The sequence below is a fragment of the Glandiceps talaboti genome, chromosome 14, assembly GCF_964340395.1.
Source record: "Glandiceps talaboti chromosome 14, keGlaTala1.1, whole genome shotgun sequence".
In the NCBI taxonomy this organism is placed as follows: Eukaryota; Metazoa; Hemichordata; class Enteropneusta; family Spengelidae; genus Glandiceps; species Glandiceps talaboti.
The window spans coordinates 14,743,796-15,031,295 of NC_135562.1; the positions used below are offsets into that span (position 1 = coordinate 14,743,796).

At 37.2% G+C, this 287,500-nt stretch overlaps 10 protein-coding genes, 1 long non-coding RNA gene and 2 pseudogenes across 12 annotated transcripts in view; 4 read left to right on the forward strand and 9 right to left on the reverse strand.

Annotated features, from left to right (window-relative positions):
- Window positions 1-11,421, reverse strand: part of LOC144445300 (uncharacterized) — a 12,846-nt gene extending 1,425 nt beyond the window's left edge. The window contains exons 1-3 of the mRNA XM_078134842.1: window positions 11,358-11,421; window positions 2,800-3,660; window positions 1-2,469 (exon numbers count right to left, since the gene is read on the reverse strand). The exon at window positions 1-2,469 is cut by the window's left edge and continues 1,425 nt beyond it. Of these exons, the coding sequence (XP_077990968.1) occupies window positions 1-2,469; window positions 2,800-3,660; window positions 11,358-11,421 (3,394 nt within the window). The remainder of the gene's footprint in view (window positions 2,470-2,799; window positions 3,661-11,357) is intronic.
- Window positions 11,422-19,191: 7,770 nt separating this feature from the next.
- LOC144445301 (uncharacterized) lies at window positions 19,192-30,086 on the reverse strand. Its single transcript, XM_078134843.1, has 3 exons — window positions 30,072-30,086; window positions 29,308-29,434; window positions 19,192-22,064 (listed from the first exon to the last, which is right to left on the reverse strand). Exons 1-3 carry the CDS (start codon window positions 30,084-30,086, stop codon window positions 19,192-19,194), a joined length of 3,015 nt encoding a protein of 1,004 aa, XP_077990969.1.
- A 4,278-nt stretch (window positions 30,087-34,364) lies between these two features.
- On the reverse strand, window positions 34,365-42,489 carry LOC144445303 (uncharacterized). The gene is made up of 3 exons (XM_078134844.1): window positions 42,426-42,489; window positions 34,757-37,927; window positions 34,365-34,681 (listed from the first exon to the last, which is right to left on the reverse strand). Exons 1-3 carry the CDS (start codon window positions 42,487-42,489, stop codon window positions 34,365-34,367), a joined length of 3,552 nt encoding a protein of 1,183 aa, XP_077990970.1.
- Window positions 42,490-66,863: 24,374 nt separating this feature from the next.
- On the forward strand, window positions 66,864-81,337 carry LOC144445663 (transmembrane 9 superfamily member 2-like). The gene is made up of 17 exons (XM_078135294.1): window positions 66,864-66,932; window positions 68,660-68,727; window positions 70,566-70,659; window positions 71,619-71,734; window positions 72,134-72,260; window positions 72,736-72,887; window positions 73,333-73,459; window positions 74,227-74,306; window positions 74,605-74,683; window positions 74,913-75,045; window positions 75,994-76,116; window positions 76,488-76,705; window positions 77,348-77,505; window positions 77,908-78,019; window positions 78,383-78,554; window positions 79,610-79,741; window positions 80,401-81,337. The coding sequence occupies exons 1-17, from the start codon at window positions 66,870-66,872 to the stop codon at window positions 80,478-80,480; spliced, it is 2,034 nt and encodes a 677-aa protein (XP_077991420.1). The 5' UTR covers window positions 66,864-66,869; the 3' UTR covers window positions 80,481-81,337.
- Window positions 81,338-85,428: 4,091 nt separating this feature from the next.
- On the reverse strand, window positions 85,429-93,100 carry LOC144445910 (ATP synthase subunit C lysine N-methyltransferase-like). Its single transcript, XM_078135552.1, has 3 exons — window positions 92,775-93,100; window positions 86,939-87,127; window positions 85,429-85,983 (listed from the first exon to the last, which is right to left on the reverse strand). Exons 1-3 carry the CDS (start codon window positions 93,048-93,050, stop codon window positions 85,762-85,764), a joined length of 687 nt encoding a protein of 228 aa, XP_077991678.1. The 5' UTR covers window positions 93,051-93,100; the 3' UTR covers window positions 85,429-85,761.
- Window positions 93,101-125,180: 32,080 nt separating this feature from the next.
- On the forward strand, window positions 125,181-166,682 carry LOC144445304 (uncharacterized; annotated as a pseudogene).
- Window positions 161,510-165,166, forward strand: LOC144445933 (uncharacterized). The gene is made up of 3 exons (XR_013481932.1): window positions 161,510-161,569; window positions 163,137-163,326; window positions 165,095-165,166. It is a non-coding gene; the product is annotated as an uncharacterized LOC144445933 (long non-coding RNA).
- Window positions 166,683-166,717: 35 nt separating the features above from the next.
- On the reverse strand, window positions 166,718-171,439 carry LOC144445305 (uncharacterized). The gene is made up of 2 exons (XM_078134845.1): window positions 171,430-171,439; window positions 166,718-167,409 (listed from the first exon to the last, which is right to left on the reverse strand). Exons 1-2 carry the CDS (start codon window positions 171,437-171,439, stop codon window positions 166,718-166,720), a joined length of 702 nt encoding a protein of 233 aa, XP_077990971.1.
- Window positions 171,440-173,677: 2,238 nt separating this feature from the next.
- Window positions 173,678-193,140, reverse strand: LOC144445306 (uncharacterized). Its single transcript, XM_078134847.1, has 19 exons — window positions 192,990-193,140; window positions 190,290-190,477; window positions 188,628-188,753; window positions 188,132-188,197; window positions 187,416-187,446; window positions 186,509-186,719; window positions 185,492-185,595; window positions 184,279-184,449; window positions 183,154-183,294; window positions 182,202-182,702; window positions 181,587-181,739; window positions 180,014-180,174; window positions 179,522-179,626; window positions 177,912-178,140; window positions 177,103-177,326; window positions 176,377-176,593; window positions 175,152-175,234; window positions 174,191-174,293; window positions 173,678-173,799 (listed from the first exon to the last, which is right to left on the reverse strand). The coding sequence occupies exons 1-19, from the start codon at window positions 193,138-193,140 to the stop codon at window positions 173,678-173,680; spliced, it is 3,087 nt and encodes a 1,028-aa protein (XP_077990973.1).
- Window positions 193,141-194,569: 1,429 nt separating this feature from the next.
- On the reverse strand, window positions 194,570-222,449 carry LOC144445542 (inositol monophosphatase 3-like). 2 transcript variants are annotated; one of them, XM_078135139.1, is made up of 6 exons: window positions 222,363-222,449; window positions 210,126-210,404; window positions 205,607-205,775; window positions 200,551-200,646; window positions 198,952-199,119; window positions 194,570-197,936 (listed from the first exon to the last, which is right to left on the reverse strand). In XM_078135139.1, exons 2-6 carry the CDS (start codon window positions 210,324-210,326, stop codon window positions 197,674-197,676), a joined length of 897 nt encoding a protein of 298 aa, XP_077991265.1. In that variant the 5' UTR covers window positions 210,327-210,404; window positions 222,363-222,449; the 3' UTR covers window positions 194,570-197,673. The 2 variants fall into 2 exon arrangements, with proteins under 2 accessions (XP_077991265.1, XP_077991264.1); XM_078135138.1 differs by lacking the exon at window positions 222,363-222,449 and having other exon boundaries at window positions 210,126-210,521.
- LOC144445307 (uncharacterized) lies at window positions 216,333-219,205 on the reverse strand (annotated as a pseudogene).
- Window positions 222,450-223,187: 738 nt separating the features above from the next.
- On the forward strand, window positions 223,188-228,509 carry LOC144445547 (PITH domain-containing protein 1-like). The gene is made up of 6 exons (XM_078135146.1): window positions 223,188-223,405; window positions 224,728-224,771; window positions 225,986-226,063; window positions 226,532-226,636; window positions 227,318-227,426; window positions 228,035-228,509. The coding sequence occupies exons 1-6, from the start codon at window positions 223,196-223,198 to the stop codon at window positions 228,134-228,136; spliced, it is 648 nt and encodes a 215-aa protein (XP_077991272.1). The 5' UTR covers window positions 223,188-223,195; the 3' UTR covers window positions 228,137-228,509.
- Window positions 228,510-242,535: 14,026 nt separating this feature from the next.
- On the reverse strand, window positions 242,536-264,731 carry LOC144445544 (large ribosomal subunit protein uL15m-like). Its single transcript, XM_078135141.1, has 4 exons — window positions 264,625-264,731; window positions 256,771-256,925; window positions 252,481-252,646; window positions 242,536-243,065 (listed from the first exon to the last, which is right to left on the reverse strand). Exons 1-4 carry the CDS (start codon window positions 264,724-264,726, stop codon window positions 242,604-242,606), a joined length of 885 nt encoding a protein of 294 aa, XP_077991267.1. The 5' UTR covers window positions 264,727-264,731; the 3' UTR covers window positions 242,536-242,603.
- Window positions 264,732-287,500: the final 22,769 nt, after the last annotated feature.

The window sequence follows — 287,500 nt, forward strand, 5'->3', positions numbered from 1 at the left end:
GATTAAACCCTTTGCCACACACTTTACATTCATATGGTCTTACATCTGTGTCGATCATTATGTGCCTTTTCAGATGGCTACTTCGATTAAATCCTTTACCCCAGTCTTTACATTCATATGGTCTTTCATTTGTGTGAATCATCATGTGCCTTTTAAGATGGCAACATCGATTAAATCCTTTACCACACTCTTTACATTTATATGGTCTTTCATTTGTGTGGACCATCATGTGTGTCGTCAGACTGCCACTTCGATTAAACCCTTTACCACACTCTTTACATTCATATGGTCTTTCATTTGTGTGGATCATCATGTGTTTTTTCAGAGTGCCATTTTGATTAAACCCTTTACCACACTCTTTACATTTATATGGTCTTTCATTTGTGTGGATCATCATCATGTGATTCTTCAGATAACTACTTTGATTAAACCCTTTACCACACTCTTTACATTCATATGGTCTTTCATTTGTGTGGATCACTATGTGTCTCTTCAGATGGCCACCCTGTTTAAACCCTTTACCACACTCTTTACATTTATATGGTCTTTTATGTGTGTGGATCACCATGTGCTTCTTCAGATTGCTACTACAATTAAACGCTTTACTACACTCTTTACATTCATATGGTCTTTCATTTGTGTGGATCACTATGTGTCTCTTCAGACTACCACTTTGATTAAACCCTTTACCACATTCTTTACATTCATATGGTCTTTCATTTGTATGGATCATCATCATGTGATTCTTCAGAGTGCTACTTTGATTAAACCCTTTACCACACTCTTTACATTCACATGGTCTTTCATTTGTGTGGATCACTATGTGTCTCTTCAGACTACCACTATGATTAAACTCTTTACCACACTCTTTACATTCAAATGGTCTTTCATTTGTGTGGATCATCATCATGTGTGTCTTCAGACTGCCACTTTGATTAAACCCTTTACCACACTCTTTACATTCATATGGTCTTTCATTTGTGTGGATCCTCATGTGTGTCTTCAGACTGCCACTTTGATTAAACCCTTTACCACACTCTTTACATTCATATGGTCTTTCATTTGTGTGGCTCCTCATGTGCATCTTCAGATCGCAACTTTGATTAAACCCTTTACCACATTCTTTACATTCATATGGTCTTTCATTTGTGTGAATCACCATGTGTGTCTTCAGATTACCACTTCGATTAAACCGTTTACCACACTCTTTACATTTATATGGTCTTTCATTTGTGTGGATCCTCATGTGCCTTTTCAGATGGCTACTTTGATTAAATCCTTTACCACACTCGCTACATTCAACTGATTTTTCATTTGTGTGAATTATCATGTGTGTCTTCAGATGGCTACTTCGATTAAACCCTTTACCACACTCTTTACATTCATATGGTCTTTCATTTGTGTGGATCACTATGTGTCTCTTCAGATGGCCACCCTGTTTAAACCCTTTACCACACTCTTTACATTTATATGGTCTTTTATGTGTGTGGATCACCATGTGCTTCTTCAGATTGCTACTACAATTAAACGCTTTACTACACTCTTTACATTCATATGGTCTTTCATTTGTGTGGATCACTATGTGTCTCTTCAGACTACCACTTTGATTAAACCCTTTACCACATTCTTTACATTCATATGGTCTTTCATTTGTATGGATCATCATCATGTGATTCTTCAGAGTGCTACTTTGATTAAACCCTTTACCACACTCTTTACATTCACATGGTCTTTCATTTGTGTGGATCACTATGTGTCTCTTCAGACTACCACTATGATTAAACTCTTTACCACACTCTTTACATTCAAATGGTCTTTCATTTGTGTGGATCATCATGTGTGTCTTCAAACTGCCATATCGATTAAACCTTTTGCCACACTCTTTACATTCATATTGTCTTTCGTTTGTGTGGATCACCATGTGTGCCTTCAGAGAGTCACTACGTTTAAACCCTTTACAGCACTCTTTACATTCATATGGTCTGTTATTTGTGTGCATCATCATGTGTGTCTTCAGACTGCCACTTTGATTAAACCCTTTGCCACACTCTTTACATTCATATGGTCTGTTATTTGTGTGCATCATCATGTGTGTCTTCAGACTGCCACTTTGATTAAACCCTTTACAGCACTCTTTACAATCATATGGTCTTTCATTTGTGTGGATCATCATGTGATTCTTCAGAGTGCCACTTTGATTAAACCCTTTGCCACACACTTTACATTCATATGGTCTTACATCTGTGTCGATCATTATGTGCCTTTTCAGATGGCTACTTCGATTAAATCCTTTACCCCAGTCTTTACATTCATATGGTCTTTCATTTGTGTGAATCATCATGTGCCTTTTAAGATGGCAACATCGATTAAATCCTTTGCCACACTCTTTACATTCATACGGTCTTTCATTTGTGTGAATCATCATGTGCCTTTTAAGATGGCAACTTCGATTAAATCCTTTACCACACTCTTTACATTCATATGGTCTTTCATTTGTATGGATCATCATGTGCCTCTTTAGAGTGCGACTAGCATTGAACCCTTTACCACACTCTCTACATTCATATGGTCTTTCACTTGTGTGGCTCATCATGTGCATCTTCAGATGGCTACTTCGATTAAACCCTTTACCACACTCTTTACATTCATATGGTTTTTCATTTGTGTGGATCATCATGTGCCTCTTCAGATGGGAACTTTGATCAAACCCTTTGTCACACACTATACATTCATATGGTTTTTTAGGTATGTGGATCATCATGTGCATCTTTAGGATGCTACTATGCTTAAACCTTTTACCACACTCTTTACATACAAATTGTTTTTCACTAGTACGGATGCAATTATGTTTTTCTTTATGGCTACTGTAATTTAACCTTTTATCACACCCACTTGGTTTTTCCTTTGTGTATATTTTTCTGTGTTTTTCAATCCTGCTTTTCTTGCCAACTATTTCACAAAGGGATTGTTTTTGATTTTTTTTAGACTTTACAGGGGTTTCCACATTCTCTGAATTCATTTCATGTGTATCAGTATTGTCATGACCTCTGTACAACATTTGATGTGTTTTCCTATCACCCTGGATCACCATCTTGTCTTCAGTTACACATGTATTTTTCCCTTCCAAGGTTTGTAAACTATCACTTCTTGGATTCATATCAGACATTTTCCTTTGATGTTGTCTCTGCTTTACCCTCTTTTCATCTAATATACGTCTATTTCCCTCCACACTTTGTAAACTCTCAGTGGTACTTGAATTACCAGGATTGCCTTTCCTCACTTTCTGTTCATGCTGTAGTTTATTCTTTCCCTGGTTAACAATCTCCTCTTCTGTTGTGCATTCATTTTCCTCCAAAGTTTCTAAACTATCAGCATTTGGACAATCATGATTATTATCAGTCACTTTCACTTGATGGTCCATTTCTCTCTCTCCCTGGTTGATAATCTTGTTTTCTGTTGTACATATACTTTTCTCCAAATTTGGTGAAATATAATTGGCATTTGTACAATCAGGATTACCTTTGGTTGCTTTCGTGTGCTGTTCTCCAGTTATATTCTCTGAATTGGTGTCACTCAGAACAGAGTCCTCATTTCCTATCGGGTCTTCCTTTAATGTAACATGGCCATAATAACACAGACAATCAAAGACCATAAATATATCTGTCAAAAATATAAAAACAGAATTGTATGAGTATGATTGAAATGTGGATGCTGGTCACATGAACTCTACTTATAAATTCGGTGGGCAGCTTTAGTTGATTTTTTATTCTTTTAGAGAAAAACATACCCAAACATCTCATTTGGAACAGAACAATCTGACAAAGGCTGTTGACTTAACCCACACTTTTAAATCAAAAGTAAATGAGTGGAGCATCTTGTCTTCAAAATTTCATCCATTTTTATTCATACATGCTCCACCTATACTATTATTACATACATGTATGTACCAGGGCATGCTTGTGGTGTTTTCACTACAGAGCAATACCAAAAACATTATTGCATACCTGCATGCAAATTATATGCAAATAAGGATGCAATCATTCCCTACACAAGAAATCATGTGTGATTTTTATGGAAACTTTCCATTTATGATAAACATATGTAACAATAACAGAACCCCATGCCATGTGAGTTCAAGTGTGGGTACTCAGGGGTATTTGCACTCATGCTTGCACTGTTGCAGTGTTTTCTGCTGCACTGTCACCCGCTACACTCATGAAAGTACAGGTGCAGACAACACTGCAAGCACACATGCAAATGCCCCAATAATATTCCCCTGCTCAGCCTGGTACTCTTTCAACCAACTGTTACGCATGATTTTAGTTTCATTTATTTTTGATTGTTTTTATTTGTGAAAAAAACTGATTCAAAACAAACAAAAATTTCGCGACAATGTATCAATAATGGTGACCTATACATTGACCTCAATATAATTAGTGTACAGTGAGGGTGCGCCACTCAACAAAATCTTGCGAATGTGTAAAATCGAGGTGGGACAGAAGTAAGTTCAACACGCACATGCCATATCCCGGGTATGTAGGGGATCACGAAAGCCGAGTGAACATGACATTCACAAGCCATTAACGGTCCAAGTGCAACAAACCCGCGGGCTTGCCTGACGAAAACGGGTGTCATAAAAGTTGTTTGCATCTCTAAAGCTGTTTGTAGTGTTACTTATAATAGCCTAATAAATTGATAACAACTGATATAAGACGGAGATAAGGTTTGCCTCAATTGACCCACTCCTTAGAAATGATCTTACGCTGTGAACTACACTGTTTACTTGTGTTATGTAAGAGCCCATCATCACATGTGTAAATATTGGTACTCTTTGATAACAAGTGGACTTGCTTCTTTAATGGCTTGTCCCAGTAATGAGTCGAGGATGGCAAGCTTTCCTGTGCTGAGAATAGGAGGCGTGGCGGGCATTTCAACAACATTATTGACAACTAACTTTCATTGGGACTAGACAAATCACAGATATAAAGCTAAATTTCTTGCATAAATCATGAAATTGCAAGACTTTATCCTTAGGCCTTACGGAAGGCATTCAGTTTAAATCTGGTTATTTATTAATGTTATGTACACAAATGATTGTCAGAGCATTGATTCTAGTAGTTTGCCCGTATATTTTCTGATGATGCTGCCATACTTGCTCTCCTGAACAATGCAGACTCTGTGAAGGTACATAGAAGTTCAGTTACAGATTTTTTTCTGAGTGGTGTACTACAAATTTTTTTTTGGAGCTAAATGTGTCCAAAACAAAAGAGATTGATTTTCGTCGAAATGCATTGCCTGATGGCACCATTGTGATTAATGGTGAGCCTGTTGAACAGGTGGTGTCTTACAAATATCTTGGTTTGAACCTTGACAATAAACTCTCATTTACACATCATACTACAGCTGTCCTAAAGAAATGCCAACAGGGTTTACACATGCTTTGCCGGTTGCGCTCTTTCAATATAGATGCTAAACTGCTTCTGCTGCTCTATCGTAGCATTATTGAACCTCTTTTAACTTATTGTAACATCTGTTATATTCCTCTGCTCTCTGCTGTCAATCGAAATAAACTTCTGAAAATTTCTTTCACTGCTGCTAAAATTTTGGGCCTGCCGCCTCCTGCTCTCTCGGACCTTACTGATCGTGCAATACTGCACAAGGCACGTGTGATTGCTGTTGATGACAAACATCCACTTTATGCATATTTTGATATTCTCCCATCTGGCTTAAGATACCGTTGTCTTAAATGCTCCAAAGTTTGTTACAGCAAGAGTTTTGTGCCATCAGCCGTCAGATTGTTAAATCATTGCTAAGTTGTATTTGTGTACTAAGTGTATTTATATTTGTATTTGTATTTGTATTTGTATTTGTATTTGTATTTGTATTTGTGTAGATGTTTCGCTTGGACTTTTGTGAGTTGTATACTACATATCCTTGAGGACCAATAAATAAAAAATAATAATAAAAATAATAATAATGTACAGACATGACTGAGTAAAGAAAACAGACATGTATGAAGGTCAAAAAGAAATATAATTGGTTATCTTTTTTAAATGTTTTTAAAATCTTTAGGGTCAGCAGCTTAAACTGGGATTGGCCAGGTTATCGGAAACACATTTTGTTTGTATTTGGCCTTAATTTGCATATAAGAGGCATGACAAGGTATCTGTGCTAACTTGGCCCAACCATACTAACTCAGCCTAACCGTTAAAACTTGGCCTACCCATACTAACTTGGCCTACCCATACTAACTTGGCCTACCCATACTAACTCGGCCTACCCATGCTAACTTGGCCTACCCATACTAACTTGGCCTACCCATACTAACTCGGCCTACCCATGCTAACTTGGCCTACCCATACTAACTTGGCCTACCCATGCTAACTTGGCCTACCCATACTAACTCGGCCTACCCATACTAACTTGGCCTACCCATGCTAACTTGGCCTACCCATGCTAACTCGGCCTACCCATACTAACTTGGCCTACCCATGCTAACTCGGCCTACCCATACTAACTTGGCCTACCCATGCTAACTCGGCCTACCCATGCTAACTCAGCCTACCCATACTAACTTGGCCTACCCATACTAACTCGGCCTACCCATACTAACTTGGCCTACCCATGCTAACTCGGCCAACCCGTACCAACTCAGCCTACCCATGCTAACTTGGCCCAACCGTATTAACTTGGCCCACCCATACTAACTTGGCCTACCCATGCTAACTCGCCTTACCTGTGCTAACTCAGCCGACCCATACTAACTCGGCACAACCGTAATAACTCAGCCTACCTGTGCTAACTCGGCCTACCTGTGCTAACTCGGCCCATTCAGTGACATTATAATGAGCACAGCGGTTAAAGTTTGTTCTCAAAGGTATTTCGTAAAATCACACAGACCAACTACTTCTGAAAAACCGTAATAACTCAGCCTACCCATGCTAACTCAGCCTACCTGTGCTAACTTAACCTACCCATGCTAACTCGGCCGACCCGTACCAACTCAGCCTACCCATGCTAACTCAGCCTACCCATGGTAACCCGGCCCACCCATACTAACTCGGCCTACCCATGCTAATTTGGCCTACCTGTGCTAACTCGGCACAACCGTACTAACTTGGCCTAACCGTATTACCTCGGCCTCTCCATGCTAACTCGGCCTACCTGTGCTAACTCGGCTGACCCGTACTAACTCGGCCCAACCGTAATAACTCGGCCTACCTGTGGTAACTCGGCCCGCCCATACTAAATCGGCTTACCCATACTAACTTGGCCTACCCATGCTAACTTGATCGACCTGTATCAACTCAGTCTACCCATGCTATCTGTGCTATCTCGGCCCAATCGTACTAACTCGGCCCAACCGTAAAAACTTGGCCTACCCATGCTAACTCGACCTACCTGTGCTAACTCAGCCCAACCATACTAACTCAGCCCAACCATAATAACTCGGCCTATCCATACTAACTTGGCCTACCCATGCTAACTCGGCCGACCAGTACCAACTCAGCCTACCCGTGCTAACTTGGCCCGACCGTAATAACTCGGCCCACCCATACTAACTCGGCCTACCCATGCTACCTTGGCCTACCTGTGCTAACTCGGCCAACTGGTACTAACTAGGCCCAACCCTAATAACTCAGCCTACCGGTGGTAACTCGGCTCACCCATACTAACTCAGCCTACCCATGCTAACTCGGCCTACCTGTGCTAACTCGGCCTACCTGTGCTAACCTGGCCTACCTGTGTTAACACGGCCTACCCATGCTAACTCGGCCTATTCAGTGACATAATGAGCACAGCGGTTAAAGTTTGTTCACAAAGGTATTTAGTTTAATTTTGGAAAACACAGTCTGACTGAGTGTATCACTGATACCGTTAGATACTACAAGCTTGTACTAAAAGCGATATTTGCCAAATCTGTAGAATAAGAATTTCCGATCATGATATTAAAGCCTGATGTGCAGGGAAGGTCCCCCAGTACAGCTTACAGAAATAATTTGCACTGAAAACACACGATGTACAGATAATAGATACTATCTGTTTGAATTTTATTAATAACGTAACATCTATGTTGTAGTTGGTTATTTGATGGGCCGAGTTGGCAGGGTGCGAGCTCAGTAGGCAATGGACCATGTTGGGCGTAAACCAGGTCACTCAGCCACCCATTCACTCACCAACCCCTACTCATTCACCCACCAATGCATGCACCAAACCCCACAGTCATTCACTCACCCACCAATGAATGCACCAACCCACTCCCCCCCCCCCATACACACCCACACACACACATACCCATCCATTCACTGGGGTACATGTAGGTTCAACTCGGCCCATTGCACCTCGGCCTACCTATGCCAACTCGGCCAATGTGATTGTTAACTCTGCCTACCTGTGCTAACTCGGCCTACCTGTGCTAACTTGGCCTACCCATGCTAACTCAGCCGACCAGTACCAACTCAGCCTACCCGTGCTAACTTGGCCCGACCGTAATAGGTCGGCCCACCCATACTAACTCGGCCTACCCATGCTAACTTGGCCTACCTGTGCTAACTATGCCGACTCGTACTAACTCGGCCCAACCCTAATAACTCAGCCTACCGGTGGTAACTTGGCTCACCCATACTAACTCATCCTACCCATGCTAACTCTGCCTACCTGTGCTAACTCAGCCCAACTGTTCTAACTCGGCCCAACTGTAATAACTCAGCCTACCCATGCTAACTCAGCCTACCTGTGCTAACTCGGCCCAACCGTACTAACTCAGCCCAACCGTAATAACTCGACCTACCCATGCTAAATCAGCCTACCTGTGCTAACTTGGCCTACCTGTGCTAACCTGGCCTACCTGTGTTAACACGGCCTACCCATGCTAACTCGGCCTATTCAGTGACATTATAATGAGCACAGCGGTTAAAGTTTATTCACAAAGGTATTTAGTAAAATTTTGGAAAACACAGTCTGACTGAGTGTATCACTGATACTATTAGATACTACAAGCTTGTACTACAAGCGATATTTGCCAAATCTGTAGAATAAGAATTTCCGATCATGATATTAAAGGGTGTGCAAGGAAGGTCCCCCAGTACAGCTTATTGAAATAAATTGGCAGGGTGCGGGCTGATTAGGCGATGGACCATGTTGGGCATTAACCAGGTCACCCACCCACCAATTCACTCACCAACCCCCACTCATTCACCCATCAATACATGCACCAACCCACTCCCCCCACACACACACACACCCACACACACACACACACATACCCATCCATTCACTGGTGTACATGTAGGTTCAACTCGGCCCATTGCACCTAGGCCTACCCATGCCAACTCAGCCCATGTGATTGTTAACTCTGCCTACCAGTGCTAACTCGGCCTACCCGTGCTAACTCGACCCACCCATACTAACTTGGTCTACCCGTGCTAACTCGGCCTACCCGTGCTAACTCTGCTCACCCAGACTAACTCGGCCTACCCATGCTAAGTCGGCCTACCTGTGCTAACCTGGCCTACCCATGGTAACTCAGCCTACCCATGCTAACTCGCCCTACCCATGCTAACTCGGCCCATTCAGTGACATTATAATGAGCACAGTGGTTAAAGTTTGTTCACAAAGGTTTTTCATAAAATTTTGTCACACAGCCCCACTACTTCTAAAAAATAGCGCAAATATTGCGTTGCCGCACAACTTCATGTTCAGGGCAATTATAGATATATAATTTTTTGAAGATTTAAAGTTGTAACCAAAACAAAATTTTCATACCTAATTTCCATCATCATAATCCAGCCATCCTATGTTGGAAGTGTACAAGACAAGTATAGCAACATCCTAATCAAACTTTAAAGGGATGTGTCTACAAGGTTTTGTACTTCTTTATTTTTTTAAATCAATTTGGAACCAAGTCATACCAATGTAACATGTTTAACTTTCTTGGTTGTCTTATTGTAATATTTTAAACACAAGCTACATTCAGTTTATATGGGTAGGTGATGAAACAGCTGTCTTACAACATATTACATAATCAAGTCATAAACCAAACTGGCCATGCTACAGGCTTTACCACCAGAGGAAATAGTAAAGTAAACATTATAGTTAATTAACAATGTACTGTTCTCACTGTGTCAGCTATTAAGGAGGACAAATCTACACATTCTCAACAAAGTTAAGCCCAATCTACTGGGTAATTTCAGAGTTGAAGATTTTTGAGGAAAAGCAATGATATAGAATAACACTTCTAGAAACATCTCACCAAGTTTCAAACTCATTCACTTAGTACTTTTTGAGATATAAGTTTTTGACCAAAAATGAACATTCTTACACCTAATTTGCATATCACTCATGGAATCATTGTATGCTTAATATATCTTCGTCTATACATCCCTAGATGCATCCCCATCAAATTTCAGCCCAATCTGCTCAGTAGTTTTGGAATTATAGATTTTTAACCTAAAAGACACATTTTTAGCCCTAATTTGCATATCACTGATGGAATCATCATGTCATGAACAAATCTTACTTTACACCCCCTAAAGAATCTTCCCACCAAATTTTGCACCAATCTGCCCAGTAGTTTCTGAGTTTAAGTTTTTTGACCAAAAATCACATTTTTTTACCCAAATCACACACCTGTGATGCGATCATTTTGATTTGAACAATTTCCCAAATAGACACCCAAGGTAATGGCCCCACCAAATATCATGGCAATCGGTTCAGCAGTTTTTGACTTTAAGTTGTTTACACACATACACACAGACAGACAGACAGACAGATAGACAGACAGACAGATACCGGGCGATCCCTATAGCACTACTGAACCTCAGTTCAGTTGTGCTAAAAACCATAATAACTCGGCCTACCCATGCTAACTCAGCCTACCTGTGCTAACTTGGCCTACCCATGCTAACTCAGCCTACCTGTGCTAACTCGGCCTACCCATGGTAACTCCATGTTGGGCGTTAACCAGGTCACTCACCCACCCATTCACTCACCAACATCCACACACCCATTCACTCACCCACCAATGCATGCACCAACCCCCACAGTCATTCACTCACCCACCAATGCATGCACCAACCCCCAACCCCCCCACACACACACACACACACACAGTGCTGAGAGGATGACAGAAACTGAACCTCAGCTGTACAGTGCTATAAAGTTATTAGATACAGCATTTCTTTCATACAGTTTACACTATATATTTTTGCCAGCAATGTATTTCTCTGTCCTTCTTTGTCTGCCTTTACATATCGCTGTTGTTGGGGCAGAGCCTACAAACAGGCCTATCAATTATGAAGTATAAAGTTTTAAATTTTCATTAAAGTTTTCACAGAACTGATACTGTATTTACTAACCTTTATCAGTGAGTTCACTGACTGAACTTGAAGACAGGTTCATGGTGTCTTGAGTTCGATTCATCTTGATATGGCAATCTTGAATTATGGTGAGCTCTTTTCCTTCAAGATGTACCATCCAAAGTGTACACAGCGACTATCTATAATAGAGAAAATGTATACATTGTACATTTGTAATTACTAGAGAATGTTACCATGGAATTCATTGGTCTGTCGTGTTTGTAACCATTGATATTTTGGGGTGTTGTGCAATACAGTAATACCGCATCGTTTTTTTGAGTCAATGCTACTCGATGTATTAGGGGTGAGTTGAAACGTGGCAAGAAACGGGAGACAACTACTCACCTCATCAGTACGAACCGACCGCCATTTTCCAATTCATCGAAGTGCAGCGCCAGCAACGGCCAACACATTAGGGGTGCGAACAATCGATAGCAAGAACTTTCTCTAAAGCCCTCAGTGGTGAAAATGGGACAGGGCACTAGTATTTGCCTTAGGAATTGTCGATTTCGGGTCATAAATAAAGACCTCAAATATACCAGACTACAGACTGTCGCTTGTGTCTTTACTCTGTTGCTGATGTAATAAATGTACATTAGTACGAATTTACAGTCAGTAAAGAAAAAGTCAATACAAAAATTGATGCCAAAGTGGGATTTCAAGCGCTATATAAAAAATTAATATTATTATGTGTAATGTTTTATAACTGGCTTTTAATTTGTTGGTTTTATTTTGGTTATCTCATTGAAGAAGAAAAATAATAGTCTAGTTAATTACAGCCTGTGCAGGCATTATGACACAATAATAATCAACGAAACCCATCACTGCGGTCCAGCGTGGGTCGTTTTTGTCCTGTAATCCGCAAAACTTTTAAGGCAGCAATATTTGATTGACAGCTACAATATCGATTGATTATACAATGTTGCAAAGTTTAGTGAAAAGATTATCGATTTTTCCGACATGGATCGCACTGACCGTGGTGATTGTACTGACCGTTTGATAGCATTATCACAGAATAATGACGTTAGACTTTAGAGGTCCATATTTATGTAGGTTTACATGGTAAAATGTGCCGGTTTATAAGGGTTTTCTTTCTTGTGTGTATTTTTGTCAACATTAGTCAGCGATACCACATAATTCTTCAGAAAGGAAACACAAATCTAAAAATTTAAAACGAACAGATTTTTACAAAATCCCTTCCGTCTCTACGAATTTTCAGACAGATTATTGCGCATTTGAAAAAAATGAACCTGTCAGGAGCAAAGTTTCGTAGTCATATAATCAACACGGCCATTGTTTTTCTCTGGGGAAATCTGATAGTATTCAGATTTCAATATCAAGTTCGGACCCCTACAATTGTTTGGTTCAAATTTTTTATCTTTGTGTTACTAGCAATAAAATTTAGAGATTTTAAGTCGTTTGAATCTGTTCTAAAATCGTATGGTTTTGATTTTTTTAATTTCCATCGCAAAATCGAGTAACCACAATGTTATTGTGCCACACTAGATTTGACCTGTGCCATGACCTGTGCTACCGTAATTTCCACGACTCAAAAAAGCAGCCCAAAATTCTATGAAAATGTGAATAAAAAAACTATCATATGTTTGGATAGATATAAAAAATTGTAATATGGTATGTTTACTCCTCAAAAACGATTTTCTTAGCTAGCAAAATTAGGAAAGACGATGCCGGACTGACCCAGAACGATTTTTCACCTAGCGCTCATAAGCTTACAAAAAACACGGACAGAAGTATCGGACACAGACGGATACAAACTGTCCTGGACGACAGTGATCATGTCTTCAGAACACATCTACTCAACGTACACCATAGCAACAAATCAGGGGGTGTCGCAACCTAGCAAAGCCAATTACTATTACTAAATAAGTACGGATCGTTGTGGTTATTGACTGACACGAACTTCAAAACTCATTTTTATACACATAGTTTAACTTGTGCTAAAAGACGTTAATCGTAAGCATAGTTCTAATATATCAATCCCGTCTTTTCTGTTATCAACCGTTAAGTTAAGAACATTATAGCAGGATATTCAATTTCTTCAATTTCAGATTATTTTGTCTCTATTCACTCATTTGTGGTAATTCAATAGGCGATTCCAGACTGCAAACATGAAATAAGAAATACAGCGCCCTCACTCGAATTAGGGGTTTCATCATCTCATTGTACTGTTTCTGAAGAGCTGTACGTGTCCTTGGTATTTTGTATTAGTGTAAACCAGGGATGTTTTTCGTACTGTTCAGACATCGAGGAATGCAGCAATTCTCTATGAATAACTGAGTAACCTATACCATGTATACCCCCAAGGTACACACAGACAGGAAGTAGAGCGCCACCATGGCAAATTTTGGAAAGGCCTATTGATGGTGATCTTGATCTCCACTTTGTCCCTGATATTCAAAGCCACTAAAACGTCGTCAGAGCTGTATGTTTCATGATTTCCTTAGTTGACAATGTGAGCCTCTTTCAATCGATTACTTTTTCTGGACTACAACATTTATCCCTTTAGGGACAAGTCATTCAATTAACCTTGGTGAATGAACGTACAAAATAGAATTGCATTGAAAACGACGTGTCTGCGATCATCGTCACGTGACATACCATAGGCCCTACTATATTACGGCTCTTTTCGAACACAGGGGCGTGTAATATTTCATAGATTGTTGTTTTCCAGGTCTACAGACTAAATATAACAACCTTTTGATTAATATATATTCCTACATGTAAAGGGAAGAGACTTTCTTAGTAGTATAGAGATTGATACATTTGTAGCAGCAAGATTCGTACGATATTTTCCTAAGAAAACGGCATTCTAAGCAATAAGAAAACAACAGTCTATGAAATATTACACGCCCCTGTGTTTTCGAAGACGTTTTCACAGTAACATCATGCCCGGGCATCATGCAAACTGCTACAATTACAATAGACATGAGTTATAATTTCTTGAAGTTCAAACAAAATCCAATTATGCAGATACTGTTTATATGCATGCATATGCATGTCCCCTTATATATATATATATATATATATATATATATATATATATATATATATATATATATATATATATATGTTGAGGGTAGAAGAAAATCAAGTCGGGTTTTTCGTCTCTACAAGCCTATATATATATATATATATATATATCATGTAGGGTCAAGTTCCAGCTAAATCTCCAACATTCCAAAGACTTTGTTATAATTACCGAACGTGACAATGCCTAGACAAACGAGGTTGCACGGACGCTAGAGGGCAGTATACAGTCTTCCGACTTCAGATTCGTGGATCTTAATTTAATATATTATTGACATCGTGTGTAACGTTGGATAATTTTTCAATATTTCTATCGTTCCAGTTTGCATAAGCAGCAGCCTACCAGTAGACGTCGTGGACTATTGCTCCTTACACTAATCCTCTATCCTAAGTGATATTTTTATTTTTGCATGTTTTGATCGACGATAGTGAAAATGTCAGTTAGAATAAGGGGCAACATCAAAAGTTCAATATAATATATCTAACTTAATTGCTTAAGTTAGGTCCCAGACCCCCCCCCCCCACCCCCCCATCTAACTTAACTGACCTAAAATTGAAAATCGTTTCAGACTCGTACTGTATACTTCCACTTTCAAACAACGTACCAATATAATATACTGAATTATAAATAAAATAGAAAACCATTTTAACTCAGAAAAATACTTTTATTGAAAACCAACAGAACACAACAACACTGAATTTACACGTCAAGTCACATTGATTACTAATACTGGTATGTCTGGTTTCACTTTCTTTTATGAAATGGGAGACATTTCGTGACTGGGTGTAGGCTCATCAGCAACACTTTAATCGGATGATTTTTGTTTAACTGAAAAATACAGGGCCGGTCGGGAAAGTGTAGGAATCGCCTTTGTTAACTCGTTCGACTAAATTGATTGTACAGATAGATTTGATTCATAAAACTTGACAAGATGTTTTGCAAACAGCAGGATACCACTTCCCATTAAAGGCCATTCCAAAGATTAGATCGGATGAAGTAACCATTTTCACTGGAGTAAAGAACTATATGTAGTAACATTGCAATTCAAACTGTAAAACATTTAACTGTCTCTGCAAAACATAGTTTCAACTAGAAATTGTATTTACCAGCTCTCATGCTTTTTAGCCTTCAAGTTGTTTCTGTCAAGTCGTATATATTCGCACGTTTCCGTTGATTTTGACTGTGACATCGCACCACGACAGCCTGATGAACACGTTGACGCGGCGGCCACGGCTTTCACATGCATGTTCCAACTATCATCTACAAACATCTATAAATCTGTTTATTTATAATTATTTCAGGCGATCGAACTTTTGATTTTCAGGAAGGATTGAATCAACATCAGTCGAACGATCAACTTGTTGCGAGTGTAGAAATAAACATTCGCAATACCACGCTATCTACGACAATTTAGTCCAAGTTGAGAGGTCACATCAAACATGACATCTCATCGGTAATTTCCGGATTTACATTCGTATTAGTTTCACGTTATAACTTATGGCCTAACTTAGAACCTTCGCGTAGGTGGATTTTGGCAACGTCTTCTCCACATAGTCTATTGAAATCAATTATCGTGAAGGTCCTTTAAAATGTACCACTACGATTGCACGATCGTCTCTGATCACGTACCCACTGTGACTTCGTTAACTTTCAAACATATTTTTTAACGTATTTCAAAATAGATTGTTTCGACTCGACCTCCTGGGACATGAACTCGGCTAATGACCGTCGATCATTTTTGTATTTGGCATGCCACAACTTCGTTGCGCTTTCCTGTACACCGGCCCGGGATTTGCCCTGTTGTTCTTTGATATTTAACTCCCAAATCTTGTTCGCTAGTTTCTGAAAGTCGTTCGAAGGGCATTTATAAATTGTGTGAGGAGAACATATATGGACCAGAAAATTGTACGGACGAACCCTTCGTGTCTCGACGACGCCAACTGATGACATGTGCGTACGCACACTCTGGATACCCACCTCGTTCCCAAATACCTATTTTGCAGCAAATTTGAAAGCTGAACCGCGTACCGCTGATAAATCGAACCGACTGTACGCAGTTTTTTAGGTAAAGGCAGCCTTGAAATCGTACTAAATTTGCCAAGTATGGCGTTAAATCGTTTTTGACGGTTGAGAAATTATTTTGGCCAAAACCCCCCCACCCCCAAACTAAAGCAATTAAGTTTTTTTGTAAACATCGATCTTTTGACGTCGCCCCTAACAGAACAATGTAGTAGCGATAGCCGTTCAAGTCTACAGATATGCCATCCGAACAGGTGATATCTTCTCTTTATTTCCGCCAATTCTAACTTTTGGCTTTCCAAAACATTGTGTTCACATCCCTGGATCAATTCTCTACCTTTCTACTCGTTTTTTTTTTTTTTTTTAATTTTTTCGTTGTTTATTTGTGTTTTTTAAAGAGGGGGATTGATCAAACACTAAAATTTTAAATGACTTACAGGTGAAACTGTCCAAGTATGTGAAGGAAATAAACGGTGACCTTATCGTTACGTTTCTCTTTTTTACTTTACATGTTAACATGTAATATGGTCCAGCTTTAATTAATAGGACATACCGGTAGTATAGACGTAAGAATTTATTTTTTCTGTATAATTTGTTTCATTTCAACAAATCTTATGTTGTTTTCTGATTCACTTACTTCGTAACTATCGATGTTGTTATTTTTGCACAATAGATTTTATCATTTCACTGTTGCTATGGGCATGGGCTAGTTGCTAGGCATGTATGTGTTCATTTGCCGAATGTTTATCCGTCTCCCTGTACAGCCCTGTTATCATCTTTACCAATTACGCCATCATTTGGTTGTAGCTATGGGCGTGGTCTTCAATTTATTGACGCGATAATCATGTTGTGAATAAACCTTCATTCGCACACCCCGGACATAAATTTAAATCCAAATATTCTCAGTTTGAGAATAACCCAATTTGCATATCATTGATGGCATCATATCATGAACATTTCTTATCTACACACCCCTAAGAACACTCCTACCAAATTTCAGACCACCCTGCCCATTAGCTTTTGAGTGACACTTTTTGAAACCAAATCACACACCTGTGAAGCAATCATTTTACTACTTGATTAATTTCACAACTAGACAACAGAAGTAATGTCCCCACCAAATACCAAGACAATCGGTCTCGTAGTGTTTGAATTTATGTCACACACACACACACACCCAGAGAGGCAGGTAGGCAGGCAGAGAGCCAGACACCGCACCATTCCTACAACACAACTGAACCTTATCAGTTCAGTTATGCTAAAAGGGGTCATTTTGAAAAATGTTACCCTTGGCCAGCTCTCTTTCCTCTTTGCCTATTATATGAATCATGAGGTTGAGTATCATGACGTCAAGGTGAGAAACACAAAGCTCAACTTATAAAGACACTAGACATATTCATAGATGCATACACACATAATATATACATACACATATAAATCAATCAATCAATCAATCAATAAATAAATAAATAAATAAATAAATAAAAACATACATACATTCATACATACATACATACATACATACATACATAAATTTATACACACGCGCGCGCCCACACACACCCACACACACACCTGCCTGCCTACATACATACATACATATTCTTGTCTATACAACTTCTTTGCCATGTTCTGAAAGTGCCTATAGCAGCACTAACACTCAGGCATCAAGCTAACTACTTTTTGGGTTGACAGGGGATTCCAATCAACTTAAAACCCGGTATTACATGTTTTTGAACTATCTAAACTGCCTGCCTGCCCACCTACCTACATAGACACAGACAGAGAGACAGACAGACAGAGAGACAGACAGAGAGACAGAGAGACAGACAGACAGACAGACAGACAGACAGACAGACAGACAGACAGACAAACAAACAAACAAACAGACAGAAAGACATCTCCCCCGGCAGCTGAAACTAAATAGGAAATGACAACATCATATGTGAACAAACATTTAATCTAACAAAACATCGAGTAATGAATGTCAAAATGAACATTAGGTGGGCCTAACTTAGGTAAGAGATTGCATCCTAAGTACACTTGTCCCAGTATTCAAGGTGATTGTACCTAAAATACACTTGTCCCAACATTTCAAGGTGATTCCATCCAAAGTACATTTGTCCCAGCATTAAAAGGTGATTGCACCCTAAGTATCAACTCGATCATGTACTCTAGGATCCCTTATAATACAGTCTTTCATTTGTATGAATTGATCAGTTTCGTTATACCACATCTCTAATTATAATATCAACTAGTGTATTTTCATACAGTGCGTCTTTCATATGGGTGGATTGTAAAGTGCTGCATTAAAATTTTCACTTTCCCAGAATCCTTTACCACACATCCTGCAAACAAATGTTATTCATTTAGTACAGATTCTCGCATGATTCTTAAGATTATCACTATCATAGAATCCTTCACCACACCTTAACAAACAAACAAACAGCCTTTCGTTTGTGTGGATCATCATGTCACAGCCCTAGGATTAAACCCTTTTCCACTCTTAACATTCATATGGTCTTTATTTGCAAGCATTGTCATGAGCCTATCCAGCCTGTCACTTTGACTAAACCCTTTACCACACTCTTTACATTCATATGGTCTTTCATTTGTGTAGATCATCACTTGCCCCTTCAAGCTACCACTTTCATTAAACCCTTTACTACACTCTTTACATTGCTATTGTCTTTTATGTGTATGGATCATCATGTGTGTCTTCATATTGCTACTTCGATTAAACCCTTTACCACACTCTTTACATTTTTATGGTCTTTCATTTGTGTGGATCACCATCATGTGATTCTTAAGATGGCTACTTTGTTTAAACCCTTTACCACACTCTTTACATTCATATGGTCTTTCATTTGTGTGGATCACTATGTGTCTCTTCAGATGGCCACCCTGATTAAACCCTTTACCACACTCTTTACATTTATATGGTCTTTTATTTGTGTGGATCACCATGTGCTTCTTCAGATTGCTACTACAATTAAACCCTTTACCACACTCTTTACATTCAAATGGTCTTTCATTTGTGTGGATCATCATGTGTGTCTTCAAACTGCCATTTCGATTAAACCTTTTGCCACACTCTTTACATTCATATTGTCTTTCGTTTGTGTGGATCACCATGTGTGCCTTCAGAGAGTCACTACGTTTAAACCCTTTACAGCACTCTTTACATTCATATGGTCTGTTATTTGTGTGCATCATCATGTGTGTCTTCAGACTGCCACTTTGATTAAACCCTTTACAGCACTCTTTACAATCATATGGTCTTTCATTTGTGTGGATCATCATGTGATTCTTCAGAGTGCCACTTTGATTAAACCCTTTGCCACACACTTTACATTCATATGGTCTTACATCTGTGTCGATCATTATGTGCCTTTTCAGATGGCTACTTCGATTAAATCCTTTACCCCAGTCTTTACATTCATATGGTCTTTCATTTGTGTGAATCATCATGTGCCTTTTAAGATGGCAACATCGATTAAATCCTTTACCACACTCTTTACATTTATATGGTCTTTCATTTGTGTGGACCATCATGTGTGTCGTCAGACTGCCACTTCGATTAAACCCTTTACCACACTCTTTACATTCATATGGTCTTTCATTTGTGTGGATCATCATGTGTTTTTTCAGAGTGCCATTTTGATTAAACCCTTTACCACACTCTTTACATTTATATGGTCTTTCATTTGTGTGGATCATCATCATGTGATTCTTCAGATAACTACTTTGATTAAACCCTTTACCACACTCTTTACATTCATATGGTCTTTCATTTGTGTGGATCACTATGTGTCTCTTCAGATGGCCACCCTGTTTAAACCCTTTACCACACTCTTTACATTTATATGGTCTTTTATGTGTGTGGATCACCATGTGCTTCTTCAGATTGCTACTACAATTAAACGCTTTACTACACTCTTTACATTCATATGGTCTTTCATTTGTGTGGATCACTATGTGTCTCTTCAGACTACCACTTTGATTAAACCCTTTACCACATTCTTTACATTCATATGGTCTTTCATTTGTATGGATCATCATCATGTGATTCTTCAGAGTGCTACTTTGATTAAACCCTTTACCACACTCTTTACATTCATATGGTCTTTCATTTGTGTGGATCACTATGTGTCTCTTCAGACTACCACTATGATTAAACTCTTTACCACACTCTTTACATTCAAATGGTCTTTCATTTGTGTGGATCATCATCATGTGTGTCTTCAGACTGCCACTTTGATTAAACCCTTTACCACACTCTTTACATTCATATGGTCTTTCATTTGTGTGGATCCTCATGTGTGTCTTCAGACTGCCACTTTGATTAAACCCTTTACCACACTCTTTACATTCATATGGTCTTTCATTTGTGTGGCTCCTCATGTGCATCTTCAGATCGCAACTTTGATTAAACCCTTTACCACATTCTTTACATTCATATGGTCTTTCATTTGTATGGATCATCATGTGCCTCTTTAGAGTGCGACTAGCATTGAACCATTTACCACACTCTCTACATTCATATGGTCTTTCACTTGTGTGGCTCATCATGTGCATCTTCAGATGGCTACTTCGATTAAACCCTTTACCACACTCTTTACATTCATATGGTTTTTCATTTGTGTGGATCATCATGTGCCTCTTCAGATGGCTACTTCGATTAAACCCTTTGTCACACACTATACATTCATATGGTTTTTTAGGTATGTGGATCATCATGTGCATCTTTAGGATGCTACTATGCTTAAACCTTTTACCACACTCTTTACATACAAATTGTTTTTCACTAGTACGGATGCAATTATGTTTTTCTTTATGGCTACTGCAATTTAACCTTTTATCACACCCACTTGGTTTTTCCTTTGTGTATATTTTTCTGTGTTTTTCAATCCTGCTTTTCTTGCCAACTATTTCACAAAGGGATTGTTTTTGATTTTTTTTAGACTTTACAGGGGTTTCCACATTCTCTGAATTCATTTCATGTGTATCAGTATTGTCATGACCTCTGTACAACATTTGATGTGTTTTCCTATCACCCTGGATCACCATCTTGTCTTCAGTTACACATGTATTTTTCCCTTCCAAGGTTTGTAAACTATCACTTCTTGGATTCATATCAGACATTTTCCTTTGATGTTGTCTCTGCTTTACCCTCTTTTCATCTAATATACGTCTATTTCCCTCCACACTTTGTAAACTCTCAGTGGTACTTGAATTACCAGGATTGCCTTTCCTCACTTTCTGTTCATGCTGTAGTTTATTCTTTCCCTGGTTAACAATCTCCTCTTCTGTTGTGCATTCATTTTCCTCCAAAGTTTCTAAACTATCAGCATTTGGACAATCATGATTATTATCAGTCACTTTCACTTGATGGTCCATTTCTCTCTCTCCCTGGTTGATAATCTTGTTTTCTGTTGTACATATACTTTTCTCCAAATTTGGTGAAATATAATTGGCATTTGTACAATCAGGATTACCTTTGGTTGCTTTCGTGTGCTGTTCTCCAGTTATATTCTCTGAATTGGTGTCACTCAGAACAGAGTCCTCATTTCCTATCGAGTCTTCCTTTAATGTAACATGGCCATAATAACAGAGACAATCAATAACCATAAATATATCTGTCAAAAATATAAAAACAGAATTGTATGAGTATGATTGAAATGTGGATGCTGGTCACATGAACTCTACTTATAAATTCGGTGGGCAGCTTTAGTTGATTTTTTATTCTTTTAGAGAAAAACATACCCAAACATCTCATTTGGAACAGAACAAACTGACAAAGGCTGTTGACTTAACCCACACTTTTAAATCAAAAGTAAATGAGTGGAGCATCTTGTCTTCAAAATTTCATCCATTTTTATTCATACATGCTCCACCTATACTATTATTACATACATGTATGTACCAGGGCATGCTTGTGGTGTTTTCACTACAGAGCAATACCAAAAACATTATTGCATACCTGCATGCAAATTATATGCAAATAAGGATGCAATCATTCCCTACACAAGAAATCATGTGTGATTTTTATGGAAACTTTCCGTTTATGATAAACATATGTAACAATAACAGAACCCCATGCCATGTGAGTTCAAGTGTGGGTACTCAGGGGTATTTGCACTCATGCTTGCACTGTTGCAGTGTTTTCTGCTGCACTGTCACCCGCTACACTCATGAAAGTACAGGTGCAGACAACACTGCAAGCACACATGCAAATGCCCCAATAATATTCCCCTGCTCAGCCTGGTACTCTTTCAACCAACTGTTACGCATGATTTTAGTTTCATTTATTTTTGATTGTTTTTATTTGTGAAAAAAACTGATTCAAAACAAACAAAAATTTCGCGACAATGTATCAATAACGGTGACCTATACATTGACCTCAATATAATTAGTGTACAGTGAGGGTGCGCCACTCAACAAAATCTTGCGAATGTGTAAAATCGAGGTGGGACAGAAGTAAGTTCAACACGCACATGCCATATCCCGGGTATGTAGGGGATCACGAAAGCCGAGTGAACATGACATTCACAAGCCATTAACGGTCCAAGTGCAACAAACCCGCGGGCTTGCCTGACGAAAACGGGTGTCATAAAAGTTGTTTGCATCTCTAAAGCTGTTTGTAGTGTTACTTATAATAGCCTAATAAATTGATAACAACTGATATAAGACGGAGATAAGGTTTGCCTCAATTGACCCACTCCTTAGAAATGATCTTACGCTGTGAACTACACTGTTTACTTGTGTTATGTAAGAGCCCATCATCACATGTGTAAATATTGGTACTCTTTGATAACAAGTGGACTTGCTTCTTTAATGGCTTGTCCCAGTAATGAGTCGAGGATGGCAAGCTTTCCTGTGCTGAGAATAGGAGGCGTGGCGGGCATTTCAACAACATTATTGACAACTAACTTTCATTGGGACTAGACGAATCACAGATATAAAGCTAAATTTCTTGCATAAATCATGAAATTGCAAGACTTTATCCTTAGGCATTCAGTTTAAATCTGGTTATTTATTAATGTTATGTACACAAATGATTGTCAGAGCATTGATTCTAGTAGTTTGCCCGTATATTTTCTGATGATGCTGCCATACTTGCTCTCCTGAACAATGCAGACTCTGTGAAGGTACATAGAAGTTCAGTTACAGATTTTTTTCTGAGTGGTGTACTACAAATTTTTTTTTGGAGCTAAATGTGTCCAAAACAAAAGAGATTGATTTTCGTCGAAATGCATTGCCTGATGGCACCATTGTGATTAATGGTGAGCCTGTTGAACAGGTGGTGTCTTACAAATATCTTGGTTTGAACCTTGACAATAAACTCTCATTTACACATCATACTACAGCTGTCCTAAAGAAATGCCAACAGGGTTTACACATGCTTTGCCGGTTGCGCTCTTTCAATATAGATGCTAAACTGCTTCTGCTGCTCTATCATAGCATTATTGAACCTCTTTTAACTTATTGTAACATCTGTTATATTCCTCTGCTCTCTGCTGTCAATCGAAATAAACTTCTGAAAATTTCTTTCACTGCTGCTAAAATTTTGGGCCTGCCGCCTCCTGCTCTCTCGGACCTTACTGATCGTGCAATACTGCACAAGGCACGTGTGATTGCTGTTGATGACAAACATCCACTTTATGCATATTTTGATATTCTCCCATCTGGCTTAAGATACCGTTGTCTTAAATGCTCCAAAGTTTGTTACAGCAAGAGTTTTGTGCCATCAGCCGTCAGATTGTTAAATCATTGCTAAGTTGTATTTGTGTACTAAGTGTATTTATATTTGTATTTATATTTATATTTGTATTTGTATTTGTATTTGTATTTGTGTAGATGTTTCGCTTGGACTTTTGTGAGTTGTATACTACATATCCTTGAGGACCAATAAATAAAAAATAATAATAATAATAAAAATAATAATAATGTACAGACATGACTGAGTAAAGAAAACAGACATGTATAAGGTCAAAAAGAAATATAATTGGTTATCTTTTTAAAATGTTTTTAAAATCTTTAGGGTCAGCAGCTTAAACTGGGATTGGCCAGGTTATCGGAAACACATTTTGTTTGTATTTGGCCTTAATTTGCATATAAGAGGTATCTGTGCTAACTTGGCCCAACCATACTAAGTCAGCCTAACCGTAAAAACTCGGCCTACCCATACTAACTTGGCCTACCCATGCTAACTCGGCCAACCCGTACCAACTCAGCCTACCCATGCTAATTTGGCCCAACCGTATTAACTTGGCCCACCCATACTAACTCGGCCCTACCCATGCTAACTCGCCTTACCTGTGCTAACTCAGCCGACCCATACTAACTCGGCACAACCGTAATAACTCAGCCTACCTGTGCTAACTCGACCTACCTGTGCTAACTCAGCCCATTCAGTGACATTATAATGAGCACAGCGGTTAAAGTTTGTTCTCAAAGGTATTTCGTAAAATCACACGGACCAACTACTTCTGAAAAACCGTAATAACTCAGCCTACCCATGCTAACTCAGCCTACCTGTGCTAACTTAACCTACCCATGCTAACTCGGCCGACCCGTACCAACTCAGCCTACCCATGCTAACTCAGCCTACCCATGGTAACCCGGCCCACCCATACTAACTCGGCCTACCCATGCTAATTTGGCCTACCTATGCTAATTTGGCCTACCTGTGCTAACTCGGCACAACCGTACTAACTTGGCCTAACCGTATTACCTCGGCCTCTCCATGCTAACTCGGCCTACCTGTGCTAACTCGGCTGACCCGTACTAACTCGGCCCAACCGTAATAACTTGGCCTACCTGTGGTAACTCGGCCCGCCCATACTAAATCGGCTTACCCATACTAACTTGGCCTACCCATGCTAACTTGATCGACCTGTATCAACTCAGTCTACCCATGCTATCTGTGCTATCTCGGCCCAATCGTACTAACTCGGCCCAACCGTAAAAACTTGGCCTACCCATGCTAACTCGACCTACCTGTGCTAACTCAGCCCAACCATACTAACTCAGCCCAACCATAATAACTCGGCCTATCCATACTAACTTGGCCTACCCATGCTAACTCGGCCGACCAGTACCAACTCAGCCTACCCGTGCTAACTTGGCCCGACCGTAATAACTCGGCCCACCCATACTAACTCGGCCTACCCATGCTACCTTGGCCTACCTGTGCTAACTCGGCCAACTGGTACTAACTAGGCCCAACCCTAATAACTCAGCCTACCGGTGGTAACTCGGCTCACCCATACTAACTCAGCCTACCCATGCTAACTCGGCCTACCTGTGCTAACTCGGCCTACCTGTGCTAACCTGGCCTACCTGTGTTAACACGGCCTACCCATGCTAACTCGGCCTATTCAGTGACATAATGAGCACAGCGGTTAAAGTTTGTTCACAAAGGTATTTAGTTTAATTTTGGAAAACACAGTCTGACTGAGTGTATCACTGATACCGTTAGATACTACAAGCTTGTACTAAAAGCGATATTTGCCAAATCTGTAGAATAAGAATTTCCGATCATGATATTAAAGCCTGATGTGCAGGGAAGGTCCCCCAGTACAGCTTACAGAAATAATTTGCACTGAAAACACACGATGTACAGATAATAGATACTATCTGTTTGAATTTTATTAATAACGTAACATCTATGTTGTAGTTGGTTATTTGATGGGCCGAGTTGGCAGGGTGCGAGCTCAGTAGGCAATGGACCATGTTGGGCGTAAACCAGGTCACTCAGCCACCCATTCACTCACCAACCCCTACTCATTCACCCACCAATGCATGCACCAAACCCCACAGTCATTCACTCACCCACCAATGAATGCACCAACCCACTCCCCCCCCCCCATACACACCCACACACACACATACCCATCCATTCACTGGGGTACATGTAGGTTCAACTCGGCCCATTGCACCTCGGCCTACCTATGCCAACTCGGCCAATGTGATTGTTAACTCTGCCTACCTGTGCTAACTCGGCCTACCTGTGCTAACTTGGCCTACCCATGCTAACTCAGCCGACCAGTACCAACTCAGCCTACCCGTGCTAACTTGGCCCGACCGTAATAGGTCGGCCCACCCATACTAACTCGGCCTACCCATGCTAACTTGGCCTACCTGTGCTAACTATGCCGACTCGTACTAACTCGGCCCAACCCTAATAACTCAGCCTACCGGTGGTAACTTGGCTCACCCATACTAACTCATCCTACCCATGCTAACTCTGCCTACCTGTGCTAACTCAGCCCAACTGTTCTAACTCGGCCCAACTGTAATAACTCAGCCTACCCATGCTAACTCAGCCTACCTGTGCTAACTCGGCCCAACCGTACTAACTCAGCCCAACCGTAATAACTCGACCTACCCATGCTAAATCAGCCTACCTGTGCTAACTTGGCCTACCTGTGCTAACCTGGCCTACCTGTGTTAACACGGCCTACCCATGCTAACTCGGCCTATTCAGTGACATTATAATGAGCACAGCGGTTAAAGTTTATTCACAAAGGTATTTAGTAAAATTTTGGAAAACACAGTCTGACTGAGTGTATCACTGATACTATTAGATACTACAAGCTTGTACTACAAGCGATATTTGCCAAATCTGTAGAATAAGAATTTCCGATCATGATATTAAAGGGTGTGCAAGGAAGGTCCCCCAGTACAGCTTATTGAAATAAATTGGCAGGGTGCGGGCTGAGTAGGCGATGGACCATGTTGGGCATTAACCAGGTCACCCACCCACCAATTCACTCACCAACCCCCACTCATTCACCCATCACTACATGCACCAACCCACTCCCCCCCCCCACACACACACACACACATACCCATCCATTCACTGGTGTACATGTAGGTTCAACTCGGCCCATTGCACCTAGGCCTACCCATGCCAACTCAGCCCATGTGATTGTTAACTCTGCCTACCAGTGCTAACTCGGCCTACCCTTGCTAACTCGACCCACCCATACTAACTTGGTCTACCCGTGCTAACTCGGCCTACCAGTGCTAACTCTGCTCACCCAGACTAACTCGGCCTACCCATGCTAAGTCGGCCTACCTGTGCTAACCTGGCCTACCCATGGTAACTCAGCCTACCCATGCTAACTCGCCCTACCCATGCTAACTCGGCCCATTCAGTGACATTATAATGAGCACAGTGGTTAAAGTTTGTTCACAAAGGTTTTTCGTAAAATTTTGTCACACAGCCCCACTACTTCTAAAAAATAGCGCAAATATTGCGTTGCCGCACAACTTCATGTTCAGGGCAATTATAGATATATAATTTTTTGAAGATTTAAAGTTGTAACCAAAACAAAATTTTCATACCTAATTTCCATCATCATAATCCAGCCATCCTATGTTGGAAGTGTACAAGACAAGTATAGCAACATCCTAATCAAACTTTAAAGGGATGTGTCTACAAGGTTTTGTACTTCTTTATTTTTTTAAATCAATTTGGAACCAAGTCATACCAATGTAACATGTTTAACTTTCTTGGTTGTCTTATTGTAATATTTTAAACACAAGCTACATTCAGTTTATATGGGTAGGTGATGAAACAGCTGTCTTACAACATATTACATAATCAAGTCATAAACCAAACTGGCCATGCTACAGGCTTTACCACCAGAGGAAATAGTAAAGTAAACATTATAGTTAATTAACAATGTACTGTTCTCACTGTGTCAGCTATTAAGGAGGACAAATCTACACATTCTCAACAAAGTTAAGCTCAATCTACTGGGTAATTTCAGAGTTGAAGATTTTTGAGGAAAAGCAATGATATAGAATAACACTTCTAGAAACATCTCACCAAGTTTCAAATTCATTCACTTAGTACTTTTTGAGATATAAGTTTTTGACCAAAAATGAACATTCTTACACCTAATTTGCATATCACTCATGGAATCATTGTATGCTTAATATATCTTCGTCTATACATCCCTAGATGCATCCCCATCAAATTTCAGCCCAATCTGCTCAGTAGTTTTGGAATTATAGATTTTTAACCAAAAAGACACATTTTTAGCCCTAATTTGCATATCACTGATGGAATCATCATGTCATGAACAAATCTTACTTTACACCCCCTAAAGAATCTTCCCACCAAATTTTGCACCAATCTGCCCAGTAGTTTCTGAGTTTAAGTTTTTTGACCAAAAATCACATTTTTTTACCCAAATCACACACCTGTGATGCGATCATTTTGATTTGAACAATTTCCCAAATAGACACCCAAGGTAATGGCCCCACCAAATATCATGGCAATCGGTTCAGCAGTTTTTGACTTTAAGTTGTTTACACACATACACACAGACAGACAGACAGACAGACAGACAGACAGACAGATACCGGGCGATCCCTATAGCACTACTGAACCTCAGTTCAGTTGTGCTAAAAACCATAATAACTCGGCCTACCCATGCTAACTCAGCCTACCTGTGCTAACTTGGCCTACCCATGCTAACTCAGCCTACCTGTGCTAACTCGGCCTACCCATGGTAACTCCATGTTGGGCGTTAACCAGGTCACTCACACACCCATTCACTCACCCACCAATGCATGCACCAACCCCCCCCCCCCCCCACACACACACACACACACACAGTGCTGAGAGGATGACAGAAACTGAACCTCAGCTGTACAGTGCTATAAAGTTATTAGATACAGCATTTCTTTCATACAGTTTACACTATATATTTTTGCCAGCAATGTATTTCTCTGTCCTTCTTTGTCTGCCTTTACATATCGCTGTTGTTGGGGCAGAGCCTACAAACAGGCCTATCAATTATGAAGTATAAAGTTTTAAATTTTCATTAAAGTTTTCACAGAACTGATACTGTATTTACTAACCTTTATCAGTGAGTTCACTGACTGAACTTGAAGACAGGTTCATGGTGTCTTGAGTTCGATTCATCTTGATATGGCGATCTTGAATTATGGTGAGCTCTTTTCCATCCAAAGTGTACACAGCGACTATCTATAATAGAGAAAATGTATACATTGTACATTTGTAATTACTAGAGAATGTTACCATGGAATTCATTGGTCTGTCGTGTTTGTAACCATTGATATTTTGGGGTGTTGTGCAATACAGTAATACCGCATCGTTTTTTTGAGTCAATGCTACTCGATGTATTAGGGGTGAGTTGAAACGTGGCAAGAAACGGGAGACAACTACTCACCTCATCAGTACGAACCGACCGCCATTTTCCAATTCATCGAAGTGCAGCGCCAGCAACGGCCAACACATTAGGGGTGCGAACAATCGATAGCAAGAACTTTCTCTAAAGCCCTCAGTGGTGAAAATGGGACAGGGCACTAGTATTTGCCTTAGGAATTGTCGATTTCGGGTCATAAATAAAGACCTCAAATATACCAGACTACAGACTGTCGCTTGTGTCTTTACTCTGTTGCTGATGTAATAAATGTACATTAGTACGAATTTACAGTCAGTAAAGAAAAGGTCAATACAAAAATTGATGCCAAAGTGGGATTTCAAGCGCTATATAAAAAATTAATATTATTATGTGTAATGTTTTATAACTGGCTTTTAATTTGTTGGTTTTATTTTGGTTATCTCATTGAAGAAGAAAAATAATAGTCTAGTTAATTACAGCCTGTGCAGGCATTATGACACAATAATAATCAACGAAACCCATCACTGCGGTCCAGCGTGGGTCGTTTTTGTCCTGTAATCCGCAAAACTTTTAAGGCAGCAATATTTGATTGACAGCTACAATATCGATTGATTATACAATGTTGCAAAGTTTAGTGAAAAGATTATCGATTTTTCCGACATGGATCGCACTGACCGTGGTGATTGTACTGACCGTTTGATAGCATTATCACAGAATAATGACGTTAGACTTTAGAGGTCCATATTTATGTAGGTTTACATGGTAAAATGTGCCGGTTTATAATGGTTTTCTTTCTTGTGTGTATTTTTGTCAACATTGGTCAGCGATACCACATAATTCTTCAGAAAGGAAACACAAATCTAAAAATTTAAAACGAACAGATTTTTACAAAATCCCTTCCGTCTCTACGAATTTTCAGACAGATTATTGCGCATTTGAAAAAAATGAAGCTGAGCAAAGTTTCGTAGTCATATAATCAACACGGCCATTGTTTTTCTCTGGGGAAATCTGATAGTATTCAGATTTCAATATCAAGTTCGGACCCCTACAATTGTTTGGTTCAAAATTTTTATCTTTGTGTTACTAGCAATAAAATTTAGAGATTTTAAGTCGTTTGAATCTGTTCTAAAATCGTATGGTTTTGATTTTTTTAATTTCCATCGCAAAATCGAGTAACCACAATGTTATTGTGCCATACTAGATTTGATCTGTGCCATGACCTGTGCTACCGACGTAATTTCCACGACTCAAAAAAGCTGCCCAAAATTTTATGAAAATGTGAATAAAAAACTATCATATGTTTGGATAGATATCAAAAATTGTAATATGGTATGTTTACTCCACAACGTTTTTCTTAGCTGGCAATATTAGGAAATACAATGCCGAACTGACTCAGAACGATTTTTCACCTAGCGCTCATAAGCTTACAAAAAACACGGACAGAAGTATCGGACACAGAGGGCGCGTCCTGGACCGCAGTGATCATGTCTTCAGATCACATCTACACCATAGCAACAAATCAGGGGGTGTCACAACCTAGCAAAGCCAATTACTATTACTAAATAATTAAGTACGGATCGGTGTGGTTATTGACTGACACGAACTTTTATACACATAGTTTAACTTGTGCTGAAAGACGTTAATCATAAGCATAGTTCTAATATATCAATCCCGTCTTTTCTGTTATCAACCGTTAAGCTAAGAACATTTTAGCAAGATATTCAATTTCTTCAATTTCAGATTATTTTATCTCTATTCACTCATTTTGTGGTAATTAGATAGGCCATTCCAGACTGCAAACAGGAAATTGGGAATACAGCGCCCTCACTCGAATTACGAGTTTCACCATCTCATTGTACTGTTTCTGAAGAACTGTACGTGTCCTTGGTATTTTGTATTAGTGTAAAACAGGGATGTTTTTCGTACTGTTCAGACATCGAGGAATGCAGCAATTCTCTATAATTAACTGAGTAACATATACCATGTATACCCCCAAGGTACACACAGACAGGAAGTAAAGCGCCACCATGGCAAATTTTGGAATGGCCTATTGATGGTGAACTTGACCTCCACTTTTCCCTGATAAGCTGTGATAGGTGATTATTCAAAGCCACTAAAACGTCGTCAGAGCTCTATGTTTCATGATTTCCTTAGTTGACAATGTGAGCCTCTTTCAATGTATTACATTTTCTAGCAGAATACAACATTTATCCCTTCAGGGACAAGTCATTCAATTAACCTTGGTGAATGGACGTACAAAATAGAATTGCATTTAAAACGTGTCTGCGATCATCGTCACGTGACAAACCGTAGGCTCTACTATATTACGGCTCTTTTCGAAGAAGTTTTCACAGTAACGTCATGCCCGGGCATCATGCAAACTCCTACAATTACAATAGACATGAGTTATAATTTCTTGAAGTTCAAACAAAATCCAATTATGCAGATACTGTTTATATGTATGTATGTATGCATGCATGCATGTCCCCCCTCTCTCTCTCTCTCTCTCTCTCTCTCTCTCTCTCTCTCTCTCTCTCTCTCTCTCTCTCCAGCTAAATCTCCAACATTCCAAAGACTTTCTTATAATTACCGAACGTGACTATGCCAAGACAAACGAGGTTGCACGGACGCTAGAGGGCAGTATTCAGTCTTCCGACTTCAGATTCGTGGATCTTAATTTAATATGTTATTGACATCGTGTGTAAAGTTGGATAATTTTTCAATATTTCTATCGTTCCAGTCTGCATAAACAGTAGCCTACCTGTAGACTTCGTGGACTATTACTCCTTACACTAATCCTCTATCCTAAGTGATATTTTTATTTTTGCAAGTTTTGATCGACGATAGTGAAAATTCAAAACATCAAAATGTCAGTTAGAATAACGGAATAATGTAGTAGTAATAGCCGTTCAAGTCAACAGATATGCTATATGAACAGGTGATATTTTTTCTTTATTTGCGCCAATTCTAACTTTTGGCTTTCCAAATCATTGTGTTCACATCCCTGGATCAATTCTCTACCTTTCTACTCGTTTTTTTTTTTGTGTTTTTTTTTTGTTTTAAGAGGGCAATCGACCAAAAACTAACATTTTAAATGACTTACAGGTGAAATTAACTGTCCAAGTATGTGAAGGAATTGATAGGTGACCTTATCGGTACGTTTCTCTTTTTTTACTTTACATGTTAACATGTAATATGGCCCAGCTTTAATAGGACATAGTATAGACGCAAGAATTTTTTTTCTGTATAACTTGTTTCATTTGAACAAATCTTATGTTGTTTGATGATCTACTTGCTGCCTAACTATCGATGTTGTTATTTTTGCACAAAATATAGTATTATTTCAATGTTGCTATGGGCATGGGATACTTGCTAGGCATATATGTGTTCATTTGCCAAATGTTTATCCATCTACCTGTACAGCCCTGTTATCATCTTTATCAATTACGTCATCATTTGGTTGTAGCTATGGGCATGGTCTTCAATTTATTGACGAGATAATCATGTTGTGAATAAACCTTCATTAGCACATCCGACATAAATTTAAATCCTAATATTCTCAGTAGTTTGAGAATAACCTAATTTGCATATCATTGATGGCATCATGTCATCAACATTTCTTATCTACACACTCCTAAGAACACTCCTACCAAATTTCAGACCACTCTGTCCATTAGCTTTTGAGTGACATTTTTTGAAAACCAAATCACACACCTGTGAAGCAATCATTTTACTACTTGAACAATTTCACAACTAGACACCAGAAGTAATGTCCCCACCAAATACCAAGACAATCGGTCTCGTAGAGTTTAAAATTTAAGTCACACGCACACACACACACACACACACACACACACACACACACACACACACACGCAAAGGCAGAGAGCCAGACACCGCACCATTCCTACAGCACAACTAAACCTTATCAGTTCAGTTATGCTAAAAGGGGTCATTTTGAAAGATGTTACCCTTGGCCAGCTCTCTTTCCTCTTTGCCTATTATATGAATCATGAGGTTGAGTATCATGACGTCAAGGTGAGAAACACAAAGCTCAACTTAAAGACACTAAACATATTCATAGATACATACACACATAATATATACATATACACATAAATCAATCAATCAATAAATAAATAAATAAAAACATACATACATTCATACATAAATTTATACACACGCGCGCGCCCACACACACACACACACCTGCCTGCCTACATACATACATACATATTCTTGTCTATACAACTTCTTTGCCATGTTCTGAAAGTGCCTATAGCAGCACTAACACTCAGGCATCAAGCTAACTACTTTTTGGGTTGACAGGGGATTGCAATCAACTTAAAACCCGGTATTACATGTTTTTGAACTACCTAAACTGCCTGCCTGCCCACCTACCTACATAGACACAGACAGAGAGACAGAGAGACAGAGACAGACAGACAGACAGACAGACAGACAGACAGACAGACAGACAGACAGACAGACAGACAGACAGAAAGACATCTCCCCCGGCAACTGAAACTCAATAGGAAATGACAACATCATATGTGAACAAACATGTAATCTAACAAAACATCGAGTAATGAATGTCAAAAATGTCAAAACAGCCTTTCGTTTGTGTGGATCATCATGTCACAGCCCTAGGATTTGTGTGGATCACCCTTTTCCACTCTTAACATTCATATGGTCTTTATTTGCAAGCATAGTCATGTGCCTATCCAGCCTGTCACTTTGACTAAACCCTTTACCACACTCTTTAAATTCCTATGGTCTTTCATTTGTGTAGATCATTACTTGCCCCTTCAAGCTACCACTTTCATTAAACCCTTTACTACACTCTTTACATTCATATGGTCTTTCATTTGTGTGGATCACTATGTGTCTCTTCAGACTACCACTATGATTAAACCCTTTACCACACTCTTTACATTTATATGGTCTTTCATTTGTGTGGATCACCATCATGTGATTCTTAAGATGGCTACTTTGTTTAAACCCTTTACCACACTCTTTACATTCATATGGTCTTTCATTTGTGTGGATCACTATGTGTCTCTTCAGATGGCCACCCTGATTAAACCCTTTACCACATTCTTTACATCTTTATCGTCTTTCATTTGTGTGGATCACCATCATGTGATTCTTAAGATGGCTACTTTGTTTAAACCCTTTACCACACTCTTTACATTCATATGGTCTTTCATTTGTGTGGATCACTATGTGTCTCTTCAGATGGCCACCCTGATTAAACCCTTTACCACACTCTTTACATTTATATGGTCTTTCATTTGTGTGGATCATCATGTGTTTTTTCAGAGTGCCATTTTGATTAAACCCTTTACCACACTCTTTACATTTATACGGTCTTTTATTTGTGTGGATCATCATAATGTGATTCTTCAGATAACTACTTTGATTAAACCCTTTACCACACTCTTTACATTCATATGGTCTTTCATTTGTGTGGATCACTATGTGTTTCTTCAGATGGCCACCCTGTTTAAACCCTTTACCACACTCTTTACATTTATATGGTCTTTTATTTGTGTGGATCACCATGTGCTTCTTCAGATTGCTACTACAATTAAACCCTTTACTACACTCTTTACATTCATATGGTCTTTCATTTGTGTGGATCACTATGTGTCTCTTCAGACTACCACTTTGATTAAACCCTTTACCACATTCTTTACATTCATACGGTCTTTCATTTGTATGGATCATCATCATGTGATTCTTCAGAGTGCTACTTTGATTAAACCCTTTACCACACTCTTTACATTCATATGGTCTTTCATTTGTGTGGATCACTATGTGTCTCTTCAGACTACCACTATGATTAAACTCTTTACCACACTCTTTACATTCAAATGGTCTTTCATTTGTGTGGATCATCATCATGTGTGTCTTCAGACTGCCACTTTGATTAAACCCTTTACCACACTCTTTACATTCATATGGTCTTTCATTTGTGTGGATCCTCATGTGCGTCTTCAGATCGCAACTTTGATTAAACCCTTTACCACATTCTTTACATTCATATGGTCTTTCATTTGTGTGGATCATCATGTGTGTCTTCAAACTGCCATTTCGATTAAACCTTTTGCCACACTCTTTACATTCATATTGTCTTTCATTTGTGTGGATCACCATGTGTGCCTTCAGAGAGTCACTACGTTTAAACCCTTTACAGCACTCTTTACATTCATATGGTCTGTTATTTGTGTGCATCATCATGTGTGTCTTCAGACTGGCACTTTGATTAAACCCTTTACAGCACTCTTTACAATCATATGGTCTTTCATTTGTGTGGATAATCATGTGATTCTTCAGAGTGCCACTTTGATTAAACCCTTTGCCACACTCTTTACATTTATATGGTCTTTCATTTGTGTGAATCACCATGTGTGTCTTCAGATTACCACTTCGATTAAACCGTTTACCACACTTTTTACATTTATATGGTCTTTCATTTGTATGGATCATCATGTGATTCTTCAGAATGCCAGTTTGACTAAACCCTTTACCACACTCTTTACATTTATATGGTCTTTCATTTGTGTGGATCCTCATGTGCCTTTTCAGATGGCTACTTCGATTAAATCCTTTACCACACTCACTACATTCAACTGATTTTTCATTTGTGTGAATTATCATGTGTGTCTTCAGATGGCTACTTCGATTAAACCCTTTACTACACACTTTACATTCATATGGTCTTACATCTGTGTCGATCATCATGTGCCTTTTCAGATGGCTACTTCGATTAAATCCTTTACCCCAGTCTTTACATTCATATGGTCTTTCATTTGTGTGAATCATCATGTGCCTTTTCAGATGGCTACTTCGATTAAATCTTTTACCACACTCTTTACATTCATATGGTCTTTCATTTGTGTGGATCATAATGTGCCTTTTCAGATGGCTACTTCGATTAAATCCTTTACCACACTCTTTACATTTATATGGTCTTTCATCATTTGTGTGAATCATCATGTGCGTCGTCAGACTGCCACTATCATTAAACCCTTTACCACACTCTTTACATTTATATGGTCTTTCATTTGTATGGATCACTATGTGTCTCTTCAGATGGCTACTTTGACTAAACCCTTTACCACACTCTTTACATTCATATGGTCTTTCATTTGTGTGGATCACTATGTGCATCTTCAGATGGCTACTTCGATTAAACCCTTTACCACACTCTTTACATTCATATGGTCTTTCATTTGTATGGATCATCATGTGCCTCTTTAGAGTGCGACTAGCATTGAACCATTTACCACACTCTCTACATTCATATGGTCTTTCACTTGTGTGGCTCATCATGTGCATCTTCAGATGGCTACTTCGATTAAACCCTTTGTCACACACTATACATTCATATGGTTTTTTAGGTATGTGGATCATCATGTGCATCTTTAGGATGCTACTATGCTTAAACCTTTTACCACACTCTTTACATACAAATTGTTTTTCACTAGTACGGATGCAATTATGTTTTTCTTTATGGCTACTGCAATTTAACCTTTTATCACACCCACTTGGTTTTTCCTTTGTGTATATTTTTCTGTGTTTTTCAATCCTGCTTTTCTTGTCAAACTCCTTGCCACCTATAATACAAAGGGATTTTTTCATATTTTTTTTAGATTTTACAGGGGTTTCCACTTTCTCTGATTTCATTTCATGTGTATCAGTATTGCCATGACCTCTGTACAACATTTGATGTGTTTTTCTATCACCCTGGATCACCGTCTTGTCTTCAGTTACACATGTATTTTTCCCTTCCAAGGTTTGTAAACTATCACTTCTTGGATTCATATCAGACATTTTCCTTTGATGTTGTCTCTGCTTTACCCTCTTTTCATCTAATATACGTCTATTTCCCTCCACACTTTGTAAACTCTCAGTGGTACTTGAATTACCAAGATTGCCTTTCCTCACTTTCTGTTCATGCTGTAGTTTATTCTTTCCCTGGTTAACAATCTCCTCTTCTGTTGTGCATTCATTTTCCTCCAAAGTTACTAAACTATCAGCATTTGGACAATCATGATTATTATCAGTCACTTTCACTTGATGGTCTATTTCTCTCTTTCCCTGGTTTATAATCTTGTTTTCTGTTGTACATATACTTTTCTCCAAATTTGGTGAAATATAATTGGCATTTGTACAATCAGGATTACCTTTGGTTGCTTTCGTGTGCTGTTCTCCAGTTATATTCTCCGTATTAACCTCACTCAGAACAGAGTCCTCATTTCCTATCGGGTCTTCCTTTAATGTAACATGGCCATAATAACAGAGACAATCAATGACCATAAATATATCTGTCAAAAAATATAAAAACATAATTATAGTATAATTGAAATGTGGATGCTGGTCACATGAACCCTACTTATAAATTCAGTGGGCTGGTTTAGTTGATTTTTTTATTCTTTTAGAGAAAAACATACCCAAACATCTCATTTGGAACAGAACAATCTGACAAAGGCTGTTGACTTAACCCACACTACTAAATCAAAAGTAAATGAGTGGAACATCTTGTCTTCAAAATTTCATCCAAATTTTATTCATACATGCTCCACCTATACTATTATTACACACATGTATGTACCAGGACATACTTGTGGTGTTTACACTACAGAGCAATACCATAATCATTATTGCATACCTGCATGCAAATTATATGCAAATAAGGATGCAATCATTCCCTACACAAGAAAACATGTGATTTTTATCGAAACTTGCCATTTCTGATAAATAACAGAACCCCATGCCATGTGAGTTCAAGTGTGGGTACTCAGGGGTATTTGCACTCATACTTGCACTGTTGCAGTGTTTTCTGCTGCACTGTCACCCACTACACTCAAGAAAGTACAGGTGCAGACAACAATGCAATCACACATGCAAATGCCCCAATATTATTTCCCGGCTCATCAGCCTGGTACTCTTTCAACCAACTGGTATGCAGGATTTTAGTTTCATTTATTTTTAATTGTTTTTATTTGTGAAAATAAAATGGTTCAAAACAAACAAAAATATCAGTCAGAATACCCCTTCTGTGAACTTTGATGAAATATTTAAAATAAAGAGAAATCGTGTCTTTTTACATTTTCAATTACAAATTTAGGAAGTATTATATTGACCTCAAACCGTCTCCTTTTTACCTCGGCCTACCCGTGCCAACTTAGCCGATGTGATTGTTAACTCTGCCTCCCTGTACCAACTAAGCCTTCCAATGCTAACTCAGCCTACCCATACTAACTTGGCCTACCCATGCTAACTAGGTTGACCCGTACCAACTCGGCCTACCCATGCTAACTCAGCCTACCCGTGGTAACTCGGCCTACCCATACTAACTCGGCCTACCCGTGAAAACTCAGCCTACCTGTGCTAACTCGGCCCAACCGTACTAACTCGGCCTAACCGTAATAACTTGGCCTACCCATACTAACTTGGCCTACCCATGCCAACTCAGCTGACCCATACCAACTTAGCCAACCCATAATAACTCGGCCTACCCATGCTAACTCAGCCTTACTGTGCTAACTCGGCCCAAAAGTTCTAACTCAGCCCAATGAGCACAGTGGTTAAAGGTATTTTGTAAAATTTTGTCACACAGACCCACTACTTCTGAAAAACTGTACTAACTTGGACTACCTATGCTAACTCAGCGTACCTGTGCTAACTCGACCCACCCATACTAACTCGGCCTACCCATGCTACCTCGGCCAACCAGTACCAACTCAGCCTACCCATGCTAACTCAGCCTACCCGTGCTAACTCGGCCCAACAGTACTAACTTTGCCTAACCGTAGTAACTCAGCCTCTCCATGCTAACTCAGCCTACCTGTGCTAACTCAGCCTACCTGTGCTAACTCGGCCCAACCGTAATAACTCAACCTACCCGTGGTAACTTAGCCCACCCATACTAACTTGGCCTACCCATGCTAACTCGGCCTACCTGTGCTAACTCAGCCCAACCATACTAACTCAGCCCAAACGTAATAACACGGCCTATCCATACTAACTTGGCCTACCCATGCTAACTCGGCCGACTAGTACCAACTCAGCCTACCCGTGCTAACTTAGCCCGACCGTATTAACTCGGCCCACCCATACTAACTCGGCCTACCCGTGCTAACTCGGCCTACCTGTGCTAACTCGGCCCAACCGTACTAACTTTGCCTAACCGTAGTAACTCGGCCTCTCCACGGTAACTCAGCCTACCTGTGCTAACTCGGCCTACCTGTGCTAACTCGGCTGACCCGTTCTAACTCGGCCTAACCGTAATAACTCAGCCTACCTGTGGTAACTCGGTCCACCCATATCAACTCGGCCTACCCATGCTAACTCGGTCTACCTGTGCTTACTCAGCCCAACCATACTAACTCAGCCCAAACATAATAACTCTGCCTACCAATGCTAACTCGGCCTACCCATACTAACTCCAGCTACCCTTGCTAACTCGACCGACCCGTACCACCTCAGCCTACCCGTGCTAACTTGGCCCAACCAAAATACTTGGCCCACCCATACTAACCCGCCTACCCATGCTAACTTGGCCCAACCAAAATACTTGGCCCACCCATACTAACCCGCCTACCCATGCTAACTCGGCCTACCTGTGCTAACTCGGCCCACCCATACTAACTTGGCCTACCCATGCTAACTCGGCCTACCTGTGCTTACTCAGCCCAACCATACTACCTCAGCCCAACCGTAATAACACGGCCTATCCATACTAACTTCGCCTACCCATGCTAACTTGGCCGACTAGTACCAACTCAGCCTACCCATGCTAACTTGGCCCGACCGAAACACTCGGTCCACCCATACTAAGTCCGCCTACCCATGCTAACTCGGCCTACCTGTGCTAACTCAGCCCAACCGTATTAACTCGGCCCAACCGTAATAACTCAGCATACAATTGGTAACTTGGCCAACCCATACTAACTTGGCCTACCCATGCTAACTTGGCTGACTAGTACCAACTCAGCCTACCCGTGCTAACTTGGCCCGACTGTAATAACTCGGCCCACCCATACTAACTCGGCTCACCCATGCTAACTCAGCCTACCTGTGCTAACTCGGCCTACCTGTGCTAACTCGGCCCAACCGTACTTACTCGGCCCAACCGTAATAACTCAGCCTACCGGTGGTAACTCGGCCCACCCATACTAACTCAGCCTACCCATGCTAACTCGGCCTACCTGTGGTAACTCGGCCAAGCCGTACTAAGTCGGCCCAAATGTACTAACTCAGCCCAACCGTAATAACTCGACCTACCCATGCTAACTCGGCCTACCTGTGCTAACTCGGCCCATTCAGTGACATTATAATGAGCACAGCAGTTAAAGTTTGTTCACAAAGGTATTTCGTAAAATTTTGGAAAACACAGTCTGAGTGTATCACTGATACTGTGAGATATTACAAGCTTGTACTACAAGCGATATTTGCCAAATCTGTAGAATAAGAATTTCCGATCATGATATTAAAGCCTGGTGTGCAAGGAAAGTCTCTCAGTACAGCTTACAGAAATAATTTGCACTAAAAACATACAATGTACAGATCTAGATTACAGATACTATCTGTCTGAATTTTATTAATAACGTAATATCTACTATGTAGTAGTTGGTGAGTTGATGGGCCGAGTTGGCAGGGTGCGGGTAGAGTAGGCGATGGACCATGTTGGACATTAACCAGGTCACTCACCCACCAATGCATGCACCAACCCACTCCCCCCCCCCCCCACACACACACACCCACACACACACATACCCATCCATTCACTGGGGTACATGTAGGTTCAACTCGACCCATTGCACCTCGGCCTCCCTATGCCAACTCGGCCCATGTGATTGCTAACTCTGCCTACCCTTGCTAACTCGGCCTACCCATGCTAACTCGGCCCACCCATACTAACTCGGCCGACCCGTACCAACTCAGCCTACTTGTGCTAACTCGACCTACCCATGCTAACTCTGCTCACCCATACTAACTCGGCCTACCCATGCTAACTCAGCCTACCTGTGCTAACTTGGCCTACCTATGCTTACCGGGCCTACCTGTTCTAACCCGGTCTACCCGTGCTAACTCGACCCATTCAGTGACATTATAATGAGCACAGCAGTTAAAGTTTGTTCACAAAGGTATTTCATAAAATTTTGTAACACAGACCAACTACTTCTGAAAAACCGTAATAACTCGGCCTACCCATGCTAACTCGGCCGATCCGTACCAACTCAGCCTACCAATGCTAACTCAGCCTACCCGTTTACATTTACGTTGAAAAATGCACTAGAAACACATAATGTACAGATAACAGATACTATCTGTTCCAATTTTATTACTAACGTAACATCTACTTCGTAGTTGGTGAGCTGATGAGCCGAGTTGGCAGGGTGCGGGCCGAGTAGGCGATGGACCATGTTGGGCCTTAACCAGGTCACTCACCCACCCATTCACTCACCAACACCCACACACCAATTCACTCACCCACCAATGAATGCACCAACCCCCAGTCATTCACTAACCCACCAATGCATGCACCAACCCAATCCCCCCCCCCCACACACACACACAGTGCGGAGAGGGTGACAGAAACTGAACCTCAGCTGTACAGTGCTATAAAGTTATTAGATACAGCATTTGTTTCATACACTATATATTTTTGATAGCAATGAATTTCTATGTCTTTCTATGTCTGCCTTTACATACTGTTGATGTTGGAGCAGAGCCTACAAACAGGCCTATCAAATGTGAAGTATAAAGTTTTAAATTTTCATTAAAACTTTTCACAGAACTGATACTGTATTTACTAACCTTTATCAGTGAGTTCACTGACTGAACTTGAAGACAGGTTCATGGTGTCTTGAGTTCGATTCATCTTGATATGGCGATCTTGAATTATGGTGAGCTCTATTCCTGCAAGATGTACCATCCAAAGTGTACACAGCGACTATCTATAATAGAGAAAATGTATACATTGTACATTTGTAATTACTAGAGAATGTTACCATGGAATTCATTGGTCTGTCGTGTTTGTAACCATTGCTATTTTGGGGTGTTGTGCAATACAGTAATACCGCATCGTTTTTTCGAGTCATTGCTACTCGATGTATTAGGGGTGAGTTGAAACGTGGCAAGAAACGGGAGACAACTACTCACCTCATCAGTACGAACCGACCGCCATTTTCCAATTCATCGAAGTGCAGCGCCAGCAACGGCCAACACATTAGGGGCGCGAAGAATCGATAGCAATAACTTTCTCTGAAGCCCTCAGTGGTGAAAATGGGACAGGGCACCAGTACTTGCCTAAGGAATCATCGATTTCTGGTTATAAAGACCTCAGACATAACACACTACAGACTGTCGCTTGTGTCTTCTCTCTGTTGTTGATGTAATAAATGTACATTGGTACGAATTTACGGTCAGTAAAGAAAAAGTCAAAACAAAAATTGATGCCAAAGTGGGATTTCAAGCGCTATATAAAAAATTAATATTATTATTTGTAATGTCTTATAACTGGCATTTATACGATTAATTTTAAGTTGTTGGTTTTATTTTGGTTATCTGATTGAAGAAGAAAAATAATAGTCTAGTTAATTACAGCCTTTGCAGGCATTATGACACAATAATAATCAACGAAACCCATCACTGCGGTCCAGCGCTGCGGGCGTGGGTCGTTTTTGTCCTGTAATCCGCAAAGCTTTTAAAGGCGGCAATATTTGATTGACAGCTAAAATATCGATTGATTATACAATGTTGCAAAGTTTAGTGAAAAGATTATCGATTTTTCCGACATGGAACGCACTGACCGTGGTGATCGTACTGACCTTTTGATCGATAGCATATGAATTTTGTGACGTCATCGCTATACATTATTACTGATAATGTACTCCGTTATTTGGCATCGAGGCCCTGGAACGAGCATAACAATACAAGCTTATTGTTCTGTTTCTTCATACGACTAGGTATTTTTTCGAAATGTATGTTGTTACTTATGATTGTCATTTCCACTGTTTAAAAATACAACGCATTCATGAAACAAATTTGTGTTCACAGCAGTTCACTGAAGTGCATATGTATATGTTATTTGCCAAATACCGTTCCAAATACATGATATCTTGCTGCGAGAGGTAATTTTTTCTGGTATAACGGAGAGCCGAAGGCGAGCCGTTATACCAGAAAAATTACCTCAAGCAGCAAGATGTGGAACAGTATTTGGCAAATAACATACTTATACGTCACCTGCGACTATGAATTCATTTTTGAATGTCTAAAAATGCTGTTTCATTTTAAAATAAAATCACTTCCGCGTTATACTGTTGAGCGTAGTATCATGCACCTCTCTGATAACTGCAATGCGGTTGTTTACATGTCAGCCTTAACTTTATCATCCAATCAGAGTGCGCGTTTGCTCAGTAGTATGACGTAATGTTTACTATTTGCATATCACTCAGCGATATATTCAAACTTATAACCATCAGCTGAAAAAATGAGTGCGTCTTTGTTTTGCGTACTGCATTCCATTAAATGTACATCAATGTTCGTTATATGCTTTGTTGTTCTAGTTAAGCAAAAAATACACCCTCTGTGGTGGTAATTTTCATATCCTTCATAAATTTAGGAATTCATGTTTACGATCGCGTGACGACCGTGCGTTCGCCGTCACTGGACTTTCACGGTTGTGTGTGGAATTTTTGACTATTTCCCTGTGACATGAAAAGTACAGATCAAAGACTTGTTACAATGTATACAACGGTGATATTTTGTTCGATTGACAACAAATTTGGCATTGGAAATGCTGGTTTTAGCTCAATCTCTAGTTGTCTGCTAGTTGTACAAGGGGACGTGCAGTGATCACGTGATACAACAACCAAAAATACGGCTGTTGGTGAAAAATACGCCTGTGTATCTGCAGGGCTCTCGACCAATCAGAATGCGAGATTGGTGACAGGTGACGTATAAGTGTGCGTACGTGTACGTACGTGTGTCGCTATGATTAGTATTCAGCTTCCGGGCCGAACATGGCAGACGATGTTCAGCGCTGTGTATATTATACGTTGTTTTGCGTTTCTCGGTCTACAAATTCACTGGAATTGGCAAAACTATAAAATAATAACAATAATGTATGCCCTCCCAGTCCATAATGGACTCAAGCAAACTTTGCACTCCATAATGGGCTCGGCTGTCGCCTCGCCCATTATGTCGTTCAAAGTTTGCTTTCGTCCATTATGGGCTGGGAGGGCGTACATTATTGTTTAAATAATGACGTTAGAGGTCCATATTTAGGTAGGTTTACATGGTAGAATGTGCCGCTTGATAATGGTTTTCTTTCTTGTGTGTATTTTTGTCAACATTAGTCAGCGATACCACATAATTCTCCAGAAAGGAAACACAAATTTAAAAATTTAAAACGAACAGATTTTTGCAAAATCCCTTCCGTCTCTATTTACGAATTTTCAGACAGATTGGTGCGCATTTGAAAAAAAATGAACCTGAGCAAAGTTTCGTAGTCATATAATCAACGCGTACGGCCATTGTTTTTCTCTGGGGAAATCTAAAAGTATTCAGATTGCAATATCAAGTTCGGACCCCTACAATTGCTTGGTTCAAATTTTTTATCTTTGCGTTATACTAGCAATAAAATTTAGAGATTTTAAGTCGTTTGACTCTGTTCTAAAATCGTATGGTTTTGATTTTTTAAATTTCTATCGCAAAATCGAGAAACCACAATATTATTATGCCATACCAGATTTGACCTGTGCCATGACCTGTGCTACCGTAATTTCCACGACTCAAAAAAACTATCATATGTTTGGATAGATATCAAAAATTGTAATATGGTATGTTTACTCCTCAAAAACGATTTTCTTAGCTGGCAAAATTAGGAAAGACGATGCCGAACTGACCCAGAACGATTTTTCACCTAGCGCTCATAAGCTTACAAAAAACACGGACAGAAGTATCGGACACAGACAGATACAAACTGTCCTGGACGACAGTGATCATGTCTTCAGAACACATCTACTCAACGTACACCATAGCAACAAATCAGGGGGTGTCGCAACCTAGCAAAGCCAATTACTATTACTAAATAAGTACGGATCGTTGTGGTTTTTGACTGACACGAACTTCAAACTCATTTTTATACACATAGTTTAACTTGTGCTGAAAGACGTTAATCATAAGCATAGTTCTAATATCAATCCCATCTTTTCTGTTATCAACCGTTAAGTTAAGAACATTATAGCAGGATATTCAATTTCTTCAATTTCAGATTATTTTATCTCTATTCACTCATTTTGTGGTAATTAGATAGACCATTCCAGACTGCAAACAGGAAATTGGGAATACAGCGCCCTCACTCGAATTAGGGGTTTCATCATCTCATTGTACTGTTTCTGAAGAGCTGTACGTGTCCTTGGTATTTTGTATTAGTGTAAACCAGGGATGTTTTTCGTACTGTTCAGACATCGAGGAATGCAGCAATTCTCTATGATTAACTGAGTAACCTATACCGTGTATACCCCCAAGGTACACACAGACAGGAAGTTGAGCGCCACCATGGCAAATTTAATTTTCGAAAGGCCTATTGATGGTGAACTTGACCTCCACTTTGTCCCTGATGAGCTCTGATAGGTGATTTTTCAAAGCCACAAAAACGTTGTCATAGCTCTATGTTTCATGATTTCCTTAGTTGACAATATGAGCCTCTTTCAATCGATTACTTTTTCTGGACTACAACATTTATCCCTTCAGGGAAAAGTCATTCAATTAACCTTGGTGAATGAACGTACAAAATAGAATTGCATTGAAAACGTGTCTGCAATCATCGTCACGTGACAAACCGTAGGCTCTACTATATTACGGCTCTTTTCGAAGAAGTTTTCACAGTAACATCATGCACACTGCTACAATATACAATAGACATGAGGTATAATTTCTTGAAGTTCAAACAAAATCCAATTATGCAGATACTGATAATTCTCTACCTTTCTACTCGTTTTTTGTTGTTGTTGTTGTTGTTGTTGTTGTTTTTTTGTGTGGTTTTTTTAAAGAGGGGGATTGATCAAAAACTAACATTTTAAATGACTTAAAGGTGAAACTGTCCAAATATGTGAAGGAATTGATCGGTGACCTTATCGTTACGTTTCTCTTTTGTACTTTACATGTTAACATGTAATATGGCCCAGCTTTAATTAATAGGACATACCGGTAGTATAGACGTAAGAATTTATTTTTTCTGTATAATTTGTTTCATTTGAACAAATCTTATGTTGTTTTCTGATTCACTTACTTCGTAACTATCGATGTTGTTATTTTTGCACAATAGATTTTATCATTTCACTGTTGCTATGGGCATGGGCTAGTTGCTAGGCATGTATGTGTTCATTTGCCGAATGTTTATCCGTCTCCCTGTACAGCCCTGTTATCATCTTTACCAATTACGCCATCATTTGGTTTTAGCTATGGGCGTGGTCTTCAATTTATTGACGCGATAATCATGTTGTGAATAAACCTTCATTCGCAAACCCCGGACATAAATTTAAATCCAAATATTCTCAGTAGTTTGAGAATAACCCAATTTGCATATCATTGATGGCATCATATCATGAACATTTCTTATCTACACAGCCCTAAGAACACTCCCACCAAATTTCAGACCACTGTCCATTAGCTTTTGAGTGACATTTTTTGAAAACCAAATCACACACCTGTGAAGCAATCATTTTACTACTTGAACGATTTCACAACTAGACACTAGAAGCAATGTCCCCACCAAATACCAAGACAGTCGGTCTCGTAGTGTTTGAATTTAAGTCACACACACACACACACACACACACACACACACACACACACACACACAGAGGCAGGTAGGCAGGTAGAGAGCCAGACACCGCACCGTTATCACTTATCAGTTCAGTTATGCTAAAAGGGGTCATTTTGAAAAATGTTACCCTTGGCCAGCTCTCTTTCCTCTACGCCTATTATATGAATCATGAGGTTGAGTATCATGACGTCAAGGTGAGAAACACAAAGCTCAACTTAAAGACACTAAACATATTCAAAGATACATACACACACATACACACATAATATATGCATACACACATACATAAATAAATAAATAAATAAATAAATAAATAAATAAATACATACATACATACATACATACATACATACATACATACATACATAAATTTGTACACACACGCGAGCGCCCATACACACACACACACACCTGCCTGCCTGCCTGCCTACATACATAAATATTCTTGTCTTTACAACTTCTTTGCCATGTTCTAAAAGTGCCTATAGCAGCACTAACCCCAAGCTAACTACTTTTTGGGTTGACGGGGGATTCCAATCAACTTAAAACTCGGTATTACATGTTTTTGAACTGCCTAAACTGCCTGCCTGCCCGCCTACCTACCCACCTACCTACATAGACACAGACAGAGAGACAGAGAGACAGACAGAGAGACAGACAAAAAGACATCTCCCCCGGCAGCTGAAACTCAATAGGAAATGACAACATCATATGTGAACAAAATTTAATCTAACAAAACATCGAGTAATGAATGTCAAAATGAACATTAGGTGGGCCTAACTTAGGTAAAGATTGCATCCTAAGTACACTTGTCCCAGCATTCAAGGTGATTGCACCTAAAGTACACTTGTCCCAACATTTCAAGGTGATTCCATCCAAAGTACATTTGTCCCAGCATTAAAAGGTGATTGCACCCTGAGTACACTTGTCCAGCATTCAAGGTGATTGCACCTAAAGTACACTTGTCCCAACATTTCAAGGTGATTCCATCCAAAGTACATTTGTCCCAGCATTAAAAGGTGATTGCACCCTAAGTATCAACTCGATCATGTACTCTAGGATCCCTTATAATACAGTCTTTCATTTGTATGAATTGATCAGTTTCGTTATACCACATCTCTAATTATAATATCAACTAGTGTATTTTCATACAGTGCGTCTTTCATATGGGTGGATTGTAAAGTGCTGCTTTAAAATTTTCACTTTCCCAGAATCCTTTACCACACATCCTGCAAACAAATGTTATTCATTTAGTACAGATTCTCGCATGATTCTTAAGATTATCACTATCATAGAATCCTTCACCACACCTTAACAAACAAACAAACAGCCTTTCGTTTGTGTGGATCATCATGTCACAGCCCTAGGATTAAACCCTTTTCCACTCTTAACATTCATATGGTCTTTATTTGCAAGCATTGTCATGAGCCTATCCAGCCTGTCACTTTGACTAAACCCTTTACCACACTCTTTACATTCATATGGTCTTTCATTTGTGTAGATCATCACTTGCCCCTTCAAACTACCACTTTGATTAAACCCTTTACTACACTCTTTACATTGCTATTGTCTTTTATGTGTATGGATCATCATGTGTGTTTTCAGATGGCTACTTTGTTTAAATCCTTCACCACACTCGTCACATTCATATGGTCTTTAATTTGTGTGGATCTCCATGTGCTTCTTCAGAGTGCTACTACAATTAAACCCTTTACCACATTCTTTACATTCATATGGTCTTTCATTTGTGTGGATCATCATGTGTGTCTTCAGACTGCCATTTCGATTAAACCTTTTGCCACACTCTTTACATTCATATTGTCTTTCGTTTGTGTGGATCACCATGTGTGCCTTCAGAGAGTCACAACGTTTAAACCCCTTACCACACTCTTTACATTCATATGGTCTTTCATTTGTGTGGATCACTATGTGTCTCTTCAGACCACGACTTTGATTAAACCCTTTACCACATTCTTTACATTCAAATGATCTTTCATCTGTGTGGATCATCATCATGTGATTCTTCAGAGTGACACTTTGATTAAACCCTTTACCACACTCTTTACATTCATATGGTCTTTCATTTGTGTGGATCACTATGTGTCTCTTCAGACTACCACTTTGACTAAACCCTTTACCACACTCTTTACATTCAAATGGTCTTTCATTTGTGTGGATCATCATCATGTGTGTCTTTAGACTACCACTTTGACTAAACCCTTTATCACACTCTTTACATTCATATGGTCTTTCACTTGTGTGGCTCATCATGTGCATCTTCAGATGGCTACTTTGATCAAACCCTTTGTCACACACTTTACATTCATATGGTCTTTCATTTCTGTGGCTCATCATGTGCATCTTCAGATGGCTATGTTGATTAAACCCTTTGTCACACTTTTTACATTCATATGGTATTTTAGGTATGTGGATCATCATGTGCAATTTTAGGATGCTACTATTCTTAAACCTTTTACCACACTCTTTACATACAAATTGTTTTTCACTAGTACGGATGCAATTATGTTTTTCTTTTTGGCTACTGCAATTTTTAGATTTTACAGGGGTTTCCACATTCTCTGAATTCATTTCATGTGTATCAGTATTGTCATGACCTCTGTACAACATTTGCTGTGTCTCTCTATCAACCTGGATCACTGTCTTGTCTTCAGAGGTAGATGTATTTATTTCCAAGGTCTGTGAACTATCACTACTTGGATTCATATCAGACATTTTCCTTTGATGTTGTCTCTGCTTTACCCTCTTTTCATCTAATGTACATCTATTTCCCTCCACACTTTGTAAACTCTCAGTGGTACTTGAATTACCAGGATTGCCTTTCGTCACTTTCCGTTCATGTTGTATTTTATTCTTTTCCTGGTTAACATCCTTCTCTTCTGTTGTGCATTCATTTTCCTCCAAAGCATTTGGACAATCATGATTGTTATCAGTCACTTTCACTTGATGGTCTATTTCTCTCTCTCCCTGGTTGATAATCTTGTTTTCTGTTGTACATATACTTTTCTCAAAATTTGGTGAAATATAATTGGCATTTGTACAATCAGGATTACCTTTGGTTGCTTTCGTGTGCTGTTCTCCAGTTATATTCTCTGAATTGGTGTCACTCAGAACAGAGTCCTCATTTCCCATCGGGTCTTCCTTTAATGTAACATGGCCATAATAACAGAGACAATCAATGACCATAAATATATCTGTCAAAAATATAAAAACATAATTATAGTATAATTGAAATGTGGATGCTGGTCACATGAACCCTACTTATAAATTCAGTGGGCTGGTTTAGTTGATTGTTTTATTCTTTTAGAGAAAAACATACCCAAACATCTCATTTGGAACAGCACAATCTGACAAAGGCTGTTGACTTAACCCACACTTCTAAATCAAAAGTAAATGAGTGGAACATCTTGTCTTCAAAATTTCATCCCTTTTTATTCATACATGCTCCATCTATACTATTATTACATACATGTATGTACCAGGGCATACTTGTGGTGTTTTCACTACAGTGCAATACCAAAAACATTATTGCATACCTGCATGCAAATTATATGCAAATAAGGATGCAATCATTCCCTACACAAGAAATCATGTGTGATTTGTATGGAAACTTACCGTTTCTGATGAACATATGTAACAATAACAGAACCCCATGCCATATGGGTTCCAGTGTGAGTACTCAGGGGTATTTGTACTCATGCTTGCAGTGTTTTCTGTAGCTAAAAATATTTTAGTGTTTGCTGTGATTTTGAGGGCTTTTCTGTTTCTGTGCCTTTTATTCATTCTGATGTTTAACCTGAGTCAAACACTACAATTCCTGTTACGCAAACGCAAAAAGACAGAAGCGATTCAGAACTGAATCACACAGTTGGGTCAATTTTTCGTCTAAACTATGCCTTACCTGGCAAAAAATCAGATATTTCCTTATGCCAACATTAATTACAGAGCCTTCAAGACCCAAGAAGTGTTCAGAGATACCCTAATTCCGTCAAAATTGGCAAATGTAGCAACACACGCAGCATCAGTATGCTGACGTCTCGCTCACGTCCTCAATGTGATCTCGTCTATTTGTGTCTGTGCTACAGGATTTGTAGCATTTGATTCGGGTGAAACATCGGAACAAAAAAAGGCACAAAAACAGCAGAAAAAGCCCTCAAAATCACATTAAACACTACAATTATTGCAGCTATGTTTTTTGCTGCACTTTCAACCAACTATTACACAGACGAAAAACAAATTGTGTGTTTGTGATATTATATAGTAGTAGGTAGGTCAGGATTTGATTTTATGTTCAATTGTCTGACAAGATAATCTGCCCATAGGGTGTGATTAATGAAATTATGTCATTTACACATACCCACCCATTCAGTCACCCCAACCCCCATCCCCCACCCCCATCCTTAATTTGCATATAACAGGTTTGACAAGATAATCTGCCCATAGGGTGTGGTTCATGAAATTATGTCATTTACACATACCCACCCATTCAGTCACCCCCCCCCACCCCACCCCACCCCCCCCCCCACACACACAGTGATGAGAGAACCTGAACCCCAGCTGTACAGTGCTATAAAATTTATTAGATACAGCATTTTTTCATATATAGTCCAGGTCTCGAAATAATGGCCTTTTACTTGCCCTGGGCAAGTGATTTGAAGGCTTGGGCAAGTTGTTTTGAAAAGTACTTGTTCCAAGGGGCAAGGAGAATTTCATATGATTATTGATCAGGGGTGTGTTTTCACGTGTGTTCATGCTGTACTTATCAGACACTACACATGTCTGATTGGACTTTGAATACATTGTATAACCACAAGTAACAAATCTAGAAAATTATAACATTGTAGCAATATTGAGAAAACATCTTTCTTGACTGACCACTTTTCAAAACAATCTGGACCAGCTGTCCTTGGCGTACTTTTTCAAGAAAACATAACTGGAATGACCAGTGAATCATTGAATATTGTTCAACAATAGTAATTACAGCATGATTTTTCAGGTTTTGGGTGTTTGACTCAACTGCAAATTTTGTGGGAGAAAAATAGTTGGTGTGGATGAGGAAGGAAAGAAAATATATTGACATGGTGCAAAAGGAATACTTAGAAAGATTTTATATGTGTTGAAGTAAATGTTCATTTTTTTATATTGATAGATTATGAAAGTGCTGAAAAACTTTTGATTATTTTAACAACTACTTTTTACAGGTGAACAAACAATTGTATGTTATGCTATATAGTATGAATATTAGTTAGGCCATATTATCTAGGACTCCTGTTTTAAAAAAAAACAAAACATTTTATTGTGGAGACAAAAGAAAGACCAATCAATCACAACAGTGCATTTGTAAGCCACAAAAAAATACCCCACTATTTGGAATGGGCAAGCACTTTTTGATTTGGGCAAGTACTATTTGTTTTCTACTTGCCCAGTGGACAAGCGAATTTTTTTCATTATTTCGACCCTTGTATACTATATACATTTTTGACAGCAATATGTATTTCTCTGTCTCTGTTGCTTTGTCTGTCCATGTCTGCCTTTACACATTACTGTCATTGGTACAGAGCCTACAAACAGGCATATGCAATAATAATATGAAGTATAAAGTTTTATATTGTTAGGGGTGGACCATTTGATATCCTGGGGGGGGGGGCTTGGAAGATTTCAGGGGGGAAAGATGCCAAATGGAGTTGCTTGAAAAAAAAAATCCGGATATGAGTGGGTGATGGAAAAAAAGATGGACCACTGCTGCTAGAAAAAACTGTCTTGGCAGGGAAATGATGAACAGGTTCGAATATACTGTTCAACCTGCTCGTACCTCTCCAACCAGGACACTTGTCAAATCATGACAAACATTTCCAAACACATGTCAGGGACCAGTCAGTTTCGTTAGCCTGTGGTACATATATATATTTGTGCTTGTCTCTGGTTCTTTCATAAATTGTTTAAATATTACTCCATGTAAGGGTTCAAACATAACTATACATAAAATTATACATATAATACATGTATTACCTAGCTACCACACTAGTTACAGAACATGCCATTTAAGTGTTTGGCTGTTTCACAATCAGTGCTTCACTTATCTTGCACTTTGGGGCAAAAGTGAACTTGAAGGTTTTGTTATCGTAATTTTCATACTATTAGATAGTTTATAAAAGAACATAAACTACATTGTTCTAGTCTCTTCAGTATGAATTTGTCAGAAGGAATGAATATACTTCCTATTTCGGCCACCACATGTATCGACACCACAACTCAAATTCAAGTTTCTATTGTACACTAGGTATGACCTCCTAAAGTGCTCTAACACATCAGTAACTTTACTATACATGCAATATCAATGCCCCTATACCAATGTTACAGGCCCACTTTTATAACATGGAAAATTTATTTAAAAAGTTATATTCACTTTAGCTTTTAAAAGCTTGGCAATATATATCTCAAAGGCTATGAATAACCTAAAAATTGCCTAAATAGAAACAAAAAACTACAGATCTGCCGGGGGGGGGGGGGGGAGACCCCTTTGACTCCATCACCTCAGAGGCCACTCATTCGTTAAACCAACAATAAGATTCACCAAAATTGGTAAAAAAAACCTTCAAAAGCTTCTAGGGGAGACCCCTTAGGACCCTCATAAGAGGTAGACATGTCCAAGCCTCAAATCAAAGTTCTTCCCTCCACCTCTTACTGTCAAGATGCTATGAAACTTTATTTCAAAAATGTTTCAACCATGTGTAGTTGTTTTTTACAATTGTTAGAGCTATCTTGTAAAGCTTGCAAATTATTGTCTGAAAGTGTCTGTTAATAGCCTGAAAATTGGCTTTAAGAGTAAAAATCCTCCAGGGCTTCTAGGGGGAGATCCCCTACAACCCCCCTCCCCATAAGAGGTTCCAGTTTCAAATCAAAGTTCTTTCCTCCACCTCTAGATCTTACTGTCAATACGCTATGAAACTTTATTTCAAAAATGTTTCAACCTCATGTAGTTGCTTTTTACATGTTAGAGCTGCCTTGTAAAGTTTGTAAATTGTTGTCTGAAAGTGTCTGTGAATAGCCTAAACATTGCCTTTAGAAGTAAAAATCATCCAGGGCTTCGGGGGGGGGGGGACCCCAGTGTGTCATCATACCATGGCATAAAAACTGTCAATGACGTTTATTAAATTGAAAATCAAACATGTATGAAATATGTAGTTTTCTAAATAAAATCTGTGTGTGATAGAACAGCATCTTTTTACTCTCTGTATTACCCTGTGCGAAACCAAACAGAAAATTGTGGCAACAAAAGTAGGTGTTCAACATTGACGTAAAAAAAATCTGGATATCTCAAAGAAGCGAAGAAAAAAAATTGCCAGCGTAGGTGAAGGAGAAAAAAAATAATTCTCAGGCAAGCAGGTGGGAAAAAATAATGACTCTCCACCAATCTTCCAAGCCCCCCCCCCCCCAGGATATAAAATGGTCTACCCCTTATTCGAAGTTTTCACGGAACGGGTACTCTGCAATTTCAGAGGTTTTTTACTAACCTTTATCAGTGAGTTCACTGATTGAACTTGACGACAGGTTCATGTTGTCTTTGGGTCGATCCATCTTGATATGGCGCTCTTGAATTATGAATATATTTTGGTGATCTCTACTCCGGCAAGATGTTTGGTAATGAAGTGAAACACTCTACCATCCAAAGTTTACACAGCCACTATAACAGAGAAAATGTATACATTGTCATTACAATGTTACCATTCATAGGTATGTTGTATTTGTCAACATTGATATATGGGGGAATTGTAAAATATCGCATCGTACCCCATTTTCTGTCATTGCTCGTGTACTCAGTTTTTCAAAGTCATAGTCCACGATTTCGTTGGGCAAATTGTTGTCTTTGGGCGTGTAATTAATTCTAGCAATGGTGAATTTGAATTTGAATTTTGTTTGGTCAAGAAGTAAGAGTTCAGCCAAGTGAAACCATCGATGTATTAGGGGAGTGGTGAAACGTAGCGACAACACTGCAAGAAATGGGAGACCATGCCCACTCACCTCATCCCTGGACCACATCGAGTCATTCGCCATTTTCCAATTCACCGAAAGCGCAGCGCCAGCAACGACGAACATGTCGGGGGCGCGAACATTCGATAGCACGCACTTTCTCTGAAGCCCTCAGTGATGAAAATGGGAGAGGGAACCAGTACAGTAAGAGTGATTTCGGGTTATTAAAGACCTCAAACATAGCAGGCTATAGACTGTTACTTGTGACTTTTCTCACTTTTTGGTGTAATAAATGTACATCTATTTACAGTCAGAAAGAAAAGGTCAAAACAAAATTGATGCCAAAATGGAAAGCGCTGTAGTATACCATTTAGCTGTCAAAATGTTGACTCAGTGTTTGACATGTACAGGATTAGCAGTGTTCTACCGGAGCTAATATTAAAGTTTGTGTAGCGGGTTATAACCAACTCCTTGTCTGAGTTGCTGCTGTATTAGCAGTATTGGATAGTGTAAGACAAAGGGGGATTTAGAAGGTGTGAATTGAGTTGAAACTGTCAAAGTATGTGAAGGAAATGCATGAATGGTGACATTATCATTACTTTTCTGTTTTACTCTTTAACGTCCAATATGCCTCAGCTGGGACACATGGCGTGGTCATTGTTGTAAGAGCCAGTTTTGTCAAAATCTTTTGAACAATTTTTAGACAATTTACTGACGCGATCAATGTTTAACTCGTCTTACCATCGACATTGTTATTTTTGCACAATGTATATTATTATTTCACTGTTGCTATGGGCATGAGCTAGTTGCTAGGCATACATGTGTTCATTTGCTGAATGTTTACCAATCTGCCTGCCCAGCCCTGTTCCATCTTTCATAATTTCGCCATCACTTGGTTGTTGCTATGGACGTGGTCTTGTTGCTGGGTATATACACATTCATTTGTGGAATGTCGAGTCACTTGTTTTGATAATCCCTATTCTCATTGAAATAATTAAACACCACTATTTTCCTGTTGCTATGGGTGTGATCTTGTTGCCAGGCATATTTGCATACAGTTTTAATGTTTATACACCTTAAATCACTGTTATAACCACATATGTACATAAATGTATTGCTAGACAGAATATTGTAGACAGAATAGAATCTCAGCAATTGTACGCATCAGATGCTCTTCAGATAATAAGCTTGCTTTCATCAAAGGTAGACAACTAAATATTGAAAGAAGTGATAGACTTTGTAAATTTTGTTCGCATAATTTAGTAGATGACAAATATCATTTAGTAATGATTTGTGTTTTTACATCACCTGACTAAAGATCATTCTATATTCCTCAACATCTATACTTCAAATACTACATATCAAAACTTTATACCTTTAATGCAAACACAAACACAAAAGCATAGGACTTGCAAAGAATATTTTTTAACAGTTTGAAAAAAAGAGGACTCACAACTGTTGCTGTGGGAATGGTCTTGTAGTTAAGCATATTTTCATACATTTGTGAGTCTTTATTCACTTGTCTACCCATCCCTGTTATCTTTGCAATACACATAATATCACTGTTGCTAAAGGTGTGGTCATGGTTGTTAGAACCAGTTTTGTCAAAATCTTTTGAACAATTTTTAGACAATTTACTGACGCGATCATCATGTCATGAATACACCTTCATTCACACACCCAGACATAAATTTAAATCCTAATATTCTCAGTAGTTTGAGAATAACCCAATTTGAATACCATTGGTGGCATTATATCATGAACATTTCTTATCTACACACCCCTAAGAACACTCCCACCAAATTTCAGACTATTCTACCAATTAGTTTTTGAGTGACACTTTTTGAAACCAAACCACACACCTGTGAAGCAATCGTTTTACTTTGAACAATTTCACGATTAGACACCAGAAGTAATGTCCACACTAAATACCAAAGCAATCGGTTTCGCACAATTTGAATTTAAGCCACACACACACACACACACTGACACAGAGACAAACGACCGACAGACAGACAGACAGACAGACAGATAGACAGATTACGACTACACCATTCCTATAGCACCACTGAACCATGCATATCAGTTCAGTTGTACTAAAAATGAGCATCAGTCTTTTTGCAAAATGTTATCATGGCCAGGACACTTTGCATATGAATCAGGAGGTTGAGTATCATGAGATAAATTTGGGTTTAACTTCAAAATACTTAAGATATTTATACATACATACATACATACATACATACATACATACATACATACATACATACATACATAAATACATACATACATACATACATACATACATACATACATACTTACTTACTTACTTATATTCATACAGACATACAGACATACATACATACTTACTTACTTATATTCATACATACATTAGCACAAACCAAATAAAAAGGATATGACAATAATATATGTGAACAAAGTTTTAATCAAACAAAACACTGAGTAATGAAAATCAAACTGAATAGTAATATTTCCCCGAAGAACCCAGTTATCAATTAAGAAATGGTCTGGATTGTGAGCCCACCTTCGGTAAAAGATTGCATCCATGAGTACACTTATCCCAGCATTCAAGCTGAATGCACTTAAAGTACACTTATCCCAGCATTCAAGGTGATTGCACCCTAAGTACACTTATCCCAGCATTCAAGGTGATTGCATCCTAAGCACACTTGCCCCAACATTTCAAGGTGATTGCACCTGAAGTACACTTACCCCAACATTTCAAGGTGGTTGCCCCAAAATACACTTATACCAGCATTTAAGGTGATAACAGCTACACACTGAGCAATGACCATATCAATCATTTTATCAACTTGATCGTGTACTCCAAGATCCCTAATTATACGGTCTTTCATTTCTGTGACTTTTTGTTTTACTGTATCTTTATGATATCACCTATTGTCTTTCCACACAGTCTTTCATTTGGGTGGATTGCAAAGTGCTGCTTAAGATTTCACTTTCACAGAATCCTTTACCACACTTACTGCAAACTAATGGTTTTTATCTAGTGTGGCTCCTCACGTGATTCTTCAGATTATCACTATCATTAAATTCTTTGCTACACTCTTTACAGACGGCCTTTCATTAGTGTGGATCATCATGTCACTGTCCTAGGAATAAACCCTCTTTACTCTTTACATATAGTCTTTATTTGCATGCATTGTCATGTGCCTATCCAGACTGCCACTTTGATTAAACCCTTTACCACACTCTTTACATTTATATGGTCTTTCATTTGTGTGGGTCATCATGTGATTCTTCAGACTGCCAATTCGATTAAACCCTTTACCACACTCTTTACATTTATATGGTCTTTCATTTCCGTGAATCATCATGTGTGTCTTCAGATTTCTACTTCAATTAAACCCTTTACCACACTTTTTACATTCTTTCAGTCTTCCATTTGTGTGGATCATCATGTGTGTCTTCAGAGAGTCACTACGTTTAAACCCTTTACAGCACTCTTTACATTCATATGGTCTTTTATTTGTGTGGATCATCAGGTGCCTCGTCAGACTGCCACTATCATGAAACCCTTTACCACACTCTTTACATTCATATGGTCTTTCATTTGTGTGAATCATCATGTGTGTCTTCAGACTGCCACTTTGATTAAACCGTTTACCACACTCTTTACATTTGTATGGTCTTTCATTGGTGTGGATCATCATGTGCCTCTTCAGATGGTTACTTCGATTAAACCCTTTACCACACTCTTCACATTCATATGGTGTTTCATTTGTGTGAATCATCATGTGTGTCTTCAGACTGCCACTTCGATTAAACTCTTTACCACACTCTTTACATTCATATGGTCTTTTATCTGTGTGGATCAACATATGTGTCTTCAAATAGCCACCATGATTAAACCCTTTACCACACTCTTTACATTCATATGGTCTCTCATTTGTGTGGATCATCATGTGCCTCTTCAGACTGCCACCTTGATTAAACCCTTTACCACACTCTTTACATTCATATGGCCGTTCATCTGTGTGAACCACCATGTGCGTCTTCAGAATGCAACTATCATAAAACCCTTTACCACACTCTTTACATTCATATGGTCTTTCACTTTTGTGGATCACCATGTGTATCTTCAGATGGCTACTTTGATTAAACCCTTTACCACACTCTTTACATTCACATGGTCTTTTCTTTGTGTGGATCATCATGTGCATCTTTAGGATGCTACTATGCTTAAACAATTTACCACAGTCTTTACATACAAATTGCTTTTCACTAGTTTGGATGTAATTAAGTCTTTTTCTATGATTCCTACAATTTAATCTTTCATCACACCCACTTGGTTTTTCCTGTCTTCTGTGTCTTTCAAATCTGCTTCTCTTGACAAACTCCTGGCCACATGTTTTACAAAGAAATTGTCTTTTACTTTTCAGAGACTTGACAGCTGTTTCCACTTTCTCCGAATTCATTTGATGTGTATCAGTATTGTCATGACCACTACATATGTGATATGTTTTATTCTTTTCCTGGTTCACTGTCTTGTCTTCAGATGTAGATGTATTTACTTCCAAAGTTTGTGAACTATCACTACTTGGCTTCAAATCAGACAATTTTCTTTGATGTTGTCTTTCTTTTTTTCTCTGCTTTACCCATTTTTCATATAATGTACATCTATTTTCCTCCACACTTTGTAAACTCTCATTGGTTCTTGAATTACCAAGATTGCCTTTCCTCACTTTCCGTTCATGCTGTATTTTATTCTTTCCCTGGTTATCAGTCTTCTCTTCTGTTGTGCATACATTTTCCTCCAAAGTTTCTAAACTATCAGCATTTGGACAATCATGATTGTTATCAGTCACTTTCCCTTGATGGTCTATTTCTCTCTCTCCCTGGTTTATAATCTTGTCTTCTGTTACACATATACTTTCCTCCACATTTAGTAAACTGTAATCAGTGCTTGAACCATCGGGATTACCTTTGGTTGCTGTCGTGTGCTGTTCTCCAGTTATATTCTCCGAATTGGTGTAACTCAGAACAGAGTCCTCATTTCCTATCGGGCCTTCCTTTAATGTAACATGGCCATAATAACAAAGACAATCAATGACCATAAATATATCTGTTGAAAAATATAAAAACATAATTATAGTATAATTGAAATGTGGATGCTGGTCACATGAACCCTACTTATAACTTTACTGGGCATCTTTATATGAGTTTTAATTCTTTTAGAGAAAAAGATACCCCAATCACTACATTTGGAACATAATCTAACAAAGCTGTTGACTAAATCCACACTACTAAATCAAAAGTAAATGAGTAGATCACCTTGTCCTCAAAATTTCATCCCTTTTTATTCATACAGGCTCCACCTATACTATTATCACATACATGTATGTACCAGAGATTACTTGCACTGGTGCGTGTACACAAACTAGTTGTATTTTCACTGCACGGCAATACCAACCAGATTTAAACTGAATGCCTCCCGTAAGGGAATCACTAATTATGTAAATAACTCATTAAACTAAAAAACTATGGTAACAGGCTTTGTTTTTTGGACAAGCTTGCTTTCTTAGGTTAATGTATGTAAGTGTGTATGATACTGCTTAATTACTGAATATCATTCATTATTCAAAATACTCATTAAAGGAAAAAATTGTAGCAACAAACTTCATAGGACAGGTGCGTATTATTATAATGCAAATTATGCAAATTATTCATTAACACTGTAAAGTACATCAACTAACTTTATAGGACATACACAATTTGTTATGGTTAATGTATGTACTGAATTGTATTGAAATTGAAGTATGCACTCGTAAGATATAGCCTAATTACCAAGAATCATTAATTATGCAAATTATTTATTAACACTGAAAGCTCCACCAACAAGCTTTACAGGACATATGTGATTGTTATGGTTAACGTGTGTACTGAATTATATTGGAATTGAAGTATGTATTCTTAAGATATAGTCTAATTACTGAAAATCATTAATTATGCAAATTATTCATTAAAACTGTATGGTGCATCAACAAACTTGATAGGACATATATGTTGCCTTATGGTTAACGTATGTACTAAATTATGTTGAATTTGAAGTATGTATTCTTAAGATATAGCCTAATTACCAAAAATAATTAATTATGCAAATTATTCATTAACGCTGTAAGATACATCAACGAATTTTATAGGACAAATGTATGTTGTTATGTTGAACGAATATACTAAATTATATTGAAATTGAAGTATGCAGTCTTAAGATATTGTGTAATTAGTTGATTTCACTAATATGCAAAATGACAGACAGACAGACAGACAGACAGACGGACAGACACACAGACACACCTTCCCCTTTTAATACCTCCCGTACCCTTACGGGAGGTAAAAACACTACTGCATACATGCATGCAAATTATATGCAAATGAGGATGCGATCATTTGCTATATACAAGACATTGCATGATATGATTTTTATGCAAATTTTCAGATTTTGATAAACATGTAATACCATAACAATAACGTTAACAGAATCTTGTGCCACATAAGTTTAAGTGTTGGTACTCAGGGGTATTTGCACTAATGCTTGCAGTGTTTTTTGCTGCATTTCACTCACTCTGCTCATGAAGGTACGGGCACAGACAACACTGCAAGCACACATGCAAATGCCCCAATATTATTCACCTGCTCATCAGCCTGGTACTCTTTCAACCAACTATTATGTAGGGAAAAAGAAAGTTTATGACACCATGGCCTCAGAAGATAGGATAGGTAAGTCAGGATTTTATTTTATTTTATTTTTTAATTGTTTTTACTTTTTATTTGCGTAAAGAATTGTTCCAAAACAAACTAAAATGTCAGTCTGAATACCCCTTTTGTGAACTTTGATGAAATATGTACAGACATGACTGGGTATAGAAAACCTTCCAAGTTTACTTCCCAGTTGTATTTTTTGACTCTGTGAGTGGAAACTTTCAATTGTAAGAAGAGATTGACGAAATAATAGTGGATAGTAAACAATTCGTTGTACTCTCTTTTACTTTAGTATATCAAAAGATATGTTGTATCATATTAAAGTTCAATCATCATTTGATCTGTAAATGGGGTGTAAATACAGGTCATGAATGTGAACTGCATTGAATATGGACCAGCAGTTTTCCTTATGGACCAGCAGCATTTGCTACATGTCGGTCCTTATGACCAGTAGTCATTTTCCCTTAAGTTCACACACTGGCTTTGGACATGGAAAATTTGCAAACAAAATGGCTGCAGGCAGCATATTGGATCATATCACGTCAACAATGAATACGCACATGAATGTCATAGAACACTGTCCTAATACCAACTTTGAATGAGATCTGTTCAAGCATGTCTGAGTTATGGCTTTGGACATGGAAAATTCACAAACAAAATGGCTGCCAGGCAGCCATATCGGATTATATCACAACGAAAATGGATATGCACATGTATGTCATAGAACACAGTGCTAATACCAACTTTGAATGAGATCTGTTCAAGCATGTCTGAGTTATGGCTTTGGACATGGAAAATTCGCAAAAAAAAATGGCTGCCAGGCAGCCATATTGGATCGTATCATGACAACAATGAATATGGACATCTATGTCATATAACACTGTCCTAATAGCAACTTTGAATGAGATCTGTTCACACATGTCTGAGTTATGGCTTTGGACAGGGAAAATTCGCAAACAAAATGGCTGCTAGGTGGCCATATTGGATCGTATCATAAAACAAATTGACGTGCATATGTATGCCATAGTATGTTGCCCCTGTACCAAGTTTGAAAAAAATCGGTCCAGGCATCTCCAAGAAACAGCTGCGGACGGACGGACGGATGGACGGACGCACGGACAGACGGAACCCAATCTATAAGTCCCTGTCCGGACTTTGTCCAGCGGGGACTAATTAGATACAACATTGCATCATATACTATATATTTTTTAGAGCAATGTATTTCTCTGTCTGTGTCTGCCTTTACATATTGCTATTGTTGGAACAGAGCCTACAAACAGGCCTATCAAATATGAAGTATAAAGTTTTATATTATTGTCATTAAAAGTTTTCACAGAACTGCAGGGTAGTCTGCAATTTCAGAGGTTTTTACTAACCTTTATCAGTGAGTTCATTGACTGAACTTGAAGACAGGTTCATGGTGTCTTGGGGTCGATTCATCTTGATATGGCAATCTTGAATACACTCAGGTGGTGATATCTACTCCTGCAAGATGTTTAGTAACGGAACACTCAATTTCCAAAATCTACACAGCGACTATTTATAAATAGAAAAATGTATACAGTATACATTGATTACAAGGTATGTTGTGTTCGTCAACATTGATATACAGTGGTGCATGGGGTATTGCGCAATAAAGCAACACACGAGCAATGCCGCATCGTACTCCATTTTGCGTCGTTGCTGTGTACTCAGTTCTTACAATGTCAGTGTTGTGGCCGCGTGGTCCATGATTTCGTTTGGGCAAATTGTTGTATTTGGACGTAGGATCAATTCTAGCATGCAACGGTGAATTTGAATTTGAATTTTGTTTGGTCAAGAAGTGCGAGTTCAGCCAAGTGAAACCATGGATATATTAGGGGAGAGATGAAACGTGTCAACAACACTGCAAGAAATGGGAGACAACTCACCTCATCCTCGGACCTCATCAGTACGAGTCAATCGCCATTTTTCAATATTCACCGCAAGCGCAGCGCCAGCAACGGTGAACATGTCAGGGGCGCGAACAGTGAGTCGGATGTGCGCCTAAGCCCATAGGACCGAAAGACTATAGCTATATATTGAAATAAAAAGAAAGTTGGACAGTTTGCATTTCAAATTTAGAAATGATTCGACTCAGAATATTCGCAGAATATAAAACATTAAAATAGAATTACTAGTTTTGAAATTGACCGTTCTGAACGAAAGTCTGAACATCTGGCAAAAACCTAATGTACAAATGAGAATAAGTCTTAAGGACATTTTTCCCTTTCTTATCAAGTGCATGTTGGATTCAGAATGCGAAATGTGAATGTGGTATTTTCTTCATTTTTAAGATAGATGGAAAAAATTATGGACTAGAAAGTCTTAATATCCTGCCGGGGGTGCTTAGTAATATCAAATTTAATGTCAAAATAATAACACCATGGTGTTGTAGCACATCAACTGTATATTTATGTGCTATTTTTTTATAATGGAAATGAGTATTGGATGGTCTCAACAAAACTCAACTTAAAGGGTTTAAGTTTTTTAAATGTCTATAAACACCAATATCAATTTTTTTTTACCTTCCATAAGGAAAGGTTATATTTTAGGGATGAGATATCTGTGTCTGTCTGTCTGTCTGTCTGTTTGTCTGTCTGTCTGTCTGTCTGTCTGTCTGTCTGTCTGTCTGTCTGTCTGTCTGGCTGGCTGGCTGGCTGGCTGGCTGGCTGGATGGATGGATGGATGGATGGATGGTTGGCTGTATCATTGTTTTCTCAAAATCGGATAGATCTATTCAAAGAAATGTGGTGCATACTATCAAGTGTGTCGACCTTCAGGATTGAACTATCCAAGTCCAGCCATTTCCTGCATATCATGGATAGTTACTTTGTTTTGTTTTGCTGCTTAATTATAATTTCTTTTTAAATCATGTCACCCTTCATCAGTCTGAGATAGAAGTAAAGTATTCTTTTTAAAAAAAAGCAACTACATAGGGTTGAAATATTTTTGAAATGTGGTTTGATAGCATATTGGCAGTAAGAGGTAGGGGAAGAGCTTGAGACTGGGATATGTCCACCTCATGTGTGTGTGGGGGGGGGGGGTCCGAGGGGTCTCCCTCTAGAAGCCCTGCAGGACTTTACTCTGAAAGCCAATATTTAGGCTATTCAGACCGTTTTGCAAGTAATAACAGCACCATCAAGTATCAGAAACTATTATTTATAACTTAAATAGGGTTGAAATGTGCTCTTAAAAAGTTAAATGTCATCATTATAGTAAAGGTCAGCACATCTAACGGTAGTATCATTATTAGGGGATACTCGAGATCAAACATTTCACATCTTTACAGGACAATATCATCTCAAATTAGAATAGGATGAAAATATTTATGAAAAGTTTAATACCGTTATGACAGTAAAAATGTGCATCTGATTGTTGGTTGAATGTATGAGTGACCTCTGGGGGTGCGGAAGTCCCTGGGGGTTTCCCTCTGGCAGATCTGCAGTTTTTTGCTTCTATTAAGGCTTGGTTTAGGTTATTCATAGCCTTTGGGGTAATGTTTCCAAGCTTCGAAAAGCTAACGTAAATGTAAGTTTTAAATGAGTTTCCCATGTCACATAAAATGGGCCCGTGGCATTGGTATAGGGACATTTAATATTGCATGTATAGTAAAGTCACCGGTATGTTAGGTGGTCATACCTAGTGTATAATGGAAACTGGAATCTGATGAGATGTGGTGATTTGTAGTGTCAATAACATGTAGTGTCCAAAATAGAAAGTGTGTTAATCCCTTCTGACAACGATTAGAACAATTTAGATTAACTTCTTTTATAAACTATCTATGAAGATCGATTACCATTACGAAACCTTCAAGTTCTCTTTTGCCCCAAACTGCAATATAAGTGAAGCATTGATTGTGAAACAGCCAAGCATTTACATAACATGTTCTGTAACTAGTGTGGTAGCTAGGTAATACATGTATATGTATATGTATTGTTATGTTTGAACTAATAAGTAATATTAAAGAATTCATGTAAGAAACAGGGACAAACAAATATTTACATGTACCACATTTCAGACAAGGCTATAGGCCATTGTAGAAAAGTTTTTTTTTCTTCCATCACAATCCAAAACAAAGTGACCCCCCCCCCTCCACAATTTTCAAAAACAGCATGACCCCCCCCCCTCCTGCCAATTTCAAAAACAGGGTGACCCCTACAAATCCACCCCCCCCCCCCAAGAAACTGACCGGTCCCTTATTATGGTTATACCTTTCCGTAGTATTTCTCAAATGTTGCAAAACATGTATACAGTATACCATCATAAATATTTCCAATATATACATTACACATGTTACATTATACCCGTGTTGGGTGTTTTATTTACAAATCCAAACATCCGGGTCAATTGTTTTATAGCAGCCTCGTTTTCACTTTCAAAACCCGGAAGTTATTGAAGCCCGAGATGCCAACGCGGTGGAATTAATTCCTTGGACTGTATGATACACGTGTGAAGATTTGTCTTGATTTGTCTGTTATGTTGTCACGTACTTCTTAATTTGTAGTGATATTTAAATTGGTTGTCAACTGATAATTTGCAAAGACAAGACACCGAGATCGGAAAATCAATAATAACCTGCGTTTGCAAAAACCATGGCGTCGCCGACGACGACAACGAGATATTTCTTTACGTTGATGTTGCTGTTTTGTCAGATCTCAGTGTTTGCAGCTTGGTTCATGCCGGGGAGTCCAGTAACAGAGTACTGCAATGCAACACAAACTGGTAAAAGTCGTTGTAAGGTAGGTAGGAAATACACACGAAACAGTTTTTTTGTGTGTGTGTGTTATGATGGTCCCCAAACGAGTGTACATTGTACAGGCTATCGAGAGCAAGTGTGTGCCCATGTCGGCTTACATAATTGATGTTTCTGTTTGCCCCGAGACGTTGTATTCGTCCAATGTATGTGTGATATCGAAATGCTTACGTCTGTACAGTGTTTCGACGTCGACAGTGCACTACACTGAGATGTTGTATGTACATCGTCTGAAACCTTTCAGTAAATGATTTACAAGTGTGCCACAATGACCCAGTAACTTCTATGTCTCCAAGGTGACAATGAGTCATTATCAGGGTTTGACAACAATAACGATGGTGAAACCCCGTTGTTTTATTTCGAACGTGAAAAAACGGCGAAGACTACATATTGACTTGTAATACTTCATACAAAGGCAGATGAATTTTATTTAGAACTGTTGTGCAGTTCCTCACAGTCATCTCAAGAGAAAATACAACTATTTAACCCCCCCCCCCCGACATTCTATTGACTGTAAAAGAGTAACCCCCAAGCTAACACTAACTATTTTATAAATTCATGAAAGGAAAAAATACCCATATTCTCTGACTACAAAGTAAACGAGTCATTTTGAAATTCATAATGTACAAGTGTTTAGACTGATTTCTGGCCACGTCTCAGCTTTGAGAATTGCGTTCTCAAAGCTCCATTGGAGAGTATGATGGAACCAGAAGTCAGTCCAATTTTGGTTAAGAGATTTCTGATGATGATGGAATAAGTTCAACAATTAATGTCTTATAATTAGGATAAACAAGTGTTTGGTTCTGGCAACCCAACCCAACCTAGTGTTTTACTGCCATCTTTAACTTTTTTTTTCAGGTTTTCAATTCAAAAAAATTATCGAAATATTGAAAAAATTTGCAATGTCATGTGAGAAATAGTGAAATTTGAAGCTGTCAGTGCCTTGTATGATCAAAATAACATGGTGGAATACAGTGTATCACACGATGTCTTCTGTATAGAGTATAGAAAGTGTGATCACGTTGATAAGAAGTCTCTGTTGACCTCTGTAAATTGGAAGAGAACATTTAAACAGATCCTCCAAGATAAAAAAAAAATATTTTAAAAAATAATCCTATTTTGAAATTGGGCATTATTGGAACCACACAATTTTTTTTTTTTTTTTTTTTTTTTTTTGGGGGGGGGGCTTACCAACTGTCATTATAAGTTATATGCAAACCAAAAAGTTTATATTGAGTTTATGATTTTTTTCTTATAATATTACAATTCCTCATCATAAAATCTCAAAACCACAAGATGATTGGTTGAAGACGCAAAGCACAAAAGGCAGAAAACAATTACCTTTTTGAGCTCGTATTATTACAGAATTTCATAATTATGTCATAGAAATTACTTTTTTTAAAGAAAAAAATTCCCGCTGCATTTGATAAATAGAATGATCTGTTTCTTTAAAAGGGCAATTCGTCTGTGTTGATAAACCTTAGTATTGAATTTCACTTTTGTTCCAAACGCAACTTTGAAAAATTTTTACCTGAAATTTTCGACTGCACAATTCAGTCTTTTTCAACAGATTGACCCACTATTCAGTACATGTGACCCTTTGGACGTGTGAACCTGATAAGGGGTCATAGGTGCCTGGAAGTTTATATCCCCCCCCCTCCCACATCTCTGTTCAATGATGGTTTATCTGTTTCTTCTTCATTATAATTACAGACTGAATTACCTGTCATAGTCAACAAGGTGGACTCCACTAAAAAGTTTGTACCTTATTCTTACACCAGGTAAGAAAAGAGTTTTATTTGAATTAATGTATTATTGTGTGATACTGTGTAACACATAAATTGTGACCAGGTAAATGTAAATGTAAAAAGTGATAACCAAAGCTGTATGCTACTCATTTTTATTTGAATACACATGCAACACCCCCCTCCCATCTGTCTCTGCCTGTCTCTGTCTGTCTGTCTGTCTCTGCCACTGTCTCTTGATCTCACTCTCTTCGTGTGTGTGTCTCTGTCTCTTTCATTTTGTCTGTCTCTGTCTCTCTTCTCTCTCTTTCTCTCTCTCTCTGTCTCTGTCCCCCCCTCTCTCTGTCTGTCTCTTTCTCTCTCTCTCTCTCTCTCTCTCTCTCTCTCTCTCTCTCTCTCTCTCTCTCTCTCTCTCTCTCTCTCTCTCTCTCTCTCTCTCTCTCTCTCTCTCTCGTAAATTCTTATGTCATGACTCACATTATTGAAGACAATTCAAGTTTTACAATTTACTGCACAGTGCAAGAGATACCGCATATAAAATGAACCATACAATGGTATCATGGCAGTGAGTCATTGCCTAAAAATACTCAACCATTGTTTACTTTTATGTTTACCTGGACACCTCTTTGTTTACTACCTGCTGTAAATTGCATTCATATCACTCTAAGACTTTGACTAACTCATTAAATCATTGAAACCAGTATGTCTGTGTCACTCTGGATTTGCCAGTTTTTCATTTTAGGATATTAAATCCTCCCTCTTTTTTATACCACCGATGGCGCTGTTTATCAGCAAATATTATTGTCACACCTGTCTGAATTTCAGGTATATCGTTAAAATCACATTAAAGCCACCATAGCTGTAAGTTATTCAGGATTTTTAATTAATTCACCCTCTTTCTACCAGGGGTATCTGTTTGTACACAACGAACTACAAGTAGGGAAAAAATGGAATATGATAAACCTACAAGTACAACCTCATATTTTAAGCTTACGAATGAAACATTGAGTTAATCACAGACTATCTCCATAGTTGTCACAATACATGTATAGTATGCATAGAGACATGAAACCCCTCAAAAAGCAATAAAGTAACTGCCATTATAACCTACTGAGCTCATTCTCACTTTTGATAATCATTATTTATATGCTGTCACTGTTGCTCATTTGAAAATGGAAATTTGGGGGCTAAATCCTTACGATTAGCTGATTTGAGTATTGGGTGCTTAACAACCAGTTAATGGAATGAACAGGAATATTCGTTAGCTTTGGCGATCAAAGAAATTGTAAACATGATTAGGCACAAGTTATAAAAACACAGTTCAACTTAGTAAAGAATATTGTGCTTTAGATCTGACCTGGTTGATGATACTATTAGGTAGGAAAATGTGTATGGACTTTTTACCCACTCACTGCACTTGTGGCATTGATTTTAGGTTTGCGTTCTGTTCGTTATCACCAAAGTCAGGTGTGAGTCAGAACCTGGGACAAATACTCTCCCCCTTCTTACGTTGGTTTTATAGGTTTGCGTTCTGTTCGTTACCACCAAAGTCAGGTGTGAGTCAGAACCTGGGACAAATATTCACCCTCTTCTTACGTTGGTTTTATAGGTGTGTGTTCTGTTCGTTACCACCAAAGTCAGGTGTGAGTCAGAACCTGGGACAAATACTCACCCCCTTCTTACGTTGATTTTATAGGTTTGTGTTCTGTTCATTACCACCAAAGTCAGGTGTGAGTCAGAACCTGGGACAAATACTCACCCCCTTCTTACGTTTATTTTATAGGTTTGCATTCTGTTCGTTACCACCAAAGTCAGGTGTGAGTCAGAACCTAGCTGGGACAAATACTCACCCCCTTCTTACGTTGATTTTATAGGTTTGCGTTCTGTTCGTTACCACCAAAGTCAGGTGTGAGTCAGAACCTTGGACAAATACTTGGAGGAGACAGAATGTATAAATCCCAGTATAATGTAAGTATTACATCAATAACAACATCTACGCAACCTATATGTATATGCATATACTAACCCTTATTGTAAACCTATTTAGTCCTGGTCAGTGGTTAGCCAAACTTACCACCACAGTAGGTCACTCAGTCCTACCTGCCATCCCAACAGAATCTGTGACAATTCTGCATAATTTTAAATTACGGAAATTAGTGAGTCACCAGCAATGATTGATGAACCGAGGCTGATATCTATTACAACATTAGAATGACGATGACAACAATTGTTGTGATATTATTATTTGTAAAATTTTAAGATAGAGCTAAAATTCAGCTTTGCTTGTGTGTACGGTATAATTAAGCAATAAACCATCCCCTGAGGATGATATACCCTGAAGTTTTGACCAGTTGACACTATATATACACGAGTATGAGGAAGTGTGTATATGGTGTCACCTAGTCAAAAGTAAGGATGGTTTGTTTGTTTGTTTGTTGCTAGCATATTATTCCGATATATTGAAATTTCCAACAAAACAATTACAAAAAAGGAAAACAAACTGTATATTAAGTAGTTCGGAATGGAAATAAAGTGAAAATATAGATTGGCCCCAGAAGCTGAATATCTGTTGAAATTCATATTGTAATTCCAATAAGGTGGTCACATGATTTGAAGTCAAGGACAATGTCGCTAAACTTTCATTTGTACAAGTGATTATGGATATGGCAGCCATGATGGATACAGATGAAATCAATAAAAAATTTGGATACTATTCTCATTCAGGGCCACTTGGACACATGCCAACTGTGCTATTTCACAATTTTAGCACAGTTATTTTTTGAAGTCAAGACTAATCAGATCTCTTGACCTGCACTATCAATATACTAAATTATAATAAATTAAAAGTTGTGTTTGTGTTCCAGTATATTATGTTAATATCAAGTAACAGTCTTTTGACTGATTTTAATAATTTGTGTTCATTGCAGATGACTTTCATGAAGAACAATAACTATACCCGTGTTTGTCAAAACACGTACACAAGTAACAGTGTGAAATGGAAGCATTTAAAGGAAGCTATCAACCTTAATTATCAACATCACTGGTAGGGGAGCTTAATTCACAAACTTGTTTGCAATGAATTATCATGTTAGTCATTCTATAATGACAGTATTTGTCATGTACAAAGAAAGTTTCAGAATGATATGATTAAACCAATATCTTGAAAAATTAAGAATATGCTGTTGTTTTCAACAACTAAAACTATAATATATTATGTTTTACAGATAAGGTTACATATCGTGCATGGTCATAGAAAAAAAATAGACCATTTACACGACATCCTGAAATGGCTACATATTATTTCCCCTAATAGGCCACTTTCATAACTTTCTGTTTTGGATTCACATCTAAATAGGCCACTTTCGTGACTTCCTGAAGTGACTATGTGAAAACCACTTTCCTGTCTAATAATTGAACTTTCTACCTAATATTTCTATTGTAGGTACGTTGATAGTCTACCTGTGTTATGGTGCTTTGACAGTCACAAGGGTCCCTACTGTTCGCCGTCTTTTCCACTTGGTTGCCGTGTCACGTCAGATGGAAGACCAAGGGAGTCTTGTGGTATTAATGTAAGTCAATTAATAATTATATATAGTTGCAAGTGAAAGGGGCACATACATACATACATACATACATACATACATACATACACACACACACACACACACACACACACACACACGCACACACACACATACATACATACATACATACATACATACATACATAAATACTTCCTTCCTACCTACCTACCTACATGTACCTACCTATCTACCTATATGTCATGCCTTGTTATCCTTGATAAAGAATTTTGATTGAAAACATCTAGCTTTTTGGACTGTATTTATCTATTTATTCAGACTGTATAACTCCTTCCTTAAATGTATTTCTACCTATCTACATACCTACATACCTACATAGTCATACACACACACATGCACACATACACACACACGCACACACACACATTAAAATTGACATGAGTGGATCCATATATGAAAAAATTTCCCCAAATTCTGATAAAAATAAATGATTTATTTACAGACTGACTATAACCAACCTGATACATACTACATCTATAACCACTTAGAGTTCATTGTCATGTACAACCCTCTGAAGAAATCAGATGAAGAAGAGGAAGCAAAAAGCACCGTGATGCATGGAAAGATTGTCAAGGTCAAGGTGATTCCACACAGGTATAGACCAGATTGTGGTAATCTTAATTTCTCAATTTTGGCCAATATTTGGTGAACTTATCAAACCAGCCAGAATAGCCATGATGTGGAGTCATGATGGTTGAATGGTTAGAGTGGTTGGCTTGGAATCTGCAGGTTGCAGGTTCAAGCCTTGCGACTGTCATTTGTTTCTGAATGGCTTACAAGTTTTTAATATATGAATTACCATACACAAGCAACAATTGTATGCATTCTGATTGTCAATTCTGTATAGTTTATTTTCTTCTTCGGTTACAGTATGAGCCTGCAGTTATGTCCATCCTGACATCCAAATTCGTTATTTTTTTTGAGGTGCATTTACAAAAGTTAACAAATTCCAAGTGAAAGTTGATTGATTGATTTATTTACAATGTTAATGTTCATAGTTAATAAAAATTTAACTCTTGTCATCTGTTTGTGTCATCAGTGTACAAAGTCTTCCAACCAAGACGTTTGATTCCATCAATTCTATCACATTATTTCCACCAATGGCAATCCCTGCAAATTTCACTGATGAGGTGCACATCAATTTTACATATTCGGTCAAATTTCAGGTATGTCAATTTTGTAGCACATTCTAAATTTGTATTGTAAACCTGTACATTTTATGTATAGTTTCTTCTGTATTATTATTGAGGGGCAATTATTAAGTGTGCAATCTGTATCTGTAGTGAAATCTCTGAGTATTTTACAGACTACCCCCCCCCCCCCCCCCCTATCACTACCTCTTACCAGGGTTCTCAACCAAGATTATGGTACAGGGTATGGAAATATATGCAAGTTTTACCAGCCCCCCCCCCCTCTCTCTCTCCACCCCTCTCTGTTACAAGGGTTACCCATCAAGGTGAAACCAGATTTCCCCCCCCCCACTTCTGTTACCCACCAAGGTGATGGCACAAGATATGGACATCCGTGCAAGTTTTAAGAGGATTTCCCCTCAGTTATAAAAATACTGTAGACTGTGCCAAAATAGCGAAACTCATGAACTCCCTCACCTTTCCTTGTAAATTATACGACATGAAAAGTCTAATTTACCCACCTTTACCCAACCTTTACAAGTACAAGACACAGTATCGCACTTGACTGTCTACTGCCCCCCCCCCCCCCCCCCCCCCCCCCCCCCCCCCGAGGGTGACATCACCTTGGGTAAATTAAGTCAAAGGTGGAACTTCGTCTCATACTCACCACATTTACACATCCTTTGCTCAAGATTTACCCCGGTGGAAAGACATGGTCAAATATGACTTTTCATACAGTGAGTTAGTACATACATATATACACCAGTTTAGTATAATTTGTAATATTTTATTGATTGTTACAGGAAGAAACGACTATGACTTCATTCAACAGATGGGACTTTACCAAGAACTCAGACAGTGTCAATCGAATTAATAGATTCAGGTAAAAGATCATTATGCAAATTTGAATATGAATATATTATACAAATTGAAAATAAAATTATTATGCACATTTAATATGAATATATTATGCAAATTTGAATATGAATATGTTATGCAAATTTGAATGCAAATATATTATGCAAATTTGAATATGAATATATTATGCAAATGTGAATGTGAATATCTTATGCAATTTGAATCAGGCAAATGTGTTTTAAATGCAAATTTTTTCAATGTAACATACCTTTTTGAGTGTGGCATTCTTCAGATATAATTGAAATATTCTTTTTTATTTTCAGTATAATGAATGCTGTATTGATAATAGCCTTCCTTACTGGTGGAATAGCTATATTGTCATTCCGGATCAAGGCAAGCAGGGTAAGAATTTATTGCTGAAATACAGACGTCAACCCCCCCCCCCCCCAATAATAATAATAAATGTACTAATATCACAAACCCCCCCCCCTCACCTCCACAAACATCCCCCTTTCAAATATTACAATAAATAGATAAATGAATTAATGTGTAAATTCTCTACAGACCCTGCTTGTATTTGAAATTATTCAAAACCACTATTATTGTTTGATATGGCCTTATTATCTTACAGAACAAGAAAGATGAGAGTACAGGATGGCAGGTGATACGTGAGGATGTATTCCGTCCACCAATGGGACATCTACCATTGGCAGTCATAGTTGGATCTGGTGTACAAGTTATGTTTTCTGTTATCACAGTATTGGGTGGGTAATGTTATGTATTAGACTTGTACTGTCATGTTTTGTTAAAGTAGTGTTATGTCTTGTGTTATATACTGTTGTGTTGTGTTTCATATAGTATGGGTAGGTAATGCTATGTATTAGATTTCTACTGAAATGTTTTTGTTAGGTAGTGTTATACTTTAGTTATGTAGTGTTATGTCTTGTGTTATATACTGTTATGTTGTGTTTCATATAGTATGGGTAGGTAATGCTATATACTAGATTTCTACTGAAATGTTTTTGTGAGGCAGTGTTATACTTTAGTTATGTAGTGTTATGTCTTGTGTTATATACTGTTATGTTGCATGTCATAGTATGGGTATGTAATGCTATATATTAGATTTCTACGGAAATGTTTTTGTTAGGTAGTGTTATACTTCAGTTATGTCGTGTTATGTTTTGTGTTATCATGCAGTACTATGTACTGGCATGTTTCAGTCATGTAGTGTTATGTTTAATGTTGTTGCCATGGTATTAGGTATGCATTGTTATGTATTAGACATGTACTGTCATGTTTTAGTTATGTACTGTCATGTTTTAATTGGGTAGTGTCATGTTTTAGTTATGTAGTGTCTTGTTTAATAATGTACATGCAGTGTTATGGTTTATGTCATCACAGTATGTTGTGTATTAGGCATGTACTGTTATGTTTTAGTTATGTAGTGTCATGTTCTATGCTGTTACACTATTGGGTCTGTAACATTTTTCATGTACAAGACATGCTTTCTGTCATGTTTGGTTATGTAGTGTGATGTGTTCTCAAAGTATATTAGATAGATATTATCATCCTTAATTTGTACCCATATTTCCCATAATGCACCATTCAAGATGAAGGGTTTACATGTTAGGAGATTGTTCTCTTGATACTTGTTTTAAATAAGTTCATATTATCCAATCTGATGATTTCTTCTTTTTTTCAACACTTGACAGGTTTTGCATCTCTGGGTACAATATCTCCAGCCAATCCTGGTAGTATCGTTACTACTGTGTTAGTCAGCTATGTCACTTTGGGCAGCTTTCTGGCTGGATATGTCTCAATTATGCTGTACAAAAGTAAGGCTTTCTTTATTTATGTAGTACATCTAGAACTCACTATTCATTATTACACACCTCGGTGTACACCTGACAGCTTGCCATTGTTTCATAGGAATATCTGTGATAGTAAATTTGTGGAAAAGTGAATTTTATATAACCGATGGATATTATATAAGAAAAAGTCTGTCTCTCTGTCTGTCTGTCTGTCTCTCTCTCTCTCTCTCTCTCTCTCTCTCTCTCTCTCTCTCTCTCTCTCTCTCTCTCTCTCTCTCTCTCTCTCTCTCTCTCTCTCTCTCTCTCTCTCTCTCTCTCTCTCTCTCCACTTACACAGACACAACACAGTCATCAATCCATTCTAAATCATAACTATCTTCCTTTCCTACATGTAGTGTGTGGTGGTGAATACTGGAAATCCACAACAGCCCTGACAGCTATCCTACTACCAGCCATGATATTCTTTGAACTGTTAATGAGTAATATAGTACTACTTAGTCAGCAGAGTTCAGCTGTCTTACCTGTCACCACCTGGATAGCTATACTGGCGATCATCATCTTTGTCAATACACCTATTGTCTTCCTTGGAGGATACATTGCCCATAAACAAAAGGTTGGTGGCATTCTGACAAAACTTCAGAGTTGAGTAGATGAGAGAGAGAGAGAGAGAGAGAGAGAGAGAGAGAGAGAGAGAGAGAGAGAGAGAGAGAGAGAGAGAGAGAGAGAGAGAGAGAGAGAGAGAGAGAGAGAGAGAGAGAGAGAGAGAGAGAGAGAGAGAGAGAGAGAGAGAGAGAGAGAGAGAGAGAGAGAGAGAGAGAGAGAGAGAGAGAGAGAGAGATAGTTGCTTTAAAGAGACAGTGAGGACAGACAGACACAGATGGATAGACGGACAGATACAGAAAGACAGCATGAGAGACTGTTATATGAAGTGGGGAGGGGCGAGAGATAGTTGGATTTAAGGAGCAAGTGGGAACAGACAGACAGACAGATAGATAGATAGATAGATAGATAGATAGATAGATAGATAGATAGATAGATAGATAGATAGATAGATAGAGATTATTAAACAGGTACAGACAAAGTCAGACAGATAGGCAGGCAGGCAAACAGAGACAGACAGAGAGACAGAAAGACCAACATGAGAGACTATTTCCTTTTAATATTTACCTCATTTAGAGGTATTAAAAGGTTTCGTAAATGCTTTAAATTTATTATAAAATATCAATGACTTGCCTTTACCACCTTCTATATACAGAAAATACGTCATCCAGTACCACCCAGTGATATCCGTCGAATGATTCCAAAGAAAACCTGGAGACAAAGACTAGGGAATGCATGTTGGAAAGTTCTAAGTGGATTCCTACCAGTTGTGTGCATTCTATTACAATTATACTATGTATTAAATGGTTTATGGTAAGTCAGTCAATGTTGGTAATGTTTTTGAATGTGTTCTGAATGAGGAAAGAAAAGTGACACATGTAGGAATTGAACCCATGTCCCCTAAACAGACAGACAGATAGACAGACAGGAGACAGTGAGATAAAAGATAACATTTCACGTGTGAGTGCTATCAGTGCCTGTATTTTGTTTGTGTAATTCGTAACACAAAATGTTGTGTGAAATGTGAAAAATATTGTATTTCCGAACTGAAATTCTACGTTTATACAATACAATACATTTTATTTTGTTTAACATTAAAAATTGTTTTTAAACATAGTGAATTCACTCTGTGTCCTTTCCCTGAAAGTAAACTAAACTTGAAAGATACTGTCACTGATCAGTTGTTTCTTCTTTTTTTTTAATAACCATCGACAGGTTTGACAGCTTTTATCACAGTTATGGATTCTTGGCAATCGGTGTATTTCTACTAATGATAACCTGTGTAGAAGCCTCTGTCCTGACTTGTTATTTTGAGTTAAATTCTGAGGTACGTCAAATCAAAGTCTATGTTTAGGGATCAGGGATGCTAAACAACTTGAACATTTCATTTCCCAAAAGGAATAACAAATTAGAAATATTTGAAACAAGGTGGAATAATTTTGACTTGTAATGTCTGGTTCCTTTCTCAGTTTTTTATGAACTGGGAGCTTTTTTTTCTGCAATTTTCTTAGTAAATGTTTTCACTTTCTTTCTTTGAATTTGCAATAAAAACAAGTCCCCCTCCCTATTTACCCACTTTTATATTTATTTGGGGTAAATAAATAAACTAATTATATATGAATAATAAAAACACTGCAGGACACAAAGCAAAGAAAAATCACAAATTCTTTTTTTACATATTTTTTTTCAGAACTACAATTGGTGGTGGAAGTCATTCATCTTCAGTGGATCAGGCTGTGTAGTATTAATTGCATACAGTGTTCATTATTACTGTACCCGTATCGAAGCACATGACCCTGTCAGTGCTTACATATATTATAGTTTTATGTGTGTTGTAAGCATGGCATTCTTTGTTTTCTCTGGTAAGTTGACATCAATCTTTTTGTAATATCTTAGACCCCCCCCCCAAAAAAAAATGTTTCTGGTCAGCACGCACATCATTTAACCACCCTCATGTCTGCCTTTTTTTTTACGTCTTTGTCGAGCCCATGCAGTCTGAAGGTTTGGGGAAAAACACAAAAATAACCCTCCCTAAATTTATTGCTACTTCAGTGAAGACAACTACAGAACTAATCATGAACAAGCAAATGACATCTGCCCCACATACACACTTGCTGTAAAGTAGTAAATAAAAAGAACAGTAACTGCCATACATAGTAGACTGAGTGACAAGTTTGTTAAGAATACTAAAAAAAATAAAATTGAATTCATCTGTTTACTTTCCCTGTTTGTAGCAAGTTCCCTTTGTCCACGGTCTGATGTCTGCAGTTGTACATGCTATTTTCAATGGCCATATTAAATACAATACTTGTACATGTGAAAGTTATGGGGTTGCTGATGGCCAAATAGTTAGCTTGTACGCCTGTTAACCCTGCAATTAGGAGTTCATAACTGCCCGTCACTGGCTGTTTTTGAGTAATTATCAACCAGATATGCATATAAAGAAGTGTGATGCTCAGTTTGACCCTGCTCAACAATGCATGGCTTCCCTGTGTACTCACTCCAGTTTCCTTCTGCTTTAACACTAGGGCACTTAGAGACACTGCACAAGTGGCGACCATATTTGAATTTCCAAATTTGATTTTGATGAATAAAATATTATCATTATTATTATGTTATTTACAACATCAAACTTTATATTTCAAAAGCAAATATTTTGAGGAAACTGAGCTAGCTCCACTTTGTGTTGCATCTCTAGTGCTGTGTAAGAAATCAAGTTCTGCTCAATTATAATACTAGTGTGACAGAGGTTGGTTTCTGTTACAGAACTGGAAACCCAGCAATGAAGAGGACCTCAGTTCCCTCAAAATATTTGGGTTACAAATATATGGTTCGCTATGATATTATTTATAGACAGAATTACACAGTGTAAATTTTAATTAAAATTCAATCATTCCCTTCTCTTGCTATTTCACAGGTTCACTTGGTTTTCTATCTGCATTGTACTTCACAAGACAATTGTACAAACCGTACAAGTCAGAATACTACCAGAAACCATTGAGTGTTTTGGTTGAGAGAGAACTTAGAGATACTAGTGCTACACAAGAAAGTAAGTAGTCCCCTGATCTATTCCTACAGCACAGACTAAGTGTTAGGGGTGGGCATTGTCTAATTTTTAGTAAAGGATGCTATTCCTAGGCAGTAAATGGCGACGTTGCCCTTGCTGATATATGTTATTATTTACCTCTTTCTCCCTAGGGGGTATTTGTTTGTACACATCTAAGTACAAGTTAGTCCTCTTTCTCCCTCGGGGGTATTTGTTTGTACACAACTAAGTAAAAGTTAATCCTTTTTCTGTCTAGGGGGTATTTGTTTGTACACATCTAAGTACAAGTTAGTCCTCTTTCTCCCTAGAGGGTATTTGTTTGTACACAACTTAGTGCAAGTTAATCCTCTCTGTCTAGGGGGTATTTGTTTGTACACAACTTAGTGCAAGTTAATCCTCTCTGTCTAGGGGGTATTTGTTTGTACACAACTTAGTGCCAGGTAATTACTCTTCAACATTTGTACAAAAGGTCTGTCATTGGTCAGAATCAAATCACATGACCTTTAACTAGATTATCTCACTGTTAGCTAATATGCACACCGGATATTTGATGAAGAGTTGCAGCCCATGAACAGGCGATAAGATTGTGATTCTGCCCTCACTGTAGAGATATATAAAAATTGATTCTACCAATGAGGTATTCTTCATTTTTTCTGTTACAGGGCTTCAAGCCATAGAGGAAGATGAAGAAGAAATTAACACAGAGACAAGTAAACTACTCCCAGAAGGTGACAGAGATTAAGGGAATCTAACAGATGAGTACACAACATCTAACAGAAACTATATCAACTTCATGGTACATTGTTGTCTGTTTTTCCTATTTCTAGAGGGTTATACAGATAATAGCTTTTACAGTATATGGTATTCTGAGGGTGAAATCTAAATTGTAGTCTGAATATTTTGACAGTTTTAATAAATAAGTTTACTCTGAATGATATAAAAGAGATACATAGAAAGTCAAGGTTAACATCAAATTTGAGATTTCGATTTAGCAGAAAATACTCACCATGCAAAATATATCAAAAATATTAAGTGACATGGGGAAAAGCTTATTTAACTCTAGGTGTCACAGGAGGCTGATAGAGACACTAAATGTGTTCACACTTTATGACATTCTATGCCAGATGCACCCACCATTATTTAGTCATAACCCAGGTGAGTTCAGGTTCTTATATGCAAATAGGATTGACAAGTCAAATATGCAAATTAGTTGGAAAAGTTGTCAGACAAGTCTCTGAAAACTATACAAATGTGACAAGGTGTACATTTTAAGAGAAATTGAATTAATTTGCAATATCACTAACTTTAACACATTTATGAGTTCTATCTGTGGCTATTCTGTCTGCGACACTGGTCGGTGAAGCGATAGCACTCATCTTCTCTCAGCTTGTTACAGAACCCAATATCAACCATGTTGGAAATATTTCCATACGGAGATTGGTCACAGAGGGGAGTGTTTCTTGACGACAGACTGTTTGATTATTCAAATAGTCATTATGTAAAAATACATGTGTAATAATGACCCCATCCCACCACTTACAAGTAGCCAATGCATGAAGTGTAATACATTTGTAATGTATATGTAAATGATATGTAATTATGCAAATATTATGCAAATCTAATCAAGGGTATTCTGATAACGGATTTTAGGGGTGTGGCTAACTTAATCAGTTTGAATGACTACTGTAACAAGCTGAAAGACGACAAGAGCCATCAGAGTCACTGATCAGCACCGTGGACAGACTAATCTGTGACAGACATCACAGGGTACTTGGATTTGCACTTCAACTTTGTTTATAATTGGTCTTACTGATTAAACTTAATAAGTTATTATGACATGTTCCAACACTGGCACACTTGAATCATTGAGTTCTGGTATTGTTACACATGTTCATCAAAACAGATGAAAAGCAAATGTCTTAAAAAAATTCAAGTATACATTTATGTGATTTCGTTTACATGATGATTATGTACTCATTTTCATGCAGCAATGTTTTTGGTAATGCACTGCAAAACAAAAACCCGAAAGTATGCGTGTGCACTGATGTAAATAATGACTGGCACATGTGTTACTAATACAATTTCAGAGTCTATGTTCAAGAATGATTTCGAACAAATGGCAGTAAAAATGGACAGAATTCAGAGGATAAGTTATTAATGTTTTGTACCATCCTTTGTTATATATCAGAATGTTATGCAGTATTTGGAAATTCTGCTGACAAAGAGGCTACAATGACCGTTTGACAATATAGAGTATACCACCAGAGGGTGCTCTTTGTTCTGACGGTTTTTGATTCATGAGTGCCTTTATTTATCAGTATTATATATGAAAAGCCTGAGTTTTGTATCTTTAGTTTTTAAAATTTATTACGACTTTTTTGTGAGTTATATGGTTGTTATTCTAGCACAGAGACATTTATGACGTTTTTTGTAGTATTACTATTAATCTGATGATGTTCTGTCAACAGAGTAAACACAGTGTATATAGTTATAGTTGAGTTTTGTTGGGTTACAGAGAAGTTCTCATTTTTTAACACACCTCGGAAATAAACTTTTGCTGTTACTTTGTTCAAGAAAACTCCAACCCATTCTCAGTTAAAATCAAGACAAAAAATCAGGGGTCACCATACAAATTTTTGAAACAGAGGTCAAAATGATATCAAAATTTAGTCATTTTGCAATCCAATATGGCCACCATCCAATATGGCCACCGAATACTCTGTTTATTCTATGGGAAAATAAAAGATTGATGATTTCCTCAAAAAACAAGATGGTGAACCCCAAAATTTCTTTTCTGTCAGAACGACCAAGAACAAGCTTTTATATGGCAAAGTTTGGAGTGAATTGAAGAACTTTGATTTTTAGGGGAATTTGCCCCTGAGGCGCAAAGAGCTTTGAGTGGTTTGATAACCCATGTGTTCACAATTCAATATAAACATTTTTGTTTGATAGCCTTTTACAGGGAGGTAATTTATCAAATTTGATGGTAAAAAGTTTCAGTGTGGTTTGTTGTGAAATACAATTGTTAATGCTTTCTCTTTATGGAGTACTCAATAATGTGAAAAGTTGTAAATATATGTGTATACATATAAATTGTGTGAATCGTGACTGCTAATCAAAGTATTCTCTGAAGGTGTGTAACTTTAAGATGAAGATTGCAAATTGTATTTTCACACAGCACAGCATGTTATAATTGATATTACTTTAAGAATTGTATACGCTGTACATTGATATTTCTAATACTTAGTATGCAGTCTGTGTCATAAATGATGAGAACTTAGAGGGCGCTCTTCAGAAACTGTCATTGGATGGCTAGTTTGGCTTATGCAGTCTCGCCACTGATGGCTCACTCATACTTCAACCTGCTGATAAATTGAACCATCAGCTGCAAGATTGGGTAAACAAGACTATGGCTATACAACTAATGAGCACAATAAAGGGAGTGTCACTAGGGGGCGCTCTTCATTGGAATATGCCCAAAGAGGACATTATTCACAAGGATACCCCTCTAAGGGGCGCTGTTCATCTGGCTATACCACTAGATGGCAGTGTTGATTTCAGAGATTATGGCAAATTGATGAAAACAACCGTCAGATATATATGTGTATATATGGTTTGTACTTATTTATAAACAGGGTTGGTTTTTTATCTCTATCCTAAGGAGGCTTATTTAAACAGTGTATATAAATGTAGAACTGCATGAAAGAACATTTTTATTTTGAACACATTATGTGTATGGTGTGTGTTTTGAACTTGGCATTGTACAATCTGATTAAAATTGATGTCGTGAAAGTGGCTAGATGCCATTATTTACCTCTATTTCAATTGTTTTGTGTCGTTTGTTTTGTTCCGGATGATCGCCGCCTTCCTGCATGTGACCCTGTGTAATAGAAAATCTTGTTTGAATTTCAAGGATCTTCAATTATTCAACCAATCAGCATGCTTCTTTCAAAATCGTTCGGAGAGACAGCACCGTCACCGATGGGTCGAGTTGTTACTCTATCCTCCACGTGTATGTTTGTTTGTTTTTTAATTTCTTCAGTGTGCTCAGCTGCCAACATAACACTCAACCTGATTGGCTACTCAAAAGCGCGAGTTCAAACAAGATTTTCAATTACACAGGATCAGACGTGGGAAGGCGACAATCACCCAGAACAAAACAAATGACACAAAACGATGGAACTAAAGGTAAATAAAGACATCTAGCTGCTTTCACTACATCGGATTTTAATCAGATTGAGTTTACCATGGCTATGAAGTACAGTGCTTTATTCTTGTTTATATAGTGATTTCAAAAATTGTGCCGAAAATATAGTATTGTCAGATGTATAAGAATCAAAAGGTAAACAGATGGTTGAATTTTTGGCATGTGTTTGGTTTTCCTAGTAAGGGTTAATTTACCAGACATATCTTTGCATGTAAGAAAGTATTACTTACAATATCAATTAAAAAATATGGTATGGAGTTCTCATTATTAATAATGTGTGTGATTTCAAGAAAGTGCTTTTTTCATCAGCAATATACAACAACCTTTGCAGATCTTTAATTGCCCATTGTACAATGCAAACCGGAAGTGGAGAATATAGCGCCATCTAGTGTTGAATACTGGTGTTGGGGGAATAACGTACACTGGCATATACCAAACACTGCATGTCTTTTGCAAGTTCATGTTCCAGTAAATGGTTAAGAACGCAGGTCTACCCATCAATATTACTAAGTATTGTATAGGCCTGATCTGGACAACAGTTTTCTGTCGTCCAAATCACTGCAAACGGGAATTTCAAAATGCAGTCCAGTCTTCTTTACGACATTCGGTTCATCTCAGTAGGCTAGCAACTCCATTGTTCTATCGAAATACCAAACGCTTTCAGAACACGCTAGTCTGAGATTTTCGTCAGGACATTTTTGTTACATTTACATGTGACTGTGACCTACACATTGTAGCCTAGAAACAAGTCGTTTAATGTGGGGATTTTGTTGTTATTTTTGGCGTGCTAAGTAAAAAAAGCGAGAGTGAAATCTCCACACGATTGTATTTTCTACTATTGATGACCCAAATAGATGTATCTCAATGTGTTGGAAAAATAATGGGCTTGTTAAATTTTTTTCAACATATATCATGTAAGATCTGTAATGGCTGTAATATTGTTGTTGTCCAAGATGGCTGGAGACTACAATAAACCAACACTTCACATAATAAAGATTTAGTTTCAGTGTGTTTATTTCTCACAAAAGTTTGTTGTAAAACTAGCATATATTGATTTTTTTTCCTGTACATCTGCGTGTAGTAAATGACAGATAAGTTCTTGAATAGTAAATTTTTCATTGTAACACCACTAGCCTCTTTATGACAGTGCTTACAAGACCCCCCCCCCCCCCCCCCCCATCATGGTATTTAGTTTCTTCAGCTTGAAAATCTATACTCAGACTTGTGAGAATGAGTATAATGAAATGAAAATTGACTGGTTGATAACATTTAAATAGTTTATTAACTCGAATATGATGTATACCTACATGTGATAAAATAATCTGACAAGACACTGAAGTTTGATTTATTTAATTCAATCATCAGCTTTATATATAAACCATTGAAGTTATTGCAAGATTCAGGTCTATAAAAAAACACATACATGATTTTTTTCGACAAGTATGCAGCAGTATACATTGCTAACAGTGCTCTGATGTAAGGAAGCCCCTATAATCAATTTGTTACAGATATACAAACGTGAGAAATGTCCTTTGTATCCCCAGTGTGGTCAGTGAAATTTTAAGTCTAGCTCCCTCTATGTTCAAAATATCTAAACTTTTGTTTAGATGACCATACCGGTACATTCCAGATCAAAATCCCTCCATACATTCAAATACGTACCTATCTTCAAGAAATTCCTTTTTTAATTACATCATTCATTGTATTATAAAATACAAACACAAATAAATCATGAAAGTATGCACAAACTATTTTCAGTTAAAATCAACAAAAAAATCTGGGCGTCACTTTATAAATTTTCAGACATATCGTAACGCTACCTGGCATCAGAGTTGTATTCCTTTTCATCACAAATCTCACTATCACCATCAGAGTCATCAGTTTTGATAGTCAGTGCATGTTTATCATACACCCATACAGTGTCAACACCCTCCCCTATCACCTGACCCGGCATCCAGTCCTCAAATGGAAAGCGACATGCCACTATTCTTGCACTGTGATCTAACTCTGTTGACAGCTTCTCTGCAAGGGATGGCATCTAAACATAGAAATCAAAATACATGATTGGTCATGGGTTAAGAAGCTGGTATACTGGATACTGACATGAATTTTGTTGTCATGACATTTCTCCCATTACATACTGTAAACTTAGACATTTTTGACATTATAAAATTTTGCACTTTTATGTTCTTCAACTTCTTCTCAAAGACTACTTTTTACATATGACTAAGCCGGTACACAGTTTATGTTACAAAAGAGTCACTTTTTTTTTTTTTTTTCGCAGTTTTGTTTTCCCCACGAAATAAGTGAAAGTAAGTTTTTAGTGAAAATTTCCAGGTTTACAGTAATTTGTCATTCATATTTTCACTTTTGTAGCGGTACAATGTATGTGTTCTCAAATCATGTCCTAACTCTGGAATCCATACTGTCCCAGGGGGTATGTTTCATAATCAAATGTAGTAAATAGGTCAAATGTAGTGAAACTCACAACCATCACCACTACCCTTAGCTGTGACAATTATGAATCTTATAGCTAAGGAAAAACATCTCCTATATTATGGCAGCCCAGGGAAAGTACAGATAATGTTATGTACCAATTCAAACATTCTTTCATGCACTTTGGGATTCAAATGGCATGCTATGCTATGCTATGCTATGCTATGACATAGTAATAATAATAATAATAAGATAATTTGTAATGCGCCTCATCTCCAAAGAGCTCGAAGCACAGAGGAAGAGTGGATACAAAAATAGTTAATGGAAATGTGAATTCAAGGTAATGTGTATTAAATATGGTATATACATGAGCCTTTTTCCCCACCCCTATGCACCAGTGACAGTCCTTACCAGAATATTGCCATACCCTGGAAAGACATTAATAAGAGTCTCAAAATGGATATATGGTTCAAAGCTCACAATGTCCAAGCAAAATACATCATCCAAACAATATCTTTACACTATTTTCACCAAACTCAGAATTGTGCTCAACTTACCATCTGTGGCACTCCAAATATTACAACATTATTGAATTGGTTCATCTGCATTTTCCATAAATCCTTTCTGTAAAACGATGCTTGGTGACTGAGTCCATGAAATTTAGCTGTTAGTTTAGAATACCATACAAGCCATGGATTCAATTCAACACCTACACCTCTGAAACCATGCTTTGCTGCAGCCAGTACCTGTACACAAAGGTTAGAACAATTCCGGCGATCAGAAAAAGTGTTGTTTTTTTCAGGTTAGTGCGCCCTCTAGTGGTAAAGGTTATCAAATCACAAAAAAGGGCACTTGCAAATAGTTACATTAATTGCCCCCCCCCCCCCCCCCCCCAGGGGTGGTACCAGTGGCCAGCTCTGGTAGGAGTGTGCAGCCAATACTATCACCCCCAGACCCCATTTTAAACCTATTTTGACCAAAACTCAATACCCAGACCATTAGACCATAACAGGTTTTCAGAGGATCAAATTTAAAGACCAAAATACATTTGCAGTAGTTCTATATACTTATTAAGGAAAGAGACAATTACAAAATATATTTTTTACATTTTCGGGACAATTACAATAAATAAATGGCACAGTCACGATTAGCTAAATGATTTTCGACAGACCAAAATAAAAAAATAATGCAGAGTGGACCCCATTTTAGACTCTTCAGCTTGGAATGTTCCAACCCCCATTTTAGACCAAACAAAGAGCTAGAAAAAAAACACCAAAAGGGTTACATATATACGTATAGTAATGATATATTCAAATACGGGGAATAGCCCACTTTAGAATTATTCCCAATATTTTTCTTTGCATAGCAGAAGAAAATGACATAAGGGATCTTGTCAGTCAGTATGAGTCAAAGACAGGTAACGACAATATCCCTTAGCTCACAAGTATTTTCCAGCTGACTGAAGAAACAATATTGAAGAACAATATGATAACGTATACACACACCACGCTTAATTTATGAACAGTTAGAGAAAATAACAGTGACTGGGAACAATCTAAATAATATAGCTTCACTGTAGAACTAATGGTGTTGTGATGTGATGTAAAAAGATGAACTTACAAATATTTTACATATTTACAACGACATTGTACTAGGTTTAGGGGTGAGATCAATATTTCAATGTAGGATAGTTAGGCCTCAGCCGACCCCCCGACCCCCCCCCCCCCCCCAACCAAATTGGCCAAAATTGAAAATAATGTTTCAAACCACACAATCAATTTGAAATCAGTATGAAATAGTATATGAATACAAAGCCAATATGTAGAGAGGAAAACAATAGTTCTATTGTTGACATTTTACTGTATTTTAGTTTCATGCATTTACTATAGCTAAAAGTCTTCTATTTCTCAATTTGACATTTTTTTGGAAATATTTGTATTTAGGGATACAAAACAGATACATTAAAAGTAAAATCGATTTTGTAGGATGAGAACTAAAAGGCCCCCACCCCCCCCACCCCCCACCACCAGTAAAATAATTTAGGTTTTTTTTTTATCCTATGTTGAACTATTGATCTCACCCATTAGGGCTTTCTGCGTGATAATCCTGGTGTACTGAAAAGGAAGTACATTGAAAAAAAAACCACCCACACAATTCCAAACACATTTCAATTAGAAAGATCTAAAGTGAACACCCTTGGGTATAGGAATGTGAGTACATTCTACCAGTTTATTGACTCAACATTAATATCACGAACAATAAAACAGAAAAACAGTTCATGGATATTTCATTGTTGACAGAAAGGAAATAACAAAACACAACGTAATCATCAAGGTGTCATGAATAGAAAGAGTAATGGTTGTCATAAATACCTTATTCATCAATTAGTGTGTAGTAACTAAGTCCTACTAATATCACCTCATTATTAAAGCCATACTAAATAAACTCTATGTTTCTCATCAATTACCTATCTTTCGTTGTCAGAAAACCTCACACAGTGTTGAGATAAAAATACATCTTTAACATCTTTAATTTTCACTCTATGAGCGAAACTAGTTGGCAAATTCAAACCACCTTAATATTAATATTTGAGAATACATATTCATAGACTGGGTTCGTAATCATAGTTTCAAATGAATATTTTTCAGAGTAATAAAACAACATTTTTAAAAAGCAAATTCCAAATTTGTGGTTATGTCTCATCAGATTGAATCATCAGGGGTATACTACAAAGATAGCAGCTCGTTCTAGTACACCCCTGATAGTCACATGTTGATGAGCTATCATCAAAAATTTGGAATTACCTTCCAAAAAATATTTTGTTTTGACTCTGGGAGTAAAGTTTGATTCACTCAAAATACTTCATAAAGGAGGTTCTCACTTAGCCAGTTGAGCTGACTCAGTGTGGACTCTAGTCTTACCTAACATAAAAAAAAAGAATGGTTAATGTCAACTCTGAGTAGGATATTAGGTCATTGTACTGAGGGGTGTTTAGAGTCGACTTATCATTTGAGTCTGACACAAAATTCCATTTGATTACGTAAGTGTATAAATTTAGTTTCCTAGATAAGGAGGGTTCCAAGGTTAAAGTTCAGGGTTTCTGCTAAATGATTGGAACAAATGAAGGCTATGCTAATACTGGATGACTTTGGTATGTGATCTGTGTCAGGTACAAAAATTCAGTCTGAATGGAGTCCCAAATCCTGTTTATTAGTTTTACTACTTTGTGTGGCCTGAGAGTAAAACTCATCTTTGTAGTCTAAATATAGTAACTGTTACAGATTACCAAGGTACAAATCTAAGATAAATACAATAAAAATGAATTGAAATTTGCATTATTAAAATAATATATCAATATTAAGTAGAATCCACTGAATAATTAAAAATATGTATACTATATGTATAACATAAAATTGTATTTTGACGTCCCAACCAACAAATTTATTAAGAGGATTGACATCTCGTTACTATGATGTCTTATCAATAACACTCATCTATGTAATATGATACAACTAATAATCCGTTACCGTGGCTACTCACATGAATAAGTAATGTAGACAAATATTAATTTTCTCAAAGTAGATGTATAAAAAACTGATACAAATCCCAATGGACTAGTTTCACTATTCATTTCATCACACATCAGTAGTTTCTCGGCGACAGATATTTTTACTGTTGGATGTTTAGGAGTGTTTTTCGCTTGTGTGTCTGTTTTCGTCGAAGTAATTTCAACGTTACTGGTAAAGGTATAAGTACAAGTTACAGGTAAGAAGTTCCTATATGGATTCCTCTTTCTAACATGGGTACTAGTATTTGTTTGTACACAAAAAAATACAAGCTGGGGAAGACGGGATTACATACCGTATGAAATGACACCTATGTAAGCTGTAACTTCAACATTCAGCTAATGGTGTCAGTGATACAGCCCATTTCATGTTAGTGTTTACCGACTCTGTTTGATACAACTACACAGAAACCAAGAAGAAAGTGCATGTTTACACTTTACGATAGCAAGATTATAATATCTAATCTTGCTACATTTTGTGTAATTGAAATAAACCATTTCAATATATTGTAACTACTGAGACGCAGACATGCTGGCACTAATGTCTACATTCGATGACTGTATTGTAGCATGTTAATTAATTTTATTTACATAAAATGTCCAAAAAAAATGTATTAATTTAATCTTGCTATCTTACAGCGTATGTACATAGCATGTGCAGTTTCTTATTGGTTTCTGCGTGATTCAAGGTTATATCAAACAAAGCCAGTGAACACTAACATGAAATGGGCAGTAGTACTATTTATTTATACAGCATCTTCCACAAGAAATCTTGTGATAATACCGCTGCACAATTATTACTGACACAGATCAGTGAAAACCAACCATAATTTCACAGATAATTCTATTTTGCCTCTCATCAATTCCTTGATAATCTCCATTGTGTGAAAGAAAATTATAGGGTATTATTTTCATCACCATCATTTGAACATGTGATTTTCAATTTCAGGTCAATGCCAAAATTCAAATTTCAAACAGATTAATCAATTTTGTATAACTATTGGTTATGTACACAGTTTTATGAAAAGATGTTAGAACTATGGGTTATGGGGAATTGAAATACATGTACTTCAAAAATTGCCTATGTTACGGGTACAAGGTACTGCTAAGTTACAGGGTCATGGTCAGTAACTCCCGAATAATTTTCATCATTTTTGTCTCCAAATACAACCCATAACACCAAAGTAAAGTGTTTTCTGTATATACCACAATCATTTATAGCATCTATATCAAGTGTAAAAGTATACCGTTTCATTTGCTAATTGACCACATTAGAAAGGCTAGATGCTAGGCTTGTAAATGAATCACATGAAACAGTATACTTTACACTTGATATGAATGCTATAAACAAGTGTAGCACATACAGAGAGTGCTTTACTTCAGTGTTACTCATTGTAAAAGGTTACTAAATATTTTACCATTCTTCATTATCACTTGTCTAAACACCAGCAGGCATTGGCAAAATTCCTACCATACATTGTATAAACTGCTGTGATACTGTAGTCTAATAAAATATATAAGAATAAGTGACATCATTTTATTTATATGGTATGCTGGTTTATAGAAAAATGACACTGAATTGTAAAATATAATATATGGAAACAAAAATGACGAAAAATACTTACAAATTGCGGACTGTGCCTGGTAAATATCTGTGTTTTAGCCATTTTTGTTCTAGTAAAGACGGATTTTTACTGATCAGAAGTCAATTTGGCAATTTGTTTCCAAATTGAAAATTATAATAGTCACTTTTTTGGGAGGGATTAGTCACATCCCTTCAAGACAAGGGGTATGACAATAGTGATAAACATATTGTAATTCTTGTTGCAGAGAAACATTGTTGATATTGATTTGAAATTACCCTGTCGTTCATGTTTGTCCGTATTTATATGTTTTTGTTATTATTATTTTTATCATTTGTTTGATTGTGTTTGTGTTTTGGTAAACATGACTAACTAAGCCTGAGTCCCTGTGCTTACCCCTTTGCTATATGGGTCCACAACCAGAAATACAACCAGTGACAGGCAAGCATTTACAAGCAGACCTTGTTACAAACATGGAAAATAAATAAATGAATTGGATTAATGCACAATGCTGTGCCAATTGTTACCATCTATTCATTTGTTTACTTCTCCTGTTAAGTTTCTCATGTAAATACTTGCATGTCACTGTATGTGGGGCAGTGTGCCCTCTAATTTGACGTGCCACTGACGCACACAATTTCTAGTGACACACCAAAATTTGGTGTTTCCCCCATCTCTTACTATGTAGTTACTCACAAGAAATCCCAGTTTTTCTCATTTTGACTCACAATGTCAATAAAATTTGGCTATTGTTAGAGGGCATACTGATGTGGGGTGCCAACCCTATTGATTACACTCACAGTGTTATTAAATCAGAGCTACAGTGGCTACATGCATACGGATGTTAGGATTATTTCTTTGGTCAGGATGTACTTTTTACTGCTCTGCCAGGCAACTGTGTTTCTCACCCTAATTGCCATCATAATAGTAATTTAACATGACACATGAGCCTTATAGTATGACACAACTCCAACTCCTGTACTACAGTCAAATGATCTCTGACTATCATTTCTCAACATCGTGAACTATATTTTAGCATCCTGTACACGAATCTGGTGATAATCTGATTCGCTACTCAGGATATGCAAAGCAAAAAGATGAGGGATCCATCCCACCCCTATGTTCAGCTTTGAATCAAATAGGCCCATGATCAGGACTACCTAAACCCTGACCTAACCTAAGACTTAGACTTGTATCGTGGAGGTAGAATGGGGTTATCAATTGTTCGCGAATAAGTAAACTTACAATTCTGCCGTCTCCACTTCCTATATCGACGAGAGTCCCGGTTCTTCCCTGCAGTGCCTTCATTACGTTTTCGATTTGCTGTGTTGTAGCAGGAACGAACGGCAAACAGACTTTTCTCAACGCTGGCAAAACAAATGGCGTCGCAACTGCATACAAACCGGCGACTAAAGCCCCTGAAACACCGACTAAAATTAACCCAGCCTTTCCTTTCGATTTAGTTGGCTTTATATCATCGTTGCGTAGATTTTCTACAGGAGCTGTTCCCTGTGGTCCCATATTTTTTGGCAAAGTTTATCAATTTCTCGTGTCTGGCATGTTGTACACCATGGACGCGGCCATTTTGTAGGAGCAGACGAGATAATCACAGAATGCAAGCGACGCTCTGATTGGCTATTGAAGTTTACTGTTATAAGGAGGTTGGTCATTGGTCGATTCAAGTTGGGACGAGTTTGTCACTTGAGTTTTAGTAAAATGGTCGCTATTTCAAAAGTTATACCCTTAAAATGAAATTTTTTTACAGCATGATATGAATTATGGGATATATTACATGATCAATAAACGGTGTGAGATTAACTTAAAAGATTCGACGACAAACGCATTTTTTATTAACACAACAGAGTAGATGTTAATCCTGATTTATAGCTTCAAAGTTCACTCGACAAGCCGTCGCCCATAGCAACCAGGCATGTCTAGTATTTTTTATACTCATATTATTGATTTGGTCAAAGTGTAAAAACAATAGCTATGTGTTGATTATAGTGGGTTGGTGGTTTTGCGAGTCATCTACTGCAAACGTTTAGAGGAAACTGCAATTATCTAAGTTTTAGTCAACTACTTCAGTGGTAAGTTTATACGTTATTTTATCATCGAGAAGGTGTTGAAGTAGAGGTTTATATCTGCTTATAAGACCAGAGATCAAACAATCAACAATGGTCATGACATTTTGATATCCGTGCATGTCAAATAACCGGCCTGTAGTCATGCACTGGCAGTGAGTAGTAACTGTTATGTGTTATAAGCGTTATTTAGTACACGTATATTAGCCAGTGGTTTCAATTCTAGTATACAAACGTAAGCTTACATTTTAGCATGGCCGTTGTCAAGTTTATATTCCGGGGGGGGGGGGGGTGTAAGGATTTTTAACGACCCGCTACTATGAAACTCACGTCATTGCGGAAGATCACGTGATCAGGAACTTTAATAGTAGTTCAGTCTGAAAGCTTTTGAACAAACTGAAGTACGCAATTTTTAGCAAGTTTAGTCTTTAATGCTAATTAGATATGACCTGGACAGATGAGTCTACATACGTACGTCTCTGAAACCTAGAGTTAATCATGGGGCCTCTACTTCTGGCCATGAATGGTGGGTTACTCTGTACAGATATTCATACATTTTGTACATTGTAAACTCGGTAGGCCGATCTACGCCATAAAACTCATTTGCAGACATGCTGTGCCAGCGTCTATCATCATTGCCTCATTATAATGATCGCAAACTGTAAATGTACCATTTATACATACACTGATACATACAGTATCATGTTTACCTTGTATCGCAAATTCCCCTGGGAGATTTTTATTTCTATAGTCTCAAAATTTAAAGGAAAATGTTGTCCTCAGCTTCATCACTTATTTATCCCAAGATGATTTCTCATTCACCTGACTAGTTACCAGTTACTCACTTAAGTTATCATGTCACATACGAGAACACAATTAAAATCATGTTCTTCAAATTATAAAAGAATACAAAAAACGTCGATAAATACATGTAAAGCAGGTCTACTTGTGTCCCTAAAAACGCACCGCATCAAATTTCAATTCTTTTCTAGAAACTTGTCATCTTTTTTTTTATTTGCATAACTTTTACCATATTTAGCTCAGATTTGTTTAGTTCCTTCGCAAAAGTGTCGTGTAATGAATTGCATTCAAAGTCAAGTTACCTTCATCTGGGTGTCATTTCGAATATCACCTGAGATGGCGCACTTCTTGAGCTCACAACAGGCGACGGATCATCAGCTCACCGAGGTAGAATGATCAAGCACGAACACATAATATGTTTTGATGTAACTTATCACTCACAATTCCAGTGTTTTAATTTGTGGTGTATGCGGTCAGCTCTGTGATTGCCTGGATCGGTGAGGCAAAACAGCTATGGAATTCCGTTGATTAAACACTTTTCATCGATGGGGTTTCAAAGAAACCAATTAGTTGAAATTAGGAAAATAGAAGAATTTCATTAGTGACATTCCAAATCGGCACAATTAAATTAATTAATTTATCCGACGGAGACGCCTGGAATTAAAACATTCTTTCAAACAAATTAAAAAGCGAGACATATTTGTATTAAATTAAAGAAATGTGCGGTAACCTACCCGTAGTCTTGTTTGCAAATGCAAACTCAATTGTGTCTGTCTGGTGTTGATAATTCGTGTACAAAAACCAATGTGCAAATTGGTTCATTTTATGTATAATCCAGGGCAAATAAATTCTTGGGAAGACTTGATTAATCAAATTCGACAGACTCAGCGATACACCTGCACTGGCTGTATCGATCTGGAGTATTTTTTTTCTCGATCGGACAACCAACAATATATTCACTGAAACTTGTTAAAATATATTGTCAATAATTAGAAATTATACATGTCAATTAGACTATGTCTATTTTATCTATAAATAGAGTACAGTAACAAGCTGAAATTGTGATTCATAGGGGGTGCATATTTTTGGGTGCGGAGCCAAAAATCAATTTGATTTGATAATTGCACTATACTGTGTGTACAGCTGCATAAATATGCGTCTAGCAACCCACAGGTCATTCAATACTGTTCAGGGTTTATACGACATTACAAGTAAGTCATTGTATCTGACAAAACATTTTCAAAAACCGTTCCAGTTGTAGTTATTGTCTAAAGAGCCGTGGCTATGCACCATGGTATCGAGGACTGTACGGTTTTCGCATCCTTGAATTTGTGTTAATTTGTTGTATTACTTGTCACGGGTAGAGGCGTCAGGCTTCTTGAATCAACCTGTCTCAATCACATAACATATGAGAGAATAAGAAGTCTTGCAGTGAAATTGTACGCAACAAATCATCAGCGAACGAGGATCAGACTTCTGGTTGGAGACAAACGCATGATTACACGTACTCGTGACACTCAGTGAGTTGGAATTGGGTGTAAAGTGACTTAATTTGAAAACACGTTGCATGCCCAGTTTACTAGGTCAAGCCGGGGCTAATTTATCAACAGACTTCAGAAAACCACTCAAGCGAAAATAACAACTGTAATTTCAGTAGCGCAACAGGTTATGCCAGGTGTGAATAGCATGTCAATATAAACGTGGCGTTGTCGTGTAAAGTTACCAACACATAATAGCTTCGTGTGCCACTATTTACAAGCGTCTGGTCGAATATTTGGTTTCATATTTCTTTGATCTTTCTTTTTTGAAAGAAATGGCTCGAATGACCGCGAGGAGCAAACAAGAAAATAATATTGGGTTTGCCAACTCTTTCGACGCCGCACGTAAACCACAAAAATACGTATGCGTACACGTCATCAATAACATCCTTCAAAAACACAGCGTAGAACCAATTTTTTAGCTCAGATCATTGTCGTCCAAATTGTAATACATGTACGGTATAAATTTAGTGGAGATGGCGTTTTACACAGTACATTAATTGTAAAACATGGGAGGAGATTCCGGCTATCAACAGTACTAAAAGTCTACAAAGACTTCGTAACTGTTAACTTTCTTGGTGCCTTGAGATATTTGCCATAAAAAAGAGAATAAAATTATAGCCATGTCTATACACTGTGTAGTTTTAACAATAGACATACTGCATATACTGGGTCTTTTCGTTAACATCGAAACACGCACTTAAACAAGGTACTAGGATCTCGGGTTGAGCTTCCGAAGATTGCCGAACAAAACCGAAGGACGACAATACCTTTAGATGGGACACAGTGCCCATTGCAAGCAGTGGGTCAAGCTGCTATGCTGAGACTCCAGGCTAATGACATGTATACCCGGGGGACTACTCCCCTTATTTGATTATACGTATATGTGCCGCCCTTTGGGTGCTTTTTCTAGCCCTTTGGTCTAAAAAGGGGTCTGTTTTTTGTAGCTGAAGAATCTAAAACGGAGTCCACTTTGCATTATTTTCGATTTTGCTTGGTCTAAAATTTGGTCCAATGTCCTTTACCAAATATTAATCATAACTGCCATTAATTGTCCCAAAATGTTGCCTCCTGAGGAAATTGTATTTAGGTCTAAACTTTCATCTTTTAAAAAACCTGTAATGGTCTAAACTGGGTATAGCTTTTTAGTCTAAAAATCCCAACTTCAACTTTGCCCATTTACGGCACTGGGATGGGGGGGGGGGGGGTTACTCCTTTTTTCTCTCCTATAACCATTATGATCAGTAACAGATAAGTGCTAGTGCAGAGGGACTAGTACTGTTGCAGACCCAAAAAATCAGTTTTGATTCGATTTATTGTACCACATTGTGTGTACAGATATATGTACAAATACATTACCTACAGGTGATTCATTACTGTTCAAGGTGTACAATATTATGAGTAAGTCGTTATATCTCTAACAAAACAGTTCCAAAAACGTTCCAGCTGGTGCAACTTGAAATGATTTGAACTGTGTGTCTTTTCAGTTTGAATTTATTTATTTATCCCCATTCCTCCTCCTTCTGGTTCCTTCTTCTTTTCATTTCCCCATCTCCTTCTCTTCCTTCTATCTTCTCTCCCTCCCCTCCCCTCCCCTCCCCTCCTCGCCATCCCTATCCCCCCGGGGAAAAAAACAATACACTGTTATATTCAAATATCTAGTAGACCGAGGCTGTGTAGTTTGCTACTATATATAACAGTCAAAATACACAGATAAAAATAATCACTCGACACCTGGATTCACAACAATTGTATATATTATGCCTTGAGTACATTTACATTTATAAATGATATTTGCAATCATAAAATTTATAGCTAACAAATACTCAATGCTAGGTGATAACTCAACAACTTAAAAACACAGAGATAGACCTATGTAAACTTGGTAATCAAAGTTGAAGCCTCTATAACACTTATTGTACCACGGTTAAATTGGTGATAAACACCATTGTACGGGTTACCTGTAGGTGTTACAAATATTGCAAATTCTTCCGTTGTATATTCGACTCCTTGGTAACGACGTTTGTGTACCTTGGCAACTGACACTCAGGGATAAGAGTTGTATATATCACAAGTCAAGTTTAGTATTAGCGGTCAATACTGACGGGTATAGAACGTAATAACTGTATAGTTGCAACTGCTTCATGTCTTTGTGCCCATATACTCTATACATAATTGATGCCTTTGAGCTCTTGATCCGGAAATTCGACCTAAGGTAAGGATTTTCTTAATACGTACAGCTTATACAGTTTCAAATTTGGCCTCCGTATATAATTGTCAAGTAACACCAACGGCGTTTAACATCCAATATTGTAAGCCTTTTGCTAAATCCTTTCGATTGACTCCTGTAGTATGCAGTTTATTGTTAAAGGGATCATGTAATCCTTCAACACACTATTCGTTGATTTTTTTTTATGATGTGGATGAAAAATTGCGCAGAATCTAAATTTGATGTTACCGATCACCATAGCCTGCTTACGGTATAGATTGAACGGGATGTACCGTAAGCACCGTAAACAGGCTACGATCACCATTATTCCCTACTCACTACACTTCGTAAGGACGAAACACAGTACATGTGAATTGTAGGTTTACTAAAATTGAGTCATGTAGAACTCAGACATATTCAAATCTCTCCCTTCGAACAAAGTTTTTAATATTTCAGTACCAGTACAGTCTAAGACCACTAAAATGAAGTCTGAGATACAATGAAACTATTTCTATATGGCTGTGTCGTCTTATGCGCTCTGCCAAGGACTGGCTCTACTAAACTGCAGTCGACAACGCTGTTTCAATGCAATGGATATAATAGAACGAGCGTTGTGAAATCACTACTACCCTGGAATTCATGGGATGGGAATTTTAAAATTTGATTTTGTTGATGGGAAAACCAAAATTTTAACTCCCCATCCGCAGTGGCGTAAAGGGACTACACTAGTGTTGTCAGTCCAAACAACAAAATAGTGAAACAGGACAAAGTTCCTTACAATGTAGCCTACAGTGGTTATGTTGTCCTCGCCTGTTCTATGATAAACACATTTTGTACACAGAAAAATGTCCTTGAATAAATTTTCTAGGCTGTGGCTCGGTAATCCTTTACCCCACCCCCAGGATTGGGCTTTGACAAAAATCAGGGATGGGCAATACCTCTAGATGGAAACGTTGTTGTTTTGTCATTCAACTACAAGTCGATTTATAGTGAATCATATGGTATATATTTCAAGGGCTTCCATATAAATCTGCCTTAGGTAACCAATCAACCAACATCGTGACAATTTTGTTATTAGGGTTGCTATATTTCTGCCAACACCCCACCCCCATTCCCCATAAACTAGATTTGGCATTATTCGTACTCATTTTTGCTCTTTGCTGGAGACGAATTTCACCCACAACACTGTACGAGTGAAATAGAGAGAGCACAGTGAATGACACCACCCCCACACCCCATAATGGAATCCCCGATCTCTCCCCAACATGGATACTAGAGCGTAGAAACATGCTGCTAGCCAAGTTTCTGGTAGGCTATCCAACAAAGATTTCTATACGGAATAAAAAGGCAATTCATAAAACATCTTAGGATAGTATTTTCTTAAGGAGACCCAAACACAACTCAGCGACACTCTGGCGATATTATTCAGTTCACGTTGTACCAACATCGTATTGTTCCATCAGTGTACCGTGTTTTTAATTAAATTCGTCGAAGTTGTTGGTTTTTCACACCGTGTACACAAAACTCAGACTCTTGCTCACAAAATGTTTGTCTCTTGTAAACTGTAAGTTCTTGTGTTCATTATACTTTTATGTGAATGACAATATTAAATGAACGCTTACATGACCTGCTTGAGTATGTGCACTTTCCCCGACAAGGATATCCATGTATCAACGTATCTTATAAATGTCAAATGAAGGAAAGTTACTTAGGCCAAGAAAAAAAAGTTGTTTAGTTCTCAGAGTTACTCGACCCCACCTAGTTTTCACTGCAGACCCTCAGGCTAAACTTGTATACATGTTCGAGAAAAAAATAATCAAATCACGAAAATTGTGAAGTCTCGCCAGAAATAGTGGACGCGGAAACCGATATCAACTAATGAAAAGACAAAACAACACTGTTCTTCCCATCTGTAATGGCTGTACATGTGATGGGAAGAAACCAATAACACAGAGACCATTTGGAAAACGCATAACTACCTGACCTAGACACACATATCTGTAAAAAAAAAATAAAATAAAATAAAATAAAAAATCTACCTACCCCACCTATTCTAAAATTGAGTGTAACCGGAACCACACAATTTTTTTATTAGGCCTTATGGCAATACCAGTGTAGGAAAGTTTTTAGAATTCTTTCCGTAATCCGTAAATCTCATCAGGTGACTTCCATGCCACGCAAGGTCTGCGTATAGTGTTAGACAAATGAAGTATTCAATATAATTGATCCCAAATTTTAAAATTCTTTTTTGTGCATGTGATTTAAATAGATCTCAGAGAATCATAAAATGTAACCATACCACGAAAAAGATAGGTAAATTTTCACTGTATTGGCAAGCAAGAATATGCAAATGTATACTGAACTTAACTCAAGCCCACGGGTAGCTGCAAAAATTGTAGCTTCAATTTGGTTTGTTTTGCCAACTCTATTTCAGAGAGGTTGCACGATGTAGAATTGGAGAAAATAACTTTTCATAAGGAAATGTAACTAAAATAAATAAGTCTTGCCTTTGTTTCTTTTAAAAGTGTAACTTGAAATGGCGTTCACCATTTTGCGGCCGAACCACTTGGCTTTTAGACTTGATAATACTGTTCGTCAGAAACCACGACTGTACATGACTGTGAATACCAAGTCTCTGAACGCACTTTCTAAAGCTATCATTGTAAATATGCCGTCTCTTGTCAAATTTATACACAAGGTAATGAGCCGGAACATCTGCTTATCCGCTTAGGAAATATGAAATACTCATAACAAACATTCCATATTGTAGAACCGTGTGGCGGCGAAGATCAAAGCAATAAATATTGTAAACACACACAAAGGAATGGAATTGCATAGATAAAATTTAATGATGTATAAATTTAATATTTACATTTCTCTCTGGTTTGTTTACACGGAATATTTCTTATATATTTGAGAGAAATGGAATACGAATTTATATTTCAGGAGGTGTCGGCCCTCGGGCGAATCGTCTTTTCAAGCATTAACTAATCGGGAATGCTCGGGGCGTTTCGTGCACCAGCGATGTAAACATCTAATTTATCACGCCATTACTGTTAACGTAAAACAGGTGAATAATTTACGACACTCGTATACAGGAACTACAATCGTGACTCAAATATTTCAAATTAATGAATACCTGTATGTTATTGTTTTGTCGTGACATCAAAGTCTCTCCAAATAGCACGAATTTGTGGTAGTAATGCAAAAGGAAAAAAGTTTTCTTCCGATGAGAATTCCTAGGGAGGAAATGACAATAATTGACAACACAGTCCCGAGGCGTTTTTTTCGCGTCTAGAAATTGGCAGATGAAATTAATTCTTCAAACACATTTTCAATCACTATATGTTGACCCGAATAAAGAGGTTTGCGCTTTCCTGCGCTTTCGCGCCTTAAAATTGGCAGACGACAATTTCTTTTAACTTTTCAATTAATATGACTGTCGTTCAAGAGATTTGTATTTTGCAATGGTGTCGCGCCTAAAAGTTGGCAGACGACACTATTGATAAAACTGTCGTTCAAGAGATTTGTACCTTAAATTTCAATATTTTTGCGCCTAAAAGTTGGCACACGACAATTGATGTAACTGCCTTTCAAGAGATTTGGTACTTTTCAATGTTTTCGCACCTTAAAGTTGGCAAAGGACATAACTGTCGTTCAAGAGAACTGCACTTTTCAAAATTTTCGCGCCTTTTAGTATAGTTGGAAGACGATAAATTGATGTAACTGCCGATTTGTACTGTTCAACATTTTTCCCGCCTAAACTTTTGGCAGACGACATTTACAGTTAATTTCCAGTAAATTGACGATGAAGAGATTTGTCGTTTCAAGGATGTTCTCGCGCCTGTACGTGGTAGAATGATTTACGTTTCCCATTTAGATAAACTAACAATCAAGTGATGTACGTCGTATAAATTATTTAACTTGGAAATTCGTGTGCGCACATTTGACCCATGATCAACAAGCCTAACACGTAAATTTAACCTAACAACATCTTTCCCCTCTGGAACGTCGTGATCTGCTGTAATTTCTGAAAGCGAATGATCGTGTACAGAGATTAATGAGAATTAATAAAAATACAGACTTTCTACATTTAAGAATTAATTTCGTGATTTTTCACATACCCTTACAAGATTCTGCATGATTATATAGCGAGCAATGTACGCGATAACCAGCGATGTGTTATTTTATCAGTTATCGCCATAGCAACCGAGTCCTTAATAGGTGAACTCTGAAATTATAACAGATAGCATCACAAAACATGGCACTTTATTAAAAGTGCGTTATCGCCAGCTGCAAAAGGCTTCATTGTTAGTTTGAGGCCTCAAACTGTCATCGTGCGCATATCCTGTTCAAAGTATCTGATAAAAATGGTTTTCTTGGTCTTCGAGTACGCTCCGAGTAGTAGTTTCCTTGTCTAGGACCACTGGCAAGCTCGAGAGTTCGTTTAGACATTTTAGCGGTGAGTCTAATACATATATTTCGTTTTACGAAAGGGTTCCCTCCATTCGTCCATTTGGTCTGCTAACTTTACATGTTGTAACTGTAACTGTAACGTAACTATTTGCATATTTGGCATCTTGTATATTTTGAGGACCTATCGTTTGTCGTAAAATATTTCTGTTAATTTGCTGACTAAACTTAATACTGCATTGGGGAATACTTGAGGATGAAAGGTCCTCACTCTAAAAAAAAATGTTCAAAATATATAGCCGTTTCGGGACTTCAAAGATCCTAAGTCCCCAAACACTAATGATACATCACTGCAGCCGTCATCATGCCAGAACTCCGACTACACACGACTTACACATTGATAATTGATGAGTTCATGAGCGAATACTTTAAGCATAAGTCTGACGTCGACGTTCAGGGTGCCATCATATCGACTATTTATTCAAACCGTGAGTGTTATTATTTGTTCATGATCAGTAAGTACAATACTGTAAACACTTTTTAAATATGCTGTAAAACGTATACGACCTAAATTGTGTAAACTCATTTTTCTCCTTTAACCTATCGTCGTAAATGCATAAACCACAGCCTCTTTTACGGCACCGTTCAAAACGCGCCGTCATCGTCGTAAACCACAGCCTCTTTTACGGCACCGACCAAAATGCGCCGTCAATTCGCAGTGTCGCGGAAGAAATAACAGCTGAGGTGTGCGAGAATGCGTTAACCCTAAAGTGTAAATATACTCAAGACTGTTCATAAATCACATCAGGAATCACACCATATATTAGACGATATTAATCAAATAAAAGGCTAGACGATTAATTTCTCGTTAATTGTTAATTAACTTGAGTTAATGATAAAATCTCTCTCAAAATTTACCAAATCAAAGTAAACATTGTGACATTAAAGGTAACCGCTCGGTTAAACATCGACATTTTAATTAAATTCGCAGGATTACTTAAAAGTAATCAATTTGAAAAGATTACGTTTTGTTTGTTATCTTGCTAAATAGTAGGTTTAATATTTACGAAAATAGTCGAAGAGATAAATCGACTTGATATAAAGAATATATATTGTTTTCTGACTCTTAGAGAGAAATATGGCAACTTCTGAATCGTGGTATTTTTTTTTATTTTTGATGATGCGCCTCGTCAAGGTAATCATATTTCCTTGATAATCAAAGTTATTGAAATTTCTCCAAACTGTACTATATAAAAGCTTGTCCCACGTCCTTTTGAAATGATAACAATTAAACTTGAGGGTTCATCTGCTATTCGACAAGGAAATTGAGATACAACTTCGTAGTCCGTAAGACACAGTCGTTCGATCGTGCCACGCTCAGCCAGCACTCATGTTTAAGAAGCCTGGTATGGCTGAACAACAGGACGTATCTTACACAAATCTAAGAACTCCAAAGATATTCCTCAAATTTTAAAGAGATGGTTAAATCGATATCTAGTTAAATGGGAAGCATTCCCATTTACCAAAATGATGGCCGCAAGAAACTTAAACAACACTACTGTGAGTGACTCATTCTCGCAAGCCAAAGTTACAATTTTTCTGAAAGAAAAATGATATCGACCGTCTTGGACGGTGCCGTAAAAGAGGCTGTGATTACATTACGACGATGCCGTGGCTTTGATTTACATTTTGTACGCATTGTCTATGTTTACATGATTGTTTCACTATGTGCGACATAGTTACATTTTAAGTGACACAAGCTGAGTTCATACGATTTTCTACTCGGCTAAAAATATGTACATCAAATATTTATTAATTTTAACCATTCTAGTATAAGGTTATGGTTGATGTTAGTCGAGAGGTTATCCGGACAAAGCCGTAAAAGGGCAATTGGTTAGTTTTTTACGACGACGAAATTACCGGTTTCGATTCCATCAATGGCAAGTGACAATTAGGAATCATTCTTCGAAGAAGTATTGTGGTTATACTTTTATGCATTCAATAAATAGAAAACCACCGGTGTGACCGCTTCAATTTGTGGCAAAAATTACCACGAAAAACGGAGACTGAATTTAGGAAGTAGACGTTTTACCCACCACTTAATCCCGAAAACATCATTATGTAGTCATTTCCCAAGTTCTTATCAACTCAGTGATCATTAAAAACATCGATTTATTTAGTACGAGTTACATGATGAAGTTAACGATTCACTGCCGTTGTTTGATTTGTGTGTGTAATGTTTTGATAGCTTATCTCTAGCATTGATGTACTTCACTGTAACTATGTGTCCTTAAACAACTATTGTGGTATAGCATCAGCTGAACAACTTGTATGAGTCACGTGATTCGACAATGATGTCGCCGTGGAAAGGTGACCGTAGGTAACAACGCTTTGCAAACATCGCAAACTACGAACAAAACAACAAATCGTGTAAATGTATCAAAACCTACGATCAGCAACACAAGCGTGTGCAAGTGATGCTATGATAACCCATCTCAGTCGCATTACGTCACCATAAATGTCAACCACATTATACATACATACATACATACATACATACACACACACACACATACATACATACATACATACATACATACATACATACATACATACATACATACATACATACATACATACATACATACAAGCAAGCGCGTCTGCCTACAGAAAACAGATCTACACTGACTGACAGACTGACTGACTGACTGACTGACACACACGCATATACAGATACAGTCACAGAAAGACACACACACACAGTAAGTGATCCTAGCATGTCAAAACAGGTCAAATCTTCAAACCGTATATAAACATGTATCAATCTTGTAGTGAATACTAACTGATAGGTTCTAATCAGGATAACGTGTAAATGGACGACATAACCATTAGATGATAAACATATCAACACACACACAACACCGATAATATCGTTCGACCACTCTAGTAATAGAGTATTTAGAGTTAACACACAACAACACATGTACGGGTACTATTACATTACCTGTGTATATGAAAACTCACTACTGAAACCGTATGATAGGGTATTAGTATGTGCTGGTTATCACTTTTTCTCTCAAAGAATTTATGATTCAATACAGCATTAATTGTGATGTACTTTATTTTGTCTGTGACACCAGGCCCTTCATGGTAATTTTTACCGGGGTTTCGTCTAGTCATAATGTTCCTCCTATACATGATAAACAGCATCGTCATATGATGGAGCGGCTAAGTAACGTCTTCTCCGTTTCGTTAGAGTGGCAAATATGACTCTGACTGTTGTAAATATTTTCTCTTCCGGTGTCTATTGTGTCAAATGAACATTCCGACTAAAACGGAGAATTCCGTCACTAAGTACAGCACAGCTTGACTGAACTCCCCGTGGTTACTATATTGAATGACCTCTTTAATACCTATATATTCCAGTACATTAACAAAAAATGGCGATTTCCCCTTTATTTATGGATGATGGGCTACAAAGTAACAGAGTGGGTAGCGTTAAATGACTTAATGCAGTTTTTTGTATCAACCTAAAGGGATCTGATGGAAAGTGTCATTGAAGCGAAAGAACCTCGTCCGGTTTGAGTTTGTATTCTGTGCTCGAAATAAAAGTAGCACGGTACATTTATTTCACTAAAGTGCAAGTGCTATGTGAGAAATGGTGAATACATATTTTAATATTGTATGTAGCTATTGCCATTTTGCACCATTAGCTGTTAATAAGAGGTAGTCGATTGTTCTAAAAGTAAAGGTAAATTTGGCAAAAAAAAATCACTGAAAAAAAACAAAATGTGCTAAGAATTTTCTGTGATCCAACATGAATATTGGAGTGTCAGGAAGGTGACCTGGTTGGTGGTAACAAACCCGACCTTAGACAGACAGACAGACAGACCTTAGACAGACATACAGACAGACATACAGACAGACATACAGTACAGTTTTCGCCTAAGCTCTCGCCTCAATTCGCGTTCGCATCGCTTCAGCTTCGCTTTCGCTTCGCCTCAATGTCATGTTTACTGGAGTTCGCTTCAATTAAACATCGCTTCCCTTTCGCGTTGAGTTCGCATTCGCATCGCACCCCATTCGCATCGCATTGCGTGGAACATGCGCTATTATACCCACATATTTGCATGATAAAGGATTTGAAACGAAAAGTATAGATCATTACGACTAGTAAAATTATGTAGGGTTGTACTTTACTTTTCTGTCTACGGCACGATAACCCTTTTGGTTAAATTTGCGTTAATAAATGTTGAGTATTACACAGCCCTTTCCGATCTCCTGTTTGGACATTATCTAGAATACACTACCTTCGATATATGAACGAATTTTTTTTATTTGCCGTTTTATGTACTTTACTCCGTTATACCTTTAAAATGAAACTTACAAGATTCAAATTACAGAAGTAAACAAAATACAACGTACATCTATGTTGAACGTTTTGTATCCGGACCCCATATTTTTGCGTTCCCGACATCGGTGACAATGTCGCATTTTAAATATTAAAACTTAAAACTTACGAAAATTTGTTTTTAACTTTTTTTCTGATGTTAGTTAAGACACATTTATTTGGGCGTCCCACTCATCAGTTGTTTCAATATCATAGTGTTTCTCCATTTCCCTTGTCCATACATGTAACGACCATGTATTTTGGCAAAAGGAGGAGGGTTTTAGTAATAGGCTTCTCCTCATTTCTTGAAGCACATATTCTTTTTCGTATTCCATAGTTCAGTGGTCCGAGTCGTGAGGTAAACGGTTGAAAAGCTAATGAAAATTGAGCGTACGTACAATGGGAAACGAAAGCTATATCGGCGACCACAGATCAGAAAATTATTGCAATCATGAACTTTATACTTTCGCATTGTAACTTATATAGATGACAACATTACGGTCGTTTCGATAAATTGTCAATTTGGTACGCAGTTTGGCGTTTCGCTACATACTGTTGGACGTTTCACTACATTATTCGCCCATTATATATTGTGGTGTTCGTGACCTATGAGGAACGTAGATCATCGTAGTGTACCGGACTTTCTGCAAAGAGGACTTGTGTTTATCACCACTTTATTTTTGCTCACCACTGTGCAATTGCTTTTTCTACATTTGTTAACATACATTCTGTGTATGTTCGTGGTTTGTACAAAGGGATCGTCCCGTTTGTAAAATATATTTGACTGGTCATTCCATTTAATTGTGGTGACAGTTGTGGCCGTGTTCACGGCACCGGCCGACCAACCCTAGCGGGACGATTTGGTAATTGGGGAGCGGGGACGATATGGCACGGGACAATATAACGCACCAGCCCCTAATAAATCCATGCATAGAACCTATCTCAGAATTTTGAGTTTTAGGTTTGTACAATGTGCGTAACAGACAGAATTCACGACGTACAGCAGTGAAAACAGATATGCAAATACTGTCACACCTTTCACAGTATCGCTTCACCTTCATTGTTGTTTGACGTGAAGCGACCTTCATTGTTTTTTGATGCGATGCGAACAAGAAGCGAACGCGAAGCGAAATGACTGCGATGCGAATGCCGTCATGAAGCGATACCAAGTTACGAAGCGAATTGATTGAAGTGATAATGAGGCGATGCGACTGCGAAGGCGAAGCGAAGCGAATGCGAAAAATGCGACAGCTTAGGCGAAAACTGTACTGTACATACATACATACATACATACATACATACATACATACATACATACATACATACATACATACATACATACAGACAGACAGACAGACAGACAGACAGACAGACAGACCTTAGACAGACAGACAGACAGACAGACAGACAGACAGACAGACAGACAGACAGACAGACAGACAGACAGACAGAAATTACCCAATTCAGTATATTGTTGGGATACAACAACCAAATCTGAATTTCTACTAATGGATGTGTGTATTATATCACCATGTGGTCCAGTCAATAAGTTTTAATACGTACAGCCCACAATTACACGTACGTCATTTATATTTTCACATTCCTTTGAAATATAATTCAGATATTTACCCAAAATACAGATTCCATGTGAACATTCTTTACCCATTATGTGTCGTCATGGAGAATGTAATGACAGGTACACCGTACCACCAACACGTTGAACTATTCAGTGAGGTATTGATTGACCTTTCACCCTTAAACCAGTCCGTGGTTCCCTCTTCTTGGCCCTTTACGGCTTTTTTGACCAATGTCAAAAGGAAATCGGGCATATATTTTTGAGTCAACACTTCCATCCACAACAGTACGAATAACGTAGTAAGTAACGCAATATTTTATTGAAAAATCTGAATTTACGCAAACTTAAAATTTGCTAACACCGCCTTTAGCATCTCACGCCAAAGGCCGATACTTTCTGAAAAGAAAAATACCCGGGAGCGGCAAAATAACAGAACATGATTGAGAGACCTATACTTACAAATCAGGCCTTGTCATGAGCATTACTTTAATACTTATAACAATCGACGTCAGGCCTATATGAGTGAGATATATGTATCTTACAGTACAGATTTACAACATGAATGAAATACATGTACTGTAACACAGATACTTTAAGAATCGATATCTAATAAATCATACCCCGGATGTATGACGTGTGTATGACGTGTGCCAATCAATAGTAACATAAACTGAGAAACCAATGCAATCAACTCAATTTCTAAGTATTATATTGTACAGGATATTTTTTGGGGGTGATGTTTCTTAAGTAATCCATAACCGTAATCTGAAGCAGAAAAGAAAATCGATTCTCTCATATCAAGTACGCCTAAAGGTGCTTGTGGTCGGTGGTCTCCCGCGTTCAAGTCTCTTTTTTCTTGACTTACACGGGTTACAACGCACAGGCAGTTCAAAGCTTTCAATCTCTTGTCGATGATCCTCCCCAGAATGACAAATTCCATATAGTTACAGCTCGTTATGACCTGTGTAAGTCATTTGATCTATCAAGCTAATGAAATTTTATGAATTGATTATTTGTGGTTACAAAAAATGTATCAACACTGTTTACAATACTAATTGATTAGTAATTATTATAACTTTTTCCCACGATGCAACATTCAACATGGCGGGTTTGCAAGTTCCCTATTAGTTTAGATAACCGATAATCAAGGTTCTATGCAAACGAATATCTTAATCATCTTTAAGTTACTGTGACATGTTTTATCTTGTCGACTACTGATGACACAACTTTCATTTGTAGTAAGCAGACAATAAGTACTAATTATAGAGTGACGTCACAGTGACAATCTACTAAATTACGTCATCACCTCACTGTCTACAGTGACATACAATATTCGTCAATTTAATTAGTTTGGCCATAAACTGTGGAGAATGAACGTCTCCACTGTCTATGCAGGTACTACTGTGCCAGTGAAAAGTGATTTAGACTGGCGCACATGTGTCCCACGTCAGTAAACACAGGTATAAAAACTTGAAATTATTTTCTTTTATTTTCTGGGGAAAAACAAAGTAGAAAAATAACAGATCTAAATCGACTCCATGAAATTCAGCATCTGTATATAATTCCTAAACTTATCTCTACGATGCTCTATTTCTCATACACAGTGCAACCAAAAGTGGCACAAGCTTACCTTGTCACCTTTACTTTTTTTTGTGTAACTTAAAACTTACGTATCACACTTCGACACCACAGAGCATAAACCAGTGATGAAATTAATAAGATCATCACGTTTGGCATCTAGTTAAAACAGTTGGTGGCAGATGGGGATTTCCTCAAACTTTTTAGTTTACGGTGTTAAATTATGTGAGAAGGGTTTATCTTCTGCCAATCACAGTATATAACAGTCATATAATATGATACAAATAGCTTGAAATACGCAACGAAATGTCAACCCCCTCTCCCCCTCCCCCGCCTCCACAATGAACCTTTCTTTAGGCTTTGAATACGAACCAACCACAGCTAAGTGAAATAGCCTTAGTGATTACGTACATTTTAGTTGGCACGGTAATATATCCATGCTGATGATTAAAAAAATAAAATGGTCGAAACAACAAGAAGCTCTCAATATAATGGACTGTTATGTTCACCTGTCAAATATAGCCCCATGGAATATTTAGATTTTTGCGAAAGAAAAACATACACAAATTGGCCCTGTGGACTCACCTACATGGGTGTACTGAAATTGTTCTATTTTAAATGGTAAAGGTTTAAGCTCAGATTTTTTTAATAAGAGTGTTCTGAGGTTTAAGTCATGGGGTCTATTCGGGCCACTAAGTCAGACCGTACCTATAGAATTGTTTCAGACGCCCTCGAGTGGGATCTCACCTTTGTACTTTAAGAAGAAAGTCAGAAAGAATAGAACGGACAATCATTTATCCTCTCCTTTCAAACCATCAACGAGTAGTGGGCATTACCAACACATCGATGCACAAAGCATATCGTAGACTAGGTGTATTGTTTGCATTATTTGCCGAGTTGTCTCAATTACAATCTGTGTGAGTCTCGGGTAGAAGTTTTTTGTCCGTGTAGTACCTGAGTACGCAGTGAAACGAAGCCGTAATGCAGTTTCAGGGATTATCGAGGTTTGCCTGTCATTCTTTAGAGTACTGTAGTTTATTAGATCTAGATCTCGTGTTGCTTTGAGTTCACGCGTTTAGACACCTGTTATATTGACTGATGAGCCTTGAAACATTAAGGAATAATGCTTAAATTGTGCGCAAACTTCGGACCAACCCGGTCGACCTTTCCTGTTTACGTTTATTGAGTCAAATGAAACTGTTTTCTTTCCTTAATTATTTCTCCCAAATATAGGTTTAACTTTTCTCAGTTAAACTATCATTACGCAAGGAATGCCACGTACATTTATACACAACACAATGGTTACTAATCTACGGTGCAAATGACTTCGTAATGATGTGTTTTAGAGGTAACAAAAACAATAACACACACCGTTATATGTTCCATGGTAAATAGGGCCGATAGAGAACATTAATCGATCGGGGGTTACGTGGTCTAAAAAGGTTTCGTTATACCCTTTAGTTCAAGCATACTTAACAACGATCGATTTATTCTAATTGCAGGAGTCAGCCGAGTTGTACGCCACCCTGAGGCAGGTCTCATCGTGTCTGTGTGTCGATCGTTGTTTTGAGTTGGCCTACACCACAACAGCCCGGTGAGGCATGCGTTGCCAACACGGTTAACCATGACGTTGGTCTTGGCTCGAAATGGAAACCTCGGAGTAGTTTAACCAACGACTATGGAATGTGTGTGATGACATTTTCAGTACGTCAACTTGGACAGTGAACCCTCTCTTTAGGAACCGTTAAAGAAACTATTGAAGTGTGTGCACACACCGGTGAAGTACATTCATATTGTTAGTAGACTACCAAGGCGACCGATAGCACTGACAAATACCCCAAGAGGTCGATTGTCGCTAACCACCGGAACAACCTTTCTCAAGTGCCAGATAATTTATATTGAACCTCATCGTTGGACATTTATCGATGCGAACACGACAAACTTGGTAGAAATTTACCAGCGGACTGGGATTAAAACAGTACCGGTAAACAAGCCGTCGCTGAGACGAGAGAGCTCGATCGATATCTGCGGGCTAAAGTCTGAATATGCCTTTGAGCTAAGTGGGACTTACAACTTCTTTTTCTGTCTACCAGAACACTAGAAGTCTGTGCCAACTTCAGGAGACGTTGTATTGTTCTGAAAAGGATTAAGAACCGGGGAAAATAAACCGATTTTGTAGTCATCTTTCGAAAGTTTTCATGAAGGTCGTGTGTGAATATTGTGATTGACGTTCTAGTTGTTCGTTCGGAAGTACAGAATCAACAGGTGGTTTTAGACTACAGGAAGAAACTCAAAATATGTCAGCCATGAAAGGCAAGTCGAAATCAGACAAATATATCGTTCGAGTGGACGTGGCGACCTCGCCAGGTCCTCCGAGGCGACCCCGTAGCCGACTTAGTATGGCGTCGTCCGATGGTTCCGTTATTAACCAAATACAGGATATCGAGTCGCAGTTCCAATTTGAACTAGGCAAAAATTTCTTCGACCGTGCTGTACAAAAAGCACAGCGAAATATCAGACCACATTCAGCGTCAACTATCAGGTCTGCAGTACCTAGTATATCATCTCAATTAAGCTCAGCACACGGTCACAAATATCGAATTCCTTCATTGTCGAAGGGCTATAAAAGTACGGACAAAACACCGATCGATGACTTTCTGGTTCAATCGGACGATAATGGGGTAAGATTTGAAGAATACATCGTGAATGGGTACCTGGACCCAGCCGCTGTTGAGAGAAAGAGGGCGTTAGAAAGAGAGCTTGCCGAAGAGAAAGAATTGTTGGAAAATCAAGTGAAAAATTCGTCACAAGAATTATTGTTTGATGAGGAATTTGCGAGTGAATTACTGAGTGAATTAAATGTAGACCAAGTTGATTTTACCGAAGGAACCTTTAATGATATTGTTGCTGGGGAGCTGAACGATTCAAGACTTGACGCCGTGAACGGTGAGAATCTGACGGACGGTCAACTTGGAAACCAGGAGCATGGAGGCGATAGCAAGGTAACTGTTGAAGTAAAGGGTGATGACATGGTTAATGAATCTAGTCAGCCCGAAGGAAAATCACAAGAAGTTCGTGACAATGAAAATGTGTTGGAAAGTCAACAGAGCGAATCGGGGGTACTTAAAAGTGATGACAAGACAACAAACACCGATATTAAAAGTGAACAAACGACATTAACTCCGGAGCAAACCAATAAAATTGAAGACATTAAACAGGACGATAAGACTGACAACAAAGACGTCCTTGAAACCCGAGGAGAATCACTAGAGATTGACACCGCTAGTGTTGGGAAAAAGTCTACAAAAAGTGCGAAGTCTAGATCAGGTAAAAAAGCCAAGAGTGGGGACAAGAAAGTTACTTTTAATGAAGAACCCGAAGTTAAGAGAATGACACCTCGATCAGCGAAAAGTCCTAAGGGTAAAAAGGGGCGCGTTTCACCGACGGGTAAGAAGGGTGGGAAAACGCCTAAAGGTTCCGATAAGAAAGGAAAGAAAAAGGGCGGCAAAAACAAAACCCCAACTCCCCCACCCGAACCGTCAGAAACAGAAAGCCAACAAGAACAGAAACCTGAGGAAAAGCCTCCCGGGGAGGGTGAAGGTGCCAAGGGTACTGACCCTGAACCAGAAAATAAAGACGGTGAAACAACTCCGGAGGAACCGAAGGAACCAGAGAAAATTATCCTGGATGAACCTCCACGTTACTGTCTTGCATCAGAGTATAAATCGAAAGAACAAATGGTTCGTGAATGGTTGCATAGTTGTAGTAGTAACGCCGCCATTAGAACACATCCAATCCTATGACCTTAAGAAAAAAAAAACATTTCGCCGCCATCTTGGATTTTTATGTATATAATTTTAGCAAACTTAGACGCTAAAATATCAAATATTTTCAAAAATTACGAGATTATCCATGACTACAAACAAATTTGTCCATAACACAGCAATCAAGTCACTAAAATTCACAAAAGAAACTACTCTAGGTCTGTATAAATCTTTGGTATCGTTTACATTTTTGTTCTAATTCGTCTGCCAAGTTTTTTTATGGTGTGCACGTGCTTATTGAACAGTACTCAAACTTTAGTCGAAAATATTAATGTAATCGTACCTGCAAAGATTCTGTCCAACAAACTCGTGATACAACTGTTTTGCATGTATCTTGATATTTTAAGTCATAAAACAGCGCATGGTCTTTATTTTTTGTTTGTTTTTGTTTTCTTTGAATATATATATACGAGACAGCAGGGTAGTAGTTTTATTTGGTAATAGCAGTACATACTATCGATCCGTCCGTCCAGAAATGGTTACCATATATTTAGTAATATTTCAAAATCAAACATTTTTTTTTTGAAATTACAAACTGAATTAAAGTATAGCTTATAAGTGTATATTTTGTAGCGTGTCCATTTTTTTGTAACGTTTCCCTGTCATTTTATATTATCCAGTTCATTTATTTCCTGTTCAATTTCCAATTCCCTTTCATTTATGTCGACGAGAAAGATGCATCAATGACTCTCAGTTCTTATTAGTCTGGCTACTGCAATGTTTAAAATGGTTTTCACGCTAATTTGTTTTCTTATGATTTTCGCGGTCAATTTAATTCTCCTCTTTGCAATGCTTTGATTTCATTTTGAATTTATACTTCAACGACCAATTATGTTATCCCTTTTGAATGTTTGACATGCCGATATATATATATATATATATATATATATATATATATATATATATATATATATATATATATATATATGCATGTATGTATGTATGTATGTATGTATGTATGTATGTATGTATGTATGTATGTATGTATGTAATAATGTATGTATGTAAAAATTTAAATAATACTCGTATTTCCGATATCATGCCATAAATTCTATTCGACGTATCTTTATTTATTCCATTATTTATCAATATACATAACTTTATTATATTATCTCGAAATGCACACGTTTCTACTTTATCATAATGTCACTACTCCTCTAGGTTCAAGAGTTGCGTTTACCCAAACCTTATACGATAAATGTGTTATCCGGAAAGGAACCTTCAGTGTGTTAAATATTCGTGAAGGTGGATTCTGTATTTGAAACAGGCTAGGCTGCTAAGGTGCGTGCGCATCACGTGGGAAATTCAAGTACACGTTTCGTACTGATTTACCTAAAAAAAAACTATTAAAAAAAAAAACACTCGGAAATTTGCTGTTTTTTCCTTCACGCAATGCATTATTATTCATTTCTTATTTCTTTATTTACGTAAAACTCCGTGCATATTTAGTCAACTTTAAAAAAACGGAAACGCAATAGTTATCATCAACATAGTGTGTCGACAAAACCCGTTGAATGTATAGGGTAATCAAAGACCCATATCGGAATTCTGGTCCAGCTCGCGGTGAACGTATCGATGCCACCGTTAATTATCACATATCTTGTTTAACTAACAAATACACTTTCGTTTCCATCACCCGTATCAACAAAATATGCCAGTGTTTGACCACAGCAAACTAAGTAATCGGTTCTGACGTAAAATTACGTACTTTTAACGTTTGTCATCTGGTGTCGTTAGCAAAAAACATGATAAAAAAATGTCAACAAATTTGAACTTTTGTTTAGTAATACGTGTGCCAACTCAATTAAGGAAATTGAACACGGGTGAGATCTGGTTACTATGGCAACTCGAAATAAATACGGTATCACCTGTACAGCTATGTCACCAGGTCAATTCTCTCCGACTAGGCTCAGTGTCGTTTATTTATTTATCTTCGCAGACGACATTGTGAGAGAAAGTGAGAGTTGGGTGTTAAATTTTTATTTGGTGTTCTTTAGTCGCTGTTCTGCTTGGTTGAAGACCAATGGAGTTTAGGTTCACCGAGGACAGTTACCCTCAGACTGTTTAAATCTTTGATTCATACTTGAAATATTTATTTTTGCTTTCTTTTATTTATCGATTAAACCTCGCTTGTTATTACCTTCGCATTGGTTCAATTTATTGTCAATGGTAAATTTGTTTACTCGTAAATTTGAACTATGAAAGACAATTACTTTCAATTTGCTATACTTTCAAATTTATGGCCGCGTTGTACAAGAGTTGACGATGATGTTGGTAACGTACATATTTTTGCGCCAAAAAAAAATAATTGTTACTGCTGCTTTAACGGTTACTTGTTTTCTAGCTAGCGAGTGTCTGTCTCCTCCTCTCCCGCCTCCTTCGATGTCTATCTGTGTCAGCCTGTGTATGCCTGTCTGTCTTTGTCCTCTCTGTCTATCTATCTCTATTTCTCTGTCTCTGTCTCAGGCTACATGTCTGTCTGTCTGTCTGTCTGTCTGTCTGTCTATCTCTGTCTCTATCTCTCTGTCTGTCTCTGTCTCTGTCTGTCTCTGTCCCTCTGCCCCTCTCTCTCTCTCTCTCTCTCTCTCTCTCGCTCTCTCTCTCTCTCTCTCTCTCTCTCTCTCTCTCTCTCTCTCTCTCTCTCTCTCTCTCTCTCTCTCTCTCTCTCTCTCTCTCTCTCTCTCTCTCTCTCTCTCTCTCTCTCTCTCTCTCTCTCTCTCTCTCTCTCTCTGCCTCTCTCTGATAGCATTTACCAGACTGAGTTTATTATTTCACATACTTCCAATGTATCGGTCTACTTGTATTTGGTTTAGATAACGTTAACTATACTGCCATACCTACAACCACCCGACACGTTCACCCCGATCCTGGAACGAACGTACGTACGCTGCCATATTATACCGCTTAATAATGCTTGAAAATCGATACAAAGAAATCACCATGGGCAAGCAGAGTTTGTTTCACAAATAAACGTCGACCTTGTACCTTCACATTCCCGTAAAACTACATTTATATGAGACAATGAAAGGCAACCTATATTCATTTTATACAAATTGGAACACGACATAAAAACTAACGACTATGGAACAGTTCTTTTGTACAACCTAACCCAAGTATATGGTTAATACAACGTACATATATTATGTTAGTTTAACAACAGAAGAAGGCTAGGCTTTTGTTGATAAGGTCTTTCTTTGCAACATTAAATCGATGCCTTTACAAGGCTCTGTTATTGTTGATTCAACAGTGTTTCACGATATCGATCGTGTTTGCCACGTTCTTTGCGACTATTCCTGACTGGATCGATCATATAATTGGTATTTGTGTGTGCCTATACAATCCGCTGGTTTGCATATACCTGTACAATTTACTCTCATAAAGGGACTTGACACAAATCACATGGGGGTGAGGGGGGGGGTAGTGTTTCGGGGCACGGTCGCCATTTTGTGTGCTATGATATTTTTTATCATAACGATAGTGGAAGGGGAGTCCGTAATGTTGTGCAATGCCTTGAGGAGGGTCACACGCTAGCCTTGCGATCTGAAAAACACACCCCTCCCTGTAATTTATGTCCACTCCCTCAAGGGTAATTCTTTTCTTCTCCAGTTAACCTTCATCTCGAGTTTAAAGTGATCATATGAACGAGATTGGATTTATTTTGGATAAAATACTAATTTTACTTTTAAAAAAAGTGTCAAGTAATTTTGCCTTGTTTCCGAGTCGTTGACTTGGAAATCGATCAGTCATAAGGGGAAATATTGCACAAAACTTAAGAAAAATATAGCCTAGACCATACACCATTTGAAGACATCTGTTTTCACGCTGAGCATTAGACTCTCTCACAGCCCTCGGAGCTTCACTTTACTAAAATTAAAGCTAAACGAATTATTTTGTATGTACCGATACCAGCTATATATAACCGTACTCGAATAGCCTTGTACTGTGCGCCCTCATCGACCAGGAGAGGGATAACCATTCGTTGACGTGTGAATGCGACGCTTCGCGAAAACACGGAGCGTCGCAGTCACACGTCAAGGAATAGTTATCGAATAGTGGTCGATGAGGGCGCACAGTACAAGGTTATTCTGCATTTGAGTACGGTCATGGAGTACGTTGTGTTATCGGTAAATACAAAATAACTCGTTTAGCTTTAATTTTACAGTAATGCGAAGCTCCGAGGGCTGTGAGAGAGGCTATCTGAGTATAGTAGACCACATAGAACAGGAATGGGGAGGATTCTAATATTGTACTCGTGTACTCATCACTCCCACTGTGCATTGGGAAGAGCGCCATCAATGTTTTGGATGTGAGTAGTACAGCTCACAACCTTTCGACTATATATTCCTACCTGTAAGGAAAAACATATTAATTAGATATTATCATTCTTTATATTGCCGCCCTGGATTGCCGTTTTCTTAGGAAAATATCGTACGAATCCTGCTGCTACAAATGTATCAATCTCTATGCCAACAATTTTTTTCCTTACACTGGTAGGGATATATAGTCAAAAGGTTGTTATATTTAGTCTATAAACCAGGAAAACAATAAACTATGAGATATTACACACCCCTGTGTTTTTTTTATAGTAGGAAAAAGACTTTGTATTAGTTTGCAAAAAGTGTTAAAAGTACAAGCTTTGTCGGACACTGTCATTTGTGGTTTTTTGAATAAGCACTCCATAAATCACTTTTCTTCCCTTGACATGTTTCACTCACTGCAAGTTTTCTCATGCACCTGACAGGTGGAAATTAAGTAAATTTTGACGTAATCAGTTTTTTAACAAAATTAAATAATGAAATTAATCAATACATACCTCAGACTACTCAATTTGTCAACTAACCACCAACCAAACAGCTATTACCAAACAACACTGTAAATCCATTCATCCACCAGGCTTAGTTAGTCATGTTTACGAAAACAGACAAACAAACAAACAAACAAACAAACAAACAAATAAACAAATAAACAAACAAACACACAAACAGGCAGACATACATACATACATACATACATACATACATACATACATACATACATACTTGTACTCCGGGTGGGCTGTGACCAGGAAGAACGATTAGACACAGACAATCATAACAACAACATGGCCCGTGAATGTTACTGAACTGATAAGACTTGGTTCACTCGCTAATAAATGTAAACATGACCGCAGAGGGTATTTAGAAGGTGAAACGAAACCACGGTTTCTTACTTGTCTGTGACAAAATATACGTAAGTCTAAATAGTATCATGACAGGGAGAAAGCGACGGTTTGCTGTTATGACATCTGAGGACATAAATGAGAAATTGAAGGCAAGTGTACCGAAAAATACACAGAAAAATACTACTTGGGCATGCAAAGTTTGGAATAGTTGGGCCGAGGAGAGGAATGAAGACAGACTGGACTGTCCTATACCGTTTGTCAACGAGTTACCGACAATTACAGACAAAGAGCTGACCAAATGGCTCATACAGTTTGTGGTGGAGGCAAGAAGAACGGACGGTTTACCTTACCCAGGGGAAATGAATGTTGACATGTTTCAATGTTGACACGGCGTCTATCAATGTTATCGGCTTTAGGCGTCGGTCTTCTTATCGGAAATCAAAACACAGACGCTGGGTGTATGAGTTCTTCCTGGAAAGAATATGTCACCACAAATGAAGTTCCCGGGGTACAAGATAAATGCCATCCGGGCAATACACGCCTCCTGCGTCGGCGTGTATTTACCCGGACGGCATTTATTACTTGTATACATACATACATACATACATACATACATACTTATACGTCACCTGTCACCAATCTCGCATTCTGATTGGTCGAGAGCCCTGCAGATACACAGGCGTATTTTTCACCAACAGCCGTATTTTTGCTTGTTGTATCACGTGATCACTGCACGTCCCCTTCTAAACAAATCTAGCAGACAACTAGAAATACAGCTATAACCAGCATTTCCAATGCAAAATTTGTTGTCAACCGAACAAAATATCACCGTTGTATAAATTGTAACAAGTCTTTGAACTGTACTTTTCATGTTACAGGGAAAAAGCCAAACATTTCACACAGAACGGTACGAAAGCCTATTAGAACTTCACACTTCACACTTCGTACTTCGCACTTCGCACTTCACACTTCTTACTTCTAACTTTATTTGCACGCAATGCATCATGGGCATTGCATTAATGTCAAAATGGCGTCATCATCCATGGCAACAGAGCCAGAGCTCGAGCTTCAACAGGTAAGTTCAGTTCTTACTTCATTAGAAAACCATGTTATCGTAATATGTAAACGATTAACAGATACTTAAACCAGAATAGCGTGACTAGCTGTTTGCATGTCCCCAGATGAGAAATCGAGTAACTTTAATCATAGTTCCACACCACACGGACATTTTTGGTGTGACCAGTGATCGAGAGTCAGACGAACGGAAGTGATTTGGTAGTTATCAGAGTAATACTAGGTGTACTGTACTGTTCTGTGCTGAACTTTGAACAGTATTCTACTTCGTGGTTGTCCTACTTTGATATCATTTTGCAAAGAGAAAACATTATCATCTTGAAATGGAGGATGTACAGATTTTAAGACCATTGATTATCTCATCTTGTGTCTGCCTTGACGTATGACGTACATGAGTTGTAGCATTCGTTGCGTCACATTTACGCGATATAACACTTTTTTATAGTATTGCTGGTGATGTGATTTGTGTATCAGAATATTTTGCCACTCGTCAAAGCAGAGTATTTAATGTTTGACTCGGGAACGGCACAGTTTGTTTGGTAATTATGATGTGTGAGATAGTTTGACTCTGCTTAGGATATATACTATCTAATGTATGCTATGTAATGATAACAGAGTAGTTTTGAAAAGTTTGCATTAAATCAGGATGGATTTACACCTGATACTTCAAAATTTGAACTTTACAATTCACAGTTCATTCTTCATACTTCACACTTCCCACTTCATACTTCCCACTTCCCACTTCACACTTGCTACTTCATACTTCACACTTCCTACTTCACACTTCACACTTCACACTTCTCACTTCCCACTTCATACTTCAGACTTCACATAGGTTGTATCCATCACATGTTCAGATATACTAACTTGTCCCCTATTTATTTGCCTGTTTTACTCAATAGATTTATGCAATTTAATTCTCCTGTTCACACTTGTAGTCAAACTCAGTTCAACCTTAGTCATCTTCATACTATAAATAATACCACGAGAATTATGCATATTGAATTCTCATCTGTTTTTTGTTGGTGTGCTTATTCAACAGTCCTTGACTCATCAACTGGTGCACGAAAGAAAGTTCCATGTACCAAAATCCAAGAAGGATGGTTGCATGCTGAAAGTGGCCAAGGATATAAACAAGTGCGCATGAAAGATGGAGGTGGCACGAGATGTATTCAGTTAAATCCAATGGAGTCTATAACCGTGGAACAAATTAAAGCAGAGTCACTGAAACTATTTTGTAGAGGGATTGAGAAGTATGGGAAAATAGAAGAAATGAAAATGCAAATTGGCAACTTTGCAAGAGAAGTAATAGAACAGTTTACAAACTTAAAAGGTGAAGCATGTGATTATCAAGAGTATTTAAGATGTCACGGTTTGTTTCCGAGTAAGTGTAAACTATACCTAATGACCAGTTATCAGGAAAATGAGGATGAAATGGATGAAACTGCTCCAAAGGATGACAATAGTAACCATTCAGTGAAAGTTAGTGAAGTGATGGATAGTGAAATGGCACCAAAGGATGACAATAGTAACCATTCAGTGAATGTTAGTGAAGTGATGGATAGTGAAATGGCAACACATGGTGAGAGTCAACCATTTGGCAGTGGTAGCCATGACAAAAAAATCACCAGAGCCTAGTAACACTCAGACTGACAGTTAACAGAACTCAGAAGTCTTGAATCATGCAGACAGAGTTAAAAATGTTTAATTTAGTCTTTGTTCATAAACCTTGTGTTATATCAAGTTCCACTCTCCAACTTTCAGTGTGACTTCTTGATAGGTATTAAAACACTTTTTTATTTATTTTTGATATTTGCTGTAATCAGTGCAATGGGAAGCAATTTGTACAAGGAACCAATAGTTTTGAAGTGCTGACTCTAGCTGTCATAATCATGAATAAGTTTTGAAAGGTTGTTAACCGGTACCTGGTAAATTACAGATAATGAGATCCAACCCATTGATATTCATTATATTTTGTATGTTAAATAGTTATATTTGAATAGTTTGAATAATTGTAATTTGTTCCAAATTACCGAAAACCTACAATCCTTGCAGGCACATACATGATAACTGATGCATGTAGTGTGTAACAGAATAAAGAATATGGACAGTTGTCAAAAACTTGTCATGCTGAACCAGAAGTAAGTTAATAATGTTATGCCTGCATAGATATATCTTTGAGTTATCTTAGAGTGATGTATTTTACTTAATCAGTAATTGTTAGTTTAAAAGCATTATGAAGGCATTGAGATCATGAATTCTAGGTGGAAGGAATTTGTAACCATATTGAGAGAGGGCTTTTCAAATGACAAGATGCGAAGGTAGTCAGCCAATCTTTGACCAAACCATAGTGTAAAGTCATAATGTGCAGATTGTATCCATGAAAGTTCATCAATGTAGTAAACATTTACTGTTATATACTTAGTATATCAACAAGAGAATGCATTTTGATAGAAGCTGACACTTGTAATGACAGGTTTTATCGTAGATATTTTAGCATTGATGTATACAAGATAAACGTGACAGCCACTTCAATATCTTGACTGTACCCAAATCCTCAAGGAGCAAAAATATGATGAAATACATGCCCAAAACACATGCACATACACATACACACACACATGCATGCAGGCGCACACACTGTTATAGCGAAAGGCCAGCTTGTTTATCAATTTTCAGACTCTGTTGTATTGTCATTCAAAAAGCTAATTTTTACACTGTATTGTGAAATACACTGCAATTTTTTAGTTTTTAAATAAACTTTTGAAATTCAAAGACTGTGTGCTATTTCTTAGTATGTGATGAACATGTGGTATATGTGCATTGCCATTGACAACTTCCCAACTTGGATGTTAGTTTTTTTGTCATTCAAAAATTCAATTTTCGGATCCTTCATTACACAAATAATGAAATATATCTTAGTCACTTGGTTTAATTTTTATTCCAACTCTCTTATTTAGTCACTAAATACATATTTTTGTACAAGTTCCATCATCAATGATTATTGAGAAAGAAATCATTATAAAAATGGTTGGTACAATTTAGTAAATATTGTACATACCATACTTGTGTGCGTTAGAGCCCATGCTCAGCTAAGGGCCCACCCTTTTGTTTGAAGAGGGTGATATTAATAGAATTTATTAGGCACAAACTCAGTGCCCCCCTAAAGCCATATGGAATGGTCCACTGAACGATTCCAACGGTTCTGAAGTCACAACGGGTGCTCAGGCAAAGGCCCAGTCTGTTTATGGGATATAAGTCAGTTGAAAGGGCCCAGGCTCAAACAATGACAAGGACGGTATTGGAAACTAAATTGTTAGAAAAATCGAATCTACAACACATACAAAGAATAGCAGTCAGATAAATGTTCAACAAAATTATTTTGAGCCACAAGTATGCAATAGACAAATTTTGAATTGCAATTGAATGATCAACACTTTTTTACCTAACAAGTAAATATGTAATCAGGTCATCGTTGCCTTTAAATGCTAATGTGAAGTGGGAAGTGTGAAGTGGGAAGTATGAAGTGGGAAGTGTGAACTATGAAGTGTGAAGTGGGAAGTATGAAGTGGGAAGTGGGAAGTGTGAACTGTGAAGTGGGAAGTGTGAAGTGGGAAGTGTGAACTATGAAGTGTGAAGTGTGAACTATAAAGTGTGAGGTGGGAAGTGGGAAGTGGGAAGTGTGTAGTATGAAGTGGGAAGTGGGAAGTGGGAAGTGGGAAGTGGGAAGTGGTAAGTTTGAAGTGGGAAGTGGGAAGTGTGAAATCCTAATAGGCTTTCGTAGAACGGCGAAAGTCCAGTGACGGCGAACTCGCGGTCGTCACGCGATCGTAAACATGAATTCCTAAATTTATGAAGGATATGAAAATTACCACCACAGAGGGTGCAGTTTTTGCCTAACTAGAACAAGAAAGCATATCACGAACATTTTTGAACATTTAATGGAATACAGTACGCAAAACAAAGACGCACTCATTTTTCAGCTGATGGTTATAAGTTTGAATATATCGCTGAGTGATATGCAAATAGTAAACAATACGTCATACTACTGAGCAAACGCGCACTCTGATTGGATGATAAAGTTAAGGCTGACTCGTAAACAACCGCATTGCAGTTATCGGAGTGGTGGATGATACTACGCTCAACAGTATAACGCGGAAGTGATTTTATTTAAAATGAAACAGCATTTTTAGACATTCAAAAATTAATTCATCGTCGCAGGTGACGTATAAGTATGTTATTTGCCAAATACTGTTCCACATCTTGCTGCTCGAGTTAATTTTTCCGGTATAACGGCTCGCCTCCGGCTCTCCGTTATTACCGGAAAAATTACCTCTGGCAGCAAGATATGGAACGGTATTTGGCAAATAACATATACATACATACATACATACATACATACATACATACGTACGTACGTACGTACGTGCGTACATACATACATACATACATACATACATACATACATACATACATACATACATACATACATACATACATACATACATACATACATACATAAGCAAATAAATAAACCAGCAAATAAAAACAAACACATAATGAATAAATATATAAATAAATACTGACAAGCATCAACAAGTGAGTAATTACAAATCATTATCAACTACAAAAATTACTATGATTTTCTAGTATATACGATATGGTCACAACTGTACATACCTCACAATTGTGGCCATTTCAGACATTTAGAAAATCATACAGCAATTTTTATTGTTGACTATAATTTGTAATTACTCTCTTGTTGATGCTTGTCAGTATTTATTTATTTATTTATTTATTTAGTTTGTTTATTTGTTTATTTTGTTTTGTTTGCTTGTTTTCGTAAACATAACCAACTTTGCCTGAGTGCCGTGTGGTTTACCACGACCAACTGATAGTAATTTGAAAATCCAGGGTCGATCACGTGATTACATATAAATTGATATGATGCAATGTGATACGTTTTCTCTGCGCACAAACCACGCGCATGTGTGACCACGTGTGCTGGATTTTCAAGGTGGCCAGTTAAAGAGTTTGTCTCCATCGTCGTTTGGGTTTAGGAAACTCGGAGTGTTGATGCATTGTATAGCAGGTAATGTGTGTTACAGATAATCAACAATTACTCTGCCGGATATCACCACAAAATTGTAGCGTTGTCGGGTTTTCTCTTTAAATGTTTGAAGGATTTTGTTAGTCACTTCCGCTTTCCAAGCTTTCCTGCAGTTGAAATTTATATAGCATTGCGTTTGCTTGCATGAAGTAAGCCATGTTCAAGCAGAGACAATTTAGGTAAAGACAACAAGATATTATTGACACAAAACAACAACCGGTGCCTCTGATGTCGGTTGACGGAAAGCTTTATGACTTTGTTTATATATGTCATGTTCTAAAGCAAACTCTCATACATAGTGTTCTAGGACTATTCATGCCGACTCGTTTACTTACGTAATGTGTAATGACACTACCGTGTCCTTACCTTATAGTGGTCTGAGTCCTAACGTTGTACAGTCTAGTTCCTGACCTATTAGTATTATGAAGATAATGCTAGTGTATAATCGGAATACGGTTGTCAAGAACTTATAGACTAGGTGTTACTGTATCAGCTGTATTTTATCTGTAAGAGTATTTTTAGGAGAGAATTTTCCAGAAGCAATGAAGTTCACTTTCATCTACAATAGACTGAATTTAGTGACAGGGTAGACTTTCAATGTTAACACGTTTTCAAATTAACGTGCTGGTACCAGTTGATGTAGTTTGACTCTGACTTGGACATAACAATTTACTACGTAAACAGCAAGCATGCTGTGTTGTGAATTTTACTTACCCATCCAAGAGCAAAAGTGGAACAGTGTAACACGTTGCCTGCAGTGATTTCTGACAGTAAGGGGTGGACCATTTGATGTTGGGGGGAGGGGGGGAGAGATGCCAAATGGAGTTGCTTGAAAAAAAATCTGAATATAAGTGGGTGATGGAAAAAAAGATGGACCACTGCTGCTAGAAAAACAAATGTCTTGGCAGGGATATGATGCACTAGTTCGAGTACTCTTCAACCTGCTAGTACATGTACTTCTCCAACCAGGACACTTGTCAGATCATGACATACATTTTCAAACATGTCAGGGACCAGTCAGTTTTGTTGGCCTGTGGTACATATATATATATATATATATATATATATATATATATATATATATATATATATATATATATATATATATATATATATATATATATATATTTGTTCTTGTCTCTGTTTCTTCTGATAGTTTTTTGAAATAACACTTCATGTAAGTGTTCAAACCTAACTATACATAAAATTATACATATACATGTATTACCTAGCTACCACACTAGTTACAGAACATGCCATGTAAATGTTTGGCTGTTTCACAATCAGTGCTTCACTTATCTTGAAGGTTTTGTAATGGTAATCTTTATACTATTAGATAGTTTATAAAATAACTTAATCTAAATTGTTCTAGTCTCTTCAGTATGAATTTGTCAGAATGGATGAATATACTTTCTATTTTGGACACTACATCCATCGACACTACAAATCAAATTCAAGTTTCTATTGTACACTAGGTATGACCTCCTGACGTGCTCTAGCATACCAGTGACTTTACTATACATGCAATATCAATGGCCCTATACCAATGTTACAGACCCACTTTTATAACATGGAAAGCTTATTTATAAAGTTATATTTACTTAAACGTTTCGAAGCTTGGCAATATTACCTCAGAGGCTATGAATAACCTAAAAATTGCCTAAATAGAAACAAAAAAATCTCCAGATCTCCCATGGGAAAAGCCCTTGGACTCCCTCACTCCAGAGGCCACTCATACATTAAACCAACAATAAGATTCACCAAAATTGATAAAAAAAAAACACTTCAAAAGCTTCTAGGGGGAGACCCCCAATAAGAGGTGCACATAAAGTTTCAACCATATGTAGTTTATTTTTACATGTTAGAGCTGTCTTATAAAGCTTGGAAATTATTGTCTGAAAGTGTCTGTGAATAGCCTAAAAATTGGCTTTAAAGAGTAAATATCTTCCAGGGCTTCTAGGAGGAATGGGGGAAGCCCCTAAATCCCCCCCCCCACACACACACACTCGCACACCCGCACAAGAGGTGGACATATCCCAGTCTCAAAGCTCTTCCCTCTACAGCATACTGTCAAGATGCTATGAAACGTTATTCACAGGGATCCTGACTTTTTGTTGGCCCAATGGGAAAAAACACTGACCACCCCCTATCCCCCCCCCCCCCCCAGGCTGGAGAAACTGATTGGTCTGTGTGAATGTTTGAGCTCATCAAATTGTCATACCAGTTTTCGAACTTGGTATTCATTTTGGAAAAACTGGTATAGTCAATTGACGCGAGACTTTCGCTAATTTTGAGCCCTGTGTAACCATAGCTCTAATTTTGAGATAATCCACGTTATAACCTACTTCAGTACTTGCTACAAACTGACGATTGTATCGGACGCCCGGTCTGACAGTAAAACAAATCTACATGTATGCGCTCTCACAAACCCTGCTTGGGGCAAGATTTATAGATCATTATTTATTTTTGAGTGTACGTACTAGTCTCTTGCCAAGGCATTGTATATCATGTGTTATGTAAGGGGCAATCTGATTAGTTGTAGTGTTTACAGACAAAAAACAAATAAATTAGCTCTGCCATAGGTACGGATATTGTACATGATTGCATCCACAGCCAGTAAGGACTGGCTTGTTAAGAATGGTGCCATAAAATGGTCATGGTTTGCAATGATGGACTATACAATGTAGCAGTGCCAGTAAGATTTATTCATCCAGGATTAGCATATTGGACCTGTCGTTGGGCCGTTGCGTCGCCCACATGGCTCCGTGATTTTGTGTCCTTTTCTCGTCCCTGGCTCAATTTGAATGTACAATTGTCATGAAACATGTAAAACTACTCCAGTAGAACTATTACAAGTAATTTTTGGATGGGACCTAAGCGTCGTAAGCGTAAAACCCGTAAAAGTGTGACATCGGGTGAAAGCGACTTTGCTGCAACACCAGAGAACAAAAGATCCAAGATGGCATCGCCGGCCTCGAGTTCTCCAGGTACAGGTATGTCGGACATGTCAAATAATGAACTGTATATGAAGATAGTAGAAAGGATAAACATTTCGACTGCTGAACTTCGGCAAGATATTACTGAGATAAATCGTTCGTTAGAATATTTAGAAGAAAAACCTCAGGCCATGATACAAGAATACTGAGCTTGGAAAATGGAATGGACGAAGCGCATAAACACGTGAGGAAACTCGAAGCAAATTACAATGATATGGAACAATATAATAGAAAATATTCAATGGAGTTTCACGGAGTCTGTGTGCCGGACCAGTCTGTTAAAAAGTGCACTGAGTGTGCAATGAAGATCTGTTCAGCCATTGGTGTTAATACCGTAGAACATGACTTTGATGTCTGCCACCAGTTAAAGAAAAAGAGTCAAGGTTTGCCTGTTTTACAGGTTAAATTCAAATCGTGTCATTTGGCAAGATTGGTATACAAGGCACGTGTAAAGTTGAAAGATGTGAACGTAACTGAAATCGGCCTACCAGACGGATCGAAACGTCTGTTCGTGTCCGAAAATCTCACTAAAGAAAATGCTGCGGTGTTTTATGCCGCCAGGAAAATGGTCAAAGACAAGAAATGGCACAGTGCGTGGACAACAAATGGTGTGACTTTTGCAAAGAAGACCGGATCGAGTTCACCGGTGAAATTCATAGAAATTGACACTTTGGTCAAGTAGAACTTGAAATTGACACTTTAGATAAGTCGAGCTTTATCGCTTTAGTTAACATGACCTTTTTTTCTCGTAAACCAGAATGGTTTTAAACGTCATTCGCTTATATATGTTTGCCAGGGCGTTTCTGTGCTTCTCCTTGTCGTCTTTTTGGTTGTTGTTTTTCTTTGTGTGCCTCCCCTGTTTTTGTTTCGGGATGTTTTTTCACATTTTTTCCGTTTTTGCTTTTTCCTCTTTTGTTACTCTTTTTTCCTCGTGTCTTGTTGATTCTCATTTTCTCTTGCTGTCTTTTCCGTGCTTGCTCTTCCTAACCCACAATTATACAAACTTTATCGACCTTCTCTGTACTTTATGCTAAAACCTTTTTCAGTTGCTTCCCTTAATGTAAGGGGTTTAAACAACGCAAAAAAAAGAAGGGATGTTTTTGACTGGTTAAGAAGTAAAGACATTTCCATTATTTTTCTGCAAGAAATACATTGTCCTCCTCGCCAGGAAAATATTTGGAGAATTGAATGGGGTTTACATTGCGAGATAAATTCTGTCTCTGGTCAGAAAGGAGGAGTCGCCATACTATTTAATAATTCCTTTGAATACAACATTCACAGAACCTCTAGGGATTCTGATGGTAGAGTAATTGTAGTTGATATGTCTATTGGTGAAAATAGGTGTACTTTAGCTAATATTTATGCCCCAAATGTGGACAATCCCGATTTTGTAAATCATTTGCGTAATTTTATTGATGATATGGGTAATGAATCCGTCCTGTGTGGCGGTGACTGGAACGTTGTACGTGATTATCAGTTGGACACAATGGGTTACATGAATGCAAACAATCCAAATGCAAAACGGTCAATTGACGGGTTAATTAATGAATATTATTTAGTGGACATCTGGCGCTCGCTGAACCCTGAGAAGCGTTGTTACACCTGGCGTCAGAAATGTCCCCTAAAACAGGGACGTCTTGACTATTTTCTCATCACTCCCGATCTAGAAGCTAGGACTACCAACTGTGGTATCAAATCTGGTTACCACACAGACCACTCCTTGGTTATTCTCAACCTTAATCTTTTTAAAACAGATAGAGGCAAGGGGTTCTGGAAATGGAATACCAGTCTTATTACAGATAAAGATTATGTTGTTATGGTAAAGACTATTATTCAAGAAACTTTAAATGAGTGCAGAGGTCGATTTTACTGAGTTTTCTATTAGCGACCAGTTGTTATGGGAAACAATGAAATTGAAAATCCGCGGTGCCACTATTCAGTATACTGCTAGACAAAAAAGGAAACGCAATAAAAGAACAGCTGAGTTAGAAAAAGAAATTGATATCCTCGAGGTACAATGCCAGCAAAATCAGGAAAACATTGGTGAACTTGAAACGAAAAAACTAGAATTAGAATCTTTACGTGAACATCATATGAAGGGAGTACTCCTTCGTTCTAAAGCCCGATGGGTTCAACATGGTGAAAAACCAACGAAATACTTTTGCAATTTAGAAAAACGTCGATATGTTAACAAAACGATGGAAAAGTTGACTGATAATAATGGTTTAGTTTTAATAGAGCAAGAAAAGATTCTTTCAGAAGCTACAAATTTCTATAAGAATCACTATACCAGTCGTGGCACTACGGAATCAGTTTCATCGTTTATGAGGGATTTTAATAGTAATGATATCAATAAGCTGTCGGATGACCAGAGTTCAATTTTAGATGGTGTAATCTCTTATGACAAATGCAGTAATGCACTAAAAAACATGGAAAACGGTAAAACCCCTGGTTGTGATGGGTTTCCCCCTGAATTCTATAAACTATTCTGGAGTAATATTGGTCGTTTAATTGTTAGATGTATAAACGAGTCTTTTCGAAAAGGAAATTTTTCTATTTCTCAACGTAGAGGGGTAATTACCTGTATTCCAAAGCCAGGAAAAAACAGGCTTAATATTAAGAATTGGAGACCAATAAATTATTAAATACAGATTATAAGCTCGCTGCTTCATCAATTGCCGCACGTATCAAAAGTGTACTGGATGATATTATAAGTTCGGACCAAAAAGGTTTTATCAAAGGTCGCTTTATCGTAGAAAACACTCGTCTTGTTTATGATGTGTTAAACCAAACTAAAGTTCAGAATATTCACGGTATGCTTGTACTGATAGATTTCGAAAAGGCTTTTGATTCGATTGAATGGGCAACTATTGAAAATGCTCTGAAGTTCTTTAATTTTGGGGAAGGGATAAGAAAGTGGGTTGCTACTTTTTATAGTGAATCCAGTAGTTGTATCTTAAACAATGGCTACTTCTCTCAATTTTTCAATTTAAGCAAAGGAGTAAGACAAGGGGATCCCCTGTCACCCTATTTATTCATTATTATTGCAGAGTTGTTGGCCATTGCCATTAAAAACGACCCTGATGTCCGCGGTATCAGTTTATATAATATTGATGTTCTCCTGGGTCAGTATGCAGACGACGCTTTCCTTTTTCTTGATGGGACAGAGAAAAGCCTTGCTAGGGTGCTAGATATTCTTGACAGGTTCACCAATGTCTCTGGCCTGAGGGTTAACAGCGAGAAGACAAAAATAATTTGGATAGGGGCTTCTAGTCATAGTAAGAAGGTTATGCTGCCAGAGAAAAAATTACAATGGATTGATCACCCTTTCGAGGTGCTTGGCTGTACTTTTGACGTGGATTTAAATGATATATCCAAGTTGAACTACGATCCTAAAATTTCAGAAATTGAGAGACTATTAATAACCTGGTCCAAGCGTCCTTTGACCCTATTTGGGAAAATTACCGTCATTAAAACAATGGCATTGCCGAAACTTACTCACTGCCTATCTGTGTTGCCAAATCTAACAAGTGTACAAATCTCTACATTAAACTCGTTGTTGTACAAATTTATCTGGAATGGTGGCAGTGATAAAATCAATAGAAATAGACTTTGTCTGAAGGTAATAGATGGTGGCTTAAACATGGTGCACCTGTCAACATATCAGAAGGCCTTAAAGCATTCCTGGATTCAAAAAGTTTTTAATCCTAAGAATAAGAGTTCATGGAAATGTCTTTTCACTTCCGTGTTAGGCTTGGATACTAGTTATTTGAGATTTTATAATAGTCACCAGATTAAAATTGTAACTGCTCGCAAATTTAAGGACAATGTCTTTTGGCGAGAGGTTCTAGAAAACTGGTCTGAGGTCTCTTATTTTCCAAAAAATACCGCCGATTACTTGAATCAAGTCTTATGGCTAAACCCTTATATTAAAGTTAATAGTAATGTTGTATACTATAGATCATGGGCAAACAAAGGAGTTAATCAAATTAGTGACCTGTTAGATGAAGAAGGCAAGTTTTTATCTTTCACTAATTTCTGTACAAAATATGGATTACCTGTTGATTTTTTGACATTCCATGGCATTATTGATTCAATTCCAATAGCATGGAAAAGGGAAATTACACTATCCTCTGAATCTCAAAACACTTTTCAACATAATACTATTACTACAGACAAGATTTGTAAAACTATGTACACAAAGTTTTTAGATAATACTGTAAAAAATAAGACAAAGCCCCAGAAATGTATGGAGAAGTGGTGTGAGATATTTAATATATCTAAAGATGAATTTTGGGATTACTTTGCATTGATTAAAAAAATTACAGATGATGTATCGCTTCAATCTTTTCAATACAAAATGCTCAGTCGCATAATTTGTACAAATAGATTTCTTTTCCTTCAAAAACTCCTTGATCACGAGAGATGTACCTTCTGTAACTTAGAAACTGAAACTTTGAGACATATATTTTATGATTGCCAAATTGTTAAACGGGTCTGGAACTTTGTATTTAATCTTTGCAATACGACTTTTTCAGAAAAAGAAATATTGTTAGGTATTATCAGCACAAACCCTAATGTCTACAGTTGGAATATTATCTGTTTATTGACTAAGAGATACATTTTTAGTTGCAAAGTGAACAAAGTTGAACCAATGATCACTGTCCTTGCTGAAAAATTCAAGAACTATAAGAAGCTGCTAGAGTGTTATGCCTACGAACCAAAGACAAAAAAGATAATTGATAGCCTTGAGGAATATTTGTAATATATCTTGTTGTCAACTTTATTTTATCTGTTCATCTACCTTGATTGCATCTAAATGTAATGTATATTGCAATACTGGGCTAGGTTCTTCTCGTTTCTTTTGTTGCAGTTTTTTGGCTTTTTCCTTCTTTGTCTTTCCTTTGTCTTGTGTTTTTTTGTATCCTTTCAGTAATAAAAATTTAAATTAAAAAAAAAAAAAAAAAAAGATTTATTCATCCAGAGTATACAATGTAGCAGTGCTAGTAAGATTTGTTCAGCCAGACTCTACAGTGTAGCAGTGCTAGTAACATTTATGCATCCAGAGTGTACAATGTAGCAGTGCTAGTAAGATTTATTCATCCAGAGTGTACAATGTAGCAGTGCTAGTAAGATTTATTCATCCAGAGTGTACAATGTAGCAGTGCTAGTAAGATTTATTCATCCAGAGTGTACAATGTAGCAGTGCTAGTAAGATTTGTTCAGCCAGACTATACAATGTAGCAGTGCTAGTAAGATTTATTCATTCAGACTCTACAATGTAGCAGTGCTAGTAAGATTTGTTCAGCCAGACTATACAATGTAGCAGTGCTAGTAACATTTATTCATCCAGAGTATACAATGTAGCAGTGCTAGTAAGATTTGTCCTAAGCCAGACACTTTCTGTTTGTGGTTAACTAGCTGCTAATGTATTATTCTATATACAGGGGAAGCTTTACCAGTTGCCATCATTTGTACTGTGTCAGTGGAACACACCGAGATATGGAGCATAGTGGAATGAAAACAAGTGAACCCCTGCACAAATATGAAGAACATGTAGGAGGAAAAAGTTTTACACAAAAAGGACACCTGGCTAGTCATGAAAGAATCCATACTTGGGAAAAGCCATACAAATGTGAAATATGTGGAAAGGCTTTCACACGGAAAGGAATGGCTCTACATAGAAGAATCCATACTGGTGAAAAGCCATACAAATGTGAAATATGTGGAAAGGCTTTTACCCATAAAGGACACCTGACTAGTCATGAAAGAATCCATACTGGTGTAAAGCCATACAAATGTGAAATATGTGGAAAGAGTTTTACACAGAAAGGAGATGTGGCTAGACATAGGAGAATCCATACTGGTGAAAAGCCATACAAATGTGAAATATGTGGAAAGGCTTTTACACACAAAGGAGAAGTGGCTACACACAGGAGAATCCATGATGGTGAAAAGCCATACAAATGTGAAATATGTGGAAAGGCTTTTACAGAGAAAGGACACCTTACTCGGCATGAAAGAATCCATACTGGTGAAAAGCCATACAAATGTGAAATATGTGGAAAGAGTTTTACACAGAAAGGAGATGTGGCTACACATAGAAGAATCCATACTGGTGAAAAGCCATACAAATGTGAAATATGTGGAAAGAGTTTTACACAGAAAGGAGATGTGGCTAGACATAGAAGAATCCATACTGGGGAAAAGCCATACAAATGTGAAATATGTGGAAAGACATTTACTCGGAAAGGACACCTGACTAGTCATGAAAAAATCCATACTGGTGAAAAGCCATACAAATGTGAAGTATGTGGAAAGGCTTTTACAGAGAAAGGACACCTTACTCGGCATGAAAGAATTCATACTGGTGCAAAGCCATACACAAGTGAAATATGTGGAAAGACTTTTACATGTAAAGGAGACCTGACGAGTCATAAAAAAATGCATACTGGTGAAAAGCCGTACAAATGTGAAATATGTGGAAAGGCTTTTACACGGAAAGGAGATGTGGCTAGACATAGAAGAATCCATACTGGTGAAAAGCCATACAAATGTGAAGTATGTGGAAAGACTTTTACACAGAAAGGAGATATGGCTATACATAGAAGAATCCATACTGGTGAAAAGCCATACAAATGTGAAATATGTGGAAAGGCTTTTACACGGAAAGGAGATGTGGCTACACATAGAAGAATCCATACTGGTGAAAAGCCATACAAATGTGAAATATGTGGAAAGACTTTTACACAGAAAGGAGATATGGCCAGACATAAAAGAATCTATATTGGTGAAAAGCCATACAAATGTGAAATATGTGGAAAGACTTTTACACAGAAAGGAGATATGGCCAGACATAAAAGAATCTATATTGGTGAAAAGCCATACCAATGTGAAGTATATAGAAAGACCTTTACAGAGAAAGGACGACTAACTGCCTAGGTATCTGTACTGGGAAAATCATCAAGTAAACCTGACAGCCCATACAAGAATCCATATCAGTGAACAGTCTTTCTAATATTTAGAAAGACTTTTAGTGTCAAAGGTCACAGGACCACATAGACATATGAATGCTGTTTAAGAACCACATAAATGTAATGAACATAGAAAAGGTGTTCAGGTTCAGATAATGGAGAATACCTAAAATACTTCATATAATAGTGATCAACCGTTCTAATGTGATGTGTGTGAAACATAAACCTTTGTAAAGTAAGCATGTCATGTGAAACAATAGTGATGAGCAGTCCTACGAATGTGAAAGGACAGTACATAGAACACATAATGACGATGATCAAGCAACCATACAAATATGGGTTGGACATGCTGTATATGTTTGAAATTCACCTGACCTGGCAAAGTTGTCATTGCTGACTATGAGATGAATTGTCTCATGTATTCCCTGCATTGGTGTTCTTTATTTCAATCTTACCATGTGTGACACCGTACATGATGGTAACAGATATGAACAGAATGCTTAGTAGACTTATATACAGATCATATTTATATACTGACACTTTGGATAGCATCTGAGATGATATCAGAATTACACATTCCTATTTAAATTTTCTGTTCACTCTAGCTCAACACTTTTACTATCATGTCATTTCAGTTTGTGTGAGTTGTTACAAATATCAAACAATACTTGCTCAGGTAAATGCCAAGTACCATTAATGATTTTATGATTATGATTGTTTCCACATTAGTGGATAAAATATATTAGAGGAAATATCTAAGTAAACCTTTGACTTGTATTTGTTTGAATCAAAAGGAATGATTTCTTTTTTTGTAGCACTTTGAAATTGTTGTCTGTGGTTCTAAAACACTTGTTACAGTCCATTAGCCAATCAGTGGGCATCTTTAGTGACATGGTTCTAGAACACCTGTTGTATAATCCATTAGCCAATCAGTGGTAATCTTTAGTGACATGGTTCTAGAACACCTGTTGTATAATCCATTAGCCAATCAGTGGGCATCTTTAGTGACATGGTTCTAGAACACCTGCTATATAATCCATTAGCCAATCAGTGGGCATCTTTAGTGAAATGGTTCTAGAACATGTTATCCATTACCCAACTGTTGTGTATCGTTTTGCAACATTTGTTAACAAAATTAAACACTTCTTTGTTTAGTTAATGATTCTGAATGTTTGAATTATTCTACAACTTATGTTTAAGTACACTAGCCAATCAATATGTATCTTTTTGTTAAATAGTTCTAAAATATCTTTTGATAAAATTTGTTAACAAATATTAAACATCTTTGGTTTTAGCCAATTGTTGAAAATATTAAAATGATACTGAATGTATGTTATAGTCCTTCAGCCAACTAGTGTGCATTGTGGTTTTAAAACCAAATAAAAAAGTTGTTTGGTGTTCCGGTTCCCCTAGTTTTTCATGTCGACCCTAAACTTTTATGTATTCGAGAAAAATAGTAACAAAATCATGAAGTCTAGCAAGAAATAGCGGAAACTCACATCAACTTAAAACATTATATCTGATAGGAAGAAATAAACAACACAGAGTCCATTTGGGAGACAATGGAAAACCAGACCTCTAGACACATATGTAATGAAATAAAATAAAAAATCTACCTATCCCACCTTTTTTTATAATTGAATGTAATCGGAACCACACAATTATTTTTTAAATGGCATATCAACACCTTTTTATTTCTTAAAAGGTTTACTTGTTTTGCCTCTCGGTGGCGCTGTTCAGCAGTGAGTTGAAGGTAGTCTTGGTTATCCTGACTCTCATTATGGGGGGGGGGGGCGACTCCTCTATGAGATTACCCAGATGAGAAGAACCCCTAGCAGTGAGAGTCTGGGTAACTGATACTAACTTTGAAGTGGGAATTACAAGAAATCAATAAATAAAATTTCTATAGCGCCATTTTCTAGAGCAGTGTTCTGTTCTAGTGGCTGGGCATTTTCGTTTCAAGGTGATTTTGTTTGTGGTTTTTTTCCCAACATAATCATTTAGTAACAACAGATGCAGTAGTTGGGTTTTGTCCGAGTCTACTTACAAGTACAATATTAGTCTGGATTCCAACGTGATCTCTAAATCTTATCTGGTCAAAAGTCTCCCAATCAGTACAAAAAGTTTGTTCATCCAACAAATGAACCCCCAACTGCTATAATGACATAAACAGTGTATAAATAGCATCCTGAACTGACAAATATACCATACTTGGACAGCATATAACTGTCCCAATAAACACTACTTTATGAGGAACTGTGTTATTTGTTAGATTTTTGTGATTGATTAATGAAGACATGATGTTAATGACGGTGTGGGTGGCTGTGGATGAATATTAAATTGCATCTCAGGACTTCTAGAGTAACGTCTTTGATTATACTATGAGTGGAGGTGTAAATGGTAAAGATACTGTATAGGAACTAGACTGTGAGTGGAGGTGTAAATGGCAATGATACTGTATAGGAACTAGACTGTGAGTGGAGGTGTAAAGGTTGAAGATACTGTATAGGAACTAGACTGTGAGTGGAGGTGTAAATCTTAATTATATTGTATAGTAACTAGACTGTGAGTGGAGGTGTAAATGGTAATGATACTGTATAGGAACTAGACTATGAGTGGAGGTGTAAATGGTAATGATACTGTATAGTAACTAGACACTGAGTGGAGGTGTAAATCGTAATGATATTGTATAGTAACTAGACTGTGAGTGGAGGTGTAAAGGTTGAAGATACTGTATAGGAACTAGATTGTGAGTGGAGGTGTAAATGGTAATGATACTGTATAGGAACTAGACTATGTGAGTGGAGGTGTAAATGGTAATGATACTGTATAGGAACTAGACTGTGTGTGGAGGTGTAAATGGCAATGATACTGTAAAGGAACTAGACTGTGTGTGGAGGTGTACATTGTAATGATACTGTATAGGAACTAGATTGTGAGTGGAGGTGTAAATGGTAATGATACTGTTTAGTAACTAGACTGAGTGGAGGTGTAAAATGGTAACGATACTGTATAGGAACTAGACTGTGAGTGGATTTGTAAAATGGTAACGATACTGTATAGGAACTAGACTGAGTGGAGGTGTAAATGGTAACGATACTGTATAGGAACTCGACTGTGAGTGGAGGTGTGAATGGTAATGATACTGTATAAATACTTTAGAAAGCAAGTACAAATAAGAGCAACAAAAGCTGCCAGAAAGTCGTCAAATGCATTTACATTTTTGTCAATTAAGAATGACCACACCGACAAAAAACAGTCACATCTGGGGTTGCAGTTAGAGTTAAAATCAAACCATTCATTATTACATTCCATGAAGCTGACATGAATCTAATTGAAATTTGTATGTGAAGTCTACAAAGTACCAAAATCAAAAGAGAAAACCAAAGAAGAAATAATCAGTGCCCTGAAAGTGTGCATAGTTTACAAGAAAGTGAAGTCAAGTGGCGCATCTGGAAGTTAAGGGTTTTCCAAATCGCCAAGTAAACATTTATCAACTGTCATGCAACGAACAATATAGTGAAGAAGCCACGCCGCCAATCTCTGTTACAATTGCAACAAATGAACCAGTTGCAGGGTCAAGTGGCATTGGAAATCAGCAACAACATATACCCGAGCAAATTCGGAGAAGAGAAAATCAATCGAACAAACTGGCAAACGAAAGAGACACTACTAAAAAAAATTGGCCAAGTGGTGTTTGCGGGGAAAACTGCCAAGACAACGTTATACACCGTGATATTTGTAATTTTTGGATTCATTTTATTTGCGTTGGAATAAGCCTAACCGATCACAATTTCCTTGACGAAGATGAGAGGACATGTCAAAACTGTCTCGTCAAACATTAATACACTAAAATGTTAATGCAAGACTAACGAAAGGCCTGAAGGACAGTTTATATCGTCATTACAAAAACTGTATGAATTTATTCATTTCAGAATGCAATACTTTGTTTAACGTAAATTCTGACGATTTGGTGTTTACAATATTACACCTACTAACTTAACTTATATTTTAACTTACGCAAAATGTATATCCAATGACATAGGGGAATGAGGAAATGTTTTACATTGCAACATCGATGTTTAAAATCATCAAGATATAGAAATGTTCCCATGCAAAAAAGTATAACTGTACCATGCTACGGACGTTCGTGAAATGCTCATGTTGATATTCGACGTGCACATGGTGATAGTGTGGTCAAGTTTACCCACAGGGTATTCAGGCTTAGTTAGTTATGTTTACATAAACAAACAAACAAACAAACAAACAAACAAACAAACAAACAAACAAAGAGAATAAGCAAAAAAATAAACAATGAATGAATAAATAAATAAATAAATAAATGCATACATACATACATACATACATACATACATACATACATACATACATACATACATACATACATATATAATTACTGACAAGCATCAACAAGACAGTAATTACAAATCATTATCAACTTGTCGGAACTCATCTCTCATCAAGATACTCTCTCCTGCCGAAATATAATCTTTATGAGGTAGTTTAGCTTGTAGACACAAACCACAACTATTCGGAATATTGACCTTGGAACGGATGTATGACATTGCACAAACATTACATGACTGACATAACACATGGTTAGATTGTAATTAAAGTGTATATAAGATGTGTCTTTTCCTATGTAAAGTTTGAGTTTGTTAGAGGTTGGATTGTGTGTATCACAATAAAGCCAGCACTAAAGTATACTACTGTCTCGTTGTTCATCTCTGTTCGTCAAAGAACCACCATTCTTAAAATACTCCCACACAACTACAAGCGATATGGTCACAATTGTACATATGATACACCACAATTGTGGCCATTTCACATATAGGAAAACATACAGTAATTCTTAAGCTTGTTGGTGATATTGATAATGATATTACTCTCTTGTTGATGGAGGATATATTGTTCATGGTTCCAAGAATCAATATGACAGTACAATATAGTTACTATGGAACTGTAAATTGGAAACAAATGCAACTTTTCGATCGATATTTATCGTTCCAAAGTTACTATATTATACTGGTCTCTTGTTGATGTTTGTCAATATTTATTTATTCATTCATTCATTTATCTATTGATTTGTTTGTTTGTTTGTTTTCGTAAACATAACTTGCCAATTAAGCCCGCGTGGTCTGTGGTTCACCACTACTAACTCATAGTAATTCGAAATGCAGGGTCGATCAAGCGAACACATAACTGAACATAACTGATGCAATGTGATACGTCTTCCCTGCGCACAAAAATAATAACACCCACGCGCATATGTGCCCCAAGTGTGCTGGATTTTCAAGATGGCCAGTGAAGAGGTTTGTACCCATCGTCGTTTGGATTAAGGAGAGTGTTTATAGATTGAAGCAGGTAATGTGTATTACAGATAATCAACAATTACTCTGCCGGACATCAACACAAAAGTGTAGCGTTGTCGGCCGTCGGGTTTTTTCTTTTATTAATGTTTGAAGGATTTTGTTAGGCACATTCCAAGTTTTCCTATTGACCTTGTTTTAAATACATTTACACATACGTCTCAAAGTGAAGCATTGTACGATTCATTGAAATATTTGCCACAGTTGTGTTATATAAACTCAGAAAAGGGGAAATTTAAGAAACCCCTTCTGAAAAAAACGTATCGTAAAACCTTCGGTCGCTTCGCATCGTGATGTGTACATGTTACAATATGAGAGTCTGCATTGTTCACATGTTTGATGTCTAACGAGCTTCTGTAATAAGGGGAGAACCATTTGATTTCTGGGGGGGGGAGTGGCTATGGCAGCTCTTTAGCCCCTTTAGCACAAGTGTTTTTGAAGTAGGCAGATGATCATTTTTGAATAGCAACGTGTCTCTAGTCTAGATATTCACATTTGAAAATGTTTTTGTCATTATTTTCAAACTATTTCTCTATTTCTGTGCATACATGGACTTGGAGGCTCCTAGTTTGTATCTGAAGACAATAATCTCTCAAATACGCCTAAAAGAAAATAATTGCCATTACTTGATTAACAGAATAGAACAGTAACATGATCAGCTGTCCAACTTAGTTTTTGATTCTGTTTTTGCTCTAAATGCATTTGGACATGTTTGTTGAATCCGATTTTTGCACATAGCAGAGGAAATGACTAATTTACAGTAATTCTGGTCCTGGATATGTTCAACTTTGAAGCTGCCTTCTACACATTTAAGATAATGGTATATTTTGGACCAAAAATAACAAGTGTCATTCAACTCTTACATTGATTTCGTATGTGCAATTTGAAGGATTTTAAAAATCAGAAAATTGTTTATTACATGTATTAAGTTTTTAAACAAATTTTGTGTTTTTGCTAATATTATTGTTGAAAAATTACAACTACAAAAAAAATCAATTTTCCAATGCGTGAAGAGTCATGAAGTCATTTTATTCTTCAGGTACCCCCCCCCCCCCCATGGCCCACATGATTTTTTCAGATACCCCTTCCCCCAATACTATCCATATTTTTTTGAGTAACCCCTCAAATTTACCGACCCCAAACAAGTTTTTGTGAAAGCAGCCTTATATCATAAATGCTGGGAATAAAATATAGTACTTTTTCACAAATATTGAAAATATTAGCACTGCTTTATATGGTCCGGCCTCCAGACAACAAAGAGAGGAAATTGGATTCCAAAATTTTGCTGATTTCAGCACATCATCACAATTTATTTCTGTCTGTTTGAACAATTTTTTTAAAGCCATAACAGAATCTAATTTTTGTTCAACTTCACCTGCCGACTAATTTTTTTCCCAAAAAATCCCCACCCGCCAGAAATCAAATGGTTCTCCCCTAATAAATACATGTAACACAGCCTGTGTACGGGTTCATCCAAGGTCCTTATACTATACACATGATAAGGCAATGTTTCAAATGCTTAAGATACTTTAATTACGTTTAAATTATACTAATACAATTACTGAATTTGTTTATAGTTGAAACAATTCGAACACTGTCAGCTGCCTGTTGTGCTTTATGGATCACAAACCATCCTGAACTCGCCTGTGGCCTTATCACAGCGCCCTCTGGAGCACCAATTGCATACGAGGACATACATTTCAAGCAAGTTGATCACAATCAACATTGGTATTGACCTGGTTATTTCAGCCCACAGTCACTTTTGAGGTAAGAGTCAAATTCATGAATGGTCCTCGTTCGAAATGTTTTCATATTACGCTTACAAAAAAATAAGCTGCTTTCTTTGGGGAAATTGGATGGAAGTTGAACATAATTTTTTAGCACAACTGAACTGAAGGTTCAGCAGTGCTATAGGCATGGCAAAGTGTCTTGCTGTCTGTGTGGATATGTATGTGTGTGTGTGTGTGTGTGTGTGTGCGTGTGTGTGTGTTTGTGTGCGTGTGTAAACTTTAAAGTAAAAAACTGCTGGTGGTCATGTTACTTCTGGTGTCTAGTTGGGAAATTATTCAAATGAAAATGATTGCATCAGAGATGTGGGTTTTGGGTCAAAAAATGTGATTTTTGGTAAAGAAAATTCAACTCCAAAACTACTGAGCAGATTGACATGAAATTTGATGATGTAAGTATTTCCCATTTGAAAGTGTTGCATACATTGCTAAGTTACAAAAATATAGCACTACTAGTAAGACATGTTCAGCAAGACTATACAATGTAACAGTGCTAGTAAGATTTGTTAAGCCAGACTATACAATGTAGCAGTGCTAGTAACATTTATTCATCCAGACTATACAATGTAGCAGTGCTAGTAATATTTATTCATCCAGACTATACAATGTAGCAGTGCTAGTAACATTTATTCATCCAGACTATACAATGTAACTGTGCTTGTAAAGTGTGTCAAGCCAGACACTTTCTGTTTGTGGTTAATCCTCTTTCTACCAGGCATATATGTTGACTATCTATCAACGAATTCGGGAGGTTTATGTGCCAATAAACAAGGGGCGTAGCCCCAGAGTTTTTTGCACATAACCCTACTGAATACGTTGTCTATCTTACTTATACTATGGCGTGATTAGCTTAATCTGATATTTTCAAAATTTTGCGTAATTTGTTACATGTAAATTGAGTGCTGAGCGTAATATAGGTCACACGCCTAAGAAAAAGTGGGTTATGGCTCCATATAACCAACCAAAATCAAGACCTCTGATTGGCCAAGCCGGTTTCGACATAGTATAATTGTTTGTAGAGAAAAAGCTAGAAGTTAGGCAAAATATGATTAACTAGCAGCTATTGTATTATTCTACAGGGGAAGCTTTACCAGTTGCCATCATTTGTACTTTGAAGTAGTCAGTGGAACAAGCTGAGGTATGGCGCATAGTGGAATGAAAACAAGTGAACCCCTACACAGATATGAAGAACATGTATGTGGAAAGACTTTTACACAAAAGGGACACCTGACTAGTCATGAAAGAATCCATACTGGTGAAAAGTCATACAGTGGAAAGGCTTTTACACAGAAAGGAGATTTTGCTAGACATACAAGAATCCATACTGGTGAAAAGCCACACAAATGTGAAATATGTGGAAAGGCTTTTACACAGAAAGGACACCTGACTAGGCATGAAAGAATCCATACAGGTGAAAAGCCATATAAATGTGAAATATGTGGAAAGGCTTTTACACAGAAAGGAGAAGTGGCTACACATAGAAGAAACCATACTGGGGAAAAGCCATACAAATGTGAAATATGTGGAAAGGCTTTTACACATAAAGGACACCTGACTAGTCATGAAAGAATCCATACTGGTGAAAAGCCATATAAATGTGAAATATGCGGAAAGGCTTTTACACAGAAAGGAGAAGTGGCTACACATAGAAGAATCCATACTGGGGAAAAGCCATACAAATGTAAAATATGTGGAAAGGCTTTCACACAGAAAGACAGTGTGGCTATACATAGAAGAATTCATACTGGTGAAAAGCCACACCAATGTGAAATATGTGGAAAGGCTTTCACAGTGAAAGGACCCCTGACTAGTCATGAAAGAATCCATACTGGTGAAAAGCCATACAAATGTGAAATATGTGGAAAGGCTTTTACACAGAAAGGAGAAGTGGCTACACATAGAAGAAACCATACTGGGGAAAAGCCATACAAATGTGAAATATGTGGAAAGGCTTTTACACATAAAGGACACCTGACTAGTCATGAAAAAATCCATACTGGTGAAAAGCCATACAAATGTGAAATATGTGGAAAGGCTTTTACACATAAAGGACACCTGACTAGTCATGAAAGAATCCATACTGGTGAAAAGCCATACAAATGTGATATATGTGGAAAGGCTTTTACACAGAAACACAGTGTTGCTTTACATAGAAGAATTCATACTGGTGAAAAGCCACACCAATGTGAAATATGTGGAAAGGCTTTTACACATAAAGGACACCTGACTAGTCATGAAAGAATCCATACTGGTGAAAAGCCATACAAATGTGAAATATGTGGAAAGGCTTTTACACGTAAAGGTGATGTGGTTACACATAGAAGAAACCATACTGGGGAAAAGCCATACAAATGTGAAATATGTGGAAAGGCTTTTACACGTAAAGGACACCTGACTAGTCATGAAAAAATCCATACTGGTGAAAAGCCATACAAATGTGAAATATGTGGAAAGGCTTTTACACATAAAGGACACCTAACTAGTCATGAAAGAATCCATACTGGTGAAAAACCATATAAATGTGAAACATGCGGAAAGGCTTTTACACGGAAAGGACACCTGACTATTCATGAAAAAATCCATACTGGTGAAAAGCCATACAAATGTAAAATATGTGGAAAGGCTTTCACACGGAAAGACCGTGTGGCTATACATAGACGAATTCATACTGGTGAAAAGCCACACCAATGTGAAGTATGTGGAAAGGCTTTTACAGAGAAAGGACACCTAACTATGCATAAAGGTATCTGTACTGGGAAAAGCCATACAAATGTGCAGGATGTGGAAAGGCCTGTACACATCAAGTAAAGCTGACAGCCCATAGAATAATCCATATCAGTGAACAGCCTTTCTAATAATTAGAAAGCCTTTCAGTGTCAAAGGTCACAGGACCACATAGACATACGAATGCTGTTTAAGAACTACGCAAATGTAATGAACATAGAAAAGGGGTTTCAGGTTCAAATAATGGAGAATACCTAAAATACTTCATATAATAGTGATCAACCGTTCTAATGTGATGTGTGTGAAACATAAACCTTTGTAAAGTAAGCATGTCATGTGAAACAATAGTGATGAGCAGTCCTACGAATGTGAAGGGACAGTACATAGAACACATCATGACGATGATCAAGCAACCATACAAATATGTGTGTTGGACATGCTGTATATATATAAAATTCATCTGACCTGGCAAAGTTGTCATTGCTGACTATGAGATGAACTCTCTCATGTATTGGCTGCGTTAGTGATCTTTATTTCAATCTTACCATGTGTGTCCATACATGATGGTAACAGATATGAAAAGAATGCTCAGTAGACTTATATACAGATCACATTTATATACTGACACTTTGGATAGCATCTGAGATGATATCAGTAATTACACATTTCTATGTGAATTTCCTGTTTATGCCATCTCAACATTTTTACTACCATGTCATTTCAGTTTGTGTGAGTTGTTACAAATATCAAACAATACTTGCTCAGATAAATGCCAAGTACCATTAATGATTTTATGATTATGATTGTTTCCACATTAGTGGATACAATATATTAGAGGAAATATCTAAGTAAACCTTTGACTTGTATTTGTTTGAATCAAAAGGAATGATTTCTTTTTTTGTAGCACTTTGAAATTGTTGGCTGTGGTTCTAAAACACTCGTTACAGGCCATTAGCCATTCAGTGGGCATCTTTAGTGACATGGTTCTAGAACACCTGTTATATAATCCATTAGCCAATCAGTGGTAATCTTTAGTGACATGGTTCTAGAACACCTGTTGTATAATCCATTAGCCAATCAGTGGGCATCTTTAGTGACATGGTTCTAGAACACCTGCTATATAATCCATTAGCCAATCAGTGGGCATCTTTAGTGAAATGGTTCTAGAACATGTTATCCATTACCCAACTGTTGTGTATCGTTTTGCAACATTTGTTAACAAAATTAAACACTTCTTTGTTTAGTTAATGATTCTGAATGTTTGAATTATTCTACAACTTATGTTTAAGTACACTAGCCAATCAATATGTATCTTTTTGTTAAATAGTTCTAAAATATCTTTTGATAAAATTTGTTAACAAATATTAAACATCTTTGGTTTTAGCCAATTGTTGAAAATATTAAAATGATACTGAATGTATGTTATAGTCCTTCAGCCAACTAGTGTGCATTGTGGTTTTAAAACCAAATAAAAAAGTTGTTTGGTGTTCCGGTTCCCCTAGTTTTTCATGTCGACCCTAAACTTTTATGTATTCGAGAAAAATAGTAACAAAATCATGAAGTCTAGCAAGAAATAGCGGAAACTCACATCAACTTAAAACATTATATCTGATAGGAAGAAATAAACAACACAGAGTCCATTTGGGAGACAATGGAAAACCAGACCTCTAGACACATATGTAATGAAATAAAATAAAAAATCTACCTATCCCACCTTTTTTTATAATTGAATGTAATCGGAACCACACAATTATTTTTTAAATGGCATATCAACACCTTTTTATTTCTTAAAAGGTTTACTTGTTTTGCCTCTCGGTGGCGCTGTTCAGCAGTGAGTTGAAGGTAGTCTTGGCTATCCTGACTCTCATTATGGGGGGGGGGGCGACTCCTCTATGAGATTACCCAGATGAGAAGAACCCCTAGCAGTGAGAGTCTGGGTAACTGATACTAACTTTGAAGTGGGAATTACAAGAAATCAATAAATAAAATTTCTATAGCGCCATTTTCTAGAGCAGTGTTCTGTTCTAGTGGCTGGGCATTTTCGTTTCAAGGTGATTTTGTTTGTGGTTTTTTTCCCAACATAATCATTTAGTAACAACAGATGCAGTAGTTGGGTTTTGTCCGAGTCTACTTACAAGTACAATATTAGTCTGGATTCCAACGTGATCTCTAAATCTTATCTGGTCAAAAGTCTCCCAATCAGTACAAAAAGTTTGTTCATCCAACCAGTGAACCCCCAACTGCTATAATGACATAAACAGTGTATAAATAGCATCCTGAACTGACAAATATACCATACTTGGACAGCATATAACTGTCCCAATAAACACTACTGTATGAGGAACTGTGTTATTTGTTAGATTTTTGTGATTGATTAATGAAGACATGATGTTAATGACGGTGTGGGTGGCTGTGGATGAATATTAAATTGCATCTCAGGACTTCTAGAGTAACGTCTTTGATTATACTATGAGTGGAGGTGTAAATGGTAAAGATACTGTATAGGAACTAGACTGTGAGTGGAGGTGTAAATGGCAATGATACTGTATAGTAACTAGACAATGAGTGGAGGTTTAAATCGTAATGATATTGTATAGTAACTAGACTGTGAGTGGAGGTGTAAAGGTTGAAGATACTGTATAGGAACTAGATTGTGAGTGGAGGTGTAAATGGTAATGGTACTGTATAGGAACTAGACTGTGAGTGGAGGTGTAAATGGTAATGGTACTGTATAGGAACTAGACTAGTGAGTGGAGGTGTAAATGGTAACGATACTGTATAGTAACTAGACTGTGAGTGGAGGTGTAAAATGGTAACGATACTGTATAGGAACTAGACTGAGTGGAGGTGTAAATGGTAACGATACTGTATAGTAACTCGACTGTGAGTGGAGGTGTGAATGGTAATGATACTGTATAAATACTGTAGAAAGCAAGTACAAATAAGAGCAACAAAAGCTGCCAGAAAGTCGTCAAATGCATTTACAATTTTGTCAATTAAGAATGACCACACCGATAAGAAACAATGACATCTGAGTTGCAGTTAGAGTTAAAATCAAACTATTCATTATTACATTCCATGAAGCTGACAGGAATTGAATTGAAAGTCTACAAAGTACCAAAATCAAAAGACAAAACCAAAGAAGAAATAATCAGTGCCCTGAAAGTGTGCATAGTTTACAAGAACGTGAACAGTCAAATGGCTCATCTGGCAGTCAAGTGTTTTCCAATTCGCCAAGTGAACATTTACCAACTGTCATGCAACGAACAATTTAATAAAAAAGCCACGCTGCCAATCTCGGTTACAATTGCAACAAATGAACCAGTTGCAGGGCCAAGTGGCATTGACAATCAGCAACAACATACATGTATACCCGAGGAAATTCAGAGAAAAGAAAATCAATCGAACAAACTGGCAAACGAAAGAGACACAACTGAAATAAAGTGGCCAAGTGGTGTTTGCGGGGAAAACTACCTAGACAATGTTATATACACTTTCATATTTGTAATTTTTGGTTTCATTACCTTCCGTAAGGAAGGTGATAATATACTGATGAAGTGTGTGTGTCTGTGTGTGTGTTTGTGTCACCATTTCCGAAAAACGGCTGCATCAATTCAAACGAAATTTCATAGACATGTTCCTTAGGGAAATGGCCAGAACTGATTAGGTTTTAGTAATAATTCGATGAATATTAATGGCCAATTTGATTAATTAATCGATCGAACAAGTATAAAGTTTGTCACCGGAAACTACAAGAGGGAGGCCAGTGTATCCGATATGCTACGGAAGCTCCAATGGCAATGCCTTGAAAATCGCAGAGCAGTTAGCAGACTAACTTTCCTATACAAAGCTACAAATAATCTAGTTGCTTTTCAAAATGATAAACTACCAGAATCATCATCACGTTCTACTAGGGGAAGTGTACCTGGTTCTTCTTTCATATCGATCATCGCTAAGAAAAACTGTTACAAATATTCACTTATTCCTCGGACAATTCCAGAATGGAATCTCTTACCATTATCCATTCAACAAGCAAAGACAATAGACAGTTTCAAATCTGCCCTCTCCAGCATTGATATCACCGATCTCATAGATCGTGCTCACCTGAACACGGGTGAGATCTAAAGGACGCCGCCAGCGTTACGCCTGTGTGATGATAATCCTTTTTAGGATGTTTACACAGTATAGAAGTAGAAGTAGAAGTATCACACTTACACATGTTACATGCACTCTCAGACAAATGAAACATACCGTACTACTCTGCCGTACTACATAGAAACCTTTTTAATGAACTGTACTTAATTTTAATACTAAAACTAAACAACGAGTTGAATATAATAGGAAAACGACATTGTGAATTGAATATGTGTACTAGAAGAAATTTAAAAAAAAACGTATTTACAAGAAAGACGACGACGTGGTGGACAGCTGATATGAACGCACTGCTGTCATGCTTGCGTCTATTAAAATAGTGTTCACTGACATGTAAATGTAATCAAATTGTATCAATGTGTACAAACGATGTGTCCGCAATTTAGCCACTCAATGAGAAAAAAATAATAAAGTTCAGAAAAATAAAGTAAGGGGTTTCTGTTTCATTGCACGGCTGTCTGCTACTTTTCTGTGTAAACTACGGAGCAAACAACTGGGTAGGTTCACAATCTGGCTGCGACTCTAGCCATAACAAACACCGAGAAAACATAGCTGCCGCTTCGCCGTGCGATGATACCAGTTCACACGGGACATCGTTTTCTTTATCTTCAGTTTCACTATCAATTTCAGTGTCAATCTTAGCATCGTGTAATATCTCTTCATCATCAAAAGTTTGGTATCCGGGGTCTGCTTCATTCATAGTATAAGCCAGTCTGAAATTTCCTGTCTGTCAGTGGGAGCGATATGGTCAATCACACCAGCCATGTTTTCGTTGTCGACACCATCTGATACTGTTTCACCACTAGTTGTTACAGCGATCGGTTCTGTAACTGCTTCATCAGGGATGTTCAACTTGAGTTTGTGCCATGCATTACGGAGAGTGTCTGCTGTCAATGCATTCCAGGATTCCGAAGCTGAAAAAGTTTTACACCTTTAAAAATCTTTATTGGAAAAAGAAACGAAACTCCTTTCACTTCTGACTTCCAATCACCTTTTCGGTATCACAATCAATAAATAGTCAACAATGCCGCAACAGATATAGAGCTAAATTTCTTGCATAAATCCTTACGGAAGGCATTCAGTTTAAATCTGTTTTTATTTGTGTTGGCATAAGACCGGCGACAATTTCCTAGACGAAGATGAGAGGATATGTCAAAATTGTCTCGTCAAACACTAATACACTAACTATGTTAATGCAAGACTAAGGAAAGGCCTGAAGGACAGTTTATATCGTCATTACAAACACTGCTGGAATTTATGGCTTTCAGAATACTTTGTTTAACTTAAATTCCGACGATTTGGTGTTTACAATATTACACCTACTAACTTATCTTATATTTAACTTACGCAAAATGTATATCCAATGACAGGGGAATGAGGAAATGTTTTACATTGCAACATCGATGTTTAAAATCATCAAGATATAGCAATGTACCCATGCAAAAAATTATAATATGTAAACTGTACCGTGCAACGGACGTTCGTGAAATGCTCATGCTGATATCGACGTGCACATGGTGATAGTGTGGTCAAGTTTACCCGCAGGGTACTCAGGCTTAGTTAGTTATGTTTACATAAACAAACAAACAAATAAACAAACAAACAAACAAACAAACAAACAAACAAACAGAATAAGCAAGAAAATAAACATTGAATGAATTAATTAATAAATAAATAAATAAATAAAAAAATAAAAAATCATACATACATACATACATACATACATACATACATACATACATACATACATATATAATTACTGACAAGCATCAACAAGACAGTAATTACAAATCATTATCAACTTGTCGGAACTTATCACTCATCACTCATCAAGATACTATCTCCAGCCGAAATATAATCTTTATGATATAGTTTAGCTGTAGACACAAACCACAACTATTCGGAATATTGATCTTGGAACGGATGTATGACATTGCACAAACATTACATGATTGACATAACACATGGTTAGATTGTAATTAAAGTGTATATAAGATGTGTCTTTTCCTATGTAGAGTTAGAGTTTGTTAGAGGTTGGATTGTGTGTATCACAATAAAGCTCTCACTATAGTATACTACTGTCTCGTTGTTCATCTCTGTTCGTCAAAGAACCACCCTTCTTAAAATACTCCCACACAACTATAAGAATTACTATACGTTTTCCTGCATACGATATGGTCACAATTGTACATATGATACACCACAATTGTGGCCATTTCACATATAGGAAAACATACAGTAATTCTTGTTGGTGATATTGATAATGATATTACTCAGATCTCTCGTTGATGGAGGATATATTGTTCATGGTTCCAAGAATCAATATGACAGTACAATATAGTTACTATGGAACTGTAAATTGGAAACAAATGCAACTTTTCGATCGATATTTATCGTTCCAAAGTTACTATATTATACTGGTCTCTTGTTGATGTTTGTCAATATTTATTTATTCATTCATTTATCTATTGATTTGTTTGTTTGTTTGTTTTCGTAAACATAACTTGCCAATTAAGCCCGCGTGGTCTGTGGTTCACCACTACTAACTCATAGTAATTCGAAATCCAGGGTCGATCAAGCGAACACATAACTGATGCAATGTGATACGTCTTCTCTGCGCACAAAAATAATAACACCCACGCGCATATGTGCCCCAAGTGTGCTGGATTTTCAAGATGGCCAGTGAAGAGGTTTGTACCCATCGTCGTTTGGGTTAAGGAGAGTGTTTATACATTGAAGCAGGTAATGTGTATTACAGATAATCAACAATTACTCTGCCGGACATCACCACAAAAGTGTAGCGTTGTCGGCCGTCGGGTTTTCTCTTTTATTAATGTTTGAAGGATTTTGTTACGCACATTCCAAGTTTTCCTATTGACCTTGTTTTAAATACATTTACACATACGTCTCAAAGTGAAGCATTGTACGATTCATAGAAATATTTGCCACAGTTGTGTTATATAAACTCAGAAAAGGGGAAATTTAAGAAACCCCTTCTGAAAAAAACGTATCGTAAAACCTTCGGTCGCTTCGCATCGTCTTGTGTACATGTTACAATATGAACTGTCTACATTGTTCACATGTTTGATGTCTAACGAGCTTCTGTAATAAGGGGAGAACCATTTGATTTCTGGGGGGGGGAGTGGCTATGGCAGCTCTTTAGCCCCTTTAGCACAAGTGTTTTTGAAGTAGGCAGATGATCATTTTTGAATAGCAACGTGTCTCTAGATATTCACATTTGAAAATGTTTTTGTCATTATTTTCACACTATTTCTCTATTTCTGTGCATACATGGACTTGGGGGCTCCTAGTTTGTATCAATAATCTCTCAAATACGCCTAAAAGAAAATTATTGCCATTACTTGATTAACAGAATAGAACAGTAACGTGATCAGCTGTCCAACCTAGTTTTTGATTCTGTTTTTGCTCTAAATGCATTTTGACATGTTTGTTGAAACCGATTTTTGCACATAGCAGAGGAAATGACTAATTTACAGTAATTCTGGTCCTGGATATGTTCAACTTTGAAGCTGCCTTCTACACATTTAAGATAATGGTATATTTTGGACCAAAAATAACAAGTGTCATTCAACTCTTACATTGATTTCGTATGTGCAATTTGAAGGATTTTAAAAATCAGAAAATTGTTCATTACATGTATTAAGTTCTTAACAAATTTGGTGTTTTTGCTGTTGTTATTGTTGAAATAGGCTGATCAACTACAAAAAAAAATCAATTTTCCAATGCGTGAAGAGTCATGAAGTCATTTTATTCTTTAGGTACCCCCCCCCCCATGACCCACATGATTTTTTCAGATACCCCTTCCCCCAATACTATCCATATTTTTTTGAGTAAGCCCTCAAATTTACCGACCCCAAACAAGTTTTTGTGAAAGCAGCCTTATATCATAAATGCTGGGAATAAAATATAGTACTTTTTCACAAATATTGAAAATATTAGCACTGCTTTATATGGCCCTGCCTCCAGACAACAAAGAGAGGAAATTGGATTCAAAAATTTTGCTGATTTCAGCACATCATCACAATTTATTTCTGTCTGTTTGAACAATTTTTTTAAAGCCATAACAGAATCTAATTTTTGTTCAACTTCACCTGCCGACTAATTTTTTTCCCAAAAAATCCCCACCCGCCAGAAATCAAATGGTTCTCCCCTAATAAATACATGTAACACAGCCTGTGTACGGGTTCATCCAAGGTCCTTATACTATACACATGATAAGGCAATGTTTAAAATGCTTAAGATACTTTAATTACGTTTAAATTATACTAATACAATTACTGAATTTGTTTATAGTTGAAACAATTCGAACATTGTCAGCTGCCTGTTGTGCTTTATGGATCACAAACCATCCTGAACTCGCCTGTGGCCTTATCACAGCGCCCTCTGGAGCACCAATTGCATACGAGGACATACATTTCAAGCAAGTTGATCACAATCAACATTGGTATTGACCTGGTTATTTCAGCAAGACTATACAATGTAACAGTGCTAGTAAGATTTGTTAAGCCAGACTATACAATGTAGCAGTGCTAGTAACATTTATTCATCCAGACTATACAATGTAGCAGTGCTAGTAATATTTATTCATCCAGACTATACAATGTAGCAGTGCTAGTAACATTTATTCATCCAGACTATACAATGTAACTGTGCTTGTAAAGTGTGTCAAGCCAGACACTTTCTGTTTGTGGTTAATCCTCTTTCTACCAGGCATATATGTTGACTATCTATCAACGAATTCGGGAGGTTTATGTGCCAATAAACAAGGGGCGTAGCCCCAGAGTTTTTTGCACATAACCCTACTGAATACGTTGTCTATCTTACTTATACTATGGCGTGATTAGCTTAATCTGATATTTTCAAAATTTTGCGTAATTTGTTACATGTAAATTGAGTGCTGAGCGTAATATAGGTCACACGCCTAAGAAAAAGTGGGTTATGGCTCCATATAACCAACCAAAATCAAGACCTCTGATTGGCCAAGCCGGTTTCGACATAGTATAATTGTTTGTAGAGAAAAAGCTAGAAGTTAGGCAAAATATGATTAACTAGCAGCTATTGTATTATTCTACAGGGGAAGCTTTACCAGTTGCCATCATTTGTACTTTGAAGTAGTCAGTGGAACAAGCTGAGGTATGGCGCATAGTGGAATGAAAACAAGTGAACCCCTACACAGATATGAAGAACATGTATGTGGAAAGACTTTTACACAAAAGGGACACCTGACTAGTCATGAAAGAATCCATACTGGTGAAAAGTCATACAGTGGAAAGGCTTTTACACAGAAAGGAGATTTTGCTAGACATACAAGAATCCATACTGGTGAAAAGCCACACAAATGTGAAATATGTGGAAAGGCTTTTACACAGAAAGGACACCTGACTAGGCATGAAAGAATCCATACAGGTGAAAAGCCATATAAATGTGAAATATGTGGAAAGGCTTTTACACAGAAAGGAGAAGTGGCTACACATAGAAGAAACCATACTGGGGAAAAGCCATACAAATGTGAAATATGTGGAAAGGCTTTTACACATAAAGGACACCTGACTAGTCATGAAAGAATCCATACTGGTGAAAAGCCATATAAATGTGAAATATGCGGAAAGGCTTTTACACAGAAAGGAGAAGTGGCTACACATAGAAGAATCCATACTGGGGAAAAGCCATACAAATGTAAAATATGTGGAAAGGCTTTCACACAGAAAGACAGTGTGGCTATACATAGAAGAATTCATACTGGTGAAAAGCCACACCAATGTGAAATATGTGGAAAGGCTTTCACAGTGAAAGGACCCCTGACTGTCATGAAAGAATCCATACTGGTGAAAAGCCATACAAATGTGAAATATGTGGAAAGGCTTTTACACAGAAAGGAGAAGTGGCTACACATAGAAGAAACCATACTGGGGAAAAGCCATACAAATGCGAAATATGTGGAAAGGCTTTTACACATAAAGGACACCTGACTAGTCATGAAAAAATCCATACTGATGAAAAGCCATACAAATGTGAAATATGTGGAAAGGCTTTTACACATAAAGGACACCTGACTAGTCATGAAAGAATCCATACTGGTGAAAAGCCATACAAATGTGATATATGTGGAAAGGCTTTTACACAGAAACACAGTGTTGCTTTACATAGAAGAATTCATACTGGTGAAAAGCCACACCAATGTGAAATATGTGGAAAGGCTTTTACACATAAAGGACACCTGACTAGTCATGAAAGAATCCATACTGGTGAAAAGCCATACAAATGTGAAATATGTGGAAAGGCTTTCACACAGAAAGGAGAAGTGGCTACACATAGAAGAAACCATACTGGGGAAAAGCCATACAAATGTGAAATATGTGGAAAGGCTTTTACACATAAAGGACACCTGACTAGTCATGAAAAAATCCATACTGGTGAAAAGCCATACAAATGTGAAATATGTGGAAAGGCTTTTACACATAAAGGACACCTAACTAGTCATGAAAAAATCCATACTGGTGAAAAGCCATATAAATGTGAAACATGCGGAAAGGCTTTTACACAGAAAGGACACCTGACTATTCATGAAAAAATCCATACTGGTGAAAAGCCATACAAATGTAAAATATGTGGAAAGGCTTTCACACGGAAAGACCGTGTGGCTATACATAGACGAATTCATACTGGTGAAAAGCCACACCAATGTGAAGTATGTGGAAAGGCTTTTACAGAGAAAGGACACCTAACTATGCATAAAGGTATCTGTACTGGGAAAAGCCATACAAATGTGCAGGATGTGGAAAGGCCTGTACACATCAAGTAAAGCTGACAGCCCATAGAAAAATCCATATCAGTGAACAGCCTTTCTAATAATTAGAAAGCCTTTCAGTGTCAAAGGTCACAGGACCACATAGACATACGAATGCTGTTTAAGAACTACGCAAATGTAATGAACATAGAAAAGGGGTTTCAGGTTCAAATAATGGAGAATACCTAAAATACTTCATATAATAGTGATCAACCGTTCTAATGTGATGTGTGTGAAACAGAAACCTTTGTAAAGTAAGCATGTCATGTGAAACAATAGTGATGAGCAGTCCTACGAATGTGAAGGGACAGTACATAGAACACATCATGACGATGATCAAGCAACCATACAAATATGTGTGTTGGACATGCTGTATATATATAAAATTCATCTGACCTGGCAAAGTTGTCATTGCTGACTATGAGATGAACTCTCTCATGTATTGGCTGCGTTAGTGATTTTTATTTCAATCTTACCATGTGTGTCCATACATGATGGTAACAGATATGAAAAGAATGCTCAGTAGACTTATATATAGATCACATTTATATACTGACACTTTGGATAGCATCTGAGATGATATCAGTAATTACACATTTCTATGTGAATTTCCTGTTTATGCCATCTCAACATTTTTACTACCATGTCATTTCAGTTTGTGTGAGTTGTTACAAATATCAAACAATACTTGCTCAGATAAATGCCAAGTACCATTAATGATTTTATGATTATGATTGTTTCCACATTAGTGGATACAATATATTAGAGGAAATATCTAAGTAAACCTTTGACTTGTATTTGTTTGAATCAAAAGGAATGATTTCTTTTTTTGTAGCACTTTGAAATTGTTGGCTGTGGTTCTAAAACACTCGTTACAGGCCATTAGCCATTCAGTGGGCATCTTTAGTGACATGGTTCTAGAACACCTGTTATATAATCCATTAGCCAATCAGTGGTAATCTTTAGTGACATGGTTCTAGAACACCTGTTGTATAATCCATTAGCCAATCAGTGGGCATCTTTAGTGACATGGTTCTAGAACACCTGCTATATAATCCATTAGCCAATCAGTGGGCATCTTTAGTGAAATGGTTCTAGAACATGTTATCCATTACCCAACTGTTGTGTATCGTTTTGCAACATTTGTTAACAAAATTAAACACTTCTTTGTTTAGTTAATGATTCTGAATGTTTGAATTATTCTACAACTTATGTTTAAGTACACTAGCCAATCAATATGTATCTTTTTGTTAAATAGTTCTAAAATATCTTTTGATAAAATTTGTTAACAAATATTAAACATCTTTGGTTTTAGCCAATTGTTGAAAATATTAAAATGATACTGAATGTATGTTATAGTCCTTCAGCCAACTAGTGTGCATTGTGGTTTTAAAACCAAATAAAAAAGTTGTTTGGTGTTCCGGTTCCCCTAGTTTTTCATGTCGACCCTAAACTTTTATGTATTCGAGAAAAATAGTAACAAAATCATGAAGTCTAGCAAGAAATAGCGGAAACTCACATCAACTTAAAACATTATATCTGATAGGAAGAAATAAACAACACAGAGTCCATTTGGGAGACAATGGAAAACCAGACCTCTAGACACATATGTAATGAAATAAAATAAAAAATCTACCTATCCCACCTTTTTTTATAATTGAATGTAATCGGAACCACACAATTATTTTTTAAATGGCATATCAACACCTTTTTATTTCTTAAAAGGTTTACTTGTTTTGCCTCTCGGTGGCGCTGTTCAGCAGTGAGTTGAAGGTAGTCTTGGTTATCCTGACTCTCATTATGGGGGGGGGGCGACTCCTCTATGAGATTACCCAGATGAGAAGAACCCCTAGCAGTGAGAGTCTGGGTAACTGATACTAACTTTGAAGTGGGAATTACAAGAAATCAATAAATAAAATTTCTATAGCGCCATTTTCTAGAGCAGTGTTCTGTTCTAGTGGCTGGGCATTTTCGTTTCAAGGTGATTTTGTTTGTGGTTTTTTTCCCAACATAATCATTTAGTAACAACAGATGCAGTAGTTGGGTTTTGTCCGAGTCTACTTACAAGTACAATATTAGTCTGGATTCCAACGTGATCTCTAAATCTTATCTGGTCAAAAGTCTCCCAATCAGTACAAAAAGTTTGTTCATCCAACAAATGAACCCCCAACTGCTATAATGACATAAACAGTGTATAAATAGCATCCTGAACTGACAAATATACCATACTTGGACAGCATATAACTGTCCCAATAAACACTACTTTATGAGGAACTGTGTTATTTGTTAGATTTTTGTGATTGATTAATGAAGACATGATGTTAATGACGGTGTGGGTGGCTGTGGATGAATATTAAATTGCATCTCAGGACTTCTAGAGTAACGTCTTTGATTATACTATGAGTGGAGGTGTAAATGGTAAAGATACTGTATAGGAACTAGACTGTGAGTGGAGGTGTAAATGGCAATGATACTGTATAGGAACTAGACTGTGAGTGGAGGTGTAAAGGTTGAAGATACTGTATAGGAACTAGACTGTGAGTGGAGGTGTAAATCTTAATTATATTGTATAGTAACTAGACTGTGAGTGGAGGTGTAAATGGTAATGATACTGTATAGGAACTAGACTATGAGTGGAGGTGTAAATGGTAATGATACTGTATAGTAACTAGACACTGAGTGGAGGTGTAAATCGTAATGATATTGTATAGTAACTAGACTGTGAGTGGAGGTGTAAAGGTTGAAGATACTGTATAGGAACTAGATTGTGAGTGGAGGTGTAAATGGTAATGATACTGTATAGGAACTAGACTATGTGAGTGGAGGTGTAAATGGTAATGATACTGTATAGGAACTAGACTGTGTGTGGAGGTGTAAATGGTAATGATACTGTAAAGGAACTAGACTGTGTGTGGAGGTGTACATTGTAATGATACTGTATAGGAACTAGATTGTGAGTGGAGGTGTAAATGGTAATGATACTGTTTAGTAACTAGACTGAGTGGAGGTGTAAAATGGTAACGATACTGTATAGGAACTAGACTGTGAGTGGATTTGTAAAATGGTAACGATACTGTATAGGAACTAGACTGAGTGGAGGTGTAAATGGTAACGATACTGTATAGGAACTCGACTGTGAGTGGAGGTGTGAATGGTAATGATACTGTATAAATACTTTAGAAAGCAAGTACAAATAAGAGCAACAAAAGCTGCCAGAAAGTCGTCAAATGCATTTACATTTTTGTCAATTAAGAATGACCACACCGACAAAAAACAGTCACATCTGGGGTTGCAGTTAGAGTTAAAATCAAACCATTCATTATTACATTCCATGAAGCTGACATGAATCTAATTGAAATTTGTATGTGAAGTCTACAAAGTACCAAAATCAAAAGAGAAAACCAAAGAAGAAATAATCAGTGCCCTGAAAGTGTGCATAGTTTACAAGAAAGTGAAGTCAAGTGGCGCATCTGGAAGTTAAGGGTTTTCCAAATCGCCAAGTAAACATTTATCAACTGTCATGCAACGAACAATATAGTGAAGAAGCCACGCCGCCAATCTCTGTTACAATTGCAACAAATGAACCAGTTGCAGGGTCAAGTGGCATTGGAAATCAGCAACAACATATACCCGAGCAAATTCGGAGAAGAGAAAATCAATCGAACAAACTGGCAAACGAAAGAGACACTACTAAAAAAAATTGGCCAAGTGGTGTTTGCGGGGAAAACTGCCAAGACAACGTTATACACCGTGATATTTGTAATTTTTGGATTCATTTTATTTGCGTTGGAATAAGCCTAACCGATCACAATTTCCTTGACGAAGATGAGAGGACATGTCAAAACTGTCTCGTCAAACATTAATACACTAAAATGTTAATGCAAGACTAACGAAAGGCCTGAAGGACAGTTTATATCGTCATTACAAAAACTGTATGAATGTATTCATTTCAGAATGCAATACTTTGTTTAACGTAAATTCTGACGATTTGGTGTTTACAATATTACACCTACTAACTTAACTTATATTTTAACTTACGCAAAATGTATATCCAATGACATAGGGGAATGAGGAAATGTTTTACATTGCAACATCGATGTTTAAAATCATCAAGATATAGAAATGTTCCCATGCAAAAAAGTATAACTGTACCATGCTACGGACGTTCGTGAAATGCTCATGTTGATTTCGACGTGCACATGGTGATAGTGTGGTCAAGTTTACACACAGGGTATTCAGGCTTAGTTAGTTATGTTTACATAAACAAACAAACAAACAAACAAACAAACAAACAAACAAACAAACAAACAAAATAAGCAAAAAAATAAACAATGAATGAATGAATGAATAAATAAATAAATAAATAAATAAATAAATAAATAAATAAATAAATAAATAAATAAATAAATAAATAAATAAATAAATAAATAAATAAATACATACATACATACATACATACATACATACATACATACATACATACATACATACATATATAATTACTGACAAGCATCAACAAGACAGTAATTACAAATCATTATCAACTTGTCTGAACTCATCACTCATCAAGATACTATCTCCTGCCGAAATATAATCTTTATGATATAGTTTAGCTGCAGACACAAACCACAACTATTCGGAATATTGATCTTGGAACGGATGTATGACATTGCACAAACATTACATAACTGACATAACACATGGTTAGATTGTAATTAAAGTGTATATAAGATGTGTATTTCCCTATGTAAAGTTATAGTTTGTTAGAGGTTGGATTGTGTGTATCACAATAAAGCTCTCACTATAGTATACTACTGTCTTGTTGTTCATCTCTGTTCGTCAAAGAACCACCCTTCTTAAAATACTCCCACACAACTACAAGCGATATGGTCACAATTGTAAATATGATACCCCACAATTGTGGCCATTTCACATATAGGAAAACATAACAGCAATTCTTGTTGGTGATATTGATAATGATATTACTCTCTTGTTCATGGAGAATATATTGTTCATGGTTCCAAGAATCAATATGACAGTACAATATAGTTACTATGGAACTGTAAATTGGAAACAAATGCAACTTTTCGATCGATATTTATCGTTCCAAAGTTACTATATTATACTGTTCTCTTGTTGATGTTTGTCAATATTTATTTATTTATTCATTCATTCATTTATCTATTGATTTGTTTGTTTGTTTTCGTAAACATAACTTGCCAATTAAGCCCGCGTGGTCTGTGGTTCACCACTACTAACTCATAGTAAATCGAAATGCAGGGTCGATCAAGCGAACACATAACTGATGCAATGTGATACGTCTTCCCTGCGCACAAAAATAATAACACCCACGCGCATATGTGCCCCAAGTGTGCTGGATTTTCAAGATGGCCAGTGAAGTGGTTTGTACCCATCGTCGTTTGGGTTAAGGAGAGTGTTTATACATTGAAGCAGGTAATGTGTGTTACAGATAATCAACAATTACTCTGCCGGACATCACCACAAAAGTGTAGCGTTGTCGGCCGTCGGGTTTTTTTCTTTTATTAATGTTTGAAGGATTTTGTTAGGCACATTCCAAGTTTTCCTATTGACCTTGTTTTAAATACATTTACACATACGTCTCAAAGTGAAGCATTGTACGATTCATTGAAATATTTGCCACAGTTGTGTTATATAAACTCAGAAAAGGGTCATTTAAGAAATAATTTCTAAAAAAAACGTATCGTAAAACCTTCGGTCGCTTCGCATCGTGATGTGTACATGTTACAATATAAACTGTCTGCATTGTTCACATGTTTGATGTCTAACGAGCTTCTGTAATAAGGGGAGAACCATTTGATTTCTGGGGGGGAGTGGCTATGGCAGCTCTTTAGCCCCTTTAGCACAAGTGTTTTTGAAGTAGGCATATGATCATTTTTGAATAGCAACGTGTCTCTAGATATTCACATTTGAAAATGTTTTTGTCATTATTTTCACACTATTTCTCAATTTCTGTGCATACATGGACTTGGAGGCTCCTAGTTTGTATCTGAAGACAATAATCTCTCAAATACGCCTAAAAGAAAATTATTGCCATTACTTGATTAATAGAATACAACAGTAACATGATCAGCTGTCCAACTGAGTTTTTGATTTCTGTCTTTGCTCTAAATGCATTTTGACATGTTTGTTGAAACCGATTTTTGCACATAGCAGAGGAAATGACTAATTTACAATAATTCTGGTCCTGGATATGTTCAACTTTGAAGCTGCCTTCTACACATTTAAGATAATGGTATATTTTGGACCAAAAATAACAAGTGTCATTCAACTCTTACATTGATTTCGTATGTGCAATTTGAAGGATTTTAAAAATCAGAAAATTGTTTATTACATGTATTAAGTTTTTAAACAAATTTTGTGTTTTTGCTAATATTATTGTTGAAAAATTACAACTACAAAAAAAATCAATTTTCCAATGCGTGAAGAGTCATGAAGTCATTTTATTCTTCAGGTACCCCCCCCCCCCCCCATGGCCCACATGATTTTTTCAGATACCCCCCCCCCCCCCATACCATATTTTTTTGAGTAACCCCTCAAATCTCTCGACCCCAAAGCAGCCTTATATCATAAATGCTGGGAATAAAATATAGTGCTTTTTCACAAATATTGAAAATATTAGCACTGCTTTATATGGCCCTGCCTCCAGAAAAAAAAAGAGGAAATTGGATTCCCAAATTTTGCTGATTTCAGCACATCATCACAATTTATTTCTGTCGGTTGGAACAATTTTTTTTTCAAGCCATTGCAGAATCTAATTATTTTTTTTTGTTCAACTTCACCTGCCGACTAATTTTTTCCCCAAAAAATCCCCACCCGCCAGAAATCAAATGGTTCTCCCCTAATAAATACATGTAACACAGCCTATGTAGGCATTCATCCAATGTCCTTAATATACACATGATAAGGCAATGTTTAAAATACTTAAGATACTTTAATTACCTTTAAATTATACTAATACAATTACTGAATTTGTTTATAGTTGAAACATTTCGAACATTGTCAGCTGCCTGTGGTGCTTTATGGATCACAAACCATCCTGAAGTCCCCTGTGGCCTTATCACAGCACCCTCTGGAGCACCAATTGCATACGAGGACATACATTTCAAGCAAGTTGATCACCATCGACATTGGTATTGACCTGGTTATTTCAGCCCACAGTCACTTTTGAGGTAAGAGTCAAATTCATGAATGGTCCTCGTTCGAAATGTTTTCATATTATGCTTACAAAAAAATAAGCTGCATTATTCGGGGAAATTTGATGGAAGTTGAACATAATTTTTTAGCACAAATGAACTGAAGGTTCGGTAGTGCTATAGGCATGGCAAAGTGTCTGGCTGTCTGTGTGGATGTGTGTGGGTGTGTGTGTGTGTAAACCTTATAGTAAAAAACTGCTGGTGGTCATGTTACTTCTGGTGTCTAGTTGGGAAATTATTCAAATGAAAATGATTGCATCAGAGATGTGGGTTTTGGGTCATAAAATGTGATTTTTGGTTAAAAAAACTTAAACTCCAAAACTACTGAGCAGATTGACATGAAATTTGATGAGCAAGATGTCAGTATTTCCCGTTTGAAAGTGTTGCATGCATTGCTAAGTTACTAAGACTTGTTCAGCCAGACAAAAATATAGCACTACTAGTATGACATGTTCAGCAAGACTATACAATGTAGCAGTGCTAGTAAGATTTGTTTTGTCAGACTATACAATGTAGCAGTGCTAGTAAGATTTGATAAGCCACACTATACAATGTAGCAGTGGTAGTAAGATTAATTCAGCCAGACTATACAATGTAGCAGTGCTAGTAAGATTTGTTCAGCCAGACTATATAATGTAGCAGTGCTAGTAAGATTTGTTCAGCCAGACTATACAATGTAGCAGTGCTAGTAAGATTTGTTAAGCCAGACTATCCAATATAGCAGTGCTAGTAAGATTTGTTCAGCCAGACTATACAATGTAGCAGTGCTAGTAAGATTTGTTCAGCCAGACTATATAATGTAGCAGTGCTAGTAAGATTAGTTAAGCCAGACTATATAATGTAGCAGTGCTAGTAAGATTTGTTCAGCCAGACTATACAATGTAGCAGTGCTAGTAAGATTTGTTCAGCCAGACTATACAATGTAGCAGTGCTAGTAAGATTTGTTAAGCCAGACTATACAATGTAGCAGTGCTAGTAAGATTTGTTAAGCCAGACTATACAATGTAGCAGTGCTAGTAAGATTTGTTAAGCCAGGCTATACAATGTAGCAGTGCTAGTAAGATTTGTTAAGCCAGGCTATACAATGTAGCAGTGCTAGTAAGATTTGTTAAGCCAGACTATACAATGTAGCAGTACTAGTAAGATTTGTTAAGCCAGGCTATACAATGTAGCAGTGCTAGTAAGATTTGTTAAGCCAGACTATACAATGTAGCAGTGCTAGTAAGATTTGTTAAGCCAGACTATACAATGTAGCAGTACTAGTAAGATTTGTTAAGCCAGGCTATACAATGTAGCAGTGCTAGTAAGATTTGTTAAGCCAGACTATACAATGTAGCAGTGCTAGTAAGATTTGTTAAGCCAGACTATACAATGTAGCAGTGCTAGTAACATTTATTCAGCCAGACTATACAATATAGCAGTGCTAGTAACATTTATTCATCCAGAGTGTACAATGTAGCAGTGCTAGTAAGATTTATTCAGCCAGACTATACAATATAGCAGTGCTAGTAACATTTATTCATCCAGAGTATACAATGTAGCAGTGCTAGTAAGATTTGTTCAGCCAGACTATACAATGTAGCAGTGCTAGTAACATTTATTCAGCCAGACTATACAATATAGCAGTGCTAGTAACATTTATTCATCCAGAGTGTACAATGTAGCAGTGCTAGTAAGATTTGTCCTAAGCCAGACACTTTCTGTTTGTGATTAACTAGCAGCTATTGTATTATTCTATATACAGGGGAAGCTTTACCAGTTGCCATCATTTGTACTGTGTCAGTGGAACACACCGAGATACGGAGCATAGTGGAATGAAAACAAGTGAACCCCTGCACAAATATGAAGAACATGTAGGAGGAAAGAGTTTTACACAAAAAGGACACCTGGCTAGTCATGAAAGAATCCATACTGGGGAAAAGCCATACAAATGTAAAATATGTGGAAAGGCTTTTACACGGAAAGGAATGGCTATACATAGAAGAATTCATACTGGGGAAAAGCCATACAAATGTGAAGTGTGTGGAAAGACTTTTACACATAAAGGACACCTGACTAGTCATGAAAGAATCCATACTGGTGAAAAGCCATACAGTGGAAAGGCTTTTACACAGAAAGGAGATTTGGCTAGACATACAAGAATCCATACTGGTGAAAAGCCATACAAATGTGAAATATGTGGAAAGACTTTTACACATAAAGGACACCTGACTAGTCATGAAAGAATCCATACTGGTGAAAAGCCACACAAATGTGAAATATGTGGAAAGGCTTTTACACAGAAAGGAGATGTGGCTAGACATAGAAGAATCCATACTGGTGAAAAGCCATACAAATGTGAAATATGTGGAAAGGCTATTACACAGAAAGGAGATGTGGCTAGACATAGAAGAATCCATACTGGTGAAAAGCCATACAAATGTGAAATATGTGGAAAGAGTTTTACACAGAAAGGACATGTGGCTAGACATAGAAGAATCCATACTGGTGAAAAGCCATACAAATGTGAAATATGTGGAAAGACTTTTACAGTGAAAGGACACCTGTCTAGTCATGAAAGAATCCACACTGGTGAAAAGCCATACAAATGTGAAATATGTGGAAAGGCTTTTACACGTAAAGGTGATGTGGCTAGACATAAAAGAATCCATACTGGTGAAAAGCCATACAAATGTGAAATATGTGGAAAGACTTTTTCAAGTAAAGGAGATGTGGCTACACATAGAAGAATCCATACTGGTGAAAAGCCATACAAATGTGAAATATGTGGAAAGAGTTTTATAAGTAAAGGACACCTGACTAGTCATGAAAGAATCCATACTGGTGAAAAGCCACACAAATGTGAAATATGTGGAAAGGCTTTTACACGTAAAGGTGATGTGGCTACACATAGAAGAATCCATGTTGGTGAAAAGCCATACAAATGTGAAATATGTGGAAAGGCTTTTTCAAGTAAAGGAGCTGTGGCTACACATAAGAGAATCCATACTGGTGAAAAGCCATATAAATGTGAAATATGTGGCAAGGCTTTTACACAGAAAGGAGATGTGGCTAGACATAGAAGAATCCATACTGGTGAAAAGCCACACAAATGTGAAGTGTGTGGAAAGACTTTTACACAAAAAGGAGTCCGGACTAGTCATGAAAGAATCCATACTGGTTAAAAGCCATACAAATGTGAAGTATGTGGAAAGACTTTTTTACAGAAAGAAAGCCTGGCTAGTCATGGAAGAATTCACACTGGTGAAAAGAATGTGAAGGATGTGGAAAACCTTTACACATCAAGTAAACCTGACAGACCATGCACTCACTTTGTAGTGAAGTGGTTATAGAGTAGATCTTTGGATATATAGGCACATCATCATCATTAATTAAAGTCGATTTCTTCCCCCTGACGGGGGGTCACCGACTGTCCTTCTTTCCATGTGGCAATCACATTCCTCCACCTCTGCCTGTTCCCATAGTCATTGATGTTCAATCCAATCTGTTTACATTGTCCTTCCACCATACTCCTCCATGTCAGCTTTGGTCGCCCTCTCCCTCTTTTTCCATCCACCTCCAGATTCCATGCCCTCTTCACTCCTTCTCCCTCATCTTTCCTCAGCACATGTCCACACCATCTCAGAGAGCTACGCCTTGCTACCTCCACAATTGACTCACCTAGACCTAGCCGTTCCATTAGCACCCCTGAGCCAACCCTGTCACTCAATTTGACACCACATATCTTTCTAACCATAGCTCTCTCTGCTCTCCTCAAGATACCCTCTTCCACTGCTCTCATCACCCATGTTTCTGCCGCATATGTCATAACCGGCCTCACACATGCCTTGTAAATCCGACCTTTCATTGCTAGAGTTAGCCTACAACCACATAGTATGGATTCAAGGTCTCTGAACTTCCTCCATCCCAGTCCCACTCTTTTTGTCACTGCAAGCTCACTGCCTCCTGCACCATCTAAGGTATCACCCAGATAACAGAACTCTTTCACTCGGTCCAGTTCCTGCAGCCTTTCACTTACAGCACTTGCATGCTCCGGGTTATCACCAACAAACTCTCCGCCTCGTAGGCATTTCCAACACTCACAGAACTAGCTAGAGGTACTGTGCTCAAGACCCACTAAGGTAGGGTCGATGTTTTATGCACAGAATGACAGGTGCAGAATTAGTAGCGGTAGCACATGTTGATTGCATTGTAACAGTTGACAAGATGGGGCAGTACCATAGAAATGATAACCAAGCTGCGGACAGATTTTTTCATGAGTTTAAAATGTTAGCGGACAGTTCCTGTATTGATTTAACGGTATGCGGACACTTTCTTTGTGTAGAAGTGTTCGATTAACTGAAAAAGTGTCTGCTAAATGAAATTGAGAGCACAGTTGAAACAATGGGAAAGAGTCGGAAAGATATATAACTTATGTTATAGTCCATTAGCTAATGTGTTCCTTTTGTTAAGTGGCTCTAAAACTTATATTAAGTAGCCAGGTAGTGTGTATTTCTTAACAAACATTAAACATCTTTGGTTATAGCCAATTTAAATGAAAATATTACCAGATTTAAACTGAATGCCTCCCGTAAAGGAATCACTAATTATGCAAATAACTCATTAAACTAAAAAAATTATGGTAACAGGCTTTGTTTTTTGGACAAGCATGCTTTCTTAGGTTAATGTATGTAAGAGTGTATGATACTGCTTAATGCAGTCTTAAGATATAGCCCAATTTCCGAAAATCAGTAATTATGCAATTTATTCATTAACACTGTAAGGTATATCAACTAACTTTATAGGACATACACAATTTGTTATGGTTAATGTATGTACTGAATTGTATTGAAATTGAAGCATGCAGTCGTAAGATATAGCCTAATTACCAAGAATCATTAATTACGCAAATTATTCATTAACACTGAAAGGTACACCAACAAGCTTTACAGGACATATGTGATTGTTATGGTTAACGTGTGTACTGAATTATATTGGAATTGAAGTATGAATTCTTAAGATATAGCCTAATTACCAAAAATCATTAATTATGCAAATTATTCATTAACACTGTACGGTGCCTCAAAAAACTTGGTAGGACATATGTGTTTTCTTATGTTTAATGTATGTACTAAATTATGTTGAATTTGTAGTATGTATTCTTAAGATATAGCCTAATTACAAAAAATAATTAATTATGCAAATTATTCATTAATGCTGTAAGATACATCAACAAATTTTATAGGAGAAATGTATGTTGTTATGTTTAACGAACATACTAAATTGTATTGAAATTGAAGTATGCAGTCTTAAGGTATTGCGTAATTAGTTGATTTCATTAATATGCAAATTTCTCTAATTAAACATTAACAGATCTGGCTCAAAACCTAATCGGGTCTAGCTATTACCCTAAAGATTATATATCCCAAATTTCATTACAATTGAGCCAGCCAATTTTTAGAAAATGATGACACAGACAGACACACAGACACACAGACAAACATTCCCCTTTTAATACCTCCCGTACCCTTACGGGAGGTAAAAATGATACTGAATGTATATTATAGTCCTTCAGTCAACTAGTGTGTATTGTGGTTTTAAAGCCAAATAAAAAAAGTTGTTTGGTGTTCCGGTTACCCGACCCCCACCTAGTTTTTCGAACCAAGCCTAAACTTTTTCTTATGTATTCGAGAAAAATAGTAATAAAATCATGAAGTCTAGCAAGAAATAGTGAGTTTGGAAACTGACATAATCATTTAGTAACAACAAATGCAGTAGTTGGGGTTTTGTCCAACTGTACTTGAAAGTGCAATATTAATCTGGATTCCAACGTGATCTCTAAACCTTATCTGGTCAAAAGTCCCTCAATTAATCAGTACAAAAAGTTGTTCATCCAACCAGTGAACCTCCAACTGCTATAATGACGTTAACAGTGTATAAATAACATCCTCAACTACTGACAAATATACTATACTTGGACAGCATATAACTGCCCCAATAAACTCTAACTTTATGAGGGACTGCGTTATTGGGTAGAATTTTGTGATTGTTAAACAAAGACATGATGTTAATGACTGTGTGGGTGGCTGTGGATAAATTTTAAATTACATCACATGCATCTCAGGACTTCTACAGTAATGACTTTGACTATACTGTGAGTGGAGGTGTAAATGGAAACGATACTGTATAGGAACTAGATTATGTGAGTGGATCAAGATGTAAATGGTAACGATACTGTATAGTAACTAGACTGTGAGTGGAGGTGTAAATGGTAACAATACTGTATAGGAACTAGATTATGTGAGTGGATCAAGATGTAAATGGTAATGATACTGTATAGGAACTAGACTGTGAGTGGAGGTGTAAATGGTAATGATACTGTATAGTAACTAGACTGTGAGTTAAGGTGTAAATGGTAATGATACTGTATAGTAACTAGACTGTGAGTGGAGGTGTAAATGGTAACGATACTGTATAGGAACTAGACTGTGAGTGGAGGTGTAAATGGTAATGATACTGTATAGGAACTAGACTATGTGAGTGGAGGTGTAAATGGTAACGATACTGTATAGGAACTAGACTGTGAGTGGAGGTGTAAATGGTAATGATACTGTATAGGAACTAGACTATGTGAGTGGAGGTGTAAATGGTAACGATACTGTATAGGAACTAGACTGTGAGTGGAGGTGTAAATTGTAATGATACTGTATAGGAACTAGACTGAGTGGAGGTGTAAATGGTAACGGTACTGTATAGTAACTAGACAGTGAGTGATGGTGTAAATTGTAATGATACCGTATAGGAAGTAGACTAGTACAATGTATGTGATAGGAACACTTTTATTTCAAAATTTAAGAATGGCAGTTATCGTACATACATAATCAAAAACATTCTGAGGTCAGCTAGAAAATCAATATTACTTTGAAACTCTGAGGTATAAAAACAACGCTTATGATATTCCAAGCCTGAATAACAAAGATTTAATTAGAATCACTGAAAAATGATGTCCTGAACAAAGAGATGACAGACAAGAGAGGACAGAAAAAATACAGGACTTTACATATAATACATATTTTTCAGTGGGTAAAATGTCAGGACATTTTAAGAATGTGAGCTCAGAATTAAAGTTATGGGCTGGAAATTGTTGGCTGGCACAGACATAGGAAAAGTTGAATGCTGAATAAAAGAACGATTTGAGCCAATCTTTAAAGCTACACTAGCCGTAATTAGGGTAATTTTTTTTACATGACAACCGACAGTATATTCACTGAAAAAATTGATAAAATACCAATATTCAGACATTTTGATTAGAGGTCTCTTCATCCATAAATACCGTACTTACTCAGGTTAGCGCCCTCACACGGGACAAGCGCCTGGTGCCTTTGTTTAGACAGTTACAGGTTGAAACCATGATTGTGTTAGGGGTGCTGATTTTAGGATATGGACCCAAATATCAAGTTGATTTAATTACCATATTATGTGTACAATCTCATTAAAATCTGATGTGGTGAATCTGTGTGTTTGTTTGTTTTCTCAATTTCTCCAGTGTGCGCATCTGCCAATGTAACGTAACGCTCATCCTGATTGGCTACTCAAGAGCGCAAGATTCAAACGAGATTTGCTATTACACAGGGTGAGATGTGGGAAGGCGGTGATCACCCAGAACAAAACAAACAACACAAAACGATGGAAATAGAGGTAAATAAAGACATCTAGCAGCTTTCACCACATCAGATTTTAATCAGATTGAGTATGTGAACAGCTACACGAAAGACAACAATGTTTCCTCATACTGTGTAGGGTGATATTCCGATTATGTCGTCATATCTAACTAAACAGTTTCAAAAAAATGTTTCAGTTGCAGCAAGTAAATGTTACGACACAAATGACAAAGGTTTATACATTAAATGATAGAATTCACACATTGTTTTTTTTTAAATTGGATATATATATTTGTTTTACCACTCTGTTATATAATACATTGATTTTCCTTCTGGCTAGTCTGTAAAGTACGCCATGACAGGGCGCCCTCACACATCGGTCACCCCTGAGAGAGGAGGCCGGTGAGGGCGGAACAGCATGCCGTATCCTATAGTATACCTTCTGACATGATTGTAGAAAAATCTACTTCTAATACAAATTACTACATTGGTACATGTATAGCCAACCTTTCTGAGAAAGGGTGTCACAAATGCATAATTATGCTCTTGGTGCAGACAGCTTCTTGAGTTAGCAACACCATGACAAGTCTCGGTGTGGAGAGTGACTTGAGATAGTAACACCAAGGTAAGTCCCTTCGCTAATCTAATAAGATCCAGAAACAACAATTCTCTCCCTAGCCGACTCCATTTCAGGATTGTAAAGAGGTTGCAATTGGATAATATCAAGAATAGTAATTATGGCAGTGAGAAAGTAACTCTGTGTCAACTACATGTAGATGAAATAACTAGTAAGTTCCTACACGGGTGAGATATATATAGTGTTAGCTGGTTGTACCTCCTAGCACCCGCATAGCTGGCAGTGGTAAGTACAAATTAACAATGTTTGCAGAATAGCCTTATTGATCACAGTGTGAAGGGCCCAGCCCGTACGTAGCTCAACAGTGCTGTGAACAGGCTATGAAATCACTGGAAATGGTGCATTGGTGGCAGTGTCAAATTGGTAACTTGCAAACCCGCCATGTTGAATGTTGCATCATGGGAAATTGGATAAAAAATGCTAATAAATTAGTATTGTAAACAATATCTTTACATTGTTTGTAACCACAGATAATCAATTCATAGTCACCCTGACCTTTGTGGGAGGTTTATTTTATCGGTAGCTCCAGATTTAGTATTATGATAACCACAGATAATCCCAGTCCTTTGTTTGCATCTGAGCATGCTCAGTCTGGATTGCAAGTTCCCTATTGAACACAATAATCACTGGAAATTGTGGCAGTATCAAATTAAACACAATAACAATGGCTAGTTGTATCATAATGTTGATAAGAACAGATTGACAAATATCTACCTCATATTGTAAGAAACTAAATACATTAATAAACTATTTTCATGGCAGTGATAGAAATAATGTTTATCACGAATACTTATACATTTTAAATATATCTCCAAAGTCATTTTTTTAAAAAATATTAACTTAAAGGTAACAATGATTTTGGCAGTGTAATATAGAGGAGTGATCAAACACAATACATATAGGATATAGTGACCTTGTTTATCATATACATAGTAAAAATGCCAAGGAAATCCCATATTATGCCATTAACTGAACACCACTCCTGGAAAGAAGGGTACTTTCATAAACTTTGGGTTCTAAAGAGTGATTTCATGATTTCACATCACATAAATTCATTTGACTGTCAAGAATCGCCAAATTGAAACTATTTGTGCTACTTAGATATATTATCTGGGTACACAGGGGTGAACAAATCCACTGGTCCTGGGTCCAGGACTAGCAATTTTTTTGGGCGGACCACACAAATTTTACCTTGTCTGGTCCGTTGGAGCAGTACCTTACTTTTAATAACTATGTTAAAAAGTTGTCTGAATATACAGATTCATAGGTAAGATTTAATGTTTCACATTAGTGGGACTTGGGACCACTAATTCTTTCAGCAGGATTTGTTAAGGCACTGGTCTGGGGACCACCAGTTCACAAAATGATTTGTTCACCCCTGATACATAAACATGAAGTCAACTGAACTACGTCATATTGTGCTTACCAAAGTTCTGCCTATTTAGTTTGCAAAGAAAGCATGAGAGTACCAAAAGTCTGCTGTGAAATAAAGCTGTGTGTATAGTATTACAGTAGAGGTTTGACATTTTTGGATTACTGGTAGTCGGTAATAAAACAGAACAGCGAAAATAACACAGAAAATATATAGTAACTTTGTTTCTCTGGTTTTTTTTGTAAGCTAGTTTGGCCCTAAATTACAGCCCCAAGACATCTTGCAAACAGCATTACCAGTAGCTAAACCCATGGAAACTTTTATTTCCATGGTAACTGGAATATGGCGTATTCCAGGACTTTCCCTGGAGGTTACAAACCACTTGATTGTTCTTTAAAGACATGTAATGGTAAAGACTTGAAGTAAGTCAGAATTGTCACAAATGTTACAGTATGCGCTGATAATAGAAACATAGCTGTTATATTTTGTGGAAATTATCATAACTTATAATTTGCATAACATTTAAAGTCGTTAATATGTAAATGAATTCCCTATCTGTTGAGATAAACTCATTACTCAAAGCCATTACATGTATACCAGTGTGCGCCCTCTACCAAAAGACAACATTTATACAGGTGTTCAGAGTGCACAGCAAAATGGTGACTTCGATTTAAGTTTTTACAGTGGTGAGAAAATACTTGGGTTTGGATTTGCTGTACTTCGCCGTGTGGAACGTCTCAACGGTTGATGATCCATTGGAGAATATAATCCACCAACAAGCACTTGATTTGAATCGTTGTCTGTTAAAAATTAAAAAGACAAGAAAAAAAAATGAAGTTTCACATTTCAGACTGACTGGGCTTGTAACATAATGGTTGCTAGAGTGTTGGCAAGGACAGCATTTTGTCTGCAGATGTAGAATAATATATTATGCCAATCTATAAATATGCATTGAATTTTTCATTGATGACTAAACTCTGGTGACAACATTTTTGGTTCATGACTGAAAATATCATGTCATTTTTTCAAAGTTCTCATTGGTTATAACTGAATTGTGTCATGCAAATGAGCACCTTATCATATTTCTCTGTCTGTGTCTGTCTGTCTGTCTGTCTGTCTGTCTGTCTGTCTCTCTCTCTCTCTCTCTCTCTCTCTCTCTCTCTCTCTCTGAATTTTGTTAATGATACTTACTGGAGGGAGAATCAAATGACATGAGATTGGACACGTTGAGGGCGCTGCTAGTGTCTGTGATGGGCACAGGTGTGTAGAGCAAATTTTCACTCTCTAGTGAAGTCTGAAATAAAAGTTAGAAGAAAAAAAGAAAGTCATAAGGCGTCCAAACTACATAAAAAACAACAACCAAGTCTTCATAGAAGACACAGTCCTCAAATAAATTACTTCTACATGACTGAATGATGGCATGGTTGGAAAGAAACTGGTCACAAATACATACTATTGAAAAGTGATTTGATATTGATAATTGACCCTACAGGTCAAAGTTTAAAAGGGTAATGTCCCTCAAGGATGTAAATTTATTTATATAAACTTTGGATTATGTGGAGTCATTCATTATTTCATATCACATAATTTTGCTCGGTTGCCAAAAAACACCAAACACTCTCTTCCACATGTATGGTATTTAGTGATAAACCATTGCATTGTGGGTCTTGGTGAACATGAATATTCATTACATGCACACTGAATATTCATGACTTCAAAGAGCTTATTTTGTATGCGATTGACTTTATCTGAAGGAGTTTAATTGAGGTTCCTTTAAGGCATTTGACAGATAGATCTCATATCCAAGATGATTATGAGAGTTACTATAGACCTGTTGATGGTTCCAAGATGCATTGCGCATCTCTCCCTACAATGCCATGTATTATGTATGCGCTCAGGGGTGTGCACATGCTACTTGGGGGATGGTTGTCATCTGACCATACCCTGAATTCACCTGTAAAATCACTGTCTGATGGCGTTTAGTATTTGTTCTATAAAATCACTCATAATCAGAGAGGCCAACATGTCTTTCCATCATTTCTTCATAAAAATGTCATTTCAAACGTAATAAAGACAAAACAAGACTGAATGTAACAACATAAGCGACGCCCTCTCACGCAATGCATCTTGGAACCAGCAAATCAATTCTTACCTGACTTGGTGTATTAGTCTGCAGTCTAATCTTTGAGAATTTGCTGGATAAAGATTCTGATTTTGGTGTGGCTAACTGTTTATCTGAAAAGAGAAATTGTTATATTGTAATTCAAGAAAGACAAAATACAAAATACAAAAAAACAACAACAAAAAACAGGTAAAACTGTACTGGTAGTATTTTCCTTGTTTTTTTTCCCCTGGCATTTTGCAAACTCTTTGCTTCCCTGGTACGTGTTTGGTGAAATCTTGTTTGTTGCTAAAACTAGTGTAAAAGCTACAACTTAATTTTATCAGAAGGTGCAGTCAATGGGCAGATTTGTTGTTCATTATAATACATTGTTCAGACCAAAATGATGTTTTTTAATAGTATCACCCCCCCCCCCCCCCACCACCACCACCCCCACCACACACACACACACACACACACACCAAATAGTTTGTGTCCTCCCACTGGTGGTAAAGGATATCTGCCCTCCCTTCCTCCCACTGGGCTTGAACTTGCTTGCGAACTCACTGCCCACTTAATATTGTGAATGATTCAGCCACTCCCCACGAGGAAAATGTTTGTGCTATCCACTATAGCAACAATTCATTTTGATGGACATAATGTGCTGCTGCTGTGCATACCTATAATAGTATAACACTGCCACCCCTCCCCAACCCCCACAATTCCAAGTTCCTGCTCCCACTGCATCAAAATCAGGACTACCCCATTACAGTTTTTCCTTGTTCCTTGCTCCCCTCCCACTACTGATCGTAAAATTGTTCACCAATTGAAATTCCATCTTTGTTATCTGCACCTGTATTAGCCTTCTATTTTGACTGTTTAAAAAGTCATGCTGACCTTTCATCCCGGTGCGATATTCCACTTGGCATTGAACTTATCAACAATTTGTTTACAATCAAACACCAGCTAAGTATTTAGTAATGAAAAAAATCTACTCACAGAATCAAAAACATTTCTTGAAAACGAACCCCAAACTTTTGCTGACACCTCATCAGCATTGCCAACGAAAATTTTGGATTGACTTCCAAGAAATGTTTTGACACAGTGTGTAGAAATTTTCATTACTATGTATGAATCCAGAGTCCTTGAACATTCATTCTCACACCAGCTAAAACCAGGGTTCTGCCAAGCTTGAGAGTAGTCCCAGTCGCTAATTAATATTCATGCTAATTTGCATAATTAATGAATAAATTAATGGTGCACTCAAATAACCTACCACACTGATGCGTTTGTTTTATTTTGAGTGGGGTTCTTTGTAAGTCCTGTAACTGTTGTTCTGGTTCAGTCTTCATAAACTGTTCAGCTTGTTGGTTCAGGTCTACAACGCTGATACTACCAGGAGTGTTTAACGTGGTTGACAACCTTGTCTTTGATGCTTGGGGTGTCTCTAGTTTACTAGGTACTAGATACTTGGTAAACCAGTCTTGGGAAGCCTACATGAATGAAGAAGATAAGAACTATTGTTGCTTACTAAATATCAGAGACAACAAACTATAACTAATTAAAGGTGATTCAAAATGCTCACATTCACTATCGCTAATTTGCTAGACGACATGTTTGTGAAATGCATTCTGGTTTTAAAACTTTTCAAAAGCGTCTGCAAACACCTTAAAATGACCTTTTTTCAGTCACTTCCCTTTGGATTTACTTCAAGAGTTTTCGGGTATTTCCAGTCCCACCTAGACCACGGGATTTTATGACGTCATAAGGGGTACACGTTAGCACTAAGACTATGACGAGCGTAGTCACTAGGTGAATAAACTCAACAGCATTGTGAAAAAAATACATTGCTAGTGGTTGTAATAGACATCAGTAAACAAAAACTACACTCTACATGTCTTATTTGTTGCTTACTAACAAACTATAACTAATTAAGCAGTGACTGTAAACATCATTAGCAATGCAAATAACTTCATATGAATATGGTAATTTTTCTGCTTACATTATTATCAACATCCTTATCATTGGTTGCATCTTGGGTTACAGAGTTCTTTGGTGTGGTTTTAGTAGATAATGACTGTCTTAGTCTTGTGGTCGGCGTTGTCTTTGGTGTCATCTTTGCATGCAACGATTGTCTTAAAACCATCAATGCTGGACTACTACTAGTATTCGTCAGTGGTCCCGTGTCTCTTCTGCTTCCAGGTGTACGTTTAGAAGGTGTACCCGCTGTACGGTTAAGAAAACAAAACAAATTACATACTGTTTGCTGTCATAATTTGTCAGAAAATAAAGATATTTTCACAAATTTTGAGTTCTGGAGTCACTTCATGATTATGATTTCACATCACATAAATTTAACTCCGTTGCCATGACGCACCAAATTAAAACTTTTTTTCTTTTTTTTTTGGTACCTTTATTATTACTAGTGCTGGTAGACAGTTGCCTCAAGGAGCATAACAGATATGAATATGTATGAGATGAACAATGTCAAGAAACAACAAATTGAAACTCATCTTTATCTCTGTTATTCTAACGGTTCTACGTACACTGTTGACTCATGGGGCTTAGCACACATGAATATGTATTAGATGAACATTAAATTTTGCCGAAGTGCCTGTTACCTTCCGATAAAGTCCTGACTTACATCTGCAATATCAGGACCCACAAAAACAAATCTATTAGTGTGTGACAAGCACTGGCATTAATATTAGACTACGAATTGTAAAACCAGGAACTATTTTTAATGGAGTTAAAATCTTACAAACTTGTGAAACTTTAACCATAGGCTCTACATTAGATCACTATACATACCTTCACAGTGTGGCTTTGTTTGTCTAACGGGACTAGATACACTAAAGAACCCAGCATCAAATGTCCTCATTTCTGTACTTCTACACTTCTCGGCGGCTTCTGCTGATTCTTCTTCTTCTTTTTCTTCTTCATGTTTAGCTTTCATGGCTGCCTTTATCTTGGCAAGTCTCTTCCTGGCTGCCTCCCTGGCTTCACTGGCCTTGCTAGACTTAGCTACTACTGTTTTTGTCTTCTGCAATGAGATACAAACAGATATGGACGTTCCATAAAATGGAATGGGTAATAGGAAAAACAAAAGAATACCGAGTTTGGCCACAGATGGCGCTATTCAGTAGCAGCTTTTCAACTAGATGACTAGGCTAAATTCACTTGGTAACCTATACAGCATACTTTTACTATTATAAATTATAACATTATTATAATGTTTGGGATTTTTTAACACTAAAGTTATGTAATACTATATTGATTTATTCATATTTCAATATTCCCAATGATGCAAATCCCTACTCCATGTACAACAGTACAGTTCAAGAATCCCTTCTGATTTGCAAGTCTGATGTATATCTGAACTAGCCAGCCTGGTGTTATCATAGTGCGGGTGAAGGTATTTCAGCCCTTCCAGTTGTTAACACATGCTGGTGAGGTGTTAGTGTCAGCCTGGTGTTAACATTCGGCTGGTACAGCCATTAACCCTTTCAGTTGCTGACACATCCTGGTGAAGTGTTAGTGCCAGCCCATTGTCAGTGCTGAGCAAGAGTGATACTTTGCTCTCTCACAAATTGACTCTGACTCTGAGGAACGATTGCACAATGTCACACAAGCTCAACAAGTGAACTTTGTTTGTTATGGGGAGAGGGGGTCTGGCTTCAATGCGATTGCTGAACTTCATTTTTGCACTTCTAACCAAGTTTCGAAAACTTTCACACCTTCAATGATAAAAGCTTCTGTATTTACTACTGAGATGTTGATAAGTTGATAAAAATTTAATTCTGATGTAACACACAGTGCTGGGTTTATAGTAATATTTTGATGTGTTTACCATCATCTCAGTAAACAGGTTCATAAGGTTGGGACTTCATGTTTTTTACATTTCATCGATCGATCGTACTGGTGTGACCACTTCAATTTTCATCATGGTTTACATCATATATAAACGTGTGATGTCGCACTGTGAATGTTCCTTCAGGGGCCGAGGGGGAGGCAGTTTTGTTCTAAATGAACGATGTTTGCTTATTGAGCTTGAGTGACATTCTGCGATCGTGAACAAATCCACTGGTCCAGAGTCCGAGACTAGCGATTTTTTTGGGCAGACCACACAAATTTTACCTTGTCTGGTCCATCGGACCAGTACCTTACTGTTAATAACTATGTTAAAAAGTCATCTGAATTTACAGATTCATAGGTAAGATTTAATGTTTCACATTAGCAGGACATTGGACCACTAATTCTTTCAGCAGGACCACTGGATTTTTTAAGGCACTGGTCCGGGAACCACCAGTTCACAAAATGATTTGTTCACCCCTGTATACTATTACCTTGACAACACATGGAAAGCAAAGGGATACATCCATCCTTATATCAAACATCCTGTGCACTAAATAGACACTTACTTTTTTCACAACTTTCTTGACTTGCTTGGGTTGAGCAACTTCTTTTTGCCAGTTGTTCATCTTCATTTTCTCTAAGTCAGCAAACATTGCGTCAACAGTTTCAACCTTTAACAAAATAAATTTACGGACAAAATTAAAATAAATTTTCAAAAACTATCTAGTCTGTAGCTCTGTCATGTCAAACTGGGAGGCACTCACTGTTCTTTTTTGTGTCGGTTATCTTGTCTTTGCATGAGGTCTTCTCTTAGCATGTACTACAACTACATTAGTTCATTTCAAATTTTCATTTCGACAAAATATCACATGAAACTGAATCCATTCATTCTTGCTATCTAAATAATCTTAAAGTGTAGCATGTGCAGTTTCTTATTGGTTTCTGCTTGGTTGTATATCAAACAGAGCCAGTGAACACTAACATGAATTGGGCTGTAGTTCAGGGGCCATCGCATGAATGATGAATGACTATATTAAGAAAGCTACAATATTCTTTACCTGCCATGCTATGAGGTCCCAGAATCCTTGCAAATCCATACATGTCACTTCTTTCTCTCCACGATGAAACTCACAGTCATCAATCAAACCCAGAAATTGTTTAAATTTACCCCTAATTAGTAGCTCAGCTTTACCTGTAACAGCTGCTATTTGACCAATCACTACAGAGAAAATGATAATTTACATATTAGCAGGAAAAAATGATTTTATTTGACCAATCACTGCGGAGGAGTTTACTTTTTACAATCAGAAAAGTAAACCAGAGTGCTGTTATTATATGAGGGGTTACAAACATACACCTGAATTATCTAAGTGTACCGGGTAATAATTACTACCTGGGGTATATGCCCAGCAGTTGCTACTTCACTCTGTTCTAAAGATTTTCACTGATAAGAATGTTTTGCATTTGTACAGGAGAAAGGAAGTTGCCTTGGTGTTTCACACATGGGACATGTTTTTAAAACAAAGATACTTCAAACACAAGTTCTCTTCTTCCTCTTTAGATTGAGAAACAGACATGTTTTGAATAAATCACCTGTCCATCACACCACTGGCAATACTCAACACCTCCAGCAAATTTGGATCATTCTGTCAGATTCAGTTAGACACTGAAGAAGGACAAGTTTTTTGTTCAAAACTGTTTCTCAATCAAAAGTGGAAGAAGAGAACTTGTGTATGAATCTTAGTGCTTCCATGATGGACAGAGTGCCAAAAGATAGACACATTTCAACTCGAGACTAACAGTAACAGAAACAGAGATATAACACACACAGCAGGATCCTTTACCCAATCACACTGAAAACTGACAAAGCATTGCTATTCTTTTACACTGCAGCAGAAACAGGCTTCTTTTGAAAACATTACACATAGACTTGATGATTCTAATGGCTTAAGTTTTTAGTTTGCATCTAATAATCAACATGGTAACTTGTCTACTTCCACATCTACACTAAGTGGTGCACCTCTGTAATTATTTATTTTACATTTGAAGTTGTCTGTCTGTCTGTCTGTCTGTCTGTCTGTCTGTCTGTCTGTCTGTCTGTCTGTCTGTCTGTCTGTCTGTCTGTCTGTCTGTCTGTATGTATGTATGTATGTATGTATGTATGTATGTATGTATGTATGTATGTATGTATGTATGTATGTATGTATGTGTGCGTCTGTATGTATGTATGTATGTATGTATGTATGTATGTATGTATGTATGTGTGTATGTGTGCGTCTGTATGTATGTATGTATGTATGTATGTATGTATGTATGTATGTATGTGTGTATGTATGTATGTATGCATGTATGTGTGTATGTGTGTATGTGTGTATGTATGTATGTATGTATGTATGTATGTATGTATGTATGTATGTATGTATGTATGTATACATATGTATGTCACATTGTGTGTGTGTGTGTGTGTGTGTGTGTGTGTGTGTGTGTGTGTGTGTGTGTGTGTGAGTGAGTGTGTATGTGTGTGTCTAAAAGATCATTTATGAGTGGAAAACTGAGGTATCTACATTTCTCCTGTACAATAGTGTCATTTGGTATACTGACCCTGGGTAGTGAGAATCAAGATTATCTTACCATCTTCTGAGAGTTCTTGAGAATCTTTATAATCCAACCATTTCTTACACTTCACACGTAGTCTTGCAGTCTCTTGATCAACAAGTCCCCTGAAATAGGGAATATTGTGTTCTTCTGTACCAGCTAGGGTGTCTGTCTCCATGGCAACATCATCTAAATAGTCATCAACAGAGAATAACTTACAGATAACGGGGAAACTCAACTCCAGGAAATAGAGACAATTTTCATAAACTATTGGATCTGGAGAGTCATTTCATAATTTTACATAACCTAAAATTACTTGCAATTTCAGAGAAATATCAAGTTGAACGTGTGCATTTATAGGGTATCTCCGCTATGGACTATTGCATCATGGGAGTCAACAGATTTAATGTATTCAATGGTTGAACACTGAATATTCATGAGAGCTGTTTTACACTGAAGTGTATAGCATTTTTGTAGGAAAACACAGTAAATCTGTGAAGCTGTTTTAATTAAAAATCTAAAATACATACTCCTTTCTAAGTCATGTTAATTACCACTTTAGTACTAGGTTGCCTCTGACAACCGATCAGTGTGAACTAATTTGAGTGTGAATGCAATAAAATGAGAGATATATTTAATACTTGTAGCTACCTTTCTTTTCCACGACAGCAGCCTCCATTTCATCCTTCTGTGTCGGTTCGACAACTTTTTCAGACAAGCGACGAGACCTCCTTGGTGTCAGTTTCACGTCCTCATCTACCAATGCCAGTTTAGGTGCTGGGGTTAACCTACGACCCGATGGTCTTCTCGACCTCCCTGTTGGTGTTTCACTCCGACTCCCATCATCCAAGCCATCTCTGAGTGCATTTACCGAAGCTTCAGACTTAGATGCAGTCTCTGGATTGTCGTGTACTTTTTCCACAGTGCTGATTGGTTCAGGGTGATCTTTGACATCTGAGCCCATGCTGATTGGTTCAGAGTGACCTTTGACACCTGGGGTCAGATGCCTTCCAGATATTCTCCTTGACTTTCTTATTATTGGTGTGCTGTCATTTTCATCATCTGCCATTTCACTATCTTGATGCGTTATTCTCACAGCTGGCGTTGCTTTATGTTCAGAGACACTACGTTTCCTGGTCACTGGTGTCACACCTACATTGCATCACATACAGAAAAAACACAACTGTACCCTTAAACTTGCACACCTACATTGTATCACGTACAGAAAAAACACAACTTTACCCTTAAACTTGCACTAGCTGGAACTGTGATATTATTTTGTCAATAAGACAAACCAATGATACATTCACTAAAAATTGTTAAAACACCAATAATTAGACATTGTATCTGATAGAGGTCTATCTAATCTATAGATAATATACATGTAGTATATAATCCAAAATAAATACCTAATCCTCATCTATAGTCCCTCTAAGTTACTGACATTTTACAGAGTTGTATTTCCACAAATGTGAAATATAAACATCTAAACCAATATAGCTACTTCAATCTCCTCCCAGTTCATTTTATGTGTACACTAACTTCTGAGGCAAACATTTCAAAACAAGAATTAATTTGTAGATTTTGAAATTTCCTCACTTACTTTCAACGTTTTCCAATTCCATGTCCTCTTCTGGGTCCATAATTCGTACTCTCTTCTCATATGACTTTACATATGGTGTTGACTTACGACCTGATGGCTTCCTATGTTGCTGTGGTGTTTTCACTTCAGACTCACCAGTGCCTGTATTAAGTCATAAGTGTTAGTGAAAGAAGTATTACACACACACACACACACAGACACACACACACACACACACACACACACACACACACACACACACACACACACACACACACAGGGAACTCCTTACTTGGAGTGGAGCAGTCTGCACAATCTGGAACTCATCTAGAAAAGCAAGCACAAAACATTCCAGGACTCCAGTTACAGTGGAAAGATCCCTACACACACACACACGCACACACACACACACACAGAAACAGACATATAGGTACAGACACACGCACACAATGTGTGACTGGCATTTGTCTCATTGACAGAAAATACAGAAACACACAAAATAAATTATAATATATGTATATACTAAACACACACACACACACACATTACATAGACACAGAAATATCACAAAACAGATGTACCGTAGACACACACACACCCACCTACATACATACATACATGCACACACACACACACGCGCACACACGCATACATACATACATACATACATACATACATACATGCATACATGCATACATACATACATACATACATACATGCATGCATACATGCATACATACATGCATACATACATGCATACATACATACATGCATACATGCATACATACATACATACATACATACATACATGCATACATGCATACATGCATACATACATGCATACATACATACATGCATACATACATACATACATACATACATACATACATACATACATACATACATACATACATACATGCATACATACATACATGCATACATACATACATACATACATACATACATGCATACATGCATACATACATGCATACATACATACATACATACATACATACACACACACACGCATGCAGTACATACATATGATATCACTACGTGCATTGACAAAATTGACGTGGTGTTGAAACATACTACCAGTACCACACACTCATATTCATATAAAAGAATCAAACTATATTTACTTACTGAGAGCAAAGGAAACTGATCGTCGTGACGATCTCCTGAGTGGGCGGCTTTCTTTATCACTTTCATCTGATGATGATAGTTCACTGTCGCCTCTTTTCCACCTCTGCCGTTCTGACTTGTGGTGTTTAGGTCTAGCTCCTGTACTATTCTTTCCTGCTTTGCCTGCTGGTGCTGTCAGTCAATTGAAATGACATTTTTTTAATCTCATGTCTTATATTTGTGATCACAAATCTCATTGAAAGGGAAATGCTACTCCAGGAAAAACAAAGAAATTTGACAATAATATGCCTTTGGTTTTGGAGTCATTTTATGATTTTACATTGCATAATTTTTGCTTGATTGACAAGAAACACCAAATTGAAACTCCTTTCACCTTGATTGTTCTTTCAATGGAACACCATAGCATCATGGGTCTTAGCAGATATAAATATTTATTAGATGCACACTGAATATTCATGACTCCTTAGAGCTTATATCTTTCAGATAAATAGTCATTGCAGTTTTGTTGAAACAGCTCGAAGTGTTTGTATAGTAATCCGTACAACAGAGCATTGTAATTGTCAAGTTTTGAAGAAAGTAGTGCACAAACAAGTCTGTGGTAGGTATTTTTGAACAGATAGAACTTTACGTATATGACTGATTTTACTCAGAGGAAAGTACATTTAGTCTTGTAGTATAAATCAGTGCTTGGAAGGTTGCCAAACAAAAGTCAATAATCGATAGTCCCTCTGGTGTGTGACACCTCAACCCCTACGGTCACTACAATTAAGTGAGCAGAATTGTCTTCGGGTCTGTCAGCTTGACTCAGCTTAAACTGGCCATATGGATGAGGATTGGGTATTTATTTTGTTTTAATTTACAAAATAATTTTATTATGACTTTCTACTAGAAAAATCAATGTGAAACAACATATGGCAAGTCCTTGTTTGTAACTCAATAAATTCCAACAGTTATTGTACGTAAAATAACAAACTTTTCACACACACATTTTTTTTTTTTTTTTTTTTGCTTTTTGAGTTATATTGAGTATTGAGTTATAAACATAGACGTTGTCCATTTTTCACTTTGATTTGTCAAGTGGGAAGCCATGATAAAAATATTTTACAAAATAACTACCCAACCCTCCTCATCCGTATGGCCACTTTAACTGCGTCTAGTGTTATAATGTGGAGACATTTACTATGTATGGGATTCTAAGAGTTACTAGGTTTACCTTGTGTATTTTCATCTGACTGGCTTTCATTTGTAGTGGTGATAGATGACACATCAGAAGCAAACATTGGCAGTTCACTTTTAGCACGAGAAGGAGTTGATACCCTGCAAAGAATATGGAATGTAAAAAAGAAAAGACACACATTAAAAAAGTTATATAATAATGGTGGAACAGTCTATTGAGCGGTTTTACTTTTCTGTCAATTTCCATCTTTGTTCTAAAAAAAATGATATACAAATACAACTCATTTCTTCAATCAGTTAGTAACTACTCATCAATAGCAGTCGCTAGACTCGTAGTAACAAGGCCCCTTAGGTAACTTATACATTTTTTATTTTCCTTGGCTGAGTGAACAAATATGTTTCCAGGCAAGTACCATCAGTAAACCAACATTCAATTACTTTTATGTAGGCTTACACTAACTATGCCCACATTTACGGAGAAAGTATTATTAGTTATAGAGCATATCCCTATAACAATACATACATGGCTTAAAATTAACAGCAGTCCAAGAAATACAAACTACCTGAATATTGTATCTAGAGTACCAAATGTATAAAAGGTGGTAGTCTGTTGGACCAATTATTGTTTTTATTCTTTATTTAGTGTAAAACTCAATAAGCATTACAAACAACATAAACTGTTGAAGGGTAGGCTTCTTTCCATTGAGGCCCTCCTTATACATCAAATCGACAATCACACAGAAGTCGACTTACACAAATTCTAAAATACACACATTGTGACTTGGTACCTCCTGATATATAAAGTAAATGTTAGGCAGAAAAATTGACTCTGTGATTCCCAATGGAAATTGACAGAAAATTGTACCTGAAACAGATGATGAGGCTAAGTCTGACTATTCAAACCCTGTGTACGGAGAGGTTTGCTAAAATGAAATCTGGAAACACACAGAACATGTATGGGCAAGCATGCAGAAGGTATACATTTTTGTACGGGGCGAGTGGGGGTGACATGCAAGGCATCTAGGAATCAACAGGTTCAATTTACTAAACTCACCTATGCTTGAAGCTTCTGAAGAATTCACCTTTAGAGGCAGGACTAAGTGGTTTGAATTCATAGTCAGCAATACTGAAATGTGCTGTGAATTGAAACCCAGACGGTGCAAAGGATTCTTCCTGAGATGATGTACCATCTTGACCTCTACTGGAGGTTACTTTAGATGCATCAAATCTCATTGCTTTGGCTAGTCTTACATCAGAGTCACTTCCTGTATGACGACAAAATTAGTGAATATTATAATTTCTCATCAGTAATGTCCCTTGTGAGTATAGTATTAAATGTACAAGTCTAGTTCCTGACGACTGTATTCCGATTTTACACTATGTTATCTTCACACATTAGGTCTAGCCAATGTTATTACTAAGGTATTAAATTTGGTTCCACCCCATGCTGTGTGAAGCGTAAACAACGCATGTCAGTAGTAATCCATCACAAATTGACAGGTTGTCACCATCGCTCATTAATATTCATTGGTACAGCAGGACTGATACGATATGCAAATGTCTAACCGAACTCCACAACCTGTCTGCTTAAACTAAAATAACTTGGAGACATGATGTCATCATGTTTATATGAACACTGTAGGGGGAGCACAAAATTCTGTGTGGGAGTAACAACATTGACTAGACGTAATGTGTGAAGATAACGTAGTGAAAAATCAGAACACAGTCGTCAGGAACTAGACTACACCAGCTGTAACAGGGGTGTTATTTTTATGATCAGACCACAAACAAATATACTCACTAACAGTGTTGAAGTACCAATGGAGGACAAAAGGCTGCACATGTATCACTAAATCAATGAAAATCATTTAGTACTGTACAACGTACTTTTTTTCCCCAGGTAGTAAGTTGTCATAAAGTACAAAAAGAACTAGAAAAAAGTTTTGATGTATTAACCATACCTGACGAGGCTGTTTGTTTCTTTGTTTCTTTCTGTAAAAACAAATCACATGATAATATCAATCCAAGACGTGAAGCTTGTTATACAACAAAATGATTTCAACCATGTGAGTTTTGGCTTTTTTTATTATTATCATTTTGACCCAAAACAAATTTAAAAAATGCATTTTATTGGAGCACACACCGATGATATAGAAGAATAAAGTGTATAATGAGTTGCCGTGTTACAAATAGGTGATCATTTTCATCACAGTTCAGTATAACTAACATTACACCATGCACGAGCCGAGTGGAACAAAAAATATGGAATGTATACCCTGCTCATTCTACATCACAACGCATGTCTACATCACTCGTTCTGCTGTATACAAAATATGAGTCGAAACGGTCAAAATTGTGTGTCGATATTTTTTTGCGAGTCTGTGTAACCAAGACAAATTTCCATTGAGTTGGACAATAAATTATTATTATTATTATTATTATTATTATTATTATTATTATTTTTCATTAATATTACTGGCACTGGTATTAATTATTTTATTCTCCAATATTTTTCTTCATGCAACCGGAAAATACCTGTGACAAGACCTTAAGGTTTTTGTCCCTACTTGGTACACGTCTAGCGACTCGTAGTAACAAAACACCCTTAAATTTATTGGGAAATAACATTCACAAATTACACTGTATAAAGACAACACACAGGTGATTTTGTTCATACCTTCATAGTTGTACTTGTCATGCTTACTTGACTGGCAAGCCTTTTGGATCTTCGTTCAGGATTTTTCTGAATGTCAGAACAAAACAAAGATGAGTTAGAAACTAACAATGGCTGATATGGTGTTACCCATAACTGAACAACTAATGGTGTGCTTACAAAGACATCCGGGATACATTAGTAAGAGAGCACTCACTTCTTCATGGCAAACACAACTACAAATCCTAGCTGCTTCTTCATTCGACAGTTAAAAAAAGTTTGAAAACTCACCTTTTCAGGTTGTTTTATTATTAGACACTTTATATATATTTTACCTTTATGCATGTGTACCTTTGTTCTAAAACAAACATACGTCACTACGTGTGATACCTTATCTGGGAAAATTTCTGAAACTTTTGCCTAATTTTCCCGTTGGTGTAACCCTGGTTTGTTGCAACCTTAGCAAACACTTTTGTAGATTATATCAATATATGATCATTTGCTAATTTTCTAGTCTCACCTTTGCTTCAGTATTCATTGCAGGTTTCTTTGTCTTGGTTGTGGCAGCTGTTGCATCATGGGAATTTCTATTAGCCAATCTTGCAGATGACCTGGTAACAGGTCGAGACACACTGGTTGCTGATAACTATATAAGAATGATGGAGGAAAAACAGAAACATTCTGTCAATAAAGAGTAAATCTCTACCCAGAGTTAATATTACTCTGGTAAATGAGCCTTTGGTTTACTAAGGTAGACACAAACTAAAATTATTGTCACAATATGTTGATACAACAGTGATAAGCTATTGAATGGATGTTGGTTTAATTATAGTCTCAGTAGGGCTGTTCTCTGAAAGCTAGTTCCACATGCAGTGTACTGTTTTTTTGGACTCCAATATTTACACTATCTTGATCATAGGGTTATTACAACTGCACAACAGAGGAACCACTATATCACCCCCGGCCCCTTGCCTAATCTTACACATTGAAGAACAATAGATTTAGTTTGTGCCTATCTTAGTAAACTGAAGGCTGGATTACCAGAGTCGTAAAATGCATCCAGATAAAATTCTTCCAAATATTACGGAAAATTTAGAGAAAGAAATCAAAATGAATTGAAATGAGTGAATGTCAGTCACCTGGGCATGGCGATGCACAATTTTTACGGGGATGTACAAAATGCAGGTGGGAGTATGTCATACTTTTTAACTCATTATTTCAAACAAGTAACTATCTACATGCAAGAGGGTAGGTGTGTCAGCATCACACTCATTACTACCAAATCAACAAGACCATAGAGTTTCAATTAGGCAATATTGTTTTGCATCTCACATTGCTGTTTTTGCTACAAATTACAAGCACATAAACTAGTCACTGTACAATTTATCTCACTGTCAATACAAATAAACAGAGTTGTGTTTGAATTTTTCTTTTTACATCTGACAGTAATGTTGCTCTGAGTTCACAGTGAGGTAAAATGTAAAACGTTCTATATGCTTAGTGCTTGCATGCTATCGGTGTCTGTATTTTGTTTGAGGCAACTCATGACAAAAAAAAAAACAGCGTGAGTCGTCAAAAACATGCCATCTAATTGAAACTCTATAGTAATTCTGGTTTGGTAGTAATTCCTGCATAGTGTTGAAATTACTCTATAAGAACACAAATCAAAATATCTATAAGCTTGGTATATCAAATGAAAGCTTGACTATACAAGTCTTTGTAGAAGACACAGTACAAATGTACTTCTACACATGACTATGACAGAACCCCATCACGTGTGAGTGCAAGTGTGGTGTACTCAGGGTTTTGCACAAACGCTTGCCGTGTTCTCTGCACCCGTACTTTCACAAGTGCTGAGTGAATATGCAGCAGAAAACACTGCAAGCATGAGTGCAAATACCCCCCCCCCCCCACCTTCTCCCCCTCCCAAGTACCCACACTGGAACTCACATGGCAAGGCGTTCTGTTATTATTACATATGTTTTCTGAAGCAACAAATCTCCATAAAAATGACACTATGCAATCACACGCTTTCATGTAGAACGAACGATCACATCCTCATTTGCATGAAGATATGCAATGATTGTTTTTGGCATTGCACTGCACTGCAAGAAGTTAACACCACTAGCATGTGAGCACACTGGTGCAAGTAATCTCTGGTACATATATAATTAAATGATACCTTTTTCTGTACATTCTGTTTCCCATCTTGACTTGAGTATAAGCTTCTGTCATTGTAGCATACATGATGAACTTTAAATGTTTTCTTGGTAGATTTTTCTTTGTCTAATTTCCTCTTCAAATCCCTTTCCTGTTTCCACTTTTTCAATAATTCTCGTATGTCTCGTTGTTCCTGTACTGTGGTCTTGGCTGTTAAAAAAAGGAAAATGTAGTAAAGATGTCTCATTAGGACACTGACATTACAATAAACAGTCAGACATGTTATATAGTACAAGTTAAAGTACTAAAATATCTGTAATATAACACAAACGTATACTGCCTCTTTCATTTCTCATTTCATAGTATTATATTTGGCCGAGTCTGCTGACAAGCGCTTGTCACTAGAACAATATGCTGCTGACAAGCGTGACCTTTGACACCCATTATGATGTGTTTTGGCGTCAAGTGTAAAACGTTCTTATTACCCTTGAAATTGATTGCACTTTATCACTTTATCAAACACCATCAGTTCTTAAAACTGTTAATTTACGTGTGATAGCTCCTGTTTTTTCCAACAACCGCGAAGTCCGCCGCGTACACACATTACATGTACACTTCACCGCCTATATGCTCCATGGCCATGGCCGCGTATGTGATGTAGTACTACGTGCAACGTGTAAACAGTAAAGGTAATTAATCTAAAACAACTAAAGTTTGTTGCATCAATAACATTCATTATTGTGAAGGACAGGTAAAATGCGTATAGTTTTTGTGGTGTTGCGTGGTCTTTTTACTTGTTTTATCCCATGTGCAGTGATGGCCTCAAAGTAATGACATACAGCTGACGACAGCTCACCGGCCGCGCAAGTTAAACGCCGAATCGTGAAATAAACATTAAATCTCAAGTACTATTAAAGCTGGGGTGGGAAACTTGAAACTACTACAGGAAAACGACACGGTGACGGTATAACTCCATTCCGGGACTTAATTGTGTCAAAGGTACGGGTCAGTACTAGCGCACATGTTGACGTCGACCAGGCTGTAGTACACATGTACGCTCGGCGCTTGTCACGAGAACAATATGCTGCTGACAAGCGCTTGTCACCAGACACTCCGATTATATTTACAACTTGGTCATGGCGCCGCGGTTGATTTAACCACAGGGTAAAGGACCAATGATCAATTTTGTACTCGCGATTTTCCGGATTTCTAATGTTATTTTCTGTATATTTCAAATAAAGTTTTAAATACTGTTTCCTCTTACTGTTTTTTCTATTTCCTACCTGATATCAATGTCTTATCTGAGTTTATCAGCTTTGCATTAATTAGTAGCTTGCTAGAACAAACTCACTATTTGCCCAAATTAACGCATTATGCAGTGAGTGTAAACATCTACTGATCCGACTAAATGATATCCGTGTATTACCATTTAGTCGGATCAGTAGATGTTTACACTCACGGCATAATGCGTTAATTTGGGCAAATAGTGAGTTTGTTCTAGCAAGCTAATTAATGCAAAGCTGATAAACTCAGATAAGACATTGATATCAGGTAGGAAATAGAAAAAACAGTAAGAGGAAACAGTATTTAAAACTTTATTTGAAATATACAGAAAATAACATTAGAAATCCGGAAAATCGCGAGTACAAAATTGATCATTGGTCCTTTACCCTGTGATTTAACTATAAACATCAATGTGCATGTATTTCTTTGGAAATGCAATAACAGACCAGTTTTGGACCAATGTTGCTGTAGATTAGCTGTCAGGCATGCACAGATGTTTAAATTCAATGCTATGGGTGGTTATGTTTTGGTATTTGCTGATTTGGGAATTAAAATCATTTCAATGAACGGACAGGTTTACATTTTGTAAAACAACATGTGAGGATTGATTTGCCCTCGGTTTCATTATAACTTTTTTTTGTTTTTACAGTTCAAACACTGGTATTTTTTGAGTATTTGTAAATTTATACATAATAACACCATTAATTATTTGTCCATCATGACCAGCCTTGAATAGAATTTTAACTCACACCGTCACGTGATTGTGCAATTTTTCTATGCACAATCGTCAAAGTTTGCTCACATTTACAGAGGCACTGAAAAAGCAAAACAATCACAGGACATCGACAAGTTGATCCAGACAAGTGATGTGATGACTGATGTGATGTAAACAGTATCTGGGCTGTGATATCTCGATAATTGGTAAACTGCAATGTACACGTAGCTATATCAGGGAATTTGTGATTATACGAGGTGTCCAGGTACGACGAAACTGATCTGAAGCGGACCTCGAGCTTCGGAAACGAAACGTCATACTAGTAAACATGGCGATTTACGAAACTAGAGAATCTGAATAGATTCTGACGGTAAACTGCCTAAGTAGTCGGACTGTTGTTTACAAGTATACATTTACCAATCCATTTACAACTTTCTCTTGTGAAAATCTATAAATTTGTAATGCACCGATCACGGAAGGCCACTCTGGAGTCAAAATCAAAATGCAAACTTGACAAGCAACAGATAACCAATGTCATGTGTTTACTTCAACTCATCTATCATTCTATGTATTTGACTTCCAAAACAAACTGAAAAACAACATATTACATATTTGAATCAATATTCTTCATTCTTAAATATTGAAACGATAGATATTTGTACTAATCTGGAGTTAGTGATTCAAATCATTTTTAGCTCGTTTCTGATCACATGACTGACTTACCCTCTGTCTCGTCAATCAGTGGCAAGTTCCTCGTTTTATCATATTTTTCATCTCTGGCTGTTTTCTGCAGAATTGATCGTCGATGCCGACGTACAGCCTTTGCATCTAATCTGCCAACGGCAGCACTGCGAGCTTTATACCTTGACTCCATTATCAACTGAAAGAAATCACTATACTAGCTCAGTAGCTGTGCTGTGTAGTCTGTAATAACAATCTCAAAGTCAGCGGTTCAAACTAAGAAAGTCGACGATGATTGGCTGAAATTTACGCAGGCGCATTGAATGTTTTAGCGATCTGCGTTGCCAGTGATTGAGGGCGCCAAACAGATACGTGATCTATCGATCTGTACACATGATCTATGTACAATGATGTCCAAAGTATTACAAATGTAACTGGGACTCTGAATAGCAAAATTTACGGCAGGGGACTCGAGGGAAGGGGAGTGACTGAGGAGAAAATGGGAGGGGAATGAAAAAAGAGGGGGGGGGGAAACATTTTGATCATGATATGAACCAAACTTGTACATGCAGGCAGGCAGACAGGCCAGCAGGCATCTGACGTACGCACGTACTACATACATGCATGCATACATACATACATACATACATACATGCATGTATGTATGTATGCATGCACGCACGCGCACACACACACATTCATACATACGTACATGTAAACATAAATTTACCATGAATTTATTGGGGTAGGAAGCCAATCAGGCTTTTAAAGACCCCTTACTGTTCTGAGGTGGTGATCAACAAATGCCTTAAACTGATTAACTGATGAAGCAGTAATAGCTGACTCCGGTAAACTGTTCCAAATATCAATGACTCTGAGACTGAAGAAATGTTTGCGAATGTCAAGCCTTGATCTGACCTTATATAGTTTCAAACTATGACCTCTAGTTTTAGTTGAAGAAACTTGAAAGAAAATTGCTGGGTCTATTCGAGTAAGTCCGCATGTACGCACGCACGCACGCACGCACGCACACACACACACACACACACACACACACATACATACATACATACATACTGTATACATACATACGTTTACGAAAACAAACAATAATTATTGATAAACATCAACAAGAGTAATTACAAATCACTATCAACATAAGATTTACTATACGTTTCCTACATGCGAAGTGGTTACAATTTGTAAAAATTCCAAAAAGGGCTGACTGATTCCTCCCAAAGGCAGCGCGTCGAGTAGTATATTTTCCAAGTCGGACAGCGCCCCCAAGACGCCAAACTAGTAAACTTTTGTTTTTTATCCAATAACAGGGCTATGGTATTCTGTTTTACTTCCCAAAAATAGAAACTGGAATATTCCGGCGTTGATCTGCTTATGGAACCACTCCTCACCCTGGGATGAAGTATATGCATGGATGTAAAGCATCAAAGAAGCCATTCATTCAAATGTAGTCCATTACAATCTCTGTCTGTCTGTCTGTCTGTTTGTGTGTGTGTGTGTGTGTGTGTGTGTGTGTGTGTGTGTGTGTGTGTGTGTGTGTGTGGTGGGGGGTCAATGCTATGAAAACTCTAAAAGATACACTCATGCCATATTTTTGACACCAAGATATTTTTTATTCTGTGATGAAAAATACATGTTTACAAAGTTTACACCAAACTACTAGTTCTCGGAAGAAAAAAAAAGTTTCCTTTACTCTTGAACTAAACTAGAAGGAAGTACCACACTAGCTTGAAAGAAGGCACATTCTTATTGGTTGATTGAAACTGTAAGGGCCAATCAAAAGTAGGTATACTAACCAATAATAATGCCTCTAGTTATCATAAATCATAAACAATACACAAACATGGTTTGAGTAATAGTTGTGATAATTTTATAGCAAAAAAAACAACAGTATGGTAGTTCATGTTCTGTGCACAGGTGGTCCAAGACTTATACATAGTATTAATATGTAAATTGATTCAAGAAAATGTACACCTTGTTATTGAATATCTTAGCCAATCACAGTCTGTGCACATTACACAAGAGTGACATCCATGGTAAAATTCTGATGTGAAGTGCAAAGCAAAAATTTACATTTTCTGGACACAGAGGGTGCTGTGCAGATACTATTTTTTCTATAAAAGGTGTGGTGTACTAACTTTACATAAAACTTCAGGGAGGAAAAGTCCTTAATTTTATGGAATGTATAGATTTAAAGTGCATTCTGAAGTATGTCTTAAGAGATGCTTAATGCTAGTAAAGACATCAAATAGTAAATTAATTTGTTTCCACTCAAAACAAACATTTTCATTCTTTTTACCATTACTTCTTACTCAGTGCTAGGGGGTCATGGCACATTGCATTGTGGGTAACAATGTCACAACTTCTGACTTGTCCACTGTACAACAGGGGTATTTTGTACTATAGATTTTAAACTAGTGTAAAATCTCTTTCCAGTGCTATTTCCTTCTTCAAATACACGTCACAAAATTTCGCATTCAATATCTAAACTTCCTCATCTGCTCTGTTTACGTGGAACGCCACTCCAGGATATAAAGGTATTTTCACCGATTATGTATCTCAAAAAATAAGTTCTTAGGAGTCATGAATATTCAGTGTACATCTAATGAATATTAATGAGTGCTACTACCCATGATGCAATGGTGTATCACTGAAAGTACTATAAAAGTAACAAAGAGATTCAATTTGGTATTTCTTGGAAAATGAGTGGAAATTATTTAGTGTGGAATCACGACAGGGTTCTCTGAACCCAAAGTTTTTGAAAATACCTTTATTCCCCAGAGTGGCAATTCCCTGTAGCATTGATATCAAGTGACCCACTGCTGCAAACTAAAGTAAAACATTTTGATTTTTATGACTCTCCTAGGGTGTTAAATTGTGATTCAGGCACCCTCAGTTTTGTGTTTAAATATTTCCCCTTCACTGTCTATGGTCCAACCGTTTCATTTCCTTATCTTTGCACATATAAAATTCTCACTATTTTCCATTAAATAATCACCAATTTCAATCTGTATATTAAATATTATTCATAAATACATGAAAATGTCCACTAAAAGTTAAAATTCAAGATTTTCAGAAGATACCACCCTTCAAATACAGCAGGTTGTGCCAGTTACATGCAAAACCCTACACGCATACCTTGTTTAAATACAGCATTTTTCATGCTCATTTTGAGGAAAAAAGTCCAGTTGAAAATTCTTTGTCAGTCATACGAAAACATAGAACAATGACAGGGACATTGTTACAAACAGTGGACACAGTACATTAGGATTAGCCTGGTCTAGATACTATCTATGGTTTTTGAATCCTTCTCCATGTCTAAAAGTATCAGAAGTCAAACCAAAAAGTTGTTTATGCAAATGAGTAAAACCCCAACTGTTTGAATGACGACCAGTATATCAAAGTAGCGTCCTGAGCTGACAAATGGTCTCATATCTTTATTTATTTATACTGGATAGTTCTTTAAGTATAATAAACACTTGTCTCCCAAGAAGTCTAGTGAGGGCCATCCATCGTGGGTTCAGTGTTAGTGCAGGAGGAAACCGGAGTACCCGGGGAAAACCTGTGTTGTTCAGTAGAGTCAAACTGAACAACACTCTTCTTACTTACAGCATGGTAAATTTAATCGAACCCTGAATGGGGTCCGAACCCCGACCTTTGGACTTTATGTAACTGCCCACAATAAACACTAACTTATTAATGGTGAAATTCTGTCACTGACTAACACAAGCATGATTTTAATTACTGTATAGATGGCTTTGTTTGAATTTGAAATTTCATCTCAAAGCCTCATTCCTCTAGACATGGAGAATGATTCCAAGACACAGATACCCACTAGACTACCATTATCCAAACTCTAGAATCTTCAATTTACCGGTACAAATATTACACTGGTACCATCAAGCAAAATGACAGATATTTGCATCTCCAAGTTGTCTTGTCGGAAATGCCATTTTGACAGTAAACTTTAAGTAAATTTCAACATGAAAAATGAAACTCACACAAATGCAAAAGACCTTAGGTCCTGGGTCTTCTGGCTTTCTACATTCGTAATAATCTTATGTAGCACACATATTACTATTGCCAATTAGAATTAACAGCCACTACACAAGGCTGGATACTCAACCAGGCAGTAAAATTAACATATCTTGTGCTGAAGTTCAAGGTTAAAAGTCACTTTTCCACATAGGGTCAACTAGACCACAACAAAACAAATTGTTGAAATCAACATAATTAAAGGCTGCCAAGTGTAAGTTAAGTAACATAATGTACAGGCATCATGTGACTAAATCAACCAATCAGCCGCTATGCATGGTCTCCATGAAAATAACTGAGTCTGAAATACTGAGTTTTCAGGCTGTGTGAGTAATTGCCAGGTCAACCATTCAGCCTTCTACAGTGACTACCATCATACAAATTTGTACTCTCTAAATTAAATTCTCTAAATTAAACCTTTTTTTTTTCATTTTAACGTAAGTTTGTGATTTTTTGTTTCACTTCCTATACAAATTGACAGCTTAAACATCAAAACTTGTTAGCTGTTTTGCTAAATCATGAAAGGGAAGACTTTCAGAGAAAAAATTGTACTTCTTTGTGAACTACCTACCCCTTACTACTCTTTTATTAACTTGGTATGATCCTGTTCTTTCATAAAGTGGGACAGCTTACATATGCTAGGGGTGTGTAGCCTATATTGAGAGGGATGGAATTACTTTTTGTGGTGAGCCGCTTCAAAGGCAGGCTGTAGACCTTGTAAATACTTGTTATGATCTGATAGAGTGGCTAAAAGTCCAAACTCATTCTTGGGGTTAGAGTCACCTGAGTAATCTATGAGATTTCCCTTTAAGTCTGTCTGTATGCCATTCATGTGTGCTAATAAAGCATTACCAGCACAAATGTCCCATTTTTTGATCAGCGTCACGTGAACGTAGGCATCGGCTATTTCATCAAACAGTGCCCAGGTTTTGTAGCCTGTAAGGTCAAAGATAAAGCAAGGTAATATAACACAGCAGTCTACAATGGAAGGTGTACAAACGTGTAAAAAAAAGTTAGTCTCAGATTCAGAATCAGATTCAGATATCCAGCCTCTTTAGTCCCAGATCGAGAAATTCACAATAACGCCCAACGATAACCAGTCAGACAAGGACTTATATACTAGTCTCTTTGCATTTCAAAATGTCTTTATGTGCATAAAAATTGTAAACTGAGAAATCCCCAGTCTAATCAAGTAAATGTGAAGCTGAACCATTCGATGATTCCTACAGTCTCAATGGTAATAATTCTTGTTTGATTGACTTCATTGAGTGTCATCTTAATTATATCAAGCTGAGGTTCAATGAGACTACTAATATCAAGTTTCAAATCTGAATCTGATTCTGAATCTGAGACTAACTTTATATGCATTTTACAAACATAAATACTGTAAACTTGGAAATTTTCATCAAAGACTTCTTTTGGCTTATTTCGCTAGACAACAAAAAACGTAAAAATAAGTAATGACTAAAATTCCTTCTTGCACATGAACACAATGTACCAGTCTGGAAATTACAAAAAAAATGATCTTTGAGAACTAGCTGAAGACTGTAAAATTGCAAAATATTGTAGTAGTGAAAACATCAAGGTTTATAGTATACTAGAAGGACTTTGGGTTCATACATTGTAGTTACAAATGAAAATTTCCCTTCAGTGTCAAAATATATTCCGGAAGTGTTCCCTGTCGTGTCATCTCATATCTGCTTTGTCCGAGGTGTACTATACGTTTATCTGCCAATTGCCATTTCATGTGAGGCAGAACTTGCACACATGTAGAACAGTGTTCACCTCTTACAGACATTGTGAAGGTCATATATCTTAGGGGCTCTAATTCCTATTCCTAACCTTGACCCGAACTCCCTAGCTTGACTATAACTCTATAGAAATCGTACAGTTGGTCCACTGTTCTACATCCCTTCCCTTGTTACATGTTCTATATTACATTTCAACCTACCTGCTCCTCCTGCAGGAATAACTTCAGTATTTTCACCAAATGAGGCTTTGACCACTTTTTCCACATCACCAGAATGTGACCTCGATACGATGATTTTTTTAGCAGCTGTGTCTGAATGTCTTGGTGGAAGCTCATATCCTGATGATCCCTTCGTTACCCAGGCCCATGCTGTGAGGAAAACAATAAACATCAACAAATAAATATTAACAAATAAATCTAAACGCATATCAAGAAATGACTGTGTAAATCTGTGAAACTTGTAAACTTGCCATTTTGAGTGGTGCATTATGGGAAAAGTGTAAACAATCTGTCACATTGTTTGTGACAAGTAATCTAGTCTTGGTTACACTGACTGTTGTGACAACAGATAATCTAGTCTTGGTTACATGGATTGTTGTGACAACAAGTAATGTAGTCTTGGTTACAGATTGTTGTGACAACAAGTAATCTAGTCTTGGTTACACTGATTGTTGTGACAACAAGTAATCTAGTCTTGGTTACACTGATTGTTGTGACAACAAGTAATCTAGTCTTGGTTACACTGATTGTTGTGACAACAAGTAATCTAGTCTTGGTTATACTGATTGTTGTGACAACAAGTAATCTAAACTAGTCGTGGTTTACATTGAACTTGTAAGAAGGCCATCCTTCCAATCTTGCAAGATGGGGTGGTATCATAAAAAGAACTATGTCCAGTTATTTCAGTTTGCAATTTGGCAATTGATAGGTTACAACATTTAGTAATGTACACCTACATGTCAAGTTTAATACATGGACATCTCCATCTACAAAATGTAGAATAATCACGGCTTTGTGACTATGATACCAGTATGTGTCTCTCCATCAAATGCCTTGATGGAACCTCATTAAAACTTGTACCTTAGATCACCTTCAAATGTTTACAACCTGTCATTATCCAAACACAAACTGATCAAGCACAGAGCTCCTTTTATACTAGCATCAGATGACAGTGCCACCATCTTAAAACTACAGAAACATAACAACTCGCCCAATTGGGCAGTGAGTTCTTAATGACAGCCAATCATGTTAACCCTTTAAGGGTGATCTAAGATACATGAGTTTTGATGACTTTTCTTCAACTTCAAGTCAGATGATGGAAAGATAGATATCGTAGCCATAACGCCTTGATTATTCAAGGTAGGAGAACTCTTGTACGACACAACACAATTCTGGTGGCCGTGATTTCTCTCATGCTTGTTCCATCCACCAAGAAAACGACTGTGGTAATCGAGCCTTTGGTTCACAAAAAAGCAAACTAAATCTATTGTTCTTCAATGTGGTAGATTAACCAAGTGGGTGATATTGTGTGATTCTAATCAACCTGTGGTCAAGATAGTGTAAACATTAGAAGTCCAAAAAATACAGTACACTGCCACATTTATGGAACTCTGTCAATAAAACTCTGCAAACGCCTCCCTACTGAGACTACAATTAAACCAACTTCCATTCAATAGCATATCACTGTTGTATCAACATGTTGTGACAATGACCTTAATTACTAGAGTAATAACAGTTTTTGATTGCATGATACAGTAAGTTAGGTTATGTCATGTAGTGTACAGAATCATGTTTACCTACCAGTTTTGTGTTCAAATGGTTTATGTATAACTCCAATTGCTGGACGACCTTTGACCGCAACACACACCATAGTTGTCACATACTGTAGTAAATTTTCTGTAAAAATGATAAGATGCAATAAAACAATTTAATGATGATAGTTGTAGCAGTGAGGCAGAACTACAAATATTTGTAACAATGTACATATGCAACTGATGGGAAGAGGCAGGTGGAGGTAACCTCGACTGGAAAAAAAAAAAAAAAAAAAAAAAAATTCATCTGACACCCTTCCACAATATTGATCCAACATCACAAAATGTAATTCTAATCTCTGACCCATTGACCTCTGACCCCTGACCTCTACGAAATGCCACATCAAAATTCAATTTAACTTTTCCCTCGGGAAGGTTCATAACTGACAGTATTTATTTTAATTTTATTTTTATCTCACCATACCATCTCATCTAAAAATGAATAAATTTTATGATTTACGATCTCTAATACATATTGGACGCCAACACATAATTAACTTAAGGACTGCCAGTACTAATATTACAACTGCTGACATCGATGCATTGACGAACAGAACTTGTTACAAAAAGGGAAAAAGTAAACAACTGAATTGGATTAATTACACTCAGCCCAGCAAATTTGTTTGTGAACGTGAACTATTTTAGTATTATGTGAAGAGGCCATACAAGTTACAACTGCTCTTATCACGTGCCGAAATGTAATACAAGTCTCTGTACTTCCAACATGCTGTGCCAAAGTATTATCAATCCAACTCAGTTGTTCGTTTTCCCTGTTTATAACAGGTTCCGTTTGTCAAAACTTCAATGTTGACAGTTGTAACAGAAATGGTAAAAAATGGATGAAGTACATGTACACTCATATGGTCAAATTCAGAATTCACAAATCATTGAATTATTTCCTGGTTATCATAAAATAATGCATTGCACACCATATTTCCTGAAAAGGTAATTTGAGAAATTCACATGATAACACATGAAACTTTTGTTACATAGATTTCTTGCAGCTCTTTCAGTGCAGGATGTCAGTCAGTTATTTTCTAGAGATCTACTGTTTTATGCCTCTTATGGTCAAAACTGCACTGAAAGTATTATAGAACACTTCACTTTATCTCACTTTATGTACGTTGTTACAATCACACAGCACATCTTTCAACAAAACATACATTTTAGTTTAAGAGCGCTCCAAAATCCAACAATAGACGTTACCACTTTTCATGATCAATCAGTATTGCTAACACCATACTGCACATCTACAGCGTACAACACTTTAAGTACGTTGTTACAATCACACAGCATGTCTTTCAACAAAACATACATTTTAGTTTGAGAGTGCTCCAAAATCCAACACCAGACGTTACTACTGTTTGTGATCAATCATTATTGCTAACACCATACTGCACATCAACAGCGTACAACACTTTATGTACCAGTACATTTACTACTGAAACACAATTTAGTATTTCCTATTTCTATATATATAAATACACACAGCTCTAATATTTATTTTGATGTATATCTTGTCTACAATGTCTTCTTAGTGCTCTTTTTAGACATCAATGACAGTTTTACAAGGTCAAGTTCTAAAAGAGACTGTACGATGCGTCAGGTCATTCTGCCCTTACTGGCCTCCTCTCTCCCGACTGTATCAATCTGATGTCATGGTCAATTTAACGCCTTTTATCATGTACATAGCTGTGATTGGAAGTAATCAGATCTAGAAGGAAATTCTAGACAGGGCCCAGTTCAATACAGATGTGAGAGGGGTTGACCGATGTGTCAAGGCACCCTGTCACAGTGTACTTTACTGACAGTGAGACTAGTTCTAAAAATCTCATAGTACTTTCTTCTTCAAAGGGGAACACCACTCCAGGAATACACACTTTTAAACCCATCAACCTGTTTATCCCAGGATGGTGGCGACCTGTACATTCCTGTATGTTACCCACCCTAACCCTTCTGCTAGCATGCTAGTAGACACTTCTAAACTAACCCACCTGTATATTCCAGAGGGTTATCCAACCTAATCCTTCTGCTTGTAGTAGACACCTCTAAAGTAACCCACCTGTATATTCCAGAGGTTTACCCAACCTAATCCTTCTGCTTGTAGTAGACACTTCTAAACTAACCCACCTGTATATTCCAGAGGTTTACCCAACCTAACCCTTCTGCTTGTAGTAGACACCTGTAAACTAACCCACCTGTATATTCCAGAGGTTTACCCAACCTAACCCTTCTGCTTGTAGTAGACACTTCTAAACTAACCCACCTGTATATTCCAGAGGGTTATCCAACCTAATCCTTCTGCTTGTAGTAGACACCTGTAAACTAACCCACCTGTATATTCCAGAGGTTTACCCAACCTAACCCTTCTGCTTGTAGTAGACACCTCTAAACTAACCCACCTGTATATTCCAGAGGTTTACCCAACCTAACCATTCTGCTTGTAGTAGACACTTCTAAACTAACCCACCTGTATATTCCAGAGGGTTATCCAACCTAACCCTTCTGCTTGTAGTAGACACCTCTAAACTAACCCACCTGTATATTCCAGAGGTTTACCCAACCTAACCCTTCTGCTTGTAGTAGACACTTCTAAACTAACCCACCTGTATATTCCAGAGGGTTATCCAACCTAATCCTTCTGCTTGTAGTAGACACCTCTAAAGTAACCCACCTGTATATTCCAGAGGTTTACCCAACCTAACCATTCTGCTTGTAGTAGACACCTCTAAAGTAACCCACCTGTATATTCCAGAGGTTTACCCAACCTAACCATTCTGCTTGTAGTAGACACCTCTAAAGTAACCCACCTGTATATTCCAGAGGTTTACCCAACCTAATCCTTCTGCTTGTAGTAGACACTTCTAAACTAACCCACCTGTATATTCCAGAGGTTTACCCAACCTAACCCTTCTGCTTGTAGTAGACACCTGTAAACTAACCCACCTGTATATTCCAGAGGTTTACCCAACCTAACCCTTCTGCTTGTAGTAGACACTTCTAAACTAACCCACCTGTATATTCCAGAGGGTTATCCAACCTAATCCTTCTGCTTGTAGTAGACACCTGTAAACTAACCCACCTGTATATTCCAGAGGTTTACCCAACCTAACCCTTCTGCTTGTAGTAGACACCTCTAAACTAACCCACCTGTATATTCCAGAGGTTTACCCAACCTAACCATTCTGCTTGTAGTAGACACTTCTAAACTAACCCACCTGTATATTCCAGAGGGTTATCCAACCTAACCCTTCTGCTTGTAGTAGACACCTCTAAACTAACCCACCTGTATATTCCAGAGGTTTACCCAACCTAACCCTTCTGCTTGTAGTAGACACTTCTAAACTAACCCACCTGTATATTCCAGAGGGTTATCCAACCTAATCCTTCTGCTTGTAGTAGACACCTCTAAAGTAACCCACCTGTATATTCCAGAGGTTTACCCAACCTAACCATTCTGCTTGTAGTAGACACCTCTAAAGTAACCCACCTGTATATTCCAGAGGTTTACCCAACCTAACCATTCTGCTTGTAGTAGACACCTCTAAAGTAACCCACCTGTATATTCCAGAGGTTTACCCAACCTAACCATTCTGCTTGTAGTAGACACCTCTAAAGTAACCCACCTGTATATTCCAGAGGTTTACCCAACCTAACCATTCTGCTTGTAGTAGACACCTCTAAACTAACCCACCTGTATATTCCAGAGGTTTACCCAACCTAACCCTTCTGCTTGTAGTAGACACTTCTAAACTAACCCACCTGTATATTCCAGAGGGTTATCCAACCTAACCCTTCTGCTTGTAGTAGACACCTCTAAAGTAACCCACCTGTATATTCCAGAGGGTTACCCAACCTAACCCTTCTGCTTGTAGTAGACACCTCTAAACTAACCCACCTGTATATTCCAGAGGGTTACCCAACCTAACCCTTCTGCTTGTAGTAGACACCTCTAAACTAACCCACCTGTATATTCCAGAGGGTTACCCAACCTAACCCTTCTGCTTGTAGTAGACACTTCTAAACTAACCCACCTGTATATTCCAGAGGGTTATCCAACCTAACCCTTCTGCTTGTAGTAGACACCTCTAAAGTAACCCACCTGTATATTCCAGAGGGTTATCCAACCTAACCCTTCTGCTTGTAGTAGACACCTCTAAACTAACCCACCTGTATATTCCAGAGGGTTATCCAACCTAACCCTTCTGCTTGTAGTAGACACCTCTAAACTAACCCACCTGTATATTCCAGAGGTTTACCCAACCTAACCCTTCTGCTTGTAGTAGACACTTCTAAACTAACCCACCTGTATATTCCAGAGGGTTATCCAACCTAACCCTTCTGCTTGTAGTAGACACCTCTAAAGTAACCCACCTGTAAATTCCAGAGGGTTACCCAACCTAACCCTTCTGCTTGTAGTAGACACCTCTAAAGTAACCCACCTGTATATTCCAGAGGGTTATCCAACCTAACCCTTCTGCTTGTAGTAGACACCTCTAAACTAACCCACCTGTATATTCCAGAGGTTTACCCAACCTAACCCTTCTGCTTGTAGTAGACACTTCTAAACTAACCCACCTGTATATTCCAGAGGGTTATCCAACCTAACCCTTCTGCTTGTAGTAGACACCTCTAAAGTAACCCACCTGTATATTCCAGAGGGTTACCCAACCTAACCCTTCTGCTTGTAGTAGACACTTCTAAACTAACCCACCTGTATATTCCAGAGGTTTACCCAACCTAACCCTTCTGCTTGTAGTAGACACTTCTAAACTAACCCACCTGTATATTCCAGAGGGTTATCCAACCTAACCCTTCTGCTTGTAGTAGACACCTCTAAAGTAACCCACCTGTATATTCCAGAGTGTTACCCACCCTAACCCTTCTGCTTGTAGACACCTCTAAAGTAACCCACCTGTATATTCCAGAGTGTTACCCACCCTAACCCTTCTGCTTGTAGACACCTCTAAACTAACCCACCTGTATATTCTAGAGTGTTACCCACCCTAACCCTTCTGCCTGTAGACACCTCTAAACTAACCCACCTGTATATTCCTGTGTAGCATCTAGAGGATCAATCCATACAGCAATATCTTCTACAGGTACATATTCATCAGCAGAGATAGTTTTAAAAACTTCAGGCAATTCCTTGTCTGGCATCTGGATTTCATCAGGATTCCAAACGTCACTATTTTCATGTTCTTCTGATATAACCTGTATGTGGTAAACCAAAGGATTTCAAATTAGTTATCAGTGTTTTTGTTAAGGGCGGTAAGTACTAAGGCTTAATAAAACAAATTATGTGGTTCCAATTACGCTCAATTCTAGAATAGATGGGGCAGGAAGATTTTTTATTTTACTATTTTTTTTTTCAGTGTGAGTGTCTTATTCAGGTTTTCCACCATTTTCCAAATGGTCTCTGTGTTGTTTATTTCTTCTTATCAGGTGTACAGCCATTACAGATTGGAAGAACAGTTTTAGAGTGTCTTTTTAAGTCGATGTAAGTTTCCACATTCACTATTTCTCGTGAGACTTCACAATTTTTGCGATTTTATTATTTTTTTCTTGAATATGTAAAAAAAAAAGGTTTAGGGTCGGCAGTCGGAACCAAACAATTATTTTTTTAGACCTATAAATGGACGATCACACAATGTCGCAGAAGCTCAATTATATGGTTGATCTCAATATCCATCAGGGGTCCATGTTGGCTAATCACAATGTCCATGTGTGTATATTTCAATGGTGAAGACATGTATGTAATGTATACATGCTGATCATTATGTAAATTACAATGTTATTAATATGTAAATCATTATGCAAATGAGCCAATATCCTTGCAATCTCTCCTAGGAAGAACACTGATTAACATTTTAAAGGCTATGATATACTTTTTAATTAACTCGGTATTGATTCCTTATACAGGCAATTAGAATGAACAATGAAGACTGGGAGTTCAATGAGACATGCTAGAGATATCATGTAGGCAAAATGCCATCAATTTATAAATTTAGAAACACGTAAACCTGATACTTGAGGTCATGGTTCCAACACATCATAACACATCAAGCTAAAGTGGATCATAAAAGAAAACTTCTAGTTGTGTGGCCACTTCGTTTTCTACTGTCACTGAAATCATTTCCATTCATGTAATACAAGCTGAATTTCAGAGCGTTTTTACTTGGGGTTAAAATAGTCACATAAAATACTAATTATGGGTTTTTTTTATGTTAACATGGATGTATGCCCTCGATGGAATTGTTCGCATAGCAGAGGTTACCAGTACTCCACATTCTAGTACATGTATAACTACTACAAGTATACATGTAGCTTAAATTAGCAGTACATGTAGTCCCATGTCTACAGACTACCAATTCTTGTCATGGAGCTATCATAATTTACCACTGGTAGCCCACCCAGGCTACAATGTACCACTGATTATGTGATGAAGATGGAGATTGATGGACATGAAAGTATACACCTATTTCCAATAGAGAAAATCTGTTTTCAGTTCAGGAATATGGGACTACCCTGCCCCAATCCTTGGGCTGCTAAAGAAAAAAGTTAATTTCAAGCACTGGATTATAGGTGATGGATCATTTTGTCCCAATTTCAAATCGTCCCAATTTCAGTGCATCAGATTTCTGGGCTGATTGTTTGTTATATTTTGCAGTATCTGTACAAGGTCTGATTTTCCTACCAAAACAAGGAAGGGATATTAAACCAAACTGAAAAGTCAGTATATATTGGATGTATGGTGTTTTTTACGTTGTGGTATCGAAATGTCTTTTATAAATAAAATCCTTGCACTCGTAAATCATATTGCAAAGATCTGTAAATTACTTTACTATGTAATTTTGCAATAGGAATAGGAAGAGTTGAAAATGAGGCTACAATGTACATGTAGTTGAAATTGGGACAAAGTCAATTTCAATCATACATGTAGATTACATCATAGAATTATTTCTACGTTATACCAGAATGCTAGGTTTGACTTCTGCCAATGCCTGAATGGAAAGTGATGGTAAGGTTTATTATACAGCCCATTTCACATTAGTGTTTACTGGCTGTTTGATACAACCATGCAAAAAACAATAAGAAATTGCATTCTCTGTAATACATTGTAAGATAAGAAGTACATTGTACATGTATGAATGAATACAGTTGATTGCAAGACCGCTATTTCTTGCTACATTATGTGACAATGTCTACATTAAATAAACCACAAATGTAACATACTGCAATTAAAAGAGATGGAGACATGCATGTGACAATATTTTGATGTCTGCATGGCAGCACATGAATTCATGATTTAGCATTCTCATAAACCAGAGCTGTTATTTCTTCCGCTACACTTCGAAATAAAGGCAGTTGGACGGCGTGTTATTAATGGTGCCGTAAAACAAGCAGTGGTTTGCAACGATGTGATTTAGATAAAGTGATGCAAAAAACTTTATTCATTCACTTTTGCAATCTCAAAGCGTACATGTACATGTAGCATGTGCACTGCAGTTTCTTAAATTGGTTTCTGTGTGGTTGGATGAAACAGCGCCAGTGAATGGTAACATAAAATGGACGGTAAAATACACACAATTTGATTGGTTAACAAACTATGATATATTGTGCAATATGTACCCCCTATATTGACCCTGTAATACGGTCTGAAATTGCAGTCAACATTTCACACATACGATTTTACACTGGATTTAGCAGCACAGCTGTGAAGCCCTAAATGTGAATGAAACGACAAATGCTACCAAAAGTCTACCTTTACTAAATCCCACTCATCTTTTTATGACAATGTGTAACACATGTCGTTTATGACTTAGTGTCAGATTTCAACTTTTGCACGCAGAGGTCAATCAATTCTATACAAATACATGTGTTAAAATATCATGAATAAATTATATCATAGGCCAATTCCCACTGTTATTTTATAATCTCTTTCTTTTATCTACTTTGATGAGACTGTGAATAGAAAATCAGTATTATATTATGCATTTAAGACAATAATATGGAATTTATACCCCGGCCATTCCACATCACGACATAGCGCATGGCAACACATGTCTACATCATTGGTTTTGCTGTGTTTGAAATAAAATTGTCATTACCACCCCTGATTTTATTTTATTTTATATATTACTGGCACTGGTATAATTAATATTCTGCAATATTTTTCTTCATTCAGCCGGATAATACGCATGCCCTAAAGGTTTTGTTACTTCTCGTCTCGTAGTGACAATGGCTCGTTAGTTCACCCGTATTTTCCTTGGATGAACAAAGAAAAATATTGTGGAATGACATCTAATTATTTTTCTCCATAATATTTTGAGTTCAAAAAAAGGTAAGACTTGCTGGGGAAACAACTCTGTAATAATGTATGTATGTTCAGGAGGAGAACTGCCATCAAACTGCTATCATCACAATACACTATTATTGGTGGAGGGTCTATGTATTCATAAATTATTTTTCGAAAACGTTCAAGTTCAATATTCAAGTATACATGTACCTGTACTTACTTATCAGTTACACGATAGACCCTCCACCACCAACAGCTGGTGGAGGGTGGAGGGTCTATGGTTAATATTAAGAATAGTTGTTCAATTCAAGATGTATAAGTTGTGGCACTCACTCACATCACTTACATTGTACCATAAATGATGTGGGGGTGATATGAAATGCATTGATTTCTAATTTCAGAACCAAATTTATTTATTTATTTATTATTTACAAATGCAAACAGGATATACATGTAAGAGAGGTAAAGCAAGAAGTGTTGTAATGTTTAAAAATGGGTATGCAGTACAGTACAGCTATACTACTGGTAATGGTAGTATCTATCAGAACAAGTTGGAATCCAAACATTTTTTCGACTACCCAAAAATATTTGACTGGTTGATAAAATTTGCTCCAGAAAATTTTGTCCATGCACGTATGTCATTTAGGGTCGGATAGGCTAGTAACAGTGGTGATAATTCAGAAAGGAACAGGACACTTTCGATGAGTTGATGTCTGTGCTTGTTGTGGCCACGTGGCAGAACGCCTACACTGTTGTGACTGACAATCAGATATAAATAAACAGTACAACTCGTCTATTAATATGTTCTGCAAATGGTGGATTATGGGAGATTAGTACCGTATGAAGAAAAAATGCTGGCGACACTACTAAAATACTAAAAAAAAATTGAAAAATGACCCTGACCCTAAAAAAATCTGAAATGAAATCAGTCGAGAAGAATATTCGTATTTCAGTGTCATCTGACGTCGTATAATCGTGTCGGCAGCTGTCCACCATTTCGTCACTATTCGCATCAATCATTCACCGGCCGGTATTGTTACGAATTAAATCCCTTCCACGTCCACATAGCACTTTACGAATACGATGCCATTTTAGACACGGAAAGTTTGATTTTCAAAGTTCATACTGTGCGTACAGCGCATCGTTAGATAACAAAACCACACCCGACGACACTGTTCGTTACCACCGAAACACAAAGTACACGTTCAACGTGATAGCGTCTGTTTTATGCAAACATGGTCACCCACCGTACTAAAAATGCTTACCTTTAAGTTTGGATATGCCTTCTTAAATCCATGGTACATGGCTCTATGAGACTGCAAGTCACCATCAGTGAGGGGGTCGTTGGCCCCTTCTCTGGTCTCCCCTTTACTCTTTTCGTCCAAAGCATTCGACTGTCGGATTTCGCGAACTCTATCGCCACCTCTCTGTGCCAACACGATCGCGGTGGAAAGGAGTTCTCTCATGTTAACTGTTTTTGGAATTCCACCTTCTGGTGCAAATTTTAAAACATCGCCATCTTTTGATTTGTTTGAGCTCACTTTCTGGTGGATATACAAAACACCGGCCAGTAAAAACACAATAACTACAGCGATACCCAAAGGGGACATACGAACTTGTGCCATGTTCATGGTGCTTTCTTGCATGCTACACACAACCTGTCATACGTAGACTGCTCATTCAATTGATGTGGGACACTCGAGCCTCCGATTCGTCCGACCTGTGACCCATTAATTAAGTATTCGTTTTAAATGATGTTTAATTGAAAAAATACTAACTATTTAATTGAGACATTGAAATGATCTAATTTGTATGGTGAAATGATATTAATTAAAGTGCTCTAATTTAAAAGTAATTTCCGTCGAGTGTACTATCTCATAATGCAGTAACTTTTGCTTGTGGTGACGTATTATTTATAAACTACGTCACACACACACCATAGTACTGTGTGGCACGCACGACACAATGCAAGTCATGTATTCATTTTATATGTTGTGAAATATTTCAAGATTAAAAAGTGACATTGTTTTAGAAAAATTATAAGGAAAGGCAAAATAATTAAGATATTCTCCAACCGTGACAAAAATAATAACCCATTACATAAGTCCCCATTGGGTATATCTTTATTATTTTACATTCGATTATGTATTTTCTATCACGTCTTTGGCTAAGAAATTAGTGTATGGTCAATAAATGTGTAATATTTCAAGTTCATTTCATTTATTTAACTTGGACATTAGTCTGACAGTCAACACAGGTAACGAACCACGTAGATAAACGTGGACCTCAAAAGTATTAGTATGTCCCCATTGGGTATATCACTTAATAAATGTGTGCAGACTTCGTCAGTGTTGGCGCTCTAACACTCGTAGTCATTTTAATAGTGAATGAACTTTTCCCCCGTTGTACTTGCTTCTATTTTATTTTCAACTTCAAAGCTGCAACCAGAACGATTTTTGAAATTCTGTTAAATAAAATGATTTATAAAAATTATTATATAGGATATAAAGACAGCTAGCTTGGCAAAGAGATTATATATATATATATATATATATATATATATATATATATATATATATATATATATATATATATATATATATATATATATATATATCGTGAAACCAGGCGACTCATCCCAAGATTCGTAAACCAAATGATGAGGTCGGATCGTTGTACAGGAACACATAGCCAACAGAGCGAATTTACGTAGTTCTGAAGAGTACTCGAGTATATAGAGCCGTTAGAATGTTACCTGACAGGGGCAGGAGGGGATGGCAAGACTGAGTACGGAAGACAACAGTGCCCACCGGGAGAAGAATCTCCACCACGTAGTGATGACGTCACGAAAGGTAGTAAACGGACTCTGTTCACAATATGATGTCCTAGCCTGAATTACTAGTACCTGCTGGAGGAAAATAATTACGCACGACGTTGCAAAATTTCACCGGTATTTAGACCTCGAGGATGTCGCCTTCAAGACAATATTAACTATACGAACTGTCGAGAAACAAGATTTGTGACCGTCCTGCTTCCAGGTAAAGTCTGTATTTTTCATTTTATTTTAAGGGGTGGGGGCGGAAAATGTCAGGGTGTGTGTCTTTGTCAAAGAACGCCATCGCATCCTCTGATCGAGATCTGAGTCGAAAACAATCCCAGATTATTTTTAAATTATTGACCGCTGCTAAACATATTCGCCTTGACTTTGGTCAATTCATAGACCCTACACGAAAGTAAGGTATATAGTCAGTTATACAGGCTTATTCCACAGAAGATTTACAAAAGATTGTGCCACAGCAGTTACATTTTCTTATTTATTGTATCTGCACAAATAACGACGTTGGAGAGATACCGTCAGAACGAAATTATCTTATCTTTTTCATATCTGAACAATATATAATTTATATTTTGTAGTCGCGAAATTGTGCACTGATTTCAGTAAAATCACTTTAGTTAGAGAACAGTACATCGTCTCCTTTTTTGGACATAACATCAGTAAATTAAAGCGATAGAAATATAGGTTTCTGGTACTATGTAAAGCCGCTTTGATGTAGATTTGCCTAATTTTTTTTATAGTTGACATTTTAAGCCTTATATACAAAAACAGCATTGTAGCAACTGCACAGTGTATGCTGTAGCTTTGACAAATGTCTCTCCCTCTCCCTCAACATTGTGACCCTGTTACGTTTGCAATATATACGGTTTACTGTTGCTATGGGAGTTATCTTGGTTGCTGGGTGACTCAATTTTTTTTAAATGTTCATCCACTTGCCTAACCATGTGTTCTGTTATCTTTGCAAATTAATTATACTGGCATCTAGCTGTTGCTAAGGGCGTGGTCATGGTTATGGCCAGTTGTGTCAATGATCGTTCCTGATCATTCCTACCAAATTTTAGCGTCATCCAATATAATTATTATCATACTTTTAGACCTAATTTTCATATCATTGATGGTATCATGTCATTAACAAGTCTTCATCTACACATCTTATAAGAAAATCCCATCAAATTCCAGACCAATCTGCACAGTAGTTTAGTTTAAGTTTGTTTTGTTTTCTGCAAAAATCACTTTTGATCCAAATCTGTGTTGCAATAATTTTCATTTGAAAAATTTCTAATTTACACAACCTAAATAATGTTCCATCAAATACCAAGGGAGTCAGTCTGGCCTTTTTTGACGAATGTCATTAACACACACACACACACACACACACACACATACACACACATACACACATACACACACACACACACATACACACACACACACACACACACACATACACACATACACACACACACACACACACATACACACACACACACACACACACACACACATATTTCGCCCATCCTAATTGAATTTATCGACAGTGACGTGGGTGATGTGACACTCACCATATGACTGTATTACAGCGGGGTACATGATGTAGACTTTTGTTGTTTGAGAGATAGAAGTGAACAAGATATAGTGTAAACACTGTTGGAGTTTAATGTTTGGCCACTTGAGGAAATTTTGCTCTCGGAGACAACATCAATGTCCTGTGCAAGCTTACATCAACATGTTGCAATAACATTTATTGTTTGCATCTATCTTCATTTTCCTATAGCTTGATTTCCAGAGTAATACATGATACATATCAATGGACAGGGTATATCACAAAGAGTAAATATCAAATAAATTAGAATAAGATTCAGGATATACGTTGAATGCTGCAGGTACTGCCAAGAAATACCACCAATGACATTGTAGCACAATCGTACAATTTTTAAAAATGTTTAACCACATGCAGATCCATACTAGGTATATATAGGTGTTCATTTGCTGAATGATTATCCAATTGCCTATCCAGCCCTGTAATCTGTGCAATGTACAGAATCATATGACGGTTGCCATGAGCGTGGTCTTGTTGCTACGTATATTTGCATACATTGTTTGGAATGTTCATTCATTTGTCTATTAATCCCTGTTATCTTTGTGATATAGATCATCATATGGCCGTTGCTATGGCTGTGGTGTTATTGCTAGGCACATTTTCATACATATTTTGAATGTTTATTCAGTTGTCTATTAATCCCTGTTATCCTTGCAATATATGCAATCATTTTGATGTTGCTATGGGCGTGGTCATGTTGCTAGGGACATTTGCATACTTTTTCATGTTTGTTCACTTGTCTATTAAAGAATCCTTGTTATCTTTGTGAAATACACAATTGATTGACTGTTGCTATGGCCACGGTCATGGTTGCTAGGGATATTTGCATACAGTTTTGTATGTTTACTCACTTGCCTACCAGATGTTATTTTAACAAAATATATGTGGCATTTGGTTGCTGCTAAGGGCGTGATCACGGTTGCTACTGCCAATTGTGTCAGAATGCATTGAACAACATCTCACCAAATTTCAGTCTCATTGACCAAGTACTTTTTACACCTAATTTGCATATCGCTGATGAGATCATTATATGCTTTATTGATCTATAAACCCCCAAATGTATCCCCATTAAATTTCAGCCCAATCTGCTCAGTAATTTCAGAATTCAAGATTTTTGACCAAAACAACACATTTTAGCCCAAATTTGCATAATACTGATGGAATCATGTCATGAATAAATCTTAATCTACACATCCCTATGAGCATTCCCCTACCAAATTTCAGACCAATATAAGTTTTTTTGACAAAAAATGGCAAATCACACGCCTGTGATGCAACCATTTTGCTTTGAACAATTTCCCAATTAAGATGTCCTCTCATTAGATAATGGACTATAACATTACATTTTAATAACAGGTGTCCAGAATGAATTGTACATGATTGCATAAAGTTGTTACATGTTGCACTGCAAAAAAAACAACCAGTAGAGGAGGCAGCCATCAAGACGAAAACATAAACAGGTATCACAAAGGTCAATTCAAACAAAAATACTGAGGTAAAATAACAATGAACGATTAGCCAACATCTACATTGGATTTTAATCAGATTGTGCAAAAAAACATGCCTTTCAAATATTCACTTTGATCGGCAACACCAAATAAAAAGGTGTTAGTTAACAAAATAATGATAACCACAATACACACTATTTGGCTGACGGACTTTTTAACATACATCCAGTATCATTTAAATTTTTACATTGATTGGCTAAACCAAAAACGTTTAATGTCAGTTAACAAATTTTATCAGAAGATACACACTAGCTGGCTAATGTGCTATAATATAATGTTTAGATCCATTTGATAAAAGGTGCACATTGATTAGCTAATGTACTATAACATAAATTTTAGATCCATTTAACAAAATGTGCTAATGGACTATAACAGGTGTTTCTGAACAATTCAAATATTCACACTGATTAATTAATAAAAATAAAGAAGTGTTCAATTTTGTTAACAAATGTTGCCAAAAGATACATACTGATTGGCTAATGGACTATAATAACAGGTGTTTTGGAAGCATGTTATGAAAGTCTGCTAGAGATGCCCACTGATTGGCTAATGGTCTATATAACAGGAGTTTTAGAACCATGTACTAAAGTCTACTACAGATGCCCACTGATTGGCTAATGGACTACAATAACAGGTGTTATAGAACTGTTACGAAAGTCTGCTAAAGATGCCCACTGATTGGTTAATGCACTATATAACAGGTGCTCTAGAACTACATAACATGCTCACTGATTCACTGATAGAATATAACAGGTGTTTTAGAACCATTTCGTAATGTTGGGAAAAAGAGAAATCTTTCCTTAGACAAGAACACAACAAAGGATTTTTCCTCTATTATATTTTATCCATAAATCAACAAACTTTGCTGAGAATCATAAAATCACTGAAGAAGGTACTTGGCATTTATCTGAGTAAGTATTGTTTGATATTTGTAACAACTCACACAAACTGAAATGACATGTAAAAATGTTGAGCTGGAGTGAACAGCAAATTCACATAGGAATGTGTAATTCTGATACCATCTCAGATGCTATCCCAAGTGTCAGTATATAAATATGATCTGTATATAAGTCTACTAAGCATTCTGTTCATATCTGTTACCATCATGTATGGTCACACATGGTAAGATTGAAATAAAGATCACTAACGCAGCGAATACATGAGACAATTCATCTCATAGTCAGCAATGACAACTTTGCCAGGTCAGGTGAATTTTAAATATATACAGCATTTCCAACACACATATTTGTAGGGTTGCTTGATCATCATGATGTGTTCAGAGACTGTTCATCACTAATGTTCCACATGGTATGCTTTCTTTTCAAATTTAAGGCTTATTCCACACACATCACATTAGGATGGTTGATCACTATCATCATATGAAGTATTTTAGGTATTCTCCATTTTCCGAACCTGAACCCATCTTCTATGTTTATTACATTTGTGTGGTTCTTAAACAGCATTCATATATATATTGCTGTGGTCCTGTGTCCTTTGTCACTGAAAGTCTTTCAAAATATTACAATAACTATTCATCTGTATGGATTCTTCTAGCATGGGCTGTCAGGTTTCCTTTCACTCTAAAAGTCTTTCCACACACTTCACATTTGTATGGCTTTTCACGAGTATGGATTCTTTCATGACTAGTCAGGTGTCCTTTCACTCTAAAAGTCTTTCCACATACTTTGCATTTGTATGGCTTTTCACCAGTATGGATTCTTCTATGTGTAGCCACATCTCCTTTCTGTGTAAAAGCCTTTCCACATACTTCACATTTCTATGGCTTTTCACCAGTATGAATTCTTTCATGACTAGTCAGTTGTCCTTTCTGTGTAAAACTCTTTCCACATACTTCACATTTGTATGGCTTTATACCAGTATGGATTCTTCTATGTGTAGCCACATATCCTTTCTGTGTAAAAGTCTTTCAACACACTTCACATTTGTATGGCTTTTCACCAGTATGAATTCTTCTATGTCTAGCCACATCTCCTTTAATTGTAAAAGCCTTTCCACATATTTCACATTTATACAGCTTTTCACCAACATGGATTCTTTCATGACTAGTCAGGTGTACTTTCTGTGTAAAAGCCTTTCCACATATTTCACGTGTATGGCTTCCCCCCAATATGGATTCTTCTATGTGTAACCACATCACCTTTACGTGTAAAAGCCTTTCCACATATTTCACATTTGTATGGCTTTTCACCAGTATGGATTCTTTCATGACTAGTCAGGTGCCCTTTCACTGTAAAAGGCTTTCCACATATTTCACATTTGTATGGCTTTTCACCAGTATGGATTCTTTTATGACTAGTCAGGTGTCCTTTCACTGTAAAAGGCTTTCCACATATTTCACATTTGTATGGCTTTTCACCAGTATGGATTCTTCTATGTGTAGCCACATCTCCTTTCTGTGTAAAAGCCTTTCCACATATTTCACATTTGTACGGCTTTTCATCGACATGGATTCTTTCATGACTAGTCAGGTGTCCTTTCACTCTAAAAGTCTTTCCACATACTTTGCATTTGTATGGCTTTTCACCAGTATGGATTCTTCTATGTGTAGCCACATCTCCTTTCTGTGTAAAAGCCTTTCCACATACTTCACATTTCTATGGCTTTTCACCAGTATGGATTCTTTCATGACTAGTCAGTTGTCCTTTCTGTGTAAAACTCTTTCCACATACTTCACATTTGTATGGCTTTATACCAGTATGGATTCTTCTATGTGTAGCCACATATCCTTTCTGTGTAAAAGTCTTTCAACACACTTCACATTTGTATGGCTTTTCACCAGTATGAATTCTTCTATGTCTAGCCACATCTCCTTTAATTGTAAAAGCCTTTCCACATATTTCACATTTATACAGCTTTTCACCAACATGGATTCTTTCATGACTAGTCAGGTGTACTTTCTGTGTAAAAGCCTTTCCACATATTTCACGTGTATGGCTTTCCCCCAATATGGATTCTTCTATGTGTAACCACATCACCTTTACGTGTAAAAGCCTTTCCACATATTTCACATTTGTATGGCTTTTCACCAGTATGGATTCTTTCATGACTAGTCAGGTGCCCTTTCACTGTAAAAGGCTTTCCACATATTTCACATTTGTATGGCTTTTCACCAGTATGGATTCTTTTATGACTAGTCAGGTGTCCTTTCACTGTAAAAGGCTTTCCACATATTTCACATTTGTATGGCTTTTCACCAGTACGGATTCTTCTATGTCTAGCCACATCTCCTTTCTGTGTAAAAGCCTTTCCACATATTTCACATTTGTACGGCTTTTCATCGACATGGATTCTTTCATGACTAGTCAGGTGTACTTTCTGTGTAAAAGCCTTGCCACATATTTCACATTTGTATGGCTTTTCACCAACGTGGATTCTTTCATGACTAGTCAGGTTTCCTTTCTGTGTAAAAGCCTTTCCACATATTTCACATGTGTATGGCTTTCCCCCAGTATGGATTCTTCTATGTGTAACCACATCACCTTTACGTGTAAAAGCCTTTCCACATATTTCACATTTGTATGGCTTTTCACCAGTATGGATTCTTCTATGTCTAGCCACATATCCTTTATGTGTAAAACCCTTTCCACATATTTCACATTTGTATGGCTTTTCACCAGTATGGATTCTTTCATGACTAGTCAAGTGTCCTTTCACTGTAAAAGCCTTTCCACATATTTCACATTTGTATGGCTTTTCACCAATGTGGATTCTTTCATGAGTAGTCAGGTGTCCTTTCTGTGTAAAAGCCTTTCCACATATTTCACATTGGTATGGCTTTTCACCAGTATGGATTCTTCTATGTCTAGCCACATATCCTTTAGATGTAAAAGCCTTTCCACATATTTCACATTGGTATGGCTTTTCACCAACGTGGATACTTTCATGACTAGTCAGGTGTCCTTTCATTGTAAAAGCCTTTCCACATATTTCACATTTGTATGGCTTTTCACCAGTATGGATTCTTTCATGACTAGTCAGGTGTCCTTTCTGTGTAAAAGTCTTTCCACATATTTCACATTGGTATGGCTTTTCACCAACGTGGATACTTTCATGACTAGTCAGGTGTCCTTTCATTGTAAAAGCCTTTCCACATATTTCACATTTGTATGGCTTTTCACCAGTATGGATTCTTTCATGACTAGTCAGGTGTCCTTTCTGTGTAAAAGTCTTTCCACACACTTCACATTTGTATGGCTTTTCACCAGTATGGATTCTTTCATGACTAGTCAGGTTTCCTTTCTGTGTAAAAGCCTTGCCACATATTTTACATTTGTATGGCTTTTCACCAATGTGGATTCTTTCATGACGAGTCAGGTGTCCTTTCTCTGTAAAGGCTTTTCCACATACTTCATATTTGTGTAGGAATTCACTTGTTTTCATTCTACTATGCTCCATATCTGTTTGTTCCACTGGACAACTTCACAGTTCAAATAATGGCAACTGGTATTGTTAAAGCTTCCCCTGTAGAATAATATAATAGCAGCTAATTAATCATGCTTTACCCAACTTCTAGCTTTTTGTCTACACACAAATATACTCCTGGTAGAAAGAGGATTTCCTAGAAACAGAAAGTGTTTGGCTTGCTAGCCAAATCACAAAACTTGTGGGAGAATCACGTTTGGAGAGATTTTCAAGGCATTAATCAAACTTGCCGACACATGCTTTTCTAAGTTTAGAGCACTGAATAGGATCTTAGAGCACTGAATGGGATCAAAATGGATGTAAATCACTTTGATACATGCTAAAATACCATTTACAAAATGTACTTGCCTTTTATTGTACAAAATAAGTAAATGAGAAATTAAGTGATCATTTAAGTACACGGCATGGGTCATTTTTAGTACTAACTTTCGAATGATCATAAGTGTGAGCAATATTTCAAACATTTACAAAAATACATGATTTCTAATTATAAGTGATAATTATAAGTTATAAAGTGATAATCTTTGAAAAAGTAAGTCCTGTAAATCAAACTGTCAAAACTACATGGTTGGCAATTATTAAAGAAAAGAAGAAGAAAAAACACTACATGTAGATAAAATAAAACAATTCTTTATTGTCTTTTATTTTTAGATCAATTTTTTGTCCGGTGAGTTTGGCTAACTGGCTATCTGGTTTTGCTTATTGATTTTGAGCTAAATTGTGCTTTGTACCTGCAATAGTTTTGCGTTATTTTATTATATTTTAACTGGCTATACTAAAAGTGTTCTACATCCCTGCTACATTGTATAGTCTAACTGAACAAATCTTACTAGCACTGCTACATTGTAGAGTCTGGCTTAACAAATCTTACTACCACTGCTACATTGTATAGCCTGGCTTAACAAATCTTACTAGTACTGCTACATTGTATAGTCTGGCTGAACAAATCTTACTAGCACTGCTACATTGTATAGTCTGGCTTAACTAATCTTACTAGCACTGCTACATTGTATAGTCTGGCTTAACAAATCTTACTAGCACTGCTACATTGTATAGCCTGGCTTAACAAATCTTACTAGCACTGCTACATTGTAGAGTCTGGCTTAACAAATCTTACTAGTACTGCTACATTATATGGTCTGGCTGAACAAATCTTACTAGCACTGCTACATTGTATAGTCTGGCTTAACTAATCTTACTAGCACTGCTACATTGTATAGCCTGGCTTAACAAATCTTACTAGCACTGCTACATTGTATAGTCTGGCTAAACAAATCTTACTAGCACTGCTACATTGTAGAGTCTGGCTTAACTAATCTTACTAGCACTGCTACATTGTATAGTCTGGCTTAACTAATCTTACTAGCACTGCTACATTGTATAGCCTGGCTTAACAAATCTTACTAGCACTGCTACATTGTATAGTCTGGCTAAACAAATCTTACTAGCACTGCTACATTGTAGAGTCTGGCTTAACAAATCTTACTAGCACTGCTACATTGTATAGTCTGGCTTAACTAATCTTACTAGCACTGCTACATTGTATAGCCTGGCTTAACAAATCTTACTAGCACTGCTACATTGTATAGTCTGGCTAAACAAATCTTACTAGCACTGCTACATTGTAGAGTCTGGCTGAACAAATCTTACTAGCACTGCTACATTGTATAGTCTGGCTTAACTAATCTTACTAGCACTGCTACATTGTATAGTCTGGCTTAACTAATCTTACTAGCACTGCTACATTGTATAGTCTGGCTAAACAAATCTTACTAGCACTACTACATTGTATAGTCTGGCTTAACAAATCTTACTAGCACTGCTACATTGTATAGTCTGGCTGAACAAATCTTACTAGCACTGCTACATTGTATAGTCTGGCTGAACAAATCTTACTAGCACTGCTACATTGTATAGTCCAGCTGGCTTAACAAATCTTACTAGCACTGCTACATTGTATAGTCTGGCAGAACAAATCTTACTAGCACTGCTACATTGTATAATCTGGCTGAACAAATCTTACTAGCACTGCCACATTGTATAATCTGGATGAAGAAATGTTACTAGCACTGCTACATTGTATAGTCTGACTAAACAAATCTTACTAGCACTGCTACATTGTATAGTCTGGCTGAACAAATGTTACTAGCACTGCTACATTGTAAAGTCTGGCTGAACAAATCTTACTAGCACTGCTACATTGTATAGCCTGGCTAAACAAATCTTACTAGCACTGCTACATTGTATAGTCTGGCTTAACAAATGTTACTAGCACTGCTACATTGTATAGTCTGGCTTAACAAATCTTACTAGCACTGCTACATTGTATAGTCTGGCTTAACAAATCTTAGCACTGCTGCTAGTGCTAGTTGCATACTTTTCATGTAAGATACGACTAGAGTCAACTCAAATGGCCAAGTGTGAACTCCCAACAGTGGCTACATCATTTGCCAAAAATATTAAGTGTCTTAATTACCCACTGACTTCTCTTTGTGAGAAGAAATTTATATGTACTTTGCTGATCAGATGACTTCCCTATAAACCTACATCAACAGTTCCTTACCAAATGATACTTTTCTCACAGCTTACAAGTTTTCGATTTTCCTGACACAGAAGTGAAATGTGTACAGACATCACTTGAGAAAATACAGTTGTATTAGAAATCTCGCCATTAATAACCAAACCAGAGTGACTATTGAATCTCTATATATGTAGAGATTCAATTTATTATTATGCATACATTTTTGTTATGGGGAAATATATGCACTTACTCCGTGCGTACGCACGCACGCACACACACACACACAAACACACATGATATGCTACAGTTTGCCGAGTTTCACAATAGACCGCCCTCCACCAACCATTGTCATTGTCAACACAAATAAACAATGACTGAATTACCGAGACGATCAAATGCACATGTGTACATAGTCCTGCTTGCAGATGGTGCATGGGTCTATATTACTGACATAAACCCCCAAACAAACACCAGTGCTTGCAGACGGTGCGGTGCAGCGCATGGGTATTACTGACACAACCATGAATAAACACAGTCCTGCAAAGAGCAATATATACAAGACGTATGTGCACCAATTTCACGAGAATTGCCTACCTAACCATCAATTAGCAATCGATCGAATATCTACGCCTTTCCCATTCCTCTGACGATAGTACAAACGTCGAAATCAGACCTTTTCTAAATTCAAGTTCCAACTGCAACATTCAAATAAACCTCGCCATATTTGAACGTTGAGCAAGATGAATAATTTCCCAGAGACACTTGCGCTGACGTACGTGAGGAGCTGTGATTCAATTTACGGTAGAACTTGAAAAGTTCCGAATTCGAGAGTTTTGGTAATCCGCAATGGGACTCTTGCAGTCAAGACGAGTTAAACCTACTAAATAATAAATTTATTGCCGATATTTGACCACTGGGCGATTTTATTCCTTAGTTACCGGTGTTTTGGCAAGCCCGTTGGCTCTTTGCATGATGGAGAATGGAGGGACAATTTGTCAGAATCGAGTCCCGGATTACGTATGCAAGCAGGACTAATGTGTAACTTACACTGCATTTCCAAATTATGGCCAATGTGGATACACTCAGCTAGAATGTAGTTTTGATTTTTCGATGAGCTTCAAAAAACGAATTTTCAAAAATCTATATCAACATCCAAAAACCAACTTCGAAATTACATGTATTTCTAAATGAACGTATTTATGGTTTGAAATTACGTCAAAAAACGAATCATATCATCATAATTAAAGTGATAGCTATAGCTACGGATTTTGCATTCCCTTCACAGAAGGAATTCAGTTTATAGCTCCTCTCATAGCTTAGCGCCTAAGCCACGTTGACAGCATGCAGCAATGTTATTACAGGTACCGTTTTACGGTATGCCGCAAAACAGTAATTTCTGCATTGGGCAATGAGTATCGGATATTGACATGGCGGGTCACGGAGGACATGGACACCATCACGGCCACGGGGGAGGGTGTGGGGAGGATCATGACCATGATGATGACCCAGAGAGGGGTATACAGTATAGCTTGTACCAGAAAATCGATCTGAATAATGTTGAATGCCTGAACGAGGAGAGAGACGGGTCTGGCAAAGATGTCTTCAAACCATGGGAGATGAGATTGAATAAGGAAAAGGTTAGTCCATGGCCATGGTTTAATCGTGCTTGCAGACGGAGTAGGTGGGAACTAAATTCTGATATTGCCCCGTTCTGAATGGAAGAAGAAATGGGACAATTTCAGAATCGAGTCCCAACTTACTCCGTCTGCAAGCTAGTCTCTAAAAAACGTGTTAGTCCTGTTCGCATATCGCTTGGTGTAGTCCAGCCTACAGACGTTGCACAGGTCTAAATTACTGACATAACCCTCGGGCAATTATCAGAATCGAGTCACGAATTACTCCATGTGCAAGCAAGTAGGACTATGTTTGGTGCAGATGATCGTATTCGTAGTGCACTTGCGTACTAGTATACCATGACTAGCTTATCTGCAAAAAGGAGTGGAAAGGGTATGACAGGAGCAAAGTTTATCCCCCCCCCCCAACCACCACCACACACACACATAGTATAGTATGATAGAATGCATGATACATTTATAGTAGCAGGATTCGTGTGATGTTTTTCTTAGAAAAAAAAAAAAAACATTCTAAAAATTACCATATGTGCCTGTGTACAGACATCCCTATCCCCAACATTAGTATTTCCACATTTCTGACCAAGCAAGTGAGGTCGATGATTGCCAGCACTGGAGTTACAGTGCATGTTGTGGGCTGTGTTTATTCTGTCGGGGTGGAGACTTGTAACACTCAGTCTCACCTATAGAATATAATCTTCAGAATCTTTATTGCATCATAGTATATACCAAATGCAATGACCCATACACTAATCCATGTTATGTATAGAGTGTTTCAAGACCAAACATTCACATGTAGTGTTGACCATTCCAGACTGCAAACAGGAAATACAATGCCCTCGCTCAAATTGCGGGTATCATCACCTCATAGCACTGTTTCTTAAAACCATTGTCCCTTGGTATTATGTAGAAGTGTAAATCGGGATGTTTTTTCATATTGTTCAGACATCGAGGAAAGCAGCAGTGCTCTATGATTAACCAAGTAACCAATACCATGTATACCCCCAAGGTACACACAGACAGGAAGTAGAGGGAAACCATGGCAAATTTTGGAAAGACCTATTGCTAACCTTATACATGTACACATGTATGTAGGTCATTGAGATCTTGCTTACATTGTGTACATCCGTTGTGTCACTGAAGAATATTTTGTATGGAAATCATTACAGTTTGTGTTTGCCTTTGATAATGTGTGTTGATTAGATTATTAAATGATAGCTATATTCAACTGCAAATCTCAAAAACCAAAGTCCAAAGAGTACAAGTGACAACTCAGACAACTACCATAACAATTATACATGAGATAAATATTATATGTTTACTTTCAGTATGTAGAAAGTGATGCAGATGAAGAATTACTGTTTAACATACCGTGAGTAAAATAATTGCATTTCCAATATTTGTAATGCACCTCCTATAGATATCGTCTGTATACAGAGCTGATTGAGTGTAACCTGTATACAGAGCTGATTGAGTGTAGCCTGTATACAGAGGTGATTGAGTGGTGCAGCCTGTATACAGAACTGATTGATTGACTGATTGACTGTAATCTGTGTGCAGAACTGATTGACTGTAGCCTGTATACAGAGCTGATTGAGTGTAGCCTGTATACAGAGCTGATTGACTGTAGCCTGTATACAGAGCTGATTGACTGTAGCCTGTATACAGAGGTGATTGAGTGTAGCCTGTATACAGAGCTGATTGAGTGTAGCCTGTATATAGACCTGTTTGACTGTAATCTGTGTGCAGAGCTGATTGATTGTAACCTGTATACAGAGCTGATTGATTGTAACCTGTATACAGAGCTGATTGATTGTAGCCTGTATATAGACCTGATTGAGTGTAGCTTGTGTACAGAGCTGATTGACTATTGAATTGTCTGTTACAATCAAGAAAAAAAATGGAGGGTCAGCAATACAAAATCTTGAACTAGAGGTCAAAGTGATATGAAAAACAATTTGAATTCAATATGGCCGCTCAATACTGTGTTAATGGGAAAATTAAAACTTGGCAATTTCCTTGAAAACAAGACATGGCCCCCCTAATTTTTTTAATTATTTTAAAGGGACTAGAAGCAAACATGGAGAGACTTTAAGAACCTTGAATTTTTAGTGAAATTTGTCTCTGACATCCATTCTACATTAGGGATGATTACACAATGTCACAAAAGGTCACTAAATGAATTTTCGGTTTTTTTAGGACAAATCACCTCCCCCATCACATTCACAAGTGTGACATCATTTATATATTATGTAACTCATGATGAAAATTGTAATGTTCACATCACTACGATAAATGCAATTTAAAAAAACATAGTAAACACATTAAAATACTACCAGATACCCAGCACTGTACATTTGTATATCACATTAGAAGTAAATTTGAATCAATTTATCAACATCTCTGTAGAAAATACAGAAGCTGTTATCATTGAAGGTGTGAACGTTTTCAAATTTGGTTAGGAGTACGAAAATGAAGTTCAGCAATCGCATTGATGCATGACCCCCTCCCCCCTAAATGAATGAAGTTCGCTTATTGAGCTTGTGCGACATTGTGCAAACATCCCTACATCTCTTCTGTTTACAGATTTACTGGTAATGTCAAGTTGAAAGGTGTTATAGTCATAGGGGGTGAAGATGACTCACATCCATCACAGATGAAACTGTAAGTATGATAAAGTCACAAATCCTCAAAATAGTGTCTTTCATATGAATAACTTACCATTATTACATATATGCCAGAGATTATTTGCACTGTTACCAGGGTTACCGACTAATATTATGGTACTAGGTGAGGAAATCTATATGATATATACAAGATTTCTTCCTCTGTTTGTACTACTAACAATAGTAGTAATTATGATAAAATTTATGTAAAGAGGGTTAAAAATAACCCATCGTTGCAAACCACGGCCTGTTTTACGGCACCGTTCTTAGCGTACGTGCCGCCCCACTGGGCTTTTATTTTGAAGTGTAGCGGAAGAAATGAGATAACCTGTTTAGCTTAGAATGCTAGTTTTCCCCAGGACCCTCTAAAAAAACCAGTAGTATGAGTTTCATAAAGAAAACTGTACAATGTTGGACACCACACTGGGAAATAATCAGAAATTGTTGTGTTTTGTTTATTTTTTAGGTACAAAAATCGTTCAAAAATGACATTTGATGATACTGGCAGTGAACCTGATCAAGTGTTCGAAATGCACCCAGACAAGACTGGACAATTAGAGTATGCAACAAAGTAGGTCAAGGTCAACTAACTTAAAACTAGGTCAAAGTCAAAGTTGGTTAGTTTATGGTCAACAGGCTACATGTAGGCTAAGGTCAACAACTAAGTGGGAGTCAAGTTTAACTACCCAAATTTTAACAGCATGCCAAAATTGTGACATTGTAATATCAAAGATTGTAACAGGTACACCATGACAATGACAACTCTGGAATGCACCTATTTTTCTTATATATTTCTTGAAAATTCTTCAATTCTCTCCAAAGTTGGCCATATGAAAGTTTGTTTCTGGTACTTTTTCTTAATAAATGGGGTTCACACTCTTGTTGTCAAGGAAATCATCAATCTGTCAATCTGTTCAATTGTCAATGTGGCGGCCATATTGGATTCTAAAATAACTAAATTTTGACAACATTTTGACCTCTGTTTTAAAAATTTGTACGGTGACCTCTGATTTTTTTTACTGATTTTAACTGAGAATATGTTGGAGTTTTCTTGAACAAAGTTAGAGCAAAAGTTTAAAGACTTTATTTCTGAGGCACATTCTACTTTAAGTTTATTGCTCTCAGAATTATCTGTGTTTGGTTATCAGGTTGGATTTCTCTCAGATTTGCCCGACACGGAATCTCAATAACTGACCTTACAAAACAAAAACCATTCTGAATTCTGATAAGTAATTATGTTTTTATTCTTCAGAATAACAAAATTTTCCAGTGTTCATCATCTCTCAATTTATTTTACTAAAAATTTTGGTGCTGACACAACGACTGTGTTTTATATCGGTCTGAGAGGAGACTTTACAGAGGTAAGTATGTAAATATAAACAAACAAACAAACCTTGACAGACTTCTATTGTAGCTGCTTCTTTTGTTAAAACTGCACTAGCGGTAACCGGAATGATTTTTGGAACTGTTTTGTTAGATTTGATAAGTTACTCATAATATCGTACACCCTGTAGAGTATTGAATCACTGGTGGGTAAACATATTTGTGTAGCTGTACACATAGTATGGTACAGTAAATCAAATTGATTTTTAGGTCCACACCCAAAACTCTTGTGTCGCCAACATGATCACAAATTCAACCAGTAACTGTACTATGTATAGATAATGTCAACCTCTAATTAGCATATACAATGTTCAATTATTGCACGATAACAATTTGCTATGAATGTATTGTATGATTACTAAAACTTGAGGATGGTAGAACACTTTTGAATCATGGTATGACATCTGCCAAGCATGGCAGCATAGATGGCGAGAACGGTGTTTGCATGGTGCTTTCTCTATAGTGGGGAGAACACTGCACAGAGTAACTGAAATTATTAAATAGCGCCCTCTGTGGTGAAACACTTCAAAAATCGTTGACATTTGTTTGCTCTCTATTGATTTCTTCTCATTTTTTTTCATACCAGGCACAGAGACAACCAGTGATGATATGTAATTATGAACTTGCTCCTAATCCTGCTGACCATAAGACGAATTTAATGGACCAAGCAAGATTTGAAGTTCAGTAGACATTAACAGAGACTGCACAAAAAATATTATAGCGCCCTCTACGACTAGGTTGAATTGTACATTCAAAGATCTATTTGTCGAGATCTTTTTGGACATAATATGATGGCAGATTTCTTTTTGGGTTCAAGTGATGTGAATGTAACTTGAAATGTTTATCTGTAATATTCTAAATGCTGATGAAATGGCAGGCGTGCGACTTGTTTGTATAGCATGTAACATTGTAAGCTTTGGTCAGCTTTGAGGGAAAAGTCGTTATAGCGCCCTCTACGACAAGTATCAATTTGATGACAGATCTGATTGACAATTACTAGTAATTTGCATTGACATTTTTTTGCAAATACAATGTATATTTCCTTGCATTTTACTTTTTAAATTTTGCTTGTAGATATGTTAACAGTTCAATTTTTCTGATCGGATGAATAATCTGTGAACAAATTCATTGAGTGTACTGTGTATACTTTGCTTGATGTCCATATGTAAATAATTGTCTGGAATTACCCAGAAGTTTCTCTGATTAGTATGTTTGGATAGTCCTTATTTGCATATCTGACTTTTCTGATCAAATCACAACTTAAATATTACTGGAGAAAAGTGTAACAGTACTAAAGCCTTATGATGCTATCTCATTTCCATTGATTCGTATGACTGTCTATGAATCTAGATCTGTCTCTATCTAGCTATCAATCTACCTTCCAACTGAATAATTGTGTGTGTGTGTATGTATGTATGTATGTATGTATTTATGTATGTATGTATGTATGTATGTATGTATGTATGTATGCATGTATGTATGCATGTATGTACATACGTACGTGTATGTATGTATGTACGTACATACGTACGTATGTATGTATGTATGTGTGTGTATGTATGTATGTACATGTATGTATGTATGTACATGTAAATATGTATGTATGTATGTATGTACATGTATGTATGTATGTATGTATGTATGTATGTATGTATGTACATATATGTATGTGTGTAGGCATGCATGTGTATGTATGTATGTATGTATGTATGTATGTACATGTATGTATGTATGTATGTATGTATGTATGTAGGCATGCATGTGTATGTACAATGTATCTATAATTATAATATATGTTGACTCATTATTCTGTTATTGTTTCTCCAATTATACAGTGTCACTATAGTCTGGTATATGTGGCATAACAATTCTACACTTTACATAAGTCATTGTTTACCACGTGTTTCCTATGATGTCCTGCAATTCTTTGACGATTTCATTTTTTTTATTGAAAGATTTTAAATCTTTCGATCTTTTTGATATGTTTTATACTTGGCTCGTTCTACAGCTCCATAGCAATCTCTTGTAACTTCCACTCACAATATTAGGAGACCAGCGACTCCCTTATCACCGGGTAGGTTAGATTTCAATGATAACGTGTCCATTTGAAGGGTAAAAAAAATCATCCAAAAAAAATGTATCTGTACACAGAGCGGAAATGATACCAGCGAATTGAAGCAATTCGGGAAAACTCAATCAGGTAGATGAAACTGCGCAAAAGATAAGTGAATTCTGATTAGAAATGTTAGCGTACGGAAATTGATTTCTTGTTCGCCATCTACAAGTAAATACGATACGTTTGAGTTAATGGACCTATAATTGATGCAAAGATATGAAGGTTTATTAAAAGGCATATCAAATGCCCTCTGTCGGAAATTAGATACCAAAGTACTTGACTTGGACAGTGTAGCAGCTTAGCGCGAGGCGCTTCAATAGCGCCCTCAACGATACATATTAGAGTTGTTAGTTCTGAACAGTGAAAGTGGACTCGTCGGTTTTCTTGTCTTCGAGATAGTGTGTCTCCTCATAAGTCTGACAATGGTGCTCATACACAGTAATCAAAACTAGTTTTCTCTCCTTATTTTCAACTTCTCTATGTTATTTGTAGAATAACGGAAACGTGTATGATTGCCTAGTGGCACGAACTGTACATGTCGACTGGAAGAACGGATACATATTCCACGTCTGTTCTATTGATAAGAAACATATCACCATCTCCCAACTTGTTGACTATCGAGAGTGAATAATCTGTAGACTAACTGCAATAATTGTAGCATTATGGTTTTGTTTTTAATGAAAGCTTTTTAGCGTTCTATGGTTTGCACTCAAATACATGGTATACGATTGTAAATGCGCAGGTATACATGACAAACTCATATACGAGATGAGTGAAAGACGATACCATATGTAAATCTGCATCGCCGAAGTTGGGCGAATTTGATAATGATAATGTTAGTTTTTATATAACACTTTCCAACACTATGCTCAAAGCGCCTACAGTTTTTACGACTGGCACTGACCTATAGTGGCACAAATGCCCGTTATACTTCCACAACTCCCTGGGGAGCATACAATCCATTGCAGCCCTTATAAGTACACAGGATTAAAACATTCACATTGCAACCACTATCCTACCAGGTACCAATTTATACAGCTGGGTTGACTGAGGCACAGTCGTGGTTCAAATCTTGCCCAATGACTAACTATATTCAGAAACAAACGGCAGCGAAGGGGCTCGAACCTGCAACCTGTAGATTCAAAGCTTTCAAGTGATGGCCTTTGTAACCATTCAATCATCAAGACTCCATTCATTCATTCATTCATTCATTCATTCATTCATTCATTCATTCATTCATTCATTCATTCATTCATTCATTCATTCATTCATTATTTATCTATCTATCTATCTATCTATCTATCTATCTATCTATCTATCTATCTATCTATCTATCTATCTATCTATCTATCTATCTATCTATTTATATATTAATTTAGATAATTGACTTCAGTATCTTGCAGAACGTGCATCTTAGTGAGATCGTATATCGTACCAGTTTCATTTTCAATTTTTTTCCGGTGCCTCTAGTTTTGTCAGACGTCTCATTTTTGGTAGGTATGGCCATCAACTAAACTTGTGTGAGGTATTTGCATCGTACCTTCTTTTGAGTTTACACAGACAGTTGTAGAATTATTTCTGAGTGTAAACCCCCGAGCTGTAAAAAGCTCAAAAAAAAATAAAAATAAAAATAAAATAGCGCTGCAATTATTGCAGCTATCAGGACGTACTGTTTGTATACAAATACATAGATTTCAAGCCAGTATATTTCGTAAAATCAACAAATTTCAGATAGGTAATTCAGCTAATTACAATGATTGATCCATTACAGCGCTCTACAATTGGTGTTTGAATTGGTTCGACGAGCAAACACTAAAATAGTGAACATTTAAATTCGGAGGCCATATTGGATTCTAAAAATGACTAAATTTTGATATAATTTTGAACTTGTATGGTTACCCCTCACTTTTCTTCTTGATTTTACTGAGAATGGTTTGTAGTTTTCCTGAACAAAATAAAAGCAAAAATTTAAACATTTTATTTCCGAGGCACATTCTACGTTACTTTAACAAACATTCTGAAAAGCCAAGGCTTAGCACGCACCGCATGTCAATTTTCCCCCATAAATAGGCCATAGGTTTTACGACGATCGATGTTGCCGTAACATGGTATGATTCGCATTGTCCTTTTGCAAACAATAGACATATTGCTAGTATGTATTGTTGTATGATGGTTGAATTTAGAAGACCGTCGTCATTGGACTCAATAGACTAAGACTATATATGTTGAAAAAAAATCAGTCATATTTCTGATGTCGACAATTGCAATTTGAACCATTAGTGGCATTGCGCATGTAATAGTTTGCTAAGCTGATGGCCATTATCATGGTGAAAGTGCGAGTTGTGAATCAGATGTTTAATCAAAATGGAAATGAGTGGTGGTGGTATTGAATTCCGAAGATGATTCTGACCTTGACGTTGCTTATTGTCTGTCTGTCTGTCTGTCTGTCTGTCTGTCTGTCTGTCTGTCTGTCTGTCTGTCTGTCTGTATAAAGAATCGAAATATACCCCGTCAAAACAGTGAATAAGACACCAAGATCAGAATATATCGACATATAGTATGGTAATGCTTGTCTGATGATGAAAACAAAGCCTGGACGCTCAGAATTTTTCCAATTGAAAACGTAGACATTGTCTCGCTTCCACCAAACTCGATACACATATTTCAACCATGATTCTTTCTCAGCAAGTGATGAGGGACAAACACCGTCTGCTCTTTGAAAGGCTCTTAGAATAGGAAGACAACTACAGAAAGAAAAGTTGCAGGAAAACCTGTCGATTTGCTTGTAGATATGACAAGAGAGAAGTAACGTAGCAGAGATTTTTTTTTTCACTGGTTTGACTGTTTTCTACAAAGTGCTTTGAAACATTTACCCACTATAGCAAACGGTTTACAGTTTCATCTTTATCTATCTACGGAGACTGCAAACCCGGTTAACCAGCATTCTAGGTGCATATGTTTTCTTACTAGGAACTGAAAACTGGCCCATGAAACTGTATTCATTGCAACAATTCTTTCTCGGAATCAAGATTACCGGCGTTTTTCCTAACTTCAGTTTTCCTGAACTATATTGCCAATATGCGAATAATAATTGTAACAGGATCGCATGGCTATCATCATTGAACATGTACAGTTACAAATTGGAAAGCAATTTTCTGTGTTTCCATCGAGTGTAGCGTCTAACGTATCGACTTACATGTAACACAATGACGACATGCCATAAATGACACAGCATGTTCCATTGTAACACTGAACATTTATCAATGCTTTGAAAACGAAATTGGCCGAAACATTTGAAAGCTTTCAATCATAGAATCAAAATTTGGATATCAGTTGGATACACTCAGTGTCTGTCTGTCTGTCTGTCTGTCTGTCTGTCTGTCTGTCTGTCTGTCTGTCTGTCTGTCTGTCGGTCTGTGTCTGTCGGTTGGTCTGCCTGCCTGTCTCTTTCTTTCTTTCTTTCTTTCTTTCTTTCTTTCTTTCTTTCTTTCTTTCTTTCTTTCTTTCTTTCTTTCTGTCTCTCTCTTTCTGTCTCTGCCTCTCTTTCTGTCTTTCTGTCTGTCTCTGTCTGTCTCTGTCTATATCTGTCTGTCTATCTGTCTGTCTCTGTCTGTCTGTCTTTCTGTCTGTCTGTGTCTCTCTGTTTTTCTGTTTCTGTCTCTGTCTCCCTGTCCCTGTCACTCTGTCTCTCTCTGTGTGTGTCTCTCACTCTCTCTGTTTCTGTCTTCATGTCTCTCTGTCTGTCTGTCTGTCTGTCTGTCTCTGTCTGTCTCTCTATTTCTGTCTGTCTATCTCTCTCTCTCTCTCTCTCTCTCTCTCTCTCTCTCTCTCTCTCTCTCTCTCTCTCTCTCTCTCTCTCTCTCTCTCTCTCTCTCTGAGAACATTATTTTCTTAGAAAGACTGACAATTTATTCTACGACATTTATTGAATGGTGCTCTGCTTGACATTTACAAGTAAATATATATCAATCAAGGTAAACCATCTGGCGGCTGTCCAAGTTTATGGGGTTGATATAATTTAGGGCATTCAGCTCCACTATCCAGAATTCCCTGTCGTGACTATTCCTTTTATCTTAAAAACCACAGGATTAATTTGGATACTTGGACAATATACTTCTTCTAAAAAGAAACTGTGCATAATATCTGGTTGTTATCCTTTATATGCAATATCAAAACTAACCATTGTTGTGGTCTCATCTCGTGTTATGTCCGATGTCTCTCTGTGAAAGGGTATCCGTACTATGCCGGAGGTCAAAATATCAATGGGTTCGGAGTTAATTGGTATATCTCGGCTCAAATTACACCGATATTACATGGAGTTTAGGTCTATGAAGCCGACTTGTGACCGCAGGGAAAATTGAATACATATCGTACCGACTTTTGGGATGCGATAAAAGGTCTGTGACATTATTATGCGAGTCGTACACATTTTTATCAAAAGTCAAGTTGCAACCGAGGGACAAACGTAAATAAGCATACAGAACGATAACTTTTTATAGAGTAAAATGTGTGTCCTTTACATATTGTTTACATGCATTAATTTTATTCTGGTTTGATTCCATCTAAATATATCCTTATTGAAGAATAAATAGCGAAATCTTGTGAGTTTATAAGGTATCGATCGAACAATAGTCTGTGACTATTGACTACTCTTCCCGCTGAAAATGGTGTGACGAAAATTGACGTTTTTCAATAACTTTTTGGGTCATGTCAATATTATTTTAGACCTGGTTGATCAAAATTCGACCAATTTATGAAAGTTTTGTTTGAAAGTTATCTCATCAATCAAAATTGACGGACGACAAATACAGCCAGTGACTATACTTTCCCGCTCAAAATGATTTTAACAAAATTGTCATTTTTCAGTAACCTTTCCGGTCATTTCAACACTTTTTAGACCTATTCAATCGAAATATGACCAATGTATGTATCAATTTTGTTTGAAAGCTATCTTATCAATCGAACTTGAAGAACGACAAAATACTGAACTACTTTCCCGCGGAAAATGATTGACAAAAAATGTCGTTTACGAGTAACCTTTTGGGTCATTTCAACATTATTTTAGACCTAAAATGATCGAACAAACAAACAAACAAACAAACAAACAAACAAACAAACAAACAATTATTGTATTAAAAAGGAAATCATTAAATTTAATTCATCATATTTGTTCCATCGTGTAAACATAAACGTTTATCAGTGTCGGTGCTAAGGCACCAAAGCCTGGTTTAACATCATTGCCCTATATAGCTTATTTCTACCACTGCAAAGGAGAAATTGCCTGGGGAGAAATTGTCCCTCTTTTACCATAGAATGTGTGCATGACACGAGCTCTACACATAACCTTCAGTCAGATGGGTTATTTTGGTTCTGTTTAATGTTAGGGAGCCTTCAGTAATTAAATTGGAGATCAAGAGCAGTCCGTCGCATAAAATGACCCTCTCCAATTCCATTTACTAAAATTTGGCCATCCTACACGATCAATTTCTTTTCTCTGAAAATATTTGACAAAATTTGATAAATTACAGGTTTTTGGGTTAAAATGCGTTCAGAAATGAAAAAGGGGACCCGAGGTAAGACTCAATGGAAAACACTGCGCTTGGATCTAAATGACAGAGCTGAACGCCAACCCCCCCCCCCCCCCCCCCCCGTGATAGACGGGTGCTCTGCCGACATTGCCTGGAATAACGGTCAAAATCCAGTCAGATCTATGACATTATCCCCATGTCTTAAAAATTATACCCCCTCCCCTCCTTTGAGATCCACTCCTCACACCACAACTAACTGACAATTAACAATAACATTACACGGTTGTCAGGAGCGGTATCCTAATACATCCTAATCTTATGGAACAATGGTAGATAGTGGTAGCGGTGGGATACGACGGCAGATGTGGCCGATGGTGGGATATGATGCCAACATAGTAAAATGTGACCCTCCCCTGATTCCTTGTCGTGTCCGTGGGTATTAAAACGTAGGTATTTTATCTGTACATTAAATACGGTGCATCAAATTGATTTTTAGGTCCGCACCATAAAGTCAGCACCCCAAGATAATCATAATTTCAACCTGTTACCGTACTACTTACAGATAAAATAGACCTCTAATTAACATATGTAATGTCTAATTATTGACATTCTAACAATTTTCAGTGAATATATATATATATATATATATATATATATATATATATATATATATATATATATATATATATATATATGTGTGTGTGTGTGTGTGTGTGTGTGTGTGTGTGTGTGTGTGTATTGTTGGTTGTCATGACAAAAACTTGATACTTCAGTTACAGATAGTAGAATCGCGGTAGAATTCCTTGACTTTTATTTGAGACATCAATCTAGGAACGTTCATATTTTCTCTGCTTATCTTTGAGCTGATGGGAGGTGGAAATGTTGATATAATATAACTGAGGAGAGTACTTACAAATACGATTTATATAATATAAATACACGATGTTGAGCAATACCCCTCCCCCCCCCCCACACACACACACCGCCCCGCCCCCGACCCCTCCACACACCGTACAGTAAAAATGCTACATTCAGAAATCTTATTCATAAAAAAGTCGTAGGACTTGTGGTGCATTTATTCTTGAAGTCTCTAAACGTTATTGTTACATACAGACTTCTAAATATAGCAGGATTGTACATTCCAGTTGGATATTTTGATGTTTCAGATTAGCGCCACCTTGTGATGTAATAATGTACACAGCGGTATGTGGTTGTTGAATCTCAAGATGATTGCAATATAGTTTGGGATGATATGGTCATAGGTTGTCGTATTACTAAATGTTATTTATATCGTTGATTTGTTTTTTTTAAAATTTGTTTTAGTCATATGTTTTAGTGAGCAATCCCGAGAGAGAGAGAGAGAGAGAGAGAGAGAGAGAGAGAGAGAGAGAGAGAGAGAGAGAGAGAGAGAGAGAGAGAGAGAGGAAGGCGATTATCTCATTGCACACACAAAAGACCAAGTATCATGTTTGCAATCAGCTCACTGAGTTAACATTAATATGAGTGTACAGAACATAATTAAGCAAAAACTACTGACAGACAGACAGACAAACAGACAGACAGACAGACAGACAGACAGACAGACAGACAGACAGACAGACAGACAGACAGACAGACAGGAGAAGGGGGTGACATTATATTAAGCTTTGGTCGCCAGTAATGCAGTATATTACATACATATATAAGCAAGCGAGCAGAGCCATTGTTTGGTAAGAGAAACGTGCCCATATGTATGCAAGCACCATGTTGATATCAAAATGTAAAGGTATTCAAAATCAAATAGCCCTTGGTCAATGCCTTAAACTTCGACTATGAAACTAAACCTCGGGCGTTAATAAGGTTAATATACTTTATATCATTATAAATTACATACTAGGTAATTGCTTGAAGGCGATGTCACTATTTGGGAAATTTCTCTTCTGGCGATCGACATATTGGTTTTCTTGAATGGTAACATTTCACTATTATGTTTTCAAGAGTCTGGATATGATTGAAATGTTAGGTCGAGTTCAGATCATAAAATAGGGATGTGTTGTTTTTTTAAAGGTGTACTATTTTCAAATCTGAAATGATGTGCGTAATATAAGAATATAGTTCTAGAATATTATATACCGTGATATGGGATTATTACTCTTAAAGGCCACCGACCTGTTTGATACATTTTTTTTACAAACGTGAGCAAAATGTAAACGGTTACTGCATAGAGAGAAGATAAAGAAAAATAATATTTTATTTATTTACCAATGATCCAAAAGGCATTGCCTAATAACAGCAGGGTTCAGTTTTAGTGTAGCAGGAAACCGGACTACCCAGAGAAAACCTGCGTTATTATTCGGTAGCCTGAACGACACTCTTCTTACTTTCAGCGTGGTAAATTTAATCAAACCCTGAATGGGGTTCGAACCCTGACCACAGTGGTAAAAGGCAAGTGGTTTAACCACTCGGCCACCGACAACCCCTGTAGATATATCAATGAAAACATCTTTCTTAGCGTTAATGATTTGTACACTGCCAAGTTTGCTATAATTACTGATTCTTAGTCCATGACATGAATAAACTTTAATGTGTATATAGTAGATTGTCTATACGACAACTTCTCTAGGTATTTTTCTCTTAAATCATCATCATCATCATCATCATCATCATCATCATCATCATCATCATCATCATCATCATCATCATCGCAAAGCTCAATTTATCAATATCTTTTAAATATATCAACATCTCAAACTCTCGGAGACAACTTTAAGTTAAACCAACAGAGGAGATATCGTCGATCGTTTCTAACCTCCTGAACTCAGTAGCAGTGGTGGATGTCGGGTATTAACGATTTCAATCGCATGTCGCTGAATTCAAGGCGAGTTCAAAGCTTACATGCCCTTGGGAACGTACATCGCTTAATTAATCTTAGAGGGAACACATATCCTATGGCGTTTCCAGTCATATTTATGCGATAGAATGAGCGAAGATAGCAGTTAATTTGGCAGAAATAAACCGCTGAAAACGTCCAAGAACAAGCGCCGTATCCCTGGGCAACATGGTGGGCGCTAATAGAAAGATGGTCAATGAAACGTTTTCTCCTCACTGACTTGGATAAGGAACTGAAAAAAAATTAAAGCCCGGGGGCGAAAGACTGTCGATGGTTCTATAGATATATCCATATATACTCTAAATTACTATAAAACCGAAGGAGAATGATGAATCGTGTTGTTACTACGCTGTTGCTATTGGTTACGGCGACAGAGGTTCTAAACAAACCGGAGCGTTTATTTTCGCGTCGTTTATTAAGACCAATGTACAGGAAAATGAGGAAAAGAAAAATAAATTAAGAAGGATGTGCAAGGCACAAAGTGCTGGAAGGGATTGCCTGTTTCCTTTACCGGTTGAGACGTACGTGCTCGTAATGTCGTCAAACTTCAAGTATACGGCTAAATTCTGACTCAAAAGTCGAATTACCCATGCCGTGAGAAAGAACAAAAAAATGGACTAAAAAGATGTAAATGGGAGCATTTTTTGTTTTTCAAAAGTACTTCTGTATAAATACAATTGAAATCAATCGAGCCGCAAAAAAAATTAGTGAATTGGGTGAAATTTGTTTTAGGAAACAATCATAGCTCTCAAAGAGGAGAACGCATGAACGTGCAGTACGACTTCTCCTAATACAAGATTCCAAAAGTTAATGTGTAAGTTACCGAGGTACTATTGTATCACAAATTACATGCAAATTGATAGCAGTAATCAATACAAGTGTACTAAGACAGAAATAAGTCTGACTGGACTTTTCCTTTACGTTGATATCAGTAATCGATACAAGTGTACTAAAGACAGAAATAAGTCTGACTGGACTTTTCCTTTAAGTTGATAGCAATAATCAATACAAGTGTACTAAAGGTAGAAATAAGTCTGACTGGACTTTTCCTTTAAGTTGATAGCAGTAATCGATACAAGTGTACTAAAGACAGAAATTAGTCTGACTGGACTTTTACTTTAAGTTGATAGCAGTAATCGATACAAGTGTACTAAAGACAGAAATTAGTCTGACTGGACTTTTCCTTTAAGTTGATAGCAGTAATCAATACAAGTGTACTAAAGACAGAAATAAGTCTGACTGGACTTTTCCTTTAAGTTGATATCAGTAATCGATACAAGTGTACTAAAACCTAAAGGTAGAAATAAGTCTGACTGGACTTTTCCTTTAAGTTGATAGCAGTAATCAATACAACAAGTGTACTAAAGGTAGAAATAAGTCTGACTGGACTTTTCCTTTAAGTTGATAGCAGTAATCAATACAAGTGTACTATACAGTGTAAACTCTGAAAGGGTTGCATGTACGGTTACTTGAGGAAAGCTTGGAATCAGAGATGACACCACCCTACTACGGGTGTAATTGCTTTAAATTCCTTAACTCTTAGTTTGCCAACAACTTAATTTAATCACTTATAAAATCTGTCGTGGCCATGCCCCCTCCCCCCTTTTACCAGCTCGATAAATATTGTAAGGTTCTACTGCCAGATTCATATACATGCGTTATCAATATCAACCAACCCACGATCGAAATTTACATCAACCATCACATGGCACATCAGTTTTTCGAAATACGTCTTTACCTGAATGTTTCCTGAAAACAGTCAGCTCGAATTTTGTTTAGCGCAATTAGGTTACTGATAGAAAACTGTTCCGCCCTCTCAACATACAGAGTACCGTGTCTTACCAAGTAAAAACCCTTCACATTGCACGACTGCAAAATAGCCCTTCCCATGAATGTTCCCTTAAAACTGAACACTGAGACAGATCGATTGTTAGCGCATTGCCTGGAAATCGCTTGCGCCCACTCAGCATAAATTAAAGACTGTAGTCTTACTAGTAAAACAATACTTCATACTTGTTTTCTCTGAAGTTTCGGCCGAGTTGTCACGATATATACAAAGAGTAGCCTGTAGATACAGCTTAGCTGCTCCAACTATCTATACACCCTAAGTCTCAACATGACATTCGAAAATCGGGGAATTCTACGCATATGGTGTTGATTTGTGATCGTTATCGTGTTAACCTTGATTAAGCGAATTCAAGTGAAGTCTTGGCCTACGGTAATGAAATCCAGTCGGAGGATATCATAGAAATCGCTAGTTCAAATCTCAAGGTGGCTGTAAGGTTGACTTGATTGTCAACACAGGTGACAATTGCAAACCGTCGTGCTCAGAGATAAAACTCGATTTATTTGGTTAAATGTACATGGTGACAATTGTTTATCGTTAGTCCTTCGGTAACAGTGATAGCGACAATTGAATGAGAGGCATACTCCTGTGTTTCGTCCCAATGAGAGAGACAGAGAGAGAGATAGACATACATACATACATACATACATACATACATACATACATACATACGTACGTACGTACGTACATACATACATACATACATACATAGAGACCAGATATAGACATACATACATACATACATACATACATACATACATACACACACATACATACATATAGTGATAGACAGACACATTCATACATACATACATACATACATACATACATACATACATACATACATACATACATACATACATACACAGAGAGAGAGAGAGAGAGAGAGAGAGAGAGAGAGAGAGAGATTTAAACCTCAAATTGTTATCACTGATGACATCTTTATGTCATTTTCTAAGTTCCATCAGTCAATCATCCAGAATATACAAATCGGTGTCAATTCATCTTATCGTAGGTGAATGGTATAGACACTTCAACTACAACACTATATTCTAATCATACAGAAAGCATGAATCAATATAAAGTTAAGATACTGTGGTGTGGACACTTGAATAAAAAAAAAACTTTCTTTGCACAACCAAAAATAAAGAATAACTAAATTGCCAGTTCAAATATATGAACCTCAAGTTCAAGTCAGTGTCTGAATAGAAGGCTTATATGGGTGGGTGTACACTCTTAAATGGTGCCTCTAGTTATAAAACTTCCAAAGCTATTGAGCTATTTGACCTTGAAGATGAACGTCAAGGTCAAAGCTTAGTGTTTGACTTGAAAGCTTGCTTCTATAAACAAATATAAGCAGAGACTTGAATGGTGTATCTAGGTACAAAGTTTCAAAAGTTAAACAGCAATTTGACCTTGAAGATGGAGGTCAAGGTCAAAGGTCAAGATACATAAAAGCTTGCCTCTGATAATATGGGTGTAGACACTTGTAGTCTGTTTTCAACATCTTGCATTATAGTTAAAAGGCTAATTTCAGCTATTTGACCTTTAAGTTAGGGGTCAAGGTCAAAGGTAATGTGGGGGTAGACACTTGAATGGCAACTATATGAATTAAACTTTTTGCAGTAAATGGCAAACCATGCATATTTACCACAAATATCGCTGTTATTTTACCGTAAGGGTCAATGTTGCAAAATTAAGTGAAGTGCATACATGTATTGTACCCTATAGTGTTTGACATTTGAGCCAGGTTTGGTATAAATTTATCTGTGGATGTCTGACCTATAGCTGTACACAGATGGACATGGGTCACTCCTATGATTCTACCTATTTGACATTTGACCTTGAAGATGAAGATGAAGGTCAAAGGTTTACTATACATGGGTGTTGACATTTGAATAAAGTCTCCATCTAAAAAAAGTTTTCGGTGCTAATGTGCAAAGTGTGAATGGCTGCCATCCATCCACTAACTGCAAAGGTCACAAAATGAATGGACATGTATATGCTGACTATAGCATCTCACTTTATAGTTAGAGAAATCAGCCTGTGAATGTTTGAGATACAGTTTGACATGGATGGGATCAACACTGAGGTAGCCCCCCGAAGGCTTTGCTTGTTCGGGGGGAGGGGGGGGGGATGACATCATGAACTGTCCTCAATCTTTCATGCTCCATTTGGCATGGGAAAGTGATGACATTTCAAAAGCACACGATATGACATGGAATTGGCGGATTGTATATTTCAACAGTGACCTCTGTGCAACAGCAATAAAGTGACTTCTATGGCATGAAAATGTATGTTTAAACCTCAATATCAATCACTTGTTATTTTATCCATCAGCTTTGCCTTCCCTCCCCTCGCCGATCAAATTACCCCTCCCCCTCAATAATACTATTATTTACTTTATCAATCCAAACTAATTCAGAAATTCAAATACAGACGCCACTGTGCTACACCCAAGTGCCCCCGTGTTGAAGCAGGAGGAAATTGGCATACCAAAGAAAAACCTGCATTGTTTGGCAGGGTCAAACTGAGCATCACCCTTCTCACATACAGATCTGTGAAATTTTTCAACAAACCCAGCTGACTCTGGGTGGTTTTGAACACAGACTGCAGTGGTGAGGCACATGAGCTAACCACTCGGCCAAAGGCAGCCCAAAATAATATAAAAAACAACGTTTTTAACTATACATGGACATCACAAGTAATTCTACAAATTTGTTGTCATTTGCACACCATGCTTTATTTACAAACTAACATCACACTGTGGAGTAAACGTCGTTGATGAAGACAAAATCATGATTGATAGAATTCCTTTAACTGTTCATCTTGGGGTTTCAAGACAACTTTGTCTTTCAAGTTCACAATCCAGCCTGGCTGTAAGCCAAAGAAAACCTGCCGAGGATCCTTACGCATTGCTAACATTTCACAAGCTTCATCTTTACTAATGTCTGGCAGAATGTAGCCGTATTTTTGCGCCAACTTGTATCGTTCTTTCCGAATCTCTTCTGGGTCAGCCAAGTAGCCGCGATTCTTTGCATCGGTGTAGTACGGTACCAAGTCTTCGGGTGGTAGAGCACGTTTTGGGATTGGTTTTCCTCTCTGGAAGAACAGGAGAGGATATGCGAGAGCGTCAGCACTTTGGAGATCGTAGAATGCGGTGGTTATGACGCCACCTTGTCTTTCTATAGCTGCGATGGCAAGCTCTGATGCCCACTGGACTTCAAGGTTGACTTTGGCCTCAAAGATGTCAGCTCCCTGAAAAGAAACAAGAAATAAATGATATAATTAAATTAAATGTAATTTCTGAGTTGTGACATCCCCTGATTGTATATCTTGCACACAATGAAAACTTTTTCAGTTTAGCTGTTTAAGGAGTTGAAGCAGACTTGACACCTTTCGTTTCTTTTACTTTTGCTTTTTTATTGTTTTTTTGTAGTTGATTTTTTGAGGGACAAGGTAATTTTCACTGATCTGGAGTATTCTACTTACTGAAGCTCATTTAACCATCACTTGATATTGGCAGAAAACAAACCTGTTATTAACTCAGATGTAATGTAGCATAGCTCCACCATAGAGGATCTATGACTATAGTAATAGTTATAGACATACATCCGCACCAAAATTATCATGAAAAGTATGGAAATACATGCAAGTTTTACCAGACTTTCCTTTTCTGTTACCATGGTTACCCACCAAAATTATGGTACAAGGTATAAAGCTATGCAAGTCTTACCAGATTCCCCCCCCCCCCCCCCACTCCCCCTCTGTTACCAGGGTTCTATTTCAAAATTATGGTACAAAGTTAGAAATCTATGTAAGGTTTACCAAGTTTCCCCTCTGTTACTGGGGTGCCAACCAATGTCACAGTATAAAGTATATTATCAAATCAGTCCCTCACTGGTTAAACCAGAGTTCCCTAACTATACCAAAACGTGGACTTACAAGACAGGAGCAAAATATGAAAGGTACTCCACGAGTAATGACTAAAGCAGCTGAGATGATTACTAACACTGCGCTCATAGTTGCTATGTGTTTATAGGATGGACTGGGAAAGCCTTGTCAGTTCCACAGAGTTGTGATAGTGAGCATGCATAGTCCTGTTATACGTTCCAAACACCAAATGGAAATTCGTAGGATCTTTTGTTTGTGTATTTGTATACAAAAAATATACTGCTGGTAGCAAATTCTAGCACAAAAACATTTTAAAACAACAACAAAACTACTGCTTTTTGATGGATGTGAATTTTCAGCCAATCATTCTATCCATTCAAAACGCTTCTTTACAAATAAAAGTGTTGATTAAGAAATGTCTGGACAATTGAATGCTTTCATGTACAGTATCAGTTACAATAACTTGACTTTAATGAAAAATATTGAATATTAATATTAATGGGAAATTACAAACGCGTTTGGATAAAAGAAACGATTTCTTTCTTCGCTGTCATAAATTCCAATTTTCAGATATCAACACAAATCTAATATGCATTTATGAATGAATCAGTGTAGATTTTGTGAGTGATTAATTTTTCTTTTTTTGTGTGTGTCACATTTTATTGATAAGGGTAACAGCTTCTACAGATAACTTTGTTATATTTATGAATACTGCTTTTCAGCTTTTTTATGTTGATTTCATTTTGTGTCTGTCAACTTTTCTTTTTATATGTGAAACTGAAAGACAAAACTGAAGATCAATAAATCAACGTCCGATCAATGAATACTTTCTTTGTACTTATTGTATGTGACTCCTTTGTTTTTCGCCACCTTTTTAGCAAGGAAAACTGAAAGTTCTAAGTGGCGATGGACAACGCAGAGAAAAAACAGACCTAATATTGATGTGCATAAAGTGGGACAAAGTACGTAATGAGATAAATGCCCTCTGGCGGCACTGATGGAAATGCCGATCCAAAATAAGAGCTCTCATCAAAACATATGTAGAAATAAATGATGAAAATGGACCGACATGACATTGCCCTGCAGCCATGAAATATAGCTAGCTTAAAGTGACCCGGCTAATTGACATATAACATTTCACGTACATACAAATATACAAGGGTATAATTACACTTCTATTGGGTTACAACACAAAGAGGTATCAAACGCAGTTTCAGCTTTTTGTTTTTTTTCTCTCTCGGTGATGGGTTTCGGAAAGTCAGATGACTTTGAATGAATAGCTTTAATACAAACAGTTGACATATTGAAAACTAATCATACAAGCCATGTAGCTGGCAACATAGTAACAACACTTTATGTTACAAGTTCCAGTACATGCAACTTTTCACTATCTATAGCTAATTTTTGACTGGCTGTTTTAGTAAAAAATACTCTTTTTCTGAAATAGTTCAATCATTCTAATTTGTTGAATTGCTTCTTAAACAGAGGAAGGCTATCTTGTGAGTTCATTGTGTTTGATAAAAACTGGGATGTGAAATGAGATAAAATGTGTTGGTGTCATTCACTTTCACTTATCAGTATGAAGTTTGCTGCTATTTAAACTTGGACAGAAGTGATGCAGGGCCTTGGTATATGGTGATGCAGGGCCTTGGTATATGGTTATGTAGTGCCTTGGTTCATGGTGATGCAGGGCCTTGGTACAGGGTGATGGAGGGCCTTTGTACATGGTGATACAGGGCCTTTGTACATGGTGATGTACGGCCTTGGTACAAGGTTATGCAGGGCCTTGGTACATAGTGATGCAGGGCCTTAGTACATGGTGATGCAGGGCCTTGGTACGTGGTGATACAGGGCCTTTGTACGTGGTGATACAGGGCCTTTGTACATGGTGATGTACGGCCTTGGTGCATGGTGATGTACGGCCTTGGTACATGGTGATGCAGGGCCTTGGTACATGGTGATGCAGGGCCTTGGTACATGGTGATGCAGGGCCTTGGTACGGGGTGATGGAGGGCCTTGGTACAGGGTGATGTACGGCTTTGGTACATGGGGATGCAGGGCCTTGGTACATGGTGATGTAGGGCCTTGGTACATGGTGATGTAGGGCCTTGGTACATGGTGATGTAGGGCCTTGGTACATGGTGATGCAGGGCCTTGGTACATAGTGATGCAGGACCTTGGTACATGGTGATGCAGGGCCTTGGTACGTGGTGATACAGGGCCTTGGTACATGTACATGGTGATGTAGGACCTTGGTACATGGTAATGCAGGGCCTTGGTACATGGTGATGCAGGACCTTGGTACATGGTGATGGAGGGCCTTGGTACATGGTGATGCAGGGCCTTGGTACATGGTGATGGAGGGCCTTGGTACATGTACATGGTGATGTAGGACCTTGGTACATGGTAATGCAGGGCCTTGGTACATGGTGATGCAGGACCTTGGTACATGTACATGGTGATGCAGGACCTTGGTACATGGTAATGCAGGGCCTTGGTACATGGTAGGGAACTTTCGTTAAACATATTGTTATACCATTACGATAACTACAGAAACATTCAACAACACATTTAATGGAAGTTCCCTAGCAAGGCATCTACGTCACTTCACCTAACTTCAGATTGATGCACATGCTGTACTGATATGTGAAAATGAATGAAATCAATGCATTCCATCTTGTTAAACATCCAAGATTTTATTAAGCAAAGATAATTCACGATGGTACGTAGCTTGATGTCCATGTGTAAACAATTGTCAAAGAAAAACAGACTGTTTACTCTTTTATCTATGCCAGAGTGGGGAACATAGTGAATCATAGTGGAGAACACAGGTCAGAAATCAATGTGACTCATGGAGGGGAACACAGTTCAGAAACTAACGTGAATCATGGTGGGGAACATAGTTTAGAACCTAATGTGAATCATAGTGGGGAACATAGTTTAGAACCTAATAAGAATCATGGTGAGTAACATAGTTTAGAACCTGATGTAAGTCCTAGTGAGGAACATAGTTTAGAACCTAATGTGAATCATGGTGGGGAACATAGTTTAGAACATGATGTGAATCATAGTGGGGGACATAGTTTAGAACCTAATGTGAATCATAGTGGGGGACATAGTTTAGAACCTAATGTGAATCATAGTGGGGAACACAGTTTAGAACCTAATGTGAATCATAGTGGGGAACATAGTTTAGAACCTAATGTGAATCATAGTGGGGAACATAGTTTAGAACCTAATGTGGGTCACAGTGAGTAACATAGTTTAGAACCTAATGTGAATCATAGTGGGGAACATAGTTTAGAACCTAATGTGAATCATAGTGGGGAACACAGTTTAGAACCTAATGTGAATCATAGTGGGGAACATAGTTTAGAACATGATGTGAATCATAGTGAGGAACATAGTTTAGAACCTAATGTGAATCACAGTGAGTAACATAGTTTAGAACCTAATGTGAATCATAATGGGGAACATAGTTTAGAACCTAAAGTGAATCACAGTGAGGAACATAGTTTAGAACCTAATGTGAATCACAGTGAGTAACATAGTTTAGAACCTAATGTGAATCATAGTGAAGAACATAGTTTAGAACCTAATATGAATCATGGTGGGGAACATAGTTTAGAATCTAATGTGAATCATGGTGAGGAACATAGTTTAGAACCTAATGTGAATCATAGTGGGGAACATAGCATAGAACATGATGTGAATCATAACAGGAAACATAGTTTAGAACCTTAAAAGTGAATCATAGTGAGGAACATAGTTTAGAATGTAATGTCAATCACAGCGAGGAACATACATTTGTAGTTTAGAACCTCATGTGAATCATGGTCTGGAACATAGTTTAGAACCTAATGTGAATCATGGTGGGGAACATAGTATAGAACCTCATGTGAATCATGGTCTGGAACATAGTTTAGAACCTAATGTGAATCATGGTGAGGAACATCGTTTAGAACCTAATGTGAATCATAGTGGGGAACATATTTTAAGAACCTAATGTGAATCATAGTGGGGGACATAGTTTAGAACCTAATGTGAATCATGGTGAGGAACATAGTTTAGAACCTAATGTGAATCATAGTGGGGGACATAGTTTAGAACCTAATGTGAATCATGGTGAGGAACATCGTTTAGAACCTAATGTGAATCATAGAGGGGAACATCGTTTAGAACCTAATGTGAATCATGGTGGGGAACATAGTTTTGAACCTAATGTGAGTCATAATGGGGAACATATTGTTTAAAACATAGTGTGAATAATTCAGAACATTATATGGAACACTGTGTAGAACAAAGAATGAATCATCTTGCATTGTATTCATGTCAGTTTGTGTCTTGAAGTGAATATAAAATCAGACTGTTTCTGTCCAGTACTGTATTGGTATTAAAATATTGTAAAGAGTTTCAGGTAATATAGGTGACTCATCATGAAAAGTATGTAGGTCCAATCTGTTTGCTTTCCTGAAGTTTTTCACAAGGGTTCCCAATCCAAATTACATTTAGAACAAGGAATTTGAAGATCTATAAATGCATGTTTTGTATGTCAAATTTCCTACTCATGTTATTAGTATTTCAAAACAGTGAAAGCTTTATAAAAAAAACACAGTTGGGACGATTTACCAGAATTACTAATAAACACTACAGTATGTAATCTATGCAAGTTTAAACCTCCTCCACCCCCCCCCCCCACCCCCCCACATCTGTTACTGAGTTTCCGAGGTTCAAACACTGTAAATATCTTTAAGTGTTTTTGTTTAAGGGCAGTAAAGGTAAAATCTACATCATTACATGTGTTTGTTCCTTTGGAATTTTACTGAGTGTCCCCCACATGGTATCACTTCTAACAAACTTTTACCAGAATTCTGTCTTTTGTTACCAGGTGTTTCTCAAACCTTAGCAAATACTCTGACAAATGGCATACATACAAAGTACGATAAATAAAAGTGAAGTATTTGGTTGAATTCTTCATTGTAGGAAATACAGAGTGACGGTCAGTGCTGCTTAACTCTTTGTTAAACACATCATAATGCCAATACGACTTGATAAGGTAATAGAAACGTCTATAACCAGAATATCTTATTTACCTCCCATCTCTGACAGGGAGGACATTTTCTTCCATATGACAATCTCAATAACAATGTTAAATATAAAACTGACATGACACAAGATCTTGCATATTTCTCAAAACCTAATTTCAAAAGGCATATTGAATTTCATACGACAGAAGTCCTTATCGATGTTGATGATGACGACGAGACAAAAAAACATGAAGCCTGGGTTCAACTACTGGTGATGGAGCAGAGATTGAAAGCACAATACTTGGAGCAGAATACAGAAACACACAGGAAGTGGAGGATGAAACTCAATAAGGTATGACAACTTAGCTATAACGCGAACAATAAGTGAAGTGCAACTAGATCTATCGGAAAATCTGCAAAAGCGGTAGATGCAATCGTGGGAGTTTCAGTTTCCTCGCGTTCGTGCCCGGAAGGGGATAGTACTTTTTAAGTGGTATCAGCAAACTTCTGGAGGTTCTGTGTCAGCTTTTAACGTGTTTTTGATATCATGTCACTAATCACCCCTCTGTCTGTGTTTTCTTCGTCAATTTGATACTTGGATGAAATTACAAATTTTTTTTAATAGCATTCAACTCTGGAAAAAAATTATCGATCTCTTAACTACCCCATTAATTTGGAGATTTTGATGATTAAAATTTGTTCCTTCTCTTATAAATCCTAAGTGAATGAACACAAAAATGTCACTTTCATGTGTTTCTGTTATTGACTCTGCATATTAATACAATGCTACAAAATTCATATTCACCCCTCTCCCCTCCCTTTCACAATGTCAAACTCCTCCTTGTTTGCCGCTATGCCACTCTCCCTCCCCTCTCATTTTTTCTCATGTTTAAATTTTACTTTCATTCTATCATTTCCCCCTCCTCCTCATCATTCTCTCCTCCCACGTTTCTCCATCTTCCGCCCATTCCCCCCTCCCCTCCTCCCTCCCCAACCCCTTGTCTATTCTCTTTCTTTGCACTATAAATTACTAGACACTATGCCATTCCTCTTACAGGTCATTGACACTGGAAGCTGAAAAAAAAAATTTTAGAACAAAAATGACAACCAACTTACTTCATACACTCACATTGGTTACCATACCAGTAAGTTCACAAAAAGAAAAAAAGATCCTGCTGAACTTTTCCCTGGAACAACTCAGAAAACTACAGGTATATCTTAAATTTGAGACTGATTAAAAAAAATTCAGCTTATCCAAGGTAGATTTGATGTCACTGGATACTATTCAAAGATTGAGAAATGCATACTAAGACTAACTTGAACACAAGAGAGGAAAAGTTCACTTTGAGCACCCTTAACTGTCTCAATATAATCAACACAACAGATAGGAAAGTCACATGGGCTGGTCCAATACTGAGTTTAAGCACCCCTAACTTTGTGCATTTTAATGCATTCTACGTACGTCATTGCTCCTTTCAAACAATGGCAGAATAACAAAAGATGAGACTAGAATAAAAAGTTTAAGAAGGTGAATATCCTCAGAACGTTGTAGCCTCCATGACGTGTTATGTATCATACAGAGAACGTATTTATTGTGGTGCTAAAGAACTTCAGCAGAAAGACAATTTTTCACTCTTTCCTTTCGCCTCTTTATTTTGGCTCATAGATTTGACAGAGTATATATGTATGTTACACATACATACATTTTGTTGTGAAGTCATAACGGTCAAATGGCTAGTGTGGTCAGCTTGGAATTTGCATGCTGCAAATTTGAGCCTTGTCACTGCAGTTTGGTTCTGAATGGCTAAAGTGCTTGAGCAAGATTTGAACTACAATTCCGCCCCAGTCAACCCAGCTGTATAATTGGGGACCTGGATAGAGTTTGCAATGTGAATGCTTTAATCCTGTGCGCTTATAAAGGCTGCAATGGATTGTATGCTCCCCAGGGAGATGAGGAAGTATAAAGGGCCGTTGTGCCGCTATAGATCCATACCAGGGGTAATAATTGTAAAGTTGTTTGAGCACAGAGTGGGAAAGTGCTATGTAAAAACTAAAACACTATTATGTATATGGCCCCAGTGTACATTAAATAGTATATTATTTCAATTTTTATCATCAAACTGGAATGACTGTTAAATTTTTCATTTTTTTCTTACTTTCAACGTACATTAATTGAATTTTAGGTAGGAATTTACAGAAATAGACTATTTTTGAACTCATTTGTGTAAAAATTTTGGTGAACTTGCCAAACGTAAAATGAGTTCTCACGTTTGTTCATGAACTCAGAGAAAGAGCCAAACCATTATTGCATATGGGTAATTTTTACAAGTTTGTTTTTTCTTTACATAAACACAAATGATCATAATACATGTACCACTGTAGAACGAAAATCACATTTTTGTTCCTTTTTTCATTTGACCAAAAACTCTGTATATATCATGTCAAACCAGTCCTCTCCCTATAAAAGCCAAAGACATCCTGACCCTGAACTTTGACCTTTCTCACTCTACAGTGACGTGGCTGTAACCCATGGCAACATACTGTGTTGTTGTTCTCTATGGCCAATGACGTTTGTTGTGTCCTACTTTCAACTGTCTGACTGTCTGGTCATTGAACCCAAATAGTACATACCTGTCTATGTAATGTTATGTGATAGTGTTCTGATGTAGGATGGAAACACACACAAAGATATATGTATGTGCACACATGCAAAGACAGACATACAGACTGACTGACATAGACACACTTATAGACAAAGATAGACAGGTAGGCAGACATAGACTTACATACACACACATGAATGAATGCATGCATACAAAGTACAAAGTACCGGTATGTATGTATGTACATACATACATACATACATACATACATACATACATACATACATACATACATACATACATACATACATACGTACACAGACACATACACATACATACAAACACACATGCACACATACACACACATACATACATACATACATACACACGCACATATACATACATACATACATACATACATACATGCATACATACATACATACATACATACATACATACATACATACATACATACATACATACATACGTACACAGACACATACACATACATACAAACACACATGCACACATACACACACATACATACATACATACATACACACGCACATATACATACATACATACATACATACATACATGCATACATACATACATACATATATACATACATACACATGCATACATGCACACACACATGCATACATGCACACACACATACAAACACACACGTGCGCGCACACACACACACACACAGACACACACAGACACACACACACACACACAAATACATACATACACACACTGATATATTATATTGTAGTTGTTGTAATACCTTATCTGGGATGATCGGAAGGATAACCCTCCTGCAGAATTCTGGGTAACCAAAACTAGATTATTTTATTGTTTCACAAATGACTGGGACAGAATGTTAATAATAGTAATTGATTCATATCAATGCAACAACACTAATTTTCCCATCATGCATGATTCAAGATGGTGGGTTTGCAAATTCATTTCACACTTTATTTCAGCAACATTACAGTCAGCTTACAGTAATTCTGCCAATGTGAAATACCATTTTGTGGACAAAAACTGTGCATAGTTCACACCGGCGACTATTGCTAATTCTAAGTAAAACTCTTTATAAGATCCTTTTGAACAAATCTCAAATCAAAATGTAATCCATACCTCATCGCGAAGCTGAGCACCGTATTGTTTCTTGTATACATCGATATCAAAGGATCGTGTATTACAGAGAGAGGTCAGGTCAATTGGTTGCGAGGGGTCAAGTCTGCCGAGGTCAATCAGATGTTGTATCTTCTGGAGTGTTATCATAGGGTATTGTCGTTTCCTCCTAATAGTAATACACAACAAAACAAACGAGAGCCGTTTTTCTTAAAGAGCTATACACCGAGTTTATCAACCTTAAAGGTGTAATATTAGATGCATATTGAAGTGGCCATATGGCTGATGATTGGATATTTATTTTGGATTTTTCATTTGTAAAAAACTTTATCGTAGCTTCCTACTTGAAAAATCAATGTGAAACAACACTAAGTCTGTCTTTGTAATTCAATCATTGTAAAAAGCTAAAAAAAAAAATAGTGTAACAAGTTTGTTATTGTACGTATAATAACAAATATTTTACACTTTTTATGCTTTTTAAATTCATTGCGTTACAAAAAAGGACTTGGAATATGTTGTATCACACTGATTTTTCAAGTAGGGAGCTATGATAAAAAATAGACTGCCAAACATTGTATCTAGACTACCAAATTAGCAGTAGTCCAGGATACATAGACTACTAAACATGTATCTAGACTACCAAATTAGTAGTAGTCCAGGACACATAGACTACTAGATATTGTATCCAGACTACAAAATTAGCAGTAGTCCAGGACACATAGACTACTAAACATTGTATCTAGACTACCACATTAGCAGTAGTCCAGGACACAGACTACTAAACATTGTATCTAGACTACCAAATTAGCAGTAGTCCAGGACACATAGACTACTAAACATTGTATCTAGACTACCAAGTTAGCAGTAGTCGAGGGCATATAATGATATAGACTACTAAACATTGTATATAGACTACCAAATTAGCAGTAGTACAGGACACATAGACTACTAAACATTGTATCTAGACTACCAAATTAGCAGTAGTCCAGGACACATAGACTACCAAACATTGCATCTAGACTACCAAATTAGCAGTAGTCCAGTACACATAGACTACTAAACACTGTATTTAGACTACCAAATGAGCAGTAGTCCAGGACATATAGACTACTAAACATTGTATATAGACTACCAAATTAGCAGTAGTCCAGGACACATAGACTACTAAACATTGTATCTAGACTACCAAATTAGCAGTAGTACAGGACAAATAGACTACTAAACATTGTATCTAGACTACCAAATTAGCAGTAGTACAGGACACATAGACTACCAAACATTGTATCTAGACTACCAAATTAGCAGTAGTCCAGGACACATAGACTACTAAACATTGTATCAAGACTACCAAATTAGCAGTAGTCCAGCACACATAGACTACTAAACATTGTATCGAGACTACCAAATTAGCAGTAGTCCAGGGTACGTATAGACTACTATACATTGCATCTAGACTACCAAATTAGCAGTAGTACAGGACACATAGACTACTATACATTGCATCTAGACTACCAAATTAGCAGTAGTCCAGGGTACATAGACTACTATACATTGCATCTAGACTACCAAATTAGCAGTAGTCCAGGACACATAGACTACTAAACATTGTATCTAGACTACCAAATTAGCAGTAGTCCAGGACACATAGACTACTAAACATTGTATCGAGACTACCAAATTAGCAGTAGTCCAGGACACATAGACTATTAAACATTGTATCTAGACTACCAAATTAGCAGTAGTCCAGGACACATAGACTACCAAACATTGTATCTAGACTACCAAATTAGCAGTAGTCCAGGACACATAGACTACTAAACATTGTATCAAGACTACCAAATTAGCAGTAGTCCAGCACACATAGACTACTAAACATTGTATCGAGACTACCAAATTAGCAGTAGTCCAGGGTACGTATAGACTACTATACATTGTATCTAGACTACCAAATTAGCAGTAGTCCAGGACACATAGACTACTAAACATTGTATCTTGACTACCAAATTAGCAGTAGTCCAGGACACATAGACTACTAAACATTGTATCTAGACTACCAAATTAGCAGTAGTCCAGGACACATAGACTACTAAACATTGTATCTAGACTACCAAATTAGCAGTAGTCCAGGACACATAGACTACTAAACATTGTATCTAGACTACTAAATTAGCAGTAGTCCAGGACACATAGACTACTAAACATTGTATCTAGACTACTAAATTAGCAGTAGTCCAGGACACATAGACTACTAAACATTGTATCTAGACTACCAAATTAGCAGTAGTCCAGGACACATAGACTACTAAACATTGTATCTAGACTACCAAATTAGCAGTAGTCCAGGACACATAGACTACTAAACATTGTATCTAGACTACCAAATTAGCAGTAGTCCAGGACACATAGACTACTAAACATTGTATCTAGACTACCAAATTACCAGTAGTCAAGGGTACATAGACTACTAAACATTGTATCTAGACTACCAAATTAGCAGTAGTCCAGGACACATAGACTACTAAACATTGTATCTAGACTACCAAATTAGCAGTAGTCCAGGACACATAGACTACTATACATTGTATCTAGACTACCAAATTAGCAGTAGTCCAGGACACATAGACTACTAAACATTGTATCTAGACTACCAAATTAGCAGTAGTCCAGGACACATAGACTACTAAACATTGTATCTAGACTACCAAATTACCAGTAGTCAAGGGTACATAGACTACTAAACATTGTATCTAGACTACCAAATTAGCAGTAGTCCATGACACATAGATTACTAAACATTGTATCTAGACTACCAAATTAGCAGTAGTCCAGGATACACAGACTACTAAACATTGCATCTAGACTACCAAATTAGCAGTAGTCCAGAACACATAGACTACTAAACATTGTATCTAGACTACCAAATTAGCAGTAGTCCAGCACACATAGATTACTAAACATTGTATCTAGACTACCAAATTAGTAGTAGTCCAAGACACATAGACTACTAAACATTGTATCTAGACTACCAAATTAACAGTAGTACAGGGTACATAGATTACTAAACATTGTATCTAGACTACCAAATTAGTAGTAGTCCAAGACACATAGATTACTAAACATTGTATCTAGACCACCAAATTAACAGTAGTACAGGGTACATAGATTACTAAACATTGTATCTAGACTACCAAATTAGTAGTAGTCCAAGACACATAGATTACTAAACATTGTATCTAGACCACCAAATTAGCAGTAGTACAGGGTACATAGACTACTAAACATTGTATCTAGAGTACCAAATTAGTAGTAGTCCAAGACACATAGACTACTAAACATTGTATCTAGACTACCAAATTAGCAGTAGTCCAGGACACATAGACTATTAAACATTGTATCTAGACTACCAAATTAGTAGTAGTCCAAGACACATAGACTACTAAACATTGTATCTAGACTACCAAATTAGCAGTAGTACAGGACACATAGACTACTAAACATTGTATCTAGACTACCAAATTAGCAGTAGTCCAGGACACATCCACTATCAAACTTTGCATCTAGACTACCAAATTTATAATGTGGTAGTCTGTTAGACCATTGGAAATCAATGGAAAATTGTAGTTGAAACAGTTCACTTTGAGAAATTTGACTATCAAGCCCAAATTTGAGGCCTGTTAAAAATATATATATATATATATACCTCTTGATTATTTGCATCAGCGCACGATGCATACTACTGGTATTTGCAATGCAATGCAAAACCAAACACATTAATGATTGTGACACCTGCACGCAAATGATATGCAAATGAGGACACGATTGTACCTTACACATGAATCGGCTGATCACACACAGAATGAAATTGACAGCATTTTGCAGCTTCGGATAAATATATGTATGTGATAATAACACAGTACCCCATACTGTATGAGTACCAGTGTGGGTAGGTACTCAGGGGTATTTGCACTCGTGCTTGCAGTGTTTTCTGCTTTCTTCTGCACTCTCACAAGCATATAACTTCTGAGAACACTGCAAACGCTCATTAGTGTGCCCTCTAATGATAGCCAAATTTTGTTGTTGTGAGTCAAAATGAGAAAAACTGGCATTTCTTGTGGGTCACCACATAGTAAGAGATAGGGAAACACCAAATTTTGGTGCGTCACTAGAAATTGTGTGCGTCAGTGGTGCGTCAAATTGGCTTAGAGGGCACACTGGCGTTCATGCAAATACATCGAGCACACCACACTTGCACTCAGGCATCATGGGGTTTCTCATATTATAATGTTTACTCACGAATGGCCTTCATAGTATGGATATTTAGGTATTAGTAAATAAAATGGTGTTGCACCGCCTTCAAATCCAATTCTTGGCAGCGTTCCTCTTTGATGTTGCCCTTTGTGACCTTTTCCACACTTTTTTCCTTTGGCGCCACCACGTCTCCTCAACGGCTGTGAAAATAAATATCAATAAACAAACATCAACAAAAGAGAAAGTAAACAAGTTTTCTACATTCGAAGACATCTTATAGTGTCTGACACTTGTGCTAGGTTTTGTTGTTATTGAACACTTGGTGTCTGGGATATGGCTGTTTAAGACCAGATGGACAGACAGACAGACAGACAGACAGACAGACAGACAGACATGAGTCATTTCTATAGCCCCCTTTGGGTTGTACCAACTTACCAAATTGAGGGCAAACTTGAATAAAATAACACATGTTTAGATTAGAATTAACCCTTAAGCAAAAAGTGAAAGAAATCGATCACGTGACTGTAACCCGCCTGAATAATTTAATATTTAATGAGATAACATCGTGTACATCATTACTTATTACGGGCATAAGGGCGGGACAACGATAATCCATTACAACATCACTTTATTGATCCAAATTACACTGTTGTCATTGATTTCAACGATGTAGCCTAGAATGCGGAAGTGCTACGCCGCAGATATCAGCGACGCAGTGTCACAAGGGTTAAAATCTAGATGTGAAACCATTTGTTTGACAGATATACAAAAAGTTGTTCCAGAACAAAATGATGATTTCAGTCTCATGTAATCTTTATTAAGATAAGAACTAATGTGATGACTCGGGATTGAAACATAGCCCTTTAAGTTTATGAGCTGTAAGTTAACTACGTCAGTCCGTCAGTATATGTAGTTACAAAATAAGTTGAACAGAGGGACAGCTCAATTGTTTAGGTTTAAAATTCAGGGTTAATTTTCAATCCTGGGTCAGTGTTTTGACACTTCCCAACATGTACCAAGCCAAAATTTTCTCAAATACATTCCCCAAAACACAACTATTTTAAAAAATAGTGACAGATTCCTTTCCTGTATATTCATATTCATGTTAGGAGATAAAAAATCTGTAATACTCTCTAAAATGGCAGGTTTACTCTATGTGCTCTGTGGGTGTGTTACATGGTCAAAGTCACCTAACATAATTTAGTGAGCATCAGTTTCAGCCACCCCGAGTTGTATGCAGATTTGGCTTTCAAATAAAGATTTTATTTACTACATGTATACCGGTTTTGGCAAAACATAGGCTACCTTCAAGAAATGATAGATTAATAAATGTAGGGTTTGAGATGATTTACCATAGTTTTATTTTAGGCCTAAAAAAATAATTATTTGGTTCCGGTTACCTGACCCCACCTAGCTTTTCACTGCCGACCCTAAACTTTTTTTTTATTTAATATTCAACAAAAAAATAGTAAAATCGCAAAAATTGTGAACTCTCTCAAGAAATAGTGAATGCGGAAAGTGACATCAACTTAAAAAGACAAAATATACTGTTGTTCCAATCTGTAATGGCTGTACATCTGATAGGAAGAAATAAACAACACAGAGACCATTTGGAAAACAATGGAAAACATGAACTAGACACTCACACAGAAAAAAATATATAATAAAATAAAATGAAAAATCTACCTTCCCCACCTACAACATGTATTGAGTATTCTAAAATTGAGCGTAATTGGAACCACACAATTTTCTTTCTTAGGCCTAATTATAAACTCACTTTTTTAAGGCTACATAGGGCTACAGAACTTGAAACAAGGGAACAGTTGAGATAGGAGCTTAAGAGTAGGGGGCAAGGAACACTCACGTTACATGTAGGGGGGGGGCTCACAGAGCAGAGGGCAGCTGAGATAGGAGCTCACAGAACATGGGGCAAATAACAGCTGAGTAGGGGAGGCCGAAGAGCAAGGAGCAGCAGAGATTGGTGAGTCACTGAGCAGGATGCAAGGAACAGCTAAGACAGGGGGCTTCATAGAGCAGGGAGTAAGAAACAGCTAAGCTAGGGGGCTCACAGAGAGGTCTGCAAGATTCAGCAGAGACAGAGGCTCAGAGAGCAGGGAGTCAAGAACTAACGAGATACATGTAGGAGCTCACAGAAACAGAAACAGCGAAGATAGGGGCTCACACAGTAGGGAGCAAGAAACAGATAAGATAGGGGGCCTACAAGTAAATGGGGAAAAGCTCTCTTCTCCAATATTACTTTATTCTACTGAACAAAGAAAAAAATGGGGGCTAACAAAAAGAAGTTGACATTTAAAGAAAGCATGAAACATAATGCCAATCTTGTATGTCATAATATAAAATTCTTTCTAAAAGAAGAGCCTTTTATGAGCTTCCTAGAATAGCCTGCAGACAAAATTGTATGAAAGTTTTTCACCAGTGATATTCCTATTGGTGTAGTCAGATTAAAATGTGAAGTCACTGACTCTATCAGTATATGACATACATGTACAATATCTTACCCACAACTCTCCCTGATTGGTATGCTTCGCAGTTCCTTATTTTATAACTTCTTTAAGAACCCTTACTTCTCAACATTTTAAGAATAACAATTACGTTTAAATAATATATAACAAAAGTATGCTTAGCAATCAAAAATACAGTTCTAAATTTTTGTATAAAAACATACTAAAAACTAAATTAAAACATGAACTTTGGATAAAACACTTTTCAATGTCGAAGTATCACTAACTTGGGTAGTCAGTTTGTATGGAGAGCTTTAATATGTAAATTTTTTTTGTTATACCTAATCTACATGTATATCTTTGGTAGAATCATAACAGGTGCACATATGTTCCTTAGTTTCCTTGCAAAAAAAATCTGCATGTCTTTCAACAAAATCTGTTGACACAAATTTCTAAAATTGCTATCTCCTGCTACAATAAATCGTTGAAAGCAAAACCCATAAAAATGGGTATTCAGAAACTCATCGGTGGCAATTCTACTTTGTCTATCTCAAAAATGTTTTTTACAAAAAACTGTACACAGATGAGATTTGTCCGACTTCAAGGAGATGATGTTCGACAGCACAAATCAGAAAGAGTTGTGGGTAAAATATTGTACACTGTGTGCAAAATCATCATTCATACTTCCTGAAAGGTTGTACATGCTAACATTAGTGAGGTTTAGATGCACGTATTTACGTGTGGCTCTATACGTGTAGCATCATAGTCACATGATTTGAAGCAACCCATGTGTTCTGTATCAGACAATGTTACATCAAAATGGCGGTCTACACGTAACTGTAAATACGTCACGCATTAAGTTTTGGTCAGTTTTCTTCTATTAAATGTCGTATTTTTTATAGCAAAGTTCGGAAGCATAACTGTAAACTAATTGTTCGGTTTTTCGTTTCGGTAGCTGCGAGAAATATGGCAAAAATATCGACTTGCTTAGAAAACAATGTCATGTGTTTGGACTGCTGGACAGAAGATGCCAACACGCACATGCACATTCCACCGTCTTTGACGTTTGCATTCTGAATGCGAAACTAAACACATCGTTATATGCATCATTACATGTACGCCTTATGATAATGCAGGATAAAGTCTCTATGACAACCCTTCTGATTACACAACACAGGACTTCAGTTTCCATGGCAACCTTCTCAATTACGTAACACAGAAGTTCAGTTTCCATGGCAATTTAACTGATTACACTATAGGACTGTGGTTTCCCAGACAACCTTGATGACATCACAATGCAGGATGTAATTTCGATGACAACCCTGTGGATTACATCACAAATGACTTAAGTTTCCATGGCAACATACTTGATTACACAACACATAGTATTTTCTCATGACAACCTACATGTATCTGGTTACACGACACAGAACTTCAGTTTCCCTGACAACCTCATTGACATCACAATGCCAAATCTCTATGACAACCCTATTACACCACACAGGATTTGTTTCCATGGCAACCTGCTCGATTACACAACACAGGACTTCGGTTTCTCCTGACGCCCTTAATGACATCAAAATGAAGGATACAGTCTAAAATCACAGGATGGCAGTAGCCATGACAAACTGAGCTTGGTTGCTATGACAACACACTGATTTCAGGAGAAAGAATTCTAGTTTCTAAAACAACCTTGGTGAATTAAAATCACAGGATTCCGATCTCTCCAACAAAACAACTTTCCTTAATTCTGGAGTGACTTTATCTCTTTATGAACACACATAAATATCTCACAGTTGTTCTCAAACCTTTTTCTTGAGATGTAATGGAGCCCTCTACAGGTCTAATACAGAAAGCTTGATCCTTGACATTAGCAAATTCAGGCTGCACTGTTGTGAATTTGCTGTACATGTACATGTACTGCATTCACCAAACCGCACCAACATTTTTGAAAGCAAATAAATGAAACATTCTTCATCTTACACCAGCATTTGAACCTTCAATAAAACTCTATTTGTGAGTTGATTTCATCTTTTATTAAGTTTTAACACGAATTGTGATGTACGATGTAAGGAGAGACTTCTGACAGGATTCTCAACTCGGGTCTTCTAAATAAATAGGAGCTATGATTAAGAGTTTTGTGAAGTCAACAAGTGAGTTTATTTCCCCTCTTACCACCAGTTAGTACATTCAACCTGCCTTTGGGTGGGGCAGGGAGCAGGGGGTGTAGTTGTAGTCATAGTCAACAAGTTAGTTTGTTTACCTCATACACAAGTCAGTACATTCAGCCTACCTATGGGTGGAAGAGGGGTTGGGGTTGAACAAATGGGTGAATGGGGAAAATACAACATGTATCAATCAATGTATTTGCTAAACAACACAGGATTTCACTGGACTGGGTATTATTGTTTCTTTCCACAATGTTTAACCAACAATGGCTGGCATTAAACTTTATATACCAAGAGTTCTAGGAAAATATATCTTATTGAACTTAAAAAAAGTGGCACAACCTGAGTTCATAAGATTTTTACTCAATTAAAAATACTTCCGTAAACCTCGATAAAACTATTCCAGTATCATGGTAATGTCGATGCCTTCTATAACATTACATTTGTCTCGTTACAGAGTTAGAACAGTTGATTGCACAGTAGGGACATCACCAGTGTGCCCTCTAACTTAATAGTCAATTTGACTGACACACACAATTTCAAGTGACGCACCAAACACTCACATTTTTTATGAATTTCATCATCAGATCGTTGATAATAACTTATATCTTAATACCAGGTTTGAGTTCAGTCAATTTGCAAGTGATATTTACTATATTTCAGTAACTAGAATATTACCAGTAACTTTTAAATAACAAGGTTACCAACTTTTACAAAAACACTGACATCAACAATTTCACAAATATGAAATGACAGATTTGCAGGCACTGTATTGTGTATGGACCATGACAACTCCACAAAAGTTCCCTGAACTTTCAACCTACATTCCCAAATCAACAACAAGTGACCCTTAGTAAAGGGGATGACCTTTGTGCAAACAACCTAAGCTTGTAGCCATGGTTCAGCGTCACCTCTCGGATCAAACACTGCTCGGCTGATTTTGACAATGTTTCTTTTTCTGGCTCCTTCTTCACGACTATTTATTAAACCAATCAGTGTAATATGACTCTGTTTAGACGCGGACGTGTCCTCTAGCGCTGCGATGAATGTCGCTATTTAGCGGCAGTCTTTTAACCTCCTCTATAATCCCAAGACCTGAATCATGCCATAGGTACGATTAAAAGCTGCTACTAATCTCCTCCACTATTTTCTAAGAAGACATGCCAAGGACATGACCATCAGTTCATAATGGCACGGGATTTGGGTGAACAGTGGTGAGAAAAAGTAAAGTTTACTTACACGTAGAAAGGGGGGTCTTTCTAAAACTTAGTAAAAGGGGTTTTGTAATCATGGCAACAGAACATGAGAACTTTGGTAATATTACCGAGGTCATCGAAAGTTTGACCTCTAAGTCAGTTCGATGTTCCATTGAAGCAAAGCAATTTCTTGCAGCGAACAAAAACTTGTTGTTCTCATATCCCTTACATTATGATGACCAGTGAGCCCTCTATGGCGATGGCAATTTCATGCACCATTGATATACAACAAATTCTAGGTGATCTACAAAATTTAGTGTTTCTCTATTTTCTTACTATGTGCTGACTCACGAGAAAACACAACTTTTATCTATTTCTCAGTTTGACCAAAAACAAAAAAATTGTGATCTTTTGTTGAGGGTTCACTGCACAGGAGAGCAAATTGTATAACCATGGTGACCAAACATGGGAAATCTGGTAAAAATCAGCAGACTGGTCACCTACATGTATAATGTACACTCTTTGATACACCTCTAAACTCATCAATTTTTGTCGTGAACCTAAATTTTGAGCTTCCATTGAATACTCAGATTTTGATTCATACAAATTGAAACTAGTAAGATTTTGAGTCTGCTTGCATGGTTCCCTGTGGTAACGTGTGTACACATACAGTGCTTGCTTGTCGGCAGGAGTGTGGTGGTGTTTGTATTTGTAATGAGTGGTCTATAGGAATCCTGTTTCTAAACTATCTAAATTGTTCTTGGGGAACATAAAATGTGCATGATATGCATGTGTCTTTTGTCAACCCTTCGATATTTCTGCTGTAATATTTACATCATCTTGAATGCAAGCAAGTCAATTCAAGGACTTTTTTTTGGGGGGGGGGGGGGGGGGGGGGCGCTAGTCACCTGTACTATTTACTCACATCACAAGAGAAACATACAACGTTATCTTGTTGTACTTCACATGTTTGCACATGTCTACTCTTGGCCACTCAGTTCAACTCGCTCAGAGCCATGGATGAACTTTACCTGTGAGACTCTCTCTCTCTTTTAACTTGAGTCCGCACTTTATCAATATACAATATCATTTTAAATGCAGCAAAAGTTGAATTTTCACCTGTTAAATATTGCCAGTAAATTTAAAATGTCACCGGCTGAATGCAGGTATTTAAAAAATTCACCTGCATTGGACCATTTATCACTTGAAAAAGTCAGTAATTACCGACGACTTCCTACACTGTAAATGCGAGAGATGAAGTCATTTTTACATCACATTTCAATCAAACGCCAAGATTATTTATTTCTAGTCAGTTTAGACAATCATTTACACATTGCATTCAGAGATATTATTACAAAAATAATCCTGAAGTTACAAGAATTGTCATTTTTCTTGCAAGGGTCTGACCAGTCAAAATTTGATGAGTGAGTGAAATTACGTAATTTTTTTTAAATATCGGGTAAACACAAACACTAAATCATTAGTAAAAGATTTGCTCATGATTTAGTTTTTATGTGTACCTCGACAAATTTGACTCTCGCTGCATTACTTCGGTTAAAATCTTAAAAACCATTCAAAACATTTTCACCGGTTTTAACTACAAAATATGACCTACGACCTCTGACTTCCGACCTCAGTCTCATATCAATTATCATTATCAACATCAATCGGGTGTATTCAGTTGTAGATTCACGCTCCATGATAATTTCACTAAAATCCTCTCCTCGTAAAAATACACGGGGTAAAGCGCTTGCCATTTATATATTTAAGTACACCGTTATACTGCCATGAAGTAAACGATCGATCGGATACAGCAAGCCTAGTCCTGCTTGCATACGGAGGAATTCGGGACTCGATTCTGACAATTGTCCCTCCCCCTCCGTCGGTGTTTAGAGTCAAGTCAGTAATACAGACTCGTGCACCGTCATGTAAGCAGGACTACAGCAAGCCCAGCTTTCGACGATGGTGATGGATCATGATCATTTTTGCATATATTTTGGCTGAATGACACCTTTATGTCCGCTCTATTTTTCAGGAAGAATATCTGTTTAAAAGGAAATATAATGCCTGTACCTTTTTTCTTGCTCCCTTGTTATCTCTGACGTTGGTTGTCGACACACGGGGCATATTTCGGAGTATGTCTATCGCACGTTGGCTTCCACCGCGGGCCGCCATCTTGAAATTTACCCAGCGTGCCTTGTGACCCACAATCCATTGCCAGTGCTAGCGGTAACCTGCCCCAAAGAAAGTTTATGTATGTGGGTATCTGGTTTACTTCTGCTTTTGGCACATCGTCGTAAACCACAGCCTCTTTTACGACAGAAATATGTGCCCTGGCTTGCGAGAATGCTTTTGGCAAGGTCATGGTAACTGAAAGGGTACAGGGTGTGATTTCGAATGATAAAAGCACGCGAAAGTTTGTACCTGTCTGACGGTATTAAACCAGAGATGATTACAAGAACCAGGGCAAGAACCTTATTATGAGCTAAATTTCGGAGATACCCCAAAAAAACAAAAACAATAACTATTCCGCCTGATGAAGTGTAGAAGATAATTAAAATACAAGAGACTACATTAGCCACGAAGAGGCTATAGAACAAGCAATTAAAATATCTGGCTATACAGTCTATTTTTATAAACACAGTGAATAAATGGATACGCAGCAAACCAGCTTCAACATGAAGCGACGTGTACAAATTAAAACAACTTGTGTACTCTCTCTCTCTCTCTCTCTCTCTCTCTCTCTCTCTCTCTCTCTCTCTCTCTCTCTCTCTCTCTCTCTCTCTCTCTCTCTCTCTCTCTCTCTCTCTCTCTCTCTCTCTCTCTCTCTCTCTCTCTCTCTCTTCTTTTCTCGGACACTTTGAAAATTTCAATCTGTAAAATTTTTCATTGACTTTCTTAATTGTTCTGTGTTATCGTCGATTTTCGCCAAGTTCTTCTTCTTTTAGCGGAGTCACAGCGATTCTATATTTATCTACTATTACATGTACAGTAACAAAGTCATCAAGCGGGTGGGCCTTACAGATCACAACTAGTACATCGCCATTCCTCTAAAGAAAAAACTGAACCCTCTTGACCTGTGCTTTACTTTGTCAAGAGAGGGAGCCCAAAACCCAATATATCATTATAAACCATAGTTAAATTAACACGTGTTTTGGCTTGGGGTAAAGTCTTATGTGTTTTGCTTATAAATGGGTAAAAGAAAACGAGTAATCTTCGCTTTATTGTACAGGGTATATAAAACTAAAAAGCCTCTATTTTCCCCCCGCACGGCTAAGACGCAAGTCGGCGAAATCAAAGGCTGGTGTTCACCTTGAAGGCCGATCCGCCACCGCACAGAAGTGACAAGAAGCGAGGATTTTTAGACAAATCAAAATGTGTACCCTGAAAAAAAAGTCCTAGCTTCCCTCTAAGCCTTTTCTTTGTCGCCGCGATCGTCTCCATGGAAAGCACTTTTCTCTGTCATAGCCGACGGGAACTTGTCTTTCAATCCGAGCTTCGCTGAACTGTCTGATTTACTGGCCTGATCTCGATGATGACGAAGAAAATGTTGTCCAACATACCAGTGCTTCAGAATTTCCCTTTGTTTTGTCACCGTCGCTTTTTTTAGTCATCAAAATGGGGACAAAATGTTCTTAATTTGTTGGCCTGGGGGCAGTGCTGTCCAGCAATATGCATGCGATAATAAGCTTCTGCTAGCTACTGTAAATCGACAGAAATTTGATAGGGACCCAAGTTGGTTTGAATGGTGAATGGTTGTTATGCAGAGTTACAGCTGACGAGCATGTCAGCTCAGTAGCAAGATGATCTTTTATACCAGGCACAATACAATGCCGTTTACCCTCCAGACAAAAAAATTAACTATCATCTGTACTCTAGAGCTGATTCCGACGCTAGAAATAATCAACGCCTCATCTTTCGTCAAATATGAAGTTTGTAGCGATGTCTACAAGGTTCTCAGTCGACGTAAACTTAATGCTATAGTCGCGTTCTTTTCACGTTTTTATATCACTTATTCTCGAAGCGCAACAAGGGACAGAGATCGAACTCCAGCCAGGGGGTTTCACGAAAAATAGTCATCAGATTAAAAAAGGGTTGTTTTTTCCTGCTACGGTTTAGAGAATGCTAATTTTACGGTAGCGATTTTCTTGTATTTTTGAATATATGTGTGTCTGTCTGTATGTGTATTTATATATGTGTATGTGTATGTGTGTCTGTGTCTGTGTCTGTGTCTGTGTCTGTGTCTGTGTCTGTGTCTGTGTCTGTGTCTGTGTCGGTGTCTGTGTGTAATCTAGGGGGGGGGGGTCATTATAGCAACATCGGACATTCATCTCCGACCCGGGGCAAAGACGAATATTCTCTAAAGATTTATTTTTCTACTAAGGTTTAAAATTCGGGGATGTTGATTTTACGGTGGCAATTAATATATGTATATATGTATATATATATATATATATATATATATATATATATATATATATATATATATATATATTGTATATATATTGAATATATATATATACATACATACATACATATATATATACATACATACATACATACATACATACATACATACATACATACATACATACATACATACATATATACATACATACATACATACATACATATATATATATATATATATATATATATATATATATATATATATATATATATATATATATACATGTATATATATATATATATATATATATATATATATATATATATATATATATATATATATATATATATATATATATAGTATCTGAAGAGGTCATTATCTAAACTTTATAATGATTTTATCATTATGTGTTTATGGTCATACCCCTCCCAAAAGGTAACTTTCATCTGACATCTTTCACCATGACGTCATCCAGTCATTCTCAAGCTCCCCGGCCTTCCCCTCCAAAAGGTAAGTAAATCGGTAAGGCTTCATGGTAAAATCACCATGGATTTGGCTATTTAGATCAAATAAAAGCTGAGATCATACTTTATGCCTCGACATATTTATTCAAGGCCACAAGTGTACATACGTTTTATTTAACCAGGGGATTTTGATTTTCCAAGCCCTGGAAAAAAAACACTTGGAAACACTTTAAGTGTAAACCTCACGGCGTACGATATGTCGATACATCGTATACCATCACATGATTGTTGCCACGTCGACAAAGGTCGATATCTCACGATTGAAATTTGTCAGAAACGACTATCAACGTGTAGGTCTGTCAACACTGGCTATTTCACATCACCACCATCCATGGCCAGCTCATGCTTTATCACCTATATCTGATTTGGATGGACCGGGTTGACATGTGTTGTGGAGACCTACAATACCGAGACAGTCTGAGGCAGCTATGCATGGTTTGAAACCACTTCGGTACAGAGCAAACTACACATCCAGCCAAAAATCGTCAAAATCTGAAATTAATCGACACAAAACCCAGATTGCCCTACGCACACAAATTCTACACATATTAACTTAACTCACACACGCCTAATATATTTGGACTTAATGCAAGGCGGGGACTTCCATATTAATGTAAAAGTGCCCACTTTGATCAAATGTCACATTTTCAAAGACGCCTCTGTAAGGACCAGAACAAAATATTCACTTTCTGTAACTTTTCAACAAATTTTATATAAAGTTTAGATTTATAGTGAACGGTTCAAAGCAATGATTTCGTATCAAAACCTCTAAGTGCAAACATGCTAATATTGAACAACCATTTGCAAAGTATAACTATATAATCATATATTATTTCCAAAGATGTCGCTTATAGAGGGGTCAACCATATTATCTTTTTAAAAATAAGAACGTGCTTGACCGAGCACAATTTCACACCAAATTATACGGTACCATGATTTTCTATTTTATTAATGAGAAAACGCCAAGGTCACCATTTTCAATGTCTATATTGTGGAACGTGACAAAAGGTTGGAGTTATATATTACAACAACCGAGTCCCCCTTTCAATTTTACGTTGAATCTTTTTATGCGTGCACTGATCACCGTCGTGGATATACATGTACACTTGGCCTATGGGCAACCCCATATACATAATTGACGATGTTTGATAGCGGTAATATCAAAGCATTTATGAGACATCCAAATTTCACCAACGCATGAAAATCTTGATGTCGTTCAAAAACAATTCTTATAGCTTTGAAACAATTTCTTTTAAAACGCGTTTAACGCCAGAGTATCCCCTCCCTCCCTCCCTCCCTCCCTCCCTCTCCCCCCCCCTCTCTCTCTCTCTCTCTCTCTCTCTCTCCCCCCATCTCTCTCTCTCTCTCTCACTCTCACTCTCTCTCTCTCTCCTTCCCTTTCCTCCCTCCCTCCCTCCCTCTCTCCCTTATATAAATCATAAGATGGTAACAGTTTACTGGGTGATTGGTGGCAATTCTATACGTGTCAAGATTGGAATATTGCACGTGAGGTTAATAGTTCCCGCCTTTGTCGGCTAAGAACGGACAAAACACAGTCAGTAGCAATTGAAAGACACCGTGTTCACTGCAAAGAATCGAAACAAGCAACGTCAATTCTGGTATTAAAATAACGCCTTGAGCCGGGGCTCATAAATGGATGAAGGAGTACAGATGCATTATTTGGTTTTAACAATACACTGATTTTCCCAACACTTCCATAATCAACACAAAAGGGGTAGAACAGGCCTGGATCCGTTTCGTATCATAAAGACATAGAAAATACCACTCTACTTAGTCTCGACTGGAATACTTTGATAATTTCATCCGTAGCATCGAGTGGTGTGTTTAATTTCTAACCGACTTATTCGCATCTCCAACAACAATCGAAGCGCACACGCCTGTGATCTTCACCAAAGGTAAGGTACCGTACGTGTACATATACTAGTATTAAGTATGTAGTAGACCCCATGTCTTAAGTTACCCCTATCTTTAACCAACACACTCGTCTTTTAATACGCAAATCCAAGCTTATATCTACACCATAGATCCTGAAATTATCATGAAGGTCTGTAATGCAGGACTTAAATAAATGACAGCTTTACATGTTCTGGACTAAATAACGAACAATTCCTATATTTTTTTGACCCTGATTCATTGACTTGATGAAATAGTCGCGATTACATTTAAAATGAAATATTATTAATAAATTATTTGCTTACTTTATTAAATTCGATGTCCACTCATCAAAAGAATAGATACATAAATAGTATTTTTAGTGCGGTTTTATTTATTAGCGAGAACAAGACTCAGAAAACCAAAACGAAAATCTAAGTAAACGTAGGTATTCTGTACGTTCTTGTCATTTGAATATTTTTTTTAGTTTCTTGAGTTTTTCTGGGTAATGTGTCTTAGAAGTAAATTAAGAATTTAGTATTAAACGTATCTCCGCTAAAATATAGATTTTAGTTGTTTTTTCCAATTCAGAGAAACGAGAGACTGGCATTTGCACTTTTCAACCCAAACTTCGATTTTTTTTATATTCTTTCTCTTGAGCTTAGGGCAACGAAGGATGTTACCCCAGTTGTAGAATATTCAATTCGAATTATTCTTCATCTCTCTCCGAGGCAAATGTTCAAAATGTCCCCGGTACGTGGAAATATCGTACCAAAAGATAAGAAAATCGTGTTGAAGAACATCCTCACAATATCTTATCTCAAACATTCACGAACTAAGGCGATTAAAATTAGTATTATCTTGTCTTGGCTTCTCCCAGCGAAATAACGAGAGAGAAAACGCACACTTATTTCCATGGTAACCATGCGAAATGATGATTACCTAATTAGCGTTGATTAACTTAGACGTGAAATATACATGTTAGTTTAACGAGAGATGACAAGGTTTGTCGCGTTTCACACGGCATGGTCCACGATGCCCGAAAACTAAAAGAATTGACGAACATGAAGTTTAATATCCGTCATAGCTTTTTTCCGGGAAATATAATACCACCGTTCTCCTTCTCCCCCATGCGCAACTGCGACCCCCGCACTTCTCTTCCGTAGCCTGGCCAAGTTGGTGAGGGGAGCACTTCCTGCGAGCGGCAGAGCGAGAATACCCACCAACCTGAGGGTAAACTTTATCGTAGCGATGGGAAGAAACGGAACATGCACGTGAATTACTTGTGGTCGCACAACAGGTGTAACTTTCATGTCGTCCGGATGTACCTTTCAGAAATATATTGCTGTTTGTTGTGTTCATATCACAGTGTGAATAAGGTTACTGTATACTTTAAAAAAAGTAAAATCAAGAAAGCGTATCTTACAGAGTTTCATATACTAAATCATAGATAAATTGTGCCTTTGATTATTATTTTTGTCGAGAGTTCATCCTTTCTCTTCTCCCTCGTACATTTCATCCAGTCTTTTTGTCTAACTTTCTCACTTGTCATATTTGACAACTTCTCAATTCTGTCGGAGGTTGTTTCTTTGTCTTGCTGCGCCAGGTTCCTAATCTATTGCCTTCTCTCTCTCTCTCTCTCTCTCTCTCTCTCTCTCTCTCTCTCTCTCTCTCTCTCTCTCTCTCTCTCTCTCTCTCTCTCTCTCTCTCTCTCTCTCTCTCTCTCTCTCTCTCTCTCTCTCTCTCGTTTTCATTTCGTGAGTCTATGTCTTTATATCTTCCCGTTTGTATGTCTGCGTTTCAGTCCTCTCACTCTCTGTCTGTCTGTCTGTCTGTCTGTCTGTCTGTCTGTCTGTCTGTCTGTCTGTCTGTCTGTCTGTCTCTGTCTCTGTCTGTCTGTCTGTCTGTCTGTCTGTCTGTCTGTCTGTCTATGTATCTATATCTTTGTATTTTCACAGAATCATGACAGTAATGACAATATCCATTGATGCAAGATTAATCAAACTATAAATACACCGTTGAATATACAGTGTATATAATACAACCACCATTCATTTTTATTCAATCGTGTTTATCCGTTCAAATTATAGGCGCATTGGCAAACAGGGCATATTCAACAATCATCAGAAACATACCACGGTAGCTAGTTTAAGGAGAGTAAGTCAGTGTAACATATTGTTATGCGATACCCTGTAGTGTACCCCTCTGATTTACCTGCAGTAGAAATATGTATAACAAACAGTTACTTCCAGTGAACACTGCATTCGTACCAACTCACGTTGATGTCAAACAAACCTTTTAATATGCAGAAATGTACACTTGTTTATTTATTTATTTATCTATAAACCATTGCCCGATAACAGGAGGAAAGTTCAGTGTTAGTGCAGGAGGAAACCGGAGTATGTACCCGGAGAAAACCTGCGTTGTTCCGTAGAGTCAAACTGAACGACACACTTCTTACTTTAATACATTGTGGTATAAATTTATCAAACCCTGAATATGTTCAAACCCTGACTACAATGGTAAGAGGCAAGTGGTTTAACCACTCAGCCACCAACAACCATATATAAATATACACTGAAATAAACATGGAAACATATCCAAACATATACAGTGAAATATACAAAGTGTACACTAAATATGTACTATATATTAAAATATACAGTAGTATGTAGACCGAAATATATACTACAATATACCCTGAAATGTCAGATTCAATTGTAGTATCAAATTAGCAGTCACTTCTAGGGAAACTGAATATACGTTCCGAACAGATTTTGGAATATTCTGAAATGTACACTAAATATACACTGAAATAAACACGGAAATGTATGCCAAAATATATACTAAATATACACTCTAATATTCACTAAAATATATACTGAAACATCCACTGAAATGCACTCTAAAAATATACACCGAAATATGTATACGCTAATACGCAATACACTAATATGTTTATATACACAGTGGAATACATACTGAAATCTACATGTACACATTGAAGATTTCAATATAAACCTTGCCTTTTGCGAAGGTATAAATTAAATGAAGAAATGTAACGACATTACACTAAGCTTATTCCAAATTGTCTGTTACAGGAAAACGCGATTATCTTCTTTTTATTTTTATTTTGTTTGTTTGTTTGTTTGTTTGTTTGTTTATATGTATGTATGTATGTATGTATTTATGTATGTATGTATGTATGTATGTATGTATGTATGAGTGTATTGTATGTACGTATGTATATATATATGTGTGTATGTAAGTATGTTTGTTCGTATGTATGTATGTATGTATGTATGTATGTATGTATGTATGTATGTATGTATGTATGTATGTATGTATGAGTGTATTGTATGTACGTATGTATATATATATATGTGTGTATGTAAGTATGTTTGTTCGTATGTATGTATGTATGTATGTATGTATGTATGTATGTATGTATGTATGTATGTATGTATGTATGTATGTACCGGTTCTTTGTATGCATGCATGCATGTGTGTCTGTCTGTCTGTCTGTCTGTCTGTCTGTCTGTCTGTCTGTCTGTCTGTCGGTCTGTTTTTCTTTCTGTCTGCTTGTCTGTCTGTCTGTTTTGGTTTTTGTTTGACTTTACAGATTTATCCAACCATTTATTTATATATATTTATTAAACAATTTTATCATGGCTTCCTACTTGTGAACTAAAAGTCTGTGTTTGTAACTCAAAACACTGCAAAAAGCTAAACAATGTGTAAAGGGTTTGTTATTGTACGTACAATAACATAAATTTTACACGTTTAGTTAATCTTTTGCAATTTAGTGAGTTACAAACAAGGACTTGGCATATGCTGTTTCACATTAATTTTTCAAGTAGAAAGCCATGATGGAATTGTTTTATAAATTAAAAATCCAAAATAAAAACCCAATCCTCATCCATATGGCCACTTTGAACAGTTTATTTCCAGGGTGCATTTCACGTTAACTATATGCTATGTGAGTGATTAAAAGAGAGTGGACAATAACAGATGTTTCAGTTTAGAATTCAAATAGTAAGGATGCAAGGTCAGCTCTATATTAAATCTGTATTTTTGTTTGTAGTAAATACCCGATCCTCATCCACATGGCCACTTTAAAGAAAATGTTTTGATATAAGTGGATTTTTTACGTTTATTTATGAAAGGAGTAAAGTCTGTAATATTGTAGTTCTTGTGTTGAAGTTTTATTTCGCATTGAGAGATTGAATTTTGTGTAGCAATGGTTAGAGCTGTAACTGAGTATCTAAATACGGTACACAGGGATATTGAGATATAATTTACATAACCATGACAACAGTAAGAACTGAACACAACATATTCAGATGATCAATCAACGAAAAACTCCCAAACCTGACCATCGGATTGTTATATTTCGATACGAAACGAAAGAAGCCATTCTAGAGTGCGAGACGTGTGTGACCTTTTTGAACACCATTGGCAATACTATGCACTCGAACAGGTGGCAGAATCTGAATTCAAATCACAGTTACACGCCACAAGCTTCCTTTCTTGAACTTTGCCATTCGTCTTATTTTAGAGTAGTCACAACTCAGTTAGGATTGAATCTAGTTACTTGGTGTATATTAACGTCAATGTGGCATCGCTGAGGTCATTCGGGTAGAGCGATCTACTGTCTTGGTCCTCCGGCTGACAACTGAACGCAACACAAATTTCATCAGCTCTAAAACTGTTCTAAGAGAAAATTGTATCCCTTCGGCAGCCACAGAAAAACAGCTTGATGTAAAATAAACAATCAATCAATCAATCAATCAATCAATCAATCAATCAATAACTGTGAGAATGAATGATTGAATCATCGATTGTTCGATCAATCCGTGATCAGTTGAAGGTGGAACTTATTAAAGCAATTAGGCCAAACAAATATTTTTAAAAACAATTGTGTGTTTCTGCTAACACAACCGACCCTAGTTTAAGCCTCCTACCCTAAACATTTTTTAAAACATTTAAAACAAAAAGATAATAAAATTATCTGTCTTCTTGACCTTCATGCATGCACACCTGCTTTCTTTCCCCAGTGATGCCTGCACATATTTCATCAAACTATATCACAGAAGGGGTACTCCTACCAATATTTTGTTTGCTTTTGGGTTGAAGCAATGTTTGTCAAAAATAAAAACAATCAAAAAGATGAAATAAGATAAACTAAAATCCCGACCTACCTAAACCCTATTTTCTGAGGCCGTGTTATCAAAAAGACAATTATTTGTTTAGTTGGAAGATTGAAACGAGTAGATGGACGAGGTGAGGATGGTGACCTGTATACGTAGGTATCATCTGAACCCTAGAATTATTAAAGGGGCCTGGGACAGATCTGAACAGTTTTGTTGTATTTTATTTTTGTTTCAGCTGAAAAAATCCCACCATTTAGTTTACTTATATTGAAACACTATTAATTATCACTCGTAATAGTGAGATCTGTAGCAAAACTGGACAACGTCAGTCAAGTAATTCATGACGTCATTTTGGATGCACCCATAACTGCTGCTATCATTACCATAAAGTACACTAGCTTGAAATCCACAGATAGATTACAGGACATGCCTGTAACAGGCCTTGTGCAGATCCAGTAACAGAGTATCTGAAACACAATGCTGTTACAGGGTCTGTAAATGTGGTAAGATTTCACAGTCGTTGGCAAAGGCATATGATTTCTGGCGACATGCATTGTAGTGATCACATGGCTGAAACAGGGATGTAAAAAACAAATTCAGAGATGTGTCTACAAGTTCTGTTACCGGGTTTGTAAATTTGGTCAGATTTCAGTACTATTTACAGACATGTAACCCTTCTGTTGGAACAGGTATGTATACAGGTGTGTCATTTCTGCGCATGTCTCACAAATATGCTATTTCAATGTTTAGAGTGCGTTTCTTTCTAAACACACGATATATCAGCCCTGTGTTGACACCATACACCCATGTACACGTACTAGGTACTGTCACGTGACGTACTGTCCTATGACATGCCTGTATATACACATTAATGTGCCACTCACAAAGTGTATACTCTCACCCCTCTGTTGATAGGCCTGTGGTCACAGCTGTTACAACCCTGTACCATTTTCACTGGCAGAGACCTGTACCACGAGAATGATACTGGGCCTTACTGGTACAGGAGTGACGTTTTATTTTGTTTGGTGAATACACCTACACGATTCGTTCAACGGTGTATGGTTCTATACTCCTTTCAATGTACAAATCTACATAAATATAACTATATATCTCTAGATGGCGCAATTTCTCATATAGGTGGATTTAGTGAGAAACGGCATTATCTAAGAAACTAAAATCAAGGTCAGTGATTGATTCTATTAATTAATCGTTCAATATTTCGTTGTCTTCTTGTGGAACAAATCAATTAAATTTCACACGACCAAGTTATTACTGAGTGCGCCCCCTGGTGTAGATTCAAAGTATGCTGGTGGCAGAAGTGCTTCCTAAAGTAAATGCATTTTTTTCTTCTTATTTTACGTACACCTAGCCGATCAGTTTCTCATAATATTTTTGCCGCATAACCAATTTATCCCTCAGGGTGGGGGGGGGGGGGGGTGAGTCGATTGGGTCACCTCAACGATGTGTCTAAACCCAGTGCGACAAATCAACTCTGTGATTCATTCACTCTTTAGGTTATGTATGTCTCGGTTCATATATCAGATTGGTCTATTTACCAAAGAGCTTGTACCTCACTGGTTAATAATCGGCGTATTTCGACGATATGAAATACATACCACACTACACTAGTACACGACCACACCACACCACACCACACCACACCACACCACAGACAGACAGACAGACAGGCAGAAACAGACAGACAGACAGACAGACAGACAGACAGACAGACAGACAGACGTTGTCATTTCTGTACACACAGCAACAGGTGGTCGTCTTCTCCACACCTTTATATACGTGTACACGTACAACTACTGTTGTGACGACCAACACAGTTCATGCATCACATAACATACATATATACATCACCTCGGTCCTCTGGAAGGACAGTATACAGCTATGACGTCACATTTTAAATCATAACAGTATTGATAACAAAACTTAAAAGCAAGATACACACTCACATTCATCCTGTATGTTGTTGTTGTTGTTGTTGTTGTTGTTGTTGTTGTTTTTGTTGTTGTTATTGTTGTTGTTGTATATGGCGTAACACTGAACAATAACTGAACGGTTCAACCGTTACAGTGAACATGACAGGACGGACGGAACGGTTGAGCTACACGGCTGGTGCATGAATATTAGCCAACTGTACGCTGTCTACATCGTAGCTCACACCGTCACGTAAATATAAAATATGTATAACAATTACACAATGTTTACAAATAGTTGTACTTATATCATTTCACTAATTATACACACTTTAATAAAAACAGGTAACGACCACGAAGACACCAGCTGTGGACGTTACAAACTCCATTCTCTGTTTAATGACACTTTGATACCTTCCAAGAAAATTGACAGACTCGTGTACAGCGTCGTTGAACACAAAGTAAACATTTAGTAATATTCATTTCTTTCGAGTTGCTATTATACACGATGGAAGAGTTCTGTTTGTATGTCTGAACAAAACTTTCAAAATATATACTATTAGTCTAGCAGCTGCAGTTTATATTTCAAATCGCTCATCACGAGGAAGTAAAGATTATTCATAAGCTCTCTCTCTGATAATACAGATCTGCAGAACGTGGTTGTTTTTAAGTTGTTTTCGAGTTGATATTTTACGTTTAACTTTGGGCTGTTTTCACTTAATTCTTCTGAAAGCGCTAAGCTTGCCGATATCTGCTTGACTCTACGAATACCACAAAGAGTTCATTATGAGTGATCCAGATCAAATATGGGATTTAAAAAACACTCCTCTGATATATGCATTATAAATATTAAAAACTATTCTCTTACGTAGTTTTGGGGGCGATACTGGTAATTCTGAGTCCTAAAACTGAACACCTGCATTCAGAGAGAATTCTCCTTACCTCTCGTGAGTGTTGAATTTTCTAAATTTCCACATTTTGATAATTTTAGTAGATATTACGCGATATCAGTTTGAAAGATTCCCTAAAATATGTTATAGTTTCGTTTAGAATTCACTAGCTATTTGGGATGGGAAGGAGAGAGAGAGAGAGAGAGAGAGAGAGAGAGAGAGAGAGAGAGAGAGAGAGAGAGAGAGAGAGAGAGAGAGAGAGAGAGAGAGAGAGAGAAGAGAGAGAGAGAGAGAGAGAGAGGAGAGGGGGGGGGGAGGGGGGAGGGAGGGAGGGAGGGAGAGAGAGAGAGAGCGACAGAGAGAGAGAGAGAGAGAGAGAGGGGGGTACAAAGTGTCGGAACACCCTCATCAAAAATAACCAGCGTACAGGTGTATTACATGTATTTGTTGGTATTTTGTTTCCTCAACTTCCTTTTAAGAACTTATCTAAACGTTATAACTACCTCACTCTAAAAAAAATTACTATTGTATAAAAGCAAATACCTTAATTTCTTCTGTGCTAAAGGGAATAAATTAAAATACACTAAAATTCAAACAGATACTTTTTTCCTGTATTTTGAGTTAAATACAGGTGCGTCCATTCAAAGTATACGTGAACATAGGCTTTGGTAAATACAGACATCGCATTTATGTATTTATTCACCGGTACGCTAGTTTTATACTGGGTTAATATGTTTTTTTTCTGTATTCACCGTTAATACAGGCTATGGTCAGCTCTTGTTCACTTTGTATTTAAAGGTGATTTCAAATGCTCCATACCACAACCTTGGAAAATATTCTTTATATGTCTCTTGACCAGCAAATGCAAGCTAGTATTCATTATTACATGATAAGTGAGAGAAAAAAGTTAAACACTGGTGATCAGCGGCCGACCCTGAGCAGCAAGGAATTTAGTGCAGTATGTAAACTTATACATGTACGAGATAGAAACGCTGTTTTTCAAATTACGTCCGATCCATATCAAGCAGTCTGTCAATTCAATAGTCGTCCTGTCATCCAGCAAATCTCTCCAATAGGAAATGACAGCATCTCTAGTTTGAAACATGAGAGGGAAAAATTTAAAACAGTTGACAGCAAAACTTCCAAATATCCTACACGGGGGGAGAGCTGTTCTTGTTGATAAAGTTTTCAATCGTTTTTACTTTGAACAGTTCATCAATTAAAAGACTCTAGATCTGCCGCAGACGTAAGGAAGAGAAAATGAAATGAAACTCCGGGGTGTCCGGAAACTGAGTAAAACTATTAGTTCGACTATCACAATAATGCACGTATCTACTTCACGTTTTAATTGTATTTTTTTTTCTGTCAGATCAAAAATGTACAAAATACTGCATCGTAGAATAACCATATTGTTGCTATTATTCTGAATGGAAATAGTATAGTTGCGATATTTACTCTCTGTTTGTCACTTTTGTATAATCACAGACTTAAGCATCTTCCCTGTTTGTGGTACAATATAACATTGTCATATACGAGAAAGATATACTGACTGTGATCACCGTCATATCAAATAAAACATTTTAAAATGTGTTTTGATAGATGTGTTTCTTTGTTCGAGTCATTGATCTCTGTTTAAGCTTGCTTGATCTTTGACTAATAATATCAAGGTCAAGTTTTTGACACTAATTGCCCAGGTTGGGTTTGAACGATGTTTTGATGTAAGCTCACAGCGTAAAAATTTGGAAAGCGGGAGTCCCGCTGGGAGGATGAATAAAACACAGTACTTTGAATAGTAATATACACAGTTCAACATTTGGAGTACATGTATGTAATATTAACCCCCTCCAGTGACAGACACAAGCGAAAAATAAATATGGCGGCGACTGCATATAAACGACCACTTTTGTATTTCTTTTGGTAAATATAGTCATTTAGCTCACTAAATATTAGATTAATCTACTAATAAATACCAATTCTGTGATTCCAATCCAAAATATAGTCAAGATTCAATTTTTTTTTACAAAAAACAGGAATTTTGGTCAAAATTGATTTTAGCGGGAAAGGGATTCTATTGAAGAGCTTTAATGCGGGTTGCAGGAAAACTATGTCACGAAAGTTACATGTCATACTTTTAGTAGGTGATGTAGAAAGCTTTATACCTGCAGGAAGATAGGCAGTTACTGAATAGTGTACAGAGGGATAACAACATCAGGTTAAGTACCATAAAAGCACGAACAGCCCGATCGCATTATCAGGGCACAATTTTAAAATGTCAATTTAAAATGGGTAAAATATTCATCACCCTTGTTGATCGAACGAATTTGGTATGTATAAACGAATACGCAGTTCAACTACTAAGACAAGCATATTGAGCTTTCGATCAACAGACGATTCTTATCCATATACTCTTAAATTACGTTCTTATCAATTTTTGCTACATTTTATCATCTGGAGTGACAAAAATTTTGCTAACATTTTTTCTACATTTTATCTTCTGTCCGACTTAAAACGTTAAAATCAATTGAGCCTTTTAGTTTGTCGGAATTGAAAACGAAAAGAAAAAGGAGAGAGAGAGAGAGAGAGAGAGAGAGAGAGAGAGAGAGAGAGAGAGAGAGAGAGAGAGAGAGAGAGAGAGAGAGAGACAGACAGACAGACAGACAGATAGATCAGACAGATAGACAGATTATGTATGTATGTATGTATGTATGTATGTATGTATGTATGTATGTATGTATGTATGTATGCGTGTGAGTGTGTGTGTGTGTGTGTGTGTGTGTGTGTGTGTGTGTGTGTGTGTGTTAATTGATACCCATATTCATCTTAAAAGGATATAAGTAATAACCTTTCTAAGTAAAACGGTACATGTATATTATGTAAGAGATAGAGATAGATCAGATTTCGGTAACCACGTTGCCTTAGGAAGCCTTCAGCATTTACAAGGGGTCGAAGGAATCGGGGGGGGGGGGTGTCGGTCACATTTTACAAACCTGTTCTTGGGGGAGGGTCATATTTTACATTATAATGTTTGGGGGAGGGTCACATTTTACAATCCGTAGTTTTGTGACCAAATTGAAGATTCAATTATTGTCAATTTGTTTCGTGTGTTTTGAGATGCAAAAGTGAGATGAGCACTCAACATTTATTTGTACGAGTACTTTACATGCCAAAATACAAAAATTAAAAATACATAAAACATTATATTGTAAGAAAATTGTTTCATAAAACGATGCATTTTGTTGAGTGTACCATCTCACCTTATCACTCACACTGTCTGTGAATGTTGTTGTTAAAAGATGATGATGATGATGATGATGATGATGATGATGATGATGATGACGATGATGACGACGACGACGATGATGATGATGATGATGATGATGATGATGATGATTTAGTTTTGAATGTCATGATTTAGTTTTGAATGTCATAGAGAACACGGACAGTGATACATGTACTGACTCAAGTAGTACCAGTGAATCAGATTAGAGTGGCACTGATAATGGCAATACTGAAGGTGAAGGTAATATCATGGAACCTTTACAAGTGACCAGATCAGACAGAGTATGCACAACATGGAAAGCACGTTTTAGATACTAACTAGATTGTGTATGATTATAAGAGAAAGGTAACTAGCCAGTCTTTTACTGTTTGTCATTTTATATGTACAAATATTGCTTTCTAATACAGAGTCAAAATCATTTAATTTGTATGTATACATATAATGGGAATATTGATTAACGTTCAGTATATGCAATTGTCATGGGGAGGGTCATGTTTTACAAAATGGGACAAAGGGGAGGGTCACTTTTTACAAATGGAGAATGGGGGAGGGTCATGTTTTACTTGACAGACCTTGTGTGATGTCCTCCGCCCCCGCCCCCTTGTAAATACTGAAGGCTCTCTTAAAACGCGGGAGATTTTAGGTCATCGTATTGTTTGACTACACCTGTTAAATGTGATGTGTTCTCATTTACAAGCTGGCTCGTGGTCGAATTTATATTGAAGTGATTTGCAATAGACACGGGCTATTGTTTCAAAAGACATCTATATTTTACCACAGTGTTAAATGATGTAGTACACAGATAGAAACTCTTTCTATTGGCAGTTCGTAGTAATAATTTTATCGTTATTGCGATTTACGATTTATCGGCAGGCTCCAGTAACATTACGTTTTATCAAGTTCAAGATCAAAATCCTACTAACTCTGCTTCTTTTCATCGCCAATTGCCATGACAACAATCTGACCAGAATGGCTAAATATTTTTTTGCGTGACTGTCATTTTACCAGATAGTCGCCAATTCATTTACATTGTATTGCACATTGTATACTTTCAGGCATCTCAGAGAAAGAATATTATTGTACTTCAATATCTATAGCATGTAGATATGTTGGCAGGCTTTTTGTTGAGCAAGCTGACGGTTTGTTTCTTCTCAACTGGTTCCCACTGTAAAACTAACACGCAAATGCTGAAATGCCACTATTGCGTTTCCACGCCATGGTTTATACCGTGATGGTCTCGACGGTTGTATGTAAGGGCCGGGTATGAAGGATGACGATGAAGGTGATGTATACTGGGCGATCTGTATATATGACAGGAGTGGGAGTGGGGGTGCGGTGGGGGGGGGGGGCCTAGTTGGTTATGACGGTGATGATATCTGTAGTGATGTTGAATACAGCATAGGAAACTAAGCTGTGCAGAATCGAGAGTCATAACAGGTACTAACAGTTGTTGCTTGTATTGTGACGTTTCCTAAAGAGGGTAATTTATATACATTACACTTGTTGCATGTACATGTGTTTTTTGAAGTCAATACCAAATTGAACTCGTGCGCTATATATTCCACACGCAGTGCACACCCATGATATGATGCACGTTTTTTGTTTTGTATATCACAGTTATTATATGGATATGTGGTGTCTTAAGGGTTGTCTTTCTTTCAAATCAACCTCTGCGAAAGACAGACACATGCAACAATGTTATCCGCTTGACTGTTGGTACGTATACTGTGTAGCTTAAAGTTCCTTGGCAGCTTAATTTGGCTGGCCATGAACTTAGAAATAACAGTTGCCTGATCAGTCAGGTATGAAAATCAATGACAATAATACATAATACCTTCCAGAAACCAACATACCATATAACGTACCGTATAATTGCAATTTCACAGATCAATTCACATTGAAATTACGTGCGGTTTGACTGTAAACTATACGCTTTTGTCTTCACAATGTTTACACGAGTGTCATCGACTACAAATTCATTTAGCTTACACCCTTGCCGAGAAATAAGTTTGGCTTTAACAGTTTTCTGGAAATGTGACGTCACAGTCGACATTTGGTGTTTAATAACTTTTTCATGGTTGTAATAAAATTGTCTCAAAGAACAAACCTAGTAATAATTAAACATCTATCTTGAAGCATAACAAAATACAAGTCACTAATTTCAAAGTAAGGAATTTAATATAGATGAGGTCAAACTCAAGGCGATATGTACTGAAAATCTTGTTTCCTGTACTTGTTAAGATTTATTTATCTTTCAAAGTTTGGACATAATATGAAGATCAAACTTGCTGAAGGTACAAGTTTTCGTCTGGTCTAAAGACAATAACAACTAAATGAATGAATTAACAAACAACAGTTCCCTCTTCAAAATTGAAATGTTTATAACATGACAAGGTATCACATATATGCATATGTTAATACCGTTAATACCATGGAAGCAAACGAATGACAACCCAGACCGCTACATACTTGCATGGATGCACACATGCATACCTGCCTACCTACCTCCATCCATCCATCCATGCATACATACATACATACATACATACATACATACATACATACATACATACACACACACACACACACACACACACATACATACATACATACATACATACATACATACATACATACACACATACACACATACACACATACACACATACATACATACATACATACATACATACATACATACATACATACATTTAAACTGTAAGATACATATCTATATTATTATCATGATGACAAATGAACCAAAGACAAATTCCCGCTTTAGTTTTTTATTATTGCAAAATAGTGTATCTTAGATTCTTTTTCCATGGATTGGGAACTTTTTCCACGATAGAAAGTGACACGAGTGTCAAGACCTTCTCAACAGTATCACGGCCGTAGCAACGCTCTATGCAGCGACGGACACAAATGTAATATCTGTACATGCAAAACTTACAGTGACTGACTAAATTGTGTACTGTATGAGATAGTTGTAATATTTTACTGCGCAAGAAATATTGACCTGTACTGTAACGTACAGGCTATGATGAGCTATAGGACAGACTGTCTGTGCGTACTTCTCTGTAAGATCTGATAGAGAAATGGTGTACGTTTAGGCGACAGACAATAGTCAGCAGGCAGGCTTCCTTATGAAAAAGAACGATTTTTTTTTTCATCATTGTGATATTTCGCAAATTTATCATTTTCAAAATTTAATATACTAATAAATCTGACAAAATCGAAATCACAAACTGTTTTACTTGGAACTTTCAAAACTGGATTCAAAATGCATGAGAATATTGTCTTGTCTGGACTTATTATCTCCGTTTAAATGTTAAAATTAAAAAGAGTGAAACCTGATGAAACAAAATACTGGCTCGACAAAAAATCCCATTAATATTGCTACATTGTATCGTGTGTTTGGAAAAATATCTCTGTTTATAAGATTTTTGTTGAGCCAGACGATAAAATGTAGCACTGTTGGCAAGATATTTGTTGACCCAGACAATAAAATTAATGTGGCACCTTTGTAAAATATTTGTTAAGTCAGACGATAAAATGTAGCACTGTTGGAAAGATTTTTGTGAAGTCAGACGACAAAATGCAGCACCGTTTCAAGGTTGAGCCAGACGATAAAATGTGGTACCTTTTGTAAGATTTTTGTTGCGCCAAACGATAAAATGTAGCACTGTTGGAAATATTTTTGTTGAGCCAAGCGATAAAATGTAGCACTGTTGGTAAGATTTTTGTTGAGCCAGACGATAAAATGTAGCACTGTTGGAAATATTTTTGTTGAGCCAGACGATAAAATGTAGCACTGTTGGCAAGATATTTGTTGATCCAGACGATAAAATTAATATGGCACCGTTTGTAAGATTTTTGTTGATCCAGACGACTGTTTGTTTCGTGTTTCGTGATGTTAACTACCAGGTAGACTAAAAACGTTTAGTTACACTTTTGCTTCAAGTTAAGTTCTTCGCATCACGATGTTATCAATAAATACCGGTATGATCACGAATCCTAGAACAGCTTGTTTTTACCCTTCGGAGTTATTGTATCTACAACTTAAACTAGATTGCTGCCCCCCCCCCCCCCCACACGTCATTGTAATGACCAAACCCAATAAGGCAAAATGACAAAAAATTTGGGTATTTCGATAACCCTAGTTTAAGTCACAGATACTAACATTTTGTAAACATTTAAGTTGAGAAGTTCTGTCTTCCCGACCTTACTCTGCCTTGCTGAACGTCTGCTTTCTTTCCCCAGCGATGTCTGTACAAATTTCATAAAAAATCGAACGGGTAATCTGGCCAACATTTCATTTGTTTTCGGGTCGAAGCAATATTATTTCAAATTTAAGAATTAAAAAAGATAATGATAAAATAAAATAAAGTCCAGACCTACCTACACTATTTTCACAATTATTCTTTTTCCGCCTAATCACGAAATTCTTAAAATATTTATAAATTTTACCAGCTCCTCCGAATAAGTGATACTAGATTTTAACAAATATTTTGTGTTTTTGTGCTTTCAAAACATAAATTCACACAGTTTGACTTTACTTATCAATTTATTATATACCTCAGTCTTTTGTATACATCTGTGATTTGCTTTGTTCTTTATTCTGTAACACCTGTATTTGGGGCCAATGTCCTTGAAGCAAAAATAAGTAAGTATAACCATAAAGTTATGGACTGTGTGCCTTTAAGATATAACGTCTGTACTGCCGTTTTCACAGCGCCTGGCTTATTTTGATAATGCTCAGCCCCTCTGACAGGAACTATCCGCAAACACATGTTTTAAATCTTCCAGAATTGTAACTATATGTATTGGCTATGAATAGTCATCAAGTGTTAGTGTTTTTACTTAAAAGACTTCCAAAAAAATGAAAATAAAAGAACCAACCAAAAAATGGTGATAAATTTAATTGTCCGTGTTTCCCTTTCCACTCGTGTCTGGTTGGTGATAATACTAGCTGATGATCACGTCGACTCGCGTTTCGTTTTTGTTCACTGAATATATAATCAAGAGCTATCCAGTAAGAATCTTATGTTTACTCAAACATTTTCGGCAATTTTTGATAGAATTAGAGGGGATATTTAGTGAATAGCGAGGGTCAATCCGAGCATTGAAACCGTGCGACTCAGAGCGTGTGAAAACCGTACGCAGTCATAATCGTCGCAAATGATAGCTTCTAGCGTGTTACTTAGAACTTTGCGGAATGGATTCCATCCGTAAGGGCCAAGTTGGTGATTTCTATTCAAACGAACCGCCCCTGGAAAGTCCCAATCTATTGTATTGCTTCTCGCAGATAATACCACCCATTTGGGGGGATCATTCGACGACGGTCTCTCAAAGTGTTATGGAGCTCTCGTGTTAGTTTGATTGCAACTAACGCTACCCTATTACTTCTAATTGTCAATTGAAGCGCTTTTTTTCCTTACTGAGATGAGGTGAACTTTTCGCCTAACAGAAATGATAGAACCGAGGGGCTGAACGCAAATAGTCAAAGATGCAGAGTATACATTTCATTAGTAACATTATGAACGACAACCGCGGATTGGTTGGTTTGTGTTTGTGTGTGATTCACATATACAAGTTATTCGTTGTGACACCGGATGGAGAAAGCGTCGCGCGTCCATAACACGAGAACGTACCAATCATAATATTAACCCACGTTTACAACGTGAACAAAATATCAAAAACATTCGTGTTCTCACAACTTTTTGAAGAACCCCACGAGCATTTTGGTCGAAAATTTGTTTAAATATTAACAATTTTAGACAAATATAAATTCATTTATATTTATTTGAGGACATATACTAAAAAAAACCTATCCTGAATTTTTGTACCGGCAAACGTCTAGTTATGCCCAAGAGAATTTCAAGAAAGAATTTAGTATAAATACAATTTTTCATTCTAAAATTCTAATGTATTGATAGATGGACAGAAAGATGGGCCGTGACGAATTGATAGATAGACGGAGAGACAGACAGACAGACAGGCAGACAGACAGACAGAGAGACAGACAGAGAGACAGAGAGACAGACAGACAGACAGACAGACAGACAGACAGACAGACATAGCGTAAATGAGTGAGAGAGAGACAGAGGCGGAGATGAACATGACAGAGAGATAGCGAGATAGAGAGATAGAGAGGGGATGAGAGACAGAAAGGGGAAAAGTAGAAAATGTGGGGTTGGCTGGCTGGATGGATGAATGGGAAGAGGAACGGACGGGCGGACACATCACATAAATTTCGTCAAGAACCACCAAGTTGAAACTTCTTTTTCACCTCTTGTTCTAACAGTGGCACGATGTTGCCTAATGGGTGTTAACAGATATGTATATGTATTAGATGAACAATGCTTATTCGTGAAGGTCATGAGCCCTTATGAGTCACGATTATTGTATGTTCATTTGATACATATGCATGTCTGCTAAGACCCACGGGGTAGTAATGTACCACAGCTAGGACAAAAGGGGTGAAACATAATTGCAATTTGATGTTTCTTGTCAATCGAACGAAATTTATGTGATGTGAAATCATAAAATGACTCTGTAGTATCCATACCTGATGAAAATACCCTTATTTTATGGAGATGTGTTCCCCTGTACAGTAACACAATAGTAGTTGGACCGATATGAATATTTCATAATGCAATTTAACAAATCAACTAAATAAGCCAGTAAAGTTACAGACTTTATCCCTTTAATCTAGCATACATTCAAACTTTTATTTTATGGTTGAGCCTTGCACTGAATTTTAAGGGACGTATGTATGTATGTATGTATGTATGTATGTATGTATGTATGTATGTGTGTGTGTGTGTGTGTGTGTGTGTGTGTGTGTGTGTGTGTGTGCGTGCGTGC

Bases quoted from the DNA above. Each gene is read 5' to 3' on its own strand.
- LOC144445301 (XM_078134843.1), bottom strand. The intron at 22,065-29,307 runs GTTAGTAAATAC...TATTTTTGACAG, and splicing joins CAGTGAACTCACTGATAAAG to ATATATTTATGGTTATTGAT.
- LOC144445303 (XM_078134844.1), bottom strand. From the start codon at position 42,489: ATGAATCGAACTCAAGACACCATGAACCTGTCTTCAAGTTCAGTCAGT. The intron at 37,928-42,425 runs GTTAGTAAATAC...ATTTTTTGACAG, and splicing joins CAGTGAACTCACTGATAAAG to ATATATTTATGGTCATTGAT. The intron at 34,682-34,756 runs GTAGCCATCTTA...AATGTGGTAAAG, and splicing joins TGGTAAAGGGTTTAAACAAA to GGTTTAATCAGGGTGGCCAT.
- LOC144445663 (XM_078135294.1), top strand. From the start codon at position 66,870: ATGCCGGGGAGTCCAGTAACAGAGTACTGCAATGCAACACAAACTGGT. The intron at 71,735-72,133 runs GTAGGGGAGCTT...TTTCTATTGTAG, and splicing joins CTTAATTATCAACATCACTG to GTACGTTGATAGTCTACCTG. The intron at 72,261-72,735 runs GTAAGTCAATTA...ATTTATTTACAG, and splicing joins GGGAGTCTTGTGGTATTAAT to ACTGACTATAACCAACCTGA.
- LOC144445910 (XM_078135552.1), bottom strand. From the start codon at position 93,050: ATGGGACCACAGGGAACAGCTCCTGTAGAAAATCTACGCAACGATGAT. The intron at 87,128-92,774 runs GTAAGTTTACTT...CTTTGTGTACAG, and splicing joins GAAGTGGAGACGGCAGAATT to GTACTGGCTGCAGCAAAGCA. The intron at 85,984-86,938 runs GTAAGTTGAGCA...TTCTATGTTTAG, and splicing joins TATTTGGAGTGCCACAGATG to ATGCCATCCCTTGCAGAGAA.
- LOC144445306 (XM_078134847.1), bottom strand. From the start codon at position 193,140: ATGGAGTCAAGGTATAAAGCTCGCAGTGCTGCCGTTGGCAGATTAGAT. The intron at 186,720-187,415 runs GTATGGTTAATA...GTCGTCATACAG, and splicing joins GAAACAAACAGCCTCGTCAG to GAAGTGACTCTGATGTAAGA. The intron at 178,141-179,521 runs GTAAGTGTCTAT...TCATTGCAGAAG, and splicing joins TCAAGAAAGTTGTGAAAAAA to ACAAAAACAGTAGTAGCTAA.
- LOC144445542 (XM_078135138.1), bottom strand. From the start codon at position 210,506: ATGCAAGAAAGCACCATGAACATGGCACAAGTTCGTATGTCCCCTTTG. The intron at 200,647-205,606 runs GTGGGTTAGTTT...TCATTTTTACAG, and splicing joins TGCTACACAGGAATATACAG to AAAATTTACTACAGTATGTG. The intron at 197,937-198,951 runs GTAGGTTGAAAT...TTGACCTTACAG, and splicing joins TATTCCTGCAGGAGGAGCAG to GCTACAAAACCTGGGCACTG.
- LOC144445547 (XM_078135146.1), top strand. From the start codon at position 223,196: ATGGCGGGTCACGGAGGACATGGACACCATCACGGCCACGGGGGAGGG. The intron at 224,772-225,985 runs GTGAGTAAAATA...TTCTGTTTACAG, and splicing joins GAATTACTGTTTAACATACC to ATTTACTGGTAATGTCAAGT. The intron at 227,427-228,034 runs GTAAGTATGTAA...TTTTCATACCAG, and splicing joins TGAGAGGAGACTTTACAGAG to GCACAGAGACAACCAGTGAT.
- LOC144445544 (XM_078135141.1), bottom strand. From the start codon at position 264,726: ATGGCGGCCCGCGGTGGAAGCCAACGTGCGATAGACATACTCCGAAAT. The intron at 252,647-256,770 runs GTGAGTAAACAT...TATTACTATTAG, and splicing joins CCATACTATGAAGGCCATTC to GAGGAAACGACAATACCCTA. The intron at 243,066-252,480 runs GTATGGATTACA...GTTTCTTTTCAG, and splicing joins GTGCTCAGCTTCGCGATGAG to GGAGCTGACATCTTTGAGGC.